Raw genomic sequence first — 239146 nt, 5'->3', positions numbered from 1 at the left:
CTGACTAGAGGAAAGAGTTGTTATGGAAGTGAAATGATACTGGCAATAAGGTTTATATGTATCGACGTATTGAAGAGGTATTATTGAGGTATTGAGATTATATGAAGTTGATTGGAGTTTTGGTGTATAAGAGGTAAAATAAGTGAGTTGCATTTTTTTTTTTTTTTTGTTGTTGGTCTATATGGAACAAGGAGGATGAAGATAGCAGACTAGAACACTAAAATGGAAGGAAGATTGTCTACACACACATTGTTAAATCACTAAGCAGTATGTACTTTTTTTTTTTGGAGAGAGGAAGTTGCATATCTTGGCACACTGACAGTTGTTCAGCAACCGTACATTTTGATCTGGCTTGGCAAACATTGGTCTTGACATGATGACTATGACGTTGACTTAACTATTATTGACTGTTATACACTGCTGCCACTACTACTTGATACACAAGTTGAACATAAAATTTTGACAGAATTGAATTGCACAGTTAACACTATTCAATTACACAGTAGTACTTAATGTGGATGAAAGATGAGTGAGTGTGTTTTGTGTGTTTTCCTTTCCTAATCCTACCCACCTATCTCCTAAATATTATTTTATTTGTTTGTAGTGGCTTGCACTGACACCCATAAATGTTATAGGTTTACTGATGTTGTGTACTTGCAATAGTTAATATGACAATTATCTGACATCATTTGTGTGTTTGTTATGATTTGTATGTTTAGTGTAAGAGCATTGTAAAAGCATTTGTATGTGCATTCAAACTATTGTTCATGCTTGAACTGTCTGATTAGTGATGGTGAAATTATGGACTGTTACTTGTACTTTTTCTACATGATTGGTGCCACTAGGACATGTTTAATTTCTGCTGATGAACTGTGTGAGCAGTGATAGTGAATATTATGGACTGCTGTCTGCACCTACTCAACATTGCTGGGTGCCACTGATGGACTGCTTCTACTGAAATGATGTCACCTGTTGGAGTCTGCACCTGTTCCACAATGCTGGGTGCCACTGATGGACTGCTTCTACTGAAATGATGTCACCTGATGGTGTCTGCACCTACTCAACATTGCTGGGTGCTACTGCTGGAACTGTCAACTACTTGTTGTGAATATTTGTATAAACTGATTTTTTGTGTATTACTGTTTGTGAAAAGTTATGAGACTCTTACCTGTACATATTCGTCATTGCTGACGCTATTGATTGAAATGTTTAACCACATGATATTTCTGTAAACTATTATGTAAAGTCATATGTATGAAAGAATTTGTATTCCTTACTGTATTTTATATATTAGGCTATTGTAAGGTCAGTGCAAAGCCAAAATTTTATCTAGTTATATGATACTTACGTATTAATATTATCTTTTATTTTTGTCTGTATTTTTTTTTGACGAATTTGGTGGTATTTTCACCACCAATGCTGGCAAAAATACCATCAAATTCTAGCCCGTGGAGGAAGGGCATATGAAAGGTGGCTACACTGAACCACAGCGCCAGAAATCGCGCCAGAGAGTATTGTTCCGCCGCCTCCACTGGCAGTGCTTTTTGAGACGTAGCGGCAGGCAGTTCTTGCCGAGAAGTTGTGGTGGACACTGCTTGTAGCTGAAGTTAGAGTGAGATGCGGTAGTGGAGAGTGTTGTTCCATGTTTATGCAGTTATTGATGGGAGAGATAGCAGATGTTGTTCCAATGGAGATATTGTAATGATCTGAGTACTTTTCGTCAATATAAATTAAGGTAACTAACTACTGTTCTTTATTTTCTTATTATTTGTGTGTCCTGAATAATGCTTCATTACAGGTTCAGTCAACAAAGCATCTGGCGTGTGTTCTTGTATTAGAGTGTAATTCTGGGTTTCTTGCACAATTATAGTATTTCTAATTTTCTTTTATCACGTCAGTATAAATGATATTTAAAAATTCTTGTCTTGTTGAAGAAGAACCGTGCCAGATGTGTGTTGAGTCATACTACCACATACAGAACAGCTACACTTGTGCTTGTTGTTTCGTAGGTTTTATAGTTGCTGGGGACTTAATTAATTAATTGTGTTAACGAAGATTTTCATTTCGTTCTTTGTTGTTGTTCTATGCAGTCAGATTGCGTAATAATACTAGTCAGGGCCAGCCGTTTACGAGACTTGCGTAATCGGACAGACAGCTACTAAAAAAAAAATATTTGCATTCATATTTTTTTTAATTAAGCCCCCATGCAACATGCAGTTTAGAACTGATAGATAACTACACGCTAGTTTTGTAAATTAAGTAAATATTTTTACCTGTTGTGTAAATGATAAGAATACATCCTTAAAATGAAAATTAATTTAACAGTATATAAATTGAGTCAGCCCACACTCATACTGATATATGGCCAAAGAGGTCCAGCTAATACATGATTAACTAACTACTTGATATTCCTGAACACACATATTCATATGATATATTGTATTTTATTGTATGTTAACCAGGGACCTAGAAACGACGGAGAGGCTCCGTCCCCGCCGCAGCCGCAGTGGTCCATAACCCCAAGACGACTACCGCAGTCAACTTCACCGAACCCAGGGTTATTGTGCGGTTCGTCCCCCCGGCAGACCCCCCAGGGAACGTCTCACACCAGACGAGTGTAGCCGCTATGTTGGCGTGGTAGAGTAATGGTGGTGTACGCGTATGTGGAGAACTTGTTTGCGCAGCAATCGCCGACATAGTGCAACTGACGCGGAATAAGGGGAACCAGCCCGCATTCGCCGATGCGGATGGAAAACCGCCTAAAAACCATCCACAGACTGGCCGGTTCACCGGACCTCGATACAAATCCGCCGGGCGCATTTGTGCCGGGGACCAGGCGCTCCTTCCCGCCCAGAAAGCCGTGCGTTAGACCGCACGGCCAACCGGGCGGGCGCGTATGATATATACTGCGGTGACAAAAGCTATGGAATACTCCCTAATATCATGTCGGACCTCCTTTTGCCAGGCCTAGTGCAGCAGCTCGACGTGGAATGGACTCAACAAGTCGTTGGAAGTCTCCTACAGGAAGATCCAGCCATGCTGCCTCTATAGCCGACCATAATTGCAGAGGTGTTGCCGGTGCAGTATTTTGTGTACAAACTGACCTCTTGGTTATGTCCCATAAATTTTCGGTAGGATTCATGTCGGACCCTCGAATTATCCAAATGTACTTCAAACATATTGTGAGCAGTTGTGGTCTGGTGACATGGCGCATTGTCATCCACGAAAGTTTCATCGTTGTATGGGAAGATGAAGTCCATGAGTGGCTGCAAATGTCTCCCAGGTAGACGAACATAGCCATTTACTGTACAGTCAATGTTCGGCTCAGATGGACCAGAGGACACAGTCTATTCCGTGTAAACACGGCCCACAACATTATCGAGCCACCACCAGCTTCCACAGTGCCTTTTTCACAACCTGGGTCTATGGCTTCGTGTGATTTGTGACATACTTGAGCCCTTGAATCAGCTCTTAGCAACTGAAATCGGGACTCATCTGACCAGCCTACGGTTTTGTAGTCTTCTAGGGTCCAACCAATATGGTCAGGAGCCCAGGACAGGCGCTGCAGGCAACGTCGTCCTGTCAGCAAAGGCACTCACCTCAGTCGTCTGCTGCCGCACTGTCCTAACGGATACCGTAGTCGTATGTCACAGATTGACTTCTACGCTTATATTATGGGGTGTTGCTTGTCTGTTAATACTGACAACTCCACGAACTCGCTGCTGCTGTCGGTCGTTAAATGAAGGTTATCGCAACTGCGTTGACCGTAGTGAGAGGTGATGCCTGAAATTTGGTATTCTCGGTACGCTCTCGACACTGCGGATTTCGGAATATTGAATTCCCTAACGATTTCCGAAATGGAATGTCCCACGCGTTTAGCTACAACTGCTATTCTGCGTTCTAAGTCTGTTACTTACCCTCGTGCAGCCAAAATCAACTGGAAAACTTTTCGCATGAATCGCTGAGTGCAAATGACAACTCCTTCAATGCACCGTCCTTGCCACGCGGAGAGGCCGCGCAGTTAGAGGCGCCATGTCGCTGACTGCGCGGCCCCTCCCGCCGGAGGCTCGAGTCCTCCCTCAGGAATGGATGAGTGTGTTGTCCTTAGCATAGGTTAGTTTAAGTAATGTGTAAGTCTAGGGACCGATGACCTCATACACATTTGAACATTTGTACCGCCCTTTTATACCTTGTGTACGCGATATTACTGCCATCTGTATATATGTATATCTCTGTCCCATGACTTTTGCCACCTCACCTCACCTCACCTCACCTCACCGTACGTAACTATACAGACACTTAATTTCTGAGTGTTTTCTTTCTGTACAAACGTATTAATATTTATGTTGTGCGATTTACTGCATATGATGTTCTTGGTAAGACCTTGTGTGATAAGGTGGTCGATATGCATGTCTGACACTGATCGTTTGTGAACAGTTTGGATTAATCTTGCGGATATTAAAGATTTTCGTGCTTATGAGGCGGGATACTAGAAAGAAAATAAAAACTAACGCATAGACTTAGGATAATTCAAGAAACAGAAAAATGAGAGAAAGAACTTATCGCCGCATCAGATGTGCATGGAAAAGTAATATGGGAATTTGAGTTAGCGAGAAATTCAAAAGAGAAAGAGCTGAGTATGCTGGGAAGCGAGGTGGATGTAGCAGCAAGAACTGTCAATCAGAAGAGGTGGAATTTTTGAATCCTTACAGAAAATGAATTTGGTGAGGTTCTAACTGATGGTATAAGAGATAAGGTGCAGTCGGGGTATGAGGCGAGCTACTTGTATCATTCAAAAACAGTTCTGAGATGAAAAAAAAAGAAACAAAAAAATGTAGATTCTCACTGAAAGTGTAACATAGATTGGATATATCCATCGTGTCACCGATGTCGCTCATCTTTCGCTGTATTGTAGCTCAGACGTAGACGTATTTAATTCTGCTCTAGTACGTTACGCTTCTCCAGCGTGTTCAAGAAATTTAAAAGTCTGTTGAATGCCATACGAGAGCGCCAGCCGTCAAGCAACGGCTAAAACAGCAGAAGTCTATCCATAGGTGCCTACTTCTTTCTAGCCTCGTCATATATTTTCTATTCTTCTACAAGACGTATCGGTACAACGAATGGTGTTTCGTCGGAAATGAACAATAATAATAGTGTTGTTTATTACTAGATTATTTTTTTCGTGCCACTACGCAGCTCTGCTAGGCTCATCCAAAGTTCAGCTCTTAGGATTACGTCTAGTTTCATTCTTGTATTCAATTACAAAAGTGGCACACACACTGTGAACAAGTTGGCTGACTTAGTGCGTTGGGCTAGTAATATAGGCAAGATTCTTTTTTGTTTTCTGTCGTTTTGTTGTTGAATCGTTGGACTTTGACTTACAAAAACTACAACGATAGTTCTTTCTAATGTTGTAGTGAAACGTGAAAATTTTGGGGAAGTATTACTATTACTTATTTCTTAGTATGGCAAAAATAGCGAACCAAACAACTATGGAATCAGTTAAATACAGTGATGTCGATTTGCACGCCTATGGGGAAAAACTGTCGACCAGTCGAATGAAAATGGTGAGCAAACAGCAGTCGAGGTAGAATCCCGTGCTGACTACACTGTAGCCCAGACAAGTCAACTTGTAGATCAATTAGCAGAATAGTTTAGGGAATTGGAAGTAATGATTACTATTATGCGCACCAGCTTAAATCACGTGAGAGAAATTTCATCTGTGCTGACGGAATTGTCATCAAAATAGGACGCCTTCAAATTCGAAATTTTGGAATTAAAAACTGCTCAGAAAGGCTTACCTGACGCATTAACGAAACTGGCGGATGAAGTAGGAGAGATATGTTCAGCACAGAATTCTTTAATGGATGTAGTTCAGGAGACATCCACTAGAATGGATATTTTGGTTGCCGAACATGAGATCAAAGTAAAAGAATAATTTGAAGTACAAAGTGAAATATTTTCTAGAGAGTTCACAAACTAGATATCCAGAAAGAATATTCGGACGGTGAAAATGAGATTCTGAGTTTAAGGAGCTCTGCAACAGCTTAGTACAGAAAAGTGTCATACAAACGAAACACTTCAGAGGAACTTACGGAAACTGAATTACACCAACTTGCTGCAATGGGTAAATATCTTACTGTGTGGTGTGAGATGCCGCTCAGATGGAAGATTTCCGAAAAGATCTGTCCAAAGCTAAAGACATGCGTTGAAGCGCCAAAGAATCTGGTATAGGCATGCGTATTGAAATACAAAATACGGCGCTGCGATCGGCAACGCCTATATAAAACAAGTGTCTGGCACAGTTGTTAGATCGGTTACTTATGCTTCAGCGGCAGGTTATAAAGATTTAATTGAGTTTGAACGTGGTGTTATGGTAGGCGCACGAGCGATGCGACACAGCATCTCCGAGGTAGCGATCCTGCAAGAACGGCACCAACGACGACTGAAGAGAATCTTACAACGTGACAGAAGTGCAACCCTTCCGCAAATTGCTGCACATTTCAACGCTGGGCCGTCAACAAGTGTCAGTGTGCGAACCATTCAACGAAGCATAATCTGCCAGGAAGTTTCATATCAGCGCACACTCCGCTGTAGAGCGAAAATTTCATTCTAGAAACATCCCCCAGGCTGTGGCTGTGGCTAAGCCATGTCTCCGCAATATCCTTTCTTTCAAGAGTGCTAGTTCTGCATGGTTCGCAGGAGAGCTTCTGTAAAGTTTGGAAGGTAGGAGACAAGGTACTGGCAGAAGTAAAGCTGTGAGGACGGGGCGTGAGTCGTGCTTGGGTAGCTCAGTTGGTAGAGCACTTGCACGCGAAAGGCAAAGGTCGCGAGTTCGAGTCTCTGTCCGGCACACAGTTTTAATCTGCCAGGAAGTTTCAGTCAGCTCATTGCACAAAGGAATGCGTCAGCTACAAGATGTATGAATCTAAATATCTCACAGTAAAACAAAATGTAACCTAGTCTCTGACTGAAGTATTCAGAAACATTTGAAGAGAATCCAAGTACTATCTGTGGTTATGAATAACGCCTGGAATGTCGTCCCCCAATAGACATATTGCCATACCTTATACTCCATTCCGTGGGTCACACGACCAGTTCTGACCTCTGATTAAGAGGGTTATACCCTCATCTAAATTTAAAGAGCTATGTCCAATGGTATTGTATTTATCTATTTAGACTTCTATATTTTATGGATATTTTATTTTCGTATAACTGTATAAACACAGACTACCTGATTTACATTTAGAATTTGATTGTTCGCTGATAGTGCTCAAACTGAAATATTCTTAAATTGTATATAGTGCATATATGCAACATCTGTATCTATTGTGTATGTGTGAGTATGTATTAACAAATTTCATCCATAAGATTTTGTCACGGAAAATTAATGAACTATCATTATAACTGTAGTGTAGCCCACGTCCGTGTGCAGCTGAGCCAGGGGGAAACGTTCGAATAACTCTTGGTGCTAGAGCAATCAGATTATTGTTATGGTTCAAACTAGATCACACAGGTATAGAAGTTTCATGTGGGGTGTAACGGTAACACCGGCCACCTTAAATGGCAATCGATGCTAACGTTAAACCTCTGCAAGGAATTTTTGAGAAAGCTATGACCGTGAGATAACCTAATGGGAACAGAACAATCAAACTGGGATTCGTTTCCGAAACACTCCAACAAACAATTGGCCAATGAGATAGCAAACGGTAACATATGCCTCTCGACAACACGTACCTTAAATGAACAAGATACAGCAGTTTATGGAACCAATCACCAACACACATGAACTAGTAGCAATAATAAACAGGGAAGAGCATGAAATGATTCTGATTTAAATCAGGACTGTTAATGATCATGTTCTATAACATCATTGCTTAGTACAGGGTCTCTATGCTTGTGAATTAACCAAATCGCATTAGAATAGCTAACTCACTAAATATTTCTTTCTTAAACTCGGTTTCAAACAATTAAACAGACTGCAAATCTAACTACACTGGCTCTGAAGGAGCCTTTGCTTTGCTTCATGAACTAACTAGCCGAGTACATGGGGGCCCTTAAACTTTCATGGTTCGAAGAACCATGCTCGTTAACAAAACTACACAAGTATGCATGAGAAATGGTAAGTACTCTCATTAACAATTATTAATTACGTAAAACGCAACAAACTATAACTTTTTAAACTACAAATGTGCTTTGATAAGTAGGCTTTCAACCCACTCAAAATATAGTTGGCTGTGCAAATGCCAACTCAACATTAAATTCATGTTTGCACTTTCTCAGGAAATGAACACTGATAAAAGTTTGTAATTCTGATCCAAGTGCACAAATGCAACAAGTAATAATATTTTTCATTTCAGTTTGACGTTACTATTTTCAGGCAGCTTTTCAAGTAAGGCAAATTACTTAAGAAAATGACTGTAGATTGCCTTAAAAATACACTGGAAGTGGAATACTTCTAAAACTATAAAACTGAACTTTAAACACTATAATTCCACACATTAAAAACCAATCACAACTATTTTTACAGCTGCCGAATAAGACTTTTCATAATAAACTAGGACACTCGGAATTAAATTCACTAGGATAGATTTCCTGTCCAGGTTTGTGATTTGGGATAGTCAAGGCTCTAAGACAGAGTTTTTAGCAACACCACGATTGTTATTAGAATCAACCAAATTCCACAAAAATCTGGTTCGTTTACAGAGTTCCAACTATAAACAATTTAGCGGAAGGCTGGTGGTATTGGTGGCGTAATTTGCAGTGGCTGTTAACATGGAGGCGATGCAGTCACGGCAGTATTGTTGGCCTCGCCCTATTACATATCTTGGGGGTCGGAATTATATTTTTATAGGGCAAAAAACCACGCTGTGATAATAGTATCACCAAATGCATCATCTGAGGCCCATAAATAATGCTCTTAACCTACTCTGGTCTCAAAACCCCAAGAATATGAGCCACAGTGATCCGCTACTGCTAGCGAAAGGTTAACCACAGCGCTGCTCAGACCAGACTCCTTATTCATCACAAAGGGCGAGTTGCCACTTGCACACCAACCACACATTTACCACACCGTCAGGCTACTTCCAGAGCTGCGGGGCTCCCCCTCATCTTCTACATTCCACCCTACATTCCCTAATTAGGGACCAAGTCATTTACAGTACATTATACAACAATCATTCCAGTAGTTATTTAAATCCACAAGCACAATTTAAACAACATCGTTCAAAAAGTGCATGTAACTAAAATATGTATACATAGTCAAAGAATTTCCATGACAGATACAACACTCTACATAAGCAACACTACAAATTGACATAGACTTATCGAAACAGATACGAAGTAGGTCGAAAATAGATGTTACAGGGGACAAGGTTAATCTTGAGAAACCATTCAAATTCATCCCTCATGACGAGGAAAAAATAAGAAATGTCAACTAATATACTTAGGGTCTTTAGAAATTGTCAGGATTCCATCATCAAGACTTAAAGAGCTACGTCGAATAATACTGTGTATACCTATTTAGACTTCTGTATTTGACATTTTATTTTCAGGTAAATGTTTAAACACAGACTACTTCATTTACATGTAAAATTAAAATTTTAGTATGCACTAATGATTTTTAATGTGGAATATTCTTAAATTGTACGTAGTGTATATACACTACATCTGTATACATTGTGTATGTGTAAGTATGTATTAACAAATTTAATCCATTTTTTAAAATATGCCCTATGCATATGTATAGAGATGTAGGTAAATGAATAGTATGCGAGCACGTTTTCGTTTTTCTAAAATTATCTGAGATAGAAAGATTATCCTGTAAATGTGTGTGAGATATCCTTTCAATAATAAATGTAGTTTATAACACTACGTAGGTTCGTTATACGGCACTTTTCCCTAACAACCTAACCTTAAGTCCTGTCATGGGAAAAGCCACGTATGACACTTGCCTGTCGTGACACATACAAATGTTACCCTCTGAGAGGATTTATAATTTCGACCGTGCGTGTATGTCTAACGGATAAAGGTATCGGACAGTAATTTTGAATATGGTGAATTTAACAGAAAAACTAAACAGGTTTTAAATTTTGGGGTTTAATGAAAGTAGTAAATTTCGTACACGAATGAAAAAATGAATGATCGCCAACCCAATTAGGTACATGAATTTGGAAATACATGTTTAACAAAATTGAATATTAGTCATTGAAGTTAATTTCATTAATATTTCCCTTTCAATAGTACACAGGATACAAATGGACACAGGGCACTCTGAGCTATATGTAGCAGCAGTCACCAATACTAGTAATCATACAAAGCAAAATTTATACCAAACTCACACTAATAAGAGCTACACTCAAGATTCTTACTTGGATCAGTACTGAAATGTTACTGCAAGAAGTTCAGAACTAAAATTGGCCCGGAGGGGTTTCTGACTTAACTGGCATATAAATACCACAAATCAAAATAAATAATACCGCAGTTACACTGTTTATACTCCCAATTATAGAAATGTATCAGATTTCCTTAGTAGCAGTAAAATTCCAATTATTTTTCTAATATGAGAAGAATATGGTGGGGACCCATAAGCTGATATTGTATCACTAGTCAAACTCTATGAATTCAAGTAAATTTAATTTTTAACTTTACTTGGAGTAGTTTATGTTTTTACTTTTCAAGGAAACTTATTCAACACTGAACTCAATTAACTTGAAAAATTCGTTCATGATAGTAATCAAAGCTAAATTAAGTTTCAAATGAGTGTAACTTATTTGCCTTTATTCATCACCTGTGAAGCAGGTATTTTAGGCAGTAACATTTATACAGTCTGGGACTGAATTTTTGCAAAACGATACTTTGCAATAAGTTGAGAGTATTTTAGTAAAATTCTAATAGCTTCAGTTTTAATAATCCTTGCACATCTGACAGACTTAAATAAACAATAATAGTGCAGGATACTCGGTTTTATAAACACTTAGGAGGGGATCCTGCATAGGTTCATGATCAGGATAAAAGTTATGGTTCTAAACACAGGTTTACAGCACTTGGATTATTCTTAAAATCACGCACACAAATCAACTGGTCCATGCTCTGATACATATCTGTATGCATGAAGTTGGTTGAGCAGTGGTGTAGTAGTGGTGGCAAGCGACATAGCGGCTAACTGTACTCACGGCATTTGATGTTTCAATGCTTGATAGAATTTCTTCTTGGCGACGGATTTTTAATGTGTTAGAGCCATTCCTTATTGCCGAGAGTACCATACAACAGCCAAATCGATATCTGAGGCAAAATTCCTTGCAAAGCGTCTTCCATTTGCCTCCCTTGGCACCGTCTATGTGTACCGTGCAACGGCTAGCCACTGACTGCGTATCGTTCCCACCAAGTTAGCCGCCCAGTTTGACCGCCAAAATCACATTTTACATCGCGCCGAGCCACTTCCGTTGCGGAGGGACGACCCTATAACTTTTACATTTTACAATAGAAGAGCCCTAAGCATGAACCAGCTTCCAATATACATTGATTTTCTTATAGTATAAACATATTATAAAATTTCATTATTTTAAATAAACAGAACTCTGATTTCCTGTCACGAATCAAGGACCTTAACTAAGAAAGAACACACACTCCATAATGGTAGATACACATTTACCTAATATAAACTTGCTTCTAATCGATATAAGTGTTACAAGCTGTACATTTCAAGTGTGCTTGTGTAAAGAACTATGAATAGTCATGAATCAATAAATACAGACAGTTGACACAGTAGTAACGACTGAGAATGTCATCGTGATGAGCAGCAGGTGAGCAGTGCAGTACGAAGAAGCTAGATATAATTAATGTGAACACTGATGGACTTGGCTACTACATCCGATTTTTGAATAAGAAGATGTATCTGTTCTAAAATGTGGTAATAATAGAACTGATTCTATGTGGGCTCTGAATATTCTTGATACAGCTTGGCTTTCTCATGTCTTAGGAAATATTTCTAATTTTTCTTTGAGTTTGCGATTATTTATTTATTTATTTTTATTTAGTTAGTTATTTATTCGTTTTGTGTGACAGATTTAGATTTTAATGGCTCTGCTAAGCCTAAATATGAACAGAGATAGTCGCTTTCGGGAATTAACTATGACATCTGGTACACTATGTTTGTAAATTGAAGGGAAACACTGCTGTCAGCTGCAGCGGGAAATTACGCGGAATCAGGGGCGACGTGGGAAAATTGTACCAGACTGGGGTTCGAACCCAGGTTCACCTGCTTACTTGGCAAGTGTGTTAACCACCACGCTATCCGGGACACAGCGTTATCACAACAGCGCGGACAATCGCATCACACTTTACTGCTGATACACATACCAAACGAGCGCCACCTATGCGCAGTCCCTGTCGATTGTACTCATGTTCGCTTCTCTGAGATTCCCACAGGAGGTGGGACGTATTTGTGCATCCACACTGAAGAAGGAGGATACATTCCCCAGCTAGGTGTATCAATTATATGTCTGTTCTTTCGGACATGCCCAAAAGAATAGACACCATGCATTTGTATGACGCTCTATGTTGCCTGTACAGTATGTAAGTAAATGTCTGTGTGGCATTCAAGGTGGGTATGAATTGGTGATTAAAATTTCTGTGTGAGGTACAGAACAGCGAGTTAGATATTTTAATAATGAATGAAATGTGTGTGTTTCCTACACACTTTTAATCGGTCGTTACGTTATTGGGTATATGGACGGCTAGGATAGTTCAAAAACTTTATGGTATAAAGAACTGTTGTGGTGCGAACAATGTGTGAAGAGATTTGCTTACAACATGTCGTAGGTAACTGCAAGAGTCAGAATTATGGGAGATAACACAAACACCAAGCTTAATTCATGTGTCTAGAACAGTGATTTCTCACATACCTTTGACTGCAGCCATGGACATGGGAACTGGAATCTTTGTGTGTGTCTGTATGTGTGTGACGCAGAGCTATTCATGAACCCGAACCTTGAAGTTTCACGTAAACCGCACTCAAACGAAACGCACACATTACTGTTGGACATGAGCATGCATCAAGCCCCCTCCGGCGCCAATCGAAGAGTTGACGCACAGAACTGTTGGTGTTATAATACTTCCGACGTATCCATTGTTGATTTAAAATATTTAGTTTTTCAAAGACGCTAAATAAATGCACTTGTGGTAGTTGTAGACGGCTACGGAACCTTACCTGTGCAAAATGCACTGCAAATCTTGTTATGTCGAATGTGTTCTGCTTCATGTGCGAGACTATACGTCAGCCTCCCCCCCCCCTTCCTCCACCTCACCCCGTCACACGCCGACGGATCTACCTGAATTAAATTAAATTAGAATTTTTCGTGTGTATGGAACTGGTACATCTATTCCTATGTAATTCAGATAATCTTAGATTTTGTGTTATTTATACGTTTTTATGATGTTTCATGTAACGCTCTCTGATGTGTGTGCTGGATGGCGGCTCGTTGGCCCGCTGCTGATTTATCCTGACAGTTTCCATGATGGCATCACATCATGCTCTTAAGTGATTTACTCGTTTTCATACCCACTGCATACGACCACACTTCGACAACAGCTGTGTGAAATTAAGAAGAATTATTCATTTACATATATCATGTGTCACAAAAAGCTCGAGATTTTCATACGTTACTTTGAAACCAAAACTCTACATTGTTATTAAAACAGAAACTTTGCTGTAATATTTCTATGTGCACTTACTGTACAATGAAAATAATTGTTTTGTTATAAAAACTAACACCATAGGTTGAAAGTCCTGTACCGGTTTTAGTGGGTTTCCCGTAAAACTTAGCTGAATAGGGGGACGAAATAATAAAGTCAATTCCAGGCGAAGTAAAAATCAGACCTCTGTTAGTATGTCATAAATAGCGTTTCACTCACGTTAACTAAACAAACAATAAAAGGGCTTGTTGCGTTGAGTCACGAATCTGTAGAACAACAGGACGTAATTGCAGAAAGTAAAATGAGCGCTCATTTCACAAAATCGAATCACATGTAACGTACAAAGAAACGAACAAGTGTGTAATATTAATTGTCCTGCGTAGTATGTAAATAACTTCAATGTATGATGAATACAAGACGAACAAAAGGAAATCCATAGAATGGCGAAAGCCATGTCTACTGTAGAGCCACACTACGTATGTTAACGTACCGTTCCAGAGACACAGCGATGTTCGCAAGAGTATCTGTGTAACTCTATTGCAGTCACCTCTGTAATTAGATTATTACAAATGTAATGACACCGTCGACTTTGCTCTGTCTTCTAGGAGTCAAGAGAAGGATGTAAGTTTCTCGTCACATCAGCGCATTTTTATAATTAACTGCATTTAATATTCGTAATATGTTTCCTTTCTTGTCAGCAGTTAAAAAAAAAAAAACTTAAATCCTACGATCCACCATCACGGAACTGTTCAGTGGCTTATCTGAAGACGAAACGATCGAGTCCATAACGTTTAGTTTCGTACAGTGTCTTGGTACTGTTGCCAATTGCTGCTTAATGGGACCTATCCATCTGCCCAAGGTATACATGGTTCGGACACGCACCTTTCGTGTTACTCTGGTTCTGGCTGCGAAGTTACAAGTATATGGCCTTCTCTGGTGGGTAGTCTGGTTAGGTTTCGGACGAAGGTATCAGAAGGAGTTAATTTAGATTGTAAGAATGTACAATCTATGACAGCTACGTAATGATAGGGAAGTAATCCGCAATATCCTATTGTAGTTCATTTTTACTGAATTTCGAGCGTCGAGCCAGCCTTTGTGGCCGAGCGGTTCTAGGCGCTTCAGTTCGGAACCGCGCTGCTGCTACGGTCGCAGGTTCGAATCCTGCCTCGGGCATGGATCTGTGTAATGTGCTTAGGTTAGTTAAGTTTAAGTAGTTCTAAGTCTAGGGGACTGATGATTTCAGATGTTAAGTCCCATAGTGCTGAGAGCCATTTGAACCATTCGAACGTTGAGGCTAATATGATTGAGTGTGCTATGTTCCTTCAAAACAAGTTCCATATGTGAATTTTTTTTTAAAAATACGAGGTTTCAGTCAGTCACCTATTCACTCATTTAATTTCGTAATTTTTCATGGTCCACGTCATGTGTTGAAAACGTTGTGTATGATGACTCGAACTCTGTCCAGTAAATCACCGTATATTACTCAAGTAGTACTGGATACAGAATGGTTCAATGTTGAATATGAATGCCTACAGCAATTTTCATTAGCAAATTTACGGTGTATATTCACATATCTCGTATCAGTCGCTGTTTAAAGAAAACTGGTTTATCGGGACTACGTCATAGCCAGTGAGCGTGATTCGTCGCACGTATTCTCGATTTTATAGCTACCTTTTAATAATGCTGTGCAAATCTAAGAACGCAAGATTTCGCCCATGACGAATACCGATGTGCTGGGAGAAATTTCTTTCGTTCTCGAATATCCTGATTTTGGCAGGATCATCGCAAAACCGGAGTCACAGCTATATTTTGTGCAATACCAAGCAGGGTCGCCACGTGGAGTATCTCCTGCAAAGCACAGGTACTACTGTGTGTGTACTGTACGCACAAACTAAGTTGACGCTCGGCGAGACGGCTGATGGGAGCGACAGTAAAGGCATTTAGCAGTTACAGTCGATCCCATCAGCCACCGCGCAGAGTGTCAACATAGTTTGAGCGTATAATATCGTGAAATGGGAGTTTTGAAAATGATACGATCTTCAAACTTGTTTTACATCCAAGAGGTATAATTCTTGTATGGGTTCCTTATTGAAACTTTATCTAGTAAGTCCACTGTAGAGTACAAGGTCACGAAACCGAACATCCGGTAAAGTGGCGTCAGAAGAAGTAATGTCTTGTACAGCCTTTCCGACGTACATCCACAGTTGACGGACAGAATCGAAATATACACTGAGGTGATAAAAGTCATAGGATAATGACATGCGCATATACAAATGGCGGTAGTATTGTGTGCACAAGGTCTAAAAGGTCACTGCATTGGCAGGGGTGTCATCTGTACTCATGTGATTCATCTTAAAAGGTTTCCCATGTGATTAAGGCCACACGATGGAAATTAACAGACTTCGAACGCGGAATGCTGGAACTAGACGCGTGAGATATTCCATTTCGGAAACCCTTAGTAAATTCAGTATTCCGAGATCCACAGTGTCGAGAATGTACCAAGAATACCAAATTGCAGCCATTACCCCTCACACAGTGGCCGACAGCCTTCATTTAACGACCCAATAGAGCGGCGTTTGCGTCGTGTTATTAATGCTAACCGACAAACAACACTGCCTATAATAACGGCAGAAAGCAATGTGGGATGTACAACGAACGTATCCGTTAGGAAATTTCGGCGAAATCTGGCGTTAATGGGCTGTGGCAGCATACGACCGACGCGCGTGCCTTCGCTAACAGCACGGTATCGCCTGCAGGGACTCTCCTGGGCTCCTGGTCATATGAGTTGGGGCCTAGACGACTGGAAATCCGTGCTTTGGTGAGACGAGTCCAGATTTCATTTGGTAAGCGCTAATTGTCGGGTTCGAGTATGGCGCAGACCCCCACGAAATCGTGGGCTCAAATTGTCGACAATCCATTGTGCAAGCTCGTGATGGCTCCATAATGGTGTGAGTTGTGTTTACATGGAATGGACCTGGTCTTCTGGTCCAACAGAATCAATCATTGACTGGAAATGGTTGTGTTCGGCTATCTGAAGGCCATTTCCAGCTATTCATGGTCTTCACGTCGCCAAACAGAGAAAGCATTTTTATGGGAGACAATACACCATGTCATCAGGCCGCAATTGTTCACAATTGGTGTGAAGAACGTTTTAGACAATTCGAGCGAATGATTTGGCCATTCAGATTGCCTGATACGCTTCGCATCAAACATTTATGGGGCATAATTGGGAGGTCAGTTCGTGCACAAAACCCTGCACCGGCAACATTTTCGGGATTCTGATCGGCTATGGAGGCAGTGGGGTTCCATATTTCTACAGGGGACTTTTTTCGACTTGTTGAGTTGCTGCACTTCACCAGACAACGACTCTTGTCACCTCAGTGTAATGTGCAAACATGTAGAGACTATATAGAAACCTGCCAAGAAGATCAGAGAGTGTCTCATTTCAGCAAAGGAAAAAGGGGACCACTCGTAATGCCGGAAGTGTACAGCATATTGTGTATGTGTGGAAAAGTGTACATTGGAATGACCTGATCATCTATCAATACCAGGATCATCGAAGATCCACGGTATTGCAGGTTGCGAGCTGAGTATGTAATAAAATTAGCAGACACAAGCAGTGAAGAGCTACCGTGTCCGTTTGCTTCAAGGAAGCCGTCGAATTTCATAAACAAGGCAACAGTTTTAATAAGAAAGAACAAATGCTCAAGATAAACGGATTCTGGATCCCTGTACTGCAGCAACAAGCGTTGCAGGTAGCAATGGCGGATCTACAGCGACAATGCCTAGGACCGCGGACGTTAGCGTGGACAATACATAGAGCCTCCCACCATGGGCTCAAATTCAGTTCGCTTCCGGCAATGGAGGGCGAATCTTTCAGAATACCAGCCACTCGTGTTGGTGAAATGGCAGAAATATCATTGAACTAATTCCACCCGAACAATCTGAGATGAAGTCGAAGAAGCTGTATGCCTATAGGTGATTAACGATGCCACGAATTTTGTAATGTGAAGAAAATAGCATGCGGTAAAGGCAACAACATGCAGCTTTGTTTTCCTGCCGGAGGATTGACTTGATGCAGCTTTTCATGCTAGTCTGTCCTGCGCAAGCCTCTTCTCCAGAGCTACTGTACCCTACATCAATTTTCGCCTAACTACCGCAGTTAAGTGTTGGTCTCTCCGGCAACAGCAGGGGTGAACAAATGCGCCAGCGCGGGCGCACGTGTCCGCTCGCATAGCTTGCCAACGGCGCTGTCAACAAGCAGTTCCCCTTCCTCTTCTGCTAACATCCTTCGTTTGTTACCGGCGAGGGCGCGGCAAGACGTGCCTCATCCGGACTTAACACTTCTTAGTAAGATTACATGTATTGAGTTGATAGATGTTTTATAAAAAAGAAAGAAAGCCTGTTACTTTATGTTGGTGTTATATTTGCGACCAGGATATTATGTCGCCGAGACTGTCTTTTCTTTTATCCTCTCCTCCCGCCCCCGGGTTCTACATTGAACAGAACGACAGGATCTGGAAATTTTCAAGGCATCTACTGCTTGTACATGCTATCAACCTAAGCAACGTATTACTTTAGGGCACTACTGTGCTTGTTATGGCATTACGAAATGGAAAGATTATTGTGACCCTTCAAGCTTTCCTGGCGGGTATGTTGTAAATAGTCTTCACGGGTTTACCGCCGGATGAAGATGAGCAAATTCCACAATATTGCCTCGGAGCAACTGTCCGACATCTTCAGGTGGCTGAACATTGCAGGTGACTAGGTACGACTGACGGTATCCGCACGTCGACGCCCCTTGTATAAAACACGCGCGCGAAGAATGCGCAGGCGCGGAAATCGCGCACGCGCAATGACTTGCAGATAGATGGTCTTGTGATCAGGACCTCCCGACTGGTAGACTGTTCGCTGGATGCAAGTCTTTCGATTTGATGCCACTTCAGTGACTTGCTCGTCGATGAGGATGATATGATGATGATCAGAACAACACAACACCCAGTTCTGAGCGGAGAAAATCTCCGACCCAGCCGGGAATCGAACCCGGGTCTGTCGCGCTGACCATTCAGCTATCGGGGGCGGATAGATAGATGGTGCCATACTTAAACGCCCTCTGCCGAAACTCGAAGAGCGGTCCTCCTGCGCGAGCGCTGCACGTTATGTTCACTAACAGTGCGGCCAGAGGTTACTCAGTGGCCGCACTGTTAAGCCGTCGGAACACGGGCCGTGCTGTCGAACGTTAACGTTGAGCGTGCCAAGTTCAACGTGTTGCTGAACGCTCAGGAACGATGCGACTTGTGCATACGGTACGTGGGACCCAACGTGGTATACGCGATCGCAACGCACTCCAGCGGCAGTTGAGGGACGTTTCTAGTTCTTAAGTCACACTGTTTACTCATAGGGCGCGCGTAAAATTCCCACGCTACCTCTATTAAAACGCACATTTCCTCCATTGTCCACGAAAAGGAAAGTACCATGTCCAATCAATAAGGACACAGACTTATAAAAGTTGCGTTACAAACAGTGCGGTATAAATTTGGAATACTTATCCGCATACGATAAACATTATTTCATGATTCCCACATTTTAGTAAAACCCCAAGGTCAGTCTTACTTGATCACTGTTCCTACCCAGAAGCAGAATCTTTGCAACATGTGAATTACGAAGCGTAAACGAAAAAGGAGCAAAATATCTTTATACAAGTAGCGCAAGCTGTCCTGTAGATTAAGTCAATCGAACAAAGTCACCCTTCAAAAAAAGGTGAACTTATATTTACATAACATCAACAATTATAGTATATACTTATATTAAACTAATAATAAAGTATCAGAGCCTAATAAAAACGCGAATGTTAGGGAAAAAAAAGTGACTGTGTCAAGACGCGAATCACCGCCCCAACAAAATCTCACTTCAGGACAGTGACGCTACTCATTACGCTAACCCAACACCACACCCAATGCATCTATTATTGTTATGTTATGACTTGCTGAAAATCTTAATCTTAGATATGTCATCATCATCATCATCATCATCATTTAAGACTGATTATGCCTTTCTGCGTTCAGTCTGGAGCATAGCCCCCCTTATACAGTTCCTCCATGATCCCCTATTCAGTGCTAACATTGATGCCTCTTCCGATATTAAACCTATTACTTCAAAATCATTCTTAACCGAATCCAGGTACTTTCTCCTCGGTCTGCCCCGACTCCTCCTACCCTCTACTGCTGAATCCATGAGTCTCTTGGGTAACCTTGCTTCTCCCATGCGTGTAACATGACCCCACCATCTAAGCCTGTTCGCCCTGACTGCTACATCTATAGAGTTCATTCCCAGTTTTTCTTTGATTTCCTCATTGTGGACACCCTCCTGCCATTGTTCCCATCTACTAGTACCTGCAATCATCCTAGCTACTTTCATATCCGTAACCTCAACCTTGTTGATAAGGTAACCTGAATCCACCCAGCTTTCGCTCCCATACAACAAAGTAGGTCGAAAGATTGAACGGTGCACAGATAACTTAGTCTTGGTACTGACTTCCTTCTTGCAGAAGAGAGTAGATCGTAGCTGAGCGCTCACTGCATTAGCTTTGCTACACCTCGCTTCCAGTTCTTTCACTATGTTGCCATCCTGTGAGAATATGCATCCTAAGTACTTGAAACCGTCCACCTGTTCTAACTTTGTTCCTCCTATTTGGCACTCAATCCGTTTATATTTCTTTCCCACTGACATTACTTTCGTTTTGGAGATGCTGATCTTAATCAGAGCAATCAGAGCAAAATCGTAGATATGTTGCCAATTGAAATTTAATTATAACAAATTGTACCAAGAACAATGCGTTTTGAGTGGATCTTCAGTTTGTCGCTGCCTTCAAATAGCCTACTCTCATAATACGCACGTTACAATAGTTCTTTTGCCACGAGTATGATGTTTCTCATTATTTTATTGGAACGAATCACACAATTAACAACGGGTTTTCCAGTGATTCTCAATTTGCTGGTGCTCAGAAACGGCATATATACGAGCATATAGGCTTGAAATGATTGCCAATATGTCGCCTCACAACTCTGTGCTGAAGGGAGACAGCGTGCGTGTGATGTGGGTGGCGTTGTGCCATCTCATTGGTCAACGCTCAGACGCACGTTCAGAATATCTGACATGCCAGATATTGCTCTGCACATTCGGAAAGACTCCCGAACTTGCTGTTCCACGCTATGACGTCAGAAACTCGGCACGCTCAACGCTCAACGTTTAGATGCACGGTCCGTGTGCCGACGGCTTTAGTAAACATAACGTTCAGCGCACACGTAGCAGTTGGCATGTTCGCTACTGCTTCCCAGTATATTTAGTTCAAATGTGTTTGAAATCTTATGAGAGTTAACTGCTAAGGTCATCAGTCCCTAAGCTTACACACTACTTAACCTAAATTATCCTAAGGACAAACACACACACCCAAGCCCGAGGGAGGACTCGAACCTCCGTCGGGACCAGCCGCAGAGTCCATGACTGAAGCGCCTTAGACCGCTCGGCTAATCCCGACGCAGTATATTTAGTCCCTCAAATATTTTTCTTTGTACATGCTAACGCAGTCACACTCTTAGAAGAATTTTACGAAATTTCATTTTCGACACAAAAGCTTATTTATCTATAGAACGCAGGGGCATTTTATGAGTTCCTCATTTAGCACAACGCTTAACCCTCAATTACGTATTTAGAGGACTGACGCGTTTTACGACCTGCTCAAGCAGCGCAACGTGTAACGTTGTCGGTTCAGACAGGGAAAGTGAGCTGTATCAGAACCGAGCCGTGCATCAGATGGTGATCGTTGGCTTGGTACGGAGGCCGACTTTCTGTGGTTCTTAGGCGTTTTTCTCACACCTGAATAGGCAAAACCTGTGCTGGTTGCCTATTTATGCATTAGAAACACACTACACACACAGCGAAAAACAAACACACGCGGAAAAAAAATGTAGAGAATAGAAACATAGCGAACATGACTGGCAAGATTATGAAGACTGTATGACGTGGAATACAAATAAAATTAACTTGATTTCAAAGCAATTTTAAATAACAATAACATTAATCTGCATGGTATCAGATGACTGAAAATTAATATGTGACACAACCTAAAATGTTTATGCTCATTCAAAATCTGTTTTCAGTTTTTTCCTGTTGACGCACAGTTTTGCCACAGTTTGACTTCAACGATATGTAACTGTGCCCGTAGTTTATGCGTATTGTTGGAGGGAAATTTCTTAATACGGCCCTGTATACCTTTAGGCTGTTACACATGTTGATACTAGTTGTTACTGTGTGACCTTTAAAGTGTTGTTTATCGCACAGGCTTGCATTACTAGTCCTATATTTTGATTATCCTGTATATTTAAAATAGAATTAATGAAACAGTTCACATAATGTTTGTAGTTACGACAATGTCTACACGCAAGAGTATGAACAGTCCATATGTTTTCTGTTATATTTGTAAAAATTATACAATGCTGAAGCAGAAGTAGCATACTCTGTGGAAAAGTTTACCATGCTTATTTTAAAACGAAACTTGGTGACCAGGACCAGGTATGGGTGCAAAACACAGTTTACCGCTATAGTGTTGGAAGGTTATGATTGTGGACAAAAGGAAAGAAAACATGCATGCCATTTGCGATGGTGTGGAGGAGCCAAAAAATCACCTTAATGACTGTTTTCTGTTTAGTTAATGTTGAAGAGAACAATTTGAAAAATAAGAAACAAATTGTGTATCCACGTATTGATTCGGCCATCTGTTTCCTCTCTTCCTTCAGCCGTTTTAGAGGGCGTGTCGGAAGACGAGGATGAAAATGAAATTGATGCAATTATCGAAGACTATATAGTGATGTCTAGCAGCCGGAATGCGGCTTTACTCTACAACTGTTCTGTCAGAATGAAATCAATGATCAAGTGCGAGATTTGAATCTGCGGAACTATTGGCTCCTGGTTAAAAAGTAAGATTCCTTTCTTCTCACAGAACGAATCTTTGGCTCACTGCAATAACGACAGCAATTTCATGCACTTCTGTGACATTGAACATGGTCCTGTTCAGTGGAGACATTTTCTAGACTCACCAACGAGGAGCCTGAAAGACGTATTACTTCATAATGGGAACGTGTATGGGTTCATTCATGTGCCCCATTCACTTCAATTGAAAGAGACGTATGAGAACATGAAAATACTTTTAACAATTATCCAGTATGATGAACACAAATGGTTTATCTGCGGTAACTTCGAGGTTATCGGAATGTTATTAGGACAACAACATCAATTGCAAAAAAATGCTTGCTTTCTATGCGAATGGGACAGTCAGGCAAGACAAAAACATTGAGGTGTGGGAGTTTGACCAGAGCGGAGAAATGTTGTGCCTGAAACAGAATATCTGTTCGAAGCGCTTCTAGAACAAAAAATTTTGCTTCTACCACTACACATAAAATTAGGCTTCATAAAGCAATCTCTAAACGCTCTACCACACAGTCGACCCTGCTTCAAGTACCTCTACAAGAAATTTCCTTTATCACACAAAACAAATTGAAACCTGGAACTTAATATGTTCAAATATCGACCACTTTCCGGAAAACTTTGAACATTACAGTGAGAAAAAGGGTGAAAGCTTTCACCAAGATACCAAGGAGATGAAGCGGAGCTATGATGGCCAACTACTGTCGGATGTTGAAGAGGGACAGTCATCACATACAAGGATCTGCAAGGAAGTCGAAGGAGAGAAAATTTAAAAATTAGTGGTACACGAGACAGTCACGAAATAAATTAGGGGAGCTCTGCAGAGTATTTTTAAAAGTATTTTATTTTTAAATGTGTTTTGATTACAATCAAATAGTGTTTAAATATATTTGTGGGTTCAGAAGTTAAAATCATAAAAATATTACTCTTGTTTTGTGTAAAAACCTAATGTGATAAGACAACAACGGAAGTTATTTCTAGAAACAACATAAAAAATTTATCCGAGAACACCTAATTTCGACAATCATCTGACAAAAAGTTCTAAAGTTCAGAGTAGTGTAATAAAAAAAAGTCGACCTTGCAACACCTACTAACAATGAGAGAAACTCACGACTGCATGGCTACACGACTACAGAACAATCACTGGAACATACACATCCGTTAAATATCAGGGTGTTGTTGTACATTGTGATTTAAAGTGGAACGACAGCATAAAGCTAATCTCATATAAGGCAAGTTCCAGACCGAGTGTATTGGGAGAACCTTGAGGAAATGCAATCCAGCCATATAGGAGGCAGCTTACAAAACTTTCGTATGATCCAAAGGAGAGCGAAGGCGTCGCAGAGATGCTCAAGTAACTCCAGTGGTAGACGCCACAGTCAGTGACGGACTTGCATATTTACCCCTCATAGGCCATTCAAATTTTGCCACCCCTATCGACTTCTACAAATCTATACCGAATTTCACAATTATATTAATTACAACTTTTTGTCAATGAAATTTTAGCTTCATTATTTGTGCACTATAGTTCCAATTACACCACCTTATTCCTGTTACTAGTATGACTGTGAACTAGGGAATCGGTTTGTCAGTTCCTAGATCATTTTTACAACACAATGATTTAGTAAAAATTGCACAAAAATAGTTTCTGGGTATATTTCTGAGCTAATAATAAAAGCCCAGTCATTTACTACGAATAAGGTGGGGTAAGGTATGCTTAATACTACTTACACAATAACGTGCATTCGGTAAACGTAGTTAAATAATTTTTATTGCGCTTACTTACAGTTTAAAAACAGTATGTTCAATTATCTGGTAACAACCCGGCTGATGATGACACCCCGGGTTAGATTCCCGGCTGGACCGGAGATTTTCTCAGGGACTGGGTGTTGTGTTGTCCTAATCATCATCATTTCATACCCATCGACGTGCAAGTTGTCGAAGTGGCGTCAAATCGAAAGACTTGCACCCGGCAAACGGTCTACCCGACGGGAGGCTCTAGCCACACGACATTTACATTTTTACCCGTTTTAAGGAAGAAAAGCTTCTCTCGCCCGAACAGTTTGTCGCTGGAGTACTCAGAGCCATGTGAATTGCAATATCCAAGTTTGGATAAGCGTCTTGCAAATTCTGTTTTCGCTTGAACGAAGAGAGACTTCTCAAAGATCCAGAATCTGGTTTTAACGAAAATCTTCTAGAAGAAGGGTGGAATCGAAAATGTGCGCATTCTAGAATTAAGTCGGCCTCTAAATCATTAGGATACTTTTCTTGCAAGAAAAGAGCTTTTTCAGTAGCGGTTGATGATGACACATCACTCATTTTGGTCGGAAATGAAAACGTTTCAATGAATCTGTTGTAGACCTCCTGTCATTTTCTTTTTAATTCTGAACCGAGTCTGTCAATGAGGACGAGAAATGTGTTAAGCCAGAAAGCAACACTCACAGCCATTCTTATTTTTTCATCGGGTGTTTCATGATAGATTTCTTTCCTTTTCGGTTGTGTTTTTCCCATGTCTTTCATATACTGTTTCGACACGCTTAATTCGATCGCTTTTCCATCGAAATACTTAAAATTTTCTCGTTCAGCTACGAAAAACTTGCAAAGAGATTCGTAAAGATCGACAACAGTGATCAAATCTACGGTGAAGACCTGAATTTGAACATTCCCTTTGTTTATTCTTCCCCCCCCCCCCCCAAAAAAAAAACATTCCACACAATAACCATTACCGCCGTTTCCAGTTTTTCTAAATTCAAAAGTACTCCCTTAGTTTCATTTCGAGTTACGGGCTTTTCGGTAAATCATCCTTGATTGATTCCAAAGTTGTAAGGACTTCGTGCCAAGACCCTCTCAGACTTTTACGTGTGTCCACTCTAGCTGAACCAACGTGATAAATTTACTCTCTTTAGCGTTCTCACTTTTATGATTTCAGTTATTTCCGATAGTTTAAAAAATAGACGCAGATTTCTTGAACCAATAAGAAGAAGCGACAAACTTCTGTGTAAGATTCAGTACCCGTAGTTTGTCAGTAAATTTAAGGAAAGGGCAGAGCAAGGAACGAAAAAAAACAAAAGGTGCCTGGCAGTTGAATTTTAGCCTGTAAGCCATTGTACACACCAGACACGTTTCGCGGCATTATCATTTGATTACCCAAGATAGTCTTCAACATTTATGTCCAGTGTTTCGAGTTCCGAAATAATGGCAGAAGACATTTCTTCAGCTTAATGTCCCACTGAGGGCACACCCTTGAGAAATCTTTCACACGTTTCACCTGTTTCCAAAGCGTATCAAATGACGAGATTAAGTTCGTATACATGTGCTATATCTGGTGTTGAACCGATGATTGAGGAAAAATATTTCCCCCTTCTTGTCTCGTCTCCAACCTGCTTTAAGTCTTTATGATCCATTATGAGAGTAAACTCTTCGCAAACGGTCTTACTGATGCGTCACGGATGATTTATTGCAACATATTGTGATTACTTACCTACTATAAGTTTGCACCGGTGATGTTACGATATGAAATTATTTATACAATCCACGAAACACTTTGAAAAATTAGAGCACACAACCAGAAAAATGTGCCAGAGAAATAATCATACGTATTATTTGGCCACGATAACTTGACGATTGCGCTTGTGCTGGCACAAGCAGAGAAAATCGGCACTTGTTGAAAGATATTCGATTGTCTCCGAGCGCTGCCAACGTTAAGCTACCCGTAGGCCGTAAGTGGTACTGCACATATTGTTAAGGGTAATGGTCCTAGCATTATTGCAAGCAGCAGACACTGGCTTCCCCTTACCATCCCTCTCCCCTTGACAGCTTTAATGTGTGGGCAAGACCGTTCCTAGCAACCACCGCGCGAATCGTCAAGTTATCGTCGAAAATAGTATTAGAAATTGCAGAATGCAATCAACCGAGGCGGTTCGTCTTTTGTTTTCGGACGGGGCGGGACTTCTCCATTTGTATCGCCGCTCTCTCTAATTCAATGCCACCACGCGGTGTATGCCTATAACACCACAAACCCCCCACCCCCCTTCAGCTCCCATAGCGGCCACGCCGCGCTAGTGCAGTCAGTTCGGCCAGACGCGCTTAGCGAACCGTCATTCACTCGTCCCCGCGCCGCAACCGCACGCGACTAGGCAGATTGCAGAAAAATGTGTCTAAGACGTGTAACATATTACATGCCGAATTGTTTGTGTGGACCTAAAAACATTTAGGTATATATATATATGACTCTTTTTAAATTCTGGAAGACGTGAAAAAAAATTGGGACCAAACTTTCCGCCCCTAACATCTGCCGCCCTAGGCTCCAGCCTAGTCAGCCAGCTGGTAAATCATCCACTGGCTGCAATAGGTGTGTTCTGCTTCACACAGTGATTTACTGTTCAAATTCCGAGAGCGTTCGTTCCTGGAACATTGAGCCTATATATTGCCTCCTTTTGCGTAACAACTTTAATTATCATATGAAAACTACAAAAATCTTAAATTTTTGAGAAACATTAGACTAACGAAGTATCGATAATAGCATCCCTATGTTATGAATCTTTAAAACCACTTAAATGAAGGTTTATTAATATGTATTAATTAGATTCTGTAAAAGGATACCAAAGAATGTAAATATTATTGGAAATCACTGTAATATTCCCAGTGAACGTGTTTTTCAAAATTCAACTTTCGAACATTTAATCACGCGAGCCGGGGATCCACGATGGGATGAAAATGTCGCAGAGAGGATAGCATTCAGTGCGGACGTGGATGTTGTGTCCATGTACGAAGAAATCAATTCGCAAAACCGCCTAAAAGTGCATCGAATCAGACACAATGTGGCACGACTATTGAGCAAACATAGACAAGTCGTCTCTGAAAATTATGGGTCACGGAATGCAAGATTTTTCGGTGATAATAATGATAGAAGTATTTGAGCCAGAGCTGCAGTGTGAACAATGGCTTCTGCAGGCATCTTGGTGAGCCCTGTTAATCTACTTGGTCGGAGATGTAAAGAACTGGTATGAATTTATTTGACGTCACAGTTTTCGACGGCACGGCAGCTTTCTAACCCTCATTAACCTTAAGACATTTATTATTCCTGATTTCTTTGTCGTTGAATAGTTAATGATCTGTCTAACACGCGATTTCGAATACATTTTTTGACGGTCGTAGAATTTCGTGAAGTGTTCACTGGATAATGAAGCTATTATTTTACATGTAGCAATGGTTGTGGTTGCTCTTTGGTTATGAATGGTAAATTTGCTTCAAACAGTTTACAGTTTCTTAATTCTTACTTTTCATAATTATTCAGTCTCGGAGTTTTAAAAACGTGGTGGTCACCGTATAAGATCTATAAAGTTTGCCTCCGTCTGGATTTCAAGTAATTTCATTTCAATAAACTACATTTGGCTTCATACTTCTAGAGTAAATTTCAGAAGAATGAAGTTAAATGTTGCACTTTTCAAGCTAGCGATCGTTTTTCGTTGTCTCAGAGGATTTGTCACCCAACAAGTTAAAGGCAGTTTTCAACCAGCCTTTTTACAAAACCACTGTCGATTTGGTGGACAGAACCAACTTAACTGAGGGTAGGCAAACTGAGGACATTTGAAGTAGGAGACGGTTATATTGATCCTCCGTATATCTCGTGAAAAGACCATGCACGTAAAATTAGATTCGAGCTCACATCGAGACTAACCATGATGTCGCTTGCAGAATATACACCGCTAGAAAAAAAATTAATACACGGTTTTAGAGGTTTCCAGTTCACTCGAGATTTATTGTCGCAATAGTGCATATGGAGTATATGAAATGATTGCATTTACAGATCAATGGCACAAGCGGTTCTGAGGCACCAGGTATTGACCGATGCTGAAACACCCGCATTAGTGCGTGGTGTAGCCTACACGGGCGGCAATGGAGGTGCTGACTCTGGCATCCACTTGCTCACACATATGGCGAATACTGTCCTGGGGTATGTAATGCCACACCTGCTGGACCTGTTCACATACATCTGTAAGAGTTGTTCGCTGACGTGTCGCACGACTCACTTCTCATATCATAGCCCAAGCGTGCTCGGGTGGAGGCACATCAGGAGATCGTGCCAGCCAGGGAAGTTGCTGCACGTCTTGCAGAGCACATTGAGTATTACGGGCAGTGTGTGGGTGAGGGTAGTCCTGTTAGAAGGACACAGCACCTTCCTGTTGCAAGAACGGCAAAAAAAAAAACAAAAAAAAACAAAAAAAAGACGTGTCTGACTACATTCTGCACGTACCGAGCGCTGGTTAGTGACCCCCCCCCCCCCCCAGAGACACCAAAAGTGCACTAGAGTTGTAGCTTATCCTAGCTCAGATCATAAGACCTGAGGTGGGTCCAGTGTGTCTTGGACGAATGCACTGTACGAGACAGCGGCCACTAGGTTCTACACGCAAATGACCACCATTTGCACGCTGGCATGATCTGCTTTCATTGCTGAAGACCACGGCACGCCATTCCGTCTTCCACGTGATCCTCTGACCGCACAGTCGAGCCGTACACGTCGATGCTGTGGCCTGAGTGGAAGACGGGCTAGAGGTGTGCGTGTCCGTAGTCCAACTGCTAACAAGCGGTTCGCAACAGTTCGTGTTCACACGACTGAGCTCACAAGCTCTGTTACCTTTGCTGTGGTAGCTGTACGATCAGCCATTGTCGCCCTTACAATGCGACGAGCCGGAGGGGAAGGGGGGGGGGGGGGGGCGCCTATACCGCGTGGATATCCAAAACATAGACTAAGGATGTGAGAATATTCACGTGACCTCTGATACCAGCACCGTTGCGCAACTGCCGCAGCACAAATGGTTCAAATGGCTGAGCACTATGGGACTTAACATCTGAGGTCATCAGTCCTCTAGAACTTAGAGCTGCCCGAGGCAGGACTCGAACCTGCGACCGTAGCAGCAGCGCGGTTCCGGACTGAAGCGCCGGCCGTTGTGGCCGTGCGGTTCTAGGCGCTACAGTCTGGAACCGCGCGCCCGCTACGGCAGCAGGTACGAATCCTGCCTCGGGCATGGATGTGTGTGATGTCCTTAGGTTAGTTAGGTTTACGTAGTTCTAAGTTCTAGGGACTGATGACCTCAGAAGTTAAGTCCCTTAGTGCTCAGAGCCATTTGAACCGGACTGAAGCGCCTAGAACCGTCCTGCCCCAATGGTTGGCTGACGCAGGACATCCAACTTGCATGGCAGTTCTGCGAAGGGTCGCTCCTGCCACTCGGTAGGCCACAATTTGACCCCTTTCAGATTCGCTCAGTTGGCTGTAGGAAGCAGGAGTGCGTCTCTGTGTTACGGTTACCTGCTTGCTTCGCACGTCTGCCCCACACTGAGCCCCCAAACAAGCATCGTCTCTAGGAGAAATGCCCGTGTGCTGAAGGTCCAGTGTTTGAATGTGTGTATGTAGCGCCAGGAATTACCACACTGAGCCTTCTGGCTGCGAACATTCCCTATTAAAGAGTAGACACAATGGTACTCTGATAACTATGCCACTACGTGCGTGTTGGCGAACGACATCGAAACCATTATCATCGCAGCTGCTATCCCCCAGGTGGTATATGCCGTCGTCAGACCAAAATCGACGTAGTCTTGTAAGTGTACTAATTCTTTTTTCCGGCAGTGTAGCTGTAGAATTAGAGGTTGTATTTCACCTGTGTTCGCAGCTCGTCGTCTCGCGGTAGCGTTCTCGCTTCCCGCGCACGGGATCGCGGGTTCGATTCCCGGTGGGGTCAGGGACTTTTCCTGCCTCGGGATGAGTGGGTGTTGTTGTGTCGTCTTCATCATCATCATTCATCCCCATTACGGTCGGAGGAAGGCACCTTCGCCGGGACCTTGCCTAGTCGGCGGTGCGGGTCTCCCACATCGTTCCCTACGCTCCTCGGAGTATGGGACCTCATCATCATTTCACCTGTAGCGTAAGTAGGAGCTTTCTGAGGTAGCAGTGTGCTCTCTGAAACGTACTCTCACAAACATGCCACTCAGAATGCAGAATCTGAAAGATAGCTACGGATTCGCGTCCTGCTAATCCTTCATTACACCGTACACACCCATTAAAAGAAAAGAAAATCGATATTCTTGTATGTATTTATTTCAGTCATAGAAATTATAAAAGAAAACTATTTAATTAACGTACAACGGACACATATATGAATTAAACTATGGAAGAGAAGATACTTAAACTAGGTGAACATGTAATGTACAGGTAGAACTATGTTGCATCGCCGACTGCTGCGTTCCGCGACCAGGCGGCAGTGCATGACGTCACGGCTACGCCATCCAGCGCGTCAGCAGGAAGAGCAGCGCGCTGCCCACAGCCAGCCACGGGCGATCCACGCCACCTGCAGGCACACGACATCGTCTCATCCACAGCTTGTCGCCTTTATCTTACGAATACAAGTCAAATTTAGGTGAGTGTCATGTTTTACAAGATACGAAAAGCGTGAATCCTATAACCTCTGACTTGCTGTCTGTTACGAGAACCTAAACTGAAAAATATATAACCAAGATGGCCTAGTAAACCCTTCCTAAGAAACCCAACTTCTTTTCACATCTGAAGGTGTTTAAAATTAAACTTTCGCTACCTGAGCCCGTGTAGACGGAAAACTATCTACCATATGGCTACTCGATTTCTTAGGAATTATGTTCAGACTGTGCGCTGCAGGATTGGCGTTGTTATTTGTGTCATTGTCATGACTCGCCATTAGGCGCTGATACTCGTTCGGTGACGCAGGGTTGAAAACACAAGCTTCAATGTGCACTGCAATTGCAGAGTCAACATCGGTCTGGATAAAGTCGGCAGGGCTTTACTCATGAAGTTGTTTTATCAATGCGACAGCGGTAATGCAAGTATCGACGCATTAGAGTAATAAGTGACATTCTCTTTCTGCACGGGTTTGAAGAACGTGATTCGGAGGTTTGAATTATTTGGCTATTTGGGAATTGGTCCTGGGAGAGATCGAAGGCTAAATGCGCCACAATTTTTTAAAGACGTTTCTGTTGCCATGGTAGAGAATGCTGGACACAATGTGCGACCACGAAGTAGTGCACAAGCTGTGTCACAACAGCTGACCGTTCTATGGTCCACCGTTGTTTCGGTCAACAACAGAGCAATTTATAGTGCGGTTCCAGGCTGTCGTGGATACAGATGGCTGTCACATTGAGCATCTTCTGTAACGTGGAACGTTAACACCGTGCGCAATTAACAAATGTTGGTTTTTCATGTGGAAATTAAAATATCTTTCTTTCTTTTCAGTAACGATTCATTTTACTACGATTCCTCGTCTATCATGGGGGCGTCTCAAGTAGCGAAAGTTTAATTATAACCACCTTGTACTTTAATATATGTCTTATTCATTGTTGGACTACAGTTTTCTCGAACATGATAGTCTTGTAGTGGTAAATGTTACTTGCCATGTAGACGACCACGAAATACCAATGACAGGAAGTGCTGATACGTAAGCTAAGATCATAATTTCTCAAGAAAAATTTTGCTTTATCACACCTAAGCCATATGTGGTCTTTTGTTGACCTACGAAAGTTAAATGATAACCTATCTGAAGCACTGTCTGTGTCTGTCGTGTAACTGATAGGATATATATCAACAGAACACTTGAGAAAAGTTCGACAAACAGCAAAAGAATGTTGCTTATCTGAACCACTATATCGTTTTTATAAGGAATACATTTTTTTGAAGTCATGATCAACGTGTTAAAATTCCATAAAGATTTTAAGGATAGCTAACACATAGCGAAAAAGTTTGTGCTTTCAAGTTATTATATATTAATGGCTGGAGAAAAGTACCGGTGATATTCGCTTCCGTTCACTAAGTGCCAAAATATCGTGAACAAACGAATTTGTATAGGCTAATGCAGTCCGGGGTCATATGTATGAAGGACAAAATGAGACAAGATATCATACGGGCATAAAATAACGTGCAAAACTTACAATTTTGCATATTATAGAAGATAGAAGACAGCCTGTAAAAATTGTAAGTGTAGGAAAGGTCAAGATGCAGACAGACGTAACAACGAACTGCCTGTATCCATGACACGACGTGTGGAATATTTTGAGTTTGTGACACTTTTCGTCTGGAAGGTAGGTTAAGATTACCAGTGACAAATGATTTACTACTTGTTCCGTTATACTCACGTTGTCAAATAGGTGCTGTGAGTGCAGTGAGGCAAAAGTGGTATCCAGGCAAAAGAAACTGTGGGAATCAGAAACTCATCGAAAATGAGGCACTAAATCGTGCTGGTGCAGACGAAAAACAGGAAGCTTTCGAACACAATCGCTGGAATTAGAGTAAAAAGAGGGACGAGGAGAACACAACGAAGACCACCTAGTTACATAGGTGCTCTGTCCAGGTCATGAAGGGACCACTTGGGTGGAATTTTTGTTTTTAATAACCGCATGTATTCTCATTTTGGGATGAGAAATGACTGACTTTGATATTTTAATTCAGGACTCATTCAAGTGAACAACTTATTCAATCATAAATACAATAACAAGATAATCTCACGTTGTTCGAAGCAACATTAGTGTACCACATTAGGAACTGAGTACAAATTACTACATTTTGTAGTAAGGATCCTATCGTAATCAAATTTCGCTTGTAATGTCGTTCACAGTTTAAACCAGGCAAGGGCAACCTTTGGTACCAGCGCACGTGAGACACGTACTTACTTAAGCTCGTTGGCCGCCTCGTAACATGAAAGCAGCGCTCTTAAGCCATAAAGTCAAAATTATAGCGTCTGTGAGGTTAACGTTTGTGGGTAACGCACCGATATGAATAGCACCCATTTCCCGAAACGCTACGCCAGCAAATTATGCCTCAACACACTCGTTTTTAGAGTACATTCATTTTGTGTTCACCTGGACTCTTACGCTGGCCGGATTGAAACCTAACGCGGGCCGCCTACGACCCACGGGCCGCCGGTTGCCCGCCCGTGGTTTAAACAACGGCATCCACAGAACAATCCCCTGCGACGCCGCTCTCTGATTGGATGAGTAGTGTCACATCTCTGAATTCTACAGTTTTCTCTGAGTAAGTGACAGAATATAAACGTCCAACATGTCCAGCTGGTTTGACGATTCTACATAGCCGGACAATATTACGATGAATGACTTTGTCGTCTTTGTAGAAAAATGTGTCATATGTGCTGGTTACCTGATCTCTATCCTGACGATGAGGTACTTTTTGCAAGGCGAAAACTGTGACTCTTGGCTAAGGGTGTGTCCTTCTAGCCTTTTTTTCAGATGCTCCAAGAAGTATACGTGCTGAGCAAGTTGCGCAACACAGAAGCCCTACCACCATGGTCGAGTGGGTTCGCCAAAGATTGTAAGTGCTTCTGGTTCACTGATGAACAAATTGTCGAAACATTTGACCTCCCAGTACAGCCACCGTCACATACATAACGGACACGGGACTGAAGAAACTAAAAATGCTTTGTTCTTATTTCTTAAAAAAATATATCGTCTAATTTCCATCAAATGGTTCAAATGGCTCTGAGCACTATGGGACTTAACTTCTGAGGTCATCAGTCCCCTAGAACTTAGAACTACTTAAACCTAACTAAGCTGCAGATTTTTGTGATATCACTAAGTTCTACGACATCTGATCACATTAAGATATAAAAACAGAGCAAAAATTATACAGGGTGTTACAAAAAGGTACGACCAAACTTTCAGGAAACACACAAAGAAAGAAAAGATATGTGGACATGTGTCTGGAAACGCTTACTTTCCATGTTAGAGCTCATTTTATTACTTCTCCTCAAATCACATTAATCATGTAATGGAAACACACAGCAACAGAACGTACCAGCGTGACTTCAAAAATTTTGTTACAGAAAATGTTCAAAATGTCCTCCGTTAGCGAGGATACATGCATCCACCCTGCGTCGCATGGAATCCCTGATGCGCTGATGCAGCCCTGGAGAATAGCGTATTGTATCACATCCGTCCACAATACGAGCACGAAGAATCTTTACATTTGGTACCGGGGTTGCGTAGACAAGAGCTTTCAAATGCCCCCATACTGGACAGAAATGTGCAGGAGCTCCATCGTGCATGAACCACATGTTGTGTCGTACTTGTAAAGGCACATGTTCTAGCAGCACAGGTAGAGTATCCCGTGTGAAATCATGATAACGTGCTCCATTGAGCGTAGGTGAAAGAACATGGAGCCCAATCAAGACATCACCAACAATGCCTGCCCAAACGTTCACAGAAAATCTGTGTTGATGACGTGATTGCACAATTGCGTGCGGATTCTCGTCAGCCCACACATGTTGATTGTGAAAATTTACAATTTGATCACGTTGGAATGAAGCCTCATCCGTAAAGAGAACATTTGCATTGAAATGAGGATTGACACATTGTTGGATGAACCATTCGCAGAAGTGTACCCGTGGAGGCCAATCAGCTGCTGACAGTGCCTGCACACGTTGTACATGGTACGGAAACAACTGGTTCTCCCGTAGCACTCTCCGTACAGTGACGTGGTCAACGTTACCTTGTACAGCAGCAACTTCTCTGACGCTGACATTAGGGTTATCGTCAACTGCACGAAGAATTGCCTCGTCTATTGCAGGTGTCCTCGTCGTTCTAGGTCTTCCCCAGTCTTGAGTCATAGGCTGGAATGTTCCGTGCTCCCTAAGACGCCGATCAATTGCTTCGAACGTCTTCCTGTTGGGATACGTTCGTTCTGAAAACCTGTCTCGATACAAACGTACCAGGCCACGGCTATTGCCCCGTGCTAATCCATACATCAGATGGGCATCTGCCAACTCCGCGTTTGTAAACATTGCACTGACTGCAAAACCACGTTCGTGATGAACACAAACCTGTTGATGCTACGTACTGATGTGCTTGATGCTAGTACTGTAGAGCAATGAGTCGCATGTCAACACAAGCACCGAAGTCAACATTACCTTCCTTCAGTTGTGTCAACTGGCGGTGAATCGAGGAAGTACAGTACATACTGACGAAACTAAAATGAGCTCTAACATGGAAATTAAGCGTTTCGGGACACATGTCCACATAACATCTTTTCTTTGTTTGTGTGTGAGGAATGTTGCCTGAAAGTTTGGTCGTACCTTTTTGTAACACCCTGTATATGTTGTTTCTATTATTTTAGTACAAGTAGAAAAGTATTGTACATAACCGTTAAATTCACCTATGTAGTTGCATATTACCTGTCATCTGTTGTATGCAGCTGTGGTCTATAGCTTAGGGAGGTATCTGGTTGTGGAAGGATCGAAGGGGAAAAGATGTTAAGAGAGTGAGGGGAGAAAAAAGGCGGGTGAAGGAGATTGGGAGAGAAGGCGGGAAGAGATAGTAGAACGGATGTCATGAACATAATGGAATTTTAAAAGACGGCAACAATGTAATATCAATGGCAGCACGTTAATAGGAGAACGGGAATACAATATAGTCATCTACATGTCAATGAACTATGAAGGATTTGTGTCAGATGTAATTGCTGGACTTTCGTAGAACCAGTTTCTGCATAGTGTTTAAATTAATGCCATTTTACGTCTTACAGTGAAGTGGACACTATCCAAAAGCTAACGTAGGTTGGACGGAAAAGACGTTTCAAATACATTTCATAGAGCGCGCTGCGATACACAATAATAAAGCTGTATTTGGTGAATGTCTTCTACCATCGAAGCACTCTGTCGGACACGTTGATGCGCATTTGGAAGTGCTACACAGTGAACCTAAGGGACACCTCCTGATAGTGTTGTAAGGAACTGAGATTTCTACTTACCGCTTACATGAGCCTGGTAATACAATGAATCACCAGAACGATTTTATCAAAAGCGCATATTTTAGAAATTTCGAAGACCTCTTCCAGCCGTGTACCTCGACACAAAATTCTGCGTGAGCAACAGCCCCACTCACCGAGGAGAGACGACGGCTGGGCATCGGCCCACAAACCTCCCTAGCAGCAAGCCGGCGTGCAGACTGACTTCCGCACACTTTGTACAACCTGCGTGCCATACCACGCCACCAAGCACAAGCGAATGCAATAAACAATAGAAACCGCGTCCTTTTAATTTTACTTGTTTTACATAATTCCACTTTCACAATTTTGTTATTCATAGCTTTCATAGTTTTTTTACTTCCATTCTTCTGCGCTCTTAATATTTTAACGTTAATTTTTTTAATATAACGTTTACTTTCTGTAAATTTGACTTAAACCTTTCTCTTTTACGCAAGTTCGTGTACCAGTTTCTGAACGGAAGTCCATTATGCCCATGCTCCATCATGCTCCCTCTCCCTATCCAAACCCTTCACCCTACTTCTTTCTCCCCTTCCCTCTCTTCACCCTTTCCCCTTTCTCCCATCTCTGAATGAGTTACCTACTCAAGTCACAGACAACAGTTGCATACCACATTATTATGATGTGTGGTTCCTGTAAAGACAGGATGCGTGGCTTGCGGAACTACATAAATTCAACACTTATGTACAATACTATTCCGCTTATTGTAAAGTAATAGAAAGTCTGTACTTTTTTAGTCACGCCGTAAAAATTTGTGCAGCTGTGATGGGAAAATAAAGGATATAAAATATTTTTAAATATCAACACAGTTATTGATTTCTCTCGTGATCGATATGTCGGCTATAGTTGTTTCATTGATTAACGAAGTATCACTTGAAGACTCCTGGAGTAAACTGGCTCCACTTTCCCACAGGACTTCACCCACATGTTTCATTATCATCTTATCACATGCTGTTTCATGTGCCATGAGGATTTTAACGAGCAGCTGCAAGGCGTTGCTGTGGTTAGACCACTTACTCTAGTGCTGCCACTTTTGTCATCGAGCATATCAAAAGACAGGGATCGGACTTGCCACATTGCAACACGTTAAATATGGTACAGGTACATCAACGGCAGCTTCTTTGTTTTGAGCCACATTGATGGATGGCTGGGTGACTTCCTAAGACGGATCGTGCGTGTTGGGCAGCCAGTCTGAGGATATTTAGGCATTTATTAAAAAAGGTATTTCAGGGTATAAGTCACATCTTTCAGATATTCTCCCAGTAGAACTTCATCGGCGCCTACATGCCTGACTGCCCTTTCAGGCCAGAGGCAGATCACTGTAGCGAAAGATGCTGCGTAAGACATCATGCCACTTTTCCAGCGTCGCTGCTGAATAGACCGGCGATTCCACGCAACTGTTTAGCCGATAGGGAGCATGGCAGGCCCGTCATAAATGCGGCTGCTGGGGTACAGATGAGATTAGTTTCTCTCTCTTGGTTTCCAGACTTGAGCCAGAGTGGATGTCTCAGCGCCGTCTGCCCTGGCACTGCTCACTAGGAGCGACCAGCAGCCCACAGACGTGAACTGCCACTCTCCCGTTCCCCATTCCTCGTTATTTACACCCCTAACCCTAGACTGGCAATTAGCCTTCGCCTCGTACTCCAGGCCAGGTCTAATCCACTCTGTATACCATAATCGTAGAATACCGTATGAGTTTCGTTTAATTTTCTATTTTCATTTAAAACTGGCATCTCCTCCATCACTGACAACCCATCCCATTCCCTCATCTTGTACAATATGTTGTCCGTTTCGGGATTAAATGTGCTATTTCCAAGAATAGTACCCACAGCGGACACTAAAATTCATCCAAGTTCTGCTTTGGGAGCTCCTCGAAGCCGAACCGCCTGTGTGAATGACTGTTAGACTGCCAGCTAGGGGGGAATGCTGAACGAGTTGTGGCAGATGCGGAAACTATTGCTGCAAGGGGGAATGACTGAGTGGGCAAGTCTGCAAGCGAAGCATAATAACATCATGGAAACCTAGAGCTTGCGTCATACTAGTGTCAAAGTAGAGTGTCGTTAGGAGGCCTAAGTACAACCAAAGTAAGTATTCATGTGCCGAATCAGCAGAAAAAGGGTGATGTTGCGAAAGTCTGAAGTCACTAGGAGAGCTGTCAGCGAGTGAAAGCAGGAATTGTGATGTCACTGCCAGCCCACCGCCGCAGAGCTCACAGCACCTCACCCTTCTTAACAAATGTGGTTGCTGATTGCTGAGTGCGGACTGCATAGTCGCAGCCCTTGTGTCAGCTGCAGCTATCCAGTGCGAGAGGATTCTATGGAGGTCGACCCTCGACACTCCTGGCTGTCTTCGATCACGAGTCTGGCTGGAAGGACGCTGCTGCTGCCAGTTGCAGTGCCAACTTCTGAGGTGTGGACGCCGGCGTCACCCTACTGGTCTGCTTGACACGATCTGTGTGATCAGGACGCTGTCCGCCATCTGCCTTTCAGAGGGAAGGTCACTGCTATTGCTCATTCCATTCTTGAGGCCGACAACGATGCTGGTACTTGAGGTGACGTGAGTACAGCAGAGTCCCGCTAATCCAAACACCGGTAATCCGAACGTTCGGTTAATCCGAACATGGAAAACGTTGAAACTGCCTGGCAGATTAAAACTGTGTGTAGGACCAAGACTCGAACTCGGGACCTTTGGCTTTCGCTGGCAAGTGCTCTACCAACTGAGCTACCCAAGGACGACTCACGCCCCGTCCTCACAGCTTTACTTCTGCCACTACCTCGTCTCCTAGCTTCCAAACTTTACTGAAGCTCTCCTGCGAACCTTGCAGAACTAGCACTCCTGAAAGAAAGGATACTGCGGAGACATGGCTTAGCGACAGCCTGGGGGATGTTTCTAGAATGAAACTCGTCCCGAGTTCGAGTCTCGGTCCGGCACACAGTTTTAATCTGCCAGGAGAGCTTCTGTAAAGTTTGGAAGGTAGGAGACGAGGTACTGGCAGAAGTAAAGCTGTGAGGACGGGGCGTGAGTCGTGCTTGGGTAGCTCAGTTGTCAGTGCGGCTCTCGCAGCCGAGCGAAGCAGACGTGCGGTGTGTGCTCTCCGCTGTCAGAGAGAGCCCGCGCGCCTTGTTTACTTTCTTCGGCCGACACTAACGTGACGCCGTAGCGCTACAAGACCATGGCAAACCAATACAGAAGATCAACCTTGAAATTCACATTTCGGAACGACTTTACCAGACCAAAGGCGCTCGAAGTCGAACGCTTTTTAAAAGAGGAAGCCAAGATCCCGGCTGCCGACATTGTCGGCATTCACTTTTCGATCGTCAGTAGCACGGTCTATGTAAAAACGAAACTACATGCGACAAGGTGCTTCGTGAGATGAAACAAGAACTCCGCTTCTGCCACGCAGATGGCAATGTTGGCAACGTCGAGGTCGGCCATGCCGCAATGGGACTGCGGACTATCCGCATATTCGAACTTCCATTTGAACTCCCGGCGGCAAAAGTTGTAGCGGCGCTCCGCCCCTACGGCACGGTACACGAACACGTGACTGAAAAATGGACCCAGTTTAAGACGTATCCAGTACTCAATGGAGTACGCCAAGTGCGCATAGATCTCCAACGACACGTGCCATCCTATCTACAGATAGGAGGATGCCGGGCCATTGTTATTTATGACGGCCAGCCGAAGACGTGTTCCGGATGCGGCAAAGAAGGACACCTTCGTTCCGAGTGCCTCCAGCGTCGGATCACACAACTTCCACCGAAGGACGTTGCACCACCAGGGCGAAGACTATTCTACCCGTCGCTTACGCGGCGGCGCTCACGACGCTCTCCACACAACAGACACGGCCGACCGCTTCAGCGGTACAAGAATCACTTTCCACGGACAAAAACCTGGATGATCCGCCTACCTGGCCAGTGGTGGAAAATAGTACTACGACTCTGGAGCTACCGAACGCGACAGACATTGACGCCGGCAAGATGGCAATTGATTCCCTTATTGTACCGACCGAAGCGTTTGTTCCGGCGGAGCATGAGTCAGTGCCGTCTTTTGACAATGAAGGCCATGTACGGCAACAGCGATCACCGAAACGCCGAAAGCGCCGTCGTCGGACCGTGTCGGAACACAGCGGTTCGCATTCGGCCGGGGAAGAACAACTGACCACTCAAGAAGCCAGCCGCGAAGCTGAGGCTGTTTCCACTGACTCCAACCTTGCAGAACAGACAGAAAAACATGCAGCTTTCGAACATCAGCCCATTGACAGAAACAGTGAGCAGCGGGAAGGCACCAGTGCAGGCAGCGAAGTCGCCCGGTCCCTTACTACCAAACATTCCGAGGCTATGGAACATGAACAGACATCCGCGCCCGCTTCGTGGGCCGAGGACGTCGAGACACAAGATCCCGACCCGCGGCCAGCTGAGGCGCCGCCGGATCATGCAGCATAAGCAGCACGAGGAGGACCGCGTTTGACGGGGGGTGACATCACTTCCGATGTTCACTTCTCTCCAACTTCAACATGGATAACCTCGCCCAAACAACGCGTTGCCAGGCTTACCGCCTGGCGACAATGAATATCAACATGATCAGTTCTCCTGTCAAGATCCAACTTTTGAAAGAGACCATACGAGCCATGGGAGTTGACTTTGCTTTCCTACAAGAAGTGAAAACGACTGCACTCCCGCACTTTTACGGTTACGCCACACCTGTGACGCCCGGTAGCCCTGCAGACACCGGAGTGGCAATATTAGTGCGTGAAGGTATTGAAGTTACCGACGTCACGTTTCTTCCCTCCGCGCGAGGAAAAGCATTTACGGCACTCAACACCCGATTCATTAATGTTTACGCGCCGTCGGGTACCACAAGACGTCACGACCGCGCCAGATTCTACTCCACGATATCGCTCCCCTTTTCCTTGGACGATACGACCACAGCGTCTTCGCCGGCGATTTTAATTGCGTACTTCACCCCAAGGTCCAAATCCCACATTACATGCCTTGTCCGGAACTGGGTGCGATGATCCAAGAACTTCACTTGTGCGACACGTGGGAAAAAGTCCACGGTAACCGCTCTGGCCACACTCATCTTACCAGTCATTCGGCCAGCCGACTTGACCGCATATATGTGTCACAAGATCTCACACAAGGTGTGGTGGACGCCGAATTATGGCCTCAAGCCTATTCCGATCGCAGTGCCTATATCTGCACTATACACCTACGCCCCCAACAAGTCTGGCGCAGCAATGGCTTTTGGAAGCTCAACATAACTCATCTCCAGGACGTGGATTGCCGTCGGCAAGCTGCAGCAACGTGGACTGACTGTGAACGCCGCCACCCACGATACACCTCGACCCTGGAGTGGTGGCTCCTCTGTGCCAAACCAGCAATCCGTAGGACACTTATGCGATATGGCAAGGACGTGACTGCGTGGCATCGACAGACCCTCGATTTTTACTACGCGGCACTCAGGGACCTCGACGCCTTACCCCCTTCCCCGGAGAGACATCATAACCAAAGCAGAATCAAGGCTCACATACTATCATTGACGAAGCGTTGACTAGAAGGTGCAGTAGTCCGCTCGCGACGGCACGACCGAACGGTTGCAGAGGAACCCACTATGCACCACGTTGTGGCGGATAAGCGCCGACAACGCCAACATTTAATCACACAACTCAGGACACACGACGGTCGCTTATGTACGACGCAAGCAACCATAGTAAAGGCGGTGGAGGATCATTTTCGTCATCTTTACAAGGAAAGAACCGTCAATGACGAGGCCACTACTGAAGTGTTACAGCAGATAACACGTACTATCGACGAGGCTACCGTGAATGCACTAACAGAGGAAATCTCACTCGAAGAAGTCGAAGACGCCGTGGACAAAGGTGCGGCCAATAAATCTCCTGGACCTGATGGATTGCCCATCGAATTCTACCGGACTTTCCGTGACATCATGATGCCTCGCTGGGTTATAATGTTCCGCGAACTTATGTCTCCAGACTGTGTTGTGCCGCCAGCGTTTGTAGAAGGTCTCCTCATACCAGTACACAAGCCAGGTGGAGGGCTATCGATTAACGACTATCGGCCGCTTACAATGCTGAACGCCGATTACAAGATTTTCACCAGGATTATGGCGAGCCGTATTAAGACGACTTTGCCGATGATCCTCGCTCCAGAACAGACGTCGCAGGGGGGAGAAGCCAACATACACATGGCCACCGGTAACTGCAGGGACTTAATAGCGATCGCTTCTGAGTGCCGTCTGAGAGCGGCGATCGTCTCCGTCGATTTCAACCGCGCCTTTGATAGAGTGCACCACAACTTCCTCCTACGAGTGATGGACTGTATGGGATTCCCCCCGGGCCTCATCGACACCCTACGGCGTCTTTGGACCGCAGCCAGCTCACACGTCCAGGTCAATGGAAGGACGGTAGGACCAGTACCCATTAAGAGGTCTCTACGACAGGGTTGTCCCCTTTCTACCTACCTTTATGCAATCGCACTCGAGCCACTCCTAGGGGGCCTTAACCACCGCCTATCTGGCATCACGCTGCGGGACGTCACCTTTCGCTATAGGACATACGCTGACGACCTGCTACTGCTGGTTCGTTCCAATGACGAAGTTCAAAGCGTACTAACCTGGATTGAGCGATACGGACAGGCCGCAGGCAGTCTTCTGAACATCAACAAGTCGGCGGCGTTGGACATTGGGCGTGGTCTCGGACCGGAAGCCCTCGCTCCCCTCCCACCAGTTTCTGATCTGCGATATTTGGGAATCACGTTCAAGAAAGATGTATGTAAAACAGCTGCAGCAAACTACCGACGGTTATTACAGATCATACGCGCAATGGTGCGACAGAACCTGCTCCGGGACTTGAATCAGCTACAACGTGTTGAATACCTGAACCTCTACGTAGCATCCAAACTCAACCACGTGGCACAGGTCCTCCCACTACCGCTGCAGATAGGTCGCCGGCTTCAGGCGGCCTTCAGTTACTACGTTTCCGCAGGTCATATCTTTAAAGTACGATACGACACTCTTACCCTCCCAGTGCACACAGGAGGGCTGGGATTGGTCAACGTCAGGGCGAGAGCAGCTGCCCTTTACATGAGCAACATGAGGAAACGATGGAAAAGTCAATATACCTCTCTCACGGGTCGTTTACTACAGGTTCTGATGCCAGCCTCTAACGTCCCGCCGGTGTCGGTTGCGCACGTCGCACCACAGCTCTCTCATGTGTCGACCTTCATTCTTGATTACAGCTATGTCAGATCGAACCTCTCCGCCACACGTCCACCAAAGGCGAAAGATTTTTATACCAACCTTCTGCGGGCTGTTCACCATAACGTGGTGGAAAACAAGTACCCTACGGTTCACTGGCCAAGAGTGTGGAGAACGATACACCACCACTTTCTGTCATCCACGGTGCGTTCGAAGTGGTATCAGATCGCCAACAAAAAATATGCCACACGCCAGCGACTTCACACTATTGGACTGGCAGACTCCCCTTATTGCCCAGATACCTTTTGGATACCGACGAACATCGTTTTACTTGCGCATCATCGTCCGGAGTTTGGCGACTAACACAGAAGATATTGGCTTGTTACCTCCGGGTCACACCTGATATGACTGACCCGCAGACCTTACTCTGTCCCGATGAAACTTACTTTCCGGCTGCAAAATGCGCTTACATGGTTCAAAGGACTTACCGTCGCCTACATCTTTAGCGACGGAGAGAAAGAGCAGCTTGATTACTGGTGGTTCCTACAAAATGCTCACAATGCCCTCGAACGCACACCGAAATACCGTACGCTCTTCGCAAATTATTTACGCAGCGTTTTCGTTAACCCCCCACTCAGCTGGGGAGTGCCAGGCTGTGGTTAATGTGCTGTGCCGCATCACACTAACGGCTCAACGTTCTGCCTTGTCAGCCATGACCAAAGGAAGAGACAAGCTGCTGCAAGGATACTGTTTTCCTTGAGGCACTAGCGAAGCAGAATGCCTCCGTTGCAGATGCCCTTCAAAATGGCTCTGAGCACTATGGGACTCAACTGCTGAGGTCATTAGTCCCCTAGAACTTAGAACTAGTTAAACCTAACTAACCTAAGGACATCACAAACATCCATGCCCGAGGCAGGATTCGAACCTGCGACCGTAGCGGTCTTGCGGTTCCAGACTGCAGCGCCTTTAACCGCACGGCCACTTCGGCCGGCCGATGCCCTTCAAAGGCGCTATTGGATATTTCAGATAACGATGGCGAGGCTCCAAGTGGAACCAGTTACATTATTGAAGAACCTTTTAGTTAGAATTACATCAGTGGTTTATATTTTTATTTTTTGATTACTCTTTTATGCCACCTTTGTTGTTGTAACACTTACTTGTAACACATAGTTACTAGAATTCTCATTTGTACACGCTCCCTAAATGTAATCATATAAAAAAAAGTGGCAACGGATAGCCCTAACTAAAAAAAAAAAAAAGTTGGTAGAGCACTTGCCCGCGAAAGGCAAAGGTCCCGAGTTCGAGTCCCGGCTCGGCACACAGTTTTAAACTGCCAGGAATTTTCATATCAGCGCACACTCCATTGTAGAGTGAAAATTTCATTCATGAAAAACGTTGGTCTAAATATGGAAAACCGTGCGGTAAACTGCTGCACATACACACTATTTTAATTTACACAGTACAGCAAACACGTATTAGAAAAATTGGCAAGAAAACATTAGGTTTAAACAATGTATAACAATGAAAGAGAAGCTGTCAAACTTACTAAAATACAGAGGACATTTTATCCCTTCTTTTTAGATGACAAAAACTCAGTCATTGTTTTTTGACGTAATGAAGACAGTCTGTTATTTGACGCATAGTTGCGACATCGTCTCATAAACATCAAATCAGCAGGTGTAGCAGTGGGTTCCAATAACGTAGTGCGAGGTCAAGGGCTTCTGCTGCGTCTGGCACCAGCTTTCCTTTGTCGCTTTCAGCCTCATTGTCACTTCCGTCACAGCAGTCCACTTCTTCCTGCTCTTGAATCATAGCAGCAACTAAATCAGCTTCAGTAAGGTTCTCCACACGTGCCCCATCCTCTGCCATCCACTCATCTACGTCTCCTTCACTAGATTCTTCACATCAAGGGATTGCCTGTATCATTTGTAGTAGATTTTGCTCTTCATTTTCAACTAGGTTTTCCTGAAATTGAAGAGATATCCACAGTTTTTTCCACGATTTTCTCAGAGTATTTTCTGAAATATTCTGCCGTGCCTCAGCGGCCCAATAAACATCATCCTTCACATTGGCCTTTTATTTTGTCCACTAAAGGATGCTATGATCTTGGACCGGCATTCTTAAAAACTGTTTTCTGTAAATCAGTTTTAAGGTTTGCAGTACGCCCTGGTCTATCGGCTGTAGAAGTGGTGTAACATTCGGCGGCAAAAACTTCGCCACAATTTCTCCGTCACATGATTTCTCAGTGTTGGGGTGAGATGGCGCATTATCAATCAAAAGGATTGACGGGGAGACAAATGATTTTCCTTAGAAAACCGTCGAACAGAGGGAACAAACTGGCCGTGAAACCTTTCTTTGAACAGCTTACCAACGATCCATGCTTTTTTTCTGGTTGTGATAATACAGGGTGTTACAAAATCGTACGGCCAAACTTTCAGGAACCATTCCTCACACACAAAGAAAGAAAATATGTTATGTGGACATGTGTCCGGAAACGCTTACTTTCCATGTTAGAGCTCATTTTATTACTTCTCTTCAAATCACATTAATCATGGAATGGAAACACATAGCAACAGAACGTACCAGCGTGACTTCAAACACTTTGTTACAGGAAATGTTCAAAATGTCCTCCGTTAGCGGGGATACATGCATCCACCCTCCGTCGCATGGAATCCCTGATGCGCTGATGCAGCCCTAGAGAATGGCGTATTGTATCACAGCCGTCCACAATACGAGCACGAAGAGTCTCTACATTTGGTACCGGAGTTGCGTAGACAAGAGCTTTCAAATGCCCCCATAAATGAAAGTCAAGAGGGCTGAGGTCAGAAGAGCGTGGAGGCCATGGAATTGATGCCTCTACCAATCCATCGGTCACCGAATCTGTTGTTGAGAAGCCTACGAGCACTTCGACTGAAATGTGCAGGAGCTCCATCGTGCATGAACCACATGTTGTGTCGTACTTGTAAAGGCACATGTTCTAGCAGCACAGGTAGAGTATCCGGTATGAAATCATGATAACGTGCTCCATTGAGCGGAGGTGGAAGAACATGGGGCACAATCAAGACATCACCAACAATGCCTGCCCAAACGCTCACAGAAAATCTGTGTTGATGACGTGATTGCACAATTGCGTGCGGATTCTCGTCAGCCCACACATGTTGATTGTGAAAATTTACAATTTGACCACGTTGACCATCCGTTAAGAGAACATTTGCACTGAAATGAGGACTGACACACTGTTGGATGAACCATTCGCAGAAGTGTACACGTGGAGGCCAATCAGCTGCTGATAGTTTCTGCATACGCTGTACATGGTACGGAAACAACTGGATCTCCCGTAGCACTCTCCATACAGTGACGTGGTCAACGTTACCTTGTACAGCAGCAACTTCTCTGACGCTGACATTAAGGTTATCGTCAACTGCACGAAGAATTGCCTCGTCCATTGCAGGTGTCCTCGTCGTTCTAGGTCTTCCCCAGTCGCGAGTCATAGGCTGGAATGTTCCGTGCTCCCTAAGACGCCGATCAGTTGCTTCGAACGTCTTCCTGTCGGGACACCTTCGTTCTGGAAATCTGTCTCGATACAAACGTACCGCGCCACGGCTGTTGCCCCGTGCTAATCATTACATCAAATGGGCATCTGCCAACTCCGCGTTTGTAAACATTGCACTGACTGCAAAACCACGTTCGTGATGAACACAAACGTGTTGATGCTACGTACTGATGTGCTTGATGTAGCAATGAGCAAAGAGCAATGAGTCGCATGTCAACACAAGCACTGAAGTCAACATTACCTTCCTTCAATTGGGCCAACTGGCGGTGAATCGAGGACGTACAGTACATACTGACGAAACTAAAATGAGCTCTAACATGGAAATTAAGCGTTTCCGGACACATGTCTACATAACATCTTTTCTTTATTTGTGTGTGAGGAATGTTTCATGAAAGTTTGACCGTACCTTTTTGTTGGAAATGCCCTGAAATTAAGGCCAATCTCGTCAGCGTTTTGAATTTGTCAAGGAGAATACTTTCCCTCTCTTATCATTTTTTCAAACTCCTCCAAGTATTGCTGCGCTGCATCACGGTCAGAAGAAAGTTTCTCTCCAGTAATTGTTAGCTGACGGATTCCATGACGTTTTTTGAATCTGTCCAACCAATCCGTACTCGCACTAAAAGACTCATCACTATTCATTAATTTGTTCAGGTAAACAGCATTCTCCTGAACCAGTGCCCCATTCAAAGGAGTTCCCCTTTCTCTTTCCTGCGACCGAGCGGGGTGGCGCAGTGGTTAGACACTGGACTCGCATTCGGGAGGACGACGGTTCAGTCCCGCGTCCGGCCATCCTGATTTAGGTTTTCCGTGATTTCCCTAAATCACTCCAGGCAAATGCCGGGATGGTTCCTCTGAAAGGGCACGGCCGACTTCCTTCCCAATCCTTCCCTAATCCGATGAGACCGATGACCACGCTGTCTGGTCTCATTCCCAAACCAACCAACCAACCAATCTCTTTCCTGCGTAAACCAAAGGAAAAGAGCTTCATCCACTTTATCGTACTGGAACTGTTTCAAAGTCTGCCAAATTTCGAGTGTTTCTCCCGAAGACGTTGCACAGGACTGTTCAGGCTTCACTCGGTTCTTCTTCCAATCACAAATCGTTGCTTTACCAACACTCAGTTCCGTTGTCAGTTTAGATACATTCTCACCTTTGTCTATCCGCTTCAAAGCAGTCAGTTTTTCTTTGAGAGTTAACGTTGTATGTTTCCGCTTACTCATGACAAAAATGTGTACACCTCTATACCTGAACGAATACAATAGAACTGTTACGCGAGCCAGCGATCGATAACTAACATAACCAAGCGCTTTGCGAGCAAACTGGCAGTACACTGGCCGCAGAGACTACAAAGGTCTCAACCATGCACAACAACAAGGGCAGCGAGTGAGAGCGAGCCATTGTTCCCACACTTGCTCCCATTTGTTACCATGGTGTACCTACTTATCTGCTTGGTACACTTCGTTCAAGAAACTCGTCACCGTAATTCCGGCTAATCCGAACAAATCGGTAATCCGAACGAGGTCTTGTCCCAGTTAGTTCGGATTAACTGGACTCTACTGTACTTCAGGTGGACTTGGGGGTGTGACTCCCTTCTGGAAGTCTTTGATGTCAACGAGAGCACTTTGGAGATCGACACATAGAACTGGAGGCCGCCAGTGTCCACGGTTCGACGATCATCCTACGACGTTAACACTGCCACCTGACACACTGCTGCGCTGTCAGAACTGCAAGTAGAGCACATACCAGCTCGCTTCTGCTGATGAGACTGCTGCTCTCTCAGCTAGGTTGTGGCACAGCACTTAGGAAGACAAACTTGTATAGCTCCTTAACAAATGTGTTATCGTCAATGATGCTAAACTGGACTTCTATAGCAGTATGAAGACACAGAAGGACCAACTCCTCCCGAACGTGCTGGTTGCGAAGATTTCTGAGAATTTGGGCGCAATGTGAATCGAAAACCTACAAACGAGAACTAATACCTGCGCAAAATCTCAAATAATTATCTGAGGAAGAAAAGAGATGTGATTAACACAGTCGTAATTTGCGTGAGGCGAATCTACGAGCCGCACCACCTTGAGGACAAGTTCTACCACCTTGCAAGCTCTGACACCTGGAATGCTCTCTATGATACACTAGGTACTCCGCCAGGGATATAAGAAGTATCACGAAACTTAACACCTGGTGTAGTAATAAGTCAGAAGAAGAAACGTCTGCCGTGGCCTTTCTGCCATATATCCCCCGAGTGACAAAAGAAACCTGTCATAATTGAGCAAACGCAGCCAGCCAGAAGATAGTGCCTCAGACTGATGAATGAAAAGTGAGACGGACTTACAGTGACGGAGTATACTGCATACCATTTAGACGTTGAAAAGCTATGTTGGAATGAGTGGATAATCCATCAGTCACAGGATAATCGAACTTGAACGTCGCTGAAAATTGCGACAAATGGAGAACTCGGCCCTTTGTGAGGCATTGTGTGAGACCGACTATGAAACAAAATTCGCCGATACCAGGTTCTCGCTGATCAGAATAAGTACCACACCCGTTTGTTGAGGAAGTCATCGAATTTAAGAAGCACGACAATAGCTTCATCACGAAAGAGAAAAAGTCTCAGTACACGCAGAGATTGGGTTCAGCCACTACAGTAAACGACTGTTGCGAGTAACAATGGGAGAACCACAGCGCTAATGAGCAGGGGAAGGTCCACAGAGGTCGGTGCGACAGCTACATGTAATCTCTGGCCACCTGCTCGATCTCATTCTGCCACCAGCAAAGGAGGGTCAATATTTGACAGTACTAGCCAGAATTAGCCACTTACACTTTGAAAAACGCAACGTAATCTACTAAACGAACGTCGGTCAAAGATCCCGAGACGCGTTGGCATAGGCAACAAGTCAAACCGAGTGCTGCCAAAAAACATTCAAATGACTTTGAACACTGCTTGAATTATAATGATTAAAATTGTGTAATATAAGAGTACAAGCGTGCCGTAGGCTAAGTTTTGCGGGAGACAGTAATCAAGGTGGATAGGTGCACATGGAAATAACACTGGAAAACTTAATAAGAAGGAACTGACTTTTGACGTAAACCAAGAGTTGAGAACTGTATACTGCATACAACGTCTACGGCCATTTCATTCATCACAACTGTAAACAATTCGAGCTTGGATGTGAACAGCGGGACATCAGTACTACAATCAGGGCATATACACTCCTGGAAATTGAAATAAGAACACCGTGAATTCATTGCCCCAGGAAGGGGAAACTTTATTGACACATTCCTGGGGTCAGATACATCACATGATCACACTGACAGAACCACAGGCACATAGACACAGGCAACAGAGCATGCACAATGTCGGCACTAGTACAGTGTATATCCACCTTCGCAGCAATGCAGGCTGCTATTCTCCCATGGAGACGATCGTAGAGATGCTGGATGTAGTCCTGTGGAACGGCTTGCCATGCCATTTCCACCTGGCGCCTCAGTTGGACCAGCGTTCGTGCTGGACGTGCAGACCGCGTGAGACGACGCTTCATCCAGTCCCAAACATGCTCAATGGGGGACAGATCCGGAGATCTTGCTGGCCAGGGTAGTTGACTTACACCTTCTAGAGCACGTTGGGTGGCACGGGATACATGCGGACGTGCATTGTCCTGTTGGAACAGCAAGTTCCCTTGCCGGTCTAGGAATGGTAGAACGATGGGTTCGATGACGGTTTGGATGTACCGTGCACTATTCAGTGTCCCCTCGACGATCACCAGTGGTGTACGGCCAGTGTAGGAGATGGCTCCCCACACCATGATGCCGGGTGTTGGCCCTGTGTGCCTCGGTCGTATGCAGTCCTGATTGTGGCGCTCACCTGCACGGCGCCAAACACGCATACGACCATCATTGGCACCAAGGCAGAAGCGACTCTCATCGCTGAAGACGACACGTCTCCATTCGTCCCTCCATTCACGCCTGTCGCGACACCACTGGAGGCGGGCTGCACGATGTTGGGGCGTGAGCGGAAGACGGCCTAACGGTGTGCGGGACCGTAGCCCAGCTTCATGGAGACGGTTGCGAATGGTCCTCGCCGATACCCCAGGAGCAACAGTGTCCCCAATTTGCTGGGAAGTGGCGGTGCGGTCCCCTACGGCACTGCGTAGGATCCTACGGTCTTGGCGTGCATCCGTGCGTCGCTGCGGTCCGGTCCCAGGTCGATGGGCACGTGCACCTTCCGCCGACCACTGGCGACAACATCGATGTACTGTGGAGACCTCACGCCCCACGTGTTGAGCAATTCGGCGGTACGTCCACCCGGCCTCCCGCATGCCCACTATACACCCTCGCTCAAAGTCCGTCAACTGCACATACGGTTCACGTCCACGCTGTCGCGGCATGCTACCAGTGTTAAAGACTGCGATGGAGCTCCGTATGCCACGGCAAACTGGCTGACACTGACGGCGGCGGTGCACAAATGCTGCGCAGCTAGCGCCATTCGACGGCCAACACCGCGGTTCCTGGTGTGTCTGCTGTGCCGTGCGTGTGATCATTGCTTGTACAGCCCTCTCGCAGTGTCCGGAGCAAGTATGGTGGGTCTGACACACCGGTGTCAATGTGTTCTTTTTTCCATTTCCAGGTGTGTAGAAGAATGCCCAGCAAGGACTTATTTGCTAGTAATACTGCCACTAGCTGCGCCACATAGAAAGTGGATTAGCGGTTAGTCTCGCTGATTGGCGCGCTGTAGGTCACCAGTTCGAATCCGATCACCAGTAATTATTTATTATTTATGTTTTCTAGAAAATTCTTAAAAACATACACATATACACAGTATACGTATAATAAAAATGTATGTTCCAAATCTCCCTTTAAATCACTTGACCGATTTGAATCTGAGAAGGTACACATGCCAGTTACTACCAGGAAAGAATCGCTTTGGGCAAAGGGCAGGGGCGAGGATGAAAAAGAAGTGTAGCCCAAGATTCCAAGATGAGAGCACTTAGTGACTCGCAGCAAACTTCACATATAATCTCAGACCTTTAAAAAAAAATTTCTCGCTGCCAACTCCTACAAAATATGGAAGGAAGAAGTTCATTCCCTACTACATTTCGCTGTTCATGCAGTAAAACGTCCGCATCAGGCATGAAGTTTTAACTTATTACTTCTTCACTAGTAAAACAGTATTCGTGACACATCTTACAATCAGTATTCACACATATCACTGAATGTACCTGCAATACTATTTAATTGTGCGGCGCTTAATTCAGGAGATATGACATCACAAATACTGTGATGCGTGAAACACTGCACATAATATGTGACAAATTTATTATTTCTTTGCTGTTCATTACATTCTCAACGAATATCGCAGATATTATGCACATACGGCCAATGCCCTTGCGCAGTGGTATTATCGTTTCCCGTCAGCCCACCGAACTTTAGCGCTATCGGCTTTGTCTAGCATTTGGATAGTTGACCGTCCGGGTACGTCGAGCACTGTTGGCAACGGGGGTGCACTCAACCCTTGGGGGCCCTTGATTGAAAAGTGGCGACTCCAGTTACGAAGACAGGCACCGGCAGGGAGTGCTGTGTGCTGACAACATGCCCCTCCCTATCAGCATCCTGTGATATCTGTCGGCTGTGCATTACAAGCAGTCGGTCGGTACCGTCGGGCCTTCCGAAGTTTGTGCGAATGGAGTTTAGTTTTGGTTTATCCGCATATGCCAATGAACGTACCTACAAAACTACATCATTGTGCGACACGTAGTTCAGGAGATATGACGTCATAAACACTGAGATGCGTAAAAAACTTTCGCATCATCCATGACGTTTTAATTTATTACATCTTTACTACCATTTCTATTTGCATAACATTTCGCAGACAGCATCCAAATATATCACTGAATGTACCTGTAAAATTATATAACTAAAAGGAACACTGTTCAGGAGATATGACATTGTAAAGCTGCATGAAAAGGAAACTGCAGACCAAAATACGGTACGGAAACAGGTGAAATATGTGTACAAATATGAGTGAAATGTATTAATAAAGGGCCTGTAATCAACTTATCTGCGTGCTAGACGTACTGGACCTACACCTGGAGGTACGGTCTGGAATGCGGTTTTGTATGACAGCAGAAGCACACTCGTGGTTATCCTACGCACCCTGACTGCAAAATTGTACGTCAGTCTGGTGGTTCGATCGGCTGAGCTGCCATTCCTGAATCCAGAGGGTGTTTTGCAACTGGATAACTCTCCTCTGCATACCGTTGTTGCAACCTAACATACTAAACAGAGTGTCTACAAGTGACCTGCTCGATCACGTCTCCAATCGAGCACATATGGGACGTCATCAGACGACAAACCAGCGTCATCCACACACAGCATTAACTGTCTGTACTGACTGAGCAAGTGCAAAAGGCGTGGAAGTCCATCGCACAAACTGACAACCGCGCACCTATTCAACACAATGCACATACGTTTGCAGGCTTGCATTCAACGTTCTGGTGGTTGTTAATGTACGAGCATTTCATACTTGCAATGGGTCATCTCGCGCTTACATTAACCTGCCATCTCGCAATGTTAATAGCTTAAATATGTTACCTAGACAAATGTATTCCAGAAATTTCATTACTCAACATTAATTAATTTTTTGAGGTTGCGACTTTTTTTACATCAGTTTATAACTTACTACCAGGAAAGAAATACCACAGGGGTAAGAGCCAACAGCCTGCTGTTGGCCCATGGTGATAACTTAGTTGTGGAGAGAGGTGGACGGGAAGGAGAAGATGGATGCAGGTAATAGGAGGAGGTGGACAGAGAGAATGGGAGGAGGTGACGGACAGAGGAGGGGGAGCAGAAGGAGGAGGAGGAGGAGGAGATTGACTTAGAGGACGTAAGGATATGAACTCTGAGGAAAGAAGAGGAGATAGAGTGGAGAAGGAGGTGATGGATGGAGAACGAGAGAGAGTGGGGAAGAGCAGATGGACACAGGGTGAGATGCGGAGCAGATGGACAAAGGGGTAAGGAGGAGATGGACTAACAGAGGATCGGAATACGTACATATCCACGCAGCACCAGGTACTCAGCTGGTTTCTTTATATTTGTAATATTTGTATGTTCTGGAATATTCTATGCTTGTATAAATAGAAGAACTCTCTGTCCAGGAGGCAGTTCTATTCCGTCTGTCGATTGGTGTCTTTAATAAACGTGCTTTATGTGGTATCTTCCAGAGGTCACAATGACACAGCAAAATCGGCAAAGTGAATTTATACTACAGGCATTAACGAGGGCTTGCTGCAATCTGCAGCCGTGCAAGACCACGCCTCCATGTCAGCAACAACAGCAGCCTCGCACTGAGGTCAGTATAGTGTTGAGCATGGAGTAGCGCAGTCCCAGTTAGGGACCTCATCTATAGCAATCAACGTTGTCGGCTAGGACCAACGAGATGTCAAAGTTTCAGATGAACATATAGTGTTGTTAATCTTGCACGTTGTACCTCAAGAGAACTGTTTTTTAATTGGTGCATGAATCCTTGACAGCTTCAAATTATCCAGTTCTTCTGTGCCAAAGAAGTGTGTCCATGTTAAGTAAATCTTTTATTCATTTATGTAGTAATGTGAACTAATATTTCATGCATTGTAGTTTAATGAACTGTCTCCCAAAACAACCAAAGAATCCAAAGTTGTGCCCAGACGAAAGCAGTTTTGTCTGGTCACAATACTTTGACTGCTAAGTGTAGCACTTCATTGATGACATTGCTTTCGGATTTGGAGTTGATTGTAGTTATGAAGTGACATTGTTCGTTGGAAACGTCGGATGCCTAAGAAAATTTTAAAAAAACTCTCCACTATTGTGGCTTCAATTAAACACCATAAAAACCAATGCCTCCACCGACAGGAACAGGAATACAAGCAGTATACCGTTCCAGACCTCTGTATATTCAGAAGAACCAGTAGATTCAGAAACAGCAGTAAGTCAGCTGTGCATTATGCATCCATCAGTGTTTTGCGGTGACACTGGTCGGGAATTGACGAAGTGGCTGAAAAGTTTCAACCGAGTCGCCAAATACAATAGGTGGGATGGTGTAATATGTCTGACAAATGCGTACTTTCATGTGGGTGGCACAACCCAACAGAAGCTCGAGAACACTGAAAAGAAACTCGATAGGTTGGACAAAACACAGGCAGAAATGAAGATAACAGTTGGTGACAATCAGCAGCAAGTTCGGTCAGTAGAAGAGCAATTGAAGAACAGGACCCAACATCAAGGAAAAACGAGAAAGACTTACACACAGAATTGCTATATTGCGAATCCAAATATGACAGAAGACGAGAAGATCTCACATTTTGTGAAAGGAGCAACAGAAAGCATTTACCAAAATGCTTTGGTGAAGGACGTCACAGTGGAGGAATCAATGAAGTGGTGCCAACGCAACAGAAAAAGAGTTGGACGAAAGAGATACGATCGGTTCCCGAATGTGGTCCCTGTAGCAGTTGTGGAAAACGGCCACAACAACGACCCTGTCATATGCTGGGTAGTGAGAATAGAGACAGTGTGGGGCGGCGGGTGGAATAATTGTTAATAATATGTTTTGTTTGTTTTTCCCGGCCGATGCACCATATGTGGGGCGGCGGGTGGAATAATTGAGAATATAAAATGTAGAATGTAATGTAGAAAAGATGCATTTCCGGCCGATTAGCACCATATGTGGGGCGGCGGGTAGAATTATTGTTATTTAAAATGTTTTGTTTCTCCCGATTAGCAACATATGTGGGGCGGTGGGTGGAATAATTGTTGTTAAATGTTCCTATTATTTATTTAATGCTGTTGTTTGCCATTCTCAACACTGGCTCTCTAACTACAATATTGGTCACCAGAAAGTGATTAACAAAAAGTGAAGCCTGTAATTAGAATTCCTAGTGCCCACTTCATCTGAGAAATACATTTATAGCTACAGCTTATAGCTCTAAGGAATTAGGAGATTGTCTGGGATTCATAATCAAAAACGATTCTCTAAAAATATTCACTATATCCTGAAAGTCACAGACCAAAAAGAATCCACACAATCCAACTAACAGAGCAGTTCAGAGTCTAATGCGCTGATGCAACTATAACTGTTCAAATTAACTGTTTAAGTGAATTCTCGCCATAATTTGATGATAATGTTCATCAAACGCCACGCTAAATAATGGTAGAATGTCTGTCCCGCGGCGGCACGTGAAAATACGACATACGCAAACTGAAGATAGATCATGAAAGTTATCCCAGAATTAACACTTCACTCGAAAATAATTTCATGGTTACGCGTATCCCGAGTAACTTATTACGGCATCCGAGGCTGTTTATAGCAATGATACCGACGCGACGCGACGCGACTCCCGGCACAGGTGGTGTGCTATTCAGCGTCTGGAGAGAACTGGGGCCTTTCTCTCTCGCGCAGCGTTCTTATATATAAAGCCGCGGTGCGGACAGCTAAGGGAACGCCTGATCAATTCCGCTCTCCCGACTAGCCGCTGGGCTAGTAATGCACCACTTTAAGTTATTGAATAAATCATCGCTTCCTTTGCTGATGGCCGATGAAGCTCTCAATTTAAATGTGCCTTCAGCAGACAGGTAAGTAATCATAATAAAAGTCTGACGTGGCTAAGTCAAATATTTTGCGCGAGAGAATTAATTTAATTACACTACACGCAGTAGACGAGCTGTGAACTTGCCCTTTGGAGATACGCTATCGCTATAGTTTTATAGTTATTCAATTGAAACTTCTCACATCTTTATCATTATAGTGGATCTCCCTTCTACTTAAATTTAATCATCCTAGCCTTATTTATTCGCCTACTTAATCTATCTTGCTTCCTTAATTTCTAAGACAAAAACCAGAAAATCGTGAATTTCAACTAAAATTTTAATTTGTGAGATCCAGAATACTGTTTCTACTAAATTATTATGAAAAAGGAATCTAAATATAAATTTTTAAGTTTCTAGCTCTTTTCTGTTGCGCCAATAATTTTATAGAAAAACGTCCAAATTTCGAAAATGGTTTAAGTTATTGAACTGATATTCAACACATAGTGATTTAGTATTACTCCTGACATGCTAGAAACGTTTCAGGTTATTTACTTGATTTTTAAAGTATTGCGCAACATTTATGACGTCAGAGCTAGTTACAGCGGACTGGCTGGCACACAATGGAAAGACTGATGTGAATTTTATACGGCGTGAGTAGGCTGCTTCCCTACAACAGGACTATCGGATCGAGTACACAAGAGACAGCAACTATGTATGTCGACCACATACAGCGGGAAGTAATAGATAATGTTGAATAAGAGGTCTGTCGATCTTCAGCATTCACCTCCGTCGCCAGCCAAACGCGCCACCACGAATTCGAGTTCGTGCCGCAACCGTCAAACGACAAACCATCAGTCGGCCAATGTGGGTACAAACATCTCCTGCGCCAAGTATAATGCCCTGCAAAAGAGTTAAGCATGTTCAGTTTGACGAAAAAGATGGCGGCTGCCATCATAGCGGCGCAGATCCCATCACCAGCGCGAATCTCGTAAATAAGCTTTGCAGTCTGCTCAAACAGAGCCAGAGTGTGTGCAGTCACTTAAACGTAGGCTGTGCAGTTTTATGATAGTGAATTAAGGTTTGAGTTGGACTTTGATGTTGACAGAGGCGTAGGCGAACGTAGTTCACTCAGCCAACCTTTTCTGTGCAACAACGCAAATGCCACTCGACATGGTAAGTCAGCTGCTGCGCCTGCTCCTGCTACTATACTTCTCTTTTATGGACAACCTGTTGTTTACAATCGTTTTAATTTGAATTGCGGAACTTTAGGGGTCAGGATGGTATAGTTCCGTATCGTTCCTTTGGAATAGATTTTGGTGTTGTCTAGGGAAGACCCATGTGGGAATAGGAGCATTGCAACTGTGACAAGACTTGCTACAACTCTGAACCAGTCGAAAGATTGCACCAGTGACGTAAGCACCACACAGAGGGTCATAAATGCACGGCCGTCATCATAGTGGATTCTGAGGCTTACAGTACGGAATTGGTGTCGCTGGTAAGAGTTTGTAAAAATATTTTATACAAGCCAACACGTCTCAAGAATTTACGTGATTTTTACCGGATTTTTGTTACTTTCTTTAGTAGTGGACCTACACTTCTCCGCATTGGCCTTATGATGTGTTAGTGATACGCAATTCACATGGTGGCGAATAACGTACGATTGCCTGCACTGCAGGGAAAGTCAAACAGGTTACAGATCGAGCATGTGCGGATGCAGACTAGGCTGCTAATGTGCAGGTGAGTCATAGATCGGATCCGATACGCGCCTGTGTCAGTCGGCCAAGCTGGTTCAAATGGTTCAAATGGTCTGAGCACGATGGGACTTAACATCTGAGGTCATCAGTCCCCTAGAACTCAGAACTACTTAAACCTAACTAACTTAAGGACATCACACACATCCATGCCCCAGGCGGGGTTCGAACCTGCGACCGTAGCGGTCGGGCGGTTCCAAACTGAAGCGCCTAGAGCCGTAGAGCCGCTCGGCCAAGCTGGTCTAGGTGAGGATTGTCATTCATCGCTTCTCCTGTTGGGGCGCCAATGTTAGTTCTTATTTTGTTTTTCGCCAAACGGGAGGAATAGGATGTTCTCGTTCAGCGAGTGCACCGCGGTGAAATATTACAACTTAAAATCAGTACTAAGGAAGGCGAATAGTAGACTTGGATTTATTGCAAAAGCTCTGGAAAAGTGCTGGGCATCGGTAAACGAAATCGCAAAAAAGACAATGGTGTGACCAATTACAGACCAGCGTTTGGTTTCTTTGTTAAGAAGGTTTGACAAACATTCGGTGAATTCAGAGTATGTTGGTAACAAGTAGTCAGTACAGCCGATAAAAAAAGTAACATATATGCTCGGAGAACGTACACGAGAGTAACTGTAAGAAATGTGTCTCTGGCCTCGTTTAATTACGCTTGGTTAACATTGAGAACATCTTTTTGAGGGCGACTGGGTAACAATATTTACGCCACAGTAGTATATGTCGAATAGAGTCAATATTTTAGCATTCGTATCTATTTTAATGTAAGTCGCATGTATATCTGGCACGCACGTGTAGGGAGTGAGCTTTCCATGAGTGGTAAACAGTTTCTCCTTTCGTTACTAATAATTTCCCTCCCCAGAAGTAACTATCACGCCAGATATTTCACCGTAACAAATTCGTAAACAGTTACGAAATACGCGGTGCGAAGTGACTACAGTTACAGCATGTAACTTCACTTATGGGAACATGGCAAGGAACTCCAATCAACATGTTGGAATAATAATTTACGGAACATTTTGTATTTGAAGACCATCTTATTAAAACACAGCAAACAAAGCAATTATGTAATAACTCAGTAGTTGGCTGAGGGCCACGTGGACTGCTTTGAGAAAGGCCCACACAATAAAAGATTTTAACTATCAATGTCATGCATCATTTTCCACAACTCAAATATTTTGTGTTCCTCTGGGCTTGCAGCATAGTAGATATCTTGTGAAGTCATTTAACGTATATTGTACGAGAAAGTTGCTATTTTTTGAAGTTTTATTCAGGGGTTGTAGGGTTAGGCGATAAGTTTATTTCGGGTACGTTGCTTTTTTGAAGCGATTTGCAGTATACACAATTTTTACGTTCTGTATCTCATTGGTTTCGTAACAATGTGTCGAATACTTACTTCCGTATCTCATCGTTGACGTTGAAGCTGTTAAATATTTCTGCGTATTGTATGTGCAGCGCAGGTAGGGTTGTTTTCGTTTATATATGAATTTTTCTTAATAGTAGACGTTATTGAGTAATTTTTGTTGAAATTTCTCGTTTTCTGTGAGTTTGACAGCTTTACTTGACAAAAATCAACGATGTTGTATGGTTACATATTTGTCTTATCTATGGATCTGTGTGGTGATTATAGGTTCTTTGTAAAAGTTTGTGCGACTAGTCTTTGCTTATCATGTCATGTGTTATCGTTTACTAAAATTTCGACGTAATTTTCTATAAAACTTTTATGCTTGACTTCAATCTGTGTGCCTATCTTTCTATCTCTTCTAAAGGAGTCACTGCACTTCTGGGATTTTCAAATGGCAAAAATGTGGAGGGATTTGTATCGCTCTTTCTGGCATGCTCTTGCTATCTGATCAGAAAATTTCCTCCTGTTTGGCCCATACTTACAGAAAATTTCGTCGTAATTTTAGAACACAAGAACAGATGACATGATAAGCAACGACTACTCACACACCTATACAAAGTATCTATAACCACCACACAGCTCCATAGATGAATAAGATAGATAGGTAACCATACAAAATCTTTGACTTTTGTCAAGTAAAGCTGTCAAGCTTACAATTAGAGAAAGCGCAAAAATTTCAACAAAAATCACTTAACAAGAACATCTACCGTTGAGAAAAACATATGTAATGAAAATCATCTCTGTCTGCACTAGAAATAAAACACGTAGAAATATTTAACAGCTACAACGCCAACGATTAGGTATGGAAGTAAGAACTTGACACATTGCTACAAAACCAATGAGATACATAACATAAAAATTGTGTATTCTAAAGGCGCTATATAACTGCAAATCGCTTGAAAACGGTAGTGCGCCCGGAATGAGGTTATTGCCAAAATGTTAAACTCTTGAATAAAGCTTCAAGAATAGAGGCTTCCTAATATCATAAACATAAAATGTCTTTACAACTCAAATAATTAAACTGAGAGGATATTCGCAATAAAAGTAATCCAAAGCTAACTTTTACTCCCTCGCACAAGCTCAGTACGGGAGCAGCACTCCGTCAGAGGCGGAGAGGTCTGTCGCAGACCGTGTCTCCGACATGATTGTGTCCACGAGTTGTCACATAAAAATCTGATTATACGTTGTTACTGAGTCAATTTCAAACAGCAGGAATCTTTCGCATATGTTGGTTTACGCTATACCGAAAATGTGTATTACGAAATGTAAAAACTGTGAGCTCTGCCTCGACTGTAAATAAATACGAGGTGCATTCAAGTTCTAAGGCCTCCGATTTTTTTTCTAATTAACTACTCATCCAAAATCGATGAAACTGGCGTTACTTCTCGACGTAATCGCCCTGCATACGTACACATTTTTCACAACGCTGACGCCATGATTTCATGGCAGCGGCGAGGGCTTCTTCACGAGTCTGTTTTGACCACTGGAAAATCGCTGCGGCAATAGCAGGACGGCTGGTGAATGAGCGGCCACGGAGAGTGTCTTTCATTGTTGGAAAAAGCCAAAAGTCACTAGGAGCCAGGTCAGGTGAGTAGGGAGCATGAGGAATCACTTCAAAGTTGTTATCATGAAGAAACTGTTGCGTAACGTTAGCTCGATGTGCGGGTGCGTTGTCTTGGTGAAACAGCACACGCGCAGCCCTTCCCGGACGTTTTTGTTGCAGTGCAGGAAGGAATTTGTTCTTCAAAACATTTTCGTAGGATGCACCTGTTACCATAGTGCCCTTTGGAACGCAATGGGTAAGGATTACGCCCTCGCTGTCCCAGAACATGGGCACCATCATTTTTTCAGCACTGGCACCCGAAATTTTTTTGGTGGCGGTGAATCTGTGTGCTTCCATTGAGCTGACTGGCGCTTTGTTTCTGGATTGAAAAATGGCATCCACGTCTCATCCATTGTCACAACCGACGAAAAGAAAGTCCCATTCATGCTGTCGTTGCGCGTCAACATTGCTTACCAACATGCCACACGGGCAGCCATGTGGTCGTCCGTCAGCATTCGTGGCACCCACCTGGATGACACTTTTCGCATTTTCAGGTCGTCATGCAGGATTGTGTGCACAGAACCCACAGAAATGCCAACTCTGGAGGCGATCTGTTCAACAGTCATTCGGCGATCCCCCAAAACAATTCTCTCCACTTTCTCGATCATGTCGTCAGACCGGCTTGGGCGAGCGCCAGGTTGTTTTGGTTTGTTGTCGCATGATGTTCTGCCTTCATTAAACTGTCGCACCCACGAACGCACTTTCGACACATCCATAACTCCATCACCACATGTCTCCTTCAACTGTCGATGAATTTCGATTGGTTTCACACCATGCAAATTCAGAAAACGAATGATTGCGAATGTTCAAGTAAGGAAAACGTCACCATTTTAAGTATTTAAAACAGTTCTCACTCTCGCCACTGGCGGTAAAATTCCATCTGCCGTACGGTGCTGCCATCTCTGGGATGTATTGACAATGAACGCAGCTTCATTTTAAAACAATGCACATGTTTCTATCTCTTTCCAGTCTGGAGAAAAAAATTCGGAGGCCTTAGAACTTGAATGCACACACGTAGTTGTCTGCAACCTCTCGTAGCTCCAATGACAAAAAACCACTTTAAGACTTAAGGACTGAGACACCGAATTTGTTGGATATTTATACATGTGGAGCACACTGCGATGTAAAACTCTCCGTACACTACTGTAGCTTAATAGTACGTTAACTTGGCAGCCACTCTCTTCCTCCAAGTTTGTGCGCAGACTTGTACAGCTTCCGAAACCGTTATTCTCATCTTCTCGTGTAATGTGTCCTGGATTCTCTGTTTCGCAGCCATGCGTATCCTGGGACTGGACACGGTGCACGTATACTCACTGCAATGCTTGAGGTCGGCGCTAGGAAAGTACCCGTCTGCGCATGCACAGGTACCGTTGGCGGCGCAGGCCGTGTGCTGTGAGTCGCCGTCCCCCTCCATGTAGCAGTGGCCCAGCTCGTCACCCGTACATGCCCTGCCGAACGCTGCAACAGCACCAACACACACATCATTTTTATTTATTCACATGCCTAAAGGATCCATAGCTGGAACAGACTCAGGTAATATTAAACCAATGACATTGCTTGCAATTATAGTGCATTTTCTCAGTGAAATTATGAACTTGTGAACACTCATGTGATTGGGTTGAAACCTTACCTCAGTATAAATTTCAATTTCATAACTGGATCGAACCGGGAATGCGTCTACACTAAGGTAACAAAAGTCATCCGATAGCGATATGCACAAATATACAGGGTGTTACAAAAAGGTACGGCCAAACTTTGATGAAATATTCCTCACACACAAATGAAGAAAAGATGTTATGTGGACATGTGTCCGGAAACGCTTGATTTCCATGTTAGAGCTCATTTTAGTTTCGTCAGTATGTACTGTACTTCCTCGATTCACCGCCAGTTGGCCCAATCGAGGGAAGGTAATATTGACTTCGGTGCTTCTGTTGACATGCGACTCATTGCTCTACAGTACTAGCATCAAGCACATCAGTACGTAGCATCAACAGGTCTGTGTTCATCACGAACATCGTTTTGCAGTCAGTGCAATGTTTACAAATGCGGAGTTGGCAGATGCCCATTTGATGTATGGATTAACACGGGGCAATAGCCGTGGCGCGGTACGTTTGTATCGAGACAGATTTCCAGAACGAAGGTGTCCCGACAGGAAGACGTTCGAAGTAATTGATCGGCGTCTTAGGGAGCACGGAACATTCCAGCCTATGACTCGCGACTGGGGAAGACGTAGAACGACGAGGACACCTGCAATGGACGAGGCAATTCTTCGTGCAGTTGACGATAACCCTAATGTCAGCGTGAGAGAAGTTGCTGCTGTACAAGGTAACGTTGACCACGTCACTGTATGGAGAGTGCTACAGGAGAACCAGTTGTTTCCGTACCATGTACAGCGTGTGCAGGCACTATCAGCAGCTGATTGGCCTCCACGGGTACACTTCTGCGAATGGTTCATCCAACAATGTGTCAATCCTCATTTCAGTGCAAATGTTCTCTTTACGGATAAGGCTTCATTTATCGTGATCAAATTGTAAATTTTCACAATCAACATGTGTGGGCTGACGAGAATCTGCACGCAATTGTGCAAGCACGTCATCAATACAGTTTTTCTGTGAACGTTTGCGCAGGCATTGTTGATGATGTCTTGATTGGGCCCCATGTTCTTCCACCTACGCTCAATGGAGCACGTTATCATGATTTCATACGGGATACTCTACCTGTGCTGCTAGAACATGTGCCTTTACAAGTACGACACAACATGTGGTTCATGCACGATGGAGCTCCTGCACATTTCAGTCGAAGTGTTCGTACGCTTCTCAACAACAGATTCGGTGACCGATGGGTTGGTAGAGGCAGACCAATTCCATGGCCTCCACGCTCTCCTGACCTCAACCCTCTTGACTTTCATTTATGGGGGCATTTGAAAGCTCTTGTCTACGCAATCCCGGTACCAAATGTAGAGACTCTTTGTGCTCGTATTGTGGACGGCTGTGATACAATACGCCATTCTCCTGGGCTGCATCAGCGCATCAGGGATTCCATGCGACTGAGGGTGGATGCATGTATCCCCGCTAACGGAGGACATTTTGAACATTTCCTGTAACAAAGTGTTTGAAGTCACGCTGGTAGATTCTGTTGCTGTGTGTTTCCATTCCATGATTAATGTGATTTGAAGAGAAGTAATAAAATGAGCTCTAACATGGAAAGTAAGCGTTTCCGGACACATGTCCACATAACATCTTTTCTTTCTTTGTGTGTGAGGAATGTTTCCTGAAAGTTTAGCCGTACAGTTTTGTAACACCCTGTAGATGGCAATAGTATCGTGTTCACAAGTTATTAAGTGGCAGTGCACTGGCAGAGTTGCCATATGTGCTTAGGTGATTCATGTGAACAGGTTTCCGACGAGATTATGGTCGCACGACAGCAATAACATACTTTAAATGCAGGTTGGGTGGTTGGAGCAAGATGCATGGGACGTTCCATTTCTGAAGTCGTTAGGGAATTCAGTATTGCGGGACCCACAGTGTCAAGAGTGTGCCGAGAATACAAACTTTCAGGCGTTATCCATCACCATGAACAACGTAGGAGCTGATGGCCTTCACTTAAAGATCGACAACAGCGGCTTTAGTGGAGAATTATCAGTGCTACAACAGACAAACAACACTGAACGAAATAAGCGTAGGAATCAGTGTGCGAGGTACGACGAACGTATCCGTTAGGACTGAGCCGCGAATTTTGGCGTTAATTGGCTGTGGCAGCAGACGACCAACGGCATCGTCAGCAGCGCCTCTCCTGGGCTCGTGACGGTACCAGTTGGACCCTAGACGATTGGAAAACCGTGACCTGGTCAGATGAGCCACGATTTCGGTTGGTAGGGGTTCCAGGGTGGCGCAGACCCAACAAACTCGTGACACAGGTCGTCAGCAAGGCACTGAGCAAACTGGTGGTGGCTCCATACTGGCGTGGGCTGTGTGTATGTGGAATGGACTGGGGCCTCTGTTGCAACTGAACGGATCACTGACAGGAAATGGTTATGACAGGATGTGTTCAGTTGCTTGGAGACCATGGACTTCATGTTTTGAAACAACGTTGGAATTTTTATGGATGACAATGTGCCATGTCACTGGGCCACAATGGTTCGCAGTTGGTTAGAAGAACATTCTGGACAATTCGAGCTAATGGATTGGCCACCCAGATGAACTCCATCGAACATATAGGGACACAATCGAGAGATCAGTTCGTGCACAGGCAGCACTTCCGTAATTATGGACGGCTATAGGGTACCAAGGCTTAGTATTACTGCAGGAGACCCCCAACAGATTTGTTGTGTACACACTCCGTGGAGCTGCTGCACTAGGCTCGACAAAAGTAGGTCTGAGGCAATAATGAGAAGTATTCCGGGACTTCTGTCACCTCAGTGTAAGTTTGGCTTACTGACATACAAAAATAATATTTTATGATGATTAGCGTAAAACAGTATGTACAAGTGTCGATGTGTCGTACAATTACGCTGTTAATGTGGTGATATACCAGATTTTTATATTTAATAACATCACTAATACATTACCTTTAGTCTTGCACTATAGAAGACTGAGTACCCACTGCCCTTATTTGTTTGCTACTGGTAGAACAGTTCATGTTAGACTACCTCAGACCATGATTCGAGATTAACTGTCCATCGTTTTATTGCGTATTAAGTAGTTATGCTACAACTAAGCACTGTCACATTGTTTTAATTTTATTTACAACCTTTTGTTTCAGCTTGCTATGATTTTAATCAGCGTAGCACTCCCCACCCCCTTACCCCCGCCTTTTTTAGCCGCTAATAGCACATAATATAAGATGTTCTCTGGCCATGTCACCAGCATAAACTTTTGTTTTTATAGATTATAGATTTTACTGTCACCTATTACACCGTGGCACTTTTTTTGCTGTAGAAAAGTATCTCTGTTCATATTTTAAATATTCACAACCATATATTTTAGGTTGTTATATAGTCTTTACTTGATGCATCATTTGCGGTATTATCTGCCAGTAGCCCCTTTTGCGTAAGATTACCTTAGGTCGTGATGCTAAAATAAGAACTGCTAATTTTTTCTTTTCATCACCTTTTTCTTAATATATCTTTAAGTTTGTATTGCGTTACATAATTTTAAAAAAATGCTTTATATGTCATTTGGTGAGCCATGTATTACAATAACTATTCTGACTCTGAATGTCAGCGATCGTGAGTCATGAATGTCGCTTTCTAGATGAAGTAAACATTATATGATGTTGTCTCAGGTTATGTTGCTAATGATGTACCGTCTGGCAGAAGGTGTGTCTAAGTTTTCTACGTACAAAATTTAATTAAAACTTCGTCCGCCCCTTCTTCCTGGATTTTACCGCGCACCTGCAGACACATTTTATGCCGTGGCAAACCGTTCATTCTAGAATTGAATTTTTTTTAACAATTGCGACCTTTAATACGTGCTTATAATAGAATACAGTACGTTACGTCTATAAGCCATGTATCGACCTACGGACACATTGATTCTATTTGCTGTATATTTGCTGTAACTGGTTCCTGCGTGTACAGAAGTGACAGTTGGTGTTCGACAACGAAAGCGAACACACATAATGTCCTACAACGTGGCATTAATTATAAAGATGACTGTTACTGCACGCAGCACGCTTTATGGTTTTAATTCTGACGCTTACAAGTTATGTGCTCGCTTTCATACCGGCTGTATCGCCGTTTATTAACAGCCTGTAGGTACAGTTTTGGGCTATCCATTGTAAAACGTTGTTGTATGTCAATAAGCCAAACTTATATGAGTTGTATCTTTGATTTGTTTCGTTGTAGACTGCGCCTGAAAATGGCCTGGAAGGCTGAAATTGGCCAATCGTGAAAAGGGCGATAAACTGAATACTTATGAAGGAAAAGCCAAGATGGAATGCTTCAAAATGTTCTTTAACAAATTTACAGCTTTGGTTCCCCACATGAAGAAAAAAAGTAAAAGTATATAGCGTTTTACTCGACATAAAAATTTTCAACTTATCTTAGAAAACAGATTAAGGAAAGGCAAACCCACGTTTCTAGCATTTGTAGACTTAGAGGAAGAATTTGACAATGTTGACTGGAATACTCTCTTTCAAATTCTGAAGGTGACAGGGATAAAATACAGGGAGCGAAAGGCTATTTACAGTTTGTACAGAAGCCAGATGGCAGTTATAAGAGTCGAGGGGGATGAAAGGAAAGCAGTGGTTGGGAAGGGAGTGAGACAGGGTTGTAGCCTATCCCGATGTTACTCAATCTATATATTGAGCAAGCAGTAAAGGAAACAAAAGAAAAATTCGGAGTAGTAATCAACAAAAGCAAAACGAGGATAATGGAATGTAGTCGAATTAAATCGGGCGATGCTGAGGGAATTAGATTAGGAAATGAGACACTTAAAGTAGTAAAGGAGTTTTGCTATTTGGGAAGCAAAATAGCTGATGATGGTCGATGTAGAGAGGATATAAAATGTAGACTGTCAATGGCAAGGAAAGCGTTTTTGTAGAAGAGAAATTTGTTAACATCGAGTTTAGATTTAAGTGTCAGGAGGTCGTTTCTGAAAGCGAAATTTTACGATTTTCCTGTATTTAATTTGTTTCTGAAGACACCCTCAAACACCTCGAACTCTCTCTGTACAGCTTTGTTTCACTCTGTATATAAATCATCTTCCATTTTGTTCTGATAATGTGGAAAAAAATGGTTTCGCTAATTACTAAAGAGCTGCACAGCCACTGAATCAGAAGACGCTACGGAGGAAAATATCAGCGGTAAATAAATCGGAATCTTTAAATATTTGACAGTGCATTATAATTTACTTAATTCGAAATTTTAATAAGCCGTGCAGGGTTGAAGGTAAAATATTTGAGCTGAAAACGTTACGTACTGGAAATGAGAAAGCATTTAGGGCTGAGGGGAATGTGAAATCTTAGTGCACGCTCAGTTCAGAAACACACTTGAAACCTTATGCAGACTGATGGCCTTGTACTAATTTTGATAGCCCGTTTTAGCTGGCAAACGCCGGAATGCATCATACTGACGTCTAGCAGAAGTTAAGTTTGCGAACACTATGACAGGCTATGACAATGTCTGCCATTGAGGGCAAGTTTTACACTGTTCGCTTGATGAACATCGATTTCTGTACATTGTTTTCCAGTGGAAGTTCTATAGACATTGTTCCATAGTGTGAGAAATGTATCACTGGAAATTCGGTGCAAAAATGACCTCAAGGACAAAATAATTCCCCATTGAGCTCACGGTAACAGAGACAGACGCATGGAACAGGCTAATGTTCGTTATGATGGGAAACTTGTAAATAAGAAAATGAGGTCACAAATGAAACTATTCTAAACGAGCCGATTGAAATCAGCGAAAGTGATGTGTGGTACCGCAGCTGTCGCAATATATTCGTCACGTCGTATCCAGACCGCTTCTCAATATTTGCAAATGAAATTTACTGCACGATAAGGAGGGAGCTACGATGAGTGAGTATGCCAAAAACATCCAGCGTAGGATACTTTTCACTCTTATGGCAAGTTTAAGTGGAAACTGAAATTGATGTCGATATCATTTTACTGGACGTCATAGCCTAAAAATTTAGAACGTTTACCACCGTTCTAAATGTCCGTTTCTTGTATTTTTTATTTTTAATAAAGTATGATATCACTATAAATCTGTTTTCAGTAAATCGAAGAAACATAAATACTTTTGTTTCCGTATCTCGAAAGGTGTAGAAATTTGCACCACATATGTAACTGCGAAAGTGTGTGATTCGAGGGGAGGAGAGAATAGAAGAGTAAGCCTACGAAACAGTTCTTCTACATCTACATCTACATGGATACCTGCACATTTAAGTGCCTGGCAGAGGATTTCCGAGGGAACAAAAGAATAATTCTTACGAAACAGTTTCCAAGCGATCATTGCGAAGAGAACTGTGCGGACTGGACGTTTGAAGGCGTGTGCCTCGCAGATCGTCATTGCACACGAGAGTGGGCCAAAGAACAAGGAAATTAAATAGTAGGTGAGGGGGGCTGTGTATCGTGTGATCGATGAGTAACAATTTTGAGACTTTTCAACTGAAGCGAGCCATAAAATTCGTATCGTTAAACTCCCAGTCTTAATCTCATATAAAATGTCTAGGACTATTTGCAACTACTTTGAATGTAGCAATCAACATCCCGGCAATCTGGTGACTCTACGGTATCTAATCATCAGTTAGTTAGATACGACATACGTGAAGAAACTCGTGGACCGTCTTCCTCCCTGAAATGAGGTCTTTATGAGGACCTAAGGCTGCGTTACACGATTTAAACGTCACGTCTCCCAGTAGCGGGAAAGTTTTTGTCCGGTGCGTATGTGCAGTGCCATGTTTTGTGATGTGCTTGGACCCTCCTCGGCTTGTTGTCCTTAATGTGGTCGATAGGTACGTTGCTGCTCAAGTTTCTTCTATACTACAATGGCGCCCTTCCTGAAGTCATCCAGGTGTGAGGAGATTCCAGAAATGATGAATCAGTTGCTCGCCAACCAACACAGAATGCTATTTCCTCGGTTGATTCCTGATACGTGAACAAAAGTGTAGACGAGATGGCAGCGATGTTATCGTGCACTATTATCTTAACCCAGTGAGTGTCTTCGGCTACTGCATGACATGACCATTTTATTGACTTTTTTTGAGTACCAGTACCATCGAAGCTATTGCAGGACAGACACATATGTGGTACAATCAGTATCTCTGCGAGTGTACTGCATTGTAGCGGACACTTACAGCGTTCAAAGCAACGGTCGGCTCGGAGATGTGTTATGTAACTGTAGGAGATAGTGACATGTGGTTTTTTATACAATAATCATATTGAGGAGATAACTGACGGTGGAAGTAAATATATCCAAAGTTACTGTTGAGTAAATTTGAGTTTGTACTATCGCTTTTATGAGTGGTTTCGAAATGAAACCACGGGAGCAGTATATACTTTTAATAGAAATTTATTTAATTTGAGGCCCATTTTGCTTGATATTTAGGATAATAATTTACTTTGGACATCGTGACTTCATGGAAGTTTCGATATGTGTCTAGGAAGAACGCGAAATTGTTTTCAAATGTATCTCGCAAAACGATTGGCTATTGAAAACTGTGTGTCCCGGTGGCTCCAAAGTGAGACCATAACCTTAAAACAATTGACTGTTTACTTTTTGCTGATTTCTTCTAGTACTCGTAGCTTACTATAATCAAAAAAGTCAATTTTGTGAAAAAAATTATAATTACATTTTCTTATGTTATTGGGACTCAAAGGGTTAAAAGACGAACCCATCACCAAAACGTTTACCTTAGGACAAGCAAATAGGTTAGAGAATCCTATAGCGATACTGGACGGCCCTTGAATTACCGACGATAGCAAAGAGAGGTGTCGAACATGCTTGTATTAAAGCGGCTCAGAATATGGTTGACCCACTTCGCTGTTAAACTCAGCAGATTGCATCCCTGGACTCTTGTATGACAGTCATTGCGGGTGAAAGAAATCTTGCACCCTTCGAATAAAAGAATAAAAAACCATTGATCCGTGTTCAGTTACAGACGTTCCGTTGGCGACTTTATTGGCGCAGTTGTCTCGGAAGAGGCAGCGCACAATTCGGTTCCGTTCTCCACGGGACATCTACGAGCCGTAATTTCAGGTAGCTGCCGGCATTGTTGACCGATAGTAGCCACAAGTCGATCCTCTATATTTTGTATCTGAAGAAAGTGGCCGAATGTATCAAAGGCATAAATGTCGCATACGTCAGTATGGCGGGCAACTTAGGTGCTGACAGCCCGTCTTCTTTCTTGCAAAGTGGCAAAGTGCGCACCATCTTATGTAGATATGATTCGTCGAGGCATGTTGATGGACTGATCACCGCAATGTCCCTTAGTGGGCTCTACTAAGCAAGAATGCAGGATTATTTTTACCTCCACCATCGATACTGTGTGGTTACAGAGTACTGAATGGCAGCTAGCTCTAAATGTGAAAAAATGTAAGTTAATGCAGATGAGCAGGAAGATCAAACCTGTAAAGAACGATTACAGTATTACTAGTGTCCTGCTTGACACAGTGTAGTCGTTTAAATATCTAAGGCTTGTAAAGCAAATGTAGCACTCATAATAAATGGGACCGACTCCTTCATTAAAAATGATGTCCCACAGCACAGCTAGCAGGAGACAGTTAATCAGTGGGATCAATGGCATCCATGTCATTCACACTTGATTCTCTGAAGAAGAGAAATTTGTTAATATCGAGTTTAGATTTAAGTGTCAGGAAGTCGTTTCTGGAAGTATTTGTATGAAGTGTAGCCATGTATGGAAGTGAAACATGGACTATAAATAGTTTGGACAAGAAGATAATAGAAGCTTTCGAAATGTGTTGCTACAGAAGAATGCTGAAGATTAGATGGGTAGGTCACATAACTAATGAGGAGGTATTGAATAGAATTGGGGAGAAGAGGAATTTGTGGCACTAGAAGAAGGGATCGGTTGGTAGGCCATGTTCTGAGGCACCAAGGGATCACCAATTTAGTATTGGAGGGCAGCGTGGAGGGTAAAAATCGTAGAGGGAGACCAATAGATGAATACACTAAGCAGATTCAGAAGGATGCAGGCTGCAGTACGTACTGGGAGATGAAGCAGCTTGCACAGGATAGAGTAGCATGGAGATCTGCATAAAACCAGTCTCAGGACTGAAGACCACAACAACAACAACTTATAAAATCATTAGGAGAAAATTTTTTGAAAACTTACTGAAAATATTTTGAAACCATGTACCGCTTATCACTGACTATTAACGGTGGGCGGTAGAGACCAGGTTGTCTACCACTGAGCGGAAGTCTATAGTCGCGCACTGAAGAGGGTCGCTTCTTATTCGCAGCGCCCTCGCCCTGCATCGGCGCAGCTGCGGCCAGCAGCGAGATGGTTTGTTTGGGGAAGGAGACCAGACAGCGAGGTCATCGGTCTCATTGGATTAGGGAAGGACGGGGAAGGAAGCCGGCCGTGCCCTTTCAAAGGAACCATCCCAGCATTTGCGTGGAGCGATTTAGGGAAATCACGGAGAACCTAAATCAGGATGGCCGGACGCGGGATTGAACCGTCGTCCTCCCGAATGCGAGTCCAGTAGCAGCGAGTACTTACTCAGCGTGCGGTAGCAGGTGTAGTTGTAGTAGTGTGCTGTCGGGTCGCAGACGCAGCGCCCGTTCGTCGAGTTGCAGCGCCCCAGGCTGCCCATCGCCTCGGAACACTCCCAGCTCTGCTCGCAGCTGGCGTTGTACGCCGCAGCCTCTGTAACAAACCACAGTCCCGAGGTGTGGACCTAATGCTTTCTTAACATAGTGCTTCTCAAAAAAATGGTTCAAATGGTTCTGAGCACTATGGGACTTAACATCTGAGGTCATCAGTCCCCTAGAACTTAGAACTACTTAAACCTAACCAACCTAAGAGGACATCACACACATCCATGCCCGAGGCAGGATTCGAACCTGCGACCGTAACAGCAGCGCGGACTGAAGCGCCTAGAACCGCTCGGCCACAACGACCGGCAGTGCTTCTCATCCTTCCAATTACGTGTTATACACTACGTCACAAAAAAAGTGAGGCACCCAGAGGACATGGTCGGATATCAATGTGACTTCTTACACACACGCACCATCGACGGGTATGTAAATGGTTACAGCTGCAATTCTCTTTGACAGCTATAACAGTCACCATAGAACATTAGTGTTATTCATGTTTAGTGGTGTTACCTGTAAGGTATGTAAGAGGCGTTAACTGCGTCAGATTTTGAGTGATCACTGTGAAGCACATGGAGATGCTACTTACTCACGAGACTGCGTTGTCATCACCTCACAAAGTATGAAAGGGTTCCCACTGTGCGTCCAAATCTGTGGGGCCTTCAGAGGTGACATTGGTCCGCTGTCGACTGCATGGGAACCACTTGGATGATATCGTCCAGGATACCGAGCAGCATACATAGCACACGCCCGTTGGGCATTTTGATCACAATAGCCATACATCAACACGATATCGACCTTTTCCGCAATTGGTAAACGGTCCATTTTAACACGGGTAATACATCACGAAGCAAATACCGTCCGCACTGGCGGAATGTTACGTGATACCACGTACTTATACATTTATGACTATTACAGCACCATCTATCACAAAGCGAAAAAAGTGGTCCAACTAAAACATTCATATTTAATTACGTACTACACGAATATGTAATAAAAATGGGGGTTCCTTATTTTAAAAAACGCAGTTGAGATCCATTTGACCTATGGCAGCGCCATCTAGCGGGCCAACCATAGCGCCATCTAGTTTTCCCCTTCAAGCTAGACGAGTTTCGTTCTTTGTAGTCTTTTCGTTTGACGCTTATTTCGTGAGATATTTTGCCCGGTTACTATCAATGGACCACCCTGTCTGTATACCTGTCTGTAAACATTGACACTGCTAAAGGTTTAATGAGTGACTTGCGTTACTCGATATATTTTGATCACCCTGAATGATGTACAAGCATTTAAAGTTTGTTGTAAGACATCTTGTAGTATACCATGAGCTGTATTCAAATGTATGTAATTAGCAATTAATTTTTTGATACAACTCGGCGTGTACAACAAGTACCTTTTAACAAATGGATACAAGCTGCAGAGAACCCAGCATACAATATTTTAATATCTGAATTGTTATCAGTTATACTGGTGATGGAGTTGCGGTGTGTGGCCAAGAATTTATGGACACTCCACTTTAAGTGCTCCATACGGCATCATGCTACGCGATAAGTGGGATGGAAGTGTGACCATTACTGCTAAACTGCACTTGGCAGCACTACATATATAGATGATCTATTTGTCATATCGAAACCAGTCATCATGAATTAAAAAAGTAATGATCTGCACACTGTTTTTCATTCATTCTGCCGGCCGGGGTGGCCGAGCCGTTCTAGGCGCTACAGTCTGGAACCGCGCGTCCGATACGGTTGCAGGTTCGAATCCTGCCTCGGGCATGGATATGTGTGCTGTCCTTAGGTTAGTTAGGTTTAAGTAGTTCTAAGTTCTAGGGACTGATGACCTCAGAAGTTAAGTCCCATAGTTCTCAGAGCCATTTGAACTATTTTTTTCATTCATTCTCATGACAACATTTAAGGGTATGGGGTTTCAATTTCGACTTGATGGAATATAGACAATTTATAGATACAATATCTGATCAAATGTTATCATACAAATTTTCTGAAGCGGCCGTTCAGTCTTTTAGAACGAATACTGTTCAGCAGTGAGGAGTGTGTCATAGTTACTGGGATAGACGACTGAAAACCGGCAAAGTGTATTTCATAATCAAGACTTTGGGCGACGTCTCTCAAAAATCCGTTTAATAATGTTGTTCAGACTTGGTGATGTTTATTGTGCCGGCAAATTTCTCTCTTATACCTCGAATCGACTATCCTGGGACTTGGTTTTGAGTATTACACTTGCATTTCGTGTAGTCACTGTTTTGCGATCAAAGAATTAGCCGTGTACCACGACTCAACAGTAAAGACGACAAAAAAGAAATTTGTCACATGTAACATATAATATAGGGTGTGAAATGGCAGCACTGTCTCGCAAGTTGGCTACACTGCATTTTATCGTAAAGTGTAGTACGGCTGTGTGTTCGTGCGTCGGTTGTTGAGAGAAGCTCGAATTATTGAGTTGTTACAGAAATGAGGCTGTTGGCATAAGAACGACCATTTGATGTTGTGGAGCATTACATAAAGATAGGCTCCGTCAATGAGTGTAAAGAAATGTTCCAAGCGAAGTATCCTGGCAGGAAACTATCCATGATCAGCACTGTTCAAGATCTGCACAAAAAATGGAGGATTGTAGGAGCCTTTCAGAACTTGCAGAGGAATAGGCGACCGCCAGTAAGTATCCTTGAAACCACAGACAGAATTCCCATAGACTTTACAGGAGGTCCCCGCAAGTCGATAAGGAGGTTGTCACCGCAGGTTGGTGTATCATGGTGTCATAGTGTACTAAAAGAAATGAAATTAAAAGCCTATTGTGTGATTGTGTTGTAAGAGTTGAAATTTGAGGATCAAGAAGAAAAAAAAAAAGAGTCAATTATTGTTATATGGCTGTTTACATCAGTTGCTAACGGTTACGTGGACTCGTTGCTTTACTCCATGTCAGATGAGGCCTGGTTTCATTTGTAAGGTGTAAGGGTTGAAATGCGCACGATGGTCAGTTGGAGCTGATGATACACACTCCTACTGCTGATCTGACATTTCAAGATCGTGTGTGTTTGTGTTTACAGGAATGTATATATAAGGCTGAGAACTGAATTGCTAAAAACTAGGTTCAAGTAATAATACTTATAGTATAAAGTAGATTAGGTTGTGTTTGGGTTAGTGTGGTAATTTATGTTGGAGATATTCTGGGGGCGCCAGACGGCTGCTTGTGACGTCAGAGCAGGCAGGACTTAACATCTGCAGGGCAGTGCGGCGTGTCATGGAACTCCATTGATGGCGAAGTTCTGTGATCGTGGGACTTGGTAACTATGGAGATCAGTAGAAAACGCAGAACTGGACATGACGCTGAAGCATTATGAAAACGTGTTATGGATTTTAAGAAATTGTAGTCGATCAGAAGTCAAATTTGTAATTGCAATAGTAAACCCTTGTTTGTGAACCTACCAGCACCGGTTACTACGTAACAGTAGTTATTTCACAGGAGGAGGCTAGCGGATGACGGGGTCCCTACGAAACGAGTAAGAAGATCGTATCAAGAAGGAGAGGATGCTCGCAAAGGTTATGTTAACTGCCAGAATTGCAGATACTGGTCGCAGGACAACCCATATGCTCTACATGAAGAACCTCTACACTCAGAGAAGATAGATCTCTCGTACGCGTTGTCCGGAACACTTGACTGGTCCCTTATTTTTCAGTTACATCTTAAACAGAGAGAGATATCTAGAGATCTTTGACTCTTTCTATACAGAATTGACAAATGCCAAAAAAAAAACTACGTGCAATGTTCCAACAAAATGGAGAAACCGTTCAAATATCTTACCACAGAATTGCCCAAATCACGAACGTGTTTCCTGAAGACAGTTGTCAGTAGAGGCTTCTGGACTCTTTATGTCCCTGGAGTTACCTCGTGTGATTTTTATTTATGGGGCAGACTAAAAAGCAAAACGCATGGTGGCAATCCTCGCATAATAGACGATCTTAAAGGGAATATTACTAGAGAAATTAAAAACAACAAGCCTGCAGAACTACAGCGTGTTGCTGATAACGTCATCACACGAAGTCAGCGATGACTGGAGGCTCATGGCCACCACTTCCAGTATCTCTCATAAACAGGTAGCTACATGTTTTTAACACTATTATCTGTAATATTTTAAACATAGCTGCACAACAGCAACGGTTTCACGTAATAAAATTATAAACAGCCGACCAGTTGCAATGGTTAAAGAAATTCTTTACCTAGGTTTAGACAAATATAAATTTGTCTTCTTCAGAAGGTAGCAATTTTACCTTAGTAAGGACTAACGTACCATCGCCGTTTTTACAATTGTCGGCATAGATCCATGTTTCAAAAATAAAATATAGCCCTAGAATTAGGGTTTGTCACGTAAATATAAAATAGCTCATGGATCTTGCAGCGCTCGCAACCGAACTATGTTGCAGACTTCGATGTCTCAACAACTCCGACGAACTGTGTGTTCATTATCGTTAAAATTAGAAATATTGTGAGGTACACCCAGTGCCTCCGAGTGAACTGTCAAGTAATAATAATTACGCTAAAACTCTAGCTCCCTAATCTCATCTTTCACTTACGTCATACTTACCTTTACTACTATTGGAAAATCGTATCGTTGATTTGTCAGAGAAAAATTTTAAATGAGTAATATTGTCAGGTTCTCTTGTTAAAATTATGACTGAGAGTGATCAGTAATGACACCTCAATAATTTAGCTATTCTGTTCCATAAATAATCAGATACAATTACCATTATTACAGTCCGACTGAAGTAACTTCTTTCTCTGCTTTTCTTCTTCATATTCGTCTTCCTTTTATCCATTATTGGTTGTTGGCGACCACACGATGCATTATTAACTGCAATCCATAGTGCTTGATTGGCACTTGGAAATCCTTTTCTTCTTTTACCCTCAATCTTCCCTTCTCTTATCTACTCTAGATATACATGTTTCGCTATTCGAGAGCTAATTTCGTCCCAGGTACACTGTTTTTTATACATTGTTAACATTTCTCGTCATCTGCGTATTCTTCACAATTTTTCGGTATTGGTTACTTTTGCTGTCCATGGTATTTTGATCATTCTGCGATTAATCCAATTTCACAGATGTTTAAGTCTATACTCTGGAGAATTTTCTTAAATTTTATACAAGTGTTGCGGGCTTTCTGTGTTCGACTGTTGTTTGTACATTCATGTAACTTCCAAATTACTTAAGATGAGGAACGTCAATGAGCTTCATTTGCAAATTTCTTGAGCTTTGTACATGTAAGTATACGTTACTGAGAGGAAACTTAGATTTTTGCCATAATGGTTTTCATAAATCAAACATTTCATTACCGATCATTTTGTATTGTATTGTATGTTAACCGGGGGCCTAGAAACGACGGAGAGGCTCCACAACCCCACTACTACTGACGCAGTCCACTTCACCCCTCAGCCACCCCACACCGAACCACTCTTTCAGGGTTATTGTGCGGTTCGGCCCCCGGTGGACGCCACCAGGGAACGTCTCCACACCAGACGAGTGTAACCCCTATGTTTGCGTGCTAATGGTGGTGTATGCTTACGTGGAGAACTTGTTTCCGCAGCAGTCGCCGACATAGTGTAGCTGAGGTGGAATAAGGGGAACCAGCCCGCATTCGCTGAGGCAGATGGAAAACCGCCTAAAAACCATCCAAAGACTGGCCGGCTCACCGGACGTCGACACAACTCCGCCGGGCGGATTCGTGTCGGGGACCAGGCGCTCTCTCCCAGTCCGGAAAGTCGTGCGTTAGACGGCACGGCTAACCGGCAGGGCAACGATCATTTACTTATTACTCCAAATTATTACTTTCGGTTTTCATAACGAAACAATTACTAACGTTTTCCCGCTGTTATTTCTACCGTGTTGTTGTGTTCGTTATGTGTGAGTAAGCTTTCTGTTGACACACTTTTACTTAAGCAAGAACGTCATTATTACTGTTCCGATTATCGATTAGATAGCGAACAGATATTGTCCAGCGAGGCTGGCGACCGTTTGATTTTACAAATTAAGTCATCGGATTTTTCTGTATGTTACTCGGGATTTCATGGTATCTCTCGTTTCGTTCGGTCTTTACTGTGCGTGATTGCACTGTTTTACATACATTATTCACAATTAAAGGAAACAGAGGGTATGGAAAGTTATGTGTTAAAGTAACTTGTTGAACGAGGGTTGATTGAACAGTAATGCCTCCACCTTCGCAACTCTTCAACAGTTGGCAGCATTGGAATGCGGCAGGTACTGGCTTGTTCTGTAGCCTCTTCTCTACAGCTCCAGTTGTCGGGCAGCCTTAGCATTGAACGGTTGTGTTGTTACAGTGTAAAGTATGGAACCCTGCGCAGAAGGTCGGTCAATGCTATTTAAGCAACGTGCAGTCATTGAACTCTTGACAGCAGAAGGTCTCACTCCAAAGGAGATTCATCAGAGGATGAAAGCAGTTTATGGTGATTGTGATGATGTGAGTACTATGCGTCGTTGGGCGAGCAAGTTTAAAGATGTTGGGTTGGGAACATCTGACCTGCATGACAAGAGTTGGACGTCATGTGACTGCAGACACCGAGTTTCACAAGCAAAATGTTGACAAATTCATTCAGGACGATCGTTGTATCACTTACTGAGAAATTGCAAGCACAATCGGCATTTCACGAGAACGTGTGGGTGACATTATTGCTTCGTTTGGCTATCGGAAGATCTGTGCAGGATGGATACCCCAGATGCTGACTCCTGAAATGCAAGCGCACAGACTTGAAATTTTCCAGGAACTCCTCTCGCGTTACGAGAATGAAGGTGACGCCTTTCTCCATTCAATTGTGACAGGAGAATGATGAAGATGTTAAGAGAACTGTGAGACTGTGGTTGCGTAAACAGAGTGTCCACTTCTTCTGTGACGGCTTCAGAAAACTTGTTCATCGTTGGCAGAAATGTATCCAATTGGGTGACGACTATGTGTAAAAGTGAGTATTGGTACTTAAAGATCACATTCTAAGGATTATTTATGTGCTTGATTTATTAAAATATTCCCATTTAAACCCAATTAACGATGGTGAAGGCGTTACTTTTCATTCAACCCTCGTAGGTATTCACTTGAAAACGATTGACTTAAAATCTTCTTGCTACGATTAGGCTCATGCGATCATCCTCAGTATATTCGCATACTGGTGCCAGTATAGAACCGGAAGCTTCGGTTGACTAAAAGAAGAGCTCAGTTTATAGAAGACATACTGGAACGCCAAGGAATCCTCAGTCTGGTGACAGAGGAGTTGTAGACAGAGAGCAAGGCTTGTCTACAGTAAGCAGGTTCAAGTGGATTTAGGTTTCAGTAGACCACATCGACAAGAGCTTCATGTTTACATTGTACCGGAAAAACTGGGGAAATAATTTGTTAAATACTGTGTTAAGGACAACGAAGAATATTCTCTTACTATTTTGTACTTCATTCAGCTGTGTGTATTGTTTCTTGAGTCATTAGAAATGCTTACCAAGTAAAAAAACAACAATAAACCCAACTGAGTCGAAGAAAGAAGTAGCTATCATAATATTTGGATTTGTAGTTATCAGATTACTGCTTCTACATATTTTAGAAAGTTATACTTTCACAGTTTTTATGTTTAGATGGATGTCACTTTCAACTTTATGCATCACTTTTTCCAGAGAAAATTAACAATTTTCGACTTTATTTTCGAAGAAAGAAACAGTTATCCGCACGTCTCTCTCAAATTAATTCAAGGTCAAAGGTTTTCTCTCTTTACTGTTTGGTTGGGTTGTTCAAATGGCTCTGAGCACTATGGGACTTAACATCTATGGTCATCAGTCCCCTAGAACTTAGAACTACTTAAACCTAACTAACCTAAGGACAGCACACAACACCCAGTCATCACGAGGCAGAGAAAATCCCTGACCCCGCCGGGAATCGAACCCGGGAACCCGGGCGTGGGAGGCGAGAACGCTACCCCACGACCACAAGCTGCGGACGTTTGGTTGGGAATTACAGTTTTTTCGTAAAGGAAAAATAACACCTAAGACTAAGTCAGAAACAAGCTTATCCCTATAACTACCAACGTCCTCAGAGGTCCTTCAGTTTAATGAAATTTTAAGACTTCTTCTAATTTATCTTATTAGTCACAGTTTTGGAAAATAAGTATAAAAGTTTACCTATGGATTTGTGTTAACTTGTTGGTTCACGTTTCCACCCGTACAGAGTTCGCAAGCCCATGCGGTTAGTAACAGTCTTTAAACAACCAGATGCCTGTATGCGCACCGTCTGTTAAGTCATTAGGTATTGTTAACCCGCGTTGCTGTTATTTCAACATTCAACAGGGCGCCTTTTGATAAGTACATGTTTATTTTGGTGCATTATTCATAACCGTATCGTCTGTTCTACAAAAAATGGTTCAAATGGCTCTGAGCACTATGGAACTTAACATCTATGGTCATCAGTCCCCTGGAACTTAGAACTACTTAAACCTAAATAACCTAAGGACATCACACACATCCATGCCCGAGGCAGGATTCGAACCTGCGACCGTAGCAGTCGCCCGGTGTCTGTTCTACAAAGTGAGATGAGGAGTACTACCAGATGATGAAATAATGGTATTATTGGAGCAGTCTTCTGATTTTAAAAACCAACCTAATGAATTTGAATTTTACAGTAATAACGATAGCGAGGTAGATGTCGCTGAAAGCTCAGAACAACACGATGATGACGACGACCATGAAGAATCCATTTATGAAGTAGGATAAGAAAAATCTAGTGCAAATTCTGCTGTGATTTATTGTTTTCTCGCAATGGGAGTGAAATAATGAAATATGAGCTACAGCCCCTCAGGTTGGAATTTCTGTTGGACAAAGCAAAAAGAATGTATCGAAAGGAGATCAGAGACCTACAAGATATTCGATTAGGAACTGTGATATTGAACGGTCTTGTCTTATATTGTTCTCTCGTGGAACCCTCATTGAGAAAGTGTGTATGTGGACCAACAAGGAAGGTCTAAGCGTTTACAAGGTCTAGATGGAAACAAGTTAGCATGAAATGAAAAAGTTTCTTGGTGTTCTGTGCCTGACAGTGGTTTACAAGTCGAGAAATGACTATATCAGTCAGTTTTGGAGTGTCGAGAATGCCCAACCACTGTTCAGTGAAGTTATGTCTATTCTATTCTATTCTGAGAGAGTTTTGACAATGCAGTAGCTCGACCTGAGGATATCTCAAGTGACAAACTGGAATGAGAGAAGATTTTGAGATACGAGAAACTACCCAGAGGTATGCCTACATTTCAGGATGGAGTATGACTGTGGATGAACAGTTGGTCATATATCGAGGTCGGTGTCCATTTAGACAATACATACCATCAAAACTTGGTAGATACGGAACGAAGTTCTGGCACTTCGTGAAAGTACAAGCTACTGGGGAAGGAGAAAGAAACCAGAGACGTGAGACTGTGAAGAGAATGTTATGAAACCTCTTGTGACTGAACTTGAAAAATATGGACGTAGTATCACCTGTAATAATTTTTTACATCTCTCAATTTAGCTCATTATTTTTAGTCAAAAGATCTGATAGTAGTCATTACTATAAAAAAAATACAAGTGAACTACTTGCCAATTTTATTACACCTAAAGAACCTGAAGTAGACTCTATATTAGTTTCTTACGTTAAGCAGAGGTATCACCATCAGAAGTAAAGAAGTGTGAAGTTATAAGGAATTAAGGTGCCACAAAAGGTGGTGTTGACGCCATGAAGCAGAGGATACGAAGCTACAGTGTGAAGAGAAAAGAAGGCGTTGGACGTTGGTGATATTTTTGCAACATGATCAGTGTAAGTGTAGTGAATATATACATTATCTGAATGATGTTGACTACCAACAGAATAATGAGACGTCGGACTTTTATCATCAATTTGGGAAACTAACTAGCGGGGGTAAAGACGTCAATGAATGTGTTAGTAGCACCCGACCGAGGAAGTACGAGTACAGCAAAAGTGCCGACTAAGAAAAGCAAAAGAGGTGCATATTGCGTACTGAAGAAAGAGAGAAAATGTCAGATTACACGTTATAAGTGCGCCAAACCTGTACAGTCAGAACATCCTGCTATTGTCCGTGGACCCTGCGGAAACTTGAAATAAGAATGATATTATAAAAACTATTGGTGTAGAATTAGAAGAAACTATATTTCCTTAAATAGCCACCAGTAAAAATAAATTATATTATTAAAAAATTTAATCCTTAAATAAATAAAATTGGTTCAAGAATAGTTATATCTCAAATATGGTACACATAATAAGTAGTGGAAATAGTGTCAGTTTGAACAACACAGTCCTGAAAGGCCCGACTAGTAGGCAACAATATGCTGATATTCTGGTAAGCACAGGGTTAAATGTACTAGGACTCGTCCCACTTCATCATTTTCTTAACAAGTTTCTTATATTTTCCCTCACTTTTATTCCGTGAACACTATACTGTAAATTACATGTAGTATTGAGAAATGGCAGATAACTGTATTTTTTGAGTTTTTTGTATTTTTTTTATATTTTCGAGCAAAGTTTGAGGTGGTGAAGCAACAATAAGTAAAACAATAAAAAATGGCTTTCCATCGAGACCCATTATCGGCTACTTGAGGAGTGGACTGGCGAACAGAACAAGGACGCTGGTAGATCCAGTCTGTTACAGAGGACTAGACGCGCAGCCTGTATACAAGTTATTTCAAAGTCTTTGAGACAAACGTCCAGGAGATCACGTCATGGGGAACAAATTTTGTGAGAGACAAACTGTTCGCTGACACTTTCCAGACGTCGTTTGAGGCTGTTATGCCCCTGAGAGGCAGCAATGCATAGGCACTCTGCGGTGTCCATATGAAGTGTGCGTTGCCTACCATCCAGTGATTTAGCTCTCTACTCCTTGTGAAAGGCGCCAGGCCATGCAAAAACGTTCCTGATTCGCTTCTAAAATACTCTTCTCCGCACAGAAACACTCATTCTTACGATTTTAATATTGAAAAACACACTGTCAAGTTAGTGGGGTAGGTAGTATGCTGCACAACTGGTATACAGACCCTGCTAGTTCGAGGAAATACTCGTCGTCCCAGGGCTGGGGAATGCTAACGGTTGCCTAGTGTCGCTGGGAAGCACCAGCGAACATTATGTCTGCAAAGACTTTGAAATGCCGTGCGTACGAACGTCTTTGCTATTTGATTGTTTACAGCCATCGAGTAATTCATGAAATGCATGTTTGACCATTAGTTGTCAGTTTCTAGTCAATAAGTTGTCTTTTGTATGAAACATGCCTCTATTATTCATGATAGCTCTTTTCACATCTTAATGAATAATATGCCCTATGTCTATCCAACAGATACAATATGCATCATGCTCATTAATCGTCAGCACTTGCATACTTGTGTGCACATGTAAGTACGTATGTGGCCGCATATTTGCTCCAAACTGTGTGTTAATTTGGCACTTACTTATTCTTTGTGGACATTGTTATGGCATTTTAAATTATCTAAACCCTCATTTTTTATATAAATCTGTGGGATAAGTCAACTGTAACCTGAGGTCTCTGTTCCTTGTAATGCTTCTTCGGTCAATTTGCCTACAAGTAAATATGTCGCTTGACAATTATATACCTGTATTAGGAGTAATTTTATATTAGCGTCTTAAAGAACCCAGTGGCGAATCATTTAATGCCTTATAGCTACATTACGTTTTTGAAAGGAAAATTGTGTGACTATCATTACTGTTGTATGTACTTGCTACCAGCTGTCCATAAAGCCAAATCTAGTCACTCGTTTGATTATGCTGTGGTTTGTTACATTTTCGTGATAGTAATATTACAACTAGATATCGTTTCTCAAAACAAACAATAAAAGTGATATGACATTGACATTTCATGTGGTCCTTCACACACAATCATTACCTAATGGTAAAAGTTGATTACTGTAACTAGGCTGAAAATAATGATAGTTGAAAATTTGCACCTATTTGTAAGAATTTTATTTTTAGTCAGTTTTATGTTATCAACACCATGCACATTACGTTTATGTTGAGACTGATGTTTGTTCTTATACAACTCATGGATCATTATGAAATCATCAAGTAAAACTGAAGTGATATCAGGTGTTCCCCAGGGAAGCGTCCTGCTATATATCTGCTGTTCCTGATCTATATAAATGACCTGGGTGACAATCTGAGCAGTTCTCTTAGGTTGTTCGCAGATGATGCTGTAATATACCGTCTAGTAAGGTCATCCGAAGACCGGTGTCAGTTGCAAAGCGATTTAGAAAAGATTGCTGTATGGTGTGGCAGGTGGCAGTTGACGCTAAATAACGAAAACTGTGAGGTGATCCACATGAGTTCCAAAAGAAATCCGTTGGAATTCGATTACTCGATAAATAGTACAATCCTCAAGGCTGTCAATTCAACTACGTACCTGGGTGTTAAAATTACGAACAACTTCAGCTGGAAAGACCACATAGATAATATTGTGGGGAAGGCGATCCAAAGGTTGCGTTTCATTGGCAGGACACTTAGAAGATGCAACAAGTCCACTAAAGAGACAGCTTACACTACACTCGTTCGTCCTCTGTTAGAATATTGCTGCGCTGTGTGGGATCCTTACCAGGTGGGATTGACGGAGGACATCGAAAGGGTGCAAAAAAGGGCAGCTCGTTTTGTATCATCACGTAATAGGGGAGAGAGTGTGGCAGATATGATACGCGAGTTGGGATGGAAGTCATTACAGCAAAAACGTTTTTCGTCGCGGCGAGATCTATTTACGAAATTTCAGTCACCAACTTTCTCTTCCGAATGCGAAAATATTTTGTTGAGTCCAACCTACATAGGTAGGAATGATCATCAAAATAAAATAAGAGAAATCAGAGCTCGAACAGAAAGGTTTAGGTGTTCGTTTTTCCCGCGCGCTGTTCGGGAGTGGAATGGTAGAGAGATAGTATGATTGTGGTTCGATGAACCCTCTGCCAAGCACTTAAATGTGAATTGCAGAGTAATCATGTAGATGTAGATGTAGATGTAGATGTACTGTTTGCCATCTAGGTATTGAATGGATTTGTACTTCCTTGTTGTGAGATAGATGTTCTTCTATATTTGTAACGGCAACTTCGTGTCCCGCTTTCTGTTTACAAGATGAAGTATCAAAAAAGTTCACCAAAGATAGCCTGCTCTCCTGCAATCAGCAATTAATTAACTCATGAACGATATACTTTGTAACATAAAATGAAGAGGTTTAGAGAAGGTCTTCCACCAACTCTTCATGTTTGTACCATGGCAGTACTGTTAACTTACGTCACTACTGAGTGCACAGTAAATGTCTTGTGTGTCACTTACTATACTGGAAATTATTACATATCATAACACCTAGGCTATATCCATTGTCAAATAATTGACAGCGGAGATGTATCTACTTTAACGGTTCTTAACCTTTTAAAGATATACGTTCGTTTTGTACGTCTTTATAATTTCTTAATATTTACAGGGTGGCCCCTTGATCGTGACCAGGCCAAATATCTCACGAAATAAGCGTCAACGAAAAAACTACAAAGAAGGAAACTTGTCTAGCTTGAAGGGGGAAACCAGATGGCGCTATGGTTGACCCGCTAGATGCCGCTGCCATAGGTCAAACGGATATCAACTGCGTTTTTTTTAAATAGGAACCCCCATTTTTATTACATATTCGTGTAGTACGTAAAGAAATATAAATGTTTTAGTTGGACCACTTTTTTCGCTTTGTGATAGATAGCACTGTAATAGTCACAAACGTATAAGTACGTGGTATCACGTAACATTCCGCCAGTGCGGACGGTATTTGCTTCGTGATACATTGCCCGTGTTAAAATGGACCGTTTACCAATTGCGGGAAAGGTCGATATTGTGGTGTCACCGCCAGACACCACACTTGCTAGGTGGTAGCTTTAAATCGGCCGCGGTCCATTAGTACATGTCGGACCCGCGTGTCGCCACTGTCAGTAATTGCAGACCGAGCGCCACCACACGGCAGGTCTAGAGAGACGTACTAGCACTCGCCCCAGTTGTTCGACGACTTTGCTAGCGACTACACTGACGAAGTCTTTCTCTCATTTGCCGAGAGACAGTTAGAACAGCCTTCAGCTAAGTCCATGGCTACAACCTAGCAAGGCGCCATTAACCATTTCTAGAGAGAGTCTCACTTGTATCATCAAGAATGCTGTATACAAATGATGGATTAAAGTTAAGTATTATAGAAGCTACGTACTTTTCTTTATAGCATTCATTACGTATCCTGTTTCAGACCTCACGCCAGCCGGCGTGTGTAACGCGTGCATTTCGGCTACTTCCGAGTGGCATGGCTATCTTGTTACGCCACAACAGTTGGCGACGAGCCAATAGAGTTTGTATTAATTTATTTGTGTCATGGCTTCGCCACAATCTCCAGATGTACTGTCCGAATTTTATCGCTTGCAGAATCAGCAGACGCAGGCGTTATTGGATGTCCTTGGACAGCTCGTTCAGGGTCAACGAGCAATGCAAAACGATGCGGCAGCCGCCGCTTCACCGCTACCGCAGCCACAACATGCTGTTGCACCCTCGTTCCGGCCATTTGCCCCGGATGTAGAAAGCTGGACGGAGTGGTCACGCCAATTTGGATTCCATCTCGCCGCCTACAGAATTCAAGGTAACGAGCGGCAGCCTTTTTTGTTAGCATCCGTCGGGGTGCAGACGTACCGTGTGATAGTGAAATTGTTTCCCCGACGCGACGTAGCAACTCTGTCCTACGAAGAAATTTTGTCTGCTTTAGATGCCTATTTCAAGGAAACAGTCAATGTCGTTGCAAAAAGGTATACGTTCTTTCGTACAAAACGTACGGCCGGTCAAACTAATCGGGAGTGGGTTGCAACATTGCACGGCCTAACAAGGGATTGTGCTTTTGAGTGTGAATGTGGACTCCCTTATTCAGATACTATGGTGCGTGATGCAATTGCACAGAACGTTTCTGATGTTCGCATACGGGAACAGATTTTGAAACTAGTCAATCCCTCCCTTCAACAAGTGATAGACATCTTAGATAGGCAAGACACACTTGACTTTGCTCAGGAATCATTTGAAACTTCGCCAGCTGTGTGTCGCATTAACCGGCCCGCCGGGCGCGCTGCACGGAACTGTAAACAGCCTTCGCGCACGTCCGCAACGCCACGTGTGCCGCGCAAGCAAGCAAATGCAGTGCTGAAATCATGCCCGCGGTGTGCAACTAGACATTCGCATGAGAATTGTCCGTCACGCCAAGCTATTTGCTTTTTCTGTAATAAAAAAGGACATGTTCAAAGTGTTTGCCAGAAAAAGCTTAGATCGGACACTCACAACCATTCCAGGCCCTTTGCTTCGCGCCGGAATCGAACCAAGGACACTCAGGCTCGGGAACCTTCGCCCATGGACATTCATGTAGTTAATGCCACTCCGCCCTGTGCTACTCTCTCTAACTGTGACTGTGTTCGTCCCACAAGAAGTGTGTGTCGACGTCGACGGAAATCCCGTCACGTCGCAAGTGATTCTGTACCCGTGTTTGTTCAAGTTGCACAAAACAGTCGCTCTTGTCGTCAGCAGGACAATAAACGTTTTGTAGATCTGGACTTTGCCGGACACGTGATACCGTTCCAGCTCGATACCGGAGCTGCAGTTTCATTGTTCAATCACGCCACGTACAAACAACTGGGCGCCCCTCCGTTGCGTGCCGCAAATGTTCAGCTCACTAGTTATTCAGGACAGCATATCCCTGTGTTAGGACAGTGCAGCCTTCTTGCAACATACAAGGGACAAACAAAACTTGTGTCATTTTACGTCCTTCGTTCTTCTTCTGCAGTGAACTTGTTTGGTTTAGATTTATTTCAGTTGTTTAACTTGTCTATCGTAAATCAGGTCCTATCAGTGAACCAGACTGTGCCTTCAGCCTGTGTTTCTCGTCTATGTGAGGAATTTGCAGACATTTTTGCACTGGGCCTTGGTTGCGCTAAGAACTATGAAGCACATTTGGAACTAAAAGTAAACGCACAACCGAAATTTTTCAGAGCGCGCAATGTTCCCCACGCATTGCGTGATGAGGTCGCAAGAACATTAAACGATTTAGAATCACAAGGTGTAATTGAACGTGTGCAGGCTTCTCTCTGGGCCTCACCCTTAGTAATTTTGCAAAAACCTTCCGGAAAACTGAGACTTTGTGTGGACTTCAAGGCAACAGTGAATCCACAACTTGTGACTGCAACTTTTCCTTTACCCCGCCCGGAAGACCTTTTTGACAAACTGTGCCCGGGTCACTACTTTTCAAAGTTGGATCTAGCAGATGCGTACTTGCAAATACCGGTGGACGAAGCATCCCAGCGCATATTGGTGGTTAACACGCATCTTGGTTTGTACCGATTCAAAAGACTGCCATTCGGGTGTGCATCCGCCCCTGCATTGTTTCAGCAATATTTACAAACTGTTTGTGCGTCGGTCCCTACTGCAGCAAACTATCTGGACGATATAGTGATCTCCCGAAAGACGGAAGCAGAACATTTCGCTAACCTACGAACGTTATTTCAGGTCTTGCGACAGAATGGTCTTCGCCTGCGGAAGGACAAATGTGTGTTTTTTGCTCGTGACTTACCATATCTGGGACATGTAATCAATGCCCAAGGCATACATCCGAGTCCAGAGCACCTCCGTGCCATACAAGACTTGCCTTCGCCGCAGAATTTGAAGCAGCTACAGAGTGTGTTGGGAAAAATTAACTATTATCATAAATTTCTTCCGCATGCCTCTTCCATTTCAGCTCCGCTTCATCGCTTACGCTGGAATGCGAACGCGCCTTTCGCCAGTTGAAATCGGCGTTGCTGTCAAATACTTGCCTTACGCCATTCGATCCCCAGAAACCCCTTTTGTTGATGGTCGATGCATCGGATTTCGGGATCGGTGCTGTGCTTGCGCACAAAGATGGTTCGCAAGATCGCCCTATTGCCTTTGCGTCCAATTTGCCTATTCCCAGATAGAGAAAGAAGCTTTGGCTCTCGTGTTTGGTGTTACAAAGTTTCATGATTTCTTGTATGGTCGTCACTTCACCATCATCACAGACCACAAACCTTTGACGTCGCTTTTTCATCCGAACAAGCCTGTACCTCCACGTACAGCGCAGAAATTCATTCGCTGGTCTATTTTCCTCTCGCAGTACCGCTACGATATCTTGTATCGGTCCACTGCTAAGCACGGAAACGCCGATGCGTTGTCCCGTTTGCCCGTTGCTGAGGATAAAGCATTCGATTCTTCCGAACTTGCTTGCATGTTCATTGATGCAGAAACTGATGACGTGGTCGAATCGTTTCCGATTGATTTTCGTCGTGTAGCTACAGCCACAGCTGCCGACCCTGTCCTTGCTACCGTTTTGCGTTTTGTTGCTACGCAATGGCCTTTGTCAAAGTCACGGATCGAGGATCCGTTGGTTCGCCGATTTTTTGCTCACAAGGAGAGACTTTTTGTTCGACGTGGTGTTTTGCTGTTGCGTTCTGATAATGATCAGTCTAGGGTCGTGGTCCCACGTTCGTTACAGTCCTCTGTTTTAAAGCTTCTCCACCAAGGACATTGGGGTATAGTGCGTACGAAACAACTTGCTCGTCGGCACTGTACTTGGTTCGGAATCGATGCTGCGATTACGAATATGTGCTCTTCTTGCATGGCGTGTGCCGAACAACAATCCGCACCGCCGCGGAAATTCTTTGCATGGCCGAAAGCCACTTCCCCTTGGCAACGATTACACATCGATTTTGCTGGTCCATTCTGGAATGCTTGATGGTTGGTTGTCGTCGATTCATTCAGTAATTTTCCTTTTGTTGTCCGGATGTCTTCCACGACGTCATCTGCCACCATCCAAGCGTTGTCTGCTGTCTTTTGCATTGAAGGTCTTCCACAGACTATTGTTTCCGACAATGGCCCACAATTCATGTCCGCAGAATTTCAGTCATTCTGCAAGGCCAATGGTATTCCACATCTGACGTCCGCGCCGTTTTCGCCTCAGTCAAACGGTGCCGCTGAACGATTGGTCCGGACTTTCAAGTCACAGATGTTGAAATTGAAAGAGTCGCATTCTCGGGAGGACGCGTTGTTGCTTTTTTTGTCTTCGTATCGCTCTCAGCCCCGAGATGGTCGCTCGCCGGCTGAGTTGCTCCACGGTCGTCCTCATCGAACGTTGATGTCTTTGCTGCATCCGCCGCATCAGGTTCCTGTGCAGCGGCAAACTCCTGTTTTTGCTCCTGGCGACGTTGTATACTATCGCAATTATCGCGGTTCACGGCGTTGGCTCTCAGGTCGCATTCTTCGCTGCCTCGGCCGCGCGATGTATTTGGTTTTGGGGGCCTCTGGTGAGGTGCGTCGGCACCTCAATCAGCTGCGCCTCTGTCGTCGCACGGGTTCTGCCGCTCCCCGTCTGCTTTCAGCGACGGTGCCGTCCGGTCAGCGCCCTGGGGACCCATCTACTGGCTCGCCTCATCCCCAGGTGTTACCGGCGATGCCTTCCATTTTGCCCCATGGCGACGCGCCGCCGCCAGCGCCGCCTGTTCTCCCGCCGGCGCCGCCCGCAGTGGACGCTTCGCTGCAGCCGCCAAGCGCCTCCCTGGGTCCCGCGCCGCCGATCGCTTCCCGTGACCGACTGTCCTCCGCCATGGAACTCTTGCCCGCTCCGGACCACATGGCGTCATCGCGCGTCGGATACCCCGACGCAATAGAGGTCGACCCTTCGGCCACTCCTGTCTCTTTACGGGCACATACACCGCATGTTGACGTGCACCCTGAACTAGGTTTTCAGGCGTTTCCTAGCTCCCCTCGGACCGAATGGCCGGGTGCGGGTGGCACAGCCTCGCCTGTTGTTAGGCTCCCCACCTCATCGCATACGTCAACATGGGGCCCTCCCCACGGCGGGCGGAAGCCTTATAACACGACCGTTCGCCGATTTGCGGGGGAGGAATGTGGTGTCACCGCCAGACACCACACTTGCTGGGTGGTAGCTTTAAATCGGCCGCGGTCCATTAGTACATGTCGGACCCGCGTGTCGCCACTGTCAGTAATTGCAGACCGAGCGCCACCACACGGCAGATCTAGAGAGACGTACTAGCTCTCGCCCCAGTTGTACGACGACTTTGCTAGCGACTACACTGACGAAGCCTTTCTCTCATTTGCCGAGAGACAGTTAGAATAGCCTTCAGCTAAGTCCGTGGCTACGACCTAACAAGGCGCCATTAACCATTTCTAGAGAGAGTCTCACTTGTATCATCAAGAATGCTGTATACAAATGATGGATTAAAGTTAAGTATTACAGAAGCTACGTACTTTCCTTTATAGCATTCATTACGTATCCTGTTTCAGACCTCACGCCAGCCGGCGTGTGTAACGCGTGCATTTCGGCTACTTCCGAGTGGCGTGGCTGTCTTGTTACGCCACAACAGATATCGTGTTGCTGTATGGCTATTGTGAACAAAATGCCAAACGGGCGTGTGCTATATATGCTGCTCGGTATTCTGGACGACATCATCCAAGTTTCAGGACCGTTCGCCGGATAGTTACGTTATTTAAGGAAACAGGAAGTGTTCAGCCACATGTGAAACGTCATCCACGACCTGCAACAAATGATGATGCCCAAGTAGGTGTTTTAGTTGCTGTCGCGGCTAATCCGCACATCAGTAGCAGACAAATTGCGCGAGAATCGGGAATCTCAAAAACGTCGGTGTTGAGAATGCGACGACTTTGAACATCGTGTACAGTTCTGCCACTGGCCACAAGAGAAATTACGGGACGAGGACAGATTTTTTGCACGCGTTTTATTTAGCGACGAAGCGTCATTCACCAACAGCGGTAACGTAAACCGGCAAAATATGCACTACTGGGCAACGAAAAATCCACGATGGCTGCGACAAGTAGAACATCAGCGGCCTTGCCGGGTGAATGTATGGTGCGGCATCATGGGAGGAAGGATAATTGGCCCCCATTTTATCGATGGCTATTTAAATTGTGCAATATATGCTGATTTCCTACGTAACGTTCTACCGATGTTACTACGAGATGTTTCACTGCATTACAGAATGACGATGTGTTTCCAACATGATGGATGTCCGGCACGTAGCTCGCGTGCGGTTGAAGCGGTATTGAATAGCGTATTTCATGACAGGTAGATTGGTCGTCGAAGCACCATACCATGGCCCGCACGTTCACCGGATCTGACGTCCCCGGATTTCTTTCTGTGGGGAAAGTTGATTTGCTATCGTGATCGACCGACAACGCGTGACAACATGGGTCAGCGCATTGTCAATACATGTGCGAACATTACGGAAGGCGAACTACTCGCTGTTGAGAGGAATGTCGTTACACATATTGCCAAATGCATTGAGGTTGACGGAAATCATTTTGAGCATTCATTGCATTAATGTGGTATTTACAGGTAATCACGCTGTAACAGCATGTGTTGTCAGAAATGGTAAGTTCACCAAGGTACATGTATCACATTGGAATAACCGTAATAAAATGTTCAAACGTACCTACGTACTGTATTTTAATTTAAAAAACCTACCTGTTACCAACTGTTCGTCTAAAATTGTGAGCCATACGTTTTTGAATATTACTGCGCCAACTATCACAAAGTGAAAAAAGCGGTCCAACTAAAACATTCATATTTCTTTACGTACTACACAAATATGTAGTAAAAAATGGGGATTCCTATTTAAAAAAAAAAAAAACGCAGTTGATATCTGCTTGACCTATGGCAGCGCCATCTAGCGAGCCAACCATAGCGCCATCTGGTTTCCTCCTTCAAGCTAGACATGTTTGGTTCTTTGTAGTTTTTTCGTTTGATGCTTATTTCGTGAGATATTTGGCCCGGTCACGATCAATGGACCACCCTGTCTATTCGCACTATATTTGTTTGTGTTAGTACCTTTGGGTAGATACCCGCTGAATGTGGTCTAAGACCGAAACCGATTGATGCTTGAGGTTTTCAGTAGAACACCTGATCGGGAAATACGCATTTCATGAACCCTATGTGTGTGTGTGTGCCACACCTGTCGTCTGGTGCCACAAACTGCAGCTTGCAGGCAGGGCCCCGCATACTCACTGTGGTGGCAGCGGGCGCCGTTGACGCTGGGCAGGTAGTCCGGCAGGCAGGAGCAGCGGCCGTCGCGGCACTCGGCGTTGTTCACGCAGTCCGCCGGCGCCGAGCACTCTTCCCGCAGCCCTGCAACACACGGCGGGACTCACACATTCCGACACAATACTCTCCTCTTAGGATAATCGAGAAAAACTGTTCTCAAGCGAGAGACAGAAACGACGTTCATAACAAATGAACCGTTTGTGTCATTGTACGGGTTGTGGCTACAATATACCAGAACTGATGCTGTCACAGAGTAGGTACGCATGCACAAAAAATGAGCTGCCAATAACTGAAGCGTGAAACTTTCTTAGGAGTCAAATGCGGCATCTCTGGTGTCTGTAGACAAATCAGTGCGACCGTGGCCTTCGTTTGCGTAAGGGCGGTTGTTTTGTTTAGATAAGTGCAATAATAGAGCTACTAATTGTCGTGGAGTTCCACATGAAACTGGGAAAAACTGCTACTGAAACCAATCTTTTACTAAAAGAAGTGTATGGCGAGGACTGATTATGACGTACGTGAATTTCTGGGTGGTTCAAGCTTTTCCAAGATGGCCTGGAAAACGTTCAAGACGACTCACGCCCGGGTGCCTTTCAACATCAAAAATGGATGAAAACATCGAAAAACTAGGTAGTCTGATTTGATCTAATCATCGGTTCAGTATTCGATCGCTTGTTGAAACTGCAGTAATTGACAACGAATACATATGACAGATTTCACATAATCAGTTATAACAAGTGCAGAAACTTCTGACGAGCCAACAAAAAGAAGCTCGTGAAAATGTTTCTACTGATACTTTGATTATCATTGAAAATGATTCTAATTTCCTGTAAACAGTGAAAACATCTCACGAATCTTTTTCTTCTTGAATTACTAGCTTTCTGACCATGCCCATTCAGCCATCTTAATAGTAATGTCAATTATGACGATACAAATGTAAGGACAACACTATATCCAGTTCCCGAGCACAGACAATCAATAATCTTCATTTTTCAGTTATGATCCAGAAACAAAATGCCAATTCGTGCACTGTAAGGGCCAAACTTCACCGAGAGTGAAAAAAAGCTCGAATGAGTAGACGAAGATTCAAAGCAGTTATGATTCTTTTTTTTCACTATTTATGGAATTGTGTATCGTCATAGGGTTCCTGAAGATCAAACTATTAATCGGTTGTACTAACTTGAGGTTCTTGCACAGCTCTGTGAGAAAACTAAGTGAAATCTACTCGACTTGTGTAAGAACAAGTCATTGGTGCTGCATCAAGACAACGCTCCTGTTCATGCCGCATTGTCTATAAACGACATTTATAGCGAAGTACAGCGTCCCAGTGTTAGAATATCCATCTTATTGGCCTGACCTGGCATCATATAACTTTTATTTATTCCCTAAGATCAAATCTGCATTAAAAGCAACAAAAATTCAGTCCGTTGAAGAGGCGAAAGAAAAATCACCGCTCATCATCAAGGAGGTTACAGGGGAAGACTTCCTACACTGTTTCCATCAAAGTAAAATTAGCATGGACTCGTATAGGTATAGAGGATGGGAATGTATTGAGGGTCAAAATAACTATATATACATATGTTTTTAAAATATGTTTTATAGCAATAGTCCCTTTATTTTATAAACACACCTCGTAGCATGTTTTTCGTTTTGTGTTAAATTTGGATGCCCATACAGGCCACAATATCAATGAGTTGGCAGTGATTACACTGACATCGAAATATACCTACTCGCAAAAGAGATTTGTGATTAACGTCATGTTTAGGAAAACCGGGAGTATCCATTCTGTGAACACAAGACGGAGGAAAAAACCTTTTGTTAGAAGGACTTCCTTAACTACTTTCCCAAATATGTGTGTAACACACAACAACATAGTAAGGCTGCAATGCCAGAAGACTCTAGAGAAATTTAGGAAGACCTCCAGAGGATCAGTGACTTTTACCGGGATTGGCAACCTGATCCTGAATGTAAATAAATGTAGCGTTTACACTTTTGGTGAGAGATCACTGGGAACACTAGCCGTCGTAAAATAACTGGGAATAATCATCTGGAGCGACCTAAAGTGAAATCGTCATATAAAACTAATGGCAGGAAAACTAGATGCCAGGCAGAGTCATTGGAAGAATCTTCAAGAAATGTAATTCATCCACGAGAGAAGTGGTTCACAAAATACTTGACGAACGACCCTACAGACCGTTGACAGGTCTGTAACCTTTGGCAAGTACGTGGGTAATCCCAAAAGTAAGGTCTCCTATTTTTTTATAAGTACGTAGACCTGTTTATTTCTATAACGGTTTACATCAGTTTACAGCTTGAACATTCAGCTATTTTTCGACATAATCACAGTTTCTGTCGATGCATTTTTGTAGACGCTGTGGCAGTTTTTCTATGCCCATGTCATACCAGCTCGCCGCCATGTTGTTCAGAAAGTTATGAACCTCTTCTTTCACCTCGTCGTCGAAGCGAATCGCTTTCGGCCAAGTGTTCTTTTAACCTAGGGAACAGGTGATAGTCACTAGGCGCCAAGTCATGACTATAGGGTGGGTGGGTGATTATGTTCCACTGAAACTGTTGCAGGAGAGCAACGGTTTGCTGAGCGATGTGTGGGCGAGCGTTGTCACGGAGAATGTGTACGCCCTTCCTCAACATTCATCTTCTCCGGTTCTGAGTTGCCCGTTTGAGTTTTTTCAGAGTCTCACAGTACCTGTCAGCGTTAATTGTGGTCCCAGCGATTCAGCTCCGGCGACGATGTTTCTAGATACAACGAGCAGCTAGTTTGCCCAGTAAAAGCTCCGGCGGAAGTACGACAGCCTAATTAATATTCAGACAGGTACAAGGGCGGTTAAGATTAGTAAAATAATTCTGTTTACTCCAAAATAAGATACGAACTCTTAGTGTTGTTGTTTTTAGTAGTGTGTCTGAAGTTACACGTTACGATAGACAGCCAAGGTTATAGCAAGGTCGCACGACTTAGTCAAGGCCTCGCAATAATTATGAAAGAGAATAAGAGAGAACTATAATTAAGAATGGAATAGAGAGTTAGGGTCTTTATAAATTCGTTCCAAAAGAATGCCGGGATGTGTCTTACTAACAGGCCGTGGCCGACACCATCTAGTTGTATGGTAAACGTTAACTGTGCTGTAGAGCTGCGCCTTCCTCGAATCAAGCTGATAAGTTAGTGGTTTCAAGTAGCCAATTGTCAATATGTAGACTACACCACATTTATAGTTCAAACACTTTACTTGTACCGATATGTTGAATAAATTACTGTTTATGACCAGACTGACTATCATTTGCTTAAATTATGCTCAGATAAATATCTAGTCACATACCGCACTGACGCCCTGCAATATTATTTAAGTGCAGTAACCTAACATAAACCTAGCTGTATACAAAAGTTCACGTGTGACAAACAAATAATTAACATAGTCACTAAATAAAGTTCTTAAATCTCTGTTCTTCAATTCTAACAGGCATTTCAGTACGAAAACGGTGTGTACACTAACTGCTGGAGACAACACAATTCACAGTGTGGTCCTGTTGTCATAGTAGATGATCATCGTTATCGAAGTTTGACATAATTAATGATACTAATTACACATTCACAGTTCGATTAATCATTTAAGTCAGTTACTGAATTATTGAATACACCCCCGGCTGCGAAATATAGATAAATTCCGGTACATTTTCTGACTTTTAATTTATACTATGTCATCCACGATATACACTCCTGGAAATGGAAAAAAGAACACATTGACACCGGTGTGTCAGACCCACCATATTTGCTCCGGACACTGCGAGAGGGCTGTACAAGCAATGATCACACGCACGGCACAGCGGACACACCAGGAACCGCGGTGTTGGCCGTCGAATGGCGCTAGCTGCGCAGCATTTGTGCACCGCCGCCGTCAGTGTCAGCCAGTTTGCCGTGGCATACGGAGCTCCATCGCAGTCTTTAACACTGGTAGCATGCCGCGACAGAGTGGACGTAAACCGTATGTGCAGTTGACGGACTTTGAGCGAGGGCGTATAGTGGGCATGCGGGAGGCCGGGTGGACGTACCGCCGAATTGCTCAACACGTGGGGCGTGAGGTCTCCACAGTACATCGATGTTGTCGCCAGTGGTCGGCGGAAGGTGCACGTGCCCGTCGACCTGGGACCGGACCGCAGCGACGCACGGATGCACGCCAAGACCGTAGGATCCTACGCAGTGCCGTAGGGGACCGCACCGCCACTTCCCAGCAAATTAGGGACACTGTTGCTCCTGGGGTATCGGCGAGGACCATTCGCAACCGTCTCCATGAAGCTGGGCTACGGTCCCGCACAGCGTTAGGCCGTCTTCCGCTCACGCCCCAACATCGTGCAGCCCGCCTCCAGTGGTGTCGCGACAGGCGTGAATGGAGGGACGAATGGAGACGTGTCGTCTTCAGCGATGAGAGTCGCTTCTGCCTTGGTGCCAATGATGGTCGTATGCGTGTTTGGCGCCGTGCAGGTGAGCGCCACAATCAGGACTGCATACGACCGAGGCACACAGGGCCAACACCCGGCATCATGGTGTGGGGAGCGATCTCCTACACTGGCCGTACACCACTGGTGATCGTCGAGGGGACAGTGAATAGTGCACGGTACATCCAAACCGTCATCGAACCCATCGTTCTACCATTCCTAGACCGGCAAGGGAACTTGCTGTTCCAACAGGACAATGCACGTCCGCATGTATCCCGTGCCATCCAACGTGCTCTAGAAGGTGTAAGTCAACTACCCTGGCCAGCAAGATCTCCGGATCTGTCCCCCATTGAGCATGTTTGGGACTGGATGAAGCGTCGTCTCACGCGGTCTGCACGTCCAACACGAACGCTGGTCCAACTGAGGCGCCAGGTGGAAATGGCATGGCAAGCCGTTCCACAGGACTACATCCAGCATCTCTACGATCGTCTCCATGGGAGAATAGCAGCCTGCATTGCTGCGAAAGGTGGATATACACTGTACTAGTGCCGACATTGTGCATGCTCTGTTGCCTGTGTCTATGTGCCTGTGGTTCTGTCAGTGTGATCATGTGATGTATCTGACCCCAGGAATGTGTCAATAAAGTTTCCCCTTCCTGGGACAATGAATTCACGGTGTTCTTATTTCAATTTCCAGGAGTGTATTTCCCCGTATCAGCGGACATGTATCTTACTCCTTTCAAACTTGCCGCAGGCTGATTAAAATGGCATCAGCGATCACAGCAGATTCTACTTGCACACAAGTGATGGTCGTTTGCACGTACGTACGTCTTGGTGGGCGCTGTTTCGTAGAGTGTATTCTTCCAACACACACTGGCACCACCCCAGGCCTTATGGCCTGGGATGCGATAAGCTGTTACTCTTGGTCCCCTTCGGAGTGTTTCTGGAGGGTACACAAACCACTGCTCGGCAGGTCCACAATGGTGTTAGACCCGTTCCTTCGCCGTTCATGCAGCAGGAAGGTGACGTGTTGTTCCAAAAGGATAATGTTCGCTCACACAGTACCTGTGATACTCAGCGTGGTCTGAAAGACGTGCAGCACGATCTCCGGATTTGTCTCCACCGAAGCACGTTTGGGATATTATGGGACGAGAAGTGACTCTTGGTACTCGTCAGCCAACAACTCTTACAGAACCATGTGAACAGGTCCAGCATGTGTAGCATTACATATCCCAAGACAGTATTCGCCATACGTATGAGCAACTGTATGCCAGAGTCAGCACCTGTATTGTCGCCAATGGAGGCTACACCTCGCATTAATATGGCTGTTTCAACATGGGTCGATACCTGGTACCTCGGAACCAATTTTTTTATTGATCTGTAAATATAATCATTTCATGTATTCCATAAGCACTGTTGCGACAGTAAATTTAGTGAATTAGAAACAAAAAGTTTGTACTAATTTCTTTCCGGCAGTACAATTTCTTCTGGAAGAAATTGTTTCAGATTACATTTAAAATCTGTTTCACTGCTTGTCAAACATTTATCTCATTGTGCAAATGATCAAAAATTTTTGTGTCTGCGTTTTGAACTACATTCTAAGTTACTACGTTTTTGTGCAATAGTCCTGTTCTACCAGATTCCACAAGACGTTGAAGCTTATATCATATACAGAACTTGTTGAAATGATATCAAAATATAATTTTAACAACTCACAGAGTGGAAACAACAATAACAAGACTTTACAGGTATTAATGACAAAGAGATTATGTAAAAAAGCAGATGGATTCTTTCCAGTTTTTATGTTTTGCTTCCCCCGGAATTATCATTATTATTATTACTATTATTATTATTGTTTTGAAAGTTTTGTGGTATCTTCGATATTGTCATTTATATGACATTTGCCCAGTACCTAAGAATTTCGAATATTGAAGGAGGGCTTAATCACCTTAAATTTAGTATGTGTTACAGTCTTTGGTTATTTAGAAAGCATAAGTGTAAGTAGTTCACGTAAATAACATGCTAATTACAAACACCAGCAATTTCAGATTTTTTGTCACTATTCATATATAAACATATATCTGATTACTAACCTCCTCATAAACTAGATGAAAAAGACATATTACTAAGTGAAGTATCGCTACAGCAAGTGACGAAGATATATTAGCAATTCTTCCATTCATTTAGTTTCAAGGTACTTAGCTTCCTCATCAAAACATTGTCGCTGACGTAGAATCCCATATTTAAGCAAACTAATTAGCGTAATTCAACAGCAAATTATATCGCATCTAATAGCCTTTCTTAGAACGAAATAACTGTCCACCATTCAGTTGATCAGAAATGTAAATCATTAATTCAATTTTTGAAAATATACTAAACAAAATAGTTAAATTCAATATCCTTTATTGTAAATTTAAATAATGAGCCGCCATAGGCGGCTCATCATTGGCATACACTTGCGAATAATTTCCTGGGATGTTATGCCACACCTGCTGGACCTGTTCACATAGTTCTGTAAGACTTGTTGACTGACGAGTAGCAAGAGTCACTTCTCGTCCCATAATATCCCAAACGTGCTTCGGTGGAGACAAATCCGGAGAGCGTGCTGCCCAGGGAAGTAGCTGCGCTTCTTTCAGACGACACTGAGTATTACAGGCAGTGTGTGAGCGAATATTATCCTTTTGGAACAACACGTCACTTTCCTGTTGCATGAACGGCGAAGGAACGGGTCTAACAGCATTGTGCACGTACCGAGCGCTGGTTAGTGTCCCCTCAAGAAACACCAAAGTGATCGACAGTTGTAGCTTATCGCACCCTAGCCATAAGGCCTGGGATGGAGTAAGTGTGTGTTGGGCGAATACACTCTACGAGACAGCGCTCACCAAGTCGTACGTGCAAGTAGAATCTCCTTTCATCACTGAAGACCACGTTGCGCCATTTCCTCTTTCAAGTGATACTCTGACGATCTATCAAGTGATACGCTGACGGCGCCAATCGAGCCTTGGACGTCGATGTTTTGGCTGAGTGGAAGACGGGCTAGAGGTGTGCTAGCCTTTAGTCCCACTGTTAGTAACGGGTTCGCAACAGTTCGTGTTGACACGTCTGGACTCACAAGCCCTCTTACCTGTGCTGTGGTGCCTGTACGATCTGCCACTACTGCCCTTCCAATACGACGATTCTGGCGGGCGTCTGTGCTGGAAGGACATCCGAACCTCGTCTACGGGTGCGAGAAAGTTCGCGTAACTACTGATACCATCACCGTAGCACAACCGACGCAACACGTCCAACTCGCGTGGCAATTCTCCGGAATGTCCATTCCGCCACTCGAAGGGCCACACTTCGAGCCCCTCCAGACTTGTTCAGGTGGCTGTAGAAAGCACGAGCGTGTCTCCGTGGCATGGTTACCTGCTTGCTTCACACGCTTGCAGCCCACTGAGCCTTCTGGCTGTGAGCATTCTCTGTATAGACATAGATATAGCTATGCCACAACGCTATCCGTTGGCGGACGACTTTGAGATCATTAACAATACCTCTACTATGCCCCAGGAGCCATATGCCATCACCGTCTTTTCAGGTGTACTAATTTTTTTTCGGGCAGTGTACATCTCACCTATGAATGAGTATTTAACTGAACACTGTTGGCTTGCGTAGTTAAACAGACGAATATGTTTCTTTTCATGTTTTTGTGCTTCACTGGTGACGTGATTATCGACTGGAGGGCTGAGGCTCGTACTTCCTCCGTCTACCACGCTACCCTTTGACGCGTGCTCGAAGTGCGCACAGTCCACTACCTAGCTGTGCGTCGTGGGAAGCCGATGTCAGTCTTTCATGGCTTACCTGAGGACGTGTGGCACGTGGCTGGACGACTTGTCATGCTTGACGGTGACCTGCCGCTGTCCCTGAACATCGTCGTGTAGAGTCGGAACTTGTGCAACTGATTCAGGGACTTTCAAAGGAGCAACGGCATCTCGTTATTGACCTTGTGGTTTTAATTTTTATTATATTCCTCCAAACATAATTTTATTCCAGTTGGTATGACCTCTTTGGCTCTGAGCACTATGGGACTTAACATCTATGGTCATCAGTCCCCTAGAACGTAGAACTACTTAAACCTAGCTAACCTAAGGACAGCACACAACACCCAGCCATCACGAGGCAGAGAAAATCCCTGACCCCGCCGGGAATCGAACCCGGGAACCCGGGCGTGGGAAGCGAGAACGTATGACCTCTTTGACTTGCCTAACAACACTACAAGCAGTGTGAAATATTTTTAAAAAATTTTTTTATACAAAGTAAGTCAAACTGATAGTAGATCGCTAGTTGAAAGACTTACTGCTTTTATGTGCTCACTGTGATTTTCTTCAGGACTGTTGCGTTTAACTGGAAAGTATCACAGGGCTAATGACCGTCTGAGAGTAAAAATGAAACAGCCATCTTTCTCTTAGGGCCCAATTTCTGTTGATCTTGCAGGTCCACTGACAATCATGTTACAATAGAAGGTGTAACAATTCTACATAAATACCATGTTTACTTCCAATAGCTGCCGGGTCAAAGAACATATGCTACAAAGGTGCTCTCTGGACAAGTGTGTAGACGAGCGTTGTTCTCGAAGACTTGAATCCCTGTATATGTACGGATACAATCTCTCTACAACGCTCAGTTCATCCTGCTTGTAGGGCATCAGTGAAAAGACACATTTTGTATAGCCTTTCTGGCTGCTTTCGAATCGCTTACAAATCAAACACACTGTTATTTGTAGAGGCTGGTGCGGAAGTGTGCCTACCTTTGGCACAGTAGATCTTGCGCTGGTCAGTTTCAGTGATTGCGTGGTACCCAGCTTTGCAGGAACAGCTGCCACTCTTGCCGCACTGTGCGTTCACGAACTCGGTGCAGTCCGCGTCCGCAGTACAAGCCTTGTAGATTCCTGTAATGGGTTACAACATAACTTTAATTTGTTGAAAGGAGAAATACTACTTTCGACATATATCAGACGTTCTCATCAACACTCTTTTTACAACAAATAAACACACAGCTTATTAATGCTCAAGTAAAATTTTATGCAGACTGATAGCTCAGTGTGTAGGTACAATTATTCGGGATGCAAGTAAATTCTGAATACACAGCGGTGTAGAATTGGCAGTAGGAATGAATATGCATAAAAACATTAGTCATCTGAAAGAGGCAACATATGTTGTGACAATAAGAATCGATCACGTTTCAGGTAATAATTGCGGGATGATTGTTTAGGTAGTGAAGATCTAGATAGTTCGTGGTATATCACTGCGCTTTATCAAGAAAGCCGCCTACACTGCAAAGCGTGACCCGTCTTCTGCACAGTGATACACTGTAAGCAGAGCTGCATCCATCATTATCCCCAATCTCTATCCCGACATCAACTCCTCCAACCCCTCCCCCTCTCCGAACACCCAAAAAAATGGAAAACAAGAGGCGATCTGTGGCGAATGTCCTCTACACGAATACAAGATAAATTTTCAAGCTGACTAAGTAATGTGGCCACAGCTATTGTGCATCAACTGTAAACAACTTACGCGATGTGCAGTGCTGCGTCAGCTCACGAAAGAACGCACTCTCACCCCCTCCCCCATCTCCCCTCTTCCCTCGCCCCCTCCTCACAAACTCACTTCACCAAATGGATTGCCGACGAGAATGTCGCTCACAACAGTCCTAAATCGGTTACTTAGAAGTATTAGGATACTTTTGTGTGTCTGCGAATAGTGCTCTAGTGTGGTATCGTAGTAGAAAGATCTTCCGCTACTGCATCAGTGAACGACCAGCGCACTTCTAAACCGCACAGGGCGTGTCTGTTGAACGATAAACCCAATGAGCTACGTTACCGTGTCATTCACGTAACACGAAATTTCGTTCTTTAGCTACCTTTAACAGAGACCATATGACCAACTCCGGACTGAAATCGTCTGTAAAGGAAATGAAAGATTTTTCTACACCATCTCCAGAAAGAATAACAACCACACTTAGCACCTCCACTCCCTCATCCCCCATCTCATCGACACTGTTTTTAGTATCTTCCCCTATAACTTTTCAACCAGCTCCTGAAACACTGTACACTGTTACTTTCAAAGGACTTCAGCAATGCAACAACCTGATCTCATGGCTAATATGGAATGTATCACATAAAGAGACATCTCACACGAGGATGTGGGGAATATAACGCTACCAGCTCAAATGTGTGTTGTCAATCCTTCAATTTTAATGCGGAGTCGAGTGGGCACTAGTCACAATATTTTGGATTAAGGACAAATAAAACAAAAAAATGAAAGTGATGAGTAGTCAGTAGAAAAGAGAATAATTACGTGTTGAACCTCTAAACTGATAGGGCGTTGCAGATGAGATGAAAGATTTTTGCAATTGAGGGATAATCGGAAACATAATACTGCTATTTTTTTAATACAAGAAGCTTCAAGCGAAGTAGTCTAGGGATTTAACGTTGGGCTGGAACTGAGGAAGACTTAAATAAAATTTTTTGTCTGTAGCACAGAATTTTATGGAAGGATGGAAAGGAAATGTAAATTATCGGGAAACCACAAAATAAGAAATTGCAGAATTTAGAATGCTTTCTTTAAATCAATTTGAGACGGCATATTTCCTTAAATAAAGCCGTGGCTACTTTCCTGTCCAGTCGTTGTGGTGCTCTGTCTCTAACGACACCGATGAAGACAAGACACTAAAATTTTATCTTTCGTTCATCTAAGCGACTTGAATCAATCTGCAGAATAGGCGACTGTTGCTGGTGTATGTACGGTTAGGAAGACATGCTCGATAATTGTCAGGCAGAGAAAAAGGGCCGGTGTCCACAGCTTTCATACAGTGTTGGTGTGGTAGCTCTGCGAGGGTTCACTTTGTCTTCCGATGACAGTCCACCGGGTAATGTGGTCCAGATAGATAGACAATCTGGCTAGTGGATTTCGACAAAGATCCACGCTGTTATGGATCTTCGAGATAGTCGCAGGGGTTGGGGCTGTCTTGGCGTCCCAGATAACGGATGGTCCCCAGCAGTGAGATCGACTTTTTGAAACTATCTATACAGTGGTGTAGTCCCTCGTTTGCCACTAATCAGAGAAAAGAATTTCTTGTGTCTATTATGGCCTTCAAAATGTCACTGATTTTCGGAATGTCTCGGTTACATCCATAAATACGATAAACGTCGACCAAGTTCAGCGACCAAATTAGAAATTTCTCCCTGGCACTAAATACAATGACTTTGCCTAACTTGTTAGACACTTGACATTTTTTCTCACCAAACAGAAAGGCATCAATAAACAGGAATTTTTTTTAAATCATTTGTTACCGCAACTTTGGACTCTTAATTCTCATGACCGAGCGGGGTGGCGCAGTGGTTAGACACTGGACTCGCATTCGGGAGGACGACGGTTCAATCCCGCGTCCGGCCATCCTGATTTAGGTTTTCCGTGATTTCCCTAAATCACTCCAGGCAAATGCCGGGATGGTTCCTCTGAAAGGGCACGGCCGACTTCCTTCCCAATCCTTCCCTAATCCGATGAGACAGATGACCACGCGTCTGGTCTCCTTCCCCAAAACAACCAACCAACCATCTTAATTCTCATGTAGGAGACATGTATGGACCGTCACTGTACAGTTAACTGCGTGTGATTTTCGAGTCAGATTAAGAATGGAAAACAGCGGAGAAGAGTAAACATTCGAGTCATTAACTCGATGATCTGATGGAACAAAACAGTTGGGAACATAATGTAAAGCCACAAATAAAATAGAATTAAATGTAGACTGTTTTAAGACTACCCATTGGAGTAAAACAGAAAGAAGGCATTATTTGTATGAGCTTTTTTCAATATTTTAATTTTTTTAAGTGTAAGAAAAGGAAATGATATGTTTGGCATCTCACACCTAATTTGGTTAGGTGTAAACATAATTAAAGAAACTGGACAAACAACTTTCTTGACAAAAACCTTGAATAAATTATTCGTATTATAACATAAAAACCATGTTCACTTTCTTGTAATACACATGAAATTCTTTCTTCAGAAAAAAAAACGTAATGCTGAAGTAACCATTGCTTTTCTAATGTTTAACTTCCCTAAGTTACACACAAAAGCTGTTCAAACAGTATATTAACTTCGCATAAAGAAAATTCTCTAGAAGTGGAATTTAAAATCAATGTCTATATATATAATGTAAGGTACTTATCGATACAAAATGTGCCCTGCTATTGACTGTCTTTTTCTTATTACTATTATTATTATTATTATTATTATTATTATTATTATTATTATTCATTCCTTGAGTATTGTAGATTGTGTGAGGGATGTAATGAAGACGGCTGTAAGGTGTTCGTATTAGGAGAAATGGTTACAAAAGATGTTCATGTAATGAAAAATGACATTTGTTTGGTATATTGAACAGTTTATTTGGAATTTTCACCACTATGAGCAGTCTTGCATGGCTGAATAAAGGACTGATAGGACTTCTTTGTCTACCAGACGCTGCAGTATTGTTGAGTAGAGGTCTGGGCGGGCGAAGGAGTTGGAAGCAGTTGTTATCTAGAGAGGGAAGGGGAGTACTGTATCATGGCAGGGTGAGGAGCTTGGATGGCGCACATACCACCCAGAGAATTTATATGCTCTCTGACATGTAACTGAAGACAGAGGATGATTTCAGAGGATTTTATAGACAGGCAAGAAGATAATTTGAATCGAGTTCGTTTTGCTGCAAGCGTTAGCCAAGTAATATGTGTAATGTTAAGATTCCATTGCATTTAACGATATGTACATTTTGGTATGCAGGATGAATTATCAGTCATGTGTTCAGTATTATAATTACCTTTCCTCCTCCACTGTCAGTTAAAATATTTCTTTAAGAAAGCCAAAGAAAAAATCTTACATAATTTAAATACTGTGCAAAAGAATAATTTTCTAAGAAAAGGTCATTTTTCATGCAAGTTTGAGTTTCTTTTCTATGTCATTAAAAGGATTCTATATAATTGTAGAATACTCTGCTATAGATTTATAAATATTTCATGATGCTATTAAGTAAAAGATAGATTTGGTACAACCTGCCCTGTCACTTCTTACACTATTGCATGGGCAATGAGTCGTATTTCCAAAAAAATAACAAAAGTTTAATTTCCTAATGCAACCTGATAAATGACATAAAATAAGAGAAGGTAGTTTCCCATGCATCGACTGATTTCCCATACACGTGCTTCAGCACTTCATGTTGTTCCAGTGTGCATACAGAGTAGAACTGAGTTATCTGTAACAAGGTAAGAATTTGTTGAAGGGTCTAAACGAACCTTTCCAGAGAAAATTAGGAACAATATACGTTTTCAAAATTTCACCCTAATTCAACGGACACGTTTTCTAGCACGGAACATTTTCGTTACTTAACAATCAGCCAGTGTGTGTGATTGTTTCATGACATAGCCACTCTGAGTATTATTGATAACAGTTCTTTATACGCATTTACAAACAATCAGATGCTGTTTAGGTTAACTGATATCATACACATAAAAAGTAATTGGCACATATATATGTTCCTGTTTAAAAGTGAAGGAGCAAAGGTGATTCGAGATCAGAACACATGGGCAGCTCTGTAACTGGAATTTAAAAGTGCTTGCTTTCACTTGCTAGCGAGAGATTTCGTCACACACTAAGTAGAAGCTTGTGAGCTTCACAATTAAGCAGCGTTTCTATATTTGTATAATGTCGTTATTCATTGCACTTCTGTACAATAAAGGATTTTAGTTCGAAAACATTGGAATGGTTAAGTTACTTGCTTGTTATGCCGAAGATTGTGGGTTCAAGACACATCAAGCCCTCTCCGTTTATTTTTTTTCATCTAAATGACTGGTCATTATTTTTATTCAATTCATTGGCTTTTATTCTGTTCTTTGCCACATCATTTTAATTCATCATATTAACTCTTACTTGACGACAAATGAAAATCTTCTGTCCGTTTTCTTTAAAAGTGAACTATTTCTTTTCTTTAAATCGTTATCAAAATGCATGTGATCATTATTTCCTATCAGTTAATTATTTATTTTTTCATTTCCTAAGCCTTACAGTATTATCTGAATAATCATATTAACTTTTATTTGAGAGGAAATATAGAATTTAATAGAATAATTAAAATGAGATGGAAGATATTAGAAATGAAAAAAAATGTTTAAACCAATTAACTGAATAAAAATAATGACAATTACTTCAGTAAAGATTAAAAAAAAGATGGTCCAGATGGGTCTTTGACACTACCTTCAACAAACCAGCGAAATTTCTTACTTAATAGCTAGAATGCGGTTCTGTTTCGAAATGCAGTCTTATTTTTAAGGCCATAGTGAAAATGAGAAATTTTGTTTTACCAGTGATTCGCAAACACAGAACTAACAGAATGAATGGCTGGTGGATGTGATATCTGGGATTGTAGCTTACACCACGCAACAGGTGGTTTCAAAAAGTCAGTCCCATACATGGGGACCGGCCCTGTAGGTATTCGAGCACTCAGTATCGAACTATGTCACTTAGCTTTCACCATTTCGCTTGCTCAGCCACTCTAAAGGGCGATCCCAAACTGCCACCAGCTCTGAGCGCACTTTCTTCTTGCCAAAAGTAAACCAGAACATTGGCATGGGGGGTCATAGTTACAGTGCATGAAAAATAATGTGCCTAGTATAGGTGCAGTCAGCAGTGCATGTGTTGGGAGATCGGTAGTGGGGAAATGCCGAGTGCTGGAGGGCAAGTGCCATTCTAAACTGAAACCCAAGCTCACATTCTTTGTAGGTATTGAGTAGAGCCCCTCCAAGCCCACACTTGCATGGTGATCATTCAAGAAGATCTGCTATCATCTATGCCTTGGTCAGTATCTATAAGGAATTCCGCTGAAAATGCAGTAAAATCAGCGATTTAATTTTGCCTGGCTTGTTAACCATTTGTAGCTTTCAAGGAAACGTCATGAGTGACTAATTTTGTGTAAAACATACATTTCTCTTGATGCCATGTTAAAATTTGCTTATTTTTCCAAAACACAGCGGAGTTTAGACAATGTTACCTCACTAACATGTTGTGCAGACACAATTGTGCGAGCACACTGAAACCGTGGTTCATTGAGGAAACTAAAGTCAATAGCTTATGAGAAAGCACAGCCTTAGTACAAAATTTAGTGTGTGAGGTCTTCACTTACGCTGCTCCAAAAACCTCAGCATTTCTTGTTTAGGGAGCTATCGATAGCCCTAGAAAGTTACGTTCTTCCATCGAAGAAGTCTGTAGTTAGTGGAATAACATGGTCGATAAAGAAGTTTCATAGAATATTCACATGACAAAATACTCTCCTCTTTGTGGGCTAACATTTGCCAAAATCTCATTTTCATATCTCAAACAGTTTATGAGGTATGAGAGATTTACCAATGTGACATTCTGGCTGTATCGCTGGCACGCGCGGTCACAAATGAGTATGCTACATCAGATCAGTTTTCATGAGATTGGTGACGGAGTCCTCCACCTAAGTCTAAAGTAAAATTCCATACTTCGGCTAAATTTTGAACGCAGCTACATATTATGTAATATCTACCAAAAGCAAAATCATAGCGACTCCTATCTTTCACTGGCAACTTTTTCGAATTTCTCGCAGTGTCTTACTTAAATGCAAATACCACAATAACTATACCCATTAACGAAATGATGGGTATGTCATCATGAGGCCGACATATAAAACTATATGTAACGCAAAAATGAATAACCGGCCGCGGTGGTCTAGCGGTTCTAGGCGCTCAGTCCGGAGCCGCGCGACTGCTACGGTCGCCGGTTCGAATCCTGCCTCGGGCATGGATGTGTGTGATGTCCTTAGGTTCGTTAGGTTTAAGTAGTTCTAAGTTCTAGGGGACTGATGACCATAGATGTTAAGTCCCATGGTGCTCAGAGCCATCTGAACCATTTGAAAAATGAATATTTTTTACCTAATAGTTTTCGTAATATCGTTTGAGAAAGACTGCAGAGGTTGCGGCTCGATTCTGTCGCCGCAGCTCGTTGCCGACCGGCCTAAAGCGAGCAGCGTCGGCCATGTCTTCCGACCGAACGAATGAACTCGCCCAGCGCTTTCAGCGAAAACTGGTGACTGCACATCGGCCGCCCTGACCTGCGCGTCGTAGTGAGCCGTCTACGAGGGGCGTTTGAATAGTCCGCGCAAAAATAAAAACTGCCTGCGTGTTTGGGGTAAACCTTTTTTTATTTTTCGACATAGTCTCCTTTTAGACTTATTCACTTCGTCCAACGTTGTCATAATTTGTTGATCCGTCCCGAATAGTAGGAATTGTCCAAGTCAGCAAAATAGCTATTAGTTGCTGCAATCACCTTCTCGTTGGAATAAAATCTTTGTCCCGCCAGCCATTTCTTCAAATTTGGGAACAAATAGCAGTCCGAGGAAAATAAGTCTGGAGAATAGGGGGGATGTGAAACGAGTTGGAATCCTGTTTCCATTAATTTTGTGACCACAACTGCTGACGTGTGCGCTCGTGCATTGTCTTGATGGAAAAGGACATTTTTGCGGTCAAATCATCGGCGTTTTTCTTGCAGCTCGGTTTTCAAGTGGTCCAATAACGCTGAAAAATATGCATCTGTAATAGTTTTACCCTTTTCTATATAGTCGATGAGGATTATCCCTTACGAAACCCAAAAGACAGTCGCCATAACCTTTCTGGCCGAAGGAATGGTCTTCGCCTTTATTGGTGCAGATTCTCCCTCGGTAACCCATTGTTTAGATTGCTGTTTGGTCTCAGGAGTATAGTAATGTATCCATGTTTCATCCACAGTGACGAAACGACGCATAAAGTCCTGCAGATTCTTCCTGAACAGCTGCAAACAATCCTTGCAACACTGCACACGATTCCGTTTTTGGTCAAACGTGAGGAATCGCGGAACCCATCTTGTGGATTGCTTTCTCATGTCCAAATGTTTATGCAAACTATTATATACCCATTCATTCGAGATTCCCACAGCACTAGCAATCTCACGCATCTTAGCTCTTCTGTTCATCCATCACCATATCATGGATTTTAACGATGGTTTCTGGAGTTGTAACCTCCACAGGGCGTCCAGAACGGTCAGCATCACTTGTGCCCATATGGCCACTCCGAAAATTTTGAAACCACTTATAAACTGTTCTAATCGAAGGTGCCGAGTCACCGTAATGTTTATCAAGCTTCTCTTTAGTCTCCTGAGGCGTTTTGCCTTTCATAAAGTAATGTTTAATCACCACACGAAATTTTTTTTCGTCCATTTTTTGACAATCACTCGACTTCCTTGATTCACACGAATGCCAAACACAAAGAAATAGACCAATATGGCTGAAACTTGGTGTGCGTTCTTTCCAAAGATGCTACTAACTAAACATGACCTCGATACGCGCTGGTGGTGCTATCTCTCGGACTTTGCACGGACTTTTCAAACGCCCCTCGTATATTGCGTGCATAATGCCTTGGCCGCTAATGGTAGGGCGCTCAGAGCGCTTTAGGGGAAACGCGGAGCACTGGAGGGGAAGAGCCGTTCTAAACTAAAGCCTACACTAACATTTTTTGTAAATATTAAGTGGTACCTCTAAAAGCCTACATTTTCATGGTCACCCTTCAAAAAGATCTACTGTCACATCTCCTTTCGTTAGTATCTAAAAAGAATTCCGCCGAAAATGCAGCTATTTATTTTCCCCTGGCTTGTTAACCATTGGTAACTTTCAGAGAAGCGTCACGAGTGGCGAATTTTAACTAAAACCTACACAATTCTATTGTTGCCATGTCATAACTCGCTTCTTTTGTCAAAATGCAGCGGAGTTTACACTGTCTCACCTCACTAACAAATTGAGCAGACACAGTTGCGATAGCATTCTGAAACTCTGGTTTATTAAGTGAGGTCAGCAACCTATGAGAAAGCCCGTCGTCGGTACAAAACAACTTGTAATATCTTCACGCATGTTATTGCAAAACCCATAGCTTTTCTCGTTTTGGCAGCTATCCATGGCCCTTAAAACTTACATTCTTTCGCCGAAAAAGTCTGTAGTTGTTGGAATAAAACGGTAGGTAATGAAGTTTTGCTAACAGATAATGCTATCATTTGACAAATCTCGTTTCGATATCTGAAATCATTTATGAAATATGAGGAATGCTGTGGGTATTTCGCTCTGGCTTTATAGCTGGCGTGGCGCGATCGCAAATGAGTGTGCTACATGCGATCAGTTTTCTCGAGATTGATGACAGTTGGATACCTCCACCCAAGTCTAAAGAAAAATTCAGTATGTTAGCTAAATTTCATAAGCAACAACATATTATGTAATACACACCAAGCCGGCCGGAGTGGCTGTGCGGTTCTAGGCGCTACAGTCTGGAACCGCGTGACCACTACGGTCGCAGGTTCGAATCCTGCCTCGGGCATGGATGTGTGTGATGTCCTTAGGTTAGTTAGGTTTAAGTAGTTCTAAGTTCTAGGGGACTGATGACTACAGCAGTTAAGTCCCATAGTGCTCAGAGCCATTTGAACCAATACACACCAAAGGCAAAATGATATCGACTTCTATTTTTCATTGTGCACTTTTCCAGATATCGCGCAGTGTCTTAGTTTCACATAAATATCACAATAACTATGGTCATTAACGAAATAATGGGCACATCATCATGAACTTGACATACGAGGTGCGACAATAAAGTAATGACACTGATTTTCTTAGCAACATGTGGCAACCCTGCAGGCTTGTGTAGGCACAATATCTTTGACCTTGGTTTATAAGCTGCTTCTAGTCCAAGTAGCGCATCGATGCAACTGCTCAGTCGTGAGTTGTGCTGTTATGAGTTAACACATGTTTGTGTCTCTCGTATTGGAAATGGAACCGCATAATATTGCGCAACGGTATGCCATTTCTTTTTGCGTTAAACTGAGTGGAAACGTGACGACAACTTACGGTAAGCTTCAGAAGGCTTTTGGAGAGGAGGTTATGTCACGAACTCAAGTTTTTCGTTGGCATAAAATGTTTAGTGAAGGCAGAACGAATGTTGAAGATGAAGTGTTCAAATGCATGCTTGTGTGCTTCTTTGATTCCAAGGGAATTGTTCATAAAGAGTGGATGCCTCCTGGACAAACAGTTAACCATTATTACTACAAAGAAATTTTAGCAAGGCTTCATAAAAGAGTACTTCGTGTCTGTGCGAACATTGCTGATAATTGGATTCTGCATCACGATAGTGCGCCATCCCATACTGCTGTGTCAGTACAGCAATTTTTAACCTCATAACCTTATTCACCAGATATCGCTCTGTGGGACTTTTTTTTTCTATTTCCAAGAGTCAAAACGGTGGACAAGGGACACCATTTTCAAACAACACAAGATGTCCAAAAAGCTGTGACGAATATCTTGGAGTATATTATAGAAGATGAGTTCCAGAAATGTTAGCATCAGTGGTAGAAGCGCTGGAAAAAGTATGTGCAGTCAGAAGGGAACTACTTTGAAGGAGACAACACTAAACCTGAGTAAAACGGTAAGCAACAATTTTTTTCACATCAGTCTCATTACTTTAGTGTTGCACCTCGTATAAAGCTATTAGTGAAGCAAAAATGATTTTTCTTACCAAAAAGTTTGTGTAAAATCGTTTGAGAAAGATTCCAGGGTGCGCGCCACGGTTCTGTCATCGCTGACTGGCCGAAAGTTGGAAAACACTTATCGGCCTCCCCTTCCGAGCAAACGAATGCGGTTTGGACGAAAAATGGTCACTGCGCATCGACCACCGTATCCGGCGCGAGCTGTACATGAGAATACGTTCAGTATGAAGGACGAGCGATACTCACTGCAGCTCATGATGGTGAAGTCGGGCGCGTAGCCGTCCTCGCAGGCGCAGGTGCCGTTGCTGGCGCAGCGCACGTGCTGGTGGTCGTCGTCCACGGCCAAGTAGCACGAGCCCTCCACGTCTCCCGTGCACTTGTCGTTCAGACCTGAAACATCGCACCGTACTGCTCTGTAGCCGCAGCACAGCCCTCATACCTTTCAAGCGGTTCAAAATGGCACTTAAGACTATGTAATATGAACAAACCAGCAGGTCATAATGGATTTCTAATTATTCGTTGAATACGGATCGAAATTGGCGCCCAGATCATTGACCCGTGTGTCGGCTCTCAACATACAGGGTGTCCAGAAAAGGGCTCGCTAATTTCAAAATTAAATATCTCGAAAACAAAGATCGATAGAGGAATGCAGTAAACGGTATGTTTATTGTGAAAGCTGTAACAAGTTTATACAGCAGTTTGAAATAATAGTTACAAAAGCTGCTAACAGATGGCGCTGCACGCTGTACAGCTCATAAGTGAAATAATCGTATGAAAACAATCTTTGCAAACAATCACATCACAATGTTTTCAAAATGTTCACCATTGGCACTACAGAGGTGGCGCAAACGAAGAATGAAATTCGCCATCACATTTCGTAGTGTGTCAACCGGAATGGATTCACATGCCACAGAGATCGCCGATTGAAGCTCGTCCAGCGTGGCGGGATGCTTCGGGTAGACCATGTCTTTCACTGTGCCCCACAAAAAAAGGTCACAGGGAGTCAAATCCGGCAAATATGGAGGCCAATCCATGCCTGCACCAGTAAATTTGGGATATTCCAAAGCAATGACTCGATTCCCGAAGAATTCCTCAAGGAAACGAAACACTTGTTCGGTCCGATGTGGTCGGACTCAATCTTGCATAAACCATTCAGTACCTGGTCGGTCCTCTAACACTTGCTGTGTGGCGATAAATTGTTCCAAAATTGCAACGTAACGTTTACCAGTGACCGTTTCTCGAATGAAAAAAGGGCCAATAATGCCTCTGCTGCATACTGCAGCCCACATAGTAACTTTAGGAGAATACAGGAGTTTCGCTTCACACCAGTATGGCTTTTCGGAACCCCAAAATCGCCAGTTCTGCTTATTCACGTATCCATTCAGGTGGAAGTGTGCTTCATCTGTAAACCAGATGCAGCCAACATCAAATCCTTCACTATCAATCATTGTGAGCATCTGATTAGCAAAGGCAACCCTTTGTTGCACAGCTCGTACGGGAATGGCCTGGTGCGTTTGAATTTTGAATGGAAACATGTGTAGGCTCTTTCTCAGTATTTTCTGCGTGCTGGAACGCTTCAAACAAGTCTCAGATGCAATTCTTCAGACGGATGACACTGGATTTCGCTGAATAATTCCAGAAACTGTGGCGACATTTTCAAGCGTAACTGCGGTTTGCTTGCGGCCAACATGCCCCACTAGATCATCAGTTACGCTGCCTGTTCGTTGAAATTTTGCGAAGAGCGTACGAATGGTTTTCGCATCGGGTCCTTTTGGAACATTAAATCGTGCTTGAAAGCTTCGCCTTGTTGCCGTAGGACTCTCTTCTAACCTGTGGTACTCTAGCACCAGAAAAACGCGTTGTTCAATGGAGTACATGGTTTTAATCTCTTCCTTCGGTACGCTAACCTACTTTCATGTTTCAATAGTGGTTCAAATGGCTCTGAGCACTATGGGACTTAACAGCTATGGTCATCAGTCCCCTAGAACTTAGAACTACTTACACCTAACTAACCTAAGGACATCACACAACACCCAGTCATCACGAGGCAGAGAAAACCCTGACCCCGCCGGGAATCGAACCCGAGAACCCGGGTGCGGGAAGCGAGAACGCTACCGCAGGACCACGAGCTGCGGACATTTCAATAGTGGAACTGATCGCTCTGGGCTTCGGATCACTATTTACACTAGGCATTACGTATGGCGATTACAGCGCCATCTGTTAGCAACTTTTGTAACTATTATTTCAAACTGCTGTATAAACTTCTTACAGCTTTCACAATAAACATACCGTTTACTGCATTCCTCTATCGATCTTTGTTTTTGAGATATTTAATTTTGAAATCAGGGAGTCCTTTTCTGGACACCCTGTATATCGCGCTGTAAAGATTGTTCTGGGTCCCTCCATTCCATCGTTAATTGGTTCTTTCATATTCATCGTTATGCTGCGTACGATTTGGTTGAGATTCCCCTCTGGCGGCGTGCCTGGTCTTATCGATCTTCGAGTCGTTGCTTCCTGTTAGCCTTGTGTAAGGGAATAAGATCTTTGGGGGGATGGTCGGTTGGTTGCCTAGCGGTGACGAGTCGGTCGGTCGTTTTTAAAATCGGGAATGAGATAATGCCGTACGATGAGACCGCGGCGTGGCGTGGCGGTGGAGAGTTGGCAGTTGTTCCGGGAAGCCGCGTGATCTATCCTGGCGGTGCGAGACGAGTGGGACGAGTTGACGGGACAAGGCTGTAAGCTCTTGCTGTGAGCACCCGGGGGCCACGGCTGTGGTTCCGAGTCACTACTTGGTGGGAGCGGCAACGGATGTCTTTGAATTTTCCGTCTAGAGGCGGGAATGACGGACTAGTAACTCGCCTAACCTGAGGAGTGGTATTTCGCCGCCGTGGGTGCAGAGAAGACGAGGGCTCCGGTGACAGAGCGCGTGGCTGCGTGACTGTGCCCAGTTGGGTACGCTGGCGACGAGTACACGGTCGGGTGTGAGGAGCCTTTGCATCGGAATTCACCTGCTGTTTCTCTGATAAACTGCAAGTTAAGTTGGTTAAAGGTTTAGATGTTAATTGAAGAATTTTGGTTTGTGCAACCAGCGTCTTTTCTGCCTTGTGGCCTCCTGCGTTCGGATTTCCTGTCCCTGTCGCCGGTGTATTTGTAGACAGTGATCTTTCCCGCATGTTATTAGTACTGCCTGGTAGGAAGTGTATTTTTGGGCAATCATTATTGTTTTAGATTACATTTTTTCTGCCTTGTGGCCTCCTGCGTTCGGATTTCCTGTCCCTGTCGCCGGTGTGATTATAGACCGTGATCCTTTGGCTTCTTATTAGTACTGCCTGAGAGGAAATGTATTTTTGGGCAGGGATTATGGTTCCTGATTTGATTCCTCCTCCTCCTCCCCTGGCCTCGCGTGAGGTCGATGTGATTGCTGAATGTGAGGCGTTGTGGGTCTGTTAGTCCGCTTCTAGCCTGAGCATCCTTCGGGAGACAATTGTGGCTGCCCTTACACCCGGTCGGTTAATTATTTCTATCCCAGGACATTCTGGTGGCAAGACATGGTATTCAAGTTGTTAGTTATTGTAAAATGTTAAATGGTTGTAATTTACTCTGATTGTTTTTGGCCACTGTTTAAAAAGGTTAAGTTTGCCTTTCAGTGGTGAGTTTTTAAAATTACGTGGCTTTAAAATTGTTAGTTATTGTAAAAGGTGAATGACTGTATCTTTACTTTGATTGTTTTAATCTACTAGGTATCCTTTGAAAATGCCAGTTCTGTCTCCCTGTTAGCGAGCCCTTGTAATTTACTATCTTGTTGTGCCAAAGTTTAAAAGAAGTTGGCTCCCTACATGTTCGGTAGCGAAATTGTATGCAAATTGGTGGTTTTTATTTCATTACTTGGAAAGTTTTAATTTTGTTATTAAATGTTTTATCAAAGTCGGTTTTAAGTAAAATGGCTTGGCCGTTAACTGTAAAGTAAATTGTTTTGAAACGGCACTCATGCCAACTAGCTTTTTGGATCTGTTCCTGGTCAAGTGATAAAGAAATGACTTTTAATGGTTGAAGTAATCAATAAAGAAATTGTAAATTGCAACTCGACAGTAACCAACTAATTTTGGCCCAGTTTCCCAACTGGGGGTTTTCCTTGATTAATCGTAACACCCGTCTCAGTCATATTTATCGAGAATGTACTGCGGAACGAACAGTCGCAAGAAGTTGGAAAGGATCGCAGATCACTTTCGGTTACAAAAAGGGTGGAAGATCGGTTGCTCAGCATTACCCAATCTGACAAAAATTACGTAGATACTCCTATGTAGTGCAGAATTGGCCACTTGATGTCACGTTGTCACGAGAGGCGGACCCCTCTGTATGAAAGGAGGTGGGGAGTACTTTGTTGTCAGCAGAGAAGCAGTAACAGCAAAATGGGTCAGTCAACAGAAATCAGCGACTTTGAACTTGGACTAGTTTCAGGATGTCGTCTGAGTAATAAAGCCTTCAGGGACATTTCCACCGTTCTAAGACCGCCCAAGTCGGCCGTTGGCGACGTGATTGTGAAGTGGAAACGTGAAGAAACAGTCAGAGCTAAACCAAGAGCAGATGGAGCTCATGTACTGGAAGACAGGGACAGTGGAACATTGTGGACGTTGGTTGTAAAATCTCGTGCTGAATCAGGGGGAGGAATCACTTTGAGTTCCAAAGTGCTACCAACAGTATAGTTAGCACAATGACTCTGCATAGGGAGTTAAAAGGAATGGGGTATATTGGTCGAGCGACTCCTCAGAAACCACACATTTCAGTAGTCAGTGTTGAGCGACACATGTGGTGGTAAAACCAACGACGCCACTGGACATTGGATGGGCATAAGCAAGTGATCTCGATTGATGAATCCCGCTATACACTATGGAAGGGTTTGTGTTTGACAAATGCCTGGAGAACTTCACCTGCCTCCACTTGTAGTGGCAACAGCGAAGTACAGAGGCGATAGTGTTACTGTTTGGAGGTGCTTTTCGTGGTCAGGTTGTTACCTTTCACTGTGTGTAAGAGAACGCTAAATTCAGAGGGATACGGACAGATTTTACAGCATTGTGTACCGCCTACTTTAAAGGAACAGTTCAGAGATGACGACTGTCTGAGTAAGCATGGCAATGCCCCATGTCATATAGCAGCGTGTGAGCCAATGGTCTGTGCACAGTAGTATTTCTGAAATGGACTGCGCTACCTAATCTAAAACAAATGGACTGTCGATTCCGCTCCAGACCGCAGGATCAACTGGTTTCGGGCCTTGAGGAGGAATGGGCTGCCATTCCCCCACAGACATTCAGACGCCTCATTGAAAACGTTCCCAGCAGACTTGAAGTGGTCATAATGGTGAATGGTCGATACATCTCATATTACTGTCCAGAATAGTTGTCTTCATACATCTGATCAAGTGGTGTATAGCATAATACTGCTGACGTCAAACTGTTGGAGGATCCTGAACAAAAATCTTGGTTCAACATTAATGTTCCTGGAGGAAAAGATGCTTCCCACAAAGAATCGTCACAGCTTGTTTTAATGATACACGTTTTGTGCGATATTCTGAGCACAAGTTACAGCGAGGTGCAGGCCGGATTGCAGTAAGTTACGCTGACCAGCGATTGCGAAGTGGAATGGAGGCCACAGGGCCATCGAAAAGCTGAACAGAGTAAACGCAGCAGTTCGCATGGTGCAAGTTGTAGGCAGACGGGGCCCACTGGCACAACCGGGGTGTGGGGCGTACATGACTCGGAGCGATGTGTTAGCGAAACAGAGGCGCGCAGCCTAATATAAATAGGTGTTGTTTTCTAACGTGATTCATTAAAGTGTGGCAGCTCTGCCGGAGAGCTGGGCGTGTCACTCCACTGGGCTACACGCAGCAACAGATGGGGCGACAGTGTCCCAATCCACAGCAGGTCATTGGTTCGACCCTCTGAGGCTGACGTGGGCTCCACAGCCAGCCAGGGTGAGCCATTCTTCACCTCCCTAACGCGGGCAGTCGTCTCGGCTCCCGACACACGCCGGAGACTTCTGCGACGAGGACCGCAGATTCGGAAGCCGGATCGCAGACAGTCATAGCCGCCGTGTTCCCAGCTACGCAAGCTGAGGAAGAAGCAGCAGCGGGGCCAGCCTACGGCTTCTGGCGGAGCAGCGCGGAGACAAAGAGGACAGCTGTCGCTGAGTCGGCTCTTGGAACTCTGCAGCTGGCGCACAAGGCCAGCACAACATAGCATTGCGTTACACAGGCCACTGGGGGTGCTTCCTCAGCATTGCAGGGCCACTGATGCAGACCGAGGTGAACGAAGCTCTGTAGAGGAAAGGAATAAATCATTTGAAAATTTCTCACCCAGTTTTAATACAGCACCTCCTGGCACCCACACATTACATTTGGTGTCAACACGCCGCATTTGGCGTCTGATACCACAGCATTTGGTATCAGTCACAACAATACCAAGATTCAGGCATTATCTCCCACCACAGAAACAAAGTGGCCGATGACGTTTAATTAACGAGAGAGAGTAGCAGCGTTTGCGTAGAATTGTCTGTGCTAACAGACAAGTAACACTGCGAGAAATAACCCCAGAAATCAGTGTGGGACGTACGACGAAAGTATCCGTTAGGACAGTGCGGCGAAATTTGGTGTTAGTGGGCTATGACTGCAGACGACCGACGTGGGTACCTTTGCTTATAGCACGACACCACCGAGCTGTGTTTACAAGGAATGGACTGGGTCCTCTGTTCCATGCCAACTGATCATTGATTGGAAATGGTTATGTTCGGCTACTTGGAGACCATTTGCAGCCATTTATGGACTTCACAAACAACGATGGATTTTGTATGGATGACATTGCACCAAGTCACCAGTCTACAATTGTTCGCGATTTGTTTGAAGAACATCCTGGACAATTCGAAGGAATGATCTGGCCGCCCAGATCGCCCGACGTGACTCCTCTCGAATATTTATAGGACGTAATCGAGAGGTCAGTTCATCCACAAAATCCTGCATCGGCAATACTTTCTCAGTTATGGGCGGCTATAGAGGCAACATGGCTCAGCTTTCCTGGAGGGGACTTCCAACGACTTGTTGAGTCCCTGCCAAGTCGAGTTACTGCATCGCTCCGGGCAAAAGTAGATCCGACACGATTTTCCTTGCCTTTTGTCACTTCAGTGTAGTTTTATTAATATTATCCTGTCTGCGGGGACAGAAAATAGGGGTGTTAATTATTTATAAAAATGAGCTTGGTAGATGTTAGTAAACTAAGACGAGATATGTGGATCCCTCTACTTCTTTCCTTGCATCAGTTGTTCGTTCATCACACATGCTGTATTCTTTCTAAATTACAGGACGACCATAAAAGACTTTGCCCCTGAAATTTCACTAAATGTGACCACACCAATGAAGCGCTATTGAAACACTAAACTCGATACCACCTTGCAGTAACGAAGTGATGCGCTTCAACATGATCGATAATCTTATCATGAGACATAACTGATTAAATCGTGTGGCTGCACATGTGGTGGGACGATAAAGTCAATTTAGGTGACGGTCACTATTAAGAAAACTCTCATCTACTTCAGATGAAGATCTACAGAAGGATGGATTATGTGTTATTTACTTATTTATTTTCTTGAATCATCCGTCTTCTGACTGCTTTCATGCGGATCGCCACGGATTCTCGTGTGCCAACCTTTTATCACCTCAAAATAGTACTTGCAGTTACTTCCTGGATGTATTTGTCTCCATCTTCTTCTAACGTTTTTACCCTAGAGCTCCCTGTAGTATCACGGAACTTAACCCCTGAAGCCTTAACAGATGTGTTACCATTCTACCACATCCCCTTGTCAGTGTTCTCCTCGCCGATTCAGCAGGGAACCTCCATTTTTCCGTACCTTATCAATCCATCTCATTCTCAATCTTGGTCTGTAGGAGCACTCTTCAAATGCTTCGATTATCTTCTGTTCCGGTTTTCCCACTGCCATACAGTGCTGTGCTCTAAACGTACATTCTCAGAAATTTCTTCCTCAGATTAGAGCCCGTGACTAATACTAGTAGAGTTGCTATTTTTTCCAGTGCTAGTCTACCTTTTGTGTCCTCTTTGCTTTGTCCATCGCGGGCTATTTTGCTGTCTAGGTTGCAGAATTTCTTAACTTTGTCCACTTCGAGGTTTCAGATTCTTGCATTAAGTTTCTCGCTGTTCTCATTTCTGCTATTGCTCATTACTCTCGTCTTTCGACGCTTTACTCTCAATCTGTTTTCTGCAGTCATTAGACTGTAATTTTTGTTTTTTTCTCAGCGAGGGTGCCAATGAAATCGGCGAATCTTATCGTAGATATCCTTTCACCTTGAATATTAATCCCACTCTCGAACCTTCCTTTTATTTCTGTCGTTGCTTCTTCGATGTACAGATTGAACAGTAAAGGTGAAAGACTGCTTCCCTCCCCTACACCCTTTTTAATCCGAGCACTTGGTTCTTGGTCGTTCACTCTCATTTTTGCCTCCTGGTCCATGCACATATTGCATATTGTCCGTCTTTTCCTATAGCTTACCCCTATTTTTCTTAGAATTTCGAACATCTTGCACCATTTCACGTTGTCAACGAGTTACCGTGTGCTAACTCATGAAACAAATCCTGACTTGAAATTACATCTCCGCGCTGTGGCAGAATATCCATACTTACCAAGTGTTCAGACGAGAGTGCCCTCCGAATCTTCCCTCGTCTCTTCCCTGATGCAAGTTTTAGCGTTGGCGGATTTTGGAGGGCCTGTAGTAGCCAATATGCAGCGGCTATCAGAAATTATTGTCTAAGAAAGAGCGCGGCAGAAACTGTACTGAATCTTTTCTTAGCAGAAAAAGCTTCGAGAATAGCCTCGAAGGTTCTTCTAGGAAATCTGAAAAGCTAATAAAATGACTTCATTTTAAAATAGGCGCGAAGCTTCGGCTCGGCTGTTGAGATTCTCAACCGATGGTGATCTTTAAAGAGTCTTCTCTCGCTTGCACAGAAATAAAGGAAGGAACAGCCTCTAACCTTCAGCTACGTCGCAATGTTCCCATTTCATGCAGGTTGCTACTTCAGGCCTAACTACTGTACATGAAAAGTTATTGGGGCTGCAAATCACAAGTACCTACACAGAAAAAAATAACAGATCCTACGAGGCATCGCCATGTAAATTGAGAGAAGAAAAGTGAGACTGATACGACACAGACTTCGTCAATAGCTAGAGACATGGTGCTGTGAAAAAACACAGAGGAATAACATATGTCTCTCAAATAATTTCAAGCGCTTACGTTCATTCTCACACTATTCCGTGCATTTCAAATGTTTGACTTAGCATAGTTCCAATTACACATTCAAAAGACTTGTCGGTACAATGTAAGTAATGGTTACACAATGAAAGCAAGTATTCGAAACCACTTGCCATTAAACATTATATGCAAATGTGGCGGAAACCTAAATAAATAATAAATTACGAGTTTCTGGGCCGTTATAACAACAATATGTTGGAATCACGTAACGATGTGAATGGCTGGAAGAAAATTTGACTGATAGAATCCAGCGAATGATCCACAGAAACGAAAGTAACGTCGGATATGCCCATAGAAGCGTAATAAGACCTCCAGTGCCCACAATATACGTAAAACGATATATTAGATGGGGCAGCGGTATATCCTTATTCGTTTCGGTACCGTTATATGCAGTGAAGTATCGTCTTTGGGGGATCGTGAGGAGCTGCTGAAAGGCTTGCACACAATTTTAACTCGATTTAACGAGTTAAGCTCGGGGAACTTAAATGGGAATCATTGGAATAAAGACGACTTAATGTGGGTGTGTAAGGGAAAGATCTCGATAGTGTATGATAACAAGATTAGTGACATAGATCTTGAGCGCTTCAGATCGTAAAACAGTTTAATCATAACATTAAGAAGTGGTATGAAATGGGGTGAGCATGCAAAATCACTATGAAGGAAGGCGAATGAAAGACTTAAGATTTGTTGTAAGGGTTCAGGAAAAATGCAGCGCAGTTGTAAAAAAGAAAAAAAAAAGCACTCCGTCTTCAGGCCACAAGTGACCCATCGAGACGATCCCACCGCCATGTCATCCTCAGTTGAGGAATCGGATAGGACGGGCGTGTGGTCAGCACATCGCTCTCCCGCTCGTTATGATTGTATTCTTGACCGAAGCCGCTACTATTCGGTCGAGTAGCTCCTCAATTGGCATCACGAGGCTGAGTGCACGCCGAAAAATGGCAACAGCGCATGGCGGTCGGGATGGTCACCCATCAAAGTGCCGACCACGCCCGACAGCGCTTAACTTCGGTGATCTCACGGGAACCGGTGTATCCACTGCGGCAAGGTCGTTGCCAGCGCAGTTGTGAAGGAAATTTAATTGTGTGGCCAATTCCAGAGCATTTTTCCAGTGTCTGGAGTCCTTATCACATAGGCATGACAACACACATCGATTAAATTGAGAGAGGTACTGGTAGGATCGTAACTGGTTGGCATAGCACATACAAGAGTGTAATAGAAAAGCTCAGGGAACTTAAATGGGAATCATTGGAATAAAGACGACTTAGTTTTTCCGAAACTTTGTTCGGTTCATGAGAAACTGATAAGCAAGATTAGGGCACGTACACAGGGAGCTATTGTCCCATCGCTCAATACGCAAATGGGAGAGGACAGAAGTCGATTACATTCCTAAAATTTATTGTCCACAATGCTCTGTACAGTGGCTTGTATTTACATAGATGTAGACGTTGAGAGCAAGAACGACCTGAAAAATTATCGAACTGACACAAAGATGTTCTTTATATCAATTAACTTTAGTTCTGTGTGTTGCATCGTACCCAGTGGTAATCCAAATGTTAGCTTTACATCTGAAATTGCTTTGTTTACATGGCTATTTGATGTGTTGTGTTGTAGTGTGTGTTTCGTTGAAATGGGTACACTGGAATATAGTACTACCGTAATTTTCTTCTCTTTTGCCAAGGTGTTGCTTCACAGGTCATAAATATGTGAATAAGTACAGTTTTATTTGCTACCTATTTCAATGTATCTCGTGCTAATCAGCTAACGTAAAAATTGTTAGCAGAGCCTAGATTGGCTAATTGCTACTTTGTTGTCAACTACAATCATAGAAATCCATAACCCACTAGCAGTTAGACTCGTTAAAGCTGAAGAATGCATTTATGCACTTGTCACTGTACAAAGTGTATTCCGCAGAACTTAGGGAATGCGATATCTGGCATTTCAGTATTATCGTACCAATGTATAAATGCGCTTTACCCTTTTTACTGCAGCAACCTTTAATGGAGTCTTATTTTTTGTTTTGATCATTGACACCACAATTGTGATGACATTGTGCGGCCTACAGTAGCAATTTTTATGTTGCTTGATGATGGTCAAACAGATTGACACTGTTAGCAAATAACGGTTTGTTTATTAGCAGCTCGTTAATTTTTTGACTGTTTGTTGCCAATGGTAATGAAGTGAAATTTGGTTAATATTGATCCTTAACAATTAAGAAATGAGCGATATTTGACGTGAAGATGACTCACATGGAGAAAGTCTGTTAACTATAGCTGTCCTCTTACGTTCAAACCTAACCAACCACCTCGGAAATCACGACATACTCTGAAAGATTCTTTAAACGTGTGGGACGATAAGCATTGTATACCCAAACTTACTGTGCCTTCTTACGAAGTAGCATGCTAGCAATTCGCACTTGGTGCGTGTATTTTGCACAAAAGGCGCACCGTCTGCGGCAGTCGGAAACCAATTCGCAGACTATCCGGAAGAGACGCTACCGTAGCCCTTATTTATGGCAGCGAACTTGCTTTCCGACCGGACTGAAACTGATGTTTACCACAGTTGTGTGATGTGAATTACCCCCTGTATCTAAGAGTTACCCATGAAGAATGTTCCACCTATACATTGTGTTTAAGAGACCTTGCATCGAATGTCTAAGAGTGAGAGATAAAGTCACGGGGAACAACTTTTGTTAGAGACAAAATATTCGCAGACGCTTCGCGATGACACTATTCGTTTATTTATTTAATCTGATCTGGTTAGGACCATCAGGCCCTGTCTTATATCAGGCTAGGTTTCACGCATACAGCAGCTTTTCCACGTCGTAGTTTCGTAAGAAAATAACAATTTTAATGTGACAAGTAGTTATAAAATGAATTGAGTATCTGAAGGGTCAATTTAGATTTCCATCTATTATTACTTCTAGACTCGTTACTCAAGGTCAGAAGTTGATAGGTGTCGCATTTAGACTTAAAGATGGTAGGAACTCCCGACATTTTGAGCTAATGAACATAGAATGACCAAGTACTACCGATTGGGTTTTCGATGAACTGAGTTTTAACCGTATATCCTGCACCCACTTTGATAGTACGCACCCATCGGTATTGAGATTCTGGATAGCTATCTTCAGGATGGCCACACAAACAAACTTGTAGCCGGCCAGAGTGGCCGAGCGGTTCTAGGCGCTTCAGTTTGGAACCGCGGGACCGCTACGGTCGCAGGTTCGAGTCCTGCCTCTGGTATGGATGTGTGTGATGTCCTTAGGTTAGTTAGGTTCAAGTAGTTCTAAGTTCTAGGGGACTGATGACCATAGAAGTTAAGTCCCATAGTGCTCAGAGCCATTTGAACAAACTTATTGGCCACACAAACAAACTAGCTATCTTCATGATTATTGGTTTTGCACTTAGATACAAATGTCGGTCATCAGCATACACGTGGTATTTGCAGTAGAACAAAACTGATGACACATCATTTACGTACAATTAAAAGACAGGAAGGTGACCTTTTGTACAGGTCGTGCCCCTGAGAGGCGGTAAGAAAAATACACTCTGCAGCGTGCGTGTGCCTTCTGTGTTGTCTGTAATCCAGTCATCTGATCCGTATGAGAGCAGGTAGGCCCAGTAAATTTAAAGTTCCTGAGAGTCACTTCTAAGATATCTTTCTCCGCTTAGAGCACTAATTCTTCAGGTTTTCTCGTTGGAAACCACCCTATCAATTTACGAAGGCAGGTAGTACGCAGCAAACCTAATTAGTAGACGCTGCTAGTTCGGTGACAGCTCGTCCTCCCAGAGCCGGCGAATATTAGCCTAGCGTCTCCTGGAATCTTCAGCGAACATTTTGTGGCTAAGAAAAGCTGTTTTCCATGCACAGCCCCTAGACGTTTGATGTGAAGACACTGTGTAAATCTACAGGCTTTCGTGGGCTTTACCATCACAGGTAAAAATATTCTGTTAGAGCTGGAATCTTCTGGAGCAAATAAGGGACGCAGTGTGGCTACTGAATGAGGTTTCGTAGAGGAGATGAGACGAAACGATGAGTTTCGTGTAGAAATATTATGCGGTCCGACATCCAAGAAAATTCTACCTTCAGTGTCAAATCTGCAACAAAACAGAGGGAGCCACTTTATTTCACGTGTGGTAGGGCACATTGTTTTTCATTTTCTTACGTTACCTGCCTTGATTTTCTCTCTTGTATCAATCTCTTCATCAGAGAGAGGCATCCTCCAATATTTGCCTAAGGAAGTAAGGGAAGAAGACACACACACACACACACACACACACACACACACACACACACACACACGCGTAGCTTACTCACGCAGGCTCTTCGTGCAGGTGTAGTTCTGGGGGTTGTAGTGGTTGCCACGCAAGCAGAGGCAGCGTTCCGTCGTGTCGTTGCCGAGCAGCTTCCTCTGGCAGATGGCCTTGCTGCCCAGCACGCTCTGGCACTCCGCCGTGTCTCGGCATGGCGCTCCGTACACCTCGCTTCCTGTAACACAAACAAAAAGAACGCGATGTTCTCCAAGCAGTTACACATCACCTTCCATTAGCAAACGAACTTATGCGTAATTCAGTGCCTGTATAGGCTCAGGTGACAAACGTCACTGCGAGATGCACATTACAAATGACGGTAGCGTCGCATACACAAGGTATAAAAGGGCAGAGCACGGAGGGAGCTGTCATGTGTACTCAGGGGAGTCACGTGAAAAGGATTCTGACGTGATTATGGTCGCACGACGAGAATTAACAGACTTTAAACGCAGAATGTTAGTTCGGATTAGACGCATGAGACATTCCATTTCGGGAATCGCTAGGGAATTCAATATTCCGAGATACACCATGTCAAGTGTGTGCCGAGAATACTATAAATTTCTTGCATTACATTTCAGCACGGAGTTGTCAGTGCTAACACATAAACAATACTGCGTGAAATAACCGCAGTACCAGAACGCATCCATTAGCACAGTGCGGCAAAATTTGGCGTTAATGGACTATGGCAGCAGACGACCGACGAGAATGCCTTTGCTAACAGCACGACATCGCCTGTGGCGCCTCTCCTGGGCTCGTGACCATACCGGTTGGACCCTAGACGACTGGAAAACCTAGTCGTTGTCAGATGAGTCCACTTTCAGTTGGTAAGAGCTGATGACAGGGCTGCAGTGAGCCACACACCGCACGAAGCCACGATCCCAAGTTGCCAACAAGGCACTGTGCAAGCTGGTGGTGGCTCGATAATGGTGTGGGCTGTGTTTACATGGAATATTCTCGATCCTCTGGTCAAACTGAATTGATCATTGATTGGAAATGGTTATGTCCGGTTAATTGGAGATCATTTGCATTCATGGACTTCATGTTCCCAGACAAGGATGTCGTGTCACCGGGCAGCAATTGTTCGATTCTGGTGTGAAGAACATTCTGGACAATTCGAGAAAATAATTTAGCCACGGAGATCGCTCGATATGAATCCCATGGAACATTTCTGGGACGTTGTTGAGAGGTCAGTTCGTGCTCAAAATCTTGCGCCGACAACACTTTCGCAATTATGGACGGCTATAAAGGCAGCATGGCTGAGTATTTCTGCAGGGGACTTCCAACGACTTCTTTAGTCCATGCTACGCCGAGTTGCTATATCGGGAAAAAGGAGGTCAAAGACGATATTAGGAGGTATCCCATGACTTCTCTGACGTAACTGTAGATTAATGAGGTTAGTATGAACACATGGAAAGATGACTGGAAAAAGGGAGTTTTTGTACCTGTCTTTTAGAAGTATAACAATGGTGTCTGTAGAAATTGCAGAGAAACAGCATTACTGTGCCACTGCATGAGGAGTTATGAAAAGATAATTTTGCAGAAAATCAGGGGTAAGACACAACCACTACTAGGTGTAGAAAAACAAATATTTCGACCTGAAAGATTAACTACACATATCATATTTGCAGCCAAACAGGCTGTAGGAAAGAAATGGGAATGTGGGAAAGACATGGAAATTGTATTCACAGATATAAAAAAGGCTTATGACGCTATTAGAAGGGAAGAAATATAGTAAGATAAGAACAGACTGAAATTGTCAAAATTAATACAACTGAGAATCAGAAACACATCAGAAACACGTACAAAAATGCCTGAATTGTGTTGTAACGGACGGCAACACATCATAATGATTTATACCGGGCAGAGAGGTGTGCTCTCACCAGTGCTTTTTAGGATAGTCGTGAACAACATCGTAAGGAAAGTTCGCCAAGGATCAACAGCAGATAATATGAAGATCACAGCATGTACAGACGACGTGATAATTTGGGAGGAAAATTAACAGAAATTAGAAGAACAACTAAGTACCTAGCAGAGAGTAATTGAGAAAACAGGCACGGAAATAAGCTTAGAAAAGGTAAAGTAATGAAAGCCAGCAGGAAAAATGACAGGAAATGAGGGATTTAACTTAAAATTGAAAAAAAATTATTTAAAAAGTAGATGCTTTCACGAATCTAGGAAGTAAATTAACCAGGAAAGGAAACATCAGGGAACAGAAAATTGACCCAAGTTTTATTCTTGTATATCGGACATAATTACAAATTGGAAAATTCCTGCCAGCGTAAAGACCAAGATGTACAAGTGATATTATCTCCCAATTTTAATTTACGGATGAGAATTTAGCACTTGGACAGCGATAGATCTGATCAGAATACAAGAAACAGGCATTCGCTTTCTACGAGGGATCCTCGGTAAGAAGAGAAGGGACAGGATGAGGAATGACACAATACGAAACACCCTGCAGATCAAGTCCCTAAAAGAATCTATGGAGGGTAGCAGGCTTAAGCGGTTAGTACACATTAAAAGAATAGGACCAGAAAGCGTTCGAGGAAGAGCCCTAGAATGGCCTTAATGTGGACGAAGACCAATTGACAGAGTATGAACAATATGAAGAAACCACTTGAAGGATGATATGAACCGAAGAGAATGCAATGAGGGGGGGGGGGGGGGGAGATGCTACATGATAGACTCTGGAAGAGAAGAGAAGTTTGGAAGAGACTCTGTGAACAACCTACATAAGCAGGAACGTTTCAGGAAGAAGAAGATTACCCTGCTACCTATTAACGAATCAATACTTTCCTCACAGGTCTACAGGACTTGAAATCAGATGCCCAGGTACTGTGGATACACACTATTGGACAAAAAGAATTCTATACTATAACGGATCATAAACCAAATATTTATTCCACATATGAAGTTTCGTAATAATACCATTACGTATATTCAGCTACAAATAGTCATTTTAGAGAGTCGTTTGCTAGACCTCTAAGATTTTGAAATATTGAGCACTTTCAAGTTTCTTGTACTGTCTTTTGTTGTACACTTGCTTTTACATCGTATACAAAGTGACACGTCTCAAGTCGATTGTACGGGATGTCCACAAAGTACCGCTATCACTTCAAAAAACTCTAACTTGGAAACTTTTAGAAATAGTTGTTTACTGTATACTGTTTATCACCTCTCAAAGATTTTTTTCCTTTGTCCTGATTTAGAGTGGATCAAAATGGTCAAAGACCAGGGGAATGAGCACTGCGTCATCTGGTAGGTAGAATCGAAATCTATCGACGCCACCAAGATGAATAATTTCATGTAGCTCAGTGGCTTGGTGCAAGTCTTTCAATTGGACGCCACCTCGGTGACTTGTGTGTCTCTATCCTGCTCCAGTTATCCAACAAGGAAAACCCATAGTTTAACTTGGATTCCGAATCACGTTCCGCTTCTGGTCGCTCATCACATCGTTGACAGGTGAAGGAAGACTAAAAAATCCGTCGCCAGCACGGTTTCAGTGACAAGACCTTTGAGTTTCCAGACAAGCACATTACCGCTAGGCCACTTCTTTTTCGTGCTGCCTACTAGGACGTGCTGAACAGTAATGCCTCCGAATATTTTAAGTAAAAACTCTTAAGGGTTTCAAATAAAACAAACTTTATTGACATTCTACATGTTTATTCTCTATGTTTACTCATTTGCAGCCCTCTGCCGCTAGAGGACTCCGAATTGTAACGTGCCATCGTGGCGGTGTGTAATGTTATATATGAGCAGAAGAATCAGCATGCTTTAATCAAGTCCCTAATTGGAAGAGTTCATCCACACATGGAGTACCCCCTCCTTACGCACGACTATGCCGGATCACACGCGAAGGCTGCGACATCTGCAACAATCCGACACCTTGGGTTCACTTTTATCCATCATCCTCCATACAGTACTGACATGGCCCCATCCATCTGTTTCCAAAACTCAAAGAATGCCTTCGGAGACTTCTCTATGATAGTGATGAAGCAGTGCAAGCAGAGGTGAGGTAGTGGCTCCGTCAACAAAGTCAAACATTTTAGAGTGACGGTATCAAAAAAGTCGTTGGGAGAAAGGTGTTCGTCGGCAGTATGACTACGTTAAGAAATAAATATGTAGACATGAAGAATAAAGATGTATAATGTTAATAACGTTTGTTTTATTTAAAAAGATTTAAGAGTTTCCACATAATAGATTCCGAGGAATGACTTTTCAGCACGCCCTCGTATATACACTATGTGATCAAAAGTATCCGGACACCTGCAACAGCCGGCCGAAGTGGCCGAGCCGTTCTAGGCGCTACAGTCTGGAAACGCGCGACCTCTACGGTAGCAGGTTCGAATCCTGCCTCGGGCATGGATGTGTGTGATGTCCTTAGGTTAGTTAGGTTTAACTAGTTCTAAGTTCTAGGGGACTGATGACCTCAGAACTTAAGTCCCATAGTGTTCAGAGCCATTTGAACCAATCCACTGCAAGTACTATGACAGTTAGGCTGGAGGTGAGAAAACTTGGATTTCATGGTCGAGCGGCTGCTCGTAAGCCACACATTACGCCGGTGCATGCCAAACGACGCCTCGCTTGGTGTAAGGAGATTAAACATTGGACGATTGAACAGTGGAAAAACGTTGTGTGGAGTAACGAATCACGGTACACAATGTGGCGATCCGATGGCAGGGTGTGGGTATGGCGAATGCCCGGTGAACGTCATCTGCCAGCGGTTGGAGTGACAACAGTAAAATTCGGATGCGCAGGTGTTACGGTGTGATTGTGTTTTTCATGAATGGGGCTTGCACCCCTTGTTGTTTTGAGTGGCACTATCGCAGCACAGGCTTAAATTGATGTTTTAAGCACCTTCTTGTTTCCCACCGTTGAAGAGCAATTGGGGGATGGCGTTTGAATCTTTCAACACGATCAAGCACCTCTTCATAATGCACGGCCTGTGGCGGAGTGGTTACACGACAATAAGGCCCCTGTAATGAACTGGCTTGCACAGAGTCCTGACCTAAACGCTGTAGAACACTTTTGGGATGTTTTGGAACGCCGACTTGGTGCCAGGCCTCACCGGCCGATATCGATAGCTCTCCTCAATGCAGCGCTCCATGAAGAATGGGCTGCCATTCCCAAGAAACCTTCCAGCACCTGATTGAACTTCTGCCTGCGAGAGTGGAAGCTGTCATTAAGGTTACGGGCTGGCCAACACGATATTAAATTCCAGCATTACCGATAGAGCGTGCCACGAACTTATAAGTCATTTTCAGCCAGGTGTCCGGATACTTGTGAACACATAGTGTATATGGACAGTTCATCTACAGGTTGTGATGAGTAGTTTGCGGGCATCAAAATACGTCGCATAAATGCCTATATCTTTATTTATTTATTATTATTATTTTTACCTCTTAAAGAAGAGATCTGAAAGATATCTAAAACAGCATAAAGTCTGAAAATAATAAATTACGTGACAATGTAGTCCCTACTGCAATAAAAGATTGAAAGCAAATTCGCAAACAGTGTTCAGCCAAGTATATGCTTTACCTTTATTACATTTTATACCAATATAAAAACATCGATCTGACTATGAATATTTAAACGAACCAAGTTTCGTTCATAATAACAGAGTTACATAATAAAAATACAAAACTAAGTTTTTTGAATAGATATCAAGTGTTCAGAGGAAGTAGTGACATACTGTGGCTGTGTTTTACTTTGCAGACGTCAGAGTTTTTTAAGCTCAACACCCTTCTCCCCCCTCTCCCTCTCCCCATCCCCAAGGATTTACCTTGGACTGAACTTGCAAAGTTGTATCAGTTTCTTCCCTCCCATGCCAACAGCGTTGCTCCTCTCTTTTTACTCCCCTCTTCTGCTCCTTCCTCCCCTCACGCCACCGCTTCCCCTCCCTCCCCGTTATATAACCCACACAGTATTGCTGTGCGCGAGTGCAAATGTTTGGTATTGAGTTTAATATATGCCACTGCTTACTATGTTCTAAATAGCAGACGTAAAAAAATGGATTTCAAGATTATAGAGACTCTAGCTTCACAATGTATTAATGAACTTGACTTACTGTTTTACTTTGTGAATGCACAAATTAAATGTGGACTTAAAATCGTCTCATTACCTACAGATATTTAGCACATAACTGGATTATACTGCCACAATAGGTTAATGTCCGCAACACAACACGTTTTTTCGTGGTCGTATGTGGTCCCTTTATACAGTAGCCCACTGATGCACCGTTTCACAACTGCACGTTACCTACGTGGAGTGGTTACCGTGGCCGAGGGGCTGAGGCGTAGCACGGGAAGGTACGTTGCAGCGCCGCTCTGAGTCACATCTTGGACAAACCTGAAGCTAGAGATGCGGCCAAAGAACGTCAATTGACGTTGCAAAGAAATACGTAGCCGCAATATGTCACTATTCCCTCTAGAAGCTTGATTTATTTTCTATAGATATTAAATGGGATGAGAAGCTCCGCCTTATGCAAGACACCTTTTTCTGTTTTGTTTCACGAATACATGTTTCAGCACTTTTGTGCTGTCATCAGTGGGTTTAATTTTTATTTTTAACGGTAAAATTGTTGTTACATATCAACATTTGTGTTGTTTATAACATTATTTCAAAGTTCCATTTATACGTTAATTGGCGAAAAGTGGATGTATGCATTAGTTAACATACCTTACAATTTTATAGTTAAATATAAAAATTAAACCCGCTGATGATAGCAGAAAAGTGTGCTGAAACATGTATGGGGGATACAAAACAGAAAATAGGTGTCTTGCATAAGACGGAACTTCTCATCCCATTTTCGTAGCAAGCACGGACACAAGAAGAAGAACTGCCCTACAAGATGATTATGGAAATTAATTTTGCAACACTATTACTATCACGACACTAGCTTAATTTAAAGATTCATGGTGAGATCGATGTTTTACGGTGGCATAGACTGTATATAATGGTGAAATGTAAATGTGGCTAAACACATTTGCCAGTTTTATTTTGATCTTTTATTACAGTGGGTATTATTTTGTTAGGTAATTTCTTTTTTTCTGATATTATGGTATTTTTAGATACCCTTTACACTGTGACTTTTTTAACAAGCAAAAAAATAATAATAATAATCTACATGATAGAAATGAAATCAGAAAAATCACAAACACAAGGGGTTTTGAGGAAGAAGAGAGAAAAACCAACCGTCATACATGGTCTACGCAATTAAAGCTAGCCCATTCGTTGTTTATGAAGGAATACTGGGCGAAAAGGAAGGCCAACAAATGTTGATTACGCGTGCTCCTAAGTGATCCATCCGCGAAGAAGAAGAAGAAGAAAAGAAAATAAACTCTATACACGGCGCGCGCTATTATCACTGCTGGCCTCAATCTGCATCTATTTAAAACTCAACACTGACTTTTTCTTTTAGTACTGGGTACACCTGCGTTCCAGAAGTAAGAGGCTATCTATACATTTTAAGGCTACGAAAATAACGTGAAAACACGACCAGATGTGGTGGAATGGGCTGCCACCCATAATTACAGATGACTGAAGTCGTAGGCTGGGCAGACAGACAGCAAAATGGGACAGAACTAACGTCAGACTTTAATGCTGGGCAGGGTAATAATAATGGCGTGTGACGAGGGCCTCCCGTCGGGTAGACCGCTCGCCTGGTGCAAGTCTTTCGATTTGACGCCACTTCGGCGACTTGCGCGTCGATGGGGATGAAATGGGTACAAACGTCTGAACACACAGTGCACCGAACACTTCTAACGGTGGGCCTCCGCGGAAGACGACCCATGCATTTGCCAATGTTAACATCACAACATCAGAAACTACGACTGAAATGGGCACGTTGCCATCGGCACAGGACGTTGGCGCAGTGTCAGAGCGCTGCATGGTCTGATGAACCCCGATACCCTCTTCATCGTGCCGATCGGAGGACGCGAATCCTTCGTCTTCCAGGGGAACAGCTCTTGACAACTGTACTGTAGAACGGAGATAAGTTGGCGGTGGCTCCATTATGCTCAGGGGAACATTCACGCGGGCGTCACAAGGCCAGCAGGGTGATGGAGTGGTTCGAGAAACACTGTGGCGAGTTCCAGTTAATGTGCTGACCCCCCTCCCCCAACTCACACGATCTGAACGTGACATCAGAGCTGATTCTCCCCCCCCCCCTCCCCAGAATTTATGGGATTAGGTGACTTACGTGTGTCTAGATGTAGTGTCAACTCTCTCCAGCTACCTACCAAGGCCTCATTGCTTCCCTGCCACGACTCATCGGCCAGGTTATCTATGTGGAAGGTTGTTGTTGTGGTCTTCAGTCCAGAGACTGGTTTGATACAGCTCTCCATGCTACTCTATTCTGTGCAGGCCACTTCGTCTCCCAGTACCTACTGCAACCTACATCCTTCTGAAACTGCTTAGTGTATTCATCTCTCCCTCTACGATTTTTACCCTCCACGCTGCCCTCTAATACTAAATTGGCGATCCCTTGATGCTTCAGAATATGTCCTACCAACCGGTCCCTCTTTCTAGTCAAGTTGTGCCACAAATTTCTCTTCTCCCCAATTCTATTCAATACCTCCTCATTAGTTATGTGATCTACCCATCTAATCTTCAGCATCCTTCTGTCGCACCACATTTCGAAAACTTCTATTCCCTTTTTGTCTAAACTATTTATTGTCCACGTTTCACTTCCATTCATGGCTACACTCCATACAAATACATTCACAAAAGACTTCCTGACACTTAAATCTATACTCGATGTTAACAAATTTCTCTTTTTCAGAAACTCCTTCCTTGCCATTGCCAGTCTACATTTTATATCCTCTCTACTTCGACCATCATCATTAATTTTGCTCCCCAAATAGCTAAACTCCTTTACTACTTTAAGTGTCTCATTTCCTAATCTACTTGCCTCAGCATCACCCGATTTAATTCGACTACATTCAATTATCCTCGTTTTGCTTTTCTTGATGTTCATCTTATATCCTCCTTTCAAGAGACTGTCCATTCCGTTCAGCTGGTCTTCCAGGTCCTTTGCTGTCTCTGACAGAATTACAATGTCATCGGCGAACCTCAAAGTTTTAATTTCTTCTCCATGGATTTTAATTCCTACTCCAAATTTTTCTTTTGTTTCCTTTACTGCTTGCTCAATATACAGATTGAATAACATCGGGGATAGGCTACAACCCTGTGTCACTCCCTTCCCAACCACTGCTTCCCTTTCATGCCCCACGACTCTTTATAACTGCTGTACAAATTGTAAATAGTCTTATGCCCCCTGTATTTGACCCCTGCCACCTTCAGAATTTCAATGAGAGTATTCCAGTAACATTGTCAAAAGCTTTCTCTAAGTCTACAAATGCTAGAAACGTGGGTTTGCCTTTCCTTAATCTATTTTCTAAGATAAGTCGGAGGGTCAGTATTGCCTCACGTGTTTCAACATTTCTACGGAATCCAAACTGATCATTCCCGAGGTCGGCTTCTACCAGTTTTTCCATTCGTCTGTAAAGAATTCGTGTTAGTATTTTGCTGCTATGGCTTATTAAACTGATAGTTCGGTAATTTTCACATCTGTCAACACCTGCTTTCTTTGGGATTGGAATTATTATATTTTTCTTGAAGTCTGAGGGTATTTCGCCTGTCTGATACATGTTGCTCACCAGATGATAGAGTTTTGCCAAGGCTATCAGTAGTTCTAGTGGAATGTTGTACACTCTCGGGGTCTTGTTTCGACTCAGGTCTTTCAGTGCTCTGTCAAACTCTTCACGCAGTATCATATCTACCATTTCATCTTCATCTACATCCTCTTCCATTCCCACAATATTGTCCTCAAGAACATCGCCCTTGTATAGACTCTCTATATACTCCTTCCACCATTCTGCTTTCCCTGCTTTGTTTAGAACTGGGTTTCCATCTGAGCTCTTGATATTCATGCAAGTGGTTCTCTTTTCTCTAAAGGTCTCTTTAATTTTCCTGTAGGCGGTATCTATCTTACCCCTAGTGATATACACCTCTACATCCTTACATTTGTCCTCTGTCCATCCCTGCTTAGCGATTTTGCACTTCCTGTCGATCTCATTTTTGAGACGTTTGTATTCCTCTCTCCCTACTTCATTTACTGCATTTTTGTATTTTCTCCTTTTATCAATTAAATTCGATATCTCTTCTGTTACCCAAGGATTTCTATTAGCCCTCGTCTTTTTACCTACTTGATCCTCTGCTGCCTTCACTACTTCATCCCTCAAAGCTACCCATTCTTCTTCTACTGTATTTCTTTCCCCCATTCTTGTCAATCGTTCCCTAGTGCTCTCCCTGAAACTCTCTGTCACATCTGGTTCTGTCAGTTTATCCAGGTCCCATCTCCTTAAATTCTCACCTTTTTGCAGTTTCTTTAGTTTTAATCTACAGTTCATAACACATAGTGTGGAAGGTATACTGGCTAGTAAATAGAGGGCCTCAAGGTTCTGCGTGATCAGTCTATAATGAACACCTGGAAAGAGTGGATGGAGAAAGATTACCTCTACAGAAGGCAAGACCTTTTAACAAGCTTCGGACAAGGAGTCCAGGAAGACTGAGGAAGTGATGGGTACCGCGACATGCAAAAGAAAAGTCCTGCTGCTTGACCTGAAGGTGATGACTGCCACTGACTCACCAGGCAGACACCGTGCGCCGTCGTAGTCGGGGACGTAGCCGGCGGCGCAGGAGCAGCGGCTGTCGACGCAGCTGGCGCGCTCGATGCCACCGCAGTCGCTGTCCGCGCTGCACGCCTCCCGCAGCTCTGTAACACCAGCAGTGAGCTTAGCGCTTGAGGACGTAACCAACAATTTAAACATTTATTTTAAGAAAATCATTAAAGCCATTGTAATTAATAAATAGATTAAAGTTTTGCATGTGTAAAGAAAAAAAGATGTATTTTAACAGAAAAATATAATAGGTAACAGGATTAATATTTTGCCAGAAATTCTAATTTTTAATTTTTTATTGTTGTAACTCACAATTACACTACTGGCCATTAAAATGGCTATACCACGAAGATGACGTGTTACAGACGCGAAATTTAACCGACAGGAAGAAGATGTTGTGATATGCAAATGATTAGGTTTTCAGAGCATTCACACAAGGTTGGCACCGATGGTGACACCTACAACGTGCTGACTTGAGGACAGTTTCCAACAGATTTCTCATACAAAAACAGCAGTTGACCGGCGTTGCCTGGTGAAACGTTGTTGTGATGCCTCGTGTAAGGAGGAGAAACGCGTACCATCACGTTTCCGACTTTGATAAAGGTCGGATTGTAGCCTATCACGATTGCGGTTTATCGTATCGCGACGTTGCTGCTCGCGTTGGTCGAGATCCAATGACTGTTAGCAGAATATGGAATTGGTGGGTTCAGGAGGGTAATACGGAACGCCGTGCTGGATCCCAACGGCCCCGTATCACTAGCAGTCGAGATGTCAGGCATCTAATCTGCATGACTGTAACGGATCGTGCAGCCACGTCTCGATCCCTGAGTCAACAGATGGGGTCGTTCGCAAGACAACAACCATCTGCACGAACATTTCGACGACGTTTGCAGCAGCATTGACTATCAGCTCGTGGACCATGGCTCTCGTTACCCTTGACGCTGCATCACAGACAGGAGCGCGTGTGATGGTGTACTCAACGACGAACCTGGGTGCACGAATGGCAAAACGTCATTTTTTCGGATGAATCCAGGTTCTGTTTACAGCATCATGATGGTCGCATCTGTGTTTGGCGACATCGCGTGAACGCACATTGGTAGCCTATATTCGTCATCGCCATACTGGCGTATCACCCGGTGTGATGGTATAGGGTGCCATTGGTTACACGTCTCAGTCACCTCTTGTTCGCATTGACGCCACTTTGAACAGTGGACGTTACATTTCAGATGTGTTACGACCCGTGGCTCTACCCTTCATTCGATCCCTGCGAACCCTACATTTCAGCAGGATAATGCACGACCGCATGTTGCAGCTCCTGTACGGGCCTTTCTGGATACAGAAAATGTTCGACTGCTGCCCTGGCCAGCACATTCTCCAGATCTCTCACCAATTGAAAACTTCTGGTCAATGGTGGCCGAGCAAATGGCTCGTCACGACACGCCAGTCACTAATCTTGATGAACTATGGTATCGTGTTGAAGCTGCATGGGCAGCTGTACCTGTACACGCCATCCAAGCTCTGTTTGACTCAATGCCCAGGCGTATCAAGGCCGTTATTACGGCCAGAGGTGGTTGTTCTGGGTACTGATTTCTCAGGATTTATGCACCCAAATTGCGTGAAAATGTAATCGCATGTCAGTTCTAGTACAATATATTTGTCCAATGAATACCCGTTTATCATCTGCATTTCTTCCTGGTGTAGCAATTTTAATGGTCAGTAGTGTATTTTGCCAGAAATTCTAATTTTTAATTTTTTGTTGCTGTATCTCAAATTATAATCATGCAATGAATTTGAATATATTACTGTAGTGTCCTAAGAGGGTTTAAGAACGCTAACTGCAATAGTTAATTTAAGACACAAATTGCTTTATTAAACAGAGTTTCAATTTTGGACATCCAGAATTATGTTTTTTTTTCTGCATGCTACTCTAAAAAAAATCAGAATGTAATCGGAAGATCTCGTGTTTTCTACTTCCAATGAGACAGCAAAATGTTTGGAATAGCTCCCGAAAATTTCATAGAATTAGCGCATATATTTTGAGAAAGGGCTTCTAATAATGCAAAAAATATAAAACTGAGATAATGGGGTTCAAAGCTTACCTCAATTTCTTAAATGCTTAATACTGATACTCCTCATCCCTCAGGTTTCTCTTCTCACCCCTCAGGGTCTACCTGATCTGAATTTATAGGTAAGGCAGTGATCTGTCAGCCTTCTTGACCCTGCTGTCATCGATGATTCTGTTACAAACACACCTGGATCTATATCAACTTCCTTCAGCACTTCATTTCTGTCATTTTTTCCGTCAGTGAAACATAGAACTGAATCATAGACACTTATTTTGAGTACTTCATGTCTACAGAACGTCCTTTTTGAGCATCTAGTGCAAATTAAATTATTGAGGCTTTCATTTGTATTCTGTATCTTCCCATGAAGATACGACCTCAGTCAATCAAAAGTTGTTGTTGTTGTTGTGGTCTTCAGTCCTGAGACTGGTTTGATGCAGCTCTCCATGCTACTCTATCCTGTGCAAGCTTCTTCATCTCCCAGTATCTACTGCAACCTACATCCTGCTGAATCTGCTTAGTGTATTCATCTCTTGGTCTCCCTCTACGTTTTTTACCCTCCACACTGCCCTCCAATGCTAAATTTGTGATCCCTTGATGCCTCAAAACATGTCCTACCAACCGATCCCTTCTTCTAGTCAAGTTGTGCCACAAACTTCTCTTCTCCCCAATCCTATTCAATACCTCCTCATTAGTTACGTGATCTACCCACCTTATCTTCAGCATTCTTCTGTAACACCACATTTCGAAAGCTTCTATTCTCTTCTTGTCCAAACTAGTTATCGTCCATGTTTCACTTCCATACATGTCTACACTCCATACAAATACTTTCAGAAACGACTTCCTGACACTTAAATTTAAACTCGATGTTAACAAATTCCTCTTCTTGAGAAACGCTTTCCTTGCCATTGCCAGTCTACATTTTATATCCTCTCTACTTCGACCATCATCGGTTATTTCACTCCCTAAATAGCAAAACTCCTTTACTACTTTATGTGTCTCATTTCCTAATCTAATTCCCTCAGCATCACCCGACTTAATTTGACTACATTCCATTATCCTCGTTTTGCTTTTGTTGATGTTCATCTTATATCCTCCTTTCAAGACACTGTCCATTCCATTCAGCTGCTCTTCCAAGTCCTTTGCTGTCTCTGACAGAATTACAATGTCATCGGCGAACCTCAAAGTTTTTATTTCTTGTCCATGGATTTTAATACCTACTCCGAACTTTTCTTTTGTTTCCTTCACTGCTTGCTCAATATACAGATTGAATAACATCGGGGAGAGGCTACAACCCTGTCTTACTCCCTTCCCAACCACTGCTTCCCTTTCATGCCCCTCGACTCTTATAACTGCCATCTGGTTTCTGTACAAACTGTAAATAGCCTTTCGCTCCCTGTATTTTACCCCTGCCACCTTCAGAATTTGAAAGAGAGTATTCCAGTTAACATTGTCAAAAGCTTTCTCTAAGTCTACAAATGCTAGAAATGTAGGTTTGCCTTTTCTTAATCTTTCTTCTAAGATAAGTCGTAAGGTCAGTATTGCCTCACGTGTTTCAACATTTCTACGGAATCCAAACTGATCTTCCCCGAGGTCGGCTTCTACCAGTTTTTCCATTCGTCTGTAAAGAATTCGCGTTAGTATTTTGCAGCTGTGACTTATTAAACTGATAGTTCGGTAATTTTCACATCTGTCAACACCTGCTTTCTTTTGGATTGGAATTATTATATTCTTCTTGAAGTCTGAGGGTATTTCGCCTGTCTCATACATCGTGCTCACCAGATGGTAGAGTTTTTTCATGACTGGCTCTCCCGAGGCCATCAGTAGTTCAAATGGAGTGTTGTCTACTCCGGGGGCCTTGTTTCGGCTCAGGTCTTTCAGTGCTCTGTCAAACTCTTCACGCAGTATCTTATCTCCCATTTCGTCTTCATCTACATCCTCTTCCATTTCCATAATATTGTCCTCAAGTACATCGCCCTTGTATAAACCCTCTATATACTCCTTCCACCTTTCTGCCTTCCCTTCTTTGCTTAGAACTGGGTTGCCATCTGAGCTCTTGATATTCATACAAGTGGTTCTCTTCTCTCCAAAGGTCTCTTTAATTTTCCTGTAGGCAGTATCTATCTTACCCCTAGTGAGACAAGCCTCTACATCCTTACATTTGTCCTCTAGCCATCCCTGCTTAGCCATTTTGCACTTCCTGTCGATATCATTTTTGAGACGTTTGTATTCCTTTTTGCCTGCTTCATTTACTGCATTTTTATATTTTCTCCTTTCATCAATTAAATTCAATATTTCTTCTGTTACCCAAGGTTTTCTATTAGCCCTCGTCTTTTTACCTACTTGATCCTCTGCTGCCTTCACTACTTCATCCCTCAGAGCTACCCATTCTTCTTCTACTGTATTTCTTTCCCCCATTCCTGTCAATTGTTCCCTTATGCTCTCCCTGAAACTCTCTACAACCTCTGGTTCTTTCAGTTTATCCAGGTCCCATCTCCTTAAATTCCCACCTTTTTGCAGTTTCTTCAGTTTCAATCTGCAGTTCATAACCAATAGATTGTGGTCAGAATCCACATCTGCCCCAGGAAATGTCTTACAATTTAAAACCTGGTTCCTAAATCTCTGTCTTACCATTATATAATCTATCTGATACCTTTTAGTATCTCCAGGATTCTTCCAGGTATACAACCTTCTTTTATGATTCTTGAACCAAGTGTTGGCTATGATTAAGTTATGCTCTGTGCAAAATTCTACAAGGCGGCTTCCTCTTTCATTCCTTCCCCCCAATCCATATTCACCTACTATGTTTCCTTCTCTCCCTTTTCCTACTGACGAATTTCAGTCACCCATGACTATTAAATTTTCATCTCCCTTCACTACCTGAATAATTTCTTTTATCTCGTCATACATTTCATCTATTTCTTCATCATCTGCAGAGGTAGTCGGCATATAAACTTGTACTACTGTAGTAGGCATGGGCTTTGTGTCTATCTTGGCCACAATAATGCGTTCACTATGCTGTTTGTAGTAGATAACCCGCACTCCTATTTTTTTATTCATTATTAAACCTACTCCTGCATTACCCCTCTTTGATTTTGTATTTATAACCCTGTAATCACCTGACCAAAAGTCTTGTTCCTCCTGCCACCGAACTTCACTAATTCCCACTATATCTAACTTTAACCTATCCATTTCCCTTTTTAAATTTTCTAACCTACCTGCCCGATTAAGGGATCTGACATTCCACGCTCCGATCCGTAGAACGCCAGTTTTCTTTCTCCTGATAACGACGTGCTCCTGAGTAGTCCCCGCCCGGAGATCCGAATGGGGGACTATTTTACCTCCGGAATATTTTACCCAAGAGGACGCCATCATCATTTAATCATACAGTAGAGCTGCATGTCCTCGGGAAAAATTACGGCCGTAGTTTCCCCTTGCTTTCAGCCGTTCGCAGTACCAGCACAGCAAGGCCGTTTTGGTTAATGTTACAAGGCCAGATCAGTCAATCATCCAGACTGTTGCCCCTGCAACTACTGAAAAGGCTGCTGCCCCTCTTCAGGAACCACATGTTTGTCTGGCCTCTCAACAGATACCCCTCCGTTGCGGTTGCACCTACGGTACGGCCATCTGTATCGCTGAGGCACGCAAGCCTCCCCACCAACGGCAAGGTCCATGGTTCATGGGGGGCAATCAAAAGTATCGAAAGAAAATATCCTTTACACTCACAAAAATTGAACTGCAACAAGAAGTTACCCTAATGTCGGAAAAGGTGGGAGTGGCTGCCAGTGCAGATTTAAACTGTTTAATATTTTAAATTAACGCTGCTATCACACTAACGTTCACACAAACCATACATTAATCTCTGCAGATTACGAAAATAATAATTTTGAAAAATCGACTTTTTGTACCCAAATCCATTACACTCCTATGTAAGCGATTTACAGAAGTCACGAAAGTCGAGTATCTTACTGCTACACCACTCGCACGATTTGTGACATGCAGCGGAGCAGGGACTCGCCATACTCACACAAGAATCTTGTTTCTGTTTAGCTGTTACTCACGCCCCCGATCGTACGTAGCAACGCGATTTTGCAGAAGCTTTCAATAGTTAAACTGGAATTATGCTTTGCTGCTAAAATTTTGAGACTAAGTTCAAATGGCTCTGAGCACTATGGGACTTAACTTCTGAGGTCATCAGTCCCCTAGAAGTTAGAAGTACTTAAACCTAACTAACCTAAGGACATCACAGAGATCCATGCCCGAGGCAGGATTCGAACGTACTACCATAGCGGTCTCGTGGTTCCCTACTGTAGCGCCTGGAACCACTCGGTCACACCGGCCGGCTTTGAGACTAGGACTGAGGCGTCCACATGATCAAACTTTGGAGATACAGGTCTATTACAATGCTTCCCACAAATCCAGAATGTTTCACATGGGACGCTTACACTGTATATGGCGTTGAACGGTAAGCCATATACCCACAAGCTAACGCCGATTGCATAATGTCACAGGGTCGCGAGAAAGACAAGCCTCGGGATGGACGTCACAGCACATGACACTGAAGGTTTTACCAGTGCCAGCAGCCATCTCCGGCATGGAGCGAAGAACCATTTCAAAGGAAAAGTTTTGAACATGGCTGCTTGGTTCAATGACCGTTTATAAATTAAAATTGAAACAAATGAGCCCTCGGTCCCAACATTTTAGTCTTATTAACTTCTAAGACTGCCTTCATCAGAATTCAGACTTTTGAAGTAGTCTATAACGTAATTACAAATTTATGGGAAAAAATATTTTTATATAAAAAAGTGCAAGTACTGACTAACAATACAAGACAGAGACAGTACTTACATGTTAGGTATTAAATAAATAACAGTCCAGAAGGGCTTTAGTCACAAAAATTCGAAAAGAATGTGTGAAGGCGAGCCTCTAAGGGCTGCTCATACCTGTACAGCCACAGGTTGCAGCGGACTGAGGCGTTCGCGTTCTTTCACTTTGCTATTCACCGAGCTACTTCCACTCCACTTTCGAAAGAAAAGTTCAACGACGAAATCGATTTACTCAAAACGATAGAAGTTAATAACGAGTATAAACCTGGCATAGCAGGTGACATCCTCAGAATGAAAACTGTTAAAAGAGTTACTACCCTCGGTACCTCTATCGTTGAATCTAACCCAAAAACATATTTTTCTATTCTTTTCTTCGGGTCCATCTCCTATCAGAACCAACGTCTTCTTCGTAATAAATCCAACAGCAACGTTGCCTTTCCTACCAATAATGAAAAAAAACTTCATTCATAATTTAAAATCGATTCGTTCCCCTTTAGAAAGTTCTGGTGTCTATAAGATTTTCTGCGATACCTGCTCTTCTTACTACATACGACAAACAGGACGTGCCTTTACAACTAGACATAAAGAACACCTTTTAAGAAAAAATGGCACTAGCCCCCAAAATTCGTCTTTTGCCGACCATTTTCTGATTACAGGTCACGCGCCTAATGCTGTTTCCGATATCAACATCTTGCACACCGAGTAGAAAGGGCGTAGATTAGATATTCTTGAAGAATTAGAGATTTTTAAACATATTTCTCGAAATGATAGACTCATTCTCAATGAGCAGATACAGTTGCGTCACAAAAATTTCTTCAACGGGACAAATCCGTTACTTGACATTTAATTTCGGGTCTCCTCGTGCAGTTCACCGAAATGTTTTTTTTTCATCTAAGTTATCTCATAATTTTTCATTTATTAAAAGGTTTATTGGCCGTGTTTTATGTTATATCGTTTTCTACAGGCTGTGTCATTCAGCCCTTTCTGTATTTTCTATAATGACGTTTTTATGCTTAAAACTGTACTTCTAAGATCTGATGTACATAAAATGTTACTTTATCTGTCACTGTTAAAAAAAAGGCTTTTACGTTATATACTGAACAATATTTATTATAATTTTCGCCTGTCTACATTTAAATGTTAAGTAGCCAAGTTGTACCTGCGGCTACTAGATGGCGCTCTGTTCAACTGCCGCACTTGTTAACGCGGGCGCCTCAGTCCGTGGCAACCTGTGGCTGTACAGGTATGAGCAGCCCTTAGAGGCTCGCCTTCACACATTCCTTTTAAGTATTTTGTGATTAAAGCCCTTCTGGCTTGTTATTTATGTTATACTTGACATGTAAGTACTGTCTCTGTCTTGTATTGTTAGTCAGTACTTACACTTTTTTATATAAAAATTTTTTCCCATAAATTTCTAATTATGTTATAGACCACTTCAAATGTCTAAATTCTGATGAAGACACTCTTAGAAGTATTGAGAACTGATGAATAAGACTAAAAAATTGTGACCGCGGGCTCATTTGTTTCAATTTTAAATTTTTAGTTCAAACAAGTTTAATAATTCTTATCTGCGTGGTCAAATGCGTGCAAGCTCTCGACAGCAAACAACAAAATTAAGATCGTTAGTGAGGACCTTTTCAATGACGTATTGATCTCCCGTAGGCCCTGCACAAAGCCAAATGTTCGCGAAGTATTGCTGACAAAGCGGCTGGTATGACGTCAGTATTTCGTTAGAGGGCACTTATTTGTCGTGAACCACGACAATGGCCCGTTACTCACACAGAGTGAAGAGTGGCGGGTGGCGTATCGGTTTCAGAGAGAATAACAATATATGTATTCGCGTCACTTGGGACGTTAGACTGATATCAATGCCATCTGCTCACAGAGCAGTGTATAGACTATCGTATCATGTATAATACCTCGTAATACTGTCACGTACACATTGGTGGTGCATGCGCTTGCTTTTTCCTCCATGAAACAACCGTATTCTCTTTCGCTGGTTGTTACGTCTCTTAACAAAAGATTGCAGTATTATTTTCACATGCACTATATAATCAAAACTATTCGTCATCTCTGTATAATGTGAAACTGATCACTTGATGTCACGAGAGGAGGACCCTCCAGTGTAAAAGGAGGCAGGGAGAGTTGTGTTGTCAGTAGGGAAGCAGTAACAGTAGAATGGGTCGTCCAGGACAGCGCAGTGGCTTCGAGCGTGACCCAGCCATTGTGTGTCTCTCGAATATCAAATGCAGCGGGAGTATTTCAACGCTCCTACAGATTCTCAAGCCAACTGTTGATGATGTAATTGTGAGGTGGTGGATTTAAGATATGGGGGTGTTTATCGGGGTTAGGGTGTAGTGCCAACATTGCCCTTAAGAAAACGCTAAATGTGGGAAGGATGTAAACGTCTTTACAGAATTGTGTACTGCGTGCAGTTGAGGAACAGTTCAGAGACTATTATTGTTTGAATGAACATGATAATACACCTGGTGATAAACCAGCATCGATGAGGTAATAGTTTTTCGAGAATAACATTTCTGAAATGCATTGGTCTGTTCGGAGACCTCTGGGACGAGTTAGAACTTTGACTAAGATCCATAGCCCAGCGTCTAACGTCACTACCTTTGACAACAGGAAGAATTCCTCGACAGACACTCAGAGAATTCAGTGTCCACAGCAGATCTCAAGCCGTCAAGGGTGGACCACATCGTACTACCGCCCAGTAATAGGTATCTGGATAATTTTAGTTAGATAATGTACTTATGAAGCATTTTGATTTGATGGAAAAAGGTCTGTTTAACAATTCATATTACAGTAATTGCACATCACACTACTGTTCTGAGAGTTAACGGACTCCAATAAAAGCTGTAATGAAAGTTGAGCATAATCGGGTATGCGGGTGAAACTGTGGACTCTCATATTTCTCTTTACCTGTTGGTCACATTGTTTTTTGGCAGTTAGACCATGAAGACAGCTGTCAAGTTCAGTGTCGCCATGAGGCTTGGTAGTCCCAGACGCGTTATTGTTGAGTAAAATAATCTGTTAGATTCTTGTGGTTGTGATATTTAGTGTTCACTAAGGAAGTTACACTGTCGTACTACAAGTTGAAACTGTAATACAATTAATACTTTTGACAGGTTGTATGGACATATGTCATTTTAAACGATTCTTCGCCTTTTTTTATGCGAAAGAAATTTGACAGATACGGTAAAAAAAAAATAGGGCAGAAGCAATGGGGTAGTAACGGAAGTACCTGATATTACCCCACGATCTTCGTTACATTTAACCTATACGTGTGATGTAAGAAGCATATTGCAAATTTGTCATATAAAGACATGGTTCGGGACCTTGGCTGCTATACGAAATAAATTCTTGGTAGTGTACAGCAACCAGCCACAAATTGGTTTCAGGTTATTTTATTCAAAAAGTACCGTTACCGATTTCCAATTTGTTACAATTCGTCATAAGACGGTTTTTTCATGCTTTCATCAACACAGATTATGCATTGGGTTCCTGTGATGTGCCCTAGGGTAAACAATAGTTTACAAATTACGAACTTATAACCAATATGGTTACGCTACATATTTGTGTTCTAATGCAACATATGTGAGGCGTCCATTTGCCCCATTTGTATTAGCAGTTTTCCTGCAAAGAAATATATTCTCAAGGATTTTTGAATGCTCATAGTCGTAAACGCTGCACTGCATTGTAAAACACTTTCGTTCGGTCACAGAACGAATTTTCGATGTGCACCACGTCTTGATTTATAGCATACCAGAAAAAATACACTGCTTGCAAAGTACATGATTATCAAACGTGCTATAGTGCAATGATACAAAGATAAGGCATTTTTTTCGAGTGGAAGGAAACATAACTTACTGTTATATCAGGTTAAAATAATGTTTTACATTAAATCTAGGGCATTAAATGCAGACATAATCAATAAATACGTGGGATTTAGGAATTACAGCACTACAAATTTGTTTTATACGACGATAGATGTACATGTGTGAGCAAGAACTGCGTAAATTATTATGTGCTGTTTGAAAATCGATAATGATAATACAATAAAATTTATTGGTATTTATTGCCATAAATAATACTGACTATTGTAGATATGTACAATATTATAAGATTTGTTACTTGATCTGCAGATAGGTGTACAAATATTATTTATGTTAGAGCACTGAAAACACTTCCAGTCTGCTCACTAAGGGCATTGTCAGGGGAAGTGTTTTTGTATGTATATTTTTCTGTTTTTCTTTAATATATTTATAGTGGCTCCTTTCTCTGCTAAATGCAATATTTTCACATTGCTTTCATTGTTTGTCACTGGATGGTTTTCTTTTACAATGTGGGCTCCAAATATAGGTTTATTCCGAACGAAAGTGGTTCACAATGCAGTGCAATGTTTGCGAAGATTTGAAACAAGTAACTGTTCTTTCTGAATAAAATAACGTGAAACCAGTTTGTGGCTTGTTGCGGTACACCACTAATAATTTATTGAAGAAACATATGCTTCAAATGGTACGCTTGTTGTGTGGACATGTTTTAATAACTGCAGTTTAATAATTACATATAAGATTTACAATTTTTTTGCCAGTTTTAGATTATTTTTGTCATTAATAATATGATTAATTATCCCTTATTGAATAGGTATATTTTTACTTGAGATGGGTCCGTTAAGCACTTTATACGGTCAGGAAATTAAGACATGGCTTAACAGCCATCAGGGAAGAGCAGCAACCCATTGCCTAATAGCTCAGTCGTTCAGAATTGCATGTGCTAGAATAGCAACAATGCAAAATGACCTATCAAGGTTTAAAAAGACGGGTATTTTCCCACTTAACGTAAATTCATTTGGAGAAGAGGAATTTGTACCATCAGACACAACATGGAGAATAATGCCAAATTTCCAGAACACAACAGAATTAGTTGCTTGTCCTTCTCTACATCCCTAGTTCGTTGACTGGTATACAAACGCTGTCTTCATCCACTGTATTAACGGTGAATGTAAGTCAGTTACTCGTTACAAGAAACCATCATCAACCAGGTGAAGAGGAAAATGCGCCGTGATCACGGAGTCTTCCTACAAAAATGAAGTCAGTACAACAAAAGAATGTTCCAGGCAGGTTAAAGAAATGTTGAAGGACTCCAGGTCTAAATCTTAAAAAAACAACAGGAAAGTCTGAATACGCGTGAGGCAAACATCTCTTCTGAAGTTGAGAATGAAACGCCTTGTGCACTTTACAAAGAGACCTACTCGTCAACAAGAAAATCAGATAATTTGGTAAAGTATTGAAAGTGTGAGAAGTGGGTCCTTGTGGACTGAAGATGACTTACTTGAACGTCGGTGTGTCCCTTGCCTCAGGCGGAAAAATATAACATCTCCCGTTTTTGCCCCACAGAGTACCTGATTTTACCTCAAGGTATGGTGTATAATTGTGTATTGCATAGTGTTATGTTAAGTATAATGTAAACCATCCAAAAAAGCCCTCGTAATTGATATGTTATTCATGCTTTGTTCATCTTTCACTTCAGTAAATTTGAAGCCCCAACAACGAAATCATCATTAACTAGCTTTCTCCTGAGCTACCCTATTATATCCCAACTTCCCTGCTTCAATGGAAATCAGAGTATATGTGTATCATCCTCTTCATAGTGCAAAGACTGCAACAGCCAGCTGCAGTGCTGGCCTCGAGCAACAATATTTGGTCAGTCGATGATCTATCGTTAGCTTGTAAGGTTTCAGAGTGAGTCTGTGTAGAATGTGCTGAGCAGATGCTATAGATGCTGTTGATACACCAGCCTGAAGTGCTAAATGCCGTAACGATTTTCCAACACCGCTCGTAACTCATCAGGGATACCCTACCTACCACGCCGTCCCAGCTTCAGCTTAAGGCTTATAAAATATGTAGGGCTGTTTCCTCGAGTTCACGATCGGGCGAATAGGAGAGCTTTCTTTATGTTTCTTTGGCTGTGCACGTAGTTTTGGTGCTGAGGGATTCATTGTTATACAGCTGCGCCCTTCGTACGTGTTCAGTAAAAAGTTAATTATTTAGAAGTACATGAACGACTTGTATTTGATAAATCACGAGAAAGTCTTAACTTGATCAAATAAAAAGTAATTCACTCGAAGTTTGATTTTCTTGCCAACACACGAGGAACTCATAAAATAATTTAAAGTCCAGGTGTCCTGTAATCCTGTTGTCACGTATGCATTATCGATCAGTATAATTTTTGGGACTCATTTCTCGATACCTGTGGCGGATTTCTTTTGCATAAAATAAGGGAAAAAGAGTGGTTTACTTATCGTGATCTCCTTCTGAGATCAGCGCGTAGAATATTTTTATGCTTTTATCTCTATTTCAGATTTGCTCTGAACAAACAGTAAAAGTAGTACCCAGCCTAAGAGATCATGTGAAGCAGATATGTATCAAAATGGCATTGGAGATGTATCACCGAGCAAACAGGCAGGTACAACCAAGCTTTTTCATGATATTTTTTTCAGTTACGAGACCCGAGAAGTGGAGGTCTCCTGAGAAAGAGAATCATGTAAGTCATTTCTGAAAAATTTTCGATTAAAGCAGTGAGTCACCACAGATAAGGCCGTCAGCTGGATAAGTGTTTAACATATCTAAGGTTTTTTAAACTGTAGCGCTTCAGGCTTCCTTGTAAGTGATTCACGAACAATGTTTACATGAATATGGTGTTCTTGTATACTATTGTGTGAATAAATGTTGCGAAAATAAACAGCTTCGTTCAAATAAGGAATCCAGTATTAGTATTTATGACAATGAGAAGAAATCTTTACTCATTTTTCACAATGTGCGAATGTTTTTAAGGCAGCTCAGAATCTGCGATGAACATTCTTCAGCAATTGTGTTTAATTCGTGTGTAGAGTCTTTTTCTTATTCTTTTATGAAGAGAAAGAAAAAATTACTAAAAATACATGAGCTTTAAAAATACCTCGAATGAGGTTTTACAGTTTGTTAATTAATGAAGCGAGTAGCGAGTGCAGAGCAAGTGCAGACTACACAAAAGCGTTACTAGAGTACTACCAGTTTACACCGTCCAGTGGGTGAAGCATTCAGTGCAGCATTTGTATTTATATCTTGGTTGCATTGATGTAATGTGAGTAATCTGCTATCAGTGTTATCTAATACTCTGTCAGTAACATAAAAGTGTACTTTGACGCAATGATGCATACGAAAATGTAAATTATTGTAATGTGAGGCGCTGAGGGATGGATAATGACCTGTGGACGATACCTCGATGCTAATAAAATTTCTGAACTGCAATAGATAGTACACATTTCCTTACTTGACATTTTTTGTATGTATCAAGGAGAACATGTGAGAAAAACAGTATGAACGCCATCTGAAACCAGGACCTCCTCTATGGCCAACGCTGGGTGTAGCTGGAGCCCCAGAAACTGACGGCATGACTAGGTAGACGACCTAAGCGAGAAGGAACGACGTTTATAATAAGGATATGAAGAGCGCTAGGCTGCACACAAGAAGTACCTGATCGGGATAAGTGAAAGTTAAACTGCTAAAAGGGGAAAAAGCTAACTAGCATGGAGAAGAAATATAAATTGTCCGAGCATGCGAGTGTAACAGTTAATGGAACGTAACAGCTAATAGAACGTAACAGCTAACAGAATGTAACAGATAACAGAATGAAACGAAAATAACTGAAATAGTAATGTAAATATTCCACAAGACCTCCAGTCCTACATCTCGTTCCTCGAAATGTTAGGAATAGCTCTCCATTCGTGTAGCCATAGCGTTCTTAGTTACTTTACCATTATTACGGGTATTTAAATTCCGTCTGTGCAGCTGCCATAAAATGCGCACTTGTATCACTATAATCGATTCGTTTTATTTATATAAAACATCGCGAGTGGTCTACAGTGAAACATAGAATTTTGGTTTGCTTTCTACATCTCTAGCAGACGCTACTTCCTTATGTGAGCGGAAATCAAACTAGAAATGCCGTAAATAAAAAATCGCACCTCAGTATCTCCTATAATAACTATTTTTGGAACCAGGAAGCAAACCAAAATTGTACATATGTTTCTTTTCAGACAAGTGATCGTGTTTTAGATCAATATAACGAAGCATGTGGTTATATAAATTCGCATTTTCTGGTAACTGCATGGCTGGTATTTCAAATACCTTTATTAAAAATAATAGTATTATCTGTAATTATTCCATACCGCTTCTAACTGTCAAGTTTTGATGTATTTTCAGCGCTGTCGTTCCATAGAATCGGCGAGGAGAGGAATACGCTGGAAACATTGACAAGATGTAGGGACAGGAAAATAGGACGTATGTTAAGAAATCAAGGAATAGTTTCACTAGTACTTGAGGGAGCTGTAACGAGTAAAACATCTGTTGGATGACACGATTGAAACATAGCCAAAAATAACTAATGATGTTGGGTTAAGATCTGTTCTACGAAGAAGAGGTGACACAGGAGATGAATTGATGGCGGACCCTATTGAGCCAGAAAACAAGATCTCGGCGTTATGGCTAGATCGAGTGTAGGATTATAAACATTTACGATGGCAGATATTGCCATATTGCCATACTGCTCTCTTCGGAGATACTGTACCTAATGCTTGTCCTCAGCCTTACATTTCTGATGAAGGTACGATTTGTATAACACCACTTATTCCTCCCAGATTTTCGTCCACTTAAAGAAGCGTCCTGTTTACCGTCAAAGGACGCGTGCTGAACGTTCAAAGTGAAGAACATAAAACGCTGGAAGTGAACCATCTTTGAAAGTAACTTACAGGTTATGCATACACACGAGAGTTTGAAAAACAAAGTAGCATTTATACCAACAATAAAATACTTTATTTATAATAAACAAAGTATTTCGAGGTTTAAATTCTCATCTCTGGATAGTTTTGGTTTTACATACAGCTAATTACAGCACGTAAATTAATGTCTACCTCAGTGATATAATAGTACGCAGGCATTCCGAAGGTCCCACAAATAGTATGTAAAACGAGATCTAGCTGAAAATGAGGATCCCACCACTGAACATACAGTACAGAATTAACGAAATCATGTGTGACTGGCTACAGGGGTCTATTTGTTTTTCATAGTCTCATCTCCGTTTTACGTACACGATCCGGAAAAAAAATAATGTATGGAAGCTGTGTCGTGAATACTGAAGTTTTATATGATCCGTGAAATTATGGGTGCAACGACACACAAAGGAAGTGCAGTATTTAGGCAATAAAAATATTGCTCTCCCTAGCAAATGACGTTTGTGGTGTCACAACATCTGCTCCATTCACCGCCACCGCCTACCATAATGGGTATAATTTCCTTCTAGTTTTTATTATGTATCGTGTATTTTGTGTGTTACTACTATTATCGGACATCCCTCTAACCCCATTTGTATTTATATTTCAGTATAAACGGTCTGAAGATGATCACATTCTGACGGAAGCCAGTAGCCATTCAAAAGAAATATTTCATTGCGGTCAAGATTGTTTTTAACTTATTTTTAAAGAATCGTATTAAGTTCCATAAAACAAAAATCTGGATTTAAAGGTGTAGCCACGAATGACAGAGTGAAATAGTCTAGGTAAAATAATTGTGGCTATGAAACAGAGGATTGTAAGTGAATTTGTCTGACAACTGACTCGATAGACAATGGCAGACGCTTTTATAGAAGTACAACTGTGAAGAAAAGAAAGATGACTGAACTCTAGTACTTAGTCGACGACTAACTGAATGGAAACGGTGCACAATTCCGGGTAGACAAGGGCGGACCAGGAAACTTCCAGCATCCTTTTCGAATAAGCTGCACTGGCATTCGCCTTGATGTGTTTAGAGGAGTAGCGGTAAACGTAAAGTGAATGGTCGAGTATGAGGATTTGTGCCCCACACACCCCTAATGCCCCCCCCCCCCCCAGGGGGTCCACAACTCTTTTGTGGATACGTGCGTAGCGAGCACGGGACCCCGAGCTAATGTGGCCTTCCTTCCTTTCCGGGCTGCATACCTTCCCTTTCCGCATCCTTCCCCATCCCCCATCTTCGCCCCTCCTCCCCTCACCTCTGGCTCTTTCCTTCCCTTTCTCCCCATCTGGGAGTATGGTTTGTGCCTACGTCCGGAGACGGACGCTCGAAAATGTAACGCATTCTTCGCCTTCTTTGCTTGTATGTCTTCTTCCTTCCTTTGTCCTTCTCTTTTCCTTACCTCTTCTCTTTACCCTTTTCTCCGCTGCGGCGTTTGAAACCTCTCTTCTTCCCTTTCCTTTCTCTTTCTTCCTCCCTGTGCGTGTCTGAAGGCCGACCCACGCATTTTTGTGCGTAGCCGGTGACGGGGTAACGCGTAATTCCCCGCCCTGGGTAGACAGGTAGGACACGTACGTACCCCCTGGTAACGGCCAGGCCCAGGGAGGGGTGATTACCCGAGCTGATACCTTCCGAAAGTGCCGATTGGTCCCTCCGTCCGTTTGTCGGGAGGTGTGACCTGAAGTGTGAACAATCACCTAAGGCGGAAGTGCCCTCAGAGAGGGCCCCCACAAGGGAGGAGCGCGCCATCGGAGACGCCGGTAATCATGGGGGATTCTTCTGCAATGGTTTCCTCACCTTCCACTATGTCTGCTCACAAGCGTAAGTTGACTGAGTCTCAGCCACAGACGGTTCTTCCATCGTTGCCACAGTTCCTTGTTGTTTCTCGGTCTGACGAAGGTCACGACTTCTCCACGGTCAACCCTTTCATTATTCAGAAAGGTGTCGACGCAATTGCAGGTCCTGTAAAGTCTTGTTCCAGATTACGGAATGGCACCTTGTTGTTAGAAACAGTCAGTGCCCTCCAGGCACAAAAATTGCTGCGTACTTCACTGCTCCACACCTTCCCTGTCCGGGTTGAAGCGCACCGCACTTTAAATTCCTCGCGTGGAGTCGTTTATACACGCTCCCTCGATGGATTGTCTGACGAAGAAATTCAGCACTACCTGTCTGACCAAGGCATAACGGCTGTTCATAGAGTTATGAAAAGGGTTGACACAAACCTCATTCCAACCCGCACTGTCTTCTTGACATTTGACAAAGTTCAACTCCCATCCAAAATCAAAGCAGGCTATGAGATAATTTCCGTTCGCCCTTATGTCCCAAACCCTACGCGTTGTTATCGGTGTCAGCGGTTCAATCACACCAGCCAGTCCTGTTCCAATCCAGCCAAATGTGTTGTGTGGCAAGGATGCCCATGAGGGTGCTTGTCCACCTCCATCCCCTCGCTGCATCAACTGTATGGGTGACCACGCTGCTTCCTCTCGAGATTGCCCCATTTTTAAGGACGAAAAGCTCATCCAGGAAATCAAAGTGAAGGAAAAGGTGTCGACCTTTGCTGCTCGAAAATTATTCGCCAGTCGACAGCCCACCGTGCCTCAGACAGGAAATACAGCACTGTCCTTGCTTCTCCTCGGCCAACAAAGGAGGCGGCCATGCAGACTTGCGACCTCACCTTTAGTGCCACAGTCGTCAGATCGGCCAGCGCAAAGATCGCCCATTCAACCTCACCACTTTCGCCTGCCCACTCTATGGCTCACCCTTCATCGGGTTCTGCTAAATCTCGAGCCCAAAAGTCAGACACCAAGACTTCGAAAAAAGAGCATACTCGTGAAGATTTTTTACGTACCCCAACTTCACAACCATCGATTCCTCCTTCATCTAAACATCATAATTCCAAGAAGGCTACAAAGAAACATAGTTCATCTCCTTCTCCGCCAAGGCGTGTCCCATCTACAGCACCACCTGGCGGAAATCGCCCTCGGCCGTCTTCTGTGTCGCCTAGGCGCACTGCTGGCGGCCGATCAACCGGCCGATCGCTGGTGGCAGGAGCTGCTCCTGAACAACCTATGGATCAGGATCTTCTGCCTTCGGCTGAATGCCATTCCATGCTGTCGGTCGCAAGCTCTGAGCAGTCGTCGAGTTGACAGCAACCTTGGTCACATTCCTCCATTTTCTGTTCACCCTATGTCCATTATCCACTGGAATATCCGCGTCATTCGAGCCAATCGGGATGAATTGTCGATCCTCTTACGATCCTACTCGCCAGTCATCTTCTGTCTTCAGGAAACAAAGCTGCGTCCCCAAGATCGCTTTGTTCTCCCTCATTTTCAGTCCATCCGATATGATCTCCCCTCTGTTGAAGGCACTCCAGCCCATGGAGGCCTCATGATTCTTCTCCATGATACCCTCCATTATCACCCAATTCACTTAAACACTTCCTTCCAAGCTGTCGCCGTCTGTCTTTCCCTTTCTGGACACACGTTCTCTCTTTGTACTGTATACATTCCATCGTCCACACCAATGGCACGAGTTGATCTCCTTCATCTTCTTGGTCAGCTTCCACCCCCCTATTTGCTGGTTGGGGACTTCAAAGCCCACCACCCGCTTTGGGGTTCTCCACATCCTTGTCCACGTAGCTCAGTATTGTTAGACATCTTCCACCAAGTGGACCTAGTTTGCCTCAACACTGGGGTCCCTACATTTTTGTCTGCCTCCACGACAAATTTATCTCATTTGGACCTTGCGGTCGGTACTGTTCCGCTAGCTAGGCGCTTCGAATGGTTCGCCCTTGATGATACACACTCGAGTGACCACTTTCCATGTGTCCTCAGACTGCACCCTCAACTGCCATATATGCGCCCGAGACGCTGGAAGTTTGCCCAGGCCGACTGGACACTTTTTTCGTCTCTAGCGTCATTCGATGGCCGTCACTTTCCCAGCGTCGACGATGAGGTCACACACATTACCGACGTTATTCTTACAGCTGCGGAACGTTCAATACCACGCACCTCCGAATTGCCCCGGCGCCCCCCAATTCCTTGGTGGAACGAGGCATGCCGTGACGCAATACGTGAGCGGCGACGTGCTCTCCGCATTTTCCGCCACCATCCTACTTTGGCCAACTGTATCCGCTATAAGCAGTTCCGAGCGCGATGCCGTCGTGTCATCCGCGATAGCAAGAAGGCAAGCTGGAAATTCTTTATTAGCTCATTTAACACCTTCACTCCCTCCTCGGAAGTTTGGAGTCGGCTTCGACGGTTCTCAGGCGCGCCTAGTTTCTCCCTGGTCTCTGGGCTCACTGTCGCGCATGATACATTAGTGGACCCCGTCGCAATTTCTAACTCATTGGGTCAGCACTTTGCTGAGATTTCGAGCTCTTCAAATTACCCGCCAGCGTTTCTCCCGAAGAAACGTGCAGCGGAAGTGCGACCTCTTGCTTTCTCCTCTCAAAATCGCGAAAGCTACAATACTGTTTTCTCCATGCGGGAACTCCAACATGCACTCTCTTCTTCTCGCTCCTCCGCCCCAGGACCGGATGGTATCCACATCCAAATGTTGCTGCAATTATCAACCCATAGTCTGCGTTACCTCCTTCGCCTTTATAATCGAATTTGGACCGACAGTACTTTTCCCAGACGATGGCGGGAAGCTATCGTCGTCCCTGTTCCGAAACCTGGAAAGGACAAACATCTCCCCTCTAGCTATCGCCCCATTTCTCTCACGAGTAGTGTCTGTAAGGTTTTGGAGCGTATGGTGAATTACCGTTTAGCTTGGTGGCTGGAATCCCGCAGTCTTTTAACACCTGCCCAATGCGGATTCCGAAAGCATCGTTCTGCAGTTGACCATCTTGTTGCTCTCTCCACTTATATCATGAATAACTTTCTCCGGAAACGCCAAACAGTAGCAATATTTTTTGATCTGGAGAGAGCATACGATACCTGTTGGAGGACAGGTATCCTCCGCATACTGTTCTCTTGGGGCTTTCGAGGTCGGCTGCCCCTTTTTCTTCGCGAAATTATGGCAGAGCGCACATTTAGGGTGCGGGTGAACACTACTCTCTCCCGTACTTTCTCCCAAGAAAACGGGGTACCCCAGGGCTCCGTGCTGAGTGTTGTACTGTTTGCCATTGCCATCAATCCAATTATGGATTGTCTCCTTCCTGATGTCTCGGGCTCCCTCTTTGTGGACGATTTTGCGATCTACTACAGCTCTCAACGGACCAGCCTTCTTGAACGACGTCTTCAAGGTTGTCTCGATCGCCTCCACTCTTGGAGCATCGACACCGGCTTCCGTTTTTCTCCCAGTAAGACCGTTTGTGTTAATTTTTGGCGACGTAAGGAGTTTCTTCCGCCCTCCTTACATCTAGGTCCTGTCAACCTTCCGTTTTCAAACGTCGCTAAATTCTTGGGTCTTATGTTTGACCGAAAACTGTGCTGGTCCTCCCACGTTTCCTATGTTTCGGCTCGCTGTCTGCGATCCCTCAACACCCTCCGTGTCCTGAATGGTACCTCCTGGGGAGCGGACCGAGTGGTCCTTCTCCGCCTCTATCGCGCCTTAGTGCGCTCGAAATTGGACTATGGAAGCATAGTCTGCTCCTCTGCTCGGCCGTCTATTCTTCGGCGTCTCGACTCTATCCACCACCGTGGATTACGTTTAGTGTCTGGGGCTTTTTACACCAGCCCTGTGGAAAGCCTTTATGCTGAGACTGCTGAACCTCCGCTGTCCAATCGGCGAGCAGTCCTTCTAAGTCGTTATGCAAGCCATCTGTCTTCCATGCCTGCTAATCCAGCCCATGACATTTTTTTCGACGCTTCCTTTGATGTAGGGTATGCAGGCCGTCCCTCCTCCCTACTACCACCGGGAGTCCGCTTTCGTCAACTGCTCCATTCTCTTTCCTTCCGCTTTCCTAAAACCTTCTTGACAACTTGGGGTACAGCACCGCCTTGGCTCCGTCCCCGGATCTGCCTGCTCCGAGACCTTTGTCGATTTCCCAAGGATGGTACCCCTTCACTTGTTTATCGTCGGGCATTTGCTGCTCTATGTGCACAAATGACGGACGCCACATTCATTTACACCGACGGCTCGAAAACATCGTTAGGTGTAGGGAGTGCCTATATTGTTGGTGACACCCCAAATCACTTTCGGCTTCCCGACCAGTGTTCGGTTTATACTGCGGAGCTTTACGCTGTTCTCCAGGCTGTCCACTACATCCGCCGCCATCGGCGGATACAGTACGTTATCTGCTCAGATTCTCTCAGCTCTCTCCTCAGTCTCCAAGCTCTTTACCCTGTGCACCCTCTGGTCCACCGGATTCAGGACTGTCTGCGCTTGCTCCACCTGGGGGGCGTCTTGGTGGCGTTCCTCTGGCTCCCGGGACACGTTGGTATCTGCGGAAATGATGCGGCCGATATTGCAGCCAAGGCTGCAGTCTCTCTTCTTCGGCCAGCTATTCCATCGATTCCCGTCGCCGATCTACGGAGCGTTTTATGTCGTCGTGTTGTTCATTTATGGCACGCGCATTGGTCGATACTTCCCCAAAATAAATTGCGGGACGTGAAAACTCTTCCTTGTGCTTGGACCTCTTCCTCCCGAACGCGTCGTCGGGAGGAGGTAATTTTAACTAGACTCCGGATAGGGCACTGTCTTTTTAGCCATAGACATCATTTAAGCGGCGATCCTCCCCCACTCTGTCCCCACTGCTCTCAGCTGTGGACGGTAAGACACCTTTTAATTGAGTGCCCCTATTTTCATCCGTTACGCGCCCGTCTACAGCTGTCGCCTGATATATCGTCAATTTTAGCAGATGACACGCGATCGGCCGATCGCGTTCTAGAGTTCATTCGTGCCAGTGAAATGACGTCAGTCATTTGAAGTTTTTTTGGGACAACCAACCCCCTTCTGTAGTAGATTTTTAAGCCTTCCTTCTGTTTTTAGTTTCTCCAATTTTATGACTTTCGTTCCCATTGCTGCTGATTTCCGGTTTTTTACTGCTTCCTAAGTCACAGACCGGGCGCTAATGACTACAGCAGTTTTGCGCCCTAAAACCAAAACAAAAAAAAAACCCTAATGCCAATCTAACGGCTCAACCACAGTGTCATCTTCCTCGGTGAACAAGTTGTTGAAAGATCCCGTTACCATACTACACTCCTGGAAATGAAAAAAAGAACACATTGACACCGGTGTGTCAGACCCACCATACTTGCTCCGGACACTGCGAGAGGGCTGTACAAGCAATGATCACACGCACGGCACAGCGGACACACCAGGAACCGCGGTGTTGGCCGTCGAATGGCGCTAGCTGCGCAGCATTTGTGCACCGCCGCCGTCAGTGTCAGCCAGTTTGCCGTCGCATACGGAGCTCCATCGCAGTCTTTAACACTGGTAGCATGCCGCGACAGCGTGGACGTGAACCGTATTTGCAGCTGACGGACTTTGAGCGAGGGCGTATAGTGGGCATGCGGGAGGCCGGGTGGACGTACCGCCGAATTGCTCAACACGTGGGGCGTGAGGTCTCCACAGTACATCGATGTTGTCGCCAGTGGTCGGCGGAAGGTGCACGTGCCCGTCGACCTGGGACCGGACCGCAGCGACGCACGGATGCACGCCAAGACCGTAGGATCCTACGCAGTGCCGTAGGGGACCGCACCGCCACTTCCCAGCAAATTAGGGACACTGTTGCTCCTGGGGTATCGGCGAGGACCATTCGCAACCGTCTCCATGAAGCTGGGCTACGGTCCCGCACACCGTTAGGCCGTCTTCCGCTCACGCCCCAACATCGTGCAGCCCGCCTCCAGTGGTGTCGCGACAGGCGTGAATGGAGGGACGAATAGAGACGTGTCGTCTTCAGCGATGAGAGTCGCTTCTGCCTTGGTGCCAATGATGGTCGTATGCGTGTTTGGCGCCGTGCAGGTGAGCGCCACAATCAGGACTGCATACGACCGAGGCACACAGGGCCAACACCCGGCATCATGGTGTGGGGAGCGATCTCCTACACTGGCCGTACACCACTGGTGATCGTCGAGGGGACACTGAATAGTGCACGGTACATCCAAACCGTCATAGAACCCATCGTTCTACCATTCCTAGACCGGCAAGGGAACTTGCTGTTCCAACAGGACAATGCACGTCCGCATGTATCCCGTGCCACCCAACGTGCTCTAGAAGGTGTAAGTCAACTACCCTGGCCAGCAAGATCTCCGGATCTGTCCCCATTGAGCATGTTTGGGACTAGATGAAGCGTCGTCTCACGCGGTCTGCACGTCCAGCACGAACGCTGGTCCAACTGAGGCGCCAGGTGGAAATGGCATGGCAAGCCGTTCCACAGGACTACATCCAGCATCTGTACGATCGTCTCCATGGGAGAATAGCAGCCTGCATTGCTGCGAAAGATGGATATACACTGTACTAGTGCCGACATTGTGCATGCTCTGTTGCCTGTGTCTATGTGCCTGTGGTTCTGTCAGTGTGATCATGTGATGTATCTGACCCCAGGAATGTGTCAATAAAGTTTCCCCTTCCTGGGACAATGAATTCACGGTGTTCTTATTTCAATTTCCATGAGTGTATATTAATAGGTGACGATATCAATTTATCAGCTAGCGATTATAAAAATTACTTGTTTACCGCTTCCAGCAGAAACATAATCTGTCTGTGACCGTTATCACAAGATTGTGGCGTCCGGGTAGACAGACAGCACGCTGATAGCGGCGTCCCAGACCCGGGGCACTGGTTGTATTCCACAGACATCGAACGTCGACAATGAAGTTACTTTAGCAATCTCTGATACAAACGCTGGAACTTCTGTCAGTCTGAAAAACTGCGGGAAGACTAATGATCATCAGTAGCAACGGCCCCTTGATGAGGTTCAAAATGGCTCTGAGCACTATGGGACTTAACATTTGAGGTCATCAGTCCCCTACAACTTAGAACTACTTAAACCTAACTAACCTAAGGACATCACACACATCCATGCCCGAGGCAGGATTCTAACCTGCGACCGTAGCGGTCGCGCGGTCCCGGACTGACGCGCCTAGAACCGCTCGGCCACTCCGGCCGGCCCTTGATGAGGAAGTTATGTGTTAAATTCAACAGTGTTGCTCAAGAAGCAAGGAGTAGTAGCGGTACGATCGAGACACTGGGGCTCCTAAAAGAACCTGGTCCGTCTGATAATGCCAGATAGCTAATGAAGCAAACGATAGAAGCAGGCATGTGACAGTATTCGTTCGTTACTTATGCAGCATACTATTAATACCTAGGCGAACGCTGTGCAAATCACTCGGTCTACATAAAGCAAGTGAAACTTAATAAATTGGTTGTGGCACAAGGCGACGTTCACCGTGATTGCACTGCAGAGTTTGAAAATACAGTCTCACACCATTTTTTCCCTTTTTTTTGAGTCATCAGTCTTCTGACAGGTTTGATGTGGACGGCCACGAATATTTCTCTTGTGCCAACGGCTTCATCTCAGAGTAGCACTTGCAAACCACGTTCCGAATTATTTGCTGAATGATTCCAATCTCTGCCTTTCTCTACACTTTTTGCCCTCTACAGCTCCCTCTAGTACCATGGAAGTCATTGCATGATGTCTTAACGGATGTCCTATCACCCTATTCCTTGTCCCTGTCACTGTTTTCCACATATTCCTTTCCTCTCCGATTCTTCGCAGAGCCTCCTCATTGCTTACCTTATCAGTCCACCTAGTTTTCAACATTCGTCTGTAACACATCTCAAATGTTTCGATTCTCTTCTGTTCCGGTTTTCCGACAGTCCATGTTTCACAACCATACAATGCTGTGCTCCAAACGTACATTCTCAGAAATTTCTTTCTCAATTTAAGACCTGTGTTTCATACTAGCAGACTTCTGTTTGCCAGTAATGCCCTTTTTGCCAGTGCTAGTCTGCTTTTGATGTCCTCCTTGCTCCGCCCGTCATTGGTAATTTGGCTGCCTAGGTAGCAGAATTCCTTAACTTGATCTACTTCGTGACTGTCAAGCCTGACGTTAAGTTTCTCGCTGTTCTCATTCCTGCCACTTCTCATTACTTTCGTTTTTCTTTGATTTACTCTCAGTCCATATTATGTATTCATTATACTGTGCATCTCCTTCAGCAGATCACGTAATTCTTCTTCACATTCGTTCAGGATAGCAATGTCATCAGCGAGTGGTATCATTGATATCCTTCTACCTTGAATTTTGATTCCACTCCTAGACCTTGCTTTTATTTCCATCATTGCTACCTCGATGTAGAGATTGAACACTGAAGGGAAAAGACTACATCCCTGTCTTACACCCTTTTTAATCTGAGCACTTCGTTCTTGGTTGCACACGCTTATTCCCTCTTGGCTCTAGTACAGGGTGTTTCAAAAATGACCGGTATATTTGAAACGGCAATAAAAACTAAACGAGCAGCGATAGAAATACACCGTTTGTTGCAATATGCTTGGGACAACAGTACATTTTCAGGCAGACAAACTTTCGAAATTACAGTAGTTACAATTTTCAACAACAGATGGCGCTGCGGTCTGGGAAACTCTATAGTACGATATTTTCCACATATCCACCATGCGTAGCAATAATATGGCGTAGTCTCTGAATGAAATTACCCGAAACCTTTGACAACGTGTCTGGCGGAATGGCTTCACATGCAGATGAGATGTACTGCTTCAGCTGTTCAATTGTTTCTCGATTCTGGCGGTACACCTGGTCTTTCAAGTGTCCCCACAGAAAGAAGTCACAGGGGTTCATGTCTGGCGAATAGGGAGGCCAATCCACGCCGCCTCCTGTATGTTTCGGATAGCTCAAAGCAATCACACGATCATCGAAATATTCATTCAGGAAATTAAAGACGTCGGCCGTGCGATGTGGCCGGGCACCATCTTGCATAAACCACGAGGTGTTCGCAGTGTCGTCTAAGGCAGTTTGTACCGCCACAAATTCACGAAGAATGTCCAGATAGCGTAATGCAGAAATCGTTTCGGATCTGAAAAATGGGCCAATGATTCCTTTGGAAGAAATGGCGGCCCAGACCAGTACTTTTTGAGGATGCAGGGACGATGGGACTGCAACATGGGGCTTTTCGGTTCCCCATATGCGCCAGTTATGTTTATTGACGAAGCCGTCCAGGTAAAAATAAGCTTCGTCAGTAAACCAAATGCTGCCCACATGCATATCGCCGTCATCAATCCTGTGCACTATATCGTTAGCGAATGTCTCTCGTGCAGCAATGGTAGCGGCGCTGAGGGATTGCCGCGTTTGAATTTTGTATGGATAGAGGCGTAAACTCTGGCGCATGAGACGATACGTGGACGTTGGCGTCATTTGGACCGCAGCTGCAACACGGCGAACGGAAACCCGAGGCCGCTGTTGGATCACCTGCTGCACTAGCTGCGCGTTGCCCTCTGTGGTTGCCGTACGCGGTCGCCCTACCTTTCCAGCACGTTCATCCATCACGTTCCCAGTCCGTTGAAATTTTTCAAACAGATCCTTTATTGTATCGCTTTTCGGTCCTTTGGTTACATTAAACCTCCGTTGAAAACTTCGTCTCGTTGCAACAACACTGTGTTCTAGGCGGTGGAATTCTAACACCAGAAAAATCCTCTGTTCTAAGGAATAAACCATGTTGTCTACAGCACACTTGCACGTTGTGAACAGCACACGCTTACAGCAGAAAGACGATGTACAGAAGGGCGCACCCACAGACTGCGTTGTCTTTATATCGTTCACATCACTTGCAGCGCCATCTGTTGTTGAAAATTGTAACTACTGTAATTTCGAAAGTTTGTCCGCCTGAAAATGTACTGTTGTCCCAAGCATATTGCAACAAACGGTGTATTTCTATCGCTGCTCGTTTAGTTTTTATTGCCGTTTCAAATATACCGGTCATTTTTGAAACATCCTGTATATATTGTATATTACCCGTCTCTCCCTTTAGCTTACCCCTGTTTTTCTCGGAATTTCGAACATTTTGTATCATTTTATATTGTCGAATGCTTTTTCCAGGTCGACAAATCCTATGATTGTGATTTGATTTTACTTCCATTGTCAATCGCAACGTCAGAATTGCCTCTTTCGTGCCTTTACCTTCTCTAAAGCCAAACTGATTGTCATCTAGCACATTGTCAATTTTATTTTCCATTCTTCTGCACATTATTCTTGTCAGCAACTTGGACGCATGAGCTGTTAAGCTGATTATGCGATAATTCTCGCACTTGGCAGCTCTTGCAGACTTCGAAATTGTGTGAAAGATATATTTCCGAAAGTCAGATGGTCGACAGACACATGCATTCTACACACCGACGTTTTGTTCCCACTTCTCCCAAAGATTTTAGAAATTCCAGTAGAATGTTATCCACCATTCAGCATTATTTGATTTTTAGTCCTCCAAAGCTCTCTTAAATTGTGATTCTAATACTCCTCATCTCTTCTAAATCTCCTCTTCTTCGATCACATCAGACGAATTTTCCCCCTGATAGAGGCCTTCAATGTACTCTTTCCACCTACCCGCTCTGGCCTCTGCGTTTAACTGTGGAATTCCCGTTGTACTCTTACTATTACCACCCTGGCTTTTATTTTCACCGAATATTGTTTTGACTTTCTTGTATGCTGAGTCAGTCCTTCCGATAATCATTTCGTTTTCGATTTCTTCACATTTTTCATGCAGCCGTTTCGTCTTAGCTTCCCTGCACTCCTTATTTATTTCATTCTCAACGACTTGTATTTCTTTATTCCTGAATTTCCCTGAACATTTTTATACGTCCTTCTTTAATCGATCATCTGAAGTATTTCTTCTGTTACCCATGCTTTCTTCTCTGTTGCCGTCTTTGTACCCGTGCTTTTCTTCCAAATTCTGTGATTGCCCTTTTTAGAAATGTCCATTCCTCTTCAACTGTACTACCTACTGAGCTAGTCCTTATTGCTGTATCTGTAGCCTTAGAGAACTTCAGACTTATCTCGTCAGTTCTTAGTGCTTCTGTATTCCACTTCTTTGCGTATTAATTCTTCCTTCTCTTCATCACCACTACATTGTGATCTGAGTCTACATCTTCTCCTGGGTACGCCTTACAATCCAGTATCTGTTTTCAGGATCTCTGTCTGACCATGATGTAATCTAACCGAAATCTTCCCGTATCATCCGGCCTTTTCCAAGTATACCTTCTCTTTTTTTTTAAATCTTGAACAGAGTATTCGCTATTACTAGCTGAAATTTATTGCAGACCTCAATTAGTCTTTCTCCTCTTTCATGACTTGTCCGAAGCCCATATTCTCCTGTAGCCTTTTCTTCTACTCCTTTCCCTACAACTGCATTCAGGTCCCCCATGCCTATTAGATTATTTCCCTTTACGTACTGTATTTTCCTTTACGTACTGTATTACGCTTTACGTACTGTATTGCTCTTTACGTATTGTATTACGCTTTCAGTATTCTCATGTACTTTCTCTATTTCTTCATCTTCAGCTTCGTTGTTTGTATTGGTCACTTTTTCTTTTTTAGGACATTAGTCTTCTGAATGGTTTGATGCGGCCCTCACACGAATTCCTCTACCATGCCAACCTCGTCATCTGAAAGAAGCACTTGCAACATACGTCCTCAGTTATTACCCTATACTCATATCTGACCAGAAATCTTTGTCCTATTTCCATTTCGCTTCAGTGACCCCCTACTATATCTGGATTGAGCCTTTGCTTTTCCCTTTCCAGACCTTATAGCTTCCCTACCACGTTCAAGCTTCTGACATTCCACGCCCCGACTCGTAAACGTTATCCTTTCGTTGGTTATTGAATCTGTTTCTCATAATCACCTCCCCCTTGGCAGTCCCCTCCCGGAGATCCGAATGGGAGACTATTCCGGAACCTTTTGTTAATGGAAAGATCATTGACACATTTTCAATTACAGGCCACATGTCCTGTGGATACATGTTATGTGTCTTTAATGCAGTGGTTTCTATTGCCTTCTGCAGCCTCATTCCGTTAATCATTGCTGATACTTGCGCCTTTAGGGGCAGTTTCCAACTCTGACAAGAGTGTGCCCTGAACCTCTGTCCGCACCTCCGCCCTCTTTGACGAGGCAGTTGGCAGAATGAGGGTGACTTCTTATGCCGAAAGTCTTCGGCCGCCATTGTTGATTATTAATCAAAATTTAAGCGGTGGCGGGTTTCGAACCCCAGACCGAGGACGAGGACGTTTTGATTACTTATCAAAGACGCTACCCCCTTTTTTAAATTGTATTTTATGCGTTGTATTTGTTCAGGGCTGATGTCTCATGACATCCGTTCATCGTTGATTCGGCGGCTAAACCTCTGACCGAACACTCTGAGCTACCGTGCCGGCTAACCTTACACCACTGCTACAAAGCAGTCTGTTTTAATAACATTAATATGACCACCAGCCTTTAACCTTCTTGCCCTACCGTCAGCAAAACGAGTCCATGTAAATTGTAGAAGAGCAAAACACCGTTTGGGGTTAGAGCAACGGAAGAGTTTTCAGAGCTCTGTGTGGCAGCCCTTTTGGATCAAGTATCCTCCCTGTTTAGTAGTGAGCCTAAGGTTGTTTTTAAATTTCGCAAAGCATAAGAAATCTTGTTCACCACATTTAGTTATAAACAAACCTTTCTTCAGTTTTTAGATGAGCACCTAAACTCATTATTTATAATGTTGAGTGTAAGCAGGGCCATACTGTAGGCTGCTTAGCAGTTTCCCGTGACACTCTCTGTAGGAAAACATTTTTCAATGAATTTACAAAGAGTTATATGCAATACCAAGGCTACAGGAGCAGATGAGGGGCAACAGATGGAATATTTTTCTCGTCTGCTCTGACTCCTTAAACCTCAACAGACCAGTCTGTCAGCAAATCCATCCAGCACATAAAACAGTCCAATCATATAACACACTTCTTACGCACAACGTCGAGTCAAGGCAATATAATTGTTACTGGGCACCATTGATAATGGGCCAAGGGGGACTCCAGGAAAATCACCAAGCCAACAGAACAGCAAGGAAAATGTGCTGCAGCTTGCTGTCGCCTCGAATGCTTTAGCCTCGTTGTTAAGGCGTATGTGTCAATGGGAGAACGTGTGCTTGCAGGCACAAAATAACATTTTAAGTTTCCTCACACCTAGAATTTTGTCATGGTGAACAACGTTCCAGTTACACAGATGGAAAGAAGTGTTTTTAACACGACTGAGAAGGGGGCAGCGTCCTCTGACATACAAATACCTCCTGCAGTAGGGGAACCCACCAGTGTGCTGCGACAGTGCGCCACGTCTTAGCTGATTACATTTTATATTCTGGCAAGAGAGCATCAGTTTTTCTTGATAAACGTTTGTATACTGTTTTAATTGACAATGAGATGATTATGGAGAATGTTTTAAGATTTTGTGTTGTCTGTACTCCCCATCTAATTATGTAATATGTCTCTCCGGGTGACTGGTTCACCCTTTTCTAGTCAGCGATCAAAGCAGACACGAACATCTCAATAATTTTTACAATTTTGACAGCGTCTCCATTCCTCTTTTGATATGCACTGTTAAACTGAGACACAGATCTGATTCAAGCCCTTTCAACATCCATCTACATCTACATCTACATCTATACTCCGCGAGCCACCTTACGGTGTGTGGCGGAGGGTACTTATTGTACCACTATCTGATCCCCCCTTCCCTGTTCCATTCACGAATTGTGCGTGGGAAGAACAACTGCTTGTAAGTCTCCGTATTTGCTCTAATTTCTCGGATCTTTTCGTTGTGATCATTACGCGAGATATATGTGGGCGGTAGTAATATGTTGCCCATCTCTTCCCGGAATGTGCTCTCTCGTACTTTCGATAATAAACCTCTCCGTATTGCGTAACGCCTTTCTTGAAGTGTCCGCCACTGGAGCTTGTTCAGCATCTCCGTAACGCTCTCGCGCTGACTAAATGTCCCCATGACGAATCGCGCTGCTTTTCGCTGGATCATGTCTATCTCTTCTATTAATCCAACCTGGTAAGGGTCCCATACTGATGAGCAATACTCAAGAATCGGACGAACAAGCGTTTTGTAAGCTACTTCTTTCGTCGATGAGTCACATTTTCTTAGAATTCTTCCTATGAATCTCAACCTGGCGCCTGCTTTTCCCACTATTTGTTTTATGTGATCATTCCACTTCAGATCGCTCCGGATAGTAACTCCTAAGTATTTTACGGTCGTTACCGCTTCCAATGATTTACCACCTATGGCATAATCGTACTGGAATGGATTTCTGCCCCTATGTATGCGCATTATATTACATTTATCTACGTTTAGGGAAAGCTGCCAGCTGTCGCACCATGCATTAATCCTCTGCAGGTCTTCCTGGAGTACGTACGAGTCTTCTGATGTTGCTACTTTCTTGTAGACAAACGTGTCATCTGCAAATAGCCTCACGGAGCTACCGATGTTGTCAACTAAGTCATTTATGTATATTGTAAACAATAAAGGTCCTATCACGCTTCCTTGCGGTACTCCCGAAATTACCTCTACATCTCCAGATTTTGAACCGTTAAGAATGACATGTTGTGTTCTTTCTTCTAGGAAATCCTGAATCCAATCACAAACCTGGTCCGATATTCCGTAAGCTCGTATTTTTTTCACTAAACGTAAGTGCGGAACCGTATCAAATGCCTTCCTGAAGTCCAGGAATACGGCATCAATCTGCTCGCCAGTGTCTACGGCACTGTGAATTTCTTGGGCAAATAGGGCGAGCTGAGTTTCACATGATCTCTGTTTGCGGAATCCATGTTGGTTATGATGAAGGAGATTTGTATTATCTAAGAACGTCATAATACGAGAACACAAAACATGTTCCATTATTCTACAACAGATTGACGTAAGCGAAATAGGCCTATAATTATTTGCATCTGATTTATGACCCTTCTTGAAAATGGGAACGACCTGCGCTTTCTTCCAGTCGCTAGGTACTTTACGTTCTTCCAGCGATCTACGATAAATTGCTGATAGAAAGGGGGCAAGTTCTTTAGCATAATCACTGGAGAATCTTAAGGGTATCTCGTCTGGTCCGGATGCTTTTCCGCTACTAAGTGATAGCAGTTGTTTTTCAATTCCGATATCGTTTATTTCAATATTTTCCATTTTGGCGTCCATGCGACGGCTGAAGTCAGGGACCGTGTTACGATTTTCCGCAGTGAAACAGTTTCGGAACACTGAATTCAGTATTTCTGCCTTTCTTCGGTCGTCCTCTGTTTCGGTGCCATCGTGGTCAACGAGTGACTGAATAGGGGATTTAGACCCGCTTACCGATTTTACATATGACCAAAACTTTTTAGGGTTCTTGTTTAGATTGTTTGCCAATGTTTTATGTTCGAATTCGTTGAATGCTTCTCTCATTGCTCTCTTTACGCTCTTTTTCGCTTCGTTCAGCTTTTCCTTATCAGCTATGATTCGACTACTCTTAAACCTATGATGAAGCTTTCTTTGTTTCCGTAGTACCTTTCGTACATGATTGTTATACCACGGTGGATCTTTCCCCTCGCTTTGGACCTTAGTCGGTACGAACTTATCTAAGGCGTACTGGACGATGTTTCTGAAATTTTTCCATTTTTGTTCCACATCCTCTTCCTCAGAAATGAACGTTTGATGGTGGTCACTCAGATATTCTGCGATTTGTGCCCTATCACTCTTGTTAAGCAAATATATTTTCCTTCCTTTCTTGGCATTTCTTATTACACTTGTAGTCATTGATGCAACCACTGACTTATGATCACTGATACCCTCTTCTACATTCACGGAGTCGAAAAGTTCCGGTCTATTTGTTGCTATGAGGTCTAAAACGTTAGCTTCACGAGTTGGTTCTCTAACTATCTGCTCGAAGGAATTCTCGGACAAGGCAGTCAGGATAATGTCACAAGAGTCTCTGTCCCTGGCTCCAGTTCTGATTGTGTGACTATCCCATTCTATACCTGGTAGATTGAAGTCTCCCCCTATTACAATAGTATGATCGCGAAACTTCTTCACGACGTTCTGCAGGTTCTCTCTGAGGCGCTCAACTACTACGGTTGCTGATCTGATGCAGGTGGTCTATAGAAGCATCCGACTATCATATCTGACCCACCTTTGATACTTAGCTTAACCCAGATTATTTCACATTCGCATTCGCTAATAACTTCACTGGATATTATTGAATTCTTTACTGCTATAAATACTCCTCCACCATTGGCGTTTATCCTATCCTTGCGGTATATATTCCATTCTGTGTCTAGGATTTCGTTACTGTTCACTTCCGGTTTTAACCAACTTTCCGTTCCTAATACTATATGCGCACTATTTCCTCCAATAAGAGATACTAATTCAGGAACCTTGCCCTGGATACTCCTGCAGTTTACCAATATTACGTTAACTTTTCCTGTTTTTGGTCTCTGAGGACGGACGTTCTTTATCAACGATGATAATGTCCTCTCTGGTAAGCCGTCAGGTATTTTATCGTTTCGCCCAAGGGGGGGGGGGTCCCTCTAACCTAAAAAACCCCCGTGTGCACGCCACACGTACTCTGCTACCCTAGTAGCTGCTTCCGGTGTGTAGTGCACGCCTGACCTGTCTAGGGGGGCCTTACAGTTCTCCACCCAATAACGGAGGTCGATGAATTTGCAACCATTATAGTCGCAGAGTCGTCTGAGCCTCTGGTTTAGACCCTCCACACGGCTCCAAACCAGAGGACCGCGATCGACTCTGGGCACTATGCTGCAGATATTAAGCTCAGCTTGCACTCCGCGTGCGATGCTGGTTGTCTTCACCAAATCAGCCAGCCGCCGGAAGGAACCAAGGATGGCCTCAGAACCCAAGCGGCAGGCGTCATTCGTTCCGACATGTGCTACTATCTGCAGCCGGTCACACCCAGTGCGTTCAATAGCTGCCGGAAGGGCCTCCTCCACATTACGGACGAGACCCCCCGGCAAGCACACCGAGTGCACACTGGCATTCTTCCCCGACCTACCCGCTATTTTCCTGAGGGGCTCCATAACCCGCCTAACGTTGGAGCTCCCTATAACTAATAGGCCCGCCCTCTGTGACTGTCGGGACCTTGCCGGAGAATCGGCCACTGGCCCAACAGGCGAGGCATCCTGTGGTGGCTCGGAAACGATGTCATCACCACTAGGAAGCACCCCGTACCTGTTGGAAAGGGGTAAGGCAGCTGCCACGCGGCCAGTCCCACCTTCGCCTTTCGACCAGGCACGCGCGAGCCCACCACTGTCCGCCATTCGCCCTGGAGTGATGGCTGACCGGTAAGATGCTCACTGCCGGAAGACGCAGCGACATCAGGGGTTCCATGTGATTCCAAGGCCACCGAAGTAGGCCTAGGTCTCACCACAGTTGCCCCAACGCCACTACGAGCCGACGCCTGCGCCTCGAGCTCGATGAGCCTAACAGACAAAGCCTCCACCTGCCCCCGAAGAGTGGCCAATTCTCCTTGCGTCCGCTCACAACAACCACAGTCCCTACACATGACTATGTTTACCCTACCCTATACGGTGACAAATTCCCAAGATAATCTTCTGATGAGCTACTCTGATAATCAAGAAACACTCACTGAAATACGACACGCGAAAACTACGCTAGGTTTTCCCAGAAAAACTATTTAAAAGCTAAGCGCAGCAAATAAGTACAAAAACGCTTTATACAAACAGTACTCGCTGCTGCTGGTGCTCTCGCTCTGGCTGTCACAAGACAACTGCTGATTCAAGTGACTAGTGGCTAACGGCCGCGAAACAAACAAAAGACGGTTTTAGGGCGCTTTCTGTTCTAAACGATCAAGAAAACACTAAGAAATCTAACACGAAAACTACGTAAAGTTTTATCAAGAACTGTTAGTTACTATGCAGAGCAGATAAACACAAATAGAATCCCTTCCTTAGTGGAAGGTCGTAAACAAAATGCAAAATAAACGCTTTATACAAACAGTACTCGCTGCTGCTGGTGCTCTCGCTCTGGCTGTCACAAGACAACTGCTGATTCAAGTGACTAGTGGCTAACGGCCGCGAAACAAACAAAAGACGGTTTTAGGGCGCTTTCTGTTCTAAACGATCAAGAAAACACTAAGAAATCTAACACGAAAACTACGTAAAGTTTTATCAAGAACTGTTAGTTACTATGCAGAGCAGATAAACACAAATAGAATCCCTTCCTTAGTGGAAGGTCGTAAACAAAATGCAAAATAAACGCTTTATACAAACAGTACTCGCTGCTGCTGGTGCTCTCGCTCTGGCTGTCACAAGACAACTGCTGATTCAAGTGACTAGTGGCTAACGGCCGCGAAACAAACAAAAGACGGTTTTAGGGCGCTTTCTGTTCTAAACGATCAAGAAAACACTAAGAAATCTAACACGAAAACTACGTAAAGTTTTATCAAGAACTGTTAGTTACTATGCAGAGCAGATAAACACAAATAGAATCCCTTCCTTAGTGGAAGGTCGTAAACAAAATGCAAAATAAACGCTTTATACAAACAGTACTCGCTGCTGCTGGTGCTCTCGCTCTGGCTGTCACAAGACAACTCCATGTGTAGAGTAGGTCAAACGTTTATTTATTCTCACAGAGGATGAATTTTCCTCGTTCTTGTTAGCCTGGCACATGTGCGAGGGAATAACTTTTTCAGGTAATTCTATTTACCATGTTATGTGATGATTATATTACAGTTTTTTTAAGTGTGGAAAAACGACATGAACGTCAGTGTAGGCATGTACGCTGCCAGGGCTGACTTCTGCTATCCATTTTAATATGTTGTTCTTACCGAGCAGTCTTTCAAGTGCCTTATACAGGGTGTTACAAAAAGGTACGGCCAAACTTTCAGGAAACATTCCTCACACACAAAGAAAGAAAATATATGTGGACATGTGTCCGGAAACGCTTACTTTCCATGTTAGAGCTCATTTTATTACTTCTCTTCAAATCACATTAATCATGGAATGGAAACACACAGCAACAGAGTGTACCAGCGTGACTTCAAACACTTTGTTACAGGAAATGTTCAAAATGTCCTCCGTTAGCGAGGATACATGCGTCCACCCTCTGTCGCATGGAATCCCTGATGCTCTGATGCAGCCCTGGAGAATGGCGTATTGTATCACAGCCGTCCACAATACGAGCACGAAGAGTCTCTACATTTGGTACCGGGGTTGCGTCGACACGAGCTTTCAAATGCCCCCATAAATGAAAGTCAAGAGGGTTGAGGTCAGGAGAGCGTGGAGGCCATGGAATTGGTCCACCTTTACCAATCCATCGGTCACCGAATCTGTTGTTGAGAAGCGTACGAACACTTCGACTGAAATGTGCAGGAGCTCCATCGTGCATGAACCACATGTTGTGTCGTACTTGTAAAGGCACATGTTTTAGCTGCACAGGTGGAGTATCCCGTATGAAATCATGATATCGTGCTCCATTGAGCGCAGGTGGAAGAACATGGGGCCCAATCAAGACATCACCAACAATGCCTGCCCAAACGTTTACAGAAAATCTGTGTTGATGACGTGACTACACAATTGCGTGCGACTTCTCGTCAGCCCACACATGTTGATTGTGAAAATTTACAATTTGATCACGTTGGAATGAAGCCTCATCCGTAAAGAGAACGTTTGCGCTGAAATGAGGATTGACACATTGTTGGATGAAACATTCGCAGAAGTGTACCCGTGGAGGCCAATCAGCTGCTGATAGTGCCTGCACACGCTGTACATGGTATGGAAACAACTGGTTCTCCCGTAGCACTCTCCATACAGTGACGTGGTCAACGTTACCTTGTACAGCAGCAACTTCTCTGACGCTGACATTACGGTTATCGTCAACTGCACGAAGAATTGCCTCGTCCATTGCAGGTGTCCTCGTCGTTCTAGGTCTTCCCCAGTCGCGAATCATAGGCTGGAATGTTCCGTGCTCCCTAAGACACCGATCAATTGCTTCGAACGTCTTCCTGTCGGGACACCTTCGTTCTGGAAGTCTGTCTCGATGCAAACGTACCGCGCCACGTCTATTGCCCCGTGCTAATCCATACATCAAATGGGCATCTGTCAACTCCGCATTTGTAAACATTGCACTGACTGCAAAACCACGTCCGTGATGAACACAAACCTGTTGATGCTACGTACTGATGTGCTTGATGCTAGTACTGTAGGGCAATGAGTCGCATGTCAACACAAGCACCGAAGTCAACATTACCTTCCTTCAGCTGGGCCAACTGGCGGTGAAATGAGGAAGTACAGTACATACTGACGAAACTAAAATGAGCTCTAACATGGAAATTAAGCGTTTCCGCACACATGTCCACATAACATCTTTTCTTTATTTGTGTGTGAGGAATGTTTCCTGAAAGTTTGGCCGTACCTTTTTGTAACACCCTGTATATGTCCATTGGCCACTGTCCCAAGAAGATTGCTGAGTAGGAAAAAGTTTATTCTCTCTGAGTATTTAGTTCACATTCTGCATGCGCACTGATGACACTGCCGTTAAGTCCCCCAGCTCCACGATAATCACGATGATAATCATCATCATGACCACTTTGTTTTAAAAAATTATGAATATAATCCAGGCTCCCGTTTAGGTCTACGGGAGGCGCAAGAGTATTTTCAGCAAGACAAAGACAAAGGCTAAAGAAGTAATTAATGGAGTGCATAATGTTGGAAGTCTGAATGCTGTAGACAATCCGAAAAATTTGAACAGAGCGAAGACCAGTCTTGTTTGGCTTGTTGGGGGTATTGGAGTGAAATGGAAAGAGAACAGATTTCTGGTCAGATGATTATAGAGGAGTAACAGTAGTATCAACTACTGTATAAAAGGTATTGGCGTCGTTATATATTAAAATTAGGTAACTGGGTGAATTGCCAAGAGCAAAGAACACTGTGAGTAAATACGAGGCGTGTGTTTTAAGTAAGTACCGTTTTGAAATTAAAGAAAGATGTGCTAAGATATCTCAATAATTTTATTTTTACATGAAAGCCTGCACCTTAATCTACTTTACTACATAATTGCCGTCAATATTGAGGCACTTGTCATAACGTTGTACCAGTTTTTGAATACCCTCCTCATAGAAGTCTTCCGCCTGACTTGTTAACCACTGCATCACCACTGTTTTGACTTCGTCGTCGTCTTGAAGACGCTGACCGACCAGGTGCTTCTTCAAGTGCAGGAACAGATGGTAGTCACTGGACGCAAGATCGGAGCTGTACGGAGGATGATCTTGAGTTTCCCATCGAAAAGATGTGATGAGATCTTTGGTCTGATTCGCCACATGCGGACGGGCATTGTCTTGCAACAAAACGATTCCCTTGCTCAACTTGCCACGTCTTTTGTTCTGAATTGAATGGCACGGATTGTGCAATGTCTTACAGTAAGCTACTGCATTGATTGTCTCATTACGAGGCAGAAATTCCACAAGCAATACTCCTTTTCAGTCCCAAAAAACTGTACACATGATTTTCTGGGAAGAAATTGTTTGCTTAAACTTCACTTTTCTGGGTGAATCTGAATGCCGCCATTCCATGGACTATTGCTTTGATTCTGGTGTGACGTAGGCCACCCATGTTTCATCGCCCGTAACATTTTGGCTTAAGAAATCATCACTGTCGTTGTGGTACTGTTCAAGGAAAGTCAATGCACTGTCTAAACGTTTGGTTTTGTGCGCATCTGTCAACATTTTTGGTACCCAATGTGCGCACAATTTTCGGTAATTCAAGTGCTCAGTCACAGTGCCATACAAAACACTACGAGAAACATTAGGAAAGTCATCCCGCAAGGAGGAAATCATAAAGCTGCCGTTTTCTCTCACCATATTGTCCACTTCCTGCACCAAACTTTCATTAACGACCGAAGGACGCCCACTCCGTTGTTCATCATGCACATTTGTGCGGCCATCTTTAAATGCTCTCACCCACTTTCCTGCCATTCCATCACTCATAACGTTTTCTCCGTAAACTGCACAGATCTCATGATGAATATCGATCGCTTTTAGGCCTTTAGCACTAAAAAATCTTATAACAGCCTGTACTTCAGTCGGCGGGACTCACAATTATCGGAGGCATCTTAAACACTTAGTACACAACGTAAACAAGGAAGAATCAGACTGTAATGGCGTCAGTGTGTAGACAACAGATGTAGATACCCAGTGCACATGCGCAGAACGCCGAGCGCAGCGCTGCGGCCGCGGTGTGGCAAAACGGTACTTACTTAAAAAACACGCCTCGTAATTCTTCTGAAGATCAAAACAGAGGCTAACAACAACCACAAACGTACCGGTTTACCTGCTGTTTCGGCAGGTATTTGCAATTTCGTTTTAGCACTGTGTAGCTGGCGTGAGCTCAGACAATTACTGCTAACCATGTCTTTCATGCGACGCCAAGTGTGAACAGAAAGCATCGGATTGTATACCATTACAAACACAATTATTTTTAAATAAGAATTCTACGTGCCCATTCGGTAGAGTGCTCCCAAATTAGTCTAGTCCGATACTTAATTTATCAACAAGTATCAACAGGGATAGTAAAATACAGAGAATGAACGGTAGTGCAGCGGCGACTCAGTAGCGCTGCATGCTTGGCGGCAGCAGTGAGCGCGGGCCAGGGCGGTGCTGCAGCTAGTGGAGCACTGGTTATTCTTCGGGATTTAATGTCCTTGTTAATACATATCGAGAACACAGATATCTCGCTAGACTAATCTGGGATCGTTCTGTAGAATGGGCGCGTAAAGTCCTGATTAAAAATAACTACGTTTGTAATGTTATACAAACCGACGCTTTCTATTGACACTGGGAGTCGCATGAAACATATGACGAACTTGTTTCGGGTCATTCCAGCTACAAAGTGCTAAAACTAAATTGGAAATACCTTCTGAAACACCATAAAACGTGCCTGACGACTCTTAGAAGATTCCCTTAATAAAATACTAGATGGGAATAGAATTTTGATGGTTCTAGGAGTTTGGAACGATATGATATTGAAGGGGAAGCATGGTAAGTAAATGGAGATCACGAACTGAAAGAAAGTAATGAGAGGTAGAGAAGCTCTATAGTTCACACGTAAGTTCCTAGTAGTTGTAACTGATACACTCTTCGAAAATCATATGAAATGAAGGTATAATTACGTAATATTACATGAAATAGGGAAATATCTACTGGACTACGTCATGCTACGAATAAAATTTAGAAATTAAATACTGACTTCCAAAGCACACCCAGGTGTAGACATTAGCTCAGTCTGTAACCTTGTCCTAACTGACAGCAAACTGATATTATAGAAGATAAAGAAAAAAAAAATTAAGGGATGAAATGGCACAGACTGAGAAGAGAGAATTTCCTGAGGCAGTGTCCAATGGCCTAAGTAAAATGTGTATAGAGTCGTTCAATGGAAAAAGATATTGCGTAAGGAAGGTAATAAGGCAGAAGAGGATATCTCCTTTCAGGAGAGCGGAGAGAAACATCGCCAGCAGATATAAACAATAACAGGCTTTTCCAAATAAACACGGAACTACTTCGGCAGACAACATGTGACAGTGTTCCACCAATTGGAACTCATATGACACATGTAGCACTCCGCTGACCCGGCTTTATAAGCACGCCCGGACAGTCAGATAGGCACCCCCCCCCTTTTTCGTTTTTTTCCTTCCTCCCTCCTTGTTCTTCCCCCTCCTCCAGGTCCCCCCTCCCCCCCCCCCCCCCATCTGCCTTTGGCTCGGGAGTGTCATCTTTGTGCCGCCACTTTCATGCAGTGTTCTACAGTGAGTGTTGTGTTTTTTGGGAAGTGTTGCGAACGGCCATCACTGTCGCTGAGTGTGCTTTTATCTCTTGCGATCAGAAACCAGACTGTCGCCGTGTTTTTTAATTGTGTGTGTACTATGTTACTTGTCTGATTCCTGTGTCTTCATTAACGTTGCCAACCCCTTTTGCTTTCTGTTTTAACTTTCCGCATTTTTCCGCCATTTTACACTTGACGTCACCGTTTTATCGCCTGTTTTTCTTGTTTCTTTTCTTCTTCCGTTTTTTAAAATAAAAGTCTGTAGGTTGTAGAGCAGCGTACTAAACTGCTGCCAGCCCGCCCCCTTCGGGGGGAACTGAAAATTAATAAAGGAAAAAAAAATCAGATAGGAACAGCTCTGGCAATACTTACACTGGCCCTAGTATTGTAGTAGCACATTGTATTTTGTAATTGGTAGAGTAGATTTTAGTCAGTATTTTTTTCCATTGTCTTGTTTCCTTAACTGGTTTGCCACTACAAGAGTTGTGGGGGTTTTCTTGTTGTTCTTGTGCTTAAAACTTAGTGTATGCCAAGAACGTGTTTTTCTTTAATTATAATAAAGTGTGTTGAAATTGACTGTTAGTTCTTTCCTGCCGACCGCAGGACATTACACATGGGTATAAAGCAAAAAAGGGAAAAAGCCATGAATAACTTAGAAAATATTCATGATTATGATTAGATGAAGAAAATGTAGAAATCTTAAGAATAACATCTGTTGTAGGTTGTTGTTGCGAGAGTTAGGAGAAGGTAGTGTCTGTTTCAGCACTAGATGAGTGTAGAGATTTTATTTGGTTTCCGAGCATGACCTGACAGACAGCCGCCCTCTGGGATTTTTATCGACGCTAGAGACGCTGTCCAGTGTAATCTTCCGCTGGAGCTGTTAGCTGGACAGTCTGTCTATGAAACACGTAGCTGGTGCGTTCATTTTCCCTAATCTGTGTAAAGTGTGTTGTATGGTAGATGCACAGTGAGTGCTGATAACTGTGGTCGGAGCCCGCGAGGCTCATCTAAGGCAGTTTGCATACTGTCGTAGCGGCCCCTCATTAAATAGAGGGCACATACAACCGACACGCCAGATGGGCTGCCGACCTCCTTTAAGGAGAGCGGAGTGAAACGTCGCCAGCGGATATAAACAATAACAGGCTTTTCCAAATAAACACGGAAATTCTTAGCCAGACAACATGTGACAGTGTTCCACCAATCGGAACACGTATGACTCATGTAGTACTCTGCCGGCCCGGCTTTATAATCACGCCCGGACAGTCATACAGGCAGTGTTTACCTACCGCTAGGAACAGCTCCGGCCAATACTTACGCCGGCCTTATATATATACTCGCGTAGCATTGTAGTAGCACATTGTATTTCGTAATTGGTAGAGTAGACTTTAGTCAGTATTTTCTTCCATTGTTTTGTTTCCTTAACTGGTTTGCCACCACAAGAATTGTGGGGATTTTCTTGTTGTTCTTGCGTGTAGAATTCAGTGTATGCGAAGAAGGCGTTTTTCTTTAATTATAATAAAGTGTGTTGAAATTGACTGTTAGTTCTTTCCTGCCGACCGCCGGACACTGCACACAGGCCCGTGAAATTCAGACGCTCTAAACAATAAGTATTTTTTATAGCCGAACAGCCATTATTTTCGGAATACACCTGTTATAAACACACTGGCTGAGAGCGTATGACAGTGTGTATGCAATGAGAAGTAAAATTCTTCCGCAACTTCGTGCTTTTTAATGTAACACATCTTGAAATATAAGGATATCTTATTTATTACTCGGTAGTCATCAAATTCGATACAACAAAGTAATGTCCAATTTGCGTCAGTACTGAAGCACAGTTTCAGAACAGCCAAGCTGTAGCGCGTGTACTGCTTGCTGCAGCACAATCCAGCATCAATCGTTTGATCTAAATGGCTGAGGTAACATAAAACTTAGCAGTTTTCTCAGGTCTAGGTCGTTTATACGGAAAGTAGTTAAAGTGGACTAAGAGAAACAGTTGCAAAAATACTGTCCTATTCTGTCTGTTGTCACGGTATCTGCAATGAAATATTATTTCGAAAAGATATGCGGTGTGTGGGGTTTTTATTTACGTTGTCAATTTTCCGAGTGGTCTAATGTCTTTCAATTCTTGCTGTTTTGTAGTAATCTTTCCCGTCTCTCTACATTTTCCGATGCTCATATCTCGGTTTCTGTTTGTGATAAATAGGAAGGGTCAAGTGCCTCGGATAGCCCTTGAGATAGGGACCATTTTTCTAGGAACATTTCTACACCCAACAGGAGGATCGTTTTAGTGTCACTAACATACAGTACAGGGTCAAAGTATGAATATTACACACTTCTTCCAACTTAGGCAAGTGAAGCAAAGAGGTTGGTTCTTTTCCCTTTGGTCTACGGTGGGCTTGATGGGACTTATGGATTCACCATCAGTTCACGGGCGGTTCTTCAGAAAACCTCAAAAAAGTGTTTTTAACTTCTTTTCTAGGTACCAAAACCCAGCTGCGGATTCCGGGACAGCTACTCACAGCAAATGTCTGTAATATTCACAGTGTATTCCTAAGATACCGATCTCGATCAACCTTGGAAATGTTCTTCATATCTTTATCCGTTCCCGAGACACAGAGGTTCAAACTTACCCTGTGTGTACACGTAAACGCAGCTTACAGAATGAATTAGCACGGAGAAATATGCCTCCGTTATCATCTGAAGCACATGTAAAATGTTTTGTATGTAAAATCCGATCTGAGGTTTAAAATTAGTTTTGCGTTATTTCAGTTTCACATAAGTAAACTATCTAAATCTAATTGACCAATATATTTCTTTTCGTATGTATTACATCAGTTGCTGCGGCAGAGAAAAGAAGGGAACCAACGGAAAAATGGGAATGTGTTCCTGCTTCCTTAAAAGACTCTTACTGAAAAGTTGGTTACAGCTGCCTCACGCTACCTTCCTCAGCATCCTTAAAAATTTTCCCAAAAATCTTGGAGAGCGAAGATACTCGCGAGTCTGGAACCGCAAGACCGATGCGGTCGCAGGTTCGAATCCTGCCTCGGGCATGGATGTTTGTGATGTCCTTAGGTTAGTTAGGTTTAAGTAGTTCTAAGTTCTAGGGGACTAATGACCTCAGAAGTTGAGTCCCATAGTGCTCAGAGCCATTTTTGATACTCGCGGTTTTTTATGCTGAGAGAGAAAAAGACTGTGGCCGTGGCAAAGATACGGAAAAGTAATAAATACTCAGAAATCCTAGATAGTGGCTGTGTTATAGAAAGAGCGAAGGAGACAATGGAAGTGTGAGAAAAAGAGAGGGACACAGTGGCAATGGAGCCCAGTTTACAGCGACAGAACAGTGGTAGGAAAAGAGTGAAGTACACAGTACCAGAGGGGAGGAAGGGGGGGGGGAGGAATAAATAGAAAGAGATTATGGAAGTGGGTGAGAGCCAGTGATAACACTGGGCAACAACCAAAAAAACCTCATGGGTTTCTCAGCTGATTTAGACTAATTTTGGTGTTCTGAGTCCGAATATCACATTGATTTTGCTCTATCAGGTCAACTTTTTGAGATACAGCCATAGGCCTAAATGACCATTTTTCCCTGAAATGTAAGCCTTTTTAGAGGCTTCAATATGCTAATATTAGGGGTTTTAAGGGGATTATTCAGGACATATGAAAACAAAAGAAGCCTTTAAGATTGTAACAGTTAATCATTCCAATAGATGCCTTTTTTTCTTACTATAGTATAAAATTTATTCTAATTTTTATTGTCTGACAGTCAACTGCATATTTCTATTACTATTTCAGATTGATATGGCTTCTGCGCGACGTTCATGCATGAATAATCCAGACGTTTTCTGCTACATCTGCGGAGAATACACGCTTTCAGTGGACAGGAAGAACATCACGGGATTTGTGAAGAACGCCTACCAGGCTTACTTTCAAGTCAAGCTGGGTGACCAAGATAAGCCCTGGGCACCGCACACGGTCTGCAAGAAGTGCGTGGAATACCTCCGGCGGTGGACGAAGGGCACGAAAACTTCACTGAAGTTTGGGATTCCGATGGTTTGGAGGGAGCCCTTTGACCATGCATCGGATTGTTACTTCTGCGCCATCAATACTACTGGCATCAACCGTAAGAATCGGCACAGCCTCCAGTACCCCGACCTTCCATCTGCCCGCCGTCCAGTTGCTCACTGCGAAGAAATTCCTGTACCAGCGTTCACAGAGCTTCCTAACATCGACGACGAGGCCACCACTGCAGACGAGGGAGGATATATAGCAGACGAGGAGTATGAAGCACAAGATGGTCGGCAGCTCTTTTCACAATGTGAGCTTAATGATCTGGTTCGGGATCTCAGCTTGTCGAAGACTTCATCCGAGCTGTTGGCCTCCAGACTCAAAGAGAAAAATCTACTTGGCGAGGACGCGCGTATCACTTTCTTTTGTAGAAAGCATGAGGACTACATGGGCTACTTCTGCCAGGAGGAAGACCTAGTGTACTGCCGAGATGTCGCCGGTCTTCTTGTTAAACTCGGGGCTCCTACATACGATCCGAGAGATTGGCGACTCTTTATTGACAGCTGCAAGCGCTCTTTGAAGTGTGTGCTCCTCCACAACGGGAACGAGTTCGCCTCAATGCCTCTTGCTCACTCCACAACTCTCGTAGAGAAATATGAAGCAGTGAAGTACGTGCTCGACAAAATCCAATATGAGCAGCACCAATGGATCATCTGCGTCGACTTCAAGATGGTGAACTTTCTACTTGGTCAGCAGTCCGGGTTCACGAAATACCCATGCTTTATATGTATGTGGGACAGTCGAGACAGAGCCCAGCACTATGTAAAGAAAGTATGGCCGCCACGAGAGCAGTTAGTACCTGGTGCGAGAAACATCATAAACGAACCTCTTGTTGACCGGGAGAAGATATTGATCCCACCGCTACACATGAAGCTTGGGTTAATGAAACAGTTCACGCGTGCTCTGGACAAGGATGGGAGGTGCTTCCACTACCTGTGCCGAGCCTTTCCGCGATTGACCATTGAGAAGCTGAAGGCCGGCATTTTCGATGGGCCACAGATACGGCAGATCATAAAGGACACAGAGTTCGAAAACTCCATGAACACGTTAGAGTGCGCCGCGTGGAAATCGTTTGTGCAGGTGGTGAACAACTTCCTGGGGAACATGAAGGCAGCAAACCACGCCAGACTCATCAGCAGCATGATAGAGGCCTTTCAAAAGCTCGGGTGTTTGATGAGTATAAAGATGCACTTCCTGTACTCACACATGGAGAAGTTTCCTGAAAACCTTGGGGCGATGAGCGACGAGCAGGGAGAAAGGTTCCATCAGGACATGCGCCAAATGGAGGATAGGTACCAGGGGAGGTGGGACGCAGTCATGATGGCGGACTACTGCTGGATGCTGAAGAGAGACAACCCAGCAGCTGCTCACAAACGGGAATCGAAGAAACGCCGATTCATGCCGTGAACTCTGAACTTTTGTGTCACGTAACGCTCATTGTTATACTAATATTATGATAAATATGCTTATTTAATTTGATGGAGTAAATAAAAACTTAATGAATTTGCATACGTTGACTTTTATTTCTTGAGGAAAACGGAAAAAATCTTCCGGGGTTTCTCAGCAGATGATACAAAGAAATTTGTTTTTTTTACGAAAAATCGATTTTTAAAAATTTCTGTAGCAAAAAATCCTGACCTGATAGAACAAAACCAAGGTCATTTTCGGACTCAGGGCATCAAAATTAGTCTAATTCAGCGGGAAAACCCTAGACTTTTTTAAAAAAATCTTTTTTTTGTTGCCCAGTGTAATCAGAGCCAGACTAAATGACAACGAGGAAGAGAGAGACTGTGACAGTGAGAAGAGAGACATTGGGAAGGAATGAATGAGATATTAGCACTAACAAAAAGCAAGTGGGAGACAGAGACAGAGAGAGGAGAGTGTAGTAGTACGAGATGGCGTCGCTGTGCGCCGCGATGACCGTATAGCGTGGCGGCTGGAATGATAAGAGCGAGCCGGGCCGTGGCTGCCTGGCTGCCCGGCTCTGAGACGCAGCTGGTTTTTCTGCCACACGGCATGTCTCTTCGTTCGGCTCCGTAGATAGCACTATCTGCCTGCACGCCTACCATGTTACACGGCAAGTGAGGACTGTCCAAAAAGCGTTAATGGGAACTGTGTACGACGAATGTACTAAGCAAAAGCCAACTACTCATAGTCAATACAGCTTGGGACAGCATTGTCAATTATAAAAACCCAACGTTTCGGCGACTATTGCAAGACGCCTTCCTCAGGGTATATTGCTAACTGCTGAAGCTTGCGTTTACTTTCAACTACTCGTGTCGTGTGACGCATCTCAAAAGATTCTTGTTATCAGAATCTTAAAATGATATGTAAATTTGCGCTAATTAGGAAGAGATAAATAAACTTTGTCGTCCACGTCCTGTGGAACAGTTCATAAAAAAATATCTCATTGTTTAGGAACACCGTTCTTCTTTTGGAGACTCATTTAACTTGTCTGACAATTTACATTGAATCATTGTCTATATTATCACTAACAAATACTAGCTCAAAGAAAAATAATCGCTCAATCTGTAGTTTATTTAACGCTGAGAATTCCAACAACAGGTGTATAAGCCTACAAATTTCTCATAGGTGTAATCTCCACGTAACCCAATGGTATCCATAACTCAGGCCTACACCGCACGTAGCAGTTTTTGTACCCTAAAACCGCTCAAAAATCAACATCACCAAGGTACTTTAAAATCTTTTCAAAACAAGTTAATCTTAAAGATCGAAAACCTGCCCGTCTTTCGGCTATGCTCGCACCACCTTTTACAAAGTCAGTCACAAACCAGGCATAGTGGGAAATACATGTGCTCGCCCGTGCGATCTTGTTTGTGACGTTTGTTTCCCCCGCTTTAGTGGCTGCGTTTCGATAAAAAAAACTTATTGAACATAAAATGAAAAATATGTGCTTCATCTTACATCATACCTTTGTTTTTTTATTGTTTAAACTGTATATCTTTGTTACCTCAAAATGTTGAGATTTCAATGTCGAGTTATATTTCTTTTACGAGCATGAAATTTATACCACAATAACGTTGTTCACCTCATGCACCATTTTGTTTTTTACTAGTTCAAAGTGGAATGTTAAATTAGTTAAATTCTTGAAACACAGCAATTTTTCGTTTAATCTGTTCCAGATTCTCTGGGGATACTTAAAAAATTTTCCAGAACAGCTGTTTACGATATTTTTTAAAGAATTTAATGGGAAGAAAATGGATGACAAGTTTGCGCTCATGGAAGAAAAATTTCCAGCTGATCGAACAGCTCTTTTAGGTCGTGCTTCGAGATATTTCGAGTGGCAACAACATTGATAGTGATGAATTTGATGCCTTTGCTCGCGAAACTGGAAAAATTTACACAGATTTGTGTGACTGGTATCCTATTTAACGCGTGGTGCCGAAGTCTTACGTAAATCAATTCTAGATATAGGCCAACTGCCGAAGAAAGTATCTGAGACCCGTAGCAAGTACATACAGAAACACTGAAAAACTTTCCTCGTAAAATTTGACGTGTGGATTGTAATAGTGATATACTAAACAGATTGTTGCTAAATTCAGACCCATTTTTAAGTTGTATTAGACCAAGGCATCATAAGAAAAGTGTCCTATTTTTGCAAGAGCCAATCAGTGTAATGGTCGCAAGCAGCCCGACTTTACCTCTAGATGAAAATGATAGCGACGAAGCTAAAGGTATATTGCATGTCAAGTTTTTATATTTTGAAATGCAATTTGTCACCAGCTCTTCTCTTTCTGGAACCGTTATAACACAATTTAGCAGTTGTCCAACTGACTACATTGTCATTTTTCTATAATGGTAACCTCCTCCCACAACGATAATATAGCACGTTCTTTTGAGATTTGCATGACAGCGAAGACCGATTATATATCATAAAAGTTCAATCACACTCAATTCCATCCTAATACCAAGTGAAAGACCTCTCCCTGATTTATGTTGTAAAACGCTGATACGACTGCAGTGATCATAGATACACAATCACACTAGTCAGTAACTACAAGCTACCTACATGTGTGTTGTAGAAACTTAATTGGAATTCCATGTAGGAAAGACAACATCATTATGAGATTATGCTATTGTCTACACCGGAAATCAGATGTGTAACACTTTACGATGTTTGTTGAACAGTACTTCCATCATTAAACCATGTTTATCCACGAGGAACGGATGATCTTCAGTAAACCTTCGTATTAATTCTAATTTCTGATTGTGATCATTCTGCGAGATACGTATGTTGGAAGGAGTATTAATATTGCTGAGAGCATAAATCCGAATTTGTATATTTTGTAAGTAAACATAAGATTAATATCAAACAGTGTATTTCATTTGATTCCATTGCGAAAAAAGACTTTGATCTGTTTTCGGGTGCAAAATACTCCTACGTGCAGCGCTATGTTACTGCTTGCTTCAGCCGTGGGTTGCGGCAAGAAGAGCCAGCAGTAAAGTCGGAGAAAGAGAGATGCGAAGCGAGAAGCGCTGGCTGATATGGCTGGGCATACAGTAGACGTGCAGATGTTGTCGCTGAAGGAATCACACCATACACTGACGCAAAGCAAAAGAAAGATAATGGCAACACCAAGAAGCAGTTGTGCGACATAAAGTTGGTAGGCGTTATTCTACACTTGAAAGATGATCTCCACTTAAATTTCGCACCAGTCACATAAGATTGGTTCTTATAGCTTCACTAAGAGGATGATAATCAGGTTTGCTTTGAATATAGGCTGTAATGGTAGTAAGCGATGTTGTATGTTTAACCGGGGACCTAAAAACGACGGAGAGGCTCCGTCCCCGCCGCAGCCGCAGTGGTCCACAACCCCAAGACGACTACCGCAGTCCACTTCACCCCTTCGCCGCCTCACACCGAACCCAGGGTTATTGTGCGGTTCGGCCCCCGGTGGACCCCCCCCCCCCCCCTCCCTCAGGGAACGTCTCACACCAGACGAGTGTAACCCCTACGTTTCCGAGACAGAGTAATAGTGGTGTACGTGCACGTGGAGAACTTGTGTGCGCAGCAATCGCCGAAATAGTCTAGCTGAGGCGGAATAAGGGGAACCAACCGCATTCGCCGAGGTAGATGGAAAACCGCCTAAAAACCATTCAGACTGGCCGGCTCACCGGACTTCGACACAAGTCCGCCGGGCGGATTCGTGCCGGGGACCAGGCGCTCCTCTCCGCTCCGGAAAGCCGTGCGTTTGACCGCTCGGCTAACCGGGCGGGCCTAGTAAGCGTTAGTTACCTTTGAGACAGGACGTAGTCAGTTGATATTACTCAAGAATGCCTTCAAGGTGACAATGATGCCGTTATCAACATCACACTGAATTTGAACGAGGTCGTGTAATAGGTCTAAGAGAAGATGGATGTTCGTTCTGCGATAGTGCAGAAAGACTTGGCAGGAATGCAACCACTGTACATGATTACTTGCTGCCGTTGACACGAGAAATTACGCTCTCAAGAAGACCGGGCTCTGCACTGCCACATGTCACTACAGAAATTGCTGCGTCTGCAGCAGAAATTTGAGCAGCAGCTGGCGCCACAGTGACAACGAACTGTTACAAATCGATTACTTCAAGGACAGCTCCGAGCTAGACGCTCTGTAGCATGCAATCCACTGACCCCAAACCTCTGCCATTTGCGACTACAGTGGTGTCAAGCAACAGCTCACTGGAGAGGAGAGTGGAGGTCTGTTGCGTTTTCTGATGAGAGTGATTCTGCCTCGGTGCCAGTGATGGCCGTGCGATGGTTAGATCAGTTGAGTGTCTGCAACCAACCTGTCAGCTTGCTAGACACATCGGACCTACACCGGGAGCTATGGTCTGGAATTCAATTTCGTATGACAGCAGGAGCACTCTCAAGTTTAACTCACGCTTGCTGACTGCCAATCTGTGCGTCAGTCTGGTAGATCTGCTATGCTGCCATTCATGAACATCATTCCAGGTGGTGTTTTTCATCAGGATAACGCTCAACCACATACCTCTGTTGCAACCCAACATCCTTAACGGAGTGTCGACATGTCTTAGCCTGCTCGATCACCTTATATGTCTCCAATATACCACATATGTGACATCATCGGACGACAACTCCAGCGCCATCCACGAACAGCATTAGCCGTCCATATACTGACCGACCAAGTGCAACAGACATGGAGCTCCATCCCACAAACTGACATCCGTCACCTGTACAACACAGTGCGTGCACGTTTATATGCTTGCGTTCAATATTCTGGCCGTCAAACCGGTTATTAATATAACCGCAAATCACATCTGCAATGGCTTGTCTCGCCATACATTAACCTGTGATCTTGCGATATAAACCATTTCAATATGTTACCTAGACAAATGTCTTTCCGAAATTTCATTACCCTACATCAATTAATTTGTGGTGCTGCGATTTTTTCCGTCAGTGTAGATTCTCACCACTGCGACTGCACGGCCTGGCCACCGGCCTAGCGCTGGTGAAGGCAGCTGTCGCCTTCAACTAGGAAGACACTGTCGGCTGGTCACGTTGAGATTTCCGGAGACACACTCTTCAGATTTTCCTTGAGCACCCACATACAATAGCAGTGGGTGTGGGGAGGTGGGCGGGGGGGGGGTGAGATCACCACACTGTCTCAGGAAAAATAGCAACAGCAAACCCCATTCCCACTAACCGCCGGCCAGTTGACAAGGGCCCCATCTTCACAGATACACCCGAAGAAGAAAAGCGAACTTCGTGTAGTTTCCTGGTGCACTCGGAAAAGGGACTGGACACCTGTTTCTGCCACAGGGAAAATTATTTGTGGAACATTAGCACCCAAAATCATTCCCATGCAGAAAATTTTGTGTAGCTTGTATCTGCATTTGAATATTATTTTTAGCTTTCCATTTTAATTTAGTTTTGCTGCAGTGCTGTCTGCTGTGCTCCACTTTCGAGAGAACATTTTTATACCGTGGTAAGTGCAAGAATGTTTCAGGGCCATAGTCATACAGTTACGCTATACATACAGAACATTGTCATTACACAGTTAATCAAAGACTTACATTCAGTTTGGAAGTTATTTTCTTGTTGTAGAAAGTACATTTCAGTGAATTGTGAGTTCTATTTTGCAAGGTACCTACTTAAATCCGCAGTAGACTTTAATTAAAGTAATTTGGATAAATTATTCGGACAAAATTTGATAGCTCATTTGATGTTTAATTTTTATTGGTTTTATTTTCGCTTTTTTTTTTAGATGTCGTAAATGGCCGCTGTGATGTCTGGCGACACATCACTGTTCAATACAGGGTATAAGTAATCACGTTTTTGCAGTGATTAGTTTCGTGCACTTACACTCTACGCTACACACACACACACACACACACACACACACACACACACACACACACACAGAAGCGCGCGCGCGCTCTGTGAGAGAAAGAGAGATAGAGAGGGATAGTGCAGAAAATTTACAACGTGATAACATGATGTACATCGCGAGTTCAGTGTGACAAGTTCACTCAACGTTGAATAGCATGACTTTAATCTGCTACTCTCTGCCGGAAGGCGTACTGTAATTAAAACTTGTTGACACATTAATAATATTGAACTAACCTGTACTTAAATTTGAACAGCTCTAACCGACACAGTTTGCCGGCACGTCTCACAGCCCGTCTCGAAGCTCCAGTCTGTCAGTCTCACAGTACTTACGGCCACTTTGTCAAACTTCATTAAAATCCTCCTGAGAGTAAACGCAGGGTGAAAAATGCACTGATCAACCAGAAAATTGTAACCACCGGCCTAATATCGATATAAACCCGTTCAGGCAATAGCAGCGTCACCTGGCGAGGAATGACTGCCAATCAGACACACGCACGGTGCATGTAGTATCAGTAAGCGTGCCGTCCTTGTGTAGAATGGAGAAGGTGCGCCGTTTATGTGAGTTTGGCGAGGCCAGGTTGTGATGCCCCGGACGCTAGGCAAGAGAATTTCGGAAACTGCACGACTTCTCGAGTGTTCGAGGAGTGCTGCGTTGTCTTCAACACCTGGCGTAACCTAGGTGAAACCACATCCAGGAGTCGCGAGGGTGGGCTGCTACCCCTCATGGCAGATGTAATGGGCAGACTGGTAAAATAGGACAAACGGTGAACGGTGGAGGAATTATCAGACATCAATGCTGGGCAGAGAACAACTGTATCAGAACACTCGGTGCACCGAACACACCTAAACAGTCCTCCATAGCCGACGGCTCATGCATGTGCCAATGTTAACACCACGATATCGGCAACTACGACTGAAATGGGCATGTGACCGTTGGCAACGGATGTTGTCGAAGTGGTAGAGCGTTGCATGGTCTAATGAATCCAGATACCTTCTTCATCTTGCCGATGGGAGGGTGGGAATCCGTCGTCTTCCTTGGGAATGGCTCCTTGAAACCTTTATTGAGGGACGGAGACAAGTTGGCGGCGGCTCCATTATGCTCTGGGGAACGTTCACCTGGGAATCCACGGGTCCAAGTGGAGCTCGTGAATGGCACAATGACAGCCAAGAAGTATCGCACATTGGTTGCAGAACACGTACACCCCTTCATGACGATCATGTTTCCTGACAGCAGTAGCATTTTTCGGCAAGGTAATGCGCCATGTCACAAAACCAGGAGTGCGACGGAGTGGTCCGAGGATCACATTTGCGACTTCAGTTGATGTGCTGGCCCCCCAACTCGCCAGATCTGAACCCGGTCAAAAACATCTGGCATGTGATTGAACGTGGCGTCAGAGCATATCGTCCTCCTCCTCGGTATTAGGTGACTTATGTGTGCAGACGTGGCGCCAACTCCCTTCAGTGACGTACGAAGGCCTCACTGCATCCAAGCCACGATGTGTCACTCCTCTTATCCGTGCCAAAGTTGGACATACCGGCTATTAGGTAGGTGGTCATAATGTTCTGGTTGATCAGTGCATGTTGTTGTTGTTGTGGTCTTCAGTCCTGAGACTGGTTTCATGCAGCTCTCCATGCTACTCTATCCTGTGCAAGCTTCTGCATCTCCCAATACCTACTGCAACCTACATCCTTCTGAATCTGCTTTGTGTATTCATCTCTTGGTCTCCCTCTACGATTTTTACCCTCCACGCTGCCCTCCAATACTAAATTGGTGATCCCTTGATGCCTCAGAACATGTCCTACCAACCGATCCCTTCTTCTAGTCAAGTTGTGCCACAAACTTCTCCCCAATCCTATTCAACACCTCCTCATTAGTTATGTGATCTACCCATCTAATCTTCAGCATTCTTCTGTAGCACCACATTTCGAAAGCTTCTATTCTCTTCTTGTCTAAACTATTTATCGTCCATGTTTCACTTCCATACATGGCTACACTCCATACAAATACTTTCAGAAACGACTTCCTGACACTTAAATCTATACTCGACGTTATGTATATAACACGAAAAATCCTTGGGTTGTAGCTAAGGCATTTACATCGTATTCTTTAGCTGACAGGTATTGATCGAGCAAGACGTGCAGGAGTTTGGATGGAAGGAGAGTGACAAAGATAAACTGAAACTTCGAAGCAGATCACGTTATTTATCAAACATTTCAGTCTCTTACAGATTTGCCTTTCAAAAGCAAGACTTAGGGTTAGAGTTATGACTGAAATTTTGGATCTGTAACGAAGTTACATAGACAAATATAAATGTCTACAAGTCATTAGCCCTTAGTTTGGCTGATACGCCTATTTTATGTAGTGGAAATATCTTCACTTTTGGTTACACTCTCTGCTTTGTGTCCTCAAGAACCCGCAATGTACTGTATATTACAATCTTTGCGTGTGCTACACTTTTTCCTTCTTCAGTTCCTTCCAGTACCAGTTCAGCTGATGCTGTATGTTTTAACACGAGTAGTAGTGACGTATGTTCCTGGTAGACGATTTACACAGATATTTTTTTCTTCTTCTCGTTTTCAGCCTACATCACTTTAATATTTCATTGTATTTTTCCATCGCTCCTTTCACTAACTGTCTTGGTCTGGTAAATTATTTGCACTATTATGTTATTTCGCATTCTGTTCCCTTGCTCCATTATTTTCTTTTGCAACTTCTTATTTTTCTATTTATGCTGAAAACTGACTACGGACTTTGGACGGATATGCGGAAATTCATCTTTGAATTGAATAAAATACTAGGTGAACATCGAACAAGGTGACTTAACGGAGTATGCTTACTCCTAGACTATACACAGACAGTCAGTACGACTGTTCATAACAGTTGTTTAGCTTGCAGGAATACTGTTGCATCGTCAAATGCCATTATGGCTCCAGTATATTAGGACATGTTTTTATAAAACAGATCTGAAGATGCCCATTATAGACCGAAACCAGTGTTTGGTGACATAAAAATTTATGACCATAGAGGTGAATTAAAGGAAATATATTCTATTTTCGGGTGACCGATTCGCTGCCACGTCACAGCTTGTGAAAAATTATAAAACCACTCGTCAGGAAGAAGTGTTGGAAGATTCTTTAGTTCTCTTGGGAACCTTGAAGATAAAGCTAGACTTATAACACCTTCCTCACGTGAAAAGTGCCGTCACTTTCTCACAAAATCCATACAAACTGGGCTAGAAATCTCTTTATCTAAGGAAACAGAAGTTCTCTATCAGTGTTATCACTGGTTTACTCGACATAAAAAAAAGATAACTGTTCCGACGAGAATGCTTCTGTACTCATGGCCTGAATTCCAGTGTGATAAAAGCTGCACTGTTTGACATTATGCAATAATTGCAGGTAATATCGAGAGAAAACACGGTGAAAAAGTCATAGCTGAGATCATATTTTGCGAGCTGACTCTCATTTCTGTTTGTTTCTCAAAAATGTAGTAAGTCTATATCTATACATATATTCCGCAAGCCAACGTAAAGTGTACAGTGGAGAGTAATTGGTATTACTAGTAGCCTCTTTTTTCCTACTCCAGTCACGGAAGAAGCCATGGAAAAGGGACCGTGTATACGCCTGCACAAGCCCGCTAATCTCTCTTATCTTACTCTGAGTCGCCAGGCGGGATACGCGCAGTCCAACATTCTTCTGTGAATACAGTTTCTCTACGTTTACACAAGAGTGTTTCACGAGAATAACATATCTTATCTTCCGTAGATTCCCATTCAAGGTCCCTGAGAATCTCTGTTAGACTTTCTTGTCACTATACAGAACCGTTGCGATCAGCGAAGCTCGTCTCCGAAACCGTTGTGCTTCTTTTGTCGTACTTACTTCAGATACTGAACAGGGCTTTAAAAGTGGCCACCATGGTGTGTTGCATATGATTACCTCTAAAGATGCTCTCCTCTTTCCCAGATACTTTGCAACAAAGAGAAGTATTTAATTCGCCTTACATGCTACTGACAAGGAGACCGCGTCTGCTCGTCATGACTGATTTGGTCCAGGTTTATGTTATACGCATGGCTTGGGCAGAAATGAAAGTGACAGAAGTGGGCACTCTAGATGGCCAAAAGTTTATAAAAAAGAAAGAGCATTTTTGACACGAGTCGTGCGTGGCATGATCCATTTATGTCAGCGTAGTTTACAGATGGTTGAAGTGATCGATATAGCAAAAATTTACTAATACCAGTATTGCTGGCCCCTGTTTTGATCACAGTCGAGGTAGAGACCTGAAGAAGGGGTAGTATAACTCTGAAACTGGTTGCCAAGTAAAATAAGGTTGGAAACTAGACGGCTGAAAGGTGGCTAATTTGACATACTGTATCGAACAGCCGAGTCCACAACCATCTCTAAAAAGATGGACACAGCGGTTGGCGCAAAGGAAAAAGCACAGAATGTCAATCAGCGGATCCAGGGGCCAACTCCCCGTGCGGAAACTTTTTTTATTCTCAAATTTTAAGTTACTTACACTGCAGATATATCAAAAAATGAACAAAGTAACCTGCTCGAACTGAGTGGAATTTGATATAACGTTTCCAGGAGAATCGTAGAAACGTACAACAATCGCTTAGAAATATTTTACACCGAATAGCTACAGCGGATTAACTGTTCGTTGCACATTTTTACATGATTTTGACACCTTCGGAAATACTAGTTTTGATTATGTTACGATGATTTGGAAATGGGTCTCGGCCCAAAATTAGTCATCGAGTGAATAAAAAAAATTGCAACTTTGGACTGATTTTTCTTTGTACTCTTAACAGAAGTTCCTGACCCATAGCTATTCCAGCATGCTAGCGACTATTGCACGGATATCAAATGCTGTGCATGAAACCTACAATAATTCATAGTCAGACGCTGATTAAAGTTCTGTTAGAAAACTGCATGGAGTTCTGGTCAAATGTTAAACAATAGACGAATCCAATCCTTCCATCAAGTCTCTTATAGATAAGTTTGATGTTGCAACTAAACATAACAGAGAGAAATCCGAAATATAAACTCCACATTTAAAAATGTATTGACGCATGAGACTGCTACGAATACGAATTTCCAGTACACATATGACGAGAACTTTCTACGAGTGCAATAGTCGCCTTTCTACATCAATTTCCTTTTTTTTTTTTTAGCGCGTAGGTGGCTGTCATTGCTTTCGTAAAATTCTCCGAATGTTTCCATTAGCGCAAGGCGGATCTCTGCCGTTTCACATTACGTATGACACATATCCTTAGTCCGTGTTGTGTGATGTTATTGTTGTTTTTGAACTAAATGTTTTTAATTCGCCATTTGTGTGCGTTGTTAGAGACTATCATTTCGACTAAGAATACTAGATTTCTGAATACCTTTATGCCTTTCATGACTATGGTTCGTGTGACAGAATCAAAGTCGCTAAACCCACTCTCATTGGCGACAATTTCGAAAATGTCCCATCTCTTTGTAGCCAGAAAGTCTAAAATATTTTTTTCGCCCTCGGCTTGTTGGAATAGGCTGCATGTTAATCTGTTCCGCGCACGGCTGTTTCTTGTGACCACCAGAAACGTAACCGTAATATTTCCGGTGGGTAGTCGGCAGTTTAAATTTGCCACCTAAAGCTGCTGTATGCTCAGTGTATTCCCATGGCATCGAGGTTAGTCTGTACATCAGTGACTCCAAGACTGATCTTTCTAAATCCCGTGGACACGGCGACGAACGCATGATTCAGTGCATTGAGCATGGGTATGTTGAATTCACATATATACACAATTCCAAATAAGTAATCAACAATCTCTCAAAAACAGGCTCTGTTAGATTACATCAGTAACAACAAGAAAAATAGCATGCAAGAAATCGACCTACATCTGAAAGCAACACTGTCTTGAGCAATACACAGAGGTTATATCCTACGAAAGAGCGTTAAACGTATGAGATTATCAGAGATGACATATCGACTACGACAAGCTACATAAAATCACCTCTGGTTAACTTTCAGTTGTGGGATATCCCTCATGCAGACACGCCAATTCATAAGTGCTAATGCAGCTTTGCTGCTTCAACCTAGGTATCATCAGCAGCGCAGCACCTAACTATATGAACAACCGAAATGAAAAGACTTCAGGAATTGTAACAACATTTAAAAAATACAGTAATCTGTGTGATATGGCACGTCACTGAACACCGTTAGTTTGTTTTCTATCTTGTGTGTGTGTGTGTGTGTGTGTGTGTGTGTGTATGTATGTATGTGTGTGTTTAACCTTATAACTGAATTCAGCATGTATGTCAGTTATTTATGATTATTTATAAAACTCAGGCAAGACTTTGATAGCAAAATGTGGCTGTGTCATGTGCGATCTGTTAACATTGATTTAAGATGAGCCTTTCAGGCCGGCCGAGGTGGCCGAGCTGTTCTAGCCGCTACAATTTGGAACCGCTCGACCGCTAGGGTCGCAGGTTCGAATTCTGCCCCGGGCATGGATATGTGTGATGTCATCATGTTAGTTAGGTTTAAGTAGTTCTAAGTTCTAGGGCACTGATGACCTCAGAAGTTAAGTCCCATAGTGCTCAGCGCCATTTGAACCATTTCTTTGAGCCTTTCAGAAGCAAACATAAAAAATAATTGCCTATTAATATTTTAGGAATTCACGCTACATCTGCATCTACATGGATACTCTGCAAATCACATTTAAGTGCCTGGCAGAGGGTTCATCGAACCACCTTCTCAATTCTCTATTATTCCAATCTCGTATAGCGCGCAGAAAGAACGAACACCTATATCTTTCCATACGAGCTCTGATTTCTCTTATTTTATCGTGCTGATCGTTTCTCCTTATGTAGGTCGGAGTCAACAAAATATTTTCGTATTCAGAGGAGAAAGTTGGTGGTTGGAATTTCGTGAGAAGATTCCGTCGCAACGAAAAACGCTTTTCTTTTAATGATGTCCAGCCCAAATCCTGTATCATTTCTGTGACACTCTCTCCCAAATTTCGCGATAATACAAAACGTGCTGCCCTGATTTGAACTTTTTCGATGTATTCCGTCATTCCTATCTGGTGAGGATTCCACACCGCGCAGAAGTATTCTAAAAGAGGACAGACAAGCCTAGTGTGGGCAGTCCCCTTAGTAGGTCTGTTACATTTTCTAAGTGGCCTTCCGATAAAACGCACTGTTTGGTTAGTCTTGCCCAGAACGTTTCCTATGTGTTCCTTCCAATTTAAGTTGTACGTAATTGTAATACCTAGGTATTTAGTTGAATTTACGGATTTTAGATGAGACTGATTTATCGTGTAACAGAAGTATAACGAATTCCTTTTAGCACTCATGTGGATGACCTCACACTTTTCGTTAGTTAGGGTAAACTGCCAATTTTCGCACCATTCAGATATCTTTTTTAAATCATTTTGCAATTTGTTTTGATCTTCTGATGACTTTATTAGTCGATAAACGTCAGTGTCATCTGCAAACAACGTAAGACGGCTGCTCAGATTATCTCCCAAATCGTTTATATTGATAAGGAACAGCAAAGGGCCTATAATACTACCTTGGGGAACGCCAGAAATCACTTCTGTTTTACTCGATGACTTTCCGTCAATTACTACTACCTCTCTAACAGGAAATCACAAATCCAGTCACACTAAAATTAATTAAAATAGATTCTTATTAATGTACAAATACACCTTTGCATGTCTCGTGTTATTTGCTTCAATAGGCAACCTGTGATGGCTTACCTGTATATTAATTCCTATCGATCACCATGTATTCTGCACTCGATGCCTACATGTGCTCCGCACAGTTGTTTATAATTTCGTAGATTATATTCCCTAAAGGTAGGATATATCAGTGTCCTGAAGACTCTGTATTAAGCACGTTCCATTGCACGTCGAAAGGTGAAACGCATCAACTCAGTGCCCACTGTACAGATGATCCCTCTCTCCGAGCGAACCGAAGCTAGCGTTAAAGATGAGAGACGGTTCCTTTAACAATGCCGCGCCTGATGAGTTCCTTTTTCTCCGACTGATTCCCTTCATCTCTGACGGACTGCCGCTGTAGGAACGTTCATTCCCGATATAAGAAAAAAGACGACACGTTTGATCCGGGGACTGGAAAAGCGTTAAAAAAAGGGCAAGGAACAAGTAAAGATTAAAATACATTTAATGTTGCACTCTGGGTTACTGCAGTGATCACAGTGGCCAGAGATTAGCATTTACTGCTTGTAACTGCATGTTGTGTGCTCTGGTACACGGTATTCGGGTTACACAGACAGTCTCGTGCTATCCGCAAGTACACGGAGGCGTTCAGCCACATACCACCCGCCAAGGGCAGAGCCCTTGAGGCCGCCTAGGGGCCACAAATTTCCTGTTAGAATTTGCACAGCCTGCTTCAAGAGGTTACACTACAGACAAGCTTTCTAATTAATTTAACTATAGAGTCATATTTTGACTAGAATTTGCCGCTTTTCCTGTCTGAGGTAATTTAGAAACATAGTTACATGATAAGAACTCAACTGAATATACGGTTTCAGAGTAAGACAAAACATATCAACACTTTGATAGAGATCACACAAAAACACAAAACTTTTAAATTCACCTACTGTGTGGTGACTAAGTGTGAACAGGCAATTGGGCCCGTCAATACCGACATTGGAGTGTTGACTGGAAACATGTTGCCTAGTCGGAAGAGTCTCGTTTCAAATTGTATCGAGCAGACGGACGAGTACGGGTATGGAGACGACTTCATGAATCCATGGACCCTGCATGTCAGCATGTGACTGTTCAAGCTGGTGAAAGCTCTGTAATGGTGGGTTGTGTGTGCATTTGGAGTGATACGGGGCTCCTGATACGCCTACATACGGCTCTGACATGTGACACGTACGCAAGCAGCCTGTCTGATCGCCTCCACCCATTCATGTCCATTCTGCTTTCCGAAGGACTTGGGCAATTCCACCAGAACAATGAGACGCCCAACACGTCCAGAATTCCTGCAGATTGGTTCCAAGAACACTCTTCTGAGTTTGAACACTTCCGCTGGTCACCAAACTTCCCAGAAATGAACATTATTGAGCATATTTGGGATGCCTTCCAACGTGCTTTTCAGAAGAGAGCTACACCCACTTGTATTCTTACGGATTTACGGACAGCCCTGGAGCATTCATGGTGTCAATTCCATCCAACACTGCTTCAGACAGTCGAGTCCATGCCAAGTCGTGTTGCAGCACTGCTGCGTGCTCGATGGGGCCCTGCACGATATTAGGCAAGTATACAAGTTTCTTTGGCTCTTCAATGTAGAACGAGTATAGGGTAGGCGAATGGTCGACTTTGATTTATTCAGAGTATTTCAAGAAAGAGTGGTTCGCCTGTAAATGATATCAAATGTAGAGAGCTGGTGTGACCTACCCTTGAGTACTGCTCGGGTGTTTGGGATCCATGCCAGGTCGGATTGGAGGAAGACAGGAAGACATCGAAACAATTCAGAGGTGGGCTGCTAGATTTGTTAGCGGTGGGTTCGAACAACACGTGTTACGGAAATGCTTTGGAAACTCAAATGGGAATCCCTGGAAGAAAAGGGACGTTCATTACGAGAAACACTGTTGCGAAAATTTAGAGAACCAGCGTTTTAAGCTGACTTCAGAACGATTCTTCTGCCGCCAACATACACTGCGCGTGAGGACCGCGAAGATAAGATTCGAGAAATTAGGGCTCGTAAGGAGGCCAATAGCCACTCGATTTTCCCTCACTGTGTATTCAAGTGGAACAGGAAAGGAGATGACTAGTAGTGGTACAAGGTACCCTCCACCAAGCAACTACGGTGGCTTGCGGAGTATCTGTGTAGTTGTAGATGTAGAAGTACTGAAAAAGAGATATCTGAGAAGAAAAATAAAGTAACCTTGGAGGCCGTTAAGGTAGTGCAATCCTTAGATGAGCACTTTGATGGGCGGTGTATATTAGCTCACTGATTAGATAGTTAAAGCAGGGACAGTCAATCTATTTTACCTACTTCTCACTTTTGTATCTTCGTTTGTAGTAAAATTTTCCAGCCGCCCACCGGTTCCACAGTAATGATGATTTATAAAGTAAGGAAGTAAGTATATTTAAAAAATTATAAAACAGAGTTACAGCAAGTTATATAAATAAATTACTTACAAAAGCCGATGTACCTGAGGGAAATATTATGGGAATGGAAGAGGATGTAGATGAAGATGAAATGGGACATACGATACAGTGTGAAGAGATTGACAGAACACTGAAAGACCTGAGTCGAAACAAGGCCCCGGGAGTAGACAACATTCCATTAGAACTACTGACGGCCTTGGGAGAACCAGTCTAGACAAAACTCTACCATCTGGTGAACAAGATGTATGAGACAGCCGAAATACCCTCAGACTTCAAGAAGAATATAATAATTCCAATCCCAAAGAAAGCAGGTGTTGCCAGATATGAAAATTACCGAACTATCAGTTTAATAAATCACAGCTACAAAATACTAATGCGTATTCTTTACAGACGAATGGAAAAACTATTAGAAGCCAACCTCGGAGAAGATCAGTTTGGATTCTATAGAAATATTGGAACAGGTGAACCAATACTGACCTTACGACTATCTTAGAAGAAAGATTAAGGAAAGGCAAACCTACGTTTCTAGCATTTGTAGACTTAGAGAAAGCTTTTGACAATGTTGACTGGAATACTCTCTTTCAAATTCTAAAGGTGGCAGGGGTAAAATACAGGGAGCGAAAGGCTATTTACTATTTGTACAGAAACCAGATGGCAGTTATAAGAGTCGAGGGGCATGAAAGGGAAGCAGTGGTTGGGAAGGGAATGAGACAGGGTTGTAGCCTCTCCGCGATGTATATTGAACAAGCAGTAAAGGAAACAAAAGAAAAATTCGGAGTAGGTATTAAAATCCATAGAGAAAAAATAAAAGCTTTGAGGTTCGCCGATGGCATTATAATTCTGTCAGAGACAGCAAAGAACTTGGAAGAGCAGTTGAACGGAATGGATAGTGTCTTGAAAGGAGGATATAAGATGAACATCAACAAAAGCAAAACGAGGATAATGGAATGTAGTCGAATTAAGTCGGGTGATGCTGAGGGAATTAGATTAGGAAATGAGACACTTAAAATAGTAAAGGAGTTTTGCTATTTGGGGAGCAAAATAACTGATGATGGTCCAAGTAGAGAAGATATAAAATGTAGACTGACAATGACAAGGAAAGCGTATCTGAAGAAGAGAAATTTGTTAACATCGAGTATAGATTTAAGCGTCAGGAAGTCGTTTCTGAAAGTATTTGTATGGAATGTTGCCATGTATGGAAGTGTTTGGACAAGAAGAGAATAGAAGCTTTCGAAATGTGGTGATACAGAAGAATGCTGAAGATTAAATGGGTAGATCACATAACTAATGAGGAGGTATTGAATAGAACTGGGTAGAAGAGGCGTTTGTGGCACAACTTGACAAGAAGAAGGGGCCGGTTGTTAGGACATGTTCTGAGGCATCAAGGGATCACCAATTTAGTATTGGAGACAGCGTGGAGGGTAAAAATCGTAGAGGGAGGCCACACCTTCGCTAGGGCGACGAACTGTTATCGAGTCGAACAGCAGGACGATGTCACAGAGTGGGAAGTGGTCCTCAGCTTGAAGTCCAGGAAGCACTAAGGGAGAAGGTGTGTCCAGAGTGCAAGAGCACACTTTCAGGGCGCTGACAAAGTGCAAGACACCAACCAGCAACTCTGAAAGCCGACGTTGAGAAATCTTTCTACTCTACCAGAGTTTCTACAACTAAGAAGAAAGCTATGATGTATGAAATCGTGGCCACCCAACAGCCACGGTCAGTTGCTCCAGCCCCAGCAAGCATACACACTGACGGAAAAAATCGCAACACCAAACAATAATTGCTTCAGAATAATGAAAATGTGAGAGTACATTTGTCTATGTAATGTATTTAAGTGATTAATATTGCAAGATCACAGCTTAATGTGAGCATGAGAGGAGCCATTGAAAATGTGAAATGCTGGTACGTTAGTAACCGGCGTAACTAACATAATGTTGAATGCAAGTACGTAAACGTGCATGCATTGTGTTGTGCAGGTGCCGGATGTCAGTTTGTCGGATGGAATTCCATGCCTGTCACACTTGGTCGGTCGATACAGGTACGCTTAATGCTGGATATGGAAGACGCTGGAGTTGTCGACAATTGATGTCCCATATGTGTTCATTGGAGATGAAGGTAATATGTCGACAGTATACAGAGCATGTTGGGTTACAACAGCATTATGTAGGTGAGCGTTATCCAGTTGGGATACACGCCGTGGAATGCTGTTCATGAATGTCAGCACAACAGGTTGATTCACCACACTGACGTAAATATTTGTAGTCAGGGTGCATGGTATAGCCACCAGAATGCTCTTGCTGTCATACAACATCGCACCCTAGATCATAATTTCAGATATAGGTTGTAATGGTACTTGAATTACATAACCATTATGGTACCTCAAATTGGTTCAAATGGCTCTGAGCACTATGGGACTTAACTACTGAGGTCATCAGTCCCCTAGAACTTAGAACTACTTAAACCTAACTAACGTAAGGACTTCACACACATCCATGACCGACGCAGGATTCGAACCTGCGACCGTAGCGGTCGCGCGGTTCCAAACTGACGCGCTTAGAACCGCACGGCCACACCGGTCGGCTATGGTACCTCACCTGAACCTCTCGATACCAGTAATATTCTACTGTGTTTCTGTTAACTACTTAACATATTTATGAGACAACATTCAGATTTGATTTCACTTTTGATACATCGATATGTTTATTTTGCAATGATATTATTCTTATGTGTATTCTTTCTTTTGTCAATATTATCTTTGACGTACTTGTAACTCTGATTTTTGGGCGCGTAAGCGATAGTTAGTTGTTAAGTTGTTAGAGAGTCGGACCTTGAGAAGGTCAAGTCTTGGACGTCATGTTGGAAAGACGCATATTATAGTTGGCTTATAAAATATGAGGAAGATGTTTTCAAGTATGTTTTGTATTGTGAAGTGATGTTTTGTGTGATACGTGATATTGCAATAAAAGCAAGTAAAAGGAAGTGTAACTTAAATTCGGAGTGCTGATTATTTTTTTTTACATCACCATTGTCCAGCAAAAGTGTAATCTTCAAGAATGGTTTGTGAAGCGCATCTACAAAACTTTTGAATATAGCAGAATAAAACCTAGGACTCTTTGCATCCGAGCTTGGAATCATAACCACCTAGATTTTCGACAATTGAGCCATGACTTTTCGACGAGACCAGCGTGGGAAACGCCAAAAGATGAGTGCCTAGTTTTTTCATTATTACATGAAATGAGTTTATTAACTGTGCTCTAATGACACCTGCCACATAATATGACTGTTGTTGCCCGCAAATGCAGTATTTAGCAGCGTGAGCAACACCACAATCGTTATTAAAATGCTGACCTTTGTTGTGGTAGGGTTGTTAGAAGGTCCAATGTGTGTAGCACACAGGCAGGTTGACTGTAGGCCCTCAACTGGTCACTTTTCTAACCGACACACGACCGCCACTGGTACCGACTCAGAACCAACTTTCATCAGAAAACATAACAGACCTCCACCCTCTCCTCCAATCAGCTCTGGCTTGACACCATTGAAGTCGCAAGTGGTGGTGGTTTGAGGTCAGTGGGATGTATGCTACAGAGTGTCTAGCTTGGAACTATCCTTGAAGACGCCGATTTGTAACATTTCGTTATGCTTGTGGTGCCAGCTGCTGCTCAAACTGCTGCTGCAGAAGCACCACAGCGCGCCACGATGATCTTCCTTTCGGTTGTGCCTCGTGGCAGTCCAGAGCCAGGTCTCCTAGCGAGAGTACATTCGCTTGACCAACGCTGAGAGCAATCACGTACGGTGGCTGCATTCCTACCAAGTTGTTCTGCATTATAGCAGAAGGAACATCCAGCTTCTCGTAGGTCTATTACACGACCTCGTTCAAACTCAGTGTGGTTTGTTGACTAACATCAGCTCACCACATCCAGTCTCAAAGGTAATTAAAACTCACAACCATTACAGTGCGTGTTTAAAGCAAACCTGATTTGCATGCTCATAGGGGCGTTACTAGGGCACATCGGGCGTGAAATTTGAATCGACATTATCTTTCATATGTAGAAACACGCCTACCAACTTTCGTTTATGTCGACAACTCCTTTTAGATGCTGTGATTCATTTTTTGTCATTGTATAACTGCCTCCCCCCCCTCCCCATGTTTCATTCTCACTAGTTCGCAATGTCCAGCAGCACCCGGGTGCGTATGGTAAGCTGTGCAGTGCATCTATGCTAGCTGTTGACTACAAGATGGAGACCTTTCGCAGCACATGATGATGCAGCCATTTGCCATCAGCGGACCTTTGCCGCCAGTAGCTGTAGGCTCTCGCCTGAGGTGCACTCCACATGTGGCCAGCTTGGAGCCTCTGCTCTGCTGAATCAACTGTTGGATAATTACCCATGTGGGCCGTGAGTTCGAGCATGTGGCAAAGTGCTAGTTGCACACTGTTGCTGACCATCGGCTGGGGTGGACACATGCCATCATCTTTGGTCTTGCCAGACACCATGGTTTAAACAAAATATATCCCAGCGTATTGTCAGTGTAGCTACGAAGCAGCCGAGCCAGCACTGACACAGGCGAGACGCGAGCCTGCGGCCATGTACGTCACTCAGGCCAACAACCAGTTCTCTGGCTATGCCTCTAACCTTGTAATTGACATGAGTAAAGGATTTTCATCATCATCATCGTCATCATCATCATTTAAGACATTATGCCTTTCAGCGTTCAGTCTGGAGCATAGTCCCCCTTATAAAATTCCTCCATGATCCCCTATTCCGTGCAAACATTGGTGCCTCTCCTGATGTTAAGCCTATTACTTCCAAATCATTCTTAACCGAGTCCAGGTACCTTCTCCTTAGTCTACCCCGACTCCTCCTACCCTCTAGTGCTGAACCCATGAGTCTCTTGGGTAACCTTGCTTCTCCCATGAGTGTACCATGACCCCCCCCCCCCCCCATCTAAGCCAGTTCGCCCTGACTGCTACATCTATAGAGTTCATTTCCTCAATGTGGACACCCTACTGCCATTGTCCCCATCTCCTAGTACCTGCAATCATCCTAGCTAATTTCATATCCGTAATCTCAACCTTATTGATAAGGTAACCTGAATCCACCTAGCTTTCGCTCCCATACAACAAAGTTGGTCGAAAGATTGAACGCTGCACAGATAACTTAGTCTTGGTACTGACTTCCTTCTTTCAGAAGAGAGTAGATCGTAGCTGAGCGCTCACTGCATTAGCTTTGCTACACCTCGTTTCCAGTTCTTTCACTATGTTGCCATCCTGTGAGAATATGCATCCTAAGTACTTGAAACCGTCCACCTGTTCTAACTTTGTTTCTCCTATTTGGCACTCAATCCGTTTATATCTCTTTCCCACTGACATTACTTTCGTTTTGGAGATGCTAATCTTCATACCATAGTCCTTACATTTCTGATCAAGCTCTGAAATATTACTTCGCAAACTTTCAATCGAATCTGCCATCGCAACTAAGTCATCCGCATATGCAAGACTGCTTATTTTGTGTTCACATATCTTAATCTCCAGCCAGTCTATTGTTTTCAACATAGGATCCATAAATAATATGAACAACGGTGGAGACAGGTTGCAGCCTTGTCTTACCCCTGAAACTACTCTGAATCATGAACTCAATTTGCCGTCAACTGCTGCCTGACTATCTATGTAAAGACCTTTAATTGCTCTCAAAAGTTTGCCTCCTATTCCATAATCTCGTAGAACAGGCAATAACTTCCTCCTAGGAACCCGGTCATATGCCTTTTCTAGATCTATAAAGCATAGATACAATTCCCTGTTCCACTCGTAACACTTCTCCATTATTTGCCGTAAGCTAAAGATCTGGTCCTGACAGCCTCTAAGAGGCCTAAACCCACACTGATTTTCATCCAATTTGTCCTCAACTAATACTCGCACTTCTACCTGAGAGCAACGCTGATTAGAGATACCTCTGTAGTTGTTACAATCTTTTCTGTTTCCATGTTTAAAGATTGGTGTGATTACTGCTTTCGTCCAGTCTGATGGAACCTGTCCCGACTCCCACGCCATTTCAATTATCCTGTGTAGCCATTTGAGACCTGACATTCCATTGTATTTGATGAGTTCCGACTTAATTTCATCCACCCAGCCGCTTTATTGCACTGCAATCTATTGACCATTTTCTCCACTTCCTCAAATATGACCCTATTTCCATCATCATTCCTATCCCATTGTACATCGAAATCTGAAGCATTGCTGATCGCATTTTCACCTACATTGAGCAACTCTTCAAAATATTCCCTCCATTTGCCCAAGGCATCAACAGGATTCACTAGCAGTTTTCCTGACCTGTCCAGAATACTTGTCATTTCCTTCTTACCTCCCTTTCGAAGACTGCTAATTACACTCCAGAATGGTTTTCCAGCAGCTTGACCCAAAGTCTCCAACCTGTTTCCAAAGTCTTCCCAAGATTTTTTCTTGGATGCTGCAATTATATGTTTAGCTTTGTTTCTTTCTTCAACATAACTTTCTCTGTCTACCTGAGTTCTAGTATGTAGCCATTTTTGATACGCCTTCTTTTTCCTTTCACAGGCTGCCTTGACTGTGTCATTCCACCAAGCTGTTTGCTTCATCTTACCTTTACACACTACTGTTCCAAGACATTCTTTAGCCACTTCTAGTACTGTGTTCCTGTACCTTGTCTATTCCTTTTCCAATGATTGTAGTTGACTACATTCAACTAACTGGTACCTTTCTGAGATCGCTGTTATGTACTTGTGCCTGATTTCCTTATCCTGAAGTTTCTCCACTCTTATCCTCCTACATATGGACCTGACCTTCTGCACTTTTGGCCTCACAATACCAATTTCACTGCAGATTAAATAGTGATCAGTGTCATCAAAGAATCCCCTGAATACACGTATGTGCCTCACAGCCTTCCTGAATTCCTGATCTGTTATTATATAGTCAATGACAGATCTGGTTCCCCTGCCTTCCCAAGTATACCGGTGAATGTTCTTATGTTTAAAAAAGGAGTTTGCGATTACTAAGCCCATACTGGCACAGAAATCCAAGAGTTGTTTCCCGTTACTGTTGGCCTCCATATCCTCTCCAAATTTACCCATAAAGGATTTTATAATCAGAAATACGTTACTGATGTTCCTCGCATTAATCCAGTCACCACTGCAGCTGCAACCCACTTCCAGGTGGGGGCAAGGCTGATTTGCCATCGGCTGATACAACAGTCGCTGTAGGATCATCTCCCGATCTCTACACTTTGGTGTGAGGAGAGTTTCAATGCCAACGTCTGCCATTCGTCGAGAGTACGTTCCAATCTCAGTCACTGCCAACTCCGGTTAGCAGCTTCGACAGAACAAGTGTGGTAAGTGAACTTGTTATTTTTCCGGTCTCTTCCGTTCCTATGCACGAATATGGTAGTGGTAATTGATGGCCATAAGAATCTGCAAATGCAGTTTGTGAAAGCTGAAGGATCTGCGAATTTGTCTCAGTTCAGTGGTAATACTAGAGAAGTCTATTTGCACCCAATGATATGCAAGGTGTATAATTTGTCAGACCACGAGTTCCCTTGTACTTAAACAGTGCCTGTGACATGCTGATAGTATGAGCGTAAGCCACATCGGTGTTCAGAGTTAAGATGGCTAATAATTCGTCACAAGAATTAACAGCACTTTCTGTTATTACATTTAAGTGTGGCTATTCATATTCTCTTGTGTGTCCTCAGGTGTACTGTATTTTTTGGTGGGTACAGTTTCCAGAAATGCCAGGCTCACAGACACGGGCGACGATGACTTAGGGAGTCATTGATTCTTTGGTGAAACAGATGACTTAGTTGAGTGAGCATAATGGGAATTTGCAAACGTGAGTAGATACTTTCATGACAGGTGATAGTCGTATGTAACAAAAGTCAGAGGATATGAAGGAAACAAAAGCATCATCCACTGTAACCACACCTTTATTGGATTCGACTGCGGCTAGTCTGATTACACCTTTCTCGGGCAAGACAATGGAGGATCTGTCAGCATTCATAGATAATTTGGAAGCTACTGCAGGTCTAGGTAGCTGGACAGACAGAGTACTCTTACAAATGTCCGAATTAAGCTTAGTGGGTGTGGCGGAAACGTAATGTACATAAGGTACAATAAGAAGCTGAATAAAGCACATACATATGAGCAGCTCAAGAAAGGGCTCGTTCATTGCTGTATATGAGTAGCGAGGCGGGTGCGAGACGGTGTTTTTTCTTCCACGGGAGTAAAATATTATAGATATGGGTTTGTAGGCTACATTCTGAACCCGTGCCGCCGGCCACAATCCCGTGAGTGCGGAGCGGTAGGACGGCAAACACAGGATTGTAGAAATAGAAAAAAGAGTGGACGAGGATCTAGTGCGCGTTCTTTAAACACCAAAGGGGGCCCCAATCTGCCATACGGCATTCCTAATAAAATTTAATGCTACGAAGGAGTGTGTAGAGGAGGAGTGTAATTGGGTGGTGCGAAAATATTTATTGAGCATGGGGGCTCATTTGTCGGTGGTGAGTCTGAACTTCTTATTTTTTTAGTCCTACCCATACAACTACAATTAAAATTAGTTTTATGCATTTATTTATTTTTCTACGGGCTAGCAGTATTTAAACAGAAATTCGCCCATGAAATATGAGGAATTATCCAAGAGGAATGATTTTAAGTTATATTTAAAATTTGCTTTGTTACCTATCGGACATTTTATGATGTTGGAAAAATGATCAAAGATTTTCGTTGCCGCATATTGCCGGCCGGTGTGGCCGAGCGGTTCTAGGCGCTACAGTCTGGAACCGCGCGACCGCTGCGGTCGCAGGTTCGAATCCTGCCTCGGGCATGGATGTGTGTGATGTCCTTAGGTTAGTTAGGTTTAAGTAGTTCTAAGTTCTAGGGGACTGATGACCTCAGAAGTTAAGTCCCATAGTGCTCAGAGCCATTTGAACCATTTTTTGCCGCATATTGAACTCCTTTCTGAAGAATTGCGCTTTCATAACGGGTAACAAAAGTAATTTTTCCCTCTAGTGTTGTAATTTTGAACCTCGCTGTTCTCAAATTTTGATGAATTATTCATGACGAACTTCATTAGCGAATATTTCTATTGTAGTGGCGTAGTTAAAATTCCTAGCTCCTTGAAGAAGTGTTTACATGACTACTGCGGGTAAACACCACATTATTGTTGCTGTTCGCCTATGTGCAATCAGTACTTCATGTAAGATTACAGGCTTTCGTGGTCGTTACCACTTGACTTAAAATCTTGTGGGTTGTTAGGCTGCGTCATATTTCCTTCTAAAATAATCGATGTTTCGACCCCTCTGCGGGTATCTTCTTCAGGATATTGCTAGTAAACTATTCTAGCAATAGTAGATACCGTAACATCCTGAAGAAGATCCCACCAGTGTGGAGGAAACGTCGATTATTTTGGAAGGAAATATGACGCGGCCAAACAATGCACAAGATTTTAACTTTAATTAGTACTATAAACGGAGAATTACCCCAGAAAATTATTTCTTAAGACATAATTAAATGGAAATTTGCAAAATACGTCAGTACGTTAATTCAATTGTTTCCAAGATGAGCAATTATACAAAGAGGAAACGTAATTGAACTTAGTCGATTGAGAATCTCCATAATACACTTCTTTCAAATCAAGTTCTCATCAAGATGTACACCCAAAAGTTTGTAGCATTCCACCCTGTTTACTGACTCCTGGTCATATGCTACATCAATTGTTGGTATGACTATTTGCTATACAGAACTGAATGTCTTTTTCAAAACTTAAGGAGAGTCATTTTTCTGATAAACACTTTATAATTATTAGGAAAATATCATTTTGAGTCTCTTGTTTTTCTTCCTCTCTGACTGGAGTAATTATTACATTAATATCATTTGCACGAACTACAGATTCTGCCCGTTTAATGTCAAGCGGAAGGTCATTCGCGTATATAAGGATTAGGAACAGATACAAAATTGATCCCTGTGGGACTTCCTTTGTATTTTATGCCCAGTCACTAAAATTTTCTACTCTTAAAACATTGTTTGATTTATCCAGTCCAGCTTATTGCACTCTGTTTGTTAAGTATGATTCAAACGAGCTGTGTGAAAAAAGTAATTAGTTCCATAAAACTTGAGTTTTTCTAACAGAGTGGCACAATCTACATAGTCAAACACTTTGGTAAGATCAAAAAAATACCAACTTGTGATATTTTAATATCTTAGGCTTGTACTGTTTGATGAGTGAATTTTTTATTTAATCGTATGGCTAGGGCCCCCTGCCGGGCCAGCCGTTCGCCGGGTGCTGGTCTTTCAATTTGACGCCACTTCGGCGACCTGCAGTCGATGAGGATGATAGGATGATGATGAGGACAGCACAACAACCGGGCCCTGGGCGGAGAAAAACCCCGACCCAGCCGGGAATCGAACCCGGGCCCAGAGGATTGACAATACGTCACGCTGACCATTTCTTTTCTTTTTTTTAAATCTCATTTTGTTCGATGCATCTGCACGGGGCGGACGTCGTAATACTTCCGTTTAAGTTCGTCGTTGATCTATTAACTCAGTTTTTTTTTTTTTTATTACAGAGAGCAGCTAACCCTCTGACCGAACACGTTGAGCCACCGTGACGGTGACCATTCAGCTACCGGGGGCAGACGGTGAGTGAATGTATAAATACTATTCTCAGTCGAATAACGAGCAAATAAATAAAAATCATACAGAAATTGATCTGCTGAATTCACTGGGACATTGTTCCTGCTGGGAGAAAAGATGATACACTGTCACAAGGTTCCCTATCGTTAGGGTAGAAGCAAATAATGAGTACACCGGTGTGCCAAACTTTGCGCTTGCAGCGTGTGCGGCCTGCAGGCATGCCAAGGTTCGGTCCTTCTCGGAAGTACCCAGAAAAGCAAGACATTTCATTTAGCATTGCGGTGCGGCATTTTTCGATCGGCACAACAGTTCTCGAATCGTGGTGTCAGCACTGTTTGCCCCTTGCTATTTGTTCTTGATACCAAAGGCCTTCACAGATTCAGTGGCTGTTTCCGCAAAAAGAGGATATCTAGCAATCTATAATCCCAATCCATTAAAATAAATACGAATTACAGAAGAGAGTAATGAGAATCTTCAGTTCGCATAAGCGATGGGTGCTACTTATTTGCTGTCAAACGACATTACAGTACCATGCAAAGAGAATTTAAACATTTAGACGACAATGAAAGAGCAAACAATAACAACAATGGACAGACGGATTCATTGTTCTGTGCATCAAGAAGTATTTGGTGCTAAATTTGCAGTCATTGAGCACTTGAAAAAATTGGTGTTACGAACAGCAAAATTCCTGAAGTCGCATCCATTATTCCATAGTCAGTTGCAACAGTTTTCAGTGGAAATGAACTAAGAGTATAGATACTTCATATACACTCCTGGAAATGGAAAAAAGAACACATTGACACCGGTGTGCCAGACCCACCATACTTGCTCCGGACACTGCGAGAGGGCTGTACAAGCAATGATCACACGCACGGCACAGCGGACACACCAGGAACCGCGGTGTTGGCCGTCGAATGGCGCTAGCTGCGCAGCATTTGTGCACCGCCGCCGTCAGTGTCAGCCAGTTTGCCGTGGCATACGGAGCTCCATCGCACTCTTTAACACTGGTAGCATGCCGCGACAGCGTGGACGTGAACCGTATGTGCAGTTGACGGACTTTGAGCGAGGGCGTATAGTGGGCATGCGGGAGGCCGGGTGGACGTACCGCCGAATTGCTCAACACGTGGGGCGTGAGGTCTCCACAGTACATCGATGTTGTCGCCAGTGGTCGGCGGAAGGTGCACGTGCCCGTCGACCTGGGACCGGACCGCAGCGACGCACGCATGCACGCCAAGACCGTAGGATCCTACGCAGTGCCGTAGGGGACCCCACCGCCACTTCCCAGAAAATTAGGGACACTGTTGCTCCTGGGGTATCGGCGAGGACCATTCGCAACCGTCTCCATGAAGCTGGGCTACGGTCCCACACACCGTTAGGCCGTCTTCCGCTCACGCCCCAACATCGTGCAGCCCGCCTCCAGTGGTGTCGCGACAGGCGTGAATGGAGGGACGAATGGAGACGTGTCGTCTTCAACGATGAGAGTCGCTTCTGCCTTGGTGCCAATGATGGTCGTATGCGTGTTTGGCGCCGTGCAGGTGAGCGCCACAATCAGGACTGCATACGACCGAGGCACACAGGGCCAACACCCGGCATCATGGTGTGGGGAGTGATCTCCTACACTGGCCGTACACCACTGGCGATCGTCGAGGGGACACTGAATAGTGCACGGTACATCCAAACCGTCATCGAACCCATCGTTCTACCATTCCTAGACCGGCAAGGGAACTTGCTGTTCCAACAGGACAATGCACGTCCGCATGTATCCCGTGCCACCCAACGTGCTCTAGAAGGTGTAAGTCAACTACCCTGGTCAGCAAGATCTCCGGATCTGTCCCCCATTGAGCATGTTTGGGACTGGATGAAGCGTCGTCTCACGTGGTCTGCATGTCCAGCACGAACGCTGGTCCAACTGAGGCGCCAGGTGGAAATGGCATGGCAAGCCGTTCCACAGGACTACATCCAGCATCTGTACGATCGTCTCCATGGGAGAATAGCAGCCTGCATTGCTGCGAAAGGTGGATATACACTGTACTAGTGCCGACATTGTGCATGCTCTGTTGCCTGTGTCTATGTGCCTGTGGTTCTGTCAGTGTGATCATGTGATGTATCTGACCCCAGGAATGTGTCAATAAAGTTTCCCCTTCCTGGGACAATGAATTCACGGTGTTCTTATTTCAATTTCCAGGAGTGTATTATTGCAAAGTATTTTGTTTTCGAGGGCCACGCCAGGAACGACTTTTTGGTTTAAAACTCGCTGTTGTTCAATTTATGAAGGAAAAAGCAGTACAGGAACTAAAATTAGACCATCCGGAATTGATTGCAGACTTCGCATTTTAAGCGGACTTGGGTGCACACTGTCCACAGTAAAAAACTGCACAGTAACTTCTTTGTTATTTGATGCCGATGCATTTAAAAAGAAAATCGCGTTGTAGAAGTGACGCAGTTCCCTAATTTCACTGGTGTTAAAGAAAGTGCGAGGTTTGGAGAACTCACTGTGGCCTTGCAAGAATTAAAAGGATAGTTTAACAAATGTTTTGAAGACAGTGTCAGTCCTATATCTCTTTTAGAGCTGTTTACGAGTCTGTTTACCGTTTCAACTGAAAGTTCCCTGTGCATGTGCAGTTGTAACTGATGGAACTGCAAGATAATTCCAGCTTCAATGACAAGTCTGTTTACGTCAAGACTGTCCACAACGTCTACATTGCTGTCCTCAGGTAGATTTTACATGTCTCTATAATGAGTATGCAAACGTGTCGCAATACTTCGATCGACATAGTTACATGAAAGACCTATTTTCGATTATGAAACTAAAAAGCCATGATTATGTGGCAACTTGAGTGAGAAACTCTGTGAAGTTGTCTGCGACTCTCCGTATGCCAACAGTTTGTACCAAATAAAAATTAATTTGTTTTCAGTGTGTCAAAAATAATGATAGCTGTGAAATACGAGATAAAAACAAGTCTCACGCAATGCGACTGTGCCGTCATTTAAATCTAGCACGTTCGCTGTTTTCGCCTTTTCCCTCTCCCCGCACTCAGGCAGCATGGTGTGGCCATGGTGGAAATGTGAAGCAAGGCTGAGCACCTTGGCACTCGGGCCTGAGGATGGCCCGTGAGCCGAAATCTTGGCCACCCTCGATGTACAGATGAAATGTGAAGCAAGGCTGAGTGCCTTGGCACACGGGCCTGGGGATGGCCCGTGAGTCGAAATCTTGGCCACCCTCGGTGTACAGATGAAATGCGAAGCAAGGCTGAGCGCCTTGGCACTCGGGCCTGGGGATGGCCCGTGAGCCGAAATCTTGGCCACCCTCGGTGTGCAGATGAAATGTGAAGCAAGGCTGAGCGCCTTGGCACTGGGGCCTGGGGATGGCCCGTGAGCTGAAATCTTGGCCACCCTCGGTGTACAGATGAAATGTGAAGCAAGGCTGAGCGCCTTGGCACTCGGGCCTGGGGATGGCCCGTGAGCCAAAATCTTGGCCACCCTCGGTGTACAGATGAAATGTGAAGCAAGGCTGAGCGCCTTGGCACTCGGGCCTGGGGATGGCCCGCGAGCAGAAATCTTGGCCACCCTCGGTGTACAGATGAAATGTGAAGCAAGGCTGAGCGCCTTGGTACTCGGGCCTGGGGATGGCCCGTGAGCCGAAATCTTGGCCACCCTCGGTGTACAGATGAAATGTGAAGCAAGGCTGAGCGCCTTGGCACACGGGCCTGGGGATGGCCCGTGAGTCGAAATCTTGGCCACCCTCGGTGTACAGATGAAATGCGAAGCAAGGCTGAGCGCCTTGGCACTCGGGCCTGGGGATGGCCCGTGAGCCGAAATCTTGGCCACCCTCGGTGTACAGATGAAATGTGAAGCAAGGCTGAGCGCCTTGGCACTCGGGCCTGGGGATGGCCCGTGAGCCGAAATCTTGGCCACCCTCGGTGTACAGATGAAATGTGAAGCAAGGCTGAGCGCCTTGGCACTCGGGCCTGGGGATGGCCCGTGAGCCGAAATCTTGGCCACCCTCGGTGTACAGATGAAATGTGAAGCAAGGCTGAGCGCCTTGGCACTGGGGCCTGGGGATGGCCCGTGAGCTGAAATCTTGGCCACCCTCGGTGTACAGATGAAATGTGAAGCAAGGCTGAGCGCCTTGGCACTCGGGCCTGGGGATGGCCCGTGAGCCAAAATCTTGGCCACCCTCAGTGTACAGATGAAATGTGAAGCAAGGCTGAGCGCCTTGGCACTCAGGCCTGGGGATGGCCCGCGAGCAGAAATCTTGGCCACCCTCGGTGTACAGATGAAATGTGAAGCAAGGCTGAGCGCCTTGGTACTCGGGCCTGGGGATGGCCCGTGAGCCGAAATCTTGGCCACCCTCGGTGTACAGATGAAATGTGAAGCAAGGCTGAGCGCCTTGGCACTCGGGCCTGGGGATGGCCCGTGAGCCAAAATCTTGGCCACCCTCGGTGTACAGATGAAATGTGAAGCAAGGCTGAGCGCCTTGGCACTCGGGCCTGGGGATGGCCCGTGAGCCGAAATCTTGGCCACCCTCGGTGTACAGATGAAATGTGAAGCAAGGCTGAGCGCCTTGGCACTCGGGCCTGGGGATGGCCCGTGAGCCGAAATCTTGGCCACCCTCGGTGTACAGATGAAATGTGAAGCAAGGCTGAGCGCCTTGGCACTCGGGCCTGGGGATGGCCCGCGAGCAGAAATCTTGGCCACCCTCGGTGTACAGACAAAATGTGAAGCATGGATGAGTGCCTTGGCACTTGGGCCTGGGGAAATCTTGGCTGCCTTCGATGTACAGAGTCATTAAGGCTCAGTTCATTGACAGAGTACTGAAATGCACAGAGAAATTACTGTGGGTAAGATTGGGTACTGACCTACTGAATAATATTTTGTGTTTAGTAGGATGTTTGGAAAGAATGACGAATTTGATACATTGCGTCGTTTTATACATAGGAGCATGATGTGTGTGCACGAAGTGAATAGAGATTCTACGCTTCTGGATAGTATGGATGGTTTTGGCGTCAATGAGATTGTTTTAGCAAAGAGGTTATTAGTTGCCAGTCTGGAAGTGCTGGATGAGAACGATTTTGATAAGTAAAATGTGAACCTGTGCCATAAACTCACTATCAGTACATCTGAAATACGCTAGAAAGCACAGCATTTGAATGGAGAAGATAGGCTAGCTATGGAGAAACTTTTCACAGATTTATTCAGTCCTAGTGAACCATTGCTGGTGAAATCCACTACACTACACAAAATCCTGATGGAGGAAAAATCTCTGGTCTTGGAAACAGTGTAGAATACCTCACCACTTGCAAACGATAGTGGAGAAGTTTATGAATCAGTAGTTGAATAATAGCGTTACTAAAGAGAATAATAGACCCTGTGGAGCAGCAGATGTCGTTTTGCCTAAAAAAAATCGTTGGGCGTGACGAAGAAATACTGTTTCTGACACGATTACCATTATTTAAATGCAAAGAAAGAGAACAAAACACATTGACGAGTAGGAACAACTGAAAGATGCTACACTTGAACAAATTTCAATTCGCTAAATGACGTTCACCATAATAAATAATGTCGGCAAATATGTTGAACACCTATTATAACACTGAGTTTATTATGTTGCTTCGTCTCTTCCAGACACGAAGCATCATTATAAGTTAGCTGGGATGTTTTATAACGCCTGAAAGGAAACAACTGTAATTTTTTTCTGTGTAATTTGAACAATAACTGTGTTGGGTGCAACGCCAAAATTGAAAACGCACCAGTCAGTATTTACCGGGTTCTTCAGTTGCTTATGGTCAAGGTCGTTCTATCTGGAAGCAAGAAAACTGTCCTCTTTCTTTAGTACAGTAGATTTGCTTCCCATTACCTAGCCCTTACTTCTTGTGCATATTACTGAAGCAGTTGATTATCAGTTTTGAAGATCCCATGTGAGGATATTCATCGGCTATACTCATAACTGTACCCATACATTCGGTTTCTACATCACGACAAACTCTCTCACAGTGGCATGCGATAAAAAAGCTAAGTTATTCTCAATATTTGCCACTCATTTCACGTAAGCTGGACCGTGCCCCGTTTTTTCGTTTTTTCTTTTCCCATAACTCAAATGAGAGGTACATTAGACGTATTTTAAAATAGCAACGGCTGTTACGAAATCCGATTTATTTATGAAGGTAATACCAGAAAATATGTTCCAATGGCCAATCTTATAAATCACAAAACTTCTTGTTATTTGTTGACTGACTGCACGATCACATTTCATTTGGGCACACATAAAATCGATTCTGCTTTCGTTGATTCATCCAGCATGCCTTCATGAACACTGAGAGATCAGCAACTAAATTCTCTTGCAATCTTAACTATGTAGATGTTACGCGATTATAGTGTAACAGTACCAAAAGTCGTTGGGGTATCTGACAAGTAATAGAACCGCTTTTGGCTCAAGGCAACATTTTCAAGTACGTTGGTAGCACTTGAACATCTCCGTAAATAGATTGGTAACACCTATGGCTATCAGGGTAAACTATAGTAAAAGTTTTACCTAACGCTACCACTAAGTTGATCTGTTCCTCAAATTACATGCCTGTTTACAAAAATAGAGGTGCAAGCAAGTATCTAGCAATCAGGAAAGAAACAACTGGACATAATGTAAGTCACTTAGGCTTAGGTGAAGCATTTCGATTTTCCTGTTAATGTATTGCTGAGTTACGCTAAACCGCCAAAGAAACTGATGTAGGCATGTCTGTTCAAATACAGAGATACGTAAACAGACAGAATACGGCGCTGCGGTCGGCAACGCCTATATAAGACAACAAGTGTCTTGCGCAGTTGTTAGATCGGTTTCTGCTGCTACAGTGTCAGGTTATCAGGATTTAAGTGAGTTTGAACGTGGTGCTATAGTCGGCGCACGAGCGACGAGACACAGCATCTCCGAGGTAGCGATGAAGTGGGGTTTTCCCGTACCACTATTTCACGAGTGTACCGTGAATATCAGGGATCCGGTAAAACAACAAATCTCCCACAGCACTGCGACCAGAAAAAGATCCTGCAACAACGGGACCAACGACGACTGAAGAGAAACGTTCAACGTGACAACTGCAACCGTTCCGTAAACGGCTGCAGAGTTCAGTGCTGGGCCATCAAGAAGTGTCAGCGTGCGAACCATTCAATGGAAGAATGAGATTTTCACTCTGGTAGCGGAGTGTGCGCTGATATGAAACTTCCCGGCAGATTAAAACTGTGTGCCCGACCGAGACTCGAACTCGGGACCTTTGCCTTTCGCGGGCCTGTAAAGTTTGGAAGGTAGGAGACGAGATACTGGCAGAAGTGAAGCTGTGAGGACCGGGCGTGAGTCGTGCTTCGGTAGCTCAGATGGTGGAGCACTTTCCCGCGAAAGGCAAAGGTCCAGAGTTCGAGTCTCGGTCGGGCACTCAGTTTTAATCTGCCAGGAAGTTTCATTCAATGAAACATCATCGATATGGGCTTTCGGAGCCTAAGGACCACTCGTGTACCCTTGATGAATGCACGACACAAAGCTTTACGCATTGCCTGGACCTGTCAACATCGACATTGGTCTGTTGATGCCTAGAAACATGTTACCTGGTCGGACAAGTCTCGTTTCAAATTTTATCGAGCGGATGGGCGTGTTCGGATATGGAGACAACCTCATGAATCCTTGGACCCTGCATGTCAGAAGGGAACTGTTCAAGCTGGTGGAGGCTATGTAATGGTGTGGGGCGCATGGAGTTGGAATAATATGAGAGCCCTGATACATTTAGATACGAGTCTGACAAGTGACAGTTACGTAAGAACACTGTCTGATTATCTGCATCCATTCATGTCCATTGTGCGTTACGACGGACTTGGGCAATTCCAGCACGACAATGGGACACCTCACACGTCCAAAATTGCTGCAAAGTGGCTCCAGGAATACTGTTCCGGGTTTAAACAATTCCGCTGGCCACCTAACTCCCCAGGCATGGACATTATTGAGCATATCTGGGATGCCTTGCAACATGCTCTTCAGAAGAGATCTCCACCGCCTTATACTCTTACGGATTTATGGACAGCCCTGCAGGATTCATGGTGTCATTTCCCTGCAGCACTACTTCAGACATTATTCGAGTCCGTTCCACGTCGTGTTGCGGCACTTCTGTGTGCTCGCAGGAGCCCTACACGATATTTGACAGATGTATCAGTTTCTTTGGCTCTTCAGTGTATTTCATCATTGATAATACAAAAAATGGCTCTAAGCATTATGGGACTTAACATCTGAGGTCATCAGTCCCGTAGACTTAGAACTACTTAAACCTAACTAACCTAACGACGTCACACACATCCAAGCCCGAGGCAGGATCCGAACCTGCGACCGCAGCATTTGATAATACACTGCCTGAAAAAATGGAGAAGTCCTCAGAACGGGAAATGAAATGGAACTTCACAGGTTGAGAGGTACATGCTGCTATTTCAGTGATTTCATAATCGAGTGAAATTTCCAAAGAACGCCACAGTATAAGTAGTCCACTCATCAGAATGACGTTGTAGCCGCCTGGCCTGGGCGTATGTCCTGATTTGGTTGGGAATGGTGTCACGAAGCCGTTGTATTCTGCCCTGACGCGTGCTGGCCCACAAATGTTGCAACTGGTTCTTGATATCCTGGATATTGGCATTGGTACTAAGTTGACATCCAAGCTGGCCCTACACATGTTTTACCGGAACAGGTCTGGGAATCATACTGACCACGAGAGTACCCAAACTTCACACAGTCAGTTCAGAGAGACACTTGACATTTGTGTACGAGCATTGTTCTGTTGAAAAATGGCCTCGACACTGTCGTGCGAGAGGAAGCACACGAGGACTTAAATGCCCGTGTATTATTATTGAGTCGTTAGAGTTCCCTCAATCACTACCAGCCGTGGCCTGAAGTCACACTCCATGGCTCCTCACACCATGACGCCGGGAGCGAACAGCTGTGCCTCTCCAAAACATTGGACGACTAGAACCTCTCCGCAGGTTGCTGCCATACTCGCCAATGATGATCATCTGGGGTAGCGCACGTTATCGTTGAATTCGATACGACTTCATTCATCAGAAGTTCATCTTTCCCAGTCACAGCACACACCAAACTCACTCGTTTGTGCTGTGGTGATAACTTCAACCCATGCATTGGATAGTGATTCCTTGGTCGAGCTGCTGCTAATCTCCGACCAATGGCGCAGTATGACCCAGGATGTTGCGTGGAGTCCATTAATTGTTCTCAGATGGAGAGTGCAGACGTGGAGCGATTCTGATGTCCTTGGTGCACAATCCTCCCTTGTGATAGTCAGACGTAGTCGACTGGAATTTGACAACGAGCATACCTGACCTCACGTTTCAATGCAGTCCACCTCGGGCCACTGTCACATCAGAATTCTTCAGAAATCCGGATAGTGCACGATTTGCAAAAATGGCTCTGAGCACCATGGGACTCAACTTCTGAGGTCATCAGACCCCTATAACTTAGAACTACTTAAACCTAACTAACCTAAGAACATCACACACATCCATGCCCGAGGCAGGATTCGAACATGCGACCGTAGCGGTCGCGCGGTCCCAGACTGTAGCGCCTAGAACTGCTCGGCCACTCCGGCCGGCCTGCACCATTTGTTCATCCGTCAAAATGGAGACCTACAATGCGGCTCCTTCAAACTCTTCCAGGTGATAAGGCTCAAACGGGTAAGCTGTATTTCCGTGACCTTCACAGTAAACACTCAACTTCTGACGCTGTCCACACCTTCTATACACCCAACTACACCTTACCCGCCGTCCGTGTGTACATGTACGAAATTACATCAGACCATGTCTTGGGTGCTTCATTTTTTTCGTCAGGCAGAATAAATTGGAACCTGTCATATAAGTTAAAGAAACCGATACTCCCAAATCATTTTAAGAAACTTCACGTTTAAGTAATTAGTTATCTAAACAGGAGCAATTGATGTAGAAAGTTTTGTTATGTAGTTATACAAATCTAAGCACGAGATTAATGATCTCCAGAATAATTCATATTTTTACTCACGTGTTGTGTATCTGGGGTGTTTTCTGACCCCATTGCTAAAATTTCAAATTATTGTTCTATGAGCCATGATACAACCGAAACTACTTTACCCAGTTATAATAAAAAGTCCATAAAAAGCATATCTGGAGGATGAGAAGTCTACATCCACATAAAAACTGTTTCTTTGTAGTTAAATCTTTGGTTCGAAAAGGACCCCGACAATTTGTGACTGTTGTAGGTCACATTTAGTTAGTATTATGTACGTCACATATCGAAAGAGTGCAACAGGTTACATTCGTCGATTTTACGCTTTTCTACCTGTTATTGCATGGTATAAGTACACTCCCGGAAATTGAAATAAGAACACCGTGAATTCATTGTCCCAGGAAGGGGAAACTTTATTGACGCATTCCTGGGGTCAGATACATCACATGATCACACTGACAGAACCACAGGCACATAGACACAGGCAACAGAGCATGCACAATGTCGGCACTAGTACAGTGTATATCCACCTTTCGCAGCAATGCAGGCTGCTATTCTCCCATGGAGACGATCGTAGAGATGCTGGATGTAGTCCTGTGGAATGGCTTGCCATGCCATTTACACCTGGCGCCTCAGTTGGACCAGCGTTCGTGCTGGACGTGCAGACCGCGTGAGACGACGCTTCATCCAGTCCCAAACATGCTCAATGGGGGACAGATCCGGAGATCTTGCTGGCCAGGGTAGAGCACGTTGGGTGGCACGGGATACATGCGGACGTGCATTGTCCTGTTGGAACAGCAAGTTCCCTTGCCGGTCTAGGAATGGTAGAACGATGGGTTCGATGACGGTTTGGATGTACCGTGCACTATTCAGTGTCCCCTCGACGATCACCAGTGGTGTACGGCCAGTGTAGGAGATCGCTCCCCACACCATGATGCCGGGTGTTGGCCCTGTGTGTCTCGGTCGTATGCAGTCCTGATTGTGGCGCTCACCTGCACAGCGCCAAACACACATACGACCATCATTGGCACCAAGGCAGAAGCGACTCTCATCGCTGAAGACGACACGTCTCCATTCGTCCCTCCATTCACGCCTGTCGCGATGCTGCACGATGTTGGGGCGTGAGCGGAAGACGGCCTAACGGTGTGCGGGACCGTAGCCCAGCTTCATGGAGACGGTTGCGAATGGTCCTCGCCGATACCCCAGGAGCAACAGTGTCCCTAATTTGCTGGGAAGTGGCGGTGCGGTCCCCTACGGCACTGCGTAGGATCCTACGGTCTTGGCGTGCATCCGTACGTCGCTGCGGTCCGGTCCCAGGTCGACGGGCACGTGCACCTTCCGCCGACCACTGGCGACAACATCGATGTACTGTGGAGACCTCACGCCCCACGTGTTGAGCAATTCGGCGGTATGTCCACCCGGCCTCCCGCATGCCCACTATACGCCCTCGCTCGAAGTCCGTCAGCTGCACATACGGTTCACGTCCACGCTGTCGCGACATGCTACCAGTGTTAAAGACTGCGATGGAGCTCCGTATGCCACGGCAAACTGGCTGACACTGACGGCGGCGGTGCACAAATGCTGCGCAGCTAGCGCCATTCGACGGCCAACACCGCGGTTCCTGGTGTGTCCGCTGTGCCGTGCGTGTGATTATTGCTTGTACAGCCCTCTCGCAGTGTCCGGAGCAAGTATGGTGGGTCTGACACACCGGTGTCAATGTGTTGTTTTTTCCATTTCCAGGAGTGTATTTCCTTTTAACATAATATCTGGCAAAGATATGCCGTAAAATAATGTTAGCAAATAATTTTAGAGACTATTTTTATTACTACGTGATATCTGTCTAGTTAAATACTTTATTTCAATGGACAGCATTTTTGTCTTTGAAATGTATCATATTTAGGGTATCATTATTATGCATTGACGAGAACGATGCACGTGTTTCACCACATTGTATACCCTCATTGATTCTTTTTTGATTAGCAAATAATTATTTAATTCTTTATCTTTGTGAATAGGCGCTCTAACATGGAAGATACCATGCAAGGCACGAATAAACCAACTTACTGACACAGATCTAGCCTTTCAGTACCACTTACATTGACAGCCTTCCATGTTTCCACTCTCCTCATCTCGGTGCTTCTAGACAGACCGAAGATGACAGTGGTCATTATTTGACAATATAAGGAGACACTAGATGTTTAGGAGATTGAACGTATATTTTTACAGTGTTATATGACATTTTCCCACAAGAGAGAGCCATAAGCAATCGTTATTTTTGCTCTCCATATATCAGATAGACACTAAGAAACAGTTTGAGGCAGTAGAATATATATATAATGGCGTGTGACGAGGGCCTCCCGTCGGGTAGACCGCTCGCCTGGTGCAAGTCTTTCGATTTCACGTCATTTCGGCGACTTGCGCGTCGATGGGGATGAAATGATGGTGATTAGGACAACACAACATCCAGTCCCTGAGGGGAGAAAATCTCCGACCCAGCCGGGAATCAAACCCGGGCCCTTAGGATTGACAGTCCGTCTCGCTGACCACTCAGCTACAGGGGGCGGACAGTACAATAAAAATAACCTTTACATTTCAGTGATTTGTAGAATTAAATTCATACTTATCTGTACATCGTTCATTCCCTACTCGTGAAACTGGGCAGTCAAACATCCCGATAATCAGTTCTTAATTTTCGAATGTTTGACAGTCCGTCTCGCTGACCACTCAGCTACAGGGGGCGGACAGTACAATAAAAATAACCTTTACATTTCAGTGATTTGTAGAATTAAATTCATACTTATCTGTACATCGTTCATTCCCTACTCGTGAAACTGGGCAGTCAAACATCCCGATAATCAGTTCTTAATTTTCGAATGTTTGGAAGGCGCTCTGCAGTTCCGGCATTGGTGTGATGATCATGGGAAGCCTTCCGGAAACCTTGATCGGAACCGATGTATTTGATTCATTTTCAGTTTACTTCTGGAACAATGATGCTACTGCCCCAGAAAAGTCGTATGTGTGTGTGTGTGTGTGTGTGTGTGTGTGTGTGTGTGTGTGTATGTTTGTGTTGCTGCGAGCTATAGACATCGTAATTTGAACGTGAGTGTACGTAGAGAAGACGCCTGCTGCCGTAACAACAAAATGGAGATCGCTGATTTTCAACAAAAGAAACCTCCTGCAGGAGGAGGCAGTTTCAGAGGAGAGTACTCACTAGCGGCGGATGCACAGCAGACGACAGCGATGGCGACGGCCAGGAGCAGCTGGAGGCGCATGGTGCCTTGCGGTGCGTTACGTTGCGTTCCTGTGCGGTTGCAGCGAGCGGCGAACTAAGCAACGGCTGGAGCAGCAGACGGGTGCGGCCGAAGCGTTATCAGCGCAGCCCTCCTATCAGACATCTGGCCGTCTCGACGATCAAATATTTCGCCGTGCACCGTGTCTGAGAATTAGTACATTCCGTCTGCCGGACGTTCGCACACATCTCAGCGCATTCATTTCTGGACTCGAGCAACAACTGAACTTATGCAAACCGTCAGTATCATGGAGAAAATGAATGATCTCCTCCATGAGAATCAGTATGGATTCAGAAAAACTCGGTCGCACGAAACCTAATTTACGTTTTTCTCACCTGATATTCTGAAAACCACCGTTCCAGGCAATAAGGTGAGCGCAGCGTTTCCTGGGTTCCAAAATACGTTTGCCGCCCTGTACCACACCCAAGCGTATTAACAAAAGTACGGTTACGCGATTACATACTAAATTTGTGACTGGAATGAGGATTTCGTGGTAGGGAGGATGTAGCATGGGGAGCCTTAGACAGAAGCAGCTTTGATCATGGTGCACGGTGTGCGTTGGGACTCTTGCTGTTCGTGCATTAGTGACCTAGTAGACAATGTTAATAGTCGCCTCACGCGTTTCGTAAACTATTCAGTTATCTTTAGTGAAATATTGTAAGGAAAAATTGCATAAATATTCACTCACATCTAGAAAAATTTCAAAGTGTGAACTTGCTGTAAACGTAAAGAAATATGAAATTATGCATGTCAGAAAACGGTAAAACACAGCATCCTACGATTACAGTATCAGTGATTGACAATTATAATCTGTCAAACCATACAAATGCTTATAAATAATAATTTATGAGGGTATGAAATTGGCAAAACAGGTGGCAGACTTCGATTCATTGGTAAGATAACAGGAAAGTTCAGTCATTCTAGAAAGGAGATTGCTTACAAAACGCTCATGTGACCCATCCTATAACACTGTGTAGGAACCAAACACATGTGATGTTGAACGTGTTCAAACAAGGGCAGCACATTCTGTCAAACGTTTGTTTGAACCATGGGCGAGCGTCACTAAGATGCTGAGAAACCTGAACTGACAGACTCTTCAAGACGAACAATACCTGTTCTGCGAAAGCCTATTTGCCAACGTATCAGAAACCAGTGTTCAGTAAGCCATCTAAGAATATATTACAACCTCTCACGTATCATCGCCACAGTGAAAGCGAAGACAAGACGAGACTAACTGCAGTGCGCGTAGAGGGCTTTATCATTCCCTCCATACGTGAATGGAACGGCAAGAAATCTTAGTGGCACAATGGAGAGTCCCCTCGACTTTGAACGTCGCGGTGATTTGCACAGTCCATGTCATTATTTCACGTGTCAGCTACTGCGCTACGCTGTGGATAACAAAGACTGCTGCTAGCTAGACGAATTTCAGCTGCCTCGTTGTGAGCCTCAATTACACACCACGCCACCTCACAGAGAATCAGATGCTAGTATGGATCAAAACAAGAAAAGAAATCTAGTAAACATGGAGTCTAAAATGCATACCTTAAGAGCTGGGAGCACTCCTTGATCTTCTGTACTGTGAAACAAATCTCTCATACTGCAAGCTCCTTGCTTTCCACATGTTCGTACCAAACTGAGATAAAATGACCAGTAAACAAGGGCTTTAAGATGCACACCTTACGAGCTATGATCACTTGTTCACTGCCGTAAAATACATCTCATGTACTGAACAAGTGATCATACAGTAGCTCTTAAGTTGTTCATTTTGGAGCCAGCGTTCACTAGACACTTTTTATTGTTCTGGCCATACTAACTCTTAAATCACGCGAAGCAGAGAACTTGCAGTAGAAGAGATTTGTTTCACATTATCTAAAAATCAAGAAGTGATTCCAGCTCTTAAGGTATTCATTTTAGAGCCTATGTTTTCTAGACTTTTTTTCTTGCTTTGGTCCATTCCATCACCACTGAAAATTTGTCGGTGGAGTTCTGGTTCACCCTACTTGTCCTATGGGGCATGACTTTTGAGCCACCCTGTATATAATCCCTATATGTAATTGATATGCACACATAAATGGCGAAACGGATTTGCTGTTGATACTAGGCTTAAAGTTCCCTAACTGGTTTCATCATGTTTTCTCATGCACCACAGCATGAGTAGGGCAGAAGATAATTACAACATATTTAATGATCTACTGAGCCATCAAGGTTAACTGCCCACACCTCATTTTATTATTGAAATAATGGCAAGTTCAATATTTTGGGCACTCATAGACTAAACACGTTCGAGTACTTAACTAAAATAGTAAATAGATAAGGAGCAAGAGATTCCTGTTCACAGCAAATAGCAACGCCTCGCAACTCCTCGTGCATTAATATTACCAGAAATCAACAAAGGCCTCTGCTACTACTTCTTGGAAGAAGGAAAGAAAGACACTAAACTAGTGACCATGTTCGTTCACCCCATGGAGATGCTGTTATGCGAGACACTTTGACCTATGGAACGTGCTGAGACAATTTTTACTCTCACATTCATCATCGCGTTGATCAGGCATCTACAGCGGTTGTCTACCAACACAGTCTTATTTTATACGCTCGATTACGTAAGACCGACTCTGTTAAAGATCTATGAAACGTCGGTCTGCTCTGTGGTATAACAGCACGTTTTGAAATGATCTCCACAGCTTCCTGGTCCAAAAGATATCATGAATTTTATATGAATGTGTCCTCTGAATTTCACTCGTTGTCTGTTAAAAGAACAAACGTTGGTGCCACCGCACTGACATCTCTCTTTTTCTTGGTAGCATTCCTCCTGATTGGATGGACTGTAATGGATGTGTCATTTGATTATATAATTACAATTAAACTAAACCCCGCCCAAAGAGGCCATAAAAGCCCAACGCAACCGACCGGCCGCCGTGTCATCCATAGCGCACAGGCATCACTGGACGCAGATAAGGAGGGGCAAGTGGTTAGCGTGCCATATGTCAGTTTACGAGACAGGTTTGATTATGTAATAATTGCCCTAAATTACAATTTTAGGAGTAATGACTTTAACCATTTATAATTTGATCCATTCCTTGGCCGAATATGATTTTTAAATGAAATTTCAGGACATCACTCAGAATAGTTCTACTACGTCAGTCATCTTAGTACAATGGAGCAATTGATAGCCCACCATCGTCACAGTTTTAAATGCATATTGCACAATCAATGCTTGAACCTATCTTCATTCAGGAGTTATGTCATGAATTTCAGTTCCTTTTTTAAATCATCATTTTATTACAAAATCAGTATTGATGCAAAATTTCTAATTATCTTTTCACTCACATATCATCTCTTTAAAGATGGGCCAACAATAGAGGCTTCGCCGGCTTTGATGGCTACCATCGTCAATATAATCACACTTTCTCTCTTTTGCTGATCTCATTCTTTACAACCAACATTTAACAGTCTCGTACAGAGGAAGGGCGATTATAACCAGCGACCATGACAGGACATATAATAATGTAACATTGCCTGTTTTCTATGTAGCGTGTTCAATGAAGTACAAGAGACCACTCATTAAAAAGTACAAAGTTCGGAAAAAATATTCCAACAAAGAGAAAACAGATCACAATTACAAAGAAAGTAATTTGAAAGAAGAAGAATAATAATAATTAGTAGGAACCATTATTGGAGACATCACTGTTTGAGGTAAGGGCAACATGTTTGGTTTAACTTTAACTTATCATGTACAATAAGTAACGTTAAAATCTTTGTCCATTCTCAGATATAACAAAAATTTTATGTGTTAAATTCTGTTACCATGAATAAGTAGTGAATAAGTAGTATTCGATAACTGTCAGCCACGAGATATCTGTCTTTATAACGTTTTATATGTAATGCCAAATGCTGAGTTACATTGTTGTACATTTATTCGTGCAGATAAAACTCAAAGCTAAATATTATCACCTAGAAGTCATGGAGTAGCGATGTGCACATATACGACGGAGATGTCATTTGCACTCAGGTGATTGATGTGAAAAGTTTCCGACGTGATTCTGGTCGCACGACGGCAGTTAATAGATTCTGAGCACGGAATAGTAATTGGAGTTTGACGATGGGGCAGTCTGTTTCGGAAATCGTTAGGGAATTCAATATTACGAGATCCACAGTGTCAAGAGTGTGCCGATAATACCAAATTTCAGGCATCTCTTCTTACCACCGACAACACAGGGGCCTACAGCCTTCACCTAACGACCGTGAGCATCGGCGTTTGCGAGAGTTGTCAGTGCTAACAGACAAGCAACAATGCGTGAAGTGAACGCAGAAATCAATGTGGAACGTATCCGTTAGGACAGTGCGGCGAAATCTGGCGTTAATGGGCTACGGCAACAGACGACCGACGCGAGTTCCCTTGCTAACAGCACGACATCCCCTGCAACGCCTCTCCTGGGCTCGTGACCATATCGGTTGGACCCTAGACGACTGAAAAATCGTGGCCTGGTAAGATGAGATCCGATATCAGTTGGTATGAGCTGATGGTAGGGTTCGAGTGTGGCATAGACCCTACGAAGCCATGCACCCAAGCTGTCAACAAGGCACTGTGCAGACTGGAGTTGTCTCCTTAATGGTGTGGACCTGCAGCAGAAAGTATTCGGTGGGGGGGGGGGTCTAATAATAAGCGAATGTTAGGGAGAGTTCGCAGTCTAATGCTCACCTTCTTTAATACATTGGGGTCTTTGTCCATCAATGAGTAGGAATTTGTAGACAAGCACTTACTCTCGCTGAGGAAATTCTTCACTTATACTGCAGATGGAGACCTGCATATTAAGATGTGGATGGGCAACCTGTCGAGCTCCTGATGAATTCGAAGAAAGTTGGAGTTCGCGAATAACCACATAAGTGGGGACGCAGTGGCCATAGATTTACCAGTCACAAGCCACTGAACAACCTTCTCAGAATTTGGATACGAAATTATGAAGTTATACTAGTCTGCTACAGAACAAAACATGCTTTCAATCTTTTTCAATGTAAATCGTATAACGTTATCTGCATCGCTACCACCCATACACATGTGAAAAGCTGATTTAAATGTTCATAAACAGAATGCTGACAGAACATGAGAGATCCCTGCTCTATATCGACAAGAGTGATCTGCAGGAATTCGAATTAATTTTGACAGATCTCAATTAGTTCATGCAGATAATCAAATAATTTTACCAATAAATACAGAAGTACGAGTATTTAAAAGAGCTTCAGATGTTCTACATTCTTGAACAGTACATGCAGATATGAAAACGTGTGCAATGGATAGGCATCCGTGCACCAACTTATAGGTGAATAACACCAAAAATGATAATACAGGTGAAAGTAACAGGGGCAGCAAGTCCCAAAATCATATGACTAATTTGTGAGATCAGAGACCCAGACATTATAATGGGAGATCCCGTCCGGGAAATGCTAAGCAAGGTCAGCCGGGGAGTGCGAAAATGGAACAATTGGAACAGTCAAAAATCGATATGCCGGTCCAGACCTAAAGATTGACCAGGAAACGAGTGGAGACAGAGGCCAAGCCTACAGTCTGTGCTAAAATGTGACGAGGTCAGAGTTGAACTGTTGGCCGAGATTGACAATATTTGACTAGTAATGTGTCTCGTCATGGGTATTAAAATTGACAATAAGTTCTTGTTTATGTTTAGCTGGAAGATTTTATGGGAGTTTCCGTTTAATACTTGTAATTCCAATAGTTTTCACATGTCTGTACTTCTGGGAGTCGATTATGCTGTTAGCTGAGCATTCCTGCAGTCAGCAGTGAGGCATAAAAAAAACCTTTAAAACGAAATTAGTCAGCAGTAAAGCAATGCATAGGATGTCAGATGTACCTGACTGATTCTTTTGTGAACTTGAGTATCCGTATTCCCACATTTTCCTGTCTGACAGTCGTCTGGCGTAGTAATCCCATACTCCGTGAATGCAATGCGTGTTTTAAAAATGCTTTACATAATGAAGCGCAGCTACAATCAGCAAGGTCTGTCGGCGAATCCTGATAAAACATTTGTTGTCTTTCTTTCAGGAGCATCAAGGGAGCAAAGTGTAAGGTAAAAAACGTGGTGTATCGTTCTCTAACAGTGTCTTCCCCTCATTTTTTTGCCTTTTCCATATGTTGTGTGACACAAGTTTTTTGTTGTGAGATGGCAAAAAACTTTATTTGACGAAAACATTAGCTTCTGCCACTTGAATTAGAAGTGTTTCGTCAGCAGAGCACCAAGCGATCTAGACCATATTTATGTTAGGAATTTTGTTTTCCTCTGTGTCGCTTTTGTAAGTTCACTGGCCTCTATTGCGAGAATTTGTTGTCCAATTTGGATTACGCATCCAATCTGGACTTGCTGTGCATAGCTCGCGTATCACCCAAATCATCACATGGGCAGATAATGCATCAGAACACTGTCGAACACAAAAATTTTTGGGGTAACGATATTTGTTTCAAGATGATTAAGGAAAATCTCTGCGCCAGGTTTTGCACTTTCGGTTCGCAAACCGTGTATCGCTTTGCTTTGATTTGTGATGAAATAAAATGCCGATAGACACCAAGTTGCGTCCTTTTCTTATTAAATTTTGTTCCACGACCACAATCACTCTAATGTTCACTCGTGGGGAAGATTTCACGTCAGAATTCTCGTGTCCTATTGTGATGTTCTGAACAGTTCCAGACCTACTAATTATACCTCACGACTGTTACAGAAGCAAGTGGGTTGCGGAGCAGGCGCGAGAAGAGCATTTCCCAGCAGCCAGAGCGAAAGACTTCCCCTCCTTGGAATGGCACAGGTCAGCATCAGCTCCACTTGTTGGGCCACAAAGGAACCTCTTGCTCAAGCCTGTTGTCATTGCCAGCGCAATAAAGCTGTCGACAAACTCCGGCCGTCAGCGAATATCAAGACATTGAGGCAGCCTTCCCTTCAAAGAAACGTAGTTTTATGCAGCGAAACGCTGTAACAGAGCTGTGTCTGAGAGGGATAAAATGTTTGTTTATGCATATTAGGTCCACATAAAAACAATCCATTTTCTTGGAAAAAATTTTATGCACAAACATAATTAATGTTTTTCAAGACTTGGAAACCATAAGATCTGTAAATAATTTTTCACAAACGTTTATTTTGCAGTATTAACACCTTCCGGATTCATACATTGAGTTACGCAATGTATGCTCACATCTACTGCTCACTAGGTCGTAGCTAGTAGATAAGAACTATATCTGGACCACTGATACAACACTAAATCTTATTTTTGAAATTACTTGATTCTATTTGTGTCAGCTGATACTCTCTAAGGGCCCTTGAATGTGACAACACATCCTTCTGACACAAATTTACAACAGATAAGTCTTTGACTCTCGTGCATTTTTCTTAAAAAAATGAGGATGTTATAATAAACATATAAGATAAGTTCGAGATTGGTGGGCGCTGGCCACACAAGATGCATATTACACACAGATTTTGAATAATATAACGCAAATATTTTATTAATGATGTCAATCAAAACTGTGCTCCTAGTAGCAAGCCTACATTGTGAACGAAGGCTAAAAGATAACTTCATGATGATACAATTTATATTATAGGGAACTGGGACTTCTGGTATTATGTTTTGGTGTTGCTAACACATTTTATCTTTGATATGCCATATTTATCCTCATACCATAATCTTCTTCGTCATCTTCTGCTGGCTAAGGTTGCTTCTGTCTGTTTCCTCATTCCGTGAATGTACTGAACCAACTTCTGTCCCATCCCTTGGACGGTCATTTCTCTTGCGGTCGTCCTTGTTTACAAATTTTAGCTGGTCTTGAAGAGTCCATCCTTTCCACATGATCCTTCCAAGTTTTTTCTTGTCTTCAGCCATTTATTTATATTTTCTATTAGACGTTGTTCCCTTATCAACTCATTTGTTCTTTAGTCCCACGTGGTTACCCTGGGGATCTGTCGTAGTAGCTTCATTTCCACTGCTGCTAACTTTTGTTTTATCTTTCTGCTCTAGTTTCTGTTGCACATATTACTAAAGGGCACACCGCTGTTTTATATATGTTTATTTTCATCTCAGTTATCACAAATATGTTTCTCCATCCAGTATTTTGCGGGCATCTAGCTGCCCTTACTGTCTCTGTCACTTGATTTTTAACTACCGTGGATAAGTCTTTATAGCTGGTGAGAAGGGTTCCTAGATAATTAAAGCCGATTACTTGTTCAACTGACACACCCTGACATACCATTTACTTTTAATTTACATCGTGCTGGTGTTTTTGACACTACCATGCTCTTAGTTTTTTTTAATGAGATTTCCATGTTTTATTGCTTAGCTGTTTTATTAAAATAATGACGTAACCTTTGTAAATTATTACAATATTTGCCATGAGTACAGCATCATCAGCATAACATATAATATTTACCATTTATTTCCCATTTTATAGGCCAGTCTCTTTCCTGTATCATCAATGATGTGGTCCACTATTAACTTTAACAGGAGTGTGGTTAATGAGACAACTTGTCCATTTCCTTTACCTAGTACAATTTGATCTCTGAATTTTTAGTGTGTTTTGATTTTCTTGTTATTATCTGTATATATATCTTCTACGATTTTCACTAAACCCATTAGTACTATCTGTATCTCTTTTTCTAATCCTGTCAGAGGCTTTTGACCAGTCAACGATGCACAGGTAGACTTGGTTATTAAATTCTACGGATTTCTCCACAATCTCTCTTAAATTATGAGGGAATGACTTTCATGGTACTAGAGGGAGCTGTAGAGGGCAAAAACTGTAGTGGGAGACAGAGATTGGAATACATCCAGCAAATAATTGAGACCTTGCTTCCAGGGTGATGGAAAGATGTTAGAGGTCAGAGATTATTCAAAAGTTTTCTTCAGTTTGGGCAGCAGTGCATCGATGAGGACATCATCATTTGCGCTGTAACATTTATATGTGTTACAGCTACCGAACAAATGTGTGCTGTTGACTTCCTGATCGTATTAAAGGTTATGGGCCTCAGAAAAATGTTAGTTTGTACCAAACACTGACTCTTTAAGAGAATCCGTGGTTTTCGCCCCTGTGCGTAATACTCCCGTTACTTGATATTGTGACGTCGTAATCACAATAAAGTCCTAATCCGAAAGCAGAGTCATCATTGAAATACACCACTTAGCACTGAAAGGATGTACAAACATTACAAACATAAGAAATTTCGAGACACCTCCAGAAATGATAAATACTGAATAACAGATAACTGATTTTGGCGGCGTTTTGGAGCTAGCAACATATCATGCAGTGATACCAACCTACACGTGGCAACGTTGTTGATAATACATACACATCAGTCCGTTATATTAAGAAATTGGTCTTTGGAGTAGAAGGTATTGGAGTAGACACGGTTGGTGACGTTTTGCAGAATTTTCGTTTACACCGTAATATTTTAATTATCTTAAAAGAATATTGTGGTTTACACAATCAGTTGTCTTTAACCGCTGACAGTATATACCAGTGGCCTGTTATTTATTGTCTAATGAACTAAATACATTCTCACTGTGTATGTAAATAGCATTCTCAATATCGGAACAATTTAAAAATTCGAAATTGTGACTTTGACAATATATTATTTGTAGTCAGTTGGTTAAGACGCTTTGTTCGTTTCCAGCTCGATTATAGATGTGTGGTGTGTGGGTGTGTCAGAGAATCGTATTTATTACTAGTGAATACCTTCTACAACGAGGGAATTAGGGTGGTCACTGGGGCATTTAGGGAAGCCTAATTCCGAGGCTTGTTCAGAGGTTGGTGATCCGCCGCTTCACATCAGGTGGCAACTTCTCTTGATACAACAGGCATGGAATATGTATTCCTCTCTTTTCACATCTGATTACCACACTATTGCTCGCCTGCTTTCCTGAAAACTCTTCAACATCAATCGGCAAGGAACGAAACCATTGGCGATTATGTGCAAAAGATTTCCTTTTAGAGCAGACTGGTAGATATTGATGCTTTAAACCAATATTGGAGTAAAAGGCCCTTTTGGTTTGTTAAGAGTTCCAGAATTATTTTAGAACTGACCAGTTATTTTAAGACTGTTTTTATAATATTGTAAATAAACACCATAATTTTGCTGAAATAGACTCAGACGCTCTAATGAAGAGAATGGGCTACTCAGTAGTCTTCCTTGACTGTATATTCAGTTATCGACTCCCCGATCAGTCTGCTGATGTTAGTACTGTACTGTATGCGATGCTGAAGGCAATGGAGCTGATGAGGCATGATCAGAGTATAGAGCGGCCCATTTACTCTGTTTATCTTGATGGTTCTCTGCAGAGAAACTTAGGCAGTTCATATAAGGAAAACTACTCTTCCTTCAAATGAAAGAGAAGCAGATATAGTTCTGGAGCCTACCAGAGAATATTTCCCCGCAGGCTTCCATGTCGCTGTTTAGTCAAAAACCATACAACTGCGAGAGGGGAAGTGCAAAGGCCCGAGGGCCAGTAAGTTGCGGTCGGGGAAGCCAATTATCCAGCTGAGGCGTGCCCCATACTGGTCACTCCGGTGGGATGAAACAACTCTGACCCGCCATTGAACAGGACACTCTCACATGGCTTCCTACTTCGTTGGCGGAAAAATTGAGTAGTCTCTCATACTTGTCGTATGCTGCTGATGACAAACCACGCCTTATTAAAAAAGCGTTTTATATTCGGGCCAGAGGACAGCGGGTGCTGTAACTAGGGAGCTGTCCTCTGTTTTAGGTAGCGATTAGACGAGTGTAACGAAGCATTTAAAATTTTGAGCTTTGTTCGATTTCAACGTAAGGACTTGGTTTGGAGGTTTTAGTGTGTTGCAGAGTGGTTAGCCCATCCTTTCCCGTCTAGTGATCAACTATCTACATACATCTGAGACACACATATGTAAATTTGCATATAACAGCTTTAAGAAACTATTTTATTTTTAATTCAGTATACTTTTTTAACTTTAAACCCTTTTGACCATACTCGTACCATCATATTTTAGTACAGGCACTTAATATCTCGTCGTTGCGCGCCGAAACAATACTGTCAGTTGTCTGCTGTCTGCTGCTACAGTGCAGTGTAATGTACAGTGAAGACGTTGACGAGATATGTCGTGTCTGTGCTTTAGATTTCATTTTGATCTGACTATAGGTATGGCCGAAAGGCGTCAACGGGAATAATAAGCACTCTGCTACGTACACAGATTGTGTGTAAATACAAAGTAAATCGCCGATCTCTATGATGATCTTGTAAGCAATGTAGCGATCTATCAGGTAAGCAGCATTGGGTTAGGAGTAACTACGCCCATGAAAAACAGCTCAAGTTTTTCATACATACCTGGATAATAGTAGAAGCAGGTGAAAAAATAAATCCTATATTCCCCGATTTCCGAATATCGAAGATTGATAAGAAATATCTTCGTATTGGTGTGACTGCCTTGCAATATTTTTATGGCTGATATAATGCAGTAGATTGCAATGGGTGACGAATGTTCAACAGAAGAGGATGTTACATATGGCGCCCACAGTGAACTGTTGTAGAGTCATTAATGTTGTCAATACGCGTGAAGCATTCTGACATGATTCTGATTCTGGACTGGTGGTGCTATATACAACAAAAACTGGTCCGTTAGACGGAATTTTCATTGTGTGTTTCAATGTTATTGTTATTCCTTGAAAAGTGAAGGTTTTATCACGTTTGTAATGCTTCCTGTTCTCTTGTTTAGCGGCAATTCAACACATCTCCCATCATCAAACCTTCGCTGTATATTGTTCATATTCAGATATATAATTTTTTCGTGTTAATAGTTCTATGTCAGTTGCAAAAATCTTACGTCCATAACAATGGGATGTCCTGGCAACTCTCTTTAAAAAGTAGGTAAATTCAACATTAAGCTCATAAAAAAGCGAGTAGGTTTTATGCTTGGTAGTTATAGTTAAACTGACGGTGTTCCGAATGCTGCAGTGTGAGACGTATACATCGCAAGACGCTGAAACACCGCACGTACGTTCATTAATCGTGCACTCGCGGAATACGATGAAAAATTAATAATTCAACATGCTGCCACCGAGTGAAAATAAGGCGCTGTAAGCAGTCAGAATGCGGAGTGGGTGCAGGAAAAGGGGAGGAACGATCAAAAACTTGATAACGGTGGTTATGGCACTTTTATTAGGCTCTGGTCACAAGTTACAATGTGTGTTCGATAAGGTCTCACGATTCAGCTGCAAAATGCCACATCCGTAGCACGGCAAGGTCGACAGTTGCTCGCAGCGTATCTGGTGTGATCAGAGCGATATGTCGTCGTATGCCATTCTTCAGCTTAGGAAGAACTCGGATAAATCCCTGATAGACACGATCTTTTGCATATCCTCACAACCAGAAGTCACATGGATTTAGGTTGGGGAATCTGGAAGGTCACACATCTTGAAACTGCTTAGAGGTGATACAGTCGTTGCCAAAGGTTTCTCGAAGCAAGCGACGTTTACATGAAAATAGAGGTGTGGACACAGTAGCGTTCTTGCAAAGCTAGAACCACTTATTGCACATAAGATGCTTATAACGTGCAGAACACACCTAACAGACCCACACTGTGTCATATCTTCAAAGAAAAACAGACAGAGAATGGGAGAGCTTTCGAAACCACTACAAAGTCACATATGATGAGTGCAATGAAATTCCCTGCACAACATGTGCCGGAGTAGAACTCCACATGCGACAGGTCCGTGCATTCACGACATCGTGCGGAGTAAAATGTGCCTCATACGTCCAAAGAATATTCTTCAGCCACATATCATCCATTTCCATGCGTGCTAAAAAACAAAGGGCGAAGTCACGGTACGTAACTTACCTCGGGGCTTCATTCTGAATTTTGAAGGATACCGGTATAAAATGCGTCGAAAAACTTTTGGAGCTGTTATCCAGAAGAGAGACAATTCCCGTGACACAGCTCGGGCATTGGCTGCAGAGTTGAAACATGTGCTCCGTGGTTGGCTATAGCTGTATCAATTTCGTTAACGGCTGCCATGGGAATGGGCCGCCTCCTTCTCTTCCTTACTGATCACATTATTCACCTGTTTCTTCAAATTTCGTGATGAAATTATTTAGCCCATTTATCGACATGGGGCCTCTTCACAGCTGTTTCTGTCGGCAACATTCTCAGAATGCAATATTACTATTGCTGCCGTTCTGATAAAGCAACTTTTCCTACAGTGCACCGTCTTTCTTCTTACGAAAAACTATAATCTTCTTAACCCTTTACACCAGCAGCCGCTTCACAAAAGAAATCAACACGCGACACCAATTGACAAACAGCACGCTGACTTCAGAACAGGGAACATTTCACATTCTGAATGCTTACAGCGCTATATTTTCACCTGGTGGGAGAAAGCGGAACTATAATTTTTTGCTGCATACTCTGGGAATGCAGCTTTCAATGAATGATGATTCAGCGTCCTGTGATGCATACAGTTAGCACCGCAGCACTCGAAACACAGTCAATTTCAATTGCCTTTTAGTATTCGATTGTGCATCAATTTCACACGCTCTTGATTGTGATTCAGGTGGAATTTTGCTGAGAAATAACGGTTATCGGATGATTAAATAAAAATAATGCTTGAATTTGAACTATAGGGACGATTTCTGGACACTTATTCAGTTTCAATAGTTTATTTAATATTGCGCTTGTGATTTTCGCAAAACGTATAATGGAGCACAACGAGGAAATTTATTGGCGGGACGTAATTTCTAGTTAATTATGGCCGCATGTTTATCATTTACAAATGAGTGTATATACTATAAATCATTTGGTTTTATAACGGAAATAAGAATGTACACTGTCAGAAAAAGGGCTATGTTCAGTCGTACCTGGCTG

General features: G+C 43.4%; 1 protein-coding gene and 1 pseudogene across 1 annotated transcript; both read right to left on the bottom strand.

Moving 5' to 3' along the window:
* Window positions 1-30764: 30764 nt before the first annotated feature.
* Window positions 30765-225284, bottom strand: LOC126187625 (tenascin-like). Its single transcript, XM_049928825.1, has 9 exons — window positions 225186-225284; window positions 138287-138412; window positions 127643-127813; window positions 114265-114408; window positions 103218-103358; window positions 93957-94076; window positions 72737-72883; window positions 62868-63011; window positions 30765-31022 (listed from the first exon to the last, which is right to left on the bottom strand). Exons 1-9 carry the CDS (start codon window positions 225244-225246, stop codon window positions 30952-30954), a joined length of 1125 nt encoding a protein of 374 aa, XP_049784782.1. The 5' UTR covers window positions 225247-225284; the 3' UTR covers window positions 30765-30951.
* On the bottom strand, window positions 124265-124382 carry LOC126100604 (5S ribosomal RNA; annotated as a pseudogene).
* Window positions 225285-239146: the final 13862 nt, after the last annotated feature.

Source organism: Schistocerca cancellata, chromosome 1 (genome assembly GCF_023864275.1).
Source record: "Schistocerca cancellata isolate TAMUIC-IGC-003103 chromosome 1, iqSchCanc2.1, whole genome shotgun sequence".
In the NCBI taxonomy this organism is placed as follows: domain Eukaryota; kingdom Metazoa; phylum Arthropoda; class Insecta; order Orthoptera; family Acrididae; genus Schistocerca; species Schistocerca cancellata.
Note: the sequence above shows the minus strand (reverse complement) of the source record. Positions and strands in the feature narration are given on the sequence as shown.

Excerpts from the sequence above, each read along its gene's own strand:
- LOC126187625 (XM_049928825.1), bottom strand. The coding sequence starts at position 225,246 with ATGCGCCTCCAGCTGCTCCTGGCCGTCGCCATCGCTGTCGTCTGCTGT. Across the intron at positions 94,077-103,217 it reads CAAGATCTACTGTGCCAAAG|GGCTGCGGGAAGAGTGCTCG; the intron begins GTAGGCACACTT and ends CGTGTGTTGCAG. Across the intron at positions 31,023-62,867 it reads CGCCGACCTCAAGCATTGCA|GTGGCGTGGATCGCCCGTGG; the intron begins GTGAGTATACGT and ends GTGTGCCTGCAG.